Genomic DNA, 282,606 nt, shown 5'->3' on the forward strand with positions numbered 1-282,606 from the left:
TCCTGACTTCTGCTCACCGTTTAAAACTAAGCTGATGTTACAGAAGGGTGCCACCATGCCCAGCGAGAATTTGCCATCACAGCAGTGAGGAGGCTGCTTCATCACCAGGTCCTGATGTTTGCTCCCTTTACCTGACTTTCACCTTTTGCCAACTTTCTATCCTTTCTTTAAAGAATTAAATTTAGCCGACCACAGTGGCACACACCTTTAATCCCAGCACTCGGGAGGCAGAGGCAGGTGGATCTTTCTGAGTTTGAGGGTAGCCTGATCTACAAAAAAAGTTCCAGGACAGCCAAGGCTACACAGAAACCCTGTCTTGGAAAACCGAATAAATTGCATATGTGTTTCTGTGTGAGTATAAAACCCTGTCTTGAAAAACAAAAATAAATGAACAAATTTGTGTTAGTTTGAGTATGTGACGTGAGTGCAGGTGCCAGTGGAGGCCAGAAGAGGGCGCTGGAATTACAGTGGCTGTGAGCTGTTTAATGAAGGTGCTGGGAACTGAACTCCCCATCTCTGAAAGAGCAACAAGCTGCTGAACCATCTCTGTAACCCCTAAGCTTCCCAGTCCCAGCTCTTTAGAGTGAGCTTATTTAACCTTCCCACATATCTCCATGTATTTCTGCATGATCCCTCACTCTGCCCCCACACAATGAGTGTTTTGTTATTCTTGTTTTGGGTCTCATTGGCATTAAATCAAGCTGAGCACAGCCTCCCCTTGAACAGTTTGAGCTCTCCTCTACCATGATTTCAGTCACCAGCCTTAGTAAGCCTTTGTCGGCCATCCTGAAATGCAGGGATGGGTCGTTTGGATTGTCTTTGTCAGCTGCAGCTTCCTGGGGCATCCTTAGCTGTCCTGGTGCCAGCCCCATCCACTGTGAGGCGAACAGCTGTGTCTCTGCTGCTTGCCATTGGGTGCCTGTGTCCTATCTGGCCTGTGCCCACAGCTTTTCCTGGATACTGGTGAGTACCCTCATGAGTGATCCCCTTGGTAGATCCCTTGGGTTGTTCCGGGCAGAGATGGCTTCTCTCAATGTTGAAGTCATGTTGACTCTTGATTGGCTTGTTCTTTTGTCTCTAAATGTATTGGTGATAGTCCGTTGGTTCCTTCCTCACAATAGCATCGCTCTTAGTTACAGGACAGTTTCCACCCCATATTAGCATAAACTTGGAGAGGAAAGTTGATTTCAAGCCACAGAAAGTGTCAGCCCAAGTATAGATGGAATGCAGGCCCCTGAAGAACTCAAACACTGTCAGTATCTCAGCGGTTTTCTGCTCGCGTCTTGTGTCCCGCTGCCTGGCTTTCAGCTGCGCTGTATGTAGCTCCTGAGCTTACGTGGAATGGAAACTGAGCAGCTGTTCCCGAATGCCAGCTAAATTCCTGACGGCAGGAAATTGGTCCAAGTAGATCAAGTGTCCAGTTATGCTGGAGGCGAGGTCATAGGTCACATGGTGCTAGAGTGGCTCCTGAGAAGCCTACCTTTACTGACAAGAGAAGACCGAGACAGTTCCCAGAGACCCGGGAGACAAAATCTGGGCCTTCAAAAGAAAAGGATGACATGGAAGACTAGTTGTTGAGTTAAAACGATGTCTAAGCACCTCCAGGTCTGAGCAGAGGCTGTTAGGAATCCTCCGGAGGAAAGCCAAATCCTAGGATCCCGAGACCCTCCGGCAACAGTGTGAACCCACCGCTCAGCGTTCATAGCAGCTGGGCATGGGAAGACAACTTGAGTGAGGACCAACCAGAGCAGCAGACAATCCATAGATGTGCAGGGTTCCCAACAGAGCTGTCAGACATACTAAAGTAATTAAGATTCCTCAGCGAAATTATAATTCAGTAGTGAACTGGAAACCACGTATATACACACAATTCACATCATTCATTTTTTGTTTAGACAAAGATGATTTGAAAAAGCCACAAAAAATTCTAGAACAGTAAATTAATCCTGAAGAGAGTTTACTAACTTAGAATTTCATATTCAGCTTTGGTTTTGTTTGTTTGTTTGTTTGTTTGTTTGAGACAAATAGCTCAGAATGATCCACAACTTCTTGTCTGCCTGTCCCCACCTCCCCCCCCCCCCGCTGGGATTGCAGGCATCTGACATCATGGCGGGTTTGTGCTTTGCTAGGATTGACCCCGTGCGTGCTAGGTATTTAGCTCCAACTGAGCTACCTCTCCAGGGCCCAGACCCAGCATTTATCTTCAAACACGCTGGGGTAAATAATAACATTTCAGGCCAAAACTGAAAGTCTTACATGAAAGGAACTTCTTTATGAAGCCATGCCCCCTCCAACCCTCAACCGGGAAAACGGAGAGATGGTGAAGGAAGCAAGAGAAGAAAACAGGCATGACTTTTGGCTTACAAAATAATGTCTTGCGGGGTTTTAGTGTGTAGAGGATTAGCACGTACATCCAGGGACAGGTAAGTCAGCATTTGGAAGTGAGAATGCTCTCAGGTCTTTGCATTGACTGGTAAATGAGAGAGAGCAGTGAGCAGTGTAGCCGGCCGCTGTGTAGGTCAGGCTGCTCTCAGCTTCTAAGCGCGCGACCCTCAGCCTCTGGGACCCTCAGCCTCTGCGACCATGCCCAGTGTGGAAGGTTTTGAGACGTTGAAAGAGGTGCACTTGGTTCACGGATAGCCGCTAGAAGAATTTAGGAGGGAAAGAATGAAGTTAAAAGAGCTTAAAGTCAGGGATAGTGGTGCATGCTTTTTTGTCCCAGCCCTCGGGAAGCAGAGGCAGACAGATCTCTGAGCTTGAAGCCAGCCTGATCTACAGAATTCCCATCCAGGGCTTCAGAGAAACCCTGTCTTGAAAAACAAAACAAACACTTAAAATAAGACCAAAATTACATTAAATATAAGTGGACTAAAAGTTCCAATTCCCAGCACTTAGGAGGCAGAGGCAGGTGGATCTCAAGTTCAAGGCCAGTCTGAGTTCCAGGATAGTTGGCTATACAGAAAAACCCTGTCTCGAAGGGGGAAAAAAAAAAAAGAGGCAAGAGCCACCCTTATACAACTTAAAAATCTGTTTGCTGTTAATGAAAGACACATGTGAAAATATAAGGCTTGATATGTTGGAAATAAAAGACAAGGAAAAGATAAAAATGAGAGAATTTATAAAGCCAAGTATTCCATATTTTGACAAAGTATACCTAAAGGAAAAAAAAAAAACAGAACATTTTCAATAAATAAGAAAAGTGCTTCAAAAAAAGATTCAGTTCCTTACAAAGACCTTAATATACCCACTAACAGCCTCAAAGTAAAACACATTAGCAACGCTGACCTGGTCTTCAAGGCACCTTCAAGGTTCTCGCAGTGGCTCAAGGGAAGGTAGTATTCAGCCCTGGCCTTAGGGAGTGGAGCTTGGAATACCAGGAACTGCACTTACAGTGCCATCAGAGAAGGGCTGCTGTGTGGAGAGAGTAAAACTCGGAGTCGCTGGAAAGAGTGAAAAAGATGACAAGCTCTCTCCTAACCCTGAGCAGGACTTTTCAGTTCTACCAACTGGTATGTGCCAAAGGAAATTAAAGGGCCATACTCTCCGAAAGCCATCGCTACAAGATGCTTATGGCAGTTTCCCCAATAGTCTCAAACGCAGGGTTGAGGTGAGCAGCCCTGGCTGGCCTGGAACTTGCTGTGTCAAACAGCCGGGCTGGCTTCGAACTCACAGAGTTCAGGAGGCCTCTGCCTCCTGAGTGCTGGGATCAAAGTTGCACCAGCCCTTGTTTCTTAAAGACACGATTTCCTTCTGTAGTTGAGGCTGGCTTAAGACATTGCTATTCTGGAGTTCCAGGTGCGCCGCGTCATGTCAACTAACTTTTCAGTGCCAAGAGTCATCCAAAGAGCAAACTGCGGCGGCGTAAAAGCATCTAGACAAAGGGACACACGCCAGGCTTTTACGCGCATTTCAAGAAAAGGTAAAAGTTAATGGTAACAGAAGTCAGCATGGTGCTGGGGGAGGGCTTTGTGTACTGACTTGGAAAGGAATGAGGCAAACATCTGAGGTTCTGGAATGCCTTCATTTGGGTCATGTGAGTGTATATACCTCATTGAGCTGAGGATGTAAGATGTATACTTGAATCTACTCAGTGCCTCAGAGGGGGAAAATACACGGAGCCTACCAAAACTATAAGGAAAAAGGGACAAGTCAGCAATTTTATATTTTCTAGTTTTAAATAGGACAAGACGTCAGAAATCATGGATGTAGAATCTATGAGTGGTGTGATCGGCAAATGACTGACACACACACAAGGAACGCTCACTGCTCCTGCCTCCAGAGGAACAGCTGTTCTTGGCAAGATACGTATATAGACTGTCCACATCTGGCTAGATGGTGGTTCATAGAGCAAGTCTCCGCCAACTTCTGAGGATTGAAATTACTTGAAAGTATGTTTCACCCAGCGTGGCAGCACACGCCTTTAATCCCACCACCTGGGAGGCAGAGGCAGGAATATCTTTTCGACTTTGAGGCCAGCCTGGTCTACAGAGTGAGTTTCGTAACAGCCAGGTTACCCAGAGAAACCCTATCTCAACAAACAAACAAACAAACAAACAAATAGAAGTCTGTCTCAGGCAGACGGGAGATCCAAATGATAGAGCATTCCATACGTGTTGAAATTAAGAGACAGGCTTTGAAATCACCCACGGAAGAAGAACTGCAGAAAGGCCCAAGAAGAAAAATACAGGCGGAGAGTAGAAAAATATTTTTCAATGAGTGATTTTGGTGGAACTTGTGAGATTTCCTTGAGTGCAGATATAAAGGGGCTGGACACGAATGGGTTAAACACGACTTACAAAAACAAAACAAAACAAAAAACCTGAGTTAATGCGCTCACCCGCAGCCTACCACTGTTTTCCGCGCCCGAGCGTGGCACTATGTGATCATCGGGTTTCTCTTTCCAGGGGTCTGTGAGTTCCTCGGGTTCAGGAAGCGTGTCTTAGTCATATCCCCAGTGCCTACTAAAGGACCTCGCACATGGCCGATCTTTGTTCGGACTCCCTGTGTTAGGGGTGTCGTTAACCCGGGGTCCCAGACTCGCTGTTTATGAACCTGAACACATGATGACAACGAGGTGAGTGAGGCTGCCGGGCCGGAGGCCGCAGCTAGCTGCCGCCAGGGGCCCAGTCGGCTTCGCCGTTTGCGTGCGGGAAGGCAGGAGGCTGAATGGTGATATGAGGTCCACAGTTGCAGTTAACAAACAGAAAGTAAAATACGGTGGATGCCGACCCGTGGAACACATCGCCGTGACACCCATTTACTCCTGTTTGACCTCACAACTTAGGAGATGGCCGTGTGCGTTATTTGTAACTGTCTCAGCCAACAGACTCCGCCTGAAGAAGAGGTCCTGGCTGCCTCCTAGCAGGGTTCCTGGGCCCTGTGTGGAAGGCGGTGCCGAGGCATTGTGGAGCCTCCTTTGTAGCGAGCTGCCCGCTCCGGCTGAGGCCGACATGTGTCCCAGGGATTTCCCCTTCCTTTTGTTGTAACGTTCCTAATGATGCATTCTGACTTTTTCACTCTGTTTTCTACACATTTGTCACCACTTCTGCGTTTGGATCTTCACGCTGGAAAATCTGAGGCTTACATGGAAGATTGATTTTTAATGCCCCTTGTGTTGTTTTTCTGCTATAACATTTGCATGCAATTATGTTATTTTAAAAATAGGAGGCTGTGGAGTTTGAAGGAAAAAAAAAAAAAAAAAAAGAAAAGAATCTTCCGGGTGGATGAGCAAATGGAAAGGCTGGCCTTTAATTTTGTTAACATCCCAATTACATCGTGGTAACCCTTGTGAAGATTTCTGTCCCTTGTACCGCAGCACCTGGTGTCTGTTGCCGAGACAGGGACTAACCAGATCGTAGGCTCAACCCTCGCCGGGTGGAAAGAAGTGATGGGAGACGCGTGCTCCTGTGGGCCAGCAGAGGTCGCTATTTCAGAGTTGTTAGAGGGGAAATTTTCCATCGTCCACACGCCTCTTTTGTTTGCAGGAGTGAGAAGCTTTTTAATTCATTCTTGTTTCCCCTCCCCCCGATTTCCAAGTACTTTGCAAAGTGAGTTATTTATATATATCGTGTTGCAAAGTGGGGATGGCTTCAGAAGCCTTCTCTAGACACCGCCTTTGAGATAGGGCATCTCTTTAGCCTGGAGCTCACCCATTCCACTAGGCTAGGCGCTCTCCAGGGAGGCTCTTGTCTCGGCCTCCTCCGCACCAGGATGGGCTCGTGTTACGTTTTCACGTGGATTAGGGGACTGGAACTCAGATCCTCACGCTTGTATGGCAAACGCTTCAGGGTAGGAACCATTCCCTGTTCACTTTTTATTTTGAGACAGAGTTTTATTAAGGTGCAGTTTTATTAAGGTGGAATTGACTGTGCTAGTCAGTCTAGCCTTGAACTTGCAATTCTCTTGCCTCAGCCCGCGCCACCACGCCTGCCCGAGAAGTGTGCATTCTTCTCATTTTATGCATTGTTATCGCATGTGTGTATGATTCTTGTGTGTGGTGTGTGCTCGGTATGGGAGTGTAGTGTGTGTATGTGTGGTATGTGTGTGGTGTGTATGGTAAATGTGTATGTAGGTGTATGTGTGGTATGTGGGGGGTGTATGTGTGCTATGGGTGCATGATGTATGGTGTATATGGTACATGTGTTTGTGTGTGGTGTATATATGTGATGTGTGCGCGTGTACAGCCTGTGCATACCGCGAACGTGTGGAGGTCAGAAGACAGTGCTTAGGAGTCATTCTCTCCTGGCGCTGTGGGTTCTGGGGATGGCGCTCAGGCCATCAGGTGTGTGTGGCAAGTACTTTGACATGAGAGCCATCTTGCAGGCCTCCGTCTTGTGGGCCTGAGAAGGGTGCATTCTTGAGGCCAAACCATAGACGTAGCTCGACTTCGTGTTTTCTTTTCTTACAAAAATCTAGCATGCTTTCTGCTTAAGGAAGCCAAACCTTGCTTCTTGGTGTCCTTTGAAATCGGGAGGTGTGACAGGTTGTCAGGGCTTCCTCCTTCTGGGGAAAAGAAATCCAAGTGGTAGGTTTTCTCCAAACACGTCCCAAACTTGAGACCTATTTAGTGTCTAAAGTTCACCAAGGACCTACTGAAGCTTTAAGGGTTCATTATTCAAGCTTCCTACTTGAGGAGAAATCGTTTGTAAATGAAATGGGAAGACCAGTTTGCCCTAGCGGGCTCCATGTATTCAAGCTAATCAGCTGGATGTTCCTTGAAGCTAGAGGGACCGTGAGCACAGCAGGGTCACCACTGGGTAGCGGGTGGGCAGCTGGCATCCTCTCCTGCAGTAAAGAAGTGCTGTGTTTTGGTAGCTGCGTAAAAAGGCTTTGGATCCTAGACTCCCATATTGGCTAGGTAAACTGCTGTCCATCAGTCTTCAGATACTTTCGTGTTCTGTGTTGCCGTTAGCTGTCAAGGTTGTTAGGATATAAAGCCATGGTGTCTTTTAGGGTTCTGTTATTTTTATTCTTTTGGTTTTTGAGACAAGGTCTTATTCTGCCACACAGGCTGGCCTTGGCTGGCGATCCTCCTGCCTCGGCTTCCCACATTTCAGTTCTTCTCAGGAAGAGAAACATACAGATTTGACCTCTTCCAGGGAGGGATGACAAGAATTGCTAATGGATGCAGATGTGGAGGAAATGGAACTGTTAGCATCAACTCTAAGGTTCTGGCTGGCGTGGCTGGTTGAATGAATTGCCTTTTGCTGAGGTAAGGAACGGGTTTGCAGGGGGCAGGGCCAGGGGCAACATGGGATAGTCAACTTCGGTCGTGTATTCCTGAAGCAACAACAAAATGGTGGCCTGAGGAACAGAAATTTCATTTTATTTTCCATTAAAAAAATCAGGCTAGGTACTGGTGTTCCCCGAGCTGCCTGGGGTTCAGGCTTCAAGGCAGTGAGAAGAAGGATGGAAGGGAGGCTGGGTCTCCCCTGCTTCCTAAGGAGGCCTGGAAAGCCTCGTTCTCACACTCTCATCTCATTGGCCATAGTGGAATCACACAGCCACATCTGCTAGAAAGATTCTGGGAAACGTCTTTTAGGGGCTGTGTGTCACCCCTTAACGAAGTTATAGTTTTGTTATTGGGGAACAAGGAAGGAGGACCCACAAGGTGGACGGCCTGCAGTCCTTCCCAGGACTCAGTCTTGGACGTGAGCTTCAGTCTCATGTCATGACCTTGAGCTGAGATTCCCAACTCCACTAAGCCACCATTTCAACAGCGAAATCATGAACAATTTGGAAGTTCACTTTTAACATCATGAGTCAGCCCTTGGCTTTCATGAATAGATGGCAAATGCAGAATTTGGAAAAGAGATAAGAAGCGTTGGAGAAAAAGTTTATGCAAGATGTTTGTCAAGCCAGCATGATGGCCTGTGCCTGTAGTCCCAGTTAGGGCGAGGCCGTGACAGGAGGACCACTTGAAGTCATGAGTTTGAGGCCCCTCTGGACAACATGGCAAGAGCCTATATAGAAGGAAGAAAAAGGCCTTTCAAATGCCTGAAAGGTTTGTGGTAGGTTTTGTAATGGGTAGTCGGACTTAACTGATGAGTCGTTTCATTCTCGCTTTGAGAATGCTCTGTGCACGGAGAGAGGACTCCGACCTGCCTTCAAGAGAAGCAAATAAATGACAGCGCTGTGCGCTCTGCCTTAAGCTGATGCTTGTTGTGTAAGAAGAAAGTGAGTAAATGTGAGTCACCAGCCCAGCTTACTCAGAGGCAGCTCGTTGACCTACTTTTGTGACCTCACGGGCCACTTGGCTGCGTTGCTGCCATGTTGCAGCGCCCCTGCCTCCGAGGGGGCTTTGGTTGAGTATGGGCAACCCGGCGAAGCCACACACAGGTTCGTGACACGGCAGCTGGCAAGCGTTCTCGGGTGGCCGGCGAGGGTAGAGTCCCGGAAAGGAGAAAGGACAGCGGCTGTGTGTGTGTGCTTGGCTTGGGGCGAGGATGGGAAAGCAGGCTGCCTGGAGCCCTGGCCATTAGGAGTCCTGGATGGAAGGGGGTGGAGCGGCCAGTCAGGAAGTCACTCAGGGCCAGACCATCAGAAGGGCCTGCTTCAGCCGGACACAGGGCATCATGGGAAGATCGTAGTGTTTTAGGCTCAAGCGGACCTAGGGCTGAGCCCTGAACCTGTTGCTTCCCAGCTCCCACTCTCTTGGGCTCGTCTTTGCACTGGCGCCTGAAGCAAAGGTAGAGTTTTCTGCAGCAGGCTGTGTGAAGGTACCTGCCGAGGGGTAGGGCCGCACCACCTCGGCCCTCCTCTCCTCTATGTGCAGCTCTGGTCGTCCCTCATAAGTTCTCAAGCTGTCAGAACTTATTGTCTCTGGTAGCAGCATTTGCTGTGCATTCTGTATTGTCTTATTCCGTTTGCCCTGCGAGTACAATGACTCGCTGAAAACCAATTAAAATTTCTATAGAGAAGCAGTAGCATGTCATGGGCACGGGGAAGGGATCCGACTTAGAAGCCCGTTGGTGTGACATCTTCTTTGCTTCTGGAAACCACCATTAAGGGATGAAGAATGCCTTGGGCCACCCAGGGGATAGTCCAGACTCTAAGACTTGTGTTTTTCCAGGCCCCCAGCCTCTCTTGCCCCCTCCCTCCTTGTCCAGCGTGTCAAGTTTGCATCTGAAAGGCGGCTGCTTTCCAGACCCATCTCCCATCCCCGCCACTCTTGGAGCCCAGTCCAGCCTCCTCAGCACCTCTTTGGCCTTCTGCCTACCCTTTCCACACCCACTTTTGCCTCCTTCTCTTGCCATTTTCTACATGACAGCTGGGCTACTATTTTCAGAACAGATCTGACGGGTGTGTGTCTCCAGCTCACAGCTCTGCTTTGCCTTTAGGACCTGGTGGGCTCCCTCCCCCCAGTGTCATCTAGTGTCCTGCTGCCCTCTCTCTGCCACACAGCTCTCTCCACAGCTCTGTGTGGAGCCGGCCCTGAGGCGCAGGGCGCGTGCGCTTATGTGTTTTCTGTCTAACTGGAAAGCTCCACGGCCCATAGGTTTCTGGCCCCCAGGGGTTCGAGTTTAACCTTCACCTTTAGGGTGAAAATCCTCCTCTACCTTTTGGATGGGGCTTCCCCTCTCTGCCTCATAACGTCACAGCATGGAAGGTCTCCCTCAGGTCTTGTGATTAGATATCCGTTTGTGTGACCAGCTGAGTATCTGTGTCTACCTGAGTCAGCCGAAGGCACTGTTAATCTCTGCAACCTAGCACGATGCTTGGAGCATGCTAGTGTCCAGAAAAGGTCTCAGAAACAGTTAAAAATGTTGGGTGTCTTCCTCTAGTTCTCTTTACCTTGTTTTTTGAGGCAAGGTCTCTCCTTGAACCTGGAGATCACTAATTCACTAGACTGGCTGGGTATCAGCCTCTCTGCACCGGAATTACAGGTGTGTATCAGACCTGGCTCCTCATGTGTGGGTTCTGGGGATCAGAACTCATGTCCTTACTGACTTTATTCCTTAGACCAAGGAGGCTTCCTTACTTTCTGAGGTGCCATGGTTTTTTCTGCACAGACTATCATGTACATCGTCTGTCAATAGAGACGTTTATGGATTTCCTTTTCAACTTGTAAACTTGACTTGCCCTTGCATTACTGGACTTGCTAGGACCTCTAGGATGCTGCTGAAGGGGACTAGCGAGGACCAACAGCCTTGTCTATTCCAGATGGTAGGGGAAAGTACCCAGTCTTTGCACTAAGGGTGGTGTGTGTGTGTGTGTGTGTGTGTGTGTGTGTGTGATGTTGGTGTAGGACTGGTGTTTCTTGTTGTTTGTTGGGTTGTTTAATCAGAAAGTTCCCTTCCAGTCCTGAATTAGCTCTTAGTCTCTTATCATGTATCCATTTTATCGAAAACATCCTTAAGTAGCCTTTTGTAACTGTGATTCATAAGGAGATGTTTTCTGCACTTGATTTTTTGAGACAAGGTAGCTCGTTGAAGCTGGAGCATACTGATTGGCTAGCCTGGCTGGACAGCAAACACCCCGCTCCCTGCCCATGGGATGTTTCTGTTGCAGCCTCCATAGCATTGAGGTTACAGGCCGGTGCTGCCATGTTCAGCTTTTTAAATGGAGGCTAAGGGCCCAAACTCCAGCCTTCACCCTGGCAAAGGGAGATCTTTACCCACCGAGGCATCTTTCTGGTCCTGTGCTTTATTTTACTTTTAAAATAAATCCTTTTCTAAAAAATTTATTTAGCTTTATTTCATGTGCATTGGTGTTTTGCCTGCATGTATGTCTGTGTGAGGGTGTCATATCTTGGAATTACACTTGTGAGCTACCGTGTGGGTGCTGGGATTTGAACCTGAGTCCTCTGGAAGAGCAGTCAGTGCCCTCTCTGTCTGCCAAGCCATCTCTTTAGACCCGGTCCTCGTGTTTTATTTTTAAAAGCATCTTTGGTGCTGGGGAGATGGCTCAGTGGGCAAAGCATATGCTGTGCAAGTTTGATGACCTCAGTTCAAATACTCAGAACCCATGAAAAAGCCTGGCACAGTAGCTTAAGTGTGTGCAATTCCAGTACTTCCCTATAATCAGAGTCCAGATAAACACACACACACACACACACACACACGCACGCAGGCACAAACGTGCACACACATAGCATCTTTGTTAGATGGATACTAGAATAACAGCAGTAGGGTGGGTATTTTTATTAATATTAACATCTCTCATTTCCTGTCTTGTTTATATTTTCTGCCTTTGCAGGAGGATTCTGGCAGCCCATTCAGGTCAGATATTGCCACCTTTATTTGGCAGGGATAGCATTCAGGAACCAGAGATGGATTTGTTTGTCGTCTAGATAACATCACAGCCACAGCCACCATGGAAGCCTTGCTCTGGGGCCATTCCCAGCAAATGCCCACAGTGTACTTAGTAATGGAAGCCCTGGCTTTGGATTCAGACACACTTTATTTTTATCGACTTGAAAATTGATTTAATGTAGTGACATTCACATAACAAATTAATTATTTAAAAGCGGACAGCTCAGTGGCATTTAATATATTCCTCGTGTTGGGAAATGTCACCTCTCTCTAGTTCCAGATTTTTTTTCTTTCGGGATCCAGAAGAAACCCATGACCAGTAAACAGATTCCTTCTGACCCCCTCTCCTTGCCCCTGACAACCACCATTCTGCCTTTTGTCTCCAAGAAAACAACAACAGTCTCCTGCTTATTTCATGTAAGTGAAACCGAGTAAGTTAAAACCTTTCGTGCCAAGCTTATTGCACTTAGCATTTTTCTGAGGCTCATTCACACATGGAATAGATCCATGTGTCTTTCCTTTGGAAGATGAACTATATGCCACTGTGTGTATCAACAGTTTATCAGAACCTGTTAATGAGCATGGGATCGGGGGCTCCTACCTTTTGGCTTTAGTGAAATGAGCTGCACACACATGCATTTGTTTATGTTTTCATCGGAGTTACTGGATCACATGATAATTCTGCTAAGTCTTTGAGGGCCTGCCAAACTTTTCCATCGTGGCGTGGCTCTGGCCCATTTTCCATTCACACTATCGATGCATGAGGGATCCCCTATCTCCACGCCCGCCTTCCTCCCCCATCTTCTCTTTGCAGCCATTTTGTCAGGCTTCAAGTGATGTTCCTCTGTGGTTTTGCATTTTCATAATGACGAATCACGTTGGGCACCTTTTAGTATCTTTGTGCACCTTCTTAATGACATGTCAATTCAAATCCTTGCCTGCCTCATTTTCAGTCCTGAGGGCTCTCTACCACTGAGCTACACCCTCAACCAAACCTCTTTTCACTTTCTGTTGTGAAAACAGTCTCCCCGTGCTACATAAGCTGGCTTTCAGCTCACTCTGTAGTCCAGACAGGCCTTGAACTCATGGTGTCTGCACCTGCTTTCCAGGTAGTCGAGAGGACAGATCTGTGCCATCAGGTCCAGCTCTGCCCATTTTAAAAAACTGGATTGAATTTGAGCTTAAGATTTTCTTTGCAGGGAGGTTTGTTTGAAATAGGGTCTTACCACGAAGTCCAGACTTGTCTCAAATTCTTGGCCTTTCTGCCTCAGCCTTGCATGGGCAGAGATTAAAGGCATGTGCCACCACACCTACCTCCATACACTGTTTTTTTTTTTTTTTTTTTCACTCTGCTGACCAGGCTGGCCTTGAACGCTGGAACTCAAGCAGTTCTTTGCCTCAGCCATGTACCACAGCACCCAGCTAAGCCATCCCTTCACCGTCCTCTGATGCAGAGATGTTTTAATTGGGGATGAAGTCCAGTTATTCTTTTTTTTTTTTTTTTTTTATTCAGTTACTCGTGTTTTTTGCATTGTTGACTCCAAAGTAAAGGCTTGTCCCTGTGTTTTCTTCTGTTTCATGGCTTTCATTTAGGTTGCTGGTCCGTCCCACGTCACGTTTGCAGGTGGTGAGTTAGGGGTTCTCTCTTCTGCATGTGAAAATCAGTTGGCCATGGGACTACGAGGACTTGGATAAATTTCTTAATCTTGAACTTTTATTTCCTTACCTATAACCTCTTACCTCAGAGGCCTTGTCAGGACTGCGTGAGATCATGAAGGAAGCCACGTGACGGCTAACAACTATTTGTAACTCCAATTCTAGGAGCTCTGGCAACCTTCTTCTGACCACTGTGGTCATTGGGCACGTGTATGGTCACACAGACACACACGTAGACAAAGCATGCACACACATGCAGTGGGTAAATAAATCTCTCAAAAAATTAATTAATTAATTTATTTATTTATTTTGGTTTCTCTGTATCATTGCTGGCTGTCCTGGACTCTCTCTGTAGACCAGGCTGGCCTCGAACTCACAGAGATCCACCTGCCTCTGCCTCCCAGAGCGCCCAGCGACAAATAAATCTTTAAAAACAAAAACAAACAAACAAACAAAAACCTTAATTTTATTGTGGCCATTGGGAACTGTTGGTGAGGTTTAAACTGGGAAAGTGCCATGGCCATATCTGCATTTCAGACTGATGGGGAAACTGAGAGCTCAGGCCACCGTGGAAGACGGCTTATCAGAAGGAAGAGGATGGAGGCAGAAGAACAGGAAGAAATACAGTGAGGACTGGTAGCACATTTGTGATCCCGGGATAATGCTCAGGTGTCTTGTTTGGGGACTTGACAAGGGCCGTTCGCCTGGAGGCTGGCACAGTAGGAAAGGGCCCAATAGAGTGGGAAGATTAGGTTTGCTTTGGCAGATGCGTTCCCATGGGACGTGTCCAGCAGGCAGACTGTGTCCAGGCCTTGCATTTGAACTTTGTTAGTGTGGAAAGTACATGTTGCCTGGGGTTGTGGGCTCACAAGCAGAAAGCTTTAAGAAGCTCTGGTCTAGCCTGCGGGATTGAGTAGTAGGTTCTGGTTTGCTCTTGTTCTGTTCTTTCTGATTAAAATACTAATGAGTTTTAATGCCAAAACTATGAAGAAAAAAAAAAACACCCTATAATCAGTTAACCCTGTGGAAAGCTAAATAGAATAGTATATCTTGTTAGAAAATACTGATGTTTCGAAAATGTATAAAAACGAAAAGTGCAGGCATCCTGTGTCTCCTTCCCCCTTGGTCACTGGTAACAGATCCTTCTATTTCCTTCTAGGAAAACTGCATAGGCACACCAGACCTGCAAGCCTGCACCAAGGGCCCTGCTACAGCCACTGTTTGAGTTGAGACCTGGGTCAGCCCACTACTTTGCCTGGCTACCAGCTGTGGCAGATCTCACAAGGTCTCCAGCTTCAAACACAAGGTCTGGTCAAAGGTAGCCATGCAGGAAAGAGGAAGTAGACAGAGCTGTTGCTGTGTTGGGAAATTTGGAGAGCTTTTGCCTGCTTGTCCAGTTGGTTAAATGACTCATTTGGCAAATGTTGTCAGTCTGAACTAAACGTGCAGATCTCTCTCTCTCTCTCTCTCTCTCTCTCTCTCTCTCTCTCTCTGTGTGTGTGTGTGGTGTGAGGAAGAGCAGAGTGCTCAGCTCCTGGCCTCATGGAACGTCAGAATAGGCAAAGCCAGATTGTCCTGCTTTCTTGCTTCTTGAGGCATAAACTAAATAGGGCTATTTGTCTAAAGCCCCATGCCTGTTGGCCAGGGCCAGGGCCTACAGGAGGGTCAAGAACTGGATAGCCAGTTAGTACCCTATTCTTCCTCCTTTCTACTCATCCATCCTGCCTTAAAAGCTACAGTGCCCGTTGATGAGGCCCCTGAAAGACACAAGACCTCCAAGAGGAATGCGCACCTCTGGGTCTGTGGGTCACTCGGCTGACACCTGCCCTCGGTGATGTGAATGATACTGGAGGAAGACCATTGCTGTGGGAGTCAGGAAGCCTGCTTTGCCACGACCGACCCTGTTGCTGACCCTGTTACTGCTCGCGGTGAATGTGGGGGGAGGGGAGTAAGTAAAGTCAAACTATTTCCAATTCCCGCTGCTGTTTTTAAGTCTCTGAATAAGGTATAGGAAGCTAGGTCTTACCGTTTTGTGACCGGGGAATCTTGTTTTAACATGATTCCGGGACTGCTGCCTGGATCGTCTTCCTATGTGTAGAACCCCAGTCTGTGACCCCGGCCCGTTGCAGGAGATCGACACACGTTTCCCAGGCTAAGACTAAGGCCAGAGAGCATTCTCAAGCGGTCTAAGCCAGGCAAGACCCTTTGGGCAGGCTGTTGTCACCGGCACATAGCGGGAGGGGTGGACAGCACGCAGGGACATTGTGAGGCTTCTCTGTCTTCCTCTGTAGGCCCCAGAAGAGAGGTCTTAGTCAACACTCCATTTTGCATGGCTTAGGCATGGGAGCTGACCCCCTGCTTCTAGTCACTATGACGCCTCTTCCCACACCCACACGTTGAGCAGGGCCCCTTGAAACCCCCATGCCTGGAAGGCAGAGAGCGATGAAGCAAGGCACACAGGGCGCAGGGGCCCTGGAGACGCTGATGCCTGGATTGGGGAGAGAGCTCGAGGAACAGGGGGACTCTGAGATCCTTTCTCTCTCCCCCCTCCCCCATGGACCCTCTCTAGAAAACATCACAGGAGTGGAGTCCTGAGAAAGTGGGCTGGGGCCTGGGTCGGGATCCGGGCTTTGCTACTTACTGACTTGCCGACGAAATCTGCGGGACTTCAGGTGATCTGTTCGGAGCCCGCAAGACCCAAACAAAACAACCTGTCAGACACTTTTTACCATCTGTTACCTCCGCTTTAGCAGGTCCCTCGTGACTCCCATCTCCCGGGGAGAAGGCGCGACCCGGGGAGCGGCAGGATCGGGCCCGGGAAGGGGGACGAAGCCGGGGTATGCTGGCTCTGCCTTCGGGCCCTAGCCTCCTCCTCCTCCGGCCGCTCGCTCGCCAGGTCCGGCCGAGCCCCCGCCGCCGGCGAGGCGAGCCGGGGTCCCGGGCGGCTGTCAAAAGCTCAGGCCCGGAGCGCGCCGCCCCGCCCCGGCCCCCAGGCGAGCGGCACGCCCTCGAGCCGCCATTGGCCGGGTCCCGCAGCCCCCCGGGGAGCCGCGGCCCGAGCGACCGTGGGCAGCGGCGGGCCGCCCCGCCCCCGGGGTGTCGCCCCGTGAGGACGCGGCGGCCGTGGCGGCGGCGGGGGCTGCGGCGCCAAGAAGGAGGCGCGCCGAGCCGTGCGCCCCGCGGAGCCGCTGCGCCCGCGGCGAGGTGAGAAGGCCCCGCTCCGGCGGGGGAGGGGGGGGTGGCGGCCGGGGAGGTGATGCCGAGGCTCCGGAGCCCGAGACTCGCGGCTGCCGGCGAACGGGGTGGGGTGGGGGAGTGCGCCCCGACGGGGGCGCGGGCGTGCGTGGGAGCCGGCGTGCGTGGGCGTGCGCTCCGGCCGTGCGGGCTTCCGCGCGCGGGGGCCCTGGGAGGTGCGTCTCCCCCGGCTGCGCTCCGCGGGCTCGCGCGGTGGCTGTGGCGCCCCTCTTCAGCGCGGTGGCCGGCCGGTGCGTGTGCCGTGGCCGGGCTCGGCTCAGCGCGCCCCGGAGCAGCCGGGGACCCATGTGGATCCCCGTGTGGGTCCCCGTGTGGCTCACCGTGTGGGTCCCCTCCGACTCCCCGGAGGCAGGCTCTCTGCTGCCCTTTCCCTGTCCCTTTAGAGAACTCCGGACAGGAACTCCCATCCTGGCCGAGTTTACCGCCCTCTCCTTGTCCCTTTAGGGAACTCCCGTCCCATCCCTGGCCTCAGTCTCGCCCTTCGTCCGAAGAGGGCTGCTCACCCCGGCTGGGAGCGGATTAGGCTGGGAGGGCGCGGGAGCTGCCCCGGAAGGTGCGGGGTCAGGGCGCAGACGTGGGGTGGGGTGGAGTGGGGTGGGGGGGGCGGCCGCGGTGCGCGGGTCAGGTGGCTCAGGGATGGGGTCGGTGCCCCGACGCTGACCGGTCCGAGAGGGCGGGACCGGGTGGGACAGGACTGCCCCAGCTGCGGTCCGGGCACGGCGGGCTCAGTCCCCCCCCCCCCCCCCCCCCGGTGCTCTCTCCCCTCCGCAGGAGCCCGGCGCGACCCCCAGCCGTGCGCCCCGCCCCGGCGCCATGCACTGCGAGGTGGCCGAGGCGCTGTCGGACAAGAGGCCGAAGGAGGCCCCCGGGGCTCCCGGCCCCGGCCGCGGGCCCGCCGCCGCCGCCTTGGGAGCGCACATGGCCTTCAGGATTGCGGTGAGCGGCGGCGGCTGCGGGGACGGGAACCTCCCAGACCTGCTGCCTCGGCTGCCGGTGCCACCGCCGCGCGCCCACGACCTTCTCCGGCCCCGGAGCCCTCGAGACTACGGCGCGTCCAAGGCCGGCGGCGTCGGCAAGGGTGAGTCTCACTGCCCCGGCACGCTGACCCGCGGGCACGCGGGGGTCAGGCAGGGCCGAGGGTGCAGGCCCTGCTCTGCCCCTGGCTCTGGAGGGATCCTCGGGGAGAACTTCGTGGAACTTCCTTCAGAGTTCCTCGGTGTCGGTGTGGTTGGTTGGGGACTCGCCTGTCAGTTTGAGCTGATGCCTGGAAGCGTCCAATTTAAACCATGTTCGGGAGGAAATGTGTGTACAGAAAGCTTACATTACATAATTTTGCTTCTGTATGTTTCTGATAAAAGTCGTGTGAAACATCAGATTTTTACTGTACGCCAGTGTCAGCTTCTGTGTCTAGTAACTGTTTCTAAGCGGCGGAAGGTATACAATCTCAAAGAAAGAAAGGGGGAAAAAAAAGAAGGAAAGAAGGAAGAAAGAAAGAAAGAACAAAACAGAGGACTTTGGCAAGACCTCTCCCTTAAGGACCTCAGTTTCCCCATTTGTCAGGTTAAGAATTTATTGTGCCACACGATTTCGTGACTCCTGATGTAAGTTCTTCTGTAATCCAGCCTGGGCCAAATGTTGTCTTCGAAATGGCTTTTCTGTGTTTGGTGAAGCCAAGGCAAGCCCGGAACCCACTGTGGGCAAATTCAGGGGCAAGTGCTGGTGTTCTCCTGACCATATTCACCCAATCATAGTTAATTATTACTGACGTGCTATTTATAGGTTTCATGGTAACAGATAATTAACCAGACGTTAGAGAAATTGTGAAGGGATGTGCCATTCTGTCGTTTCAGTCCCCATTAGCTGAACCAGCAGCTTTGGGGTTTGTTCAGATCGGGCCCCAGGACCCCTTCGGATTCTCTTGTAGTTGGTTTACAAGGCTGTCAAAGCCAGAGTTTTGTAGTTGCAGACACCTCTTTCCATTAGCTCATCACCTTAGGCCAGCCTGCTTCCAGTTTCTGGCCTGGTTGGAAGAATAAATGTGTAGAAGTTTCTCTTTGGCTTTGTAGGAGAGAGGCCCTTCTGGTCTTCAGTCTCTTCTCCAAGGAGAGGTAGTTTTTTTAAAAGAGAATAAATACGGGAAATGCTTATTGAATATTTTTGCATGCTCAAGTACGAGAGAGAGAGAGAGAGAGAGAGAGAGAGAGAGAAGTGTTACCTAGCAAGCCATCAGTAATGCTTGCCGCAGAGAGCTCCCTGGCTTGCCAGGTTCTGTAAACGGTCCTTTCTGAAACTCACGCCCAACATCTGCAGCTCAAGTCCTGCTCAGCCCTAGCGATGGCTATCCCTCACACAACCTGTGTTTCGTTGTTAACTGGAAGCCTTTCACTGGACGCTTTGCTTGTTTCCTGCCTCCATCCTTCCCAACGACAATTATGTTTTACCCATCACCCCTATATAAAAGTGCTTAAAGTCAGAGCTACATTTGGAAAAGATAGGAAAGGTAAAGGCGACCGGAGAAACAGACCCTCTCTTTGAACTTAAAGCTGGTCTTTCTGGTTACCATCTCCCAGTGGCCTCTAAATTGTTTTTCTTCACAGCTCTGGGGCTGCTGGGGTGGAGTAGATGGCCTCCACTTGAAAGGTGAGAAAACTGAGGGGTAGCATCTGCAGCTGCGGGGGCTGACGCTCTGGCATCATGCACTTTAGAGAGAGGAAGGTCTGTCTGCATGTTCTTTGGAGTCAGCCCTAGAGAAGAGCAACTTTCTCCCCGTCTTCTCAAGATGCCCTTTTAGAAACATTATTGCAGCTTGAACACCTCCCACCAAAACAGTCCCCGACTGTAGAACCCCCTGAATGCGTGCTGTCCGGCCTCATCTACTGGGGCTTATTAGAAACAGGCTAGCAGAGATACCAATTGCAGCATATTTTTTTTTTTGGCCGAGCTGGAAACGATAAGACAGTGAGCTTCGATGGGTAAAAGACAGGAAAGTTATTTCTCCCCTCTGAGCCTCAGATCTCCTCGTTGAGACTGACTTAGACAAGAGCATTTTAGGGTTGAGATAGTACTGTGTTTGATGTTTTCAGCCTCTGGATTTTCACTTGTGTGGAGGCGATAATGCCCATCACAGGGTCAATAAACCAGGGTGGTAAGGATGCCCTATAAACTGAAAAGGTCACTTTCGTTAATACTTCTGGGGCATCACGTTAGGGACAGTGATGGTGGAGGTAAAGGTGGCAGATTGAAGAATGAGAAAGGTTTCATTTTGATGTGTCCAATGTTAAGGACACTAATTCTGGTGCACTGGCCAGGAGAGGCCAAGAGGTGCTGTGCCTTGGGTTTTCTGTGGCCTCTGTTGCCCAGGAAAGGGAGAAAAGATGGCCGTGCATGGTGTGGGGTCAGGGTTCAAGTGATAGGCCTTCTGCTTTGGACAGACCTTAAGCCCGGATGGGACTGAGCTAATGACTGTTTCCAAGTCTGCACCTGGAGGGTCTAGGCGTGGGGTGACATCATGGAGTACGTCGTCATCATTTGTGATAAGAATCACTATCTGTTTATGGCCGAGTCCCATTTATCCAGATTCCAAACAGCTGACAAGGCCAAATTGCCAAATCCTGCATTTTTTTTTTAAATTATTATTAGACACCTGACACTCTTTTGTAACTCCTGACGATGAAAGGAGGAAAACAGCTGGGCTTTCCCTGGCGGGCAGCTTTGTGGCTCACGGTGCTTACTCTGCCCAGGCCTTGTATTTAGGATGTGTCCACACACATTCCTTCATCTGGCTTTGCCTACCTCGAGGGCTCTTCTCGGGGACAGATGGAGGGCTTGTGTCGGATGGAGCAGAAGCTGGCTCTTTTTGTAGGTTAATGCCTGGAGGTTCCAGGATTTGCTCAGAGCTGTGGATGGTGAGTGATGATCCCGGGGCCTCGAACCCCAGATCTTTCTGGTTCTGAAACTTGTGTCATCTCCATGTGTGTGCTTGAGCGGGAGGGCTGGCTCTCGTAAGTAGGGCCTTCCGAACATCGGAAGAGAATTTAACTGCATTTGTTTTTGGTGTGTCTCCTGTGTTAAATGTTTGGAAACTGGTAATCGTCCCTGTGCCACGTCTAGAAGACTTTGTAGTTTACCAGATGATTCCGTCTGTCCAAACCAGATAATGATGTCGCTGTTTGACTCACAGCAACTCAGTGGGCCTGGGCCCCTTTTACCGTGCACTGTTCACGGCGAGCAAAAAGGGGAGACTGACAATCGTCACAAGTGTGAACTCTGCCATTAGTGAAATCAGTCCCTCCTAACATGGCTGTAAATTTCCAAAGGCGGTCAGTCTAAAAGCAAGCAAGAAAGGAAAGCAAGCAAGCAATTACAGGCTGTGTGCCTGGGTGTCAGGCTGCTGGTATGGGCAAGGCGTGATGGTTTCAGTGTGCTATCTGGGTGAGTTTTTTTCATCAAAGCAGGAAGCTACTGCCATGTTCTGAGGAGGTCAGGAGAGGCCGGCACATCTGTAATAGAAAGGTATAAGTTATTTTTAAAGCATTTTCCCCCCTCTGGCTCTGGTGGGCAATTTGCTTGCATTTCATCCATTTTAAAGTGCTGGTCCTGGGATCCGGAAATAATCAGATCCAAATTTTTTTCAGTGCTTGAGGTTTCAAATAAGGGGGAGAAAAACCTGCTGGCCAAATGTCAGGCTCACGGAGACAAAGAGAAAAAGTATGTGTGTGGGTATACAAACGAGATAGGAACATTTCGTCTGCGTCCGTAAGTTATGGATCCGACAAGTCTTTTATAGACAAGTAGCGGAAATATAATTCCCAAAGATTCCCTTCAAATGTTGTGCAGCTAGAATTTCTCTCCCCTTTCTGCCTTCTAAACTCTCTAGGAGTTGTTAAGACTTGGCTGGCAGAATGGAAAAGGAGGCACCGCTTACGATTGTGCATTAGTTGGGGCCTTATTACTTCTCCGAGGTTTACCTGTAGCTGGCCCAAGGCCTCAGGACCCTCTTGGCTGTGTAACCCGATAGGGTGTGTTGCTCTGTCACTGTGAATTTTTCTATGCCATAGTTTTTCCCCCGTCGTAGTTACTCATCTCCCGGGTTCTGTCTGCGTGAGAAGCGAAATGAGCCAGCACGCTTATTTTTAAAGTGTGTTAAAATGCCATTATGGACAGAAGTGCATGAATCATTTAAAAGCTGTATTCTTTACGTTCTTTGCTCGGAAGGTTGCCTAATTATCATTTTCTTTGGTTTTATTTCGTGGTGTTTGGCCAGCATCCTAGAGGAGAGGAGAAATTTAAGTTTGGAATAGGGGTTTCAGTCCTTTTTTGGATAGGATTAGAAAGCAAGCAAGCAAACAAACAAACAAACTTTATTTGGAAGTCGACCATCACTGTGTGTGGCTTTTACTTAAAGAAGAGAACTTTCTCAGAAAATCTGAAGCTGATACGGGGTTACCACACACACACATACACACACCCCGAAGTTAAATGATTACCTGTGGTTTGCTAATATTTATTTTCGTAGGCAAGATTTTAGTTGTAATTAATTTGGGCCTAAAGAGTCACGTTGTGTCTTTGGATAGGGGCTGGCTTATTCTTGTGTGTAAAAGCACAAAATGTTCAATTTAAGAGGGAGAGGAAATCCAGCAAACTGCAGTGGGCTTTGAAAAGTTTGAGGGAATGATACAAAAAGCACAAACTGTAATTCTAGGCCGGGAAGAAACAAAAACAAAGTTCGCACACTTGTGAGGTATCTCTGCTGCTCACGATTCTAGCGGCTGGAAACGGAGTGCTTGTTTATCAACAGCCGCTGACCAAATTAATAGTTTACAATGAAAAAAAAAAAAAAAGGTCCTCGGCATTGGAAGCAAAGTCCAGGCACTGACAGCCGAGTTACTGAGTAAGGAAAGCAGAGGGGAGGGGCTGTTTTGTGGCTCTTTGGTCTCCCAAAGCCTTATTTATAAGAAACCGAAAGAAAACAGAGGCTGCTGGCCTGGGTGGGGGTGGAGAGAACACAGCCCTAACCCAGGGGTCTTACAGTTTCCAGTCACTGCTTGCATCTGTTTTCTTCTTTCCTGTCTCTCTCCTTAAGCTCCAAAGCATTGTTCCTTCAGAAGGTTCCAGCAGAGGGAGAGGATTGTGTTAGCATTGTGAGCTGTTTTTTTAAAGTCAGCTTTTTTTTTTTTTTTTTTTTTGAGTCAGATGCATGGAGAGGAGCCTTCAGCCTGTGAACTGAAGGATGCATTTCCTGTCGGGCCCGGAATTGTTTGGCAATTCTGGTTGAAGGGCCTAGAGCACACGAGTACACCACCGCACAGCTTTGATGCAAGGGGGCTGGGCCTTTTGCTTTGAGCCTCCAAAGTTTCCCTTCTGTAGGATGGGGAGCAGTTCAATTGGATGATCCATATCCCCTCTCTGCCCTGGGTCTCCGGGATCCTCCATTACCTACGCTGAGAGAGTTGGGAGAATCCCAAGCATTGAAAGAGTCTGTGTTTATCTTCAGGCCGGGCTAGCACTTAGACTCTTCCCTGTAAGTCTTGACTGTTGAAGGTGAATACAGAAGGAAAACGGAGGCCCACTAACCTTTATCGAGCACCTACTGCGTGCCAGGCCAGACATGGTACAGCTGTGAGTACGTTTAATCCTGCCGGGCATCCCTGTGAGGAAAACAAAGAGGCATCCTCTGATTTCACCCGATGGAGGGAAGAGCTAGGAAAGAGCCTTGTCCCATGTTAGGCAGGCAGTAAGTCATGAGCCTGGCGTTTGAACCATAATTGTCTGAAAGCAAGGCCAGTATTTCTCCCTGAAGTGCCTACTCTTGAGGGACAGCTTTTATAACACTTGTGTCTGTGGTTGGCTGAGCCTTCCCCACTCCCTCACCCCCCCTCCCTTTACTGCGTCTCCGCTAGCAGGCAGAAGTGGGGTTTCAGGGGAGACTGGTTGGCTATGCATTGCACCTCGCTCCCTGGCCCCCGCCCCCCACTGCAACACTGGAAGGAGGTGGGTCCCCAGTGTGATTTGTGTCCTCAGGAAGCTGGGGTCCTGTGAGGGCTCTCAGGCTGGCCACGGAGGCTCCCTTCTCTGAAGCAGGGGCAGGAACCCCCCTCCCACCCAGGGTTACTGTAGGTTACAGCCCCTGGCCGAGGCCATCTCTTGGTATGGAAGAATTCCTTGCTCAGGGACCCATGAAGCAGTGACTCCGTTTTTTAGCACCTGGTAAGATAAAGGTGGACCTGTCAGTGTGGGCACTCCAGGGACCTGACTGACCTTGAGAATGTGTTTTAGAAACGGATTCTTTGTGTCGAGTGATGAGTTGGTCAGGTGAAGCCCAGAGGTCCCCTTCCGGGCTGAGCCTGGCCTTGCGCCCTGTGTCCAGGAGGCTGGCTGTACGCTGAAAGAGTCCCGCTTAGTTCTGGGGATGGGACTGCAGGAGCCTTCCTGGTCCCGGTGCTAACACCGGTTCTGAAAGGGGCCCTGTGAAGCAGCTCAGGGATGATGTTTGTAATCTTCCTATCGGTGTCTTTTTAGCCACCATGTTACGATTGTAGAGGCAATTGCTTTTGTTTTGAAATAACAGGCCTGCTGGAAAACAGTGCTTTAAAAGAAACCAAGAAGGACCACAAGCCGGACTTGAAAAAGACAGATCCCGCCTGCTGTTTCAAGCTCTCGGGAGGGCCGGGGATTGGGTTTACTTTGGAACGCTTTTGGACCCTATGAATTACTTCTCTGAGCGCTGGCTATTTAATACCTAGTAGAAGTTTGTATAAGAGCTGATGATGTATTTTGCCGACTTTCCAACCCTGTAAATAAATTACACGTGCCGGCAGAGCCTGCCAGGATCCACTGTGTCAATTGAAGCTTAATTTTTATCCCAAACCACTTAATACTTTGTCCTAGCGAGCGGAGCAAACGAGACGGGCGGCCGCCAGTCCCCAGATGGTGGGGACGTGCCCGGGGCCAGGCCTCCGTGTATTGGAGACTCTGCCGCAGTTTTTGGCGATTTGAGGTCGTCCTCGCTGTCCTCAAGGTGTGCAGTGGTGAAGAGAGTTTAAGTGTGTTATAAAATGAAACTGGATGGCCCCTGCTCCCGAAGCCTGGCTCACCTCCCTCCTGTAGAGGAAAGGGCTGGAAGTGTGTCTTTTTTATCTTAATACTGCCGTGCATTTTAGTTCATTTGAGCGCAAAGCACAGGTAATATCATTGGCATTTCCAGTGCGAAACAAAATAGGGGTTCTAATTTGGACACACTATTAAATATTTCATGCTTCAACCAAACTCAATTCTTTTTCTCCTATAATAAGTTTAAATATTAATTCTCTGGAATGTCAGATGCCTAAAGCGAGGCATTTAGCGGTCCGCAGTTTCAAGTGTCTCGAGGAAGGGTTTATGAAACAGGATATTTCACCGGGAGGGATGAGTAGAGTGTTTCAGAGATATCCGAGTTCAAGGCAGCGTCTTCTGATTTACTTTTTAAAGGGAAAAGGTCATAAAATAAGTTGCTTTCTGTGCTGAAGGATTAAGTGGCTTAGGCTGAAATAACAGCAGGCACTTTACTGGTCTTCCCCCCCCCCCCCCCGTTATATTTTAACAATGCTTTTTGGGGGAGGGGGGTGGGTCATTTTCCCGCCTGCTTGTCTCCTCCTCTCTGGTTCTCCCCCCCCCCCCAGCCAGATGGCTTTAATTCCAACCAAATCCCACGCCGAGGCCAAATGATTGATCAAACAGTCATTTGTACTTACGTAGCGCTTTGTGAGACTATGTCCGCGCTGCAGCTTCTCGTGGGGCAGGCTCTTCTCGGGGCCTTCAGAGGGGCGCTCGGAGGGGTGGGGGCCCAGGGGTGGACGGAAAGCCGACGTCCCGGGCCACGGGTCCTCGGAGCATCTCGCTTCAGACCTTTCTAATACTGCCAGGCCCAGGCAGCAGGGTTACCCAAGTTCCCCAGACCCAAGAGCGAGCTTACAGTCGGACAGCTAGTGTCGGCTGGTGGAGCGGCTGCCTGATGAGGTCTGAGCCTCAGCTTTTTTTTTTCAAGTTGGTTGGTCTCTTCCAGGCAGAGCGACATAGACACATGTCTGGGCAGAAACAGACTGTCCTGCAGACTCGTATGTACGTTAAGGATCTTGACCTGCCGGCCAGGGAAGACAGGACCCTTGCTGCCTGGCCAGGCCACCATGCTAGTTCCATGTCAGTACCGACTTTCTTGTTGTGTATCCCTAAGTGGAGTTCCTCTGCCCTTCTTTCCTTGTAAACCAAAAACTTCTTCTTTTTTAGAGCCTACAGATTTTTATTTTATAAGCATTGGCATTTTTTGCCTGCTTGTATAGCTGCGTGAGGGTGTCAGATCCCTTAGAGCTGGAGTTGCCAATGGCTGTGATCCGCCATGGGGATGCTGGGAATTGAACCTGGGTCCTCCGGAAGAGCAGCCAGTGCCCTTATCCACTGAGCCATCCCTCCAGGCCCCAGCAAATGCTCTCTGCATCGTGGTGCTCCAGTGAGGTGCTGAGTGATCTCACCCTTACTCAGACAGCCATGTTCTCTTTCCAGCACCGTCTCGGGGCCTTCCCAGTGAGCTCTGTCTTGTCGTGCTGAATGATCTTGGCAAGTCTTCTCACTCTTCTCGTATGCCCTTTGCCCTCCTTGTTGGGAAGGGCTGACTGCAGGAGTGTCAGACTTTCAGAGTTGCGGGTCTCTGGAGTAGCCAGGCTACAGGCCGGGTAGAGGACTCCACTCTGTGAGAGGAACTCACTGGTCAGCTAGTCTTGCTGAATTAGTGAGAGACCCTGCCTCAAAAAAGAAGGTGGAGAACCATGGAGGGAAGAGCTCAACATGAATCTCTGGCCGTGACACGTGCACATGTGCACCTCCCCACACATAAGCATGAATGTTGCGCGCGCGCACACACACACACACACACACACACACACACACACACCTCATTGGTGATCGCTACACTCAATCCAGATAGCCCTATTTTTTACCTGTAAGAAACAGAATTTCAGATCAGGCGTTGGCACTGAGATCTGGAACTGGGTGATGGTGACTCTCAGGCACTGCCAGCGTGGATTGGTGCCCACGCTGGTCCAGTGCAGGCAAGGATTAGGTGGAAGTCCTGGCACGGCGTTGGCTTCCTGGCCCGTCTCTGTGCACCACTGTGGACTTTATATGGCCCCATAAGTTTGAGAGGGGTCATGTTACTTGGTCAAACGTGGCCCTGGGGCTTTGGCGTCGGGACCTCACATTCTGCAAGTTTGTTAAACCCTGTGCCTCTGTCTTTCTCTTCTGTTAAGCGGAGGCCATGTCCACCTGGAGGGCTGACTCGGAGTGAGAGGTCTATAGACTGTGGCATGGGGACTGGCGCGTGACAGGTGCATCTTTTGCAGACCTGGCATGGGTTTGGGTCCCTCTGAGGGACAGGTCGGGGTCTAGGTCCTGGGCTGGTGGATGGCTGCTGTCTCCACCCTGAAGTGCTCAATCTTTTACTCCTCTCTTTGCCTCCTTGGGTGTAATTAGGAGTCCGATGGGGGTTTAAATTCCAGCCACAACCACGTGATGGTGGTGCATGCCTTTAATGCTAGCACTTGGGAGGCAGAGGCAGGCAGATCTCTGAGTTCAAGGTCAGCCTAGTCTAGGGTGAGTTCTAGAACAGCCAGGGCTACACAGAGAAACCCTGTCTCAAAAAAACTACCCCCCCAATCTAGCTGTAGAGGACATGGGTCTGTCTGACTGGGATCTTGGTTTGATAGAGGGGTGGGGAATGGCGAGGAACAGCTGTTGCTGAGGTGATATCAGCTCCACTTGATGACAGGTCCTGATCTTGGGTCTGTCCAAGATGCTCACGCAGCTGGTAGTGACTGTTGCCTGTAGGAAGGGAGGACGCTTTGTCGTGGGATGGATCGAGAGGTGCCGACACCCCCCTGGTTTAATGGGCTGGGAATTGCTGTCTGGCTCCAGCATCCTGCTGAACCTTCTTGATTCTTCCTTTCAAGTTTCAGGCGCTCTCACTGCTCTGTTCCTCACAGCCTCTGGGATACTGTTTGGCTGGCGTTTGTTGATCCCCACTGGGATGAATATCCCTGAGGCCATCCGGTTTTGTCCATTTGCTTCTTGGGATCTGGGCGTCCGCATCCTCCTTTTACAGATAGGAAAACAGAGGGGACAAGTGACCAAAGCAGTGGAGGGGTGCTGCAGGGCTGACCCGACTCTTTCCTCTTTACCACGACCCGGGGCTTTTCTCACTTCATCAGCTACAACCTGTTTCGTTCCTCATCTTCAAGAAACCTCCCCCTTTCAGCCAGGGTTCATCTTGACCTCCTTCATGTCCTGACCACTCGCTGGCACTTTTCTCCCAGGAAGAGGCAGTCTGGTAGAGCTCCTTGTTTTCTTTCCCAGGGTGCTCCTGCGGGATGGCATCTGGGATGAATGGGTCTCTGACTTACTGGTGGAGCTGGTTTGGAGGGTGGGCGCCTACAGGACCCTGGCAAGGTCCAGCGAAGGTGTGCTTCCTGGAGAGTTCGAAGCAGACTTTCAGGACCACACCTAGAATGCCTTTGAGTTTTCTAGGCTTTACCCTCTCACTGAACACCTGCTCTTCAGGTATCAGGTCTAGCCTTGGACACCATGGACTAACAGACTTCCTAGCCTGGCAGGCAGGTGGACAGCGCAGGGTCCCAGCGTTCCTGTGTGCGCCCTCACCTGGGTCTCTTCCCTAAGCAGGCTCCGTCCCCCGGCTGCTGTCGGCTGATGACCTCAGCCTTGACTTACTAAGCTAGAAATGGACATATTCGTTGGCTCCCCTGACTGGGCTTGGGGGAGGGTTAATGGGGAAGAGGGCTTGACTTCAGAGGTAACCCTCCAAAGGTAAGTGGGAATGTGGACCTGCAGAAAAGCCCCCTGCAGGCTGCTGGAGGTGGAGCCCGCCTAGGACAGCCTGTCCTGGATGGGGGCTGCCTTGTCCAGCGCCCCCTCCCTCTAACCTCTTACTCCTGCCTCCTGTGTGAGTGGCTTTCAGAGGCTGTGGTTGCTACGCACTGGGAATATGGAAGAGCCATTTGCCAGGGAGCTATTTGGCCGTTGTTTGATATTGGCCAAGCAGGTAGGCGTTCTGTGGCCTCTAGCAGTCCCTCATCCTACCCAGCGTTTCCCAGTATTCTAGAGCCATCATTTGCTAGACATTGCCAGCCACTCATTGCCCGCCCCCTTAAAAACAAATCGATTCTCCTGTTGAATGTGGTGAAAATCCTGTGATGTTTGTTTACTCTTCCTGAAGAATAGTTGCAGCTGTTTGAAATAATTACAATCTTTGAATTGTTTTACCCATGTTCCGAGTGCTCAGTAGCACCAGGCTAGTGGCTACCCAGTGGACAGTGCGACCTGGCAATGTTCTCGTGTTTGCAGACCGTTCTTCTGGACAGTGCTGGGGTTTCCTGAATTTTCCATCTCTTGTCCACTTCCTGGTGCCCTCTCATACTCGAGGCTCTGTACCCTTTGCCTCTGCTTTGGGGAACTTACAGCTATAGGGGTGGACAGGGGCTATGCCAGCCTTGAGGTAGACCAGCATGCTGGTTTCCAGGCCAGGCTCCGGTTGGAAACACAGACCTGAGTCCTAGGTTTTTCTGCTCTGCTTTCGTGGAACTGTAGTGATTAGGGATTCACTGGGCTTCCTGGAGAGGTGATACTGAGTAGTCAGGCCCTGGTGGGAGGGAAGGAGCCCAGAGGCTGTGGTGGCCTCTGTAAGCCTGCTCCAAGCTGAGAACATGCAGATGATATTTTATCATTGTTGTTTCCTGACTTGTAGGAAGTTACTAGGCCGTACTCCTAATCCTTATTTGGAAGGTGACTGGCTCTTTGAAGATAATTTAATTTATTAATCCTTTCCCCCCACCTCCCTGCCCCCCGCTCATGTAAGTAATACAGACAGTTTGGAAGCTGTAGAAAGATGTCAACTAATTCTTGGCTTATGACCACACTTCTTGCAGTGTGTATTGCTTACAGTTTGGCATATTTCTTTTCAGTTCTGCTCACGTCTAATATGTATTAATATATCTTTACATTACTGAGATTATTTGCAAGGCTAACATTCTAACAGAATCATTTCCATGTTATTAAAATTCTTGGTAAACGTCCAAAAATGCATTAAACTTCATTGGTTAGATTATTTTGAATAAGTCACACATTAAAATGGCTTCGAATTCAGAAGATCCAAAAAGAAGCCGTAGGGAAACCCCATCTCTTTTGCTTTTCACCTGTATCTGATGCCCTATCCCCAAAGTAGTCATCCTAAGTTTGCCTAGCCTTGCATGCACTGTGCATGAAAACAAAGATATACTTGTTAATTGTATATGCATAGTCATTGAAGCTTCATGCCGGTTTAAAGAGATGAAGCTGGAGAGCACATTTCCCCCAGCAATCTTCGATTGAGTCTGTGGTGTCTTCTCTGGGTGGGGTCTGCGGGAAGGCTGCTAGGCTCCTGGGTCCTAACGCGTACGAGAGGGGACCCTTTCAGGTCGAATCAGTTTCCACAGCTGCCAACAGCACCTTCTCAGAGAACAGGCTTCCTGCATCCTCACCGGAGCCACCTGAGTGTCAAAACTCCTTTCCCAATTTGGGGATGGAAACGGCATCTGGTTGGCATTTCCTCTGACATTTGTCTGATTTCGAACGTGCTGTAACCTGCGTGTTGGTTCATCGCTGCTATCGTTCTTGCTGAATATTTTGCTTTCTGATAGCTCAGTGACAGAGTGCCTGCCTGACACTCACGGGCTCCAGGTGTGAGCCCCAGTGCCACCAAACTAACTAAATATCTAAACCTTCTGTCGTAAAGAGTGAACCTCTTCTTTACACCACTCACATTTTTATGGGTCTGCTGCTTAAATGAGTTTTTTTTTTTTTTTTTTGTGTAATGTTCTGAAACACGTTAAAAGTCCTTTTTATAGTTGGATTGCCCAAATTTTCCTTTGCCGTTTTCTTCATTGCTTTCTTCTTTGTCACTCACCGGGTCCCATTGTTTATTGTTACTGCTATTTGCAGTAATTTGTTTTATTATTAATGTTTTAAAAATAAAAATTTTATTTTTAGCAAAGTCATGGCAAACATAGCTTTTTAAAAATAAGCCAATGTGATAAAGAGGAGCTGGGTCTGACCAGCCACCCCTCGGAGGCAGCCTTCAGCCAGGGCGGCCGGTGAGGTCCACCTCCAGGGGGCACCCGTTGTGCAAGCTAGTGTGACGTGGTGGCTCTGCTCTGGAGTCTCTTAGTTATTTTCTAGCTCTTTCTCCCGTACATATCAGCTAAAGTGGTTAGCAGCGAACCCTTCTGTAGTGACTCAGCGAATCCCACACACCATTCCTTTAATCCCTCCAGGAGTCCCGTTGGGGTGAAAAAACAGACCCCAGAGGGAAGGCTGCTTGTCCAGGGTTACAAGGCTGGCAAGGGGTGAGGGTCAGGTTTCATTAAAACAGAGCTGCCTGTGTGGTGTCCTCACGGCCCGAGTCCTGCTCCGTACGGCAGGTGACTGTTTCGTTCTCTGAGTCCAGCCTGGCCTCCTCCCCGGCCTAGGGCCTTGAGGTTCTTTGGTTGAACCAGTGTGTGATGAGAGGGTGTCTGTTTGGGTCTGGCCTGAGACGGCAGGCGTGTACAGCAGGTACTGTCTGCTGTTCTGAAGCAGGACTGCACACTGCTCTGAGAGACAGTTGCCCAGCATGTGCCCAGAGGGGAGGAAGGCTAGAGATGGAAGAGCCCAGGAGAGGGTTTTCTCTGAAGAGATGTGAGAGGCGGGGATGTCTTCCTACTCATGCCAGGTGGCAGAAGGGATTACCTCCCTGTGAAGTTTGAGGGACGGTATGAGGACCACACAGGAAACACGCACTGCCAGGATGCCAGAGGAGCAGAGCGACAGGTAGATGGATCTCTCTGTGACGGGAGTGAAGAGGGAAGGCTGGGGCCAGTGCCTGCTGGCAGAGTGAAGAGGTGACCTCTGGAGGTGGCTGTCAAGCCCATCTTCCCTGAGCGCTTTTTGCCAGGCAGCAGCGTCTTGTGGGACACGGAGGGGAACCCACAGAAGTGCCCTAGCAGCACAGCGGGTGCCCTGACCGCAGTCTAGAAGAAAAGTCTGCCTGCTGCTCAGTGGACAGTCAGGGACCTGGGACAGCCGGGTCCCTGCCTTGGCTTCACGGGAGGAGTGGAGCTGAAAGTGCAGTCTGGAGTCGAGATTACTAATCTGGTCAGGACATCTTAATTACTAAACGGAGGCCGTTCTTAGGACTGAAAGTCCTCGGGACTGAAAGAGGTTGCGAGATCTCAGAGGGACACCCAAAAGAGTGTCCAGGGAACTCCCAGGCTGTCACAGCTACAGGGCTGGGGAAGAGGGTGAGTCCGTAGATGGAATTTTTAAAAATCGGGGAGGAGTGGGCAGGCTGGGGACAGCTCGCCGGATTCTTTGTTCTCGCTGGGACAGGTCAATCAAGCCACGCACCTTTCCTTTCAACGGGGCCTTTAGTTTTCCTGGTGTTTTTGTTGTTGTTGTTTTTGTTTTTTTCATTTTCATTTGCTCGGCTTTACATTGTCCCTTAATTGCTCCACCACCCTGTTCTTTCTTTCCGGTATCCCGATGTGGTTTGGAGGATTTCTCCGAGATTTTTTTTTTTTTTTTCCAGACTGCCTTGAGCAGGATCTTTGCATGTTGGCCTCTTGTTGTGTACTCTGGGTGATGGAAGCAGAAAGGAGACCTCAGTGTCAGGATGCTGAGTGGGTCTCAGAACTCCCTGCAAGGCCGAAGGAGGAGGCTTGGTACCTCGAGCCCACTGCAGGCTGTCTGGTGGCACGCTCTGCTGAGCGGAGAGGGCAGCAGCTGATACTCCTGTCTTCACCTGGGGTCTAAGTGTGGTCTGGAGCTGTCTTCCTAACAGCCATGCTCTAATCAATGTGTGTGTGTGTGTGTGTGTGTGTGTATGAAGATCAGAGAACAGTTTGTGGGGAGCCAATTCTCTTCTTCCATCATGTGGCTTCCTGGGGTGGCTCTCCGGTCCTCAGCCGTGGTGGGAAGCACCTTCATCTTCTAAGCCATCTTGCCGGCTCTAAATCAGCGTGTTCTGTTCAGCATATGTCCGTGCTGTGAAAGGTGGGAGAGCAAGGGCTGTTTGTTTGTTTGTTTGTTTGTTTTTCTCTCTCCTTCTTTCTTTCTCTTTCTTATTTTATTTATTTATTTATTTATTTATTTATTTATTTATTTATTTATTTATTAGTTTTAGACAAAGTTTCACTGTGTAGGTTGGGCCAGCTTTGAACTTGCAATCCTTCTGTCCCCGAGTGCTGTTATGACAGGCCTGGCACAAATAATTCTATTTTTTTTTTTTTTTAAACTTGGCACGTTTTCATTGAGCAGCTGCCGTGAGGTACACGTGCTTCTGGTTGCAAAGATACCAAGGATCTGGTGATGGCCATGTGTGTGGTTACGGGGCTTGTGTTCTACAGGGGAAAGTGAGCAAATTCAATGGAAAACTTATCAAACGGTCTATAGTGAAGAAAAAGCGGGGGAGAGGTCCCGGGCCTGCTTTCAGCCTCACAGTCTGCAAGGGCACACTGTCCCCATGGTTGTGTCTGAAAAGACCTTAACTTTGATGGTGTTAATAAGCGCTAACACTGGGCCAGGCACTGCTTTGATGACTTCAAGTGAATTGATTCATCCTCACGAACCTCAGGAGGAGGCGGGTCTCCTCAGTTGGGATGCCCAGTTGACAGATGAGGAAACGGAGGCCCAGTGATGTTAAGTAATGTGGCCGTTGGAACTCAGGTGGCTGGGCTGCAGGGCTGAGCCTGTTAATTTCTGAGACGGTGTCCTGATCTTCCAGTGCCCTGCACAGCTGTGCTGTCCAGCTCTGATTCTTGACTCTGCAGATTCTGTATGCCCCTCCTCCAGCCACCCAGGCCACCTCTCCTGGGTTTTAGGTTCCTAAGTACCCTACTTTGGTTTGGAACCTTCCAAAGCTGTGCTTTGGCGGGGGCTTTTCTTTAATGGGGCTGGGTGCTCAGTGATCCCTTTATTTCTGGATAGTCATGCCTTTCAAGTTTAGATTTCTGTTGTTGTTGTTAATTTTAATTTTCCCAATACTATTACTGTGCTGTTACATTCTGGAACTCTCACCAGATGTATGCTTTTCTTTTTGTATCACTCCTTTAATTTTCCTCTTTTCCCTAGCCCCTACCTCTTTGTCTTTTTAACTCTGCTTTCTGGGAATTTTTTCTGGATCTTTTTTCCTATTTTAATTTTTCACTTGAGTTATTTTTAATTTGCAAGATCACTCTGTTGGTCTCACGTGGCTCCTTTTTTTGGTATATTCCATGGATTGATATATTCAGTATTTTGGGGGTCTTATTAAACTACTTTTGCCCTCTCCTCTACCTTCCTGTTTCCGTTTGTATAATCCAGATTATTAATGGGCTGCTCTCCTTCTTCCAGGCTGAGGGCTCTCCTCATCTGCTCCTGTCACTTTCTACCTGCATGGAAATGTTGGCTATCGTCACCCATCACTTTGTACAATCCATCACTCCTTGAGTCCTTGCTTTCTCTTTCTCGGCCTCGTGCCCATCTCTGTAATCCTGTTTCTTTGACACCCTCAGCCTCATCCCACTGTCACGTTCATGGCCAGACCCCTGCCCTACCCTGGTTAGAACCAACTGAGTCTGTCACACGGTGCCAAGGAAGTGACTCCCCCAATGGCCCAGGCCCGGTGAGTGAGCTCAGGGCTGCAGGCCCTGTCCAGGCCTGGCTTGTCTGGCTTCTTTGCAGGTATTCCTTTATCCACAGCCACGGCATCATCCCCTCTTCTCTGACAGGCTTTGTGCTCATCACTGAGTTTTCGGTTCAGCACGCAGACACGTTAGGAATTGACCATTCCTTGTCGCCCTCTGCTTTCTGCCCTGCCCCGTCCCCGCCCCTTTCCCTTCCCTGGCCTGGCCTGTCCATGAGGCTGAACCTAGCTGCATTAGTCTCACTTGACCTAACATCATTATTGGGAGAGGTCCCCTCGGGGTCCCCTGGCTGCCTCCTTGCATCAGCAGCCCGGTCTCGCTACTCTGATTTCTGGGTTCGGTTCTGAGTCTCGCCACCACCTTCTGGCTGGTGCAGCCCCAACACCTTGTCCTGGTCTTCACAGGGCCTCCCTGCTGTTGTTGTACCCCGGGTGTATGCGTGCTCTGTCCTGTATCTAGCTGCCGGAGTGGGTCTTTCTTACACGGCGGTCCCGTGTAAGAATCTGTTTGTCTAGATTCTTGTGGCTGTTTCCTCTTCTGCTCTGCAGGCCTGAAGTCCATCTCTGTCATCTGTATTACTCTTCCCCTCTCTCTCTGGCCCTGTGCTGAGATACGGCCCTGCAGTCCTGTGAGTCAGTGAGCGAGCCTGCTGTCCTCGTGGCGGGACCTTTACACAGCCTCCTCTCTGCCGAGCGAGCTTTCGGCTCCCCTTCCCGTGGCTGACTCAGGTTTGCTTCTGTGTCAATTACTGGTGTGCTCCCCCCCACCGCCCCCACCGTCCTTTTCTGTTTGCTCCACTGGCTTTCCACCACAGCCCTTGTCATTACTCAGTAGCTTGGTCATCCTTTGCTCTCAACGATGAGACCTCCGCAAGCAGCTAGCCCTAGCAGGACCTAGGGCAGCGTCTGCAGCAGCTGGCCTTGGTAACAGCCCCCTGTTCCTCTTGGCTGTGATGGCACTGTATGCTCACCTCTCTAGGCACCCAGGGCCATTCTTCCTCCATCTGTACTGTTTCAGGCTAGGGACCTAGCATAGCATGAGTGGCTTGACCTCTGTTGCTAGGAGTAGAAGCATTCCTGGTTAATCTTGTATGCACCTTAGCATAGTGCAGGTGCACACTTGGGAGTGGGGTGGGGTGGTAGAGTGGGTAGAGTCAGACCTTCATGGCCCTGAATTTTCACTCTTTTGAGGACTGGGGTGCTAAGAAAGTACTCTTGATTTTTTTTTTCTTTTCTCCTTCTGTAAAGTGGGGTGGTAATCTGTGTGTGGGCTCCCATGACGCCTGGTCAGATACTGGACAGGGAGGGACTTCTGCAAACACAGCTGCCCTTTGTGTCCAGTGCCCCTGGTGGAGATCCTGGGTGCCGCACTCAGCTCTCTTCCGTTCATGGAACCTACCTGCCTTTTGCTGAGGAAGTTGACTTCCTGAGGATGAATGCCTTAATGTCAGTGTTTGGGTGTTTTCTGACGCACGGCTCAGGCTCCCACCAGCTTTAGACCTTGTTTGTCTTCAGAGTGACAACAATAAAAAATGAAAATTGGGGGCTGGAGTGATGACTCAGAGGTTAAGGGCACTGGCTGTTCTTCCAAACGTCCTGAGTTCAATTCCCAGCAACCACATGGTGGCTCACAGCCATTTACTGGGAGATATGGTAGCCTCTTCCGGTGTGCAAGCATGTGCAGGTAGATCACTGTGTACATAAATAAATTTTAAAGAGGAAAAAAAAAAATTGCTATTTCCATTTTATCTTTTCTCACTCATGAAATTTTTTTTGCATTTTTTTATTCTCTAAGAATTTTCATGTAATCATACTCATTATATATAATTCATCATAATCATATTCTCCTAGGCACCTATCTTTGTGTCCTTACTCCGTCAAGTCCGGTGTCGTCTTGGATGTCTGGTCTTCCACTGGAGGGAGGTTGACCTATCAGGGGACACACCGATAAAGATCCCTGGCGCTCCTTCCCAGCAGTGACCCGTTGTCAGTAGCGAGGCATCCTCGGCTAGGGATGGGGCTTCAGGCTTGCCTCCCCTCTTCAGGCTGGGATTTTGTCTGGCTTGGGATTGTACAGGTCTTGTGCATGCTACCTACCACCAGTGCCATGAGTTCATAGGTGCACCTGCCCGGCTGCGCCTGGAAAACACAGCAGTCACCACTGACTCTGGCCCTTCCAATCTTCCTGCCTCCAATCCCTGAGACTCTTCTGAAGAAAGATGAGTCTCTGGTGAGGACTGAGGGATTCACTAATCTATGGGTACAGTGACGAGTCACTGGGGGGCACTTTAATACTCTGGCCGCTTAGGAGAATAATAGCAGTAGGGGTCTCCCCTGGGACCTAGGACCTGCTTAGCCACAGGCGTTTGGTTCCAATGCTGTTGTTGGGTGTAAGTTTCACTCAGAAAGTTGTTGGCTCCTCCCACGGTACCCTTGGCGTTATTGTCCCGGTGGACATGTTTTGCTAGGGCTGCTGGTCATTGTAGCTTTCAGGGTGATGAGGTCGATGATGACTTTTCTCCTCTGCTGGCACACACAGTACCTTCCGGCACCATGACAGCCGGCTCATAGGGACGAAGTGTCTACGAGTACCAGCTTGATTTCCCCGTGTTTTATGACTCAGGTGTGTAGTATCTTCAGCAATGGGCTTTTACCCCTCAGTAATTTTTACCTTGAGTAGATCTTGTTAAATTGTCACATAGTTGAATGCAGGTGTTATATAAAAAAAATGACAATAGTAAGAGTTTTCTGAGTATACAGTGACCAGAAATTAGTACAAAATCTAACATGTAAGGAATCTGAGGTGTATTGCTGCCTTGGTTCTAAGCACACAGCACATGCATGTGCTGCTGTGCTGTCAAGCCACGCCACAGCAGCGAATGCTGCCTGAGACACCTCAGTGTAGACTCGAGACAGTTGTATGTTATAAAATGTAGATTTTTACTGTGCGTACTTTTTTTTTTTTTTTTGCTTTTCTAGAAGCATGATGGTTTAATTACAGAAAACAAAGACTCTAGTATTTTTCTACTGCCATTCCTTAGCATGTACCAAATTAGGCATCTTTGGAGTCTACTGTGTTAGGATGATTTTCAAAATTGCTGTGTAAGTTGCTGACTTGAGTTTTTTTTTTTTTTTTTTTTTTAAATCATTAGATGAATTTTGGTTTGGGATTAGGACAGATTTTTTTCTAACTTATTTTTTTTTGAGATGGCTCTAAACATGCTTCTGCCATTTTGTACAATATATTTATGCAAAGTGGTGTTTTCAGCATGGCCTGTTATAAAGGAAAAGTATAAATCAATCCTGAAACATGTTGAAGATGTTTATAGAGACATTCCTTGCACAAAGGCAAGCATATGCGTCTCACTAGTATCAAACATACTTTAATCTTTAATAAATGCTAAGCTTATATGTGTACCAAAGAATTGGTTTAAGATGAATTTCTTTATGATTTATTAACATTAAATGTTTGGTTTATTTTTTAATTTATTTTTTCCTTTATTATTATTTTATGCGTCTGCATGTATGTCGTCTGTGCGCCACATGTGTGCAATGCCCGTGGCAGCATCAGATCCCTGGGGGCTGGCGTTGCTGATGGTTGTGAGCCAGCATGTGGGTACCGGGAATTGAACCTGGGTCCTCTGCAAGAGCAGCCAGTGCCCTTTACCACAGGGCCATCTCTCCAGCCAATTTATCAGCAAATGTTTGATTTGTATCACTATTTTTTTTTAATCTCTTTGTGCCCAGCACTGTGTAAAAATTTCTCAAGGAAAACAAAGCAGCAAATAGGTAAAGTTTGAGAATCCCTGGTGTAGACACCTGAGGGGGTGTTGGGGAGGTGGGAGGATTGAGGGGTCTTTGTTCTTTCTGGTCATGCTCTCTGAGGCTCAGGTGGCTCAGGCAGCAGGTGTCACGCAGAGGCTGCAGGGCCTCCGGATGCTGTGCTTTGGTGGGAAAACCTTCTCTCTCCTGTTCACTGGCTAGTCAAGGGCTTCCCTGCTCCTCAGAGCCTGGCTCAGGCCAGCCTACTGCTGAGACCCCTGCTTGGCGGCAAGACTCATAAATAACCTGCGTCTCCAGGCTTCATAACTGGCCATCCCTTGCCGCAGGGTTGGTGACAGGGAGCAGGGTTGAAGTCCGTGTCCCAACCAAGAGCTTCCAGAGGGCAGGGCCGAGCATAGGACTCAGCACGCAGGGCCAGTGAGCACCCCCTAAATCTCTGGTTCCCAGCCTTAAACTGCCGTGACCCTTTAATACTCACGTGGTGACTCCCCAACCATAAAATTACTTCGGCTGCTACTTCACAACTGTACTTTTGTTATTGTTATGGGTCGTAATGTAAATATTTGCTATTCAGGGTATCTGATATGTAACTTCTGTGGGGGTCCCTGCCTCCGGGTTGAGAATGACTAAGTCCCTGGGATACATCTCAGGCCTGTCTCCGGAACCGGCCAACTGGATAAAGGCCTGCCTCCTTCTCTGCCCAGGATTGGGAGCTGCTTCGTAACTTGTGGGGGCGGCAGGGGCGGGGGTGGGGGTGGATGGTCGGTGGGGTCCACCGTTACAGCAGAGCTTCAAGAAGCACCACTGTTAGGGAAGGACAGATTGATGGCCCTGGGAGTATGGGCTGCTGTGTTGGACTGGAAAAAAAATTAGGTGTTGCCAGCAGAAATATGGCTGACCGTGACGGGGACGAGGCTGGAAAGGAAGAATTAGGCTTTCTCATTCGAGCACGCCGAAGCACAGAGACCCTAAGCGACTAGCTTATGGCCACACAGCAAATCCGAGGAGAGGCCGGACTGGAGAACCATACTGAACGTCAGGTCTGGAGCCAAGCGTTTCCCTCAGGCTGGCGAAGCAGTTCGTTTCCGAATGGGCTCTCCGTGAACTAAGAAACCACGGCCTTAAGAGGTAAAGGCACAAGATGAAGAACCAGCAAGAGCAGAGCTGGGCCCCGCCCCTCTGTGTGACTAACCACAGGTGCTGCACTCCAGCTGTGCTCCACACCTGGAGGCGGAGGGTTCTCCCAGAGGAGGCTGAGCTGGGGTGCCGCGTGGTTAGGCTGGGAGAGTCCACTGGGGTGGTGGTCTCTAGGCTTCCGGGGACCTGGTTGGAAGTCCTTCTTCCTCTTCCGGGGACCTGGTTGGAAGTCCTTCTTCCTTGCTCCCCTGTTGGGATGACACGCAGTTCTAGAAGATGGCCCGGGGGTGGGGGTGGGGCGTTCAGGGTCTGACTTGGTGTGTGTCGTGCTGGATCGCAGAGGAGCTGGTGGGTGGCTGAGCCCTGAAACCGCAAGCGTTTTCCTCTCGGTGTGTGTAGTCTCCATTCCAGGGCGGGTGCAGCCAGAGAGGCCGAGGGTGGCGGTTGTTGGGGCGGGGACTGACCGGCCACTCCAGCCCGGCCACCACGGCTGGCTCCGCCCCACATGTGATTCTGATTAGGGGCCTGTGTAAAAGTTACCTAAACACCGCTCTAATTACTCTGTTTAGGAACATTCGCATGTGTGGGAGGGTGCCTGGCACCGGCTTCCCACATGTGCTGGGGGTCTGCAGGCAGCACCGCGTTGGCACAAGCGTGACAGGCACGGGCGTGGGGTGGTGGGGGATGGGAGGAGGCTGTGGGACCAGTCAGGGAGTCCTTCCCTGGGTTCAGGAGTCCTGGCCAGCCCTGGGAAAGGCAGGCTGCTCTGGGCACTCCTTGCTGGTCCGTGCAGAAGTGCCCTCTGGGAGACTTCCCTCACCTTTCAAAGGGGCTCTTCGTCTGCGTCAGCACACCTGTCCTTCCAGCCCACACATCTGGATTTATACCTGTTTGACACCAGCTCCTGCTTTTACCCACCTACCCCAACATTCATCCACAGTCTCTTCTTTTTTTTAAAAGTTGTATGTTTTATTTCATGCGTGTGATTGTTTCACTTGCATGCCTGGGACTTGCACGGTGGACGGCTGTGAGCCTGGGAGCGCTGGGTATCAAAGCCTGGGTCCTCTGTAAGCAGAGCCCTCTCAAGCTCCTGATCCACAGACTCATGTCAGCCTGTCTCGGACCTTGCTCTGGTTCCACCTTAGGGCACGTTCTGCCCCTGTGGTGGGGTTCTTCCAAGTGAAGGAGGGCCTAGCAGCACCTGGACCTTCCCCTAGGTGGTGAATTGGGGGTGCAGTTCAAATAACTCATTCAAATAACTCATTCATCTATACTCTTGCTTGTCTGTTATTCTTTCACTCCGTTGTTCTTGCCATGGTTCAATTTATTTATTTAAAGATTTATTTGTCTGTCACTGGTACAGCATTCTGTCTGCCTGTGCGCCTGCACGCCGGAAGAGGGCACCAGATCTCATTATAGATGGTTGGGAGCCACCGTGTGGTTGCTGGGAATCGAACTCAAGACCTCTGGAAGAGCAGCCAGTGCTCATAACCTCTGAGCCATCTCGCCAGCCCCACTCATTGGTTCTTGAACTTGACCTCAAAGATCCTTCCGTTCTCAAATGTGCAGAAGCATAAGGCAGGGCTCTAGTTCTCCTTCACTCAGGAAACACGGTCTCTGCGTGCCACTGTGCACTTGATGACCCTTTTCATCGAGGGGCTGCTGTTGTTAGACCGTTTTCAACATGGCCTACAAGTCAATCCATGGTCGTTGGTGCCTCTGTGCTGCGGGCATGGGCCAGCTGCCTCAGTAGAGAACCAGACCAGATGTGGGCAGAAGCAATGTGCCTAGGCTCTGTGCTGGCTTCTAGGCTGGAATGCGCCTCAGCAGCAGGGGCTGCAGGTGGCCCGAGGGACAGCTGAGGAAGCCTTCGTGGGGAAGGGAAGCCAGCACTTGCCTCAGAGAATGTGCCAGGAGGAGAGATGGGTCATAGTTCCGGAGTCCTGCTGAATCAGGAACACTGCCTTTGGTCCCTTCTACACCACGATGGCTGTGCACTGAGTGTTGACCCAGCTTCCAACCTGCTGGACAACGCCTGTGCTGAGCCCCACCCCCAGCACCACGTCCGAAGCAGTGAGGTGCAAGGTTTCCTGGACCGCAGCTCTGAGGTCTGCTGGTTTAATTAAAGGAGGAAGCATACCTGCAGGACGTTTATGGCAGCATTCTAGAACGTACCATGCGAGTAATGTTCTCTGTAACAATCCTGGGGACTAAGATTGCTCCTCATCTGTCTGAAGATGGCCTTCCTGCTGCACCACACTGCCTCCAGCCTCTGCTCTCCACCCAAAGCTACAGGAAGAACGTCCACAGGGTTGGGTAGAGCTGAGCATTGAGAAGCACCAGCCTGGCGAGGAACCCTGTCTCTGCCAGCACGTGGGCCTGAGGGGCAGAGCCGGGACTTGGAGCTTAGGCTCATTGATTCCCTAGAGTTCTCTTCTTTCCCTGTCTGTGCTTGAGGACTCTTGGAGTGCCACAGAGGAAGGGCTTTTGGAAGGAAAGCCCAAGGCCCATATCAGACCGTCCTTCCTGCGTCCTGTATGTGAGGAAACGGGGGACAGCCTCCCCTTCTTAAGAAAGATGCTTCTGGGGGCACTCCCGGCCGTCTGCAGTGGGGGCAGCTGAGTACTGTTGAGTTAGGTGTGCTGTGACTGACAGGTCCTGCCAGGCAGGTAGTCCTTTGTTGGAGAACTCTACACTGGCACTATGAGCGCAGACCGGCCCCACCTCCCTATTAATTATAAAGCCTTAGAATGTTCCCAACTGTCCCCAGATTCCCGCTCGTGAAACTGCGCAGGTCAGAGGCCACACGTGTTTTGCTTTTCTTATTTGAGGTATTATGTGTTCAGGGTAGATTTATGCTACAACCTTTGTTTATTGACTTGTACTTTCCCCTGTGAACCTGATGGAACATGACAGACGATATTTACAAGGCACGTGTTTCTGATTAAATCATGTGAGACATTAAAGCCAGATAAATGAAAGCCCCTTTGAAAGGCCAAGTTCAGAGGAGGAGGCACTCCCTGGCGGGGCCTCGAAGGTGGAATTGTCCCCTCAGCTGGTTGCAGAAAGTGCCGTAGATGGCTGGCAGGCTGTCTGCCTGGATGGGGCCGTTTGTCACTGTTCCCAGCCAGGGACCGAGGCTGCTTAAAACTCGGCAGAAAAGGACCTGAAGGGCCTTTCCTCGTTCTCACCTGCCTAGGATGGCAGGAGGGACAGGGTGCTCCTGAGTACCTACTGTGTGCTGGGCTCTGTCACCCGAGCGAGGGCTTCCCTTCAGTCTGACAGGGCAGCGCGGCGACGCTCAGACTGTTGCCATCTGGGCCCTGGGGTCAGAGTGGAATGAGCCAAGTGTGACCCACAAAGGATGTCACTATCTGGGCATGGTTCTTAGCCCCACCATCTTGGTTCCTTCAGCTGCGAAATGGGGGCAGTAATGTTGTCTCTTTAGGTGTGCTCCGTGGCACACAGGCCCATGTTGTATTCACTATTAAGAATATACTTTCAGGGCTGCCTGCATCTCCTTCCTCTGTGGCCTGGCAATGCCACCTTACCTGGGTGCAGTGAGGAAGAGCCGGCAACAGAGCTCATGTCAGAGACAGACTATGGTCCCCTTACTAGGGAACCCACATGGAAGCTGACCTGCCTGTCACCTACATCTGAATGGGGGTCTAGGTCCTCTCCATGCATGGTCCTTGGTTGGTGCATCGGTCTCCGCAGGACCCCTGTGCCCAGATTTGTTGAGTTTGTTGGTCTTCTTGTGGCGCCCCTGTCCCCTATGGGTCCTTCTAGTCCCCCACTCTTCCATCAGATTCCCAGTGTGCTCTGTCCAAAGTCTGGCTGTGAGTCTCAGCATCTGCTTCACTTCTCTTCTGGGTGAAGTCTTTCAGAGGACATCTATGGAAGGCTCCTGTCCTGTTCCCTCTGGCAGTCCTGAGGAGACTTGAGAGTCTGGGGTCAGTTGGTAACAGAGGAGGACTCCCCCTTTCTGAGGAGGGATCGAGGGGAGGGAGAGGGAGGATGGCACTGGGAGGAGACGAGGGAGGGAGCTACGATCAGGATGTAAAATGAATAAATTAATAATGATGTTGATGATGATGATGATGATAATAATAATAATAATAATAAAGAATATACTTTCTGGGGCTGGAGAGGCAGTTCACTGGCTCTGGCTGCTCTTCCAGAAGACCTGGGTTCAAATCCCATATGGCAGATCACCACTGTCTATAACTCCAGCTCTAGGAGTTCTGACACCTTCACACAGGTACACAGGCAGGCAAGACACCAATGCACATAAACAAAACAAAACAAAACAAAACAAAACAATAAATAATTAAAAAAAAAAAAGAACATACTTTCTGCAGACACTGAAGGCAGGCAGCTGTAGCCACAATCCAGGTCTTCTGCCCACAAAACTTTTCTTAGTGTTACCTGGGCAGTTCTGCTGAGTGAGGTGGGCCAGTCAGTGGCCACCAAGTGTGGCCTGGCCACCTGCTGCACCAGGCTGTGGGGCTTCCCTTGGCCTGGTCAGACTTGCCTGGAGTGGTGATGGGACATCTCAGTAGGAGGAATTGCCTACTGGAGTCATTCCATGGAGGTCAATTAAGGGATTTGGGCAAATCTGAAAAGTGGAAACAGCTTGGGGTAGGGACTAGACTCCCTGCTTTGCTCTCTCCCCTCTGCCTGTCTCCCTGTCTGTCCGATGTACCCTTCGGAGAAGTCTGAGGGTACCACTGACCACTGGACTGCTACAGCCATAGGTGTCACCTTGGCCTCTCCTGGACAGCTGGTGGCTGGGGCTGTGCAAGCGGGTTGGTTTCATACTTAAAGTTGCCATTGAGGATTTTGGACAGCTTGGGGGCTTCTCTGTGGGAAGAGCAGGAGTCCTTCCTCCTCAGCCTCATCTGTGGAAGGGCCTTCATCCTCCCTCCCCTTCCATTTTCCTGGAACTTGGGCATTCAGGGTTTTTGAATGAGGCATCCGTGAGGTGGTAGGCAATGGCTGTGGAGTCTGCCTGTGTGGGTCCCCCCATCTGGCTTTGCCACTCGTTACTGGGTACCTTAGGCAGGTGGCATCACCATCCCTGGCATTTGTGCCCCGTTGCGATAAGCAGCTGCTGTGGCAGCCAGATGCAGTCGGATCGGAGGTTCGACACTGTGTCAGGATCTGCCCAGGGGTCAGCAAGGCCTGGGAACCACCCCATATAGCACGGTGCCTCCTTCCTGCCCCCCTGTGCACCCAGTGCCCCTTGGGGCAAATTCTGAGGGCTGTGTGACTATGAATTCCGGGTGGTCACCTCCTGTAGTTTCCTTTACTTCATCTGCAAATGAAGCCATCTTCGCCCCCCCACCCCCGTGAGGTGTCATGCAAGGAAGCCCTGGGAAACTGTGGATGTCAGGGTGCTGTGCTGGACATGCTTGCCTGGGGTGTGTGTCACAGCAGGTCACAGTGTGCGTTTGACCCCTTTAGCCTCACCACAACACTCCGGCACTGCCTGCAGGGAGAGAGACTTGTCTCTTCAGGTCCGTCTGGGTTCCACAGAGCCAGGGCCTCATGCTGTCCTGCTACTCAGCCTTGGAGAGACCTTGTCTCCTGGAGATGGAATGACTCGTGAGGTCCCCTCAAGAGTCAGCTCTCCTCCTCCTCCTTCAGCATCATCCATTGTGATTTAGGTATGGCGGGGCGGGGCTGACTCATAGGAGAATGGGGGAGTCCGCTGAGCAAAGGCAGGAGACGGCCTTGGTTTCAGTGCTCAGGCACGCAGCCCTGGTGCTAAGTCTCTTGGTCAAGTTACTTTTCTTCTCTGTGCCTTGGTGTCTGCAGCCGTAAGATGAGATTGGTAACCGCTACCCTGCTTCTGCCACACATTTGCTGTAGGGGACTATAAGCAGTGTTGGCCGAGAGAGGTTGAGAACCAGTTTAAAGTGCTATGTGTTAGGCAGGGTTCTGTGGTGAGCACGGTGGACCTGAGGGGTTGCAGTGCCAGGCAGCGAGCACTTTCCTCAGGCGAGGAGAGGATTTATGGAGGCCGCATGCCATCTTCAGTGCCCGGCGGTGCCGAGGAACGAGGGTCAAGAACTGATTTCTGTAGAAGACCATGGACAGGCTAAACAAATCCCCTTATTGAAGAATGTTGCCTGGGGGCTGGGCCTGATTGAAATCGGAAAATCTCAGCAGCTTAACTGTGCGGTTTTGGTCATGGAGGGATCAGGAGCTTTGCCTTGCTCTGCCTCTCGCTGGCCCTGGTCATGGAGTCTGAGGTCACGGAGTGTCAGAGACAGCGATAGGCCCATCACTGGGAGGGATGGACCTATGATAGGTCCATCATAGGCTGGAAGGCCCCTCTGTCCTAGTGAAATTCAGGGCCTCCTATGCTCAGCTCTGGTGGCTTTGGGCTGGGAAAGTTGTGTTGGGGGTTGGACAAGAACTTGCTCCGTGGACCCTGTTTTTCTCAAAGCCTCCAGGTGCTCAGGGAAGGGAACACAAGGCTTTGGGGGGCATCTCTGGTGCCCTGTACTCTGGCAGGTGTTTCTTTTCTACCTCTCGGTGCTCTGTTCTTCCCCATGAAGTGGGCGCAACCTGTTCCTGGCTTACTATAGAGTGTATGGGACAGAGCCACCGGGTCCAGGCAGCTGTGCGGCACAGTTTCCTGGGGGCTGTGCAGGAAGGGATGGCATTGCTGTTTACATCGCGCTGGCGGGGGTGCCGAGGGGCAGCGGCTGTGGGGGCGGGGCAGGTTGAGCATACAGGGTCCAGCTGACCTGGAAACCCAGAAGGCCTGCTCAGGCAGGTGCTCCCACGGGACCTGGGTGACAAGCCGTGGTGGCATCTGGTGTCCCCGTTCCCTCGTGGCACCAGCCGGAGGGCAACGGCACACTGGTCAAATCTCATTCGGACATTTCTGCCACTCAGGATACTGGCAGATGCCCAGGCTCTGTGTCTCGGGACAGTGGAGGGAGAAACTGAGGGCTGCTCTACCCTTGCTAAACCCAGTTTTGTTCTTGACCTTGGCCCTGGGGTAGATGCCAGGGAGGGGAAGGGGCCGTTCTTATCCACATTTTTCAGATGAGGGCAGAGGCACAGTGTCCCCTGGATGGGTGGCCTGTGGGAGATGGCCACTTCTTACGTGACTCACGGCCAGTCTCGGGGCAGGAAGGGACTTGTGAGGCGGCCACTCAGAGGCAGCCACAGGGAGGCCAGGCAGCCCTGGGCTTCCTGACTGCTTTCTGTAAACACTAAGTGTTGACTGTGTGGCTGGCATAGATGGTGGGCAGGGCAGACTGTGGGGGAAACCGGGCTCTTAGTAGGCGGTGACAGCGCACGGGGACACCAATTTAAAGCCGTGTTTGCTGCAGTATCTTCTGAGCTCTGGAGCCGGACTGCAGAGTTTGAGCTCTGCTTCTGCCTCTGCCATCCCAGCCACTTTGATCTGTTTCACTTTGTGCATCGTTCCAGTGGTGGTGGTGGTGGGGCGATTATATGGCTTAGGACAGACACACCCCAACACCACCTCTCAGCACGAACGATGGGAGTGGAGGCCTTCAGACAGAAAGGGGAGCCGGCTCTTGGGGAGTTCTCTGGGAGGGAGAGAGGACAGTCCCAGATCACGAATTCTGACTTCTCCCACGTGAGCTGGGAGCTTCATACCAGGCTGTAATGAAGATGGAAGGCGAGGAGGGCCAATGGGGGTGAGCAGAACATGGACTGTTCTGCTCTTACGCTGTCAGATGTGAAATGTGCCGTCCCTCAAAAGGGCAGACACAATTACCTTTGGGGCCAGCAGCTGGAGCTCTGGGTCTCTACCCAGGAGGACGGAAGATGTGTTTCTACAGGAACTTGTTCACAAGGACTTAGAGCCAGTCAGTGGAAACAGCTGACATGTCCCTTGGCTTACCCGAGGATAAACAGAAGTGACAGAAGGGCCACTCTTCTGATACCTGTGACAGCATGGATGTACAGACGTACCTTGGAAATATCCCACTGTGGGGAAGATGCCAGGCGAATGTGGAAATAGAGCATGTTACTCTAGTTACATAAAAGGGTCTGAATGGACATGTGTACAGGGGCTGGGAGGAAGGCAGGTGGGGTGAATGCCAAGGGAGGAGGTTTCTTTAGGGTACAGACAGTGTCCTGGAGCAGATGATGGTAACGGGTGTCACCTTGATTATTGGAAATTGCCAGTGCTTGCTCTCTTCCGTCCTTCCTTTTCCTTCCTAAAGATTTATTATGTATAGTGTTCTGCCTGCATGTACACCTGCACACCAGAAGAGGGCACCAGATCTCATTATACATGGTTGTGAGCCACCATGTGGGTGCTGAGAATGGAACTCAGGACCTTTGGAAGAACAGCCAGTGCTCCTAACCTCTGAGCCATCTCTCCAGCCCCAGAGTGCACTTTCAATGAGTGTCTTTAGATGTGCGTTACAGTTCCGTTTAAAACAAGGATGCTGGGTATGTGGCACAGGCCTGAAATCCCAGTACACAGGAGGCTGAAGCAGGAAAACTACTGGTTCCAGGCCAGCCTGGGCTACATGAGAGCTCTCTCAAACAAACACAGTGACGACCAAATACCAGAAGAACAAAGCCCTCTGATGAAGCTGTCACTCCCCCCACCCCAAAGGGAACAGCTGGCTCCTGTCTCCAGCTCTGCTCCAGAGTGGGACTAGACCCACAGTCTTGCCTGCTTTTCTTTCTTCTCTCTCTCTCTCTCTCTCTCTCTCTCTCTCTCTCTCTCTATCTTTTTGACGGGGTCTTGCTGTGTAGCCCAGGCTGGCCTAGGAACTTGTGATCCTCCAGCCTCAGCCTGTAGTGCTGGCTGTAACCCTACTCGCCAGCTGGCTTCCTTCATGTGCTGTGGTCTGAGAAGCACCAGACAGAAGGTCTAACAGGAAGAAAGTAGAGCTTAAAAGTAGGCACGAGTGAGAAACTGGGGCCTGTGGCTAGCAGCTGTGAGGGCGAGAACGTACAGGAGGGATGTGGGGAGGGAGTAAGGGAGAAAGGAACGAGGGTAGAGGGAATGAGGGCAGGAGTGGAGAGAGGTGAAGGCAAGGAGGAAGGAAGGGGTAAGGGCTGTTGGGAAGTAGGGGTAGGGACAAGACCCTACTGCTCAGCAGGGGTCCTCAGGCTGAGTGCCTTGTGCCCTGGAGTGATCCATTGGAATATTGGCGGACAGCGGTGGAGCTGTGGCCCTGGCTGAGCATGTCACTGGGTGTCTTAATGTTCTATTGCCGTGATGAGACTCCATGACGGCGGCGGCTCTTATAAAGGAAAACATTTAACCGGGGCTGGCTTGCAGTTTCCGAGGTTTAATCCGTTACCATCAGGGCATTCGGCATGGCGGCATGCAGGCAGACGTGGCGCTGGAGAGGTAGCTGAGCGTTCTATATCCGGATCAGCAGACAGCAGGAAGAGAGAGCCTGGTTTGAGGCCATCCCCGAGTGACACGCCTCCTCCAGCAAGGCCATACCTCCAGGAATGCTTCATCCAGACCACCACACTGGGCTTTGCCCTTCCCGTTGGAGCAGCCTAGCCCAGAGTCTTGCGTTTTCAGTCAAGAAGGCTTGGTTTGGAATCCCAGCTCGTCTTCTGGCTAGTGACCCCTACCCGTCAGTCAGCCTCTTTATGTCTGAGTGTGGGCTGTGGCAGGCATTCTCTGGATCACCTTGATTCCCCCCCCCCCGCCAGCTCACATGAATTGAGGGCCTAATCCCCAATATGATGGTATTCGGAGATGGAACCTTGCGGAGGTAATTGGCTTTGATGAGCACACAGGACAGCCCCATTTCTGTGTCCCTACTACGTAAACTGGCGTTTACAACCTAGGAAGGGGCCTCTATCTGAAACCTACCAGGCTGCCTCCTGATCTTCAACTTCTCAACACCCAGAACCTAGAAAAAATGCTTTGGCAGCCAAGCCTCCATCTGTGGTGTTTTCTCACTCGGGCTGCACTGAGAAAGCTCAGCACGAACAACAGCAGTGGGGCAGCTGGGGCAGCATGGCGTGAGGCTGGCATACTGCCCTTACTGTGTGTGTGTGTGTGTCATTACATCTGTGATGGTCACGGTTGGCAGCAGGACCATGACACAATTACTCCTTGGTCTAAACTCACGTCTTCTGACACGAAGGCTCCAGTGCTGCCCTCAGGGGCTGTGGCCAGTCTCAGATGAGAGGACCTAGGCTGACAGGGTTTGTAACTTAGAAACTGCCATGTCTGTGAAGGGGCAAGGTTCTTACGGGGTTGGAGGCACTGGCAGACTTGGCAGAGAGCAGCATGGGACAGAATGGGAAGCTTGGTTAGGGTGCCAGGCCGGCACATTCGGCTAGGGTGCCCCAGTTGGAACACCATCTAGGAAAGAAATTTGAGATGCTTCTGGTGCCTCCATCTGGATGGCAGCTGCCGAACAGCATTTCCAGACTTGGTCCTGAGTTCAGGTGTGGGCAGCGGGCTGGGAGGACAGGATTGTCACGGTGGCTGGAGTGGTGGCCCTGAAAATCTCCAGTTCCAGAGAAGGCCTCATTTGCTCCAGCCCGGGGCCCAGCACCCAGGATTCTCCAGACGGGAGAATCCCAGCCTGGAACACTTGCATCATCTTCTGGACAAGAGGATGCTGCTGTGGTGTTGTCCACAGGCTGAGGTCGCGGGCCCCTCAGACATCTTGCCAGCACCAGTGCGTGGGAGAGCGTGCTTGCGAGAGCGCATGGGGCTTGCCTCCCCGTCCTGTTTGTTTGCTGTCTGGTCTGGACGGTATGTGGGCAGGGCAACGAGTCCTCGGAATGTTGGCCCGGGCAGTGCAGTGGCTTCACTGGGGCGGAGAAGGGCAGACGTCAGAAATGCCTATAAAGCCGAGAGCCAGGAGGCTTCCAGACGTCAGAGGCTTGGTCACTAGAATAACTCAGTCCTGGCCCCTCCCTGCAGGCCTGCCCTGAACAGAAGGTGTAGGCTGTAGTGATTAGAGTCACCAGCTGAGCCCAGCTCAGCGCCGTAGGCCAGTTCTTGGCCTCTCTGTTCCTCTGTTCTCGTCTCTGTGAACTGGAGCAGCTGTTGGAGGCGTCGGGGGCTGTTGCTGGGACGAAATGAGACAGAGTGTGCATCCGTGTTGGCTGCGGTGCTCAGTACACCTTTGCTGGACAGGCCTACCAGAAAGCTGCTGCTGCTGCTTCCTCGATCTGACGCTGCTGTTCAGGGACGCTGTCCTGGCATGGCCTCTCCAGAGAGTAGAGTAGAGGGGGAGCCTGCCCCAGGAATAGTCACAGACTGGGCTTGGGGCGCGGGAACACACAGTAGCTCCCCTGCTAGGCTCACTGGACTGCTTTGAAGCATGGACAGGGGGAATTCTGGGGAGGCTTAGAGAGGCCCTAGAATGCTGAGCTCAGGAGCTCTCAGATCTACCCAGCAGCAGAGGAGCCCCCAGCAGCCCCTGGGCGGGGTGACCTGCTCGTGCTGGCATTGCTGTCTCCCCTGCAGTGCTCTTAGCAGGCGTCTCATTGCGTCATCCTCAGGGCTCTGCTCTGACTCATACTGCTGCCAGGGTAACGTGCAAAGGCCCACGTCCTGCCCCCTCTGGCTCCCTTCCTCGTCTGATGGTAACCACTGGGTCACTGGTTCACCTATGAACTCAGCCTGCAAACGGAGACATACCTCCTAAGGAGACATACCTCCTAAGTGCTGTGAGGTGAAGTGGAGGGGCAATCACAGCAGAGCCAGGGATGGGACCAGGATGCTCTGGGCCTGGCATTGTGGCTAACTCCAGAGGGTGGCTCCAAAGAAGAAAGAGAGAACTTGGGTGCACGTTATTGAAGGGAGTGGGCCTTGGACCATAGGCGGGACGGGAATTCCAGGGGTGGGACCTGCATGAGCAAAGGTACTGAGGTAGGAAACGGTGACTGACGCTGTCTGTGAGCACCTACTCTTGCTAGGGAGAGAGGATGAGATTGGAGGGCTTGAACTCTCCAATGGCGGACCAAGGAAGTTTGGGGCAGCGCTTTCTAAGGTTGGCATTCACGATCTAGTGCCTCCGAGGAGCCGGAAGGGCATTTGTCAGCATGCAGGAAGCGGGCGGCAGCCGGTTCTGAGTTTGCAGAAGGGTCATGTGCCACGTGAACTGGTTGTAGAAATCCTCAAGAGGTTCCTGCCATTGTGCAGGAGGCAAATAGTCCTCCCGTAGACGTGTTAACGTTTGGGTTTCAAGTGGGGAACGGCGGTGTGTGATTCATTTCTCCTGGTGCTTGATCTGAGATCCCGAGGGAGAGAACAGGAAGGAATTAGCCCTATGTTACAGCTTAATTGCTTGAAGGAAAAAAATATTATCATTTATTGTTAGCCATTAGCTGCTTCTAGTTTTATTAGATGTCAGCCTGTGCAGAGCCTGTGAGGAGCTCAGCATTAGCCTCTTGGAGCTGGCTGGCTCCCGAGGGCCAGCAAACCCTCAGAACTGTCCCACCTCATCAACGGGCCTCAAAGATTCTTACATCTCAGGCATCTGTCTGTATGCTGTGGATTCTGTCCCAGTGGTCCCAGGATAGGCCCCTGCCCTGGGGCCAGGCAGCCAGATCCTCCTGAGGTGGAGGACGCTGGTTCATGTTTTATAGTGTGAAGGGGGAGGGGGCAGTTTTTCTTCTAGGGAACTCTCTAGTGCTAGCTGAATACTCTAGGCTACTGCCTCTCTCTCTTTGCTTCTATGCTAGACTTCCAGGCTCTTGTGTTTTAGGGCTGTTTGTAGCTCTGCCCTGCCCTGCTAGGCCCTGCCATCTTTCTTGGATGAGGCAGGCCCTGGGCTTCCCACGGTACAGGGTGTAGGGTAGAAACTCAATGCAACTTTTTTCCTCTGTTGAGTGTCCTTCACCGCTGGCTGCACAGCCAGGTCCCTGTCTCGGGGATGGCCCAGCTTCCTGAACCTATGAAGAAGGCAAGGCGATAGTGCAGTGTGTACCTTGGTCTGCCTAGGGTGTTGGCAGAGTAACGCCGAGCAACCTATCTGTGGGGACCCCTGCCACCCAAAGTCTGGGGTCTGAGCCCAAGGTGACGCAGCCAGAAGAGGCAGAGCCGGCCTGCTGGAGTCGCCTGTCTGGCCTGGGCTTTGTTTCTGCCCTTCTCATGTACCCTTAGCATGGCGCAGTCCCACTGGAGCCTGGGTGGCTAGGCCAGTACTACTGAACCGGCTGTGAGGAGCAGGAGGACAGAGGGGACCAGGTGGGACCAGTGGCTTACAGAAAGAAAGTGTGGTGTTCTGAGGCTGAAAGGACCTGCTCTGGGCGCTGACTATGCATAAATGTCCTTTGTTTTTGTCACCATTCTTGTTATTTCCCTCTGCCTCATCTTAGCAACACTTACTCTGGGAACACCAGGCCAACCTGTGTCCCCAACGTGTCCCATGCCATTCCCTGCCTAGAGTGTCCACTCCTCTTCATTTGGCTAACTCCAGAGTCCCATTTCAAGGTTACTGGAATGCCCTGACCCTCAGGCTGGGCCAGAGGCAGTTTGCGTAGGGAGTTCCTATGTTCTGTTTATGCCGCTGGGCAATGGCCTATGGAAGCTGGGGTGCTATTTATTCCTGCATAGCACCCCAAGACCCAGGCTTGGACCTGCTTGGGGCAGGCTCTCAAGGAGGGCTGGCTGGGGGTGTGTGTGGGGCCTAGCAGCTGATTTTACCCCCTCGTGTTTGAACCCCACCATGCTCCTCAAAGCTGCTCCATTCTCTCACTGCTGAGCAGCCTAGCTCTCTGTAGGCCAGGTAACAGACAGAATGCTTTCCAGAAGAGGAAACTGAGGCTCAAGGAGTTGCTCACTCTGCTGAGACCATGGCCCCAGCCTGCAGCCAGGATTTCATGTAATCAGCTGCCTTTCTCCCGTGGAGGTCAGCTCCTGAAGGAATAGAAAGTTGTGTCTGAGGTGAGGGTGAGAGGCTGCCGTAGTTCTGACTGGGACGTGGGTCAAGGAAGGGGTTGGGAGGCTAGAGGATCATGCTAGACCTGGCTTTGCTGTTCTGGCCTCACGGACTTCTGGGAATCATGCCAGAGCCTGCCCAACCGATCTGTGAGTCTTAGAGGTGGGGGGAGGAGGGGAGCCCGAGCAGCCTGTGGGTCCCAGAAGTTCGGGATACTTTTTGGAACAGCAAGGTGTCATTGGACCAGCCTGGCCATTTGGGACTAGGTTGTCCATAGTGGTGGCTCCCAAGACTGAATGTCCTTGGAATGTCCTAGTCCTGCCTGGTGAGACCTGCGGCTGTGCTAAGCCATTACATTCCTTTGCTTCATTTTCTTTACCTGTTTCAGTGGGCAGTAATAGCTGCGGAGGGGCTTGATGGGAGGTGAGGTGATAAAGCGTTGTCCGGAGCATTCTGGGTACCACCGTGTTCCCTTCTCGGTAGCACAGAGCTGACACCCACCTTGCTTATCTCCTAGGGCTGCGATGGGCATGCCTTTTTTCAGGAGTGTGATGGGTGTACCCTCTTTCAGAAGTGGAAGGTAGAGTTCGCACAGGCCTTAGCATGCCTACTCACTGGTAACGGCACACTGGGCAGCCCCAGAGCCTAGAAATGCCCACCTGGAAGGCCCCAGCTGGCTGGTTCTGATACCCCCAACTTCTCATCTCAGCTTGAGAGCGAACCAGTCCAGGACAGTGGTGTTGCCATCAGGCAGGCTCTTGGTGTGTTTACATCACAAAGAGGATTGTGAGATTAAAAAAAAAAATCCTGTTGTTACATAGTCGCCATGATACTGAATTCTCCAGACACACACACCACGGACATCGCTTCCACTTGCTGTGCCAAGGAGCGTGTTCTCCAGGCGGTAGGAAGCCAAGGATGATTTTGATCAGCTGGGCTCTAGGTTGGCTGATCTGGCAGCGTGCTCAAGCCTCGTTCTGTGATGTGACTCATCTCAGAGTTTGTTTCACGGCACTTAAAACACATCTTTTTCAAACATAGCTTTCCTCGTTGGCTGGAGGGAAAGAGATCAGATAAGAGGGAAAACAAACCTCATGTTAAGAAAAAGTCAGGCCCTTGAGGGTGTCAGGTGTTTAATGGGAAGAACGGAGAGTGGACTGACATAGGCCGGCGCTTGCTGGGCACACCCCTCCCCCTTCCCAGGTCAGGTGTTGGTGGTACCCTTCCCCCAAAGAAAAGCTTGGCTTTTCTTTAGGAGTCTATTTCTGTTAGGTAGAGAAGGCAATGACAGAAGATGGAAGGATTGCCCCCAAGTCCAGCGTGGTGAACTCGTGAGTTCACTGGTTACTCAGAGTGGTGTGGATGGCTCATCAGTATTGGTGACGACTCACAGGGCTCTCTGCTCAGCTTGAGGACCCTGCCTTCCCACAGCCATTTACCACATGCCTGGTGGAGGGACTTAGCCTTGGGGCTTTCTCACTAGCGAGTGCCTCCCCCACCTCCAGGAGGGGCTATTTCAGAGCAGGTGTAACGGCTATCCCACATCACCACGCACAGCTGCATATGGCAAGCCTCAAGAATGCTGCCGTGGTGCCCAAGCGTAGCCCCAGTGTAGGCAGTTTCTGTACCCTTGTTGGTACAGACCTGTGGGAGCGGGGCTGACAGTGGGGACAGCGGAGGGTTGGAACTGACGAAGAAGGGAGTGCAGGGACCATTTAGAGAACACAGGAGCCCATTAAGGGGCACCTGTGTGGAAATCAAGAGCTGTTTGTAGTGAATCTGGTGCCCAGCCAGTGTTTGGTTTGGTGCTTGCCAAAGAGGTCAGGGACAAGTTATGGGTGGGTGGGGGTGGTGGGGGTGTGGAGGTGGTGGGGGTGTGGGGGTGGGGGGCAGAAAGCCAAAGGGAGGGGGTTGGGGTGGAAGGGAGCTGGAGGGTTGGGGGCAGAAGTCTATAAATTGCACACAATGAGAAATGCTGGGCCCAAGCAGCAGACGACCCTGGACCGTATGGGTACAGCTGGTGTTGAAATGGGGAGGTAGGCTCTGGCCTGTGAGGAGGTACGGGACCCGGGCCGTGGTCGGAGTCCACATTTGGAGCAGGTCGTGAGTGATAGGAAATGAGGGCATCCAGGGCTCCTCCCAACAGGTCAGGCCAAGGTAGGAGACAGCCACAGCAGCAAGAAGACAGCATTGCCAGGGCAGCCCCCAAAACAGTGTGGACGGTGAGGGTACTGTGGGGTAGCCAGGGTCAGCAGCACTGTCGCTGCTGCTGCGACGGTCACCAAACCCTCGGGAGTCCCTGTGGACCCCAGCTTCCTTACCACTGTGCACTTGCTGTCTATACCATGGCCTGGCCTTCAGCTGTGAGCTCCTGAGGTCTGTGCTGGTTTTTCTCTGGGTTCCTTGGCACCCAGTGCTGGTTGCAACGGGTGAAGAGAAAGCTGCTAATCCCCAGCAGCCTTGGCCGGAGACACCAGGCAAATTAGCCTCACCCAAGCCCTAGCCGCTTCACACCGCAGGGCCATGTGGGGAGGGACACCTGACGGCAGCATGCTGGAGAAGGGTGACTGAAGGGCCCTGCTGGGACACCATCCATTCTTAGGAGACACGGCAAGGTCTCCTCCAGACCAGCCCTCAGGCGGTCTCCATGGGAACAGTCCCCAGATCCTGAGAGACAGAGGGTTCTCGAACACAGTAAAGATCTCTAGCCTCAACTGCTGGGCCCTGAAAGGAGCATGCCAGCACAAGCAAGGGGTGCTGTGCTGGGGACAGTCGGCTCTTCTCTGAGCCTGAGACAGTGGGTTAGAAGTGGTGCATCTGAGCTCCTGAGCAAGACCGTGGGAAGGGACTTGCCCAGATGGGGCGGGCGGGCATTGGGAACAGCGCATGGATGGCCCGAAGCCGCTGGCCAGGAAGCCTGCATGCCACTCTAGCCACTTCCTGACTCTTTTAGGTGTTATGTCCTTAAGATCTCATAACACAGAGTTGTTTTCCCTTTCTGGGAAACAACTTTCAAGGTGCTGTCCTGAGGATGCCAAGCTAGCAGGTAAAGGGGCAGGCTTGGTACAGACCCAGGCCCCAGGCCCGCTTCTTTGATCATCCTAGGGTCCGCAGTGTCTCTCTCACATACTTTCCGGCATCTCATGCCAGGCCTGGCCTGTGAGTGATGGCTGAGTCAGGCAGCAGAACGCCTTTCAGCGGTCACTCTTCCTGTCTGGAAAGCTCCTATGTATCTCTCAAAACCCAGTTCAGAGCTCCCCACTCTGCTTACTTCAGTGGCTCCTTCCTTCTTTCCCAGTGTATAATCCACCTGTTCTGGAACTCACAGCCCTCTGGCCTCCTGAATGCTGGCTTTTATCTTACATGTATTGTCATATCACACTTTCTTCCATCTCTTTTGCCACCCTGATCAGTCAGTCACCCTGATCACATTCAAACATCGTTATTCTGTCCTCTGTTTTCTCTGTCCCCCAGATTGCCTCCCCAGAAGCTGAGCTTCTCAAGAAGAGGGGCACATGGTTCTCCTGTGCCCCTAGTGCCCACAGACTAGTGAGGCATCTTTGCTGGGTCCACAGGATTTTTTTTTCCCACCTCCCACCTGCTTTTCTCTTTAAAACAAAGTCACCGCCATGCTCCCAGGGGGGGGAGGCATGGGAATTGGAGCAGGTGGGAGGGGAAATGAACTACGAGAAGAGAAGGGGCATGATTTGACCTGGCAGAGCGGGCTTGCACGGGACTCACACTTGCATCTTTACCCATGTCCACTGGACCCGTAGGGCCCCAGCTGAAGGGCCCTGGTAGGAACTCAGCAGGGTCAGCCTGGTGTGATAGTGACCTGGGGACGTGTGAATAAAGCGGATGCCAAGGCTGTTTGAGCCAGGGTGTGTCTATAGGAGCTTTGCTTGAGAGAGTCATGGCTGGGGTCAGCAGGAAACAGCTCTCGGGCCAGCAGTAGCCCTGATGACAACTGGCAGCACGTGGAAGATGGATGGGGGCAAGACAGGGCTCCCAACGATGGTAACTGATGGACAGGGCATGGCTGGGTCCTGTTGAGCCTGGACATGATGGATGGGGCATTCATGGAGGCAGAGGTGAAGGTTAGGGAGCTGACATGTCAGGCAGGAGGCCACAGCCTTCTCAGAAAGGACTCACCGGAAGAGCAGGGAACACAGGGGCCCTGTGGGCCCTCTCCAGGGGTAATTTTGGCTTGGGTGGAATTGCCACCGACCAGGTATGGCACAGAGCGCGGCAGATCAAAGCCAGGCCGATTGGGCTCTGATTAGACCCTGTGAGGAGGCTAGACTCATCACCGAGGAATGCCCCCAAGCTGGCCCGCTGACTGGGATAATAACAGATCATGCTGGCCGCAGACACCGAGGCGCTCAGGACTCAGTCCTCTGCGGCAGGGCAGCCACAAGGAATGGCATGTTTGCAGGCTGCCCAAGGGTGGGTGGGCGGCAGCCCGCAGGGTCAGCTTCACGGCCAGTCCCCTTGGTGGTCCCTGCTGGCCTCTTGGCAGCATGTGAGTAGGGATGGCTCTGCCAGCTGCACCTTGGCAGGGGTTGGCGTGGTAGTGCCTCGTCCCTTGTCATTTCTGTGTCTGCCTGCTTCAGGCCTTCCTCTAGAGTGTTCTCTCCCAGGACTCTGCTCATCTCCTCCTGGAAGTCTCCCATGACTGCCCAGGCCCTGTTTCTCCTCTGGGCCCTCTGGCCCCATCCTCCCAGGGTGACTTCTTCAGAGACAGTGGGCCTCTCCTTCATCTTCAGTGTCTACTCAGGGCGCAGAGCAGATGTCTGGCTGGGTTTACAGAGCTGGGCAGAGCTAAGTCCCTAGAGCCACTATGCCAATGGAGAACAAAGTTGGGCCCAGGTTGGTTTTCTGCCCTGGGAGAAATCCCAGGACGTTTGTGCAGAGAGGCTGCCCAGGTGAGGAAAGACAGGTGGCTCCCCACTAGCTGGCAGGGGGGCTGCACGCAGAGGCCTTACGTAGAGGAAGAAGGAAGCAGTGCCAGGTGGATGAGCCTGGACTTGATCCTCAGGGCACTAAGTCGTGATCTGGGGGACCATCAGAGGATGGCTCCGAAGTTTCTGTCCTGGTGCTTCTGCCTGGCAGGGGAGGAGCAGTCTCCTGCGACCTGTCACCTCTACTTCGATGCGACTTGTGCCGATTATGTCTTGCAGGGTGATGTGCAAGTGGTACCTACGTGGGTCCCAATGGCTGGCTGTGACCTCCAGCCTTTTCAGCTCAGAGATTAGGGCAGATCAGGATCTCCTCAGGGACCCGAGGCTCCCCATAGCCTGAAATCAAGCTAAACCTTTGGTTCACACACTCTGCAGACCTATATACCTCCATGTGCTGGCCCTTTGCTGGGCCTGGGGTGCTGTGCAGCTCAGCTCCCTCAGAACAGGCAAAATCAGGTGGGCTGTGAGGTCTGGGAGTGGCTGCCATGACCCAGGAATGTTCTGTGCACAGGTGACTGCCACTGTCATGGGACCCTCACTTTAGGGCTCTCCCCCACCCTTCTCCAGAGCCACCCTCAGCCCTCCTTGGCCCCTCATTTTACCTTCTTGCTCTTGTCACAGTCTTGCACTTCTGAGGTGCCTGTGCTAGCAGGGAAGGCATTGGGAGGCAGAGAAGCAGGGCATACTTCTGAGTCGGTGGAGAGAGGTGTAGACACGCTCCACGCTGGCCAGGACCTCTTGGAGTTCAGAGGGAAGGCGCACACAAGCCCTTACCCTCCCAGCTGCAATGTGGACTCTCCGGCCCATGGATGTCCAGTGTGGGGAAAGGATTCCCCTCCAAGCCCCAGCGGAATAACACTGGTTAAGAAACACATCTCCATAAACGTGGCCATGAGCCAGCACTGCTTGCAGACTGGATGGGACTGTCCGGCCTGTGCCCACATCCCTCTGTAGCATCCTCAGCAATTGGCTACTCTCTGTGAGCTGGGGAGGCTTTGGGGAGGGGTGCCAGCCTCCTTCCCAGGTCACTCCTCGGGGCTGTAACATGCCCTCCCTCAGACCCACACTCCTGTCCTGTGCCAGGCTCCTTACTGGGGCTGGAGATGGACTGAAGATGGCCCTTGATGGATCGGAGCTGGCTGGCTTTAGGTACAACCTCTTTTCCCATAAGAGGATTGTGCAGTGGGATCTCCCAGTCCAGAGAGGAGGATGCGGTGGACTCGCCTGAGGTGGTACAGTAAAGAAGTGACTGGTCCAGGGGCCTTTGATGCTACAGTCTGTTGTGGAGAGGCCTCTGGTCTGGAGATGACCTGCCTGACGGGAGGGCATCCTTGGGTACCTGATGAGTGGGATTCAATGGTCATGAGTGAGTACCCAAGAGGCTTCCAGGTTAGGCTGCACATGGCAATGCCGGCCTTACTTGCCTTCCCTCCTTGCTAAGGTACTGTTCCCTTCTGCCTCAGGGCCTTTGCGCCTGGAATGTTCTCTGTGGCTCCAACAGCCTTTGCTCACTTGACATGCACATGCTCTTCACGTCTCAGTTCACACCTCAGGCTGTCTGTGCATGCCCCCCACGCCTGTCATGGCTTTCAGTTTATGTGCAGGGTGTTCTGGTTACTCTGTGACGGGTCACATCTGAAGTGGCCCCCGCACCTCGTGCATCAAACACATGTTTCCCGGCTGGTAGCATTATTTTAGGAGGCTGTGTGACCTTTAAGAAGTGGGGGCTAGAGGGCTGGAGAGATGGCTCAGAGGTTAAGACCTCTTCCAGAAGTCCTGAGTTCAGTTCCCAGCAACGACATGGTGGCTCACAACCATCTATAAGGAGATCTGGTGCCCTCTTCTGGCATGCAGGCAGACATGCAGACAGAACATAATAAATAAATAAATCTTAGAAGAAGAAACATTTATTAAATAAATAAAAAGAAGTGGGGGCTAGCTGGAAGTAGGTCCTTGAAGGTTATAAAGCCAGGTTGCTCATTCTGGCCTTCCTGTGTCTTCCTAACTCACCGTGATGCGGACAGCTGCTGCCTCATGCTCTGTCCCTTGAACTGCAGTGCTCTGCTCTACCTTCCCAGCCACAATGGGCTGAAACTGTGAGCCAGTATAAGTCTTTGCCATCTTCAGTTGTTTCTGCCAAGGATTATGGTCACAGAAATGCCTCCTCATGGGTGCCAAGCTCAATGCCTTTTGGGTCCATGATGAAAGGGGCAGCCCTATTCTGGCCTCAGTTTCCCCATCTGTAAAGTGGCAAATTTGTGGAAGGGTTTTTTTTCTTTCCAGCTGTGTTATGGCATATGAGAGGTACTCGGTGACAATGACAGTGTTCTCCTGTCCCTTCTCTCCTCACCTGGCCTCTGGATCTGTCCTTATTCTCCAGGAACGAGGTCAGAGAGCAATGGTATATACTCCAGTGAGTGACGCCATCTACCCTGTACCTGTGGGGACCAGCACTTACTTTAGTTCCGGGGCCTTGGGCATCTCTTGTGAGCAGTATACCCTGTGGGACTTGTCCAGTAAGGCGGCCTGCGGGCCAGTCAAGGATGCACGGTTTGTTCGGGGGCTTGTATGGGAAAGGAGGTGACCAGCAGGGCCATTCCTCCACCAGACTGTGAGCTCCTCCTGCAGGGCACAGGGACAGGCCTTGATTCTGGCTGCTCCCAGCACCATCTGGCCCAGGGGCTGGCTCCAATGGCGGTGCTGACTAGCTGAAGAACGGATATGAGTTGGGGTGCTGACGGACCACAGTAAGGAAACAGGCACTCCGCACCTTCACACCAGCCGGGGATGTCCTGCTGTCTGTGCGGGTTCATTGCACACAGCACAGCAACTTCAAATGCCCTTTATTCTCACAGGGCTGATGAATCCGGGGAAAGACTAAGAACACTTGCAGAGGGGCTGGAGAGATGGCTCAGCAGTTAAGAGCAGTGGCTGCTCCTCTGGAGGACCCAGGTTCAATTCCCAGCACCCACATGGCAGCTCAGAACTGTCTGTAACCCCAGGGGATTCACCTAATGGGCTGTGCGTATCTGCGCATGTAGACAAAATACCGGACATATGGGGGGAGGAGGGAGAGAGGGAGAGAGAACACTTGAAGAATAGCCACAAATAACTAGGTTAGTGTGCATAAACTCAGCACAAGGTGTGTGTGCGCGCGCGCGCGCGCGCGCGCGCGTGTGTGTGTGTGTGTGTGTGTGTGTGTTGGAGGGTGGGGAAGGTAACAGCTGTGCCAGTGACCCTGTGAGACAGGAAGGTCTGTCCACGTGGGGGCATTGAACCACCATGGGGAAGGTGGGATCCATCCTAAGTCCCCTTTTCTTTTCTTAGCATGCATGTCTGTGTGTTTGTGTGTGTAGAAACGTGTGCAGGTCTGTGAGTATGCTTTCGAGGCCAGAGAACAACTTCCGTTGCTGTTCATCACCACCACTTCCTCCTCCTTCCCTTTCTCCTTCTCTTCCTCTTTCTCCCTCTCTTCCTCCTCCTCCTTTGAAACAGTGTCTGTCATTGGGTAGAGCTGTTTGGCTGCCTGGGCAGTGAGCCCCAGGGATCTGACTGACTCCACCTCCCCAAGGCTGGGATCATAGGCACGTGTGCGCTTGTGCATTCTGATACTCACCTGTCTGAACCTCCAGAATGGCTGGCCAGGAAGCCCCTGACGCCACCTGCCTTTGCCCCCTAACGCTGGGTGTGCCACCATGCTGGCTTTTATGTGGGCCTTGGGACCTGCACTTAGGTCCTTAGGCCTTTCCCCACCGAGCCGTCATCCCAGTCCCACACCTGGCTCTTTGACATGGGTCATGGGGATCATCCTCAGGTCCTTGTGCTTGTAAGGTAGGCCCTTTGCTGACTGAGCCATCGCCCCAGAACACGTTAAGTTCTAAGGTCCCATGCATTCCAGGCACTTGAAGCAGTGTGTGTGTGCGTGCGTACCTGTGTGTGTGGTAACAGCTGGCCAAACTCCTCCACCCCTTCTCATTTCCCCTCCTGACTTCCTTGGGAAGAAACCTTGCCCTGGAGCCTGGATATTTATGAGGTCCAGCCCCTCCTGTTGGTGAGTTGTACCTGCTCTTTTCTGGCTACCCGCATTGGGTGGGGCTTAGCTTGCCTGGCTTGCATCCATTTCTTTCCTGCTTACATCTTTTCATGAATTCGCCCAAGTCCAGTGTAGTCTATCCGGCTGGCACCATTCTTGAACAGCCAGGCAGTGAGGGTAGCAACAGTCCAGGCAAGGAATGACGAGGCCTTGAAATGGCCTCCGTGCCCAGGGTGCTACCCAGTCGGGGCTCACTGCGGCTGCAGTCCTGCTTCTGAGGCTCCAGGGCTGCCTTGTTATATCAGAAGCTTAGAAGTTGTGTGGAGCTGGGCCTGGGAGCTGGGTCCTGTACACCACCTTCTGCCCAGGTATCAGGGTGGTTGAGCCCAGACTTGGCACAACATACCGTGTCTGGGGTACAGATGATCTGGCCAGTGTGACATCGGTGGATGCGGCAGAGGGCAGTGGGTGTGTGTGCCGCCTTCGAGAAGCTCACCAAGGGCACAGCAAAGGAAAAGCTCTCGTCACGGTGAACCTGCATCCTCAAATGGATCTCATCCAGCTTCCTCAGACGGCAAGGGGGTGATTAGTCCTCCCTTCTGCCGAACAGCTAGGGGGAGTTAGCCTTTGAGACATCCGAGGGCCTGCGTATCATTTGCTCATCTACCATATCCACGCAGCACACGCTAGGAGCGTCTCATACCGGGACCAGGGTGGGGTTTGCTTGCTTAGCGTGTGAGTGTCAGAGTCTTGCCTGGTACTAACCGGATGGTATTTCTGCTGCTCCGCCCGCAGTGTTTGAAGCTCACAGGCTGCTTTTCCTTTCTGTGCTCTGAGGGTTTGATTACCTCCATATTGGAGGGGAAGGAAGGGGCTTAGGGTCCGACACAGCTCCTTCCAAGCAGAGGTCTGTGGCTGTGCCGTTCTGTCCCGGCACTCCAGTCTGACATTACTGGCAGGGGGTGGCAGGCTGGGTGCTAATGGGATGGCCAGCATCCACTTCTTGCCCAGGACCCTGTATTGGTGGGCAGAGCAGTTGGTTTTTTGATTGTTTGTTTCTAGTCTCTCTTGGCTCTGTGTTCCTATCTGTGATACTGACATAATGGTCTTTGCTTACAAGGACAAAGGCTGTTTGATTTTTTTTTTTTTTTTTAATTAGCAGCAGCGGACACATTAGACAACCTTTGAATGGGGTGGAGGCTTCCCTCCCTCTTTCCCTTTCTCCCTGTCGCTGTCCATCTCTCCCTCCCTCCCTCTCTACTTTCCTTCCTTCCTCCCTCCCTCCTACCCTCCCTCTCTCCCTCCCTTCCTTCTTTCTTCCCTCTCTCCCTCCCTCTTTCCCTCTCATTCCTTACTGTGGCCTGGGCACTGAGAACCCAGAGAACTAGTGTGTCCCTGCTCTTGACGAGATCACAGACATGGGACCCAGGACAGAGGTGGGTAAGGAAGCAAACATTTTTCACCCCTTCGGGCTGTAAGTACGTGAGGGCCCAGCCCCGGGTTGGGCTGCTTCTGGCAGGAGTGAGGCTAGGAGGTCCCCAGCACTATGGGAAAGCTGGCGCCTGGGAGGGCTGCGGATTGGTAGGGCTGGCACCACTCTGTCCTCTCCTCGCTCGGTGTGAATGGGGCTGTGGCTTCTGGTGCCCACACAGGAGAGTTAGGCCACCTGTGGTTCAGGGTGCAGGGACCCTGGGTCTTGGGGTGTTCATGGGTCATTCTGCTTAGACCATTCGCCCATCCCGGGCTTTCTGAGGCTCCTGCCCAAGCAGCAGATGCTGCGGCTCAGACATCCAGCCTCACATCTGCTTTTTCTCCTCCTTTCATCTGAAACCCAACCAGACTGTCTCAGTAAACAAACAGTAAATTCAACAGTACAATCTTTTTGAAATGCCTTGTAGTTATTTTAAGACTATTTGGAGATTTATTTTAAAATAAATAACTGTGGGCCCTGCTTCCATTGCCGTCCAGTTCTGGGGGCACCTGTGGTGGCTGCCTCTTGTCCGTCCTCGTGAACCCTGTGCCTCCCACCAGTGTCCTGCCGGCCTGCAGAGGAGGTAAGGGGAGTTGGATGACCACCACACCCATATCCAAGCTCCTGCTGCACCTGTACCTTAATAGTGATGACCGAAGTGGCAAGAAAACCTATCCCCTGAGGGGAAGACAGACTGGGAGGTAGATCGGCCTTCTAGTTTTCTTCCTGTTGCTGTGATAACTTGGGGAGTAGAAAGGGTGTGTTTGGCTTCCACTTGCATGCCACAGTCCGTCACTGAGGGCAGTCAGGGCAGGAGCTCAAGCAGGACCTTGAAGCAGACACCACAGAGTAACGCCGCGTGCTGGCTCGCTTGCAGGTGCCTGCTTGCCAGCTTTCTTACACAGCAGAGGTTGTCTGCCCGTGGTGTGGGGCCTCCCACAGTGAACTGCGCCCTCCTACATCAGCAGACAGTCAGGACAGTTCCTCACAGACACGCTCACAGGTCAGCCTGAGCTGCGTGCTCTTCTCACGTAACTCTGCCTGGTGTCATGTTGAATAGTTAAAACCAACTAGGATGCTCTGTCCCTTTTCAGCGCCACACACAAAAACACATCCCTTTGAACTATAGCTTTTTTTTTGGGGTGGGGCAGAGTTCAGTCTCTTGGTCACTGTACAGAAAATGTTGTCCTGCTCCTCAGACACAGTGTTCTTCTGGCGCCGCCATCTTGTCCCTCCTGCCCCCCCTTTTTTAAAATTAATTATAGTTTATTCACTTTGTATCCCCACTGTAGCTCCCTCCCTCCCCCCTAATCCCACTCTCCCTCTCCCTTCTCTACCCATGCCCCTCCCCAAGTCCACTGCTAGGGGAGGTCTTCCTCCCCTTCCATTTGACTCTAGTCTATCAGGTCTCATCAGGACTGGTTGCATTGTCTTCCTCTGTGGACTGGTAAGGCTGCTCCTCTCTCAGGGGGAGGTGATCAAAGAGCAGGCCAATCAGTTCATGTCAGAGACAGTCCCTGTTCCCATTACTGTGGAACCCACTTGGACACTGAACTGCCAAAGGGCTACATCTGTGCAGGGGTTCTAGGTTATCTCCATGACTGGTTCTTGGTTGGAGTATGAGTCTCAGAAAAGACCCCTGTGCCCAGATACATAATATAGGATAGACATACTAAAATCTGTACACCTAAAGAAACTAATCAAGAAGGAGGACTCTGGCTAAGATGCTCAATCTCCATTCAGAAAAGCAGAGAGGATGGACATCAGAAGAGGGAGAAAACAGGGACCAGGACAGGAACCAACCACAGAGGGCCTTTGAAAGGCTTTACCCTGCAGGGTATCAAGGCAGATGCTGAGACTTACAGCCAAACTTTGGGCAGAGTTCAGGGAATCTTAGGAATGAAGGGGGAGATAGTAAGACCTGGAGAGGACAGGAGTTCCACACGGAGAACTATAGCTTTTTAATTCCTTATCCTCAAGATATTACAGTTGATGCAATCCAAAAAAAAAAAAAAAAAAAAAAAAACCCCAAAAAACAAAAAACAACTTTAGAAGTTCCACAGTCTTTAAGGGTGTGAACACTTTGGGTGCGAGGGTGATCTGGCTTGTGATGTCGGTCACCCTATTGATCACCAGGGTTGATTTGGCTGGTCTGGCGGGTTCCCCTTCCTTCCTTCTACACAGCTCCATCTGTGTCCCTCCTGGAGATGACACTCTGGAAGGACAACAACTGTCCTAGCTGCGGTTTCCATTGCTGTGAAGAGACACCATGGCCAAGGCAACTCTTAGAGAAGAAAAACATTTAACTGGGGCTGCCTTACAGTTTCAGAGGTTCAGTCCATTATCATCATGGCAGGACACATGGCAACATCCAGGTGGACATGGTGCTAGAGGAGCTGAGAGTTCTACATCCTGATCCCCAGACATCAAAGGGGGATTGGATTCCACGCTGGACCGAGCTTGAGCATAGGAGACTTTAAAGCCCGCCCTCACAGTGACACACTTCCTCTAACAAGGCCACACCTACTCTAGCTAGGCCAAAGCTCCCACTAGTGCCATTCCCATGGGCTAAGCCTTCAAACACAGGAGTCTCTGGGGGCCAAACCTATTCAAACCACCACCACCTTCCCTGAATGGAAGACTGTCAAGGGTATACAAGTATCTGTGGTCCTTGTGAGAACCTCCAAAAAACGTTCCCAAGGATTTCAACACTTTTAAAGTCCAGGGTCTGTGTGGTGTTGCTCATCTTTAATCCTAGAACTCAGGAGGCAGAGGCCAGCAAAACTCTCTCAGTTCAAGGCCAGACGCCATAGTGAGTTCCAGGCCAGCTAGAGCTACTTGGTGAGGTCCTATCTCAAAAAAAAAAAACAAACCAAAAAAACAAAACAAAACAAAAACAAACAAAACAAAACAAAAACAAACAAACAAACAAACAAACCCCAACAGAACAAAACAAACAAGCAAAACCCCCAAACAACCCCTTAAGGTGTCTTTAAAAATCCAAAGTCTTAACTGTGCGCTGCTATGAAATTAAAAAAAATAGGCTGTGTACTTACTCGTTCTGAAGGGGAAGAACTGGGGTATAGGATCAACCAGATTAAAGAGAACCCAAAATCTGACAGTGTAAATGTACATCCTGTATCTTGTGTCTAGTAGCGTCTGGGACTCATGCGCTTCTGGGCTCGGCAGGGTTTGAGCAGTCACACTTTGTCTGTAGCACACACAGCTTGTCTCAGGCATAAGCTTCGTACGTGGCCCTGTCTTTGACTAACGTCCCCCAGTCCTGGCTTCTCCAGCATTACAGCTGAGGCTGTATCTTCCCCAGCCTTCCCCAGCATCTCTTCCGGGTTTCTGATCCTCCCACCGAGTGCCAAGCCTCAGTTTCTCTTCCTGTCAGTCCTGCAGTTTTTACGTCTTCAGAAGCAAGTGCCATCTGAGTGACCCTCATACGTTGCCAAATGCAGCTGCAGTCTTGAGGCGCAGCCCCCTCCCCACCTGCCGGGGCTGGTGTGTGCTGACCACTTCCCTGTTGTCCCACTGAAGCACAGATTTTGCCTCAGTGCCGCTGATCTCTTACTCATCGCAGCTAGTTATTTACCCCTAGCTGATCAGCTCACACAGATTCTTAGTTCAGAACACCATGCAGGTCGCCCATGTCCCCGTCTCTCCGAGGAGAGTCCTTGCTTCCTCTGAAACCTCCCATGCCAGGCTTCCATCACCTGCATTCTCTCATCATCCTTCCAAATGTCTGGCCCGTCAAGCTCCGCCCACAGTGCTCAATGGCTTTCCCAGCCCAAAGTTGTAAACATTTCATAGAAATGTTATGTTCAAGGCATACAGGCCAGAGAGCCGGGTTCACTGCCCCACCTTGCCGGGTACCATTTTTCTATTCCAGTTTCCTTTCTGTTGCTGTGGTAAAGCACTTGTGACCAAGAGCACTTTAGGAGAGAAAAGGGTTTATTGGGCCTAAACTTCCAGGTCATCGTCCTTCACTGAGAGGACTCAGGGCAGCAGCTCGGGGGACTCGATGGGGAACTTGGAGAGACGGCCGTGATAGCTCACTTACGGGCAGACTCCTGCGTAGCTGGTTTCCTTATCCTATCTGGCGTTGGGATAGTGCCAATCCCAGTGAGCTGAGCCCTTCTGCATCACTTAAAGTTAGGACGGCCCCCCACAGACTTGCACACAGGCCTCTGTGATTTGGATAATCCAGTTGGGGCTGTCTTCTCAGGTGACGCCAAGGCTGTGTCCATTTGACAGTTAAAACTAATCGGAACAGATGAGTTTCCTGGCCGCGTAAGGTTGGGAAGGAACAACAGGGTTTGTTTCAGATTTGCTTGCAGGAGCAGGGCCACAGACCCACCCCACCGAAAGAAATAATCAGAAATAATCAGAAAGCTGGTTCCAAAGAGGCCAGATGGAGTCTTCTAACTGGGAGGGGTTTCTGGAGACCAACCCATCAGTTTTCCCTCCACACTCAACCAAGGGGCCTCCTTCCCTCCTGTTCTGATCCTGACCAACCTGGACCCACTCAGTGCGGTCTCTGCTGAGCTCCATGGCCCTGGAACCTGGACTTCCTAAGCTTCAGGAGAACTGCACCCAGGAAGGTCCAGGCTGGTGGTCCTACCCTCAGTACAAGCGACAGAATCCTCCTCACAGCACATGAGAACTAGAAAACACCCAAGGGCTGAGACTTGGCTTTTCCCCCCAAGCCAGGCAAGCCATTGAAACTCAGCTACTCCAGGTGCTGGTAGGAACAGCGGTGGCTCATTTCCAGGTGGTGCTTCCTGGGTTCTGAGAAAGCCTGCCGCTCGCTCCTATCTGCAGACTCCTGGCTGAAGGCTCTTGTCGGCTGAAAGGACCCTCTAGAAGTCTGCTGTGCTGGGGTGTGCCTGCATCTCTCCACCTCCGTGCACAGACAGAACTGGGCTCCACTGACCTTGTATTTACATGGTCCGATCCATGTATTTCTCAAGGAGCCAGGGCCAGGGAAGAGTGGAGGAATCCCATGTTATGGGGATGCTTGCTAAGTGCCAGGCCCTTCAGAGATTTTTATTCCCCCCACCAACTCTGGCAAGAGGATGCCAATGTTCCCTTTTCATACAGGAGGAGCCGAGGGCTAGCTTGGAGGGGACAGAGGAGGTGAGCACGGGAGGCCAGCTCCTCCCTTGAGAGGGAAGAAGACTAAGAACCTCTCGAGACTGAGAACCTCTCAAGACTGAGAACCTCGAGGTGGGCCGTTCTTAGCAGGGAGAGTTGTAGGGGGATGTAGGGATGGCGTGAGAACAAGCGAGAAGCGAGGGTGCTCCTGGCGGGTGCCTAGGCCCGGGTCCAAACAGAGTGAGGCCCAGGCCTTGGGAGACGTCTGGTCTGGGTCCTTCTATTTATTTGCACATCACCAGATGTAAACTAATTTGTTTAGCAAGGAAAAAAAAAACCCCACATTTTTATTGCCTTTAAACTGGGCTGTTTCTCTCTGGCTGTCCATCGAGCCCTGGTAGACGGGCCAGGGAGCAAAGCCTTTGGGAACAGTCTGAGGTGAGGTCGAGGCTGGGCCGTGTCGGCTGGGGTGTTTATCCGAGGCGGTTCCCTAGCAGCCACTGCTCCCCTTAGCAGCCCATGTGCCCTCATTTTCTCTTTTGGAGGTTCATGCTTGGGGTTCCTCTTGGACCCCCCAAGAGGAAGCCTGTTTGGTTTCTTCAGCTCTGCTTATTTTGACAATCAGAGGTGTCGATTGTTAACCATCCCGCCATAGCTCACCAGTAAACCGCAGTCTTAGTCAGACTGTCGGCCCCTTGTGTGGAACTAATTGCCGCCTGGGCCCTGTCTGGTGCAGTAGAAAGCGAAGGGCACCCTAAGACTAGGAGGAGAGAGAAGTCAGGTTCCGTGGTAGTCACTGTATGCCCACTGCTGGGTTAGGGCCTGGTTGTAGGCCCTGTCACTTCGTGGGTCATTCCCACTTTGCAGACAGTGTTCAGAGGCCACGAGCCAGACTAGAAGGCTTGTCTGTGCAGAGCCCACTCCTTGCCTGAGGCAGAGCTTAAGAGCAAGAGCCTGCCCTTGGGGGGGTTCGAAGAGCTCTGGGTGGAGCAGCTGTGGGGAGAGGGATGCCTTGCCTGGGCCCTAGAGGGTGCTAGAGGGTGTGCTGTGAGCTTAGGATGGGACTTAGGGGAGGGGGAGGGTTGCTTTTGGCCCCAAGCTCCAGGCCTGGCAAACTGGGAGGGCAGCTCTGTGACAGGAGGAGGACCGGAGCCCTACTTGCTCAGCCCAGTTTCCCCTGAGGGACTGGTCTATGACCAGGATGGTGCTGGTGATTTCTGCTTGAGCTTCTTCTCTCCTGGGCACAGAAACCTTTCAGTAAGCCATCCCAATTAGCACAGGGCAGGTGGGTCAGTGAGACTGGGGCAGGGTTTCTGGTGGGTGCTGTGGAGTTTCTCCTGTATGATGCTCCCAACTGAGGTGCAGAGCCCGGGTGTGGGGAGGGAGGCTGGAGGGGAGGGAGAGGGTAGGCTCAGAGAGGCGGGGAGATGTGAGGGGAAGGCAACTGTGACTAGAGCTCAGCCAACGTGGAGGAAACGGAGCTGGCGCAGAGATGGTTGGAGCACTCAGGCCTGGGCTGCTGCTTGCAGTGCCAGAGGCTAACCAGGAGCCTGGCCCAACCCAAGGGCCTTTTCCTACCCGTGTTCCTCAAGTGGAACCACAAAGCTTGCATGTTAGGCTTGCTGCAGTGGGTGTCCCAGATTGCTGCTTCCCATAAGCTTGATCTAAACCTCAAACCCCAAACCAGAGAAAATGGTGCTAATTTGCTGAATCCCAAACTGAACCCAAGGATTAATTTTTTTTTTTTGTACCTGAACCAATTCCACGATTTCTTGCTGAAAATAAAGAAGGGTCTATTTAATTTAAAGGCTGAACTGTACCTTTTCCCCTCCCCTCGCTATCGCCTGGAGCTGGAGCTGCTTGGATGAGGTCCTGTTGGCTGCTGGCTCTGGGCTTGACTCTGAAGGCCAGGCAGAGGGGAGGGGGGATGCAGTCCCTGATGAGAGGTATTGGGGGCAGATTTGGTGGAATGGGTGGCAAATGGTGTCAGCCCGGAGAGATGCAGCCGGAAGCCTGGGTGGAGTCTGGACCTTTCTTCTCCCTGCCTGTGTACGTTCTGTTGAAATGAGGGAGCTGGTCCACTGGCTGGAGTCAGGGGAGCAATCCTCTGAGGTCTGGTGTGTGAGGTCAGCCACACTAGCTGATCTGAGTGATGCTACACGCTGGCATGGCTGCTTCTTCTCCTTCTTCCTCTTCCTTCTCCTCCTCCCCTTCCTCCTCCTTCTCCTCTTAGGTTTTCCCACAGACCAAAGGTGTCTTTGTCAGTGGTGGGACATCTTGGTCCCCTCATTTGGGGCTGAGCCAGGTGTGAACCCTAGTTTCTGATTCAGGGAAGCAGGGAGAGTATAGGCAGGACACAGGCATCTGTGCCAGCTCATCCTGCTTCTCTGTGTGTCAGGCAGGTCACTAAACTTCTCTGAGCCTCATCTTAGGGCCTGAAAAGATGGCTTAGTGATTAAGAACGCCTGATGCTCCTCCAGGGGACCCAGGTCCCAGCACCCACCTCAGGCAGCTCACAAAGCCCATAACTCCAGGTCCAGGGGATCCAATGTCTTCTGGTGTCTGCAAGCACCTGCACGCATGTGCTGCTCATTAACTCACACATGTACGTACACACACACACACACACACACACACACACACTCACCCACACGTAAGTAAAAAATGACCCTTTTTAACCAGTGAAATACAATCTGAAGGTAATAATTGTCTTGTCCTTGCTAGGGTTAAAGCCACCAGCGTGGAGTGGCATACAGAGGTGCTCAGAGAGCAATGGTCACGTGAGTGCAGGAACGAGAGCGGTTTAAAAAGAGTCAGGCTCAGGGAAGAGGCTTTTCGGGGGAATTCCAGGTTACTGAAGTCATGCAGACCCCAGCTCTAACCTTGGGCCAGCAAAGCCGGAGGCATCGAAGAACCAGCTGTTCCCAGATGACACGTCGTGTGCCTCGGCCTGTGAGAGGCTCCCAGCCTGAAGCCAGTGAGCAGGGCTGAGTCAGCAGCACCTGAGCATCAGTACTGAGTCACTAGTACCAGTTCAGCGGTGCTGTCCCTATTGCCACGGCCACGGTGAGGGAGGGCTCTCACGGTCTTTCTGCTTGAACTCTCCCAGTCCCCGGGGGCTTCGTTTGCCACGTTCTGCTGGGATGAACTCAGGCCTCAGCCCTCTCTTCTTTAAAGTAGAGCCATCATGTCCCTTCTGGTGCTGCAGGGCCGTGAGCCTGGCATCCTGGCTCAATGGAGACTGCGTTGAATCAATCACAAGGTGCTGCGCTGAAGCCTTAGGTTTTTGCTGGTCTGCTGATACCAGCCACACTCCTAAACACTTCCGTGCACATCTATTTCTCGGAGCAGTGGGTCTCAACCTTCCTGATGCTGTGGTGGCCCCAACCACAAAATTATTTCATTGCTACTCCATAACCATAATTCTGCTACTGTTACGAATCGAATCATAATATAAATATTTGATATGCAGGATTTCTGATATGTGATGCTCCCCTCTCCCCCCTGCAAGGGGTCACAACCCACAGGTGGAGAACTGCTGTCTCGGAGGTCGTGGGCCTCTGACCTTGGCCCAGGCTGGGTATGCTGTGGTGTTCCTTTCAGTGTTTCACAGGGCACAGGGCCACAGGGCTCCAAGTAAGACAAGTATCAGCGTTAACACAAGCTCGTAGCTCTGCCAGCCTAGGGAACATAGTTACCTGGGTTCTGTTCCCAGAGGCAGAACCCGAGTCACCAGGAGCTGACACGGGCAGTGACTCAGGGCTGTGATGGATACCAAGGCTCCTCATCTGGGGCTGCAGGCTTGCGCACCAAATACCGGGGCTCTGTCTCCGCTGAGCCTCTCTGTAGCTGGACTTTTGGCTACTTGATTGATTTCTTTTTCCTACCCCCTCCACCACCCCTATTCCTTCCAACCTTCCCAACACTAGGTAGGAGAGGAAGAAGGTTAGAGGGGAAAGGGCGTGTCTATATCGTCAGACTAATTCCTGCTGATTAGGGGCGGCAAGTTCCATGGGGGCAGATTTGGTCTTCATTGTCAGGTTATCCTCCAGCAATCCAGCGAAGAGCAAGCAGTAGAAGCAGCATCAATGGGGGGAGGGGCGGGCATCAGGGGGAGCAGCATCCACGGCTCGTCTTGTGGCTCTGGCATTACATACCCTCCGGAGAGTGCCTGGAATCACCGATGTGAGCTAGCCTCCGCTGGCAATATCACGCCGCTGCTAGAGCACGAGGCAGATCACAGTCAGCTGCCATGGACAGGCGGGAGCAGCCTCACGTCTCTACGCCTGGGATTAAAACCAGAAAACACATTCACATAACATTTCTGTGTTTTTAAAGAAACCAAAAAATTCTCGCTACACCTCTCTGTAGAGCCGGGCAGGCCCCGAGAATTGTCCTTTCTGGCTGTTTCCAGGGGGTGCAGAAGTGTTGGCTGTGACCCACACTTCAGGTGGTCAAGCGCCGGTCCAAATCTCCTTGCCCTAGGAACATTCTAGTTTCCGGTCCCAAGGTTTCTTTTACCACACCTCTGCTGAGTAGCTGGCCACTGAGGCTTCTGGGTATTCTTGTCTCATTCAGATTGTCACTGTCCTGCTTGGCAGCGGATGTGGAGGGTGGTTTCTTTCTTTCTTTAGGGGGGAAAAAAAAAAACGGACTTGTGGCTGAACTTCACTCTTCTTAAAAATGCCTCCCTGGGCAAGAAATGCTCATGTATGGTGCCGTGTTCCAGCCCCTGAGCCAGGTGAGAGGAAACCCAGTGTGGTGGGAGAGTGTGGGTTGCTAAGGAGCCTGGTATCCGCAGAGGAGCCTGAGAGGCAGAGTTAGGGCTTGAAGCCAGGTCCCCACCCCTCTCTAGGGCTGGCTCATTCTCTCCCCTCAAGTGTACCTGGAAGAACGGGCTAATTTTGATTTTCCTGGAGGTAGCCCCGATGCTGCTTCCGATGTTTCAGCAAGCACAGCATCCCAGCTCCCTCGAAAGGTTGTCTGAGCCGTGTCAGTGATGTACTAATATCAGGAAGTACCGTGGGATGGCTGTGGACAGAGTTAAAGCCATCGAGTGACGTGGTCCCAAACCAGTGTGTGATTGGGGAGGCAGGGCTCAGGGGGATCCAGACAGAATGAGGCTTCCGCGTCATCGCTGCCACTCGGCCTTTATGGGCGGGCAGTGGCAGGGTGATAAGGCTGTGGTGCTGGAGTGGCTGTGTGTGTGCCTCAGCTGTAGGTGGGGTAGGAGGTAGAGAGGAGGGCAGGGCTGCTGCAGGTCCAAACTCTCTTGTTGCTCTGGGCTCACCAAACCACACTGAAGTCAGGCTGCAGGGCCGCCTCAAGGGGACCTTGTGAGTTAAAGACCTCCCAGACCAGGAAGGTGGGGTTTGACTCGGCAGAGAGGCCTTGCTGCCTGTCCAGCTCAGAGTGCTGCAGCTGGGGCCATGGTGTTGCTGCCAGGCCCACAGTTGCATAAGTAGTCCAATCATAGGGGTCGTGCTGGGTTTGAGTGGAGCCGAGAGTGAGTTTTCTAGGGGAGGGATGGAAAGGAACCAGGGAGGGCTTCCCAGAAAAGGTGACTTTATTGCTGGACCTTGAGAGATGCATCGACGTCCGCAGAAATGTGAGGGGCGGGGAACAGAGCCCCGCATGGCTCTGTTGGGGCAATGGTCCCGTTCTGGATGGTGAGGCTTGGGCAGGTGGGGTGTCTTGCCAAGGTGATGGAGTCCAGCTGTTTTAAGAGCTCCAGCTGCTTTTCAAGACCTCTCCTGGGGGAAGTGCCCTGGGCTGCCCCACTTAGCGCCTGGAGCAGTGAGAATGGCCCACAGGTACATTAGGGGGGCCGGGAAGGTGGGGTTTGCCTCAGATCTTGTGCCTCCTTTTACTACCATTGGCTGGGCCATGCTGTGTTCCCTCTCAGATAGAAAGCTCAAGACTTCTCTCTTCCTTCTTAGGGGGACGTCTGACTGGGATTGAAACAATCTTCTTTTTAAAAATTAAAGAATTTAAATTATAATTATATAATCTCACACCATCCCTTTCTTCCCTACAACTCCTTCAATCCCTCCCCTCCCTTTAACAACCCTCCCATGTTCCTCTCTACCGCCCTCAAAATCATGGCCTCTCTTTCATTATTATTGTGTCACACATATGTACATATGTACATAAACTCAGACATATTAACAGAACCTGCTGAGTCTGTGTAGTGTTACTTGTGTGGTGTAGGATTTCAGGGATGACCACTTAGTACTGGATAACCGATTACAGGGCTCATCTCTGAAATTAGAAAGACCGATTCTCCCTCTTTTAGGCATCATATTTGCCTGTAGCTCTTTGTCTGGGGAGGGGGGCCTGTGAGACTTTCCCCTTCCATTTTAGCATGTCATTGTTCTGGTCTTGTTTAGGCAGCCATACTGTTAAGGTATAATGGGTGTAGTTTACCTGTCATCTCAAGGAGACACAATCTCACAGTCTCACAATCTCACAACAGACTTCCTTGTCCTCTGCCTCTTAGAATCTCTCCACTCTTTCTTCTGCTATGTTTTCTGAGCCTCGGGTTCTGGAGTTGTGTTGTAGATGTATCCGTTGGAGCTGGGCATCCCATGATCACTTTATCTCAGCATTTTGACCAGTTGTGTAATGCTTTCTTTCTGCTGCAAAGAGAAGTTTCTTTGATGAGGAGTGAGAACTGCATTTTATCTGTGGGTATAAATATTAATGTAGTTAGGAATTATACTGGCCTAGTAGAGTGGCAGTAATGGGTTCTCTTTTAGGTTCCAGGACCTCACTCGTCCCGATAGTTGGCTAGGTTTCCAGTAGCAGGCTTGATTTCTTTTTCCTGTTGAGCAGGCCAATTACACAGTTGTTGGTTACCACCAAGATATGAATGCCATTATTGGACCTTTAGGGTTACTGGCAGTGTTGTGATTCATGGACCTCACAGCTGGGTAGGAGTATTGGTTTTTGCTTCCCTTGGAAACTTGAGTAGCACCTTCTGGAACTCTGAAAGCTAGTCCTCGCGGAGGAGGATGGCCATTCTTCTTTCTGATGCAGTGAGCTTCTCTTTCCCAGGGGCATCAGCCAGGGCCATGATTGGGCCCATTCTCCATATCTGAGGTTCACAGGTCCCTTTCCAGATATGGTTTCAGGAGGCAGGCCTGAGATAGCCAGCCTAGCTGGGCTCTGCAGAATAAGTTTTGCGCCTGGACCTTTTTCTTCTAGTAAAAGTGTTTTGAGATCTCGTTACCGTGTTGACTCCATGCATAGTGAGCACTTTGTCCTTCGCAACCTTTTACTTTTTTAGAAATATCTACAGCTGTAAAGAAAGGTTCTACTCTCTTGTTTTTCTATAGTTTTAAACAAGCTCTTCATTGGCAGCTGTTTAGCCGTTCACCCACCTCTAACTCAAAATGAGATGCATCCCTTCACAAACCCACCCCACCGAGACAACACCAGCTTCCCTTGCTTGCTGCTCTTTTCTGTCCTTGTCCACATGCATGTTTTAAAGCTAGCTTGACTCATTTTGTGGATGATGCTGGCAGGGTGATGCGTTGGGTGCTAGAGAGCAGAGGTGAGTGCAGCACCTTAGACACAATGCTGTGGGGAAAGGAATGTGTGAACACGTGACTAGACCGAGTCAGATCTGTCTTCTGGGAGCTTCCCCAGAGGGAGGGGCTTAAGGAAGGCTCTGAGGCCATTGTGGGATGCGGCGTCCAGCACGGATCCAGGGATGGACCTGATTGGGGCAGCGAGGGAATGAAGAGAGACACACACGCATGAACAGGAAAGCTGGGATTGGGTGACCCGCACTTTCTGACAGAGGGGCTACAGCGCATCATGTTTAACATGTGCGGTTGAATAGGGATGCAGGGTTACTGCACGGCGCGGAACGAGGTGGGCTTACTACATACATACAAACAAGGAGGCCTGGTTGGTGTCCACAGCTGCACAAGGAGGGAGGTCTCTGTAATCTTATTACGAGGAGCTACTGGAGGAGCAGTCTTCAGGCCTTCGGTATCTGGGGAGAAAGCGATGGCGGACTTTTTCCGCACACACCACCGACACCCACACATGGACTCCCTCCAACCCGGGGAGGGCTGTGCCATCCTCCTGAGCTTTGCCACTCCCACGGGGGCTGAGGCATTGGGGTACCTGTCAACAACACACGTCCACGCAAGATTTCATTCCCTCTCCTTCGCTCCCCGCAGTGAGGCATCTGAACAGCACTGTGGGACTTGGACATTTTTTTCCTTTCCTATCAGATTTAATTTAACTGATGTACTAGGGTGAGCTGAAAAAAATTTTTTTCTTTTTAGAAAATTAAGATACAGGAACATATAATCTTTTATTAACTACCCTCTCTTCGCTGAGATCTGGGTATCAGGAAGTGATGGGGGAGACCCTCCTTGGATTTGAATCACTAACAGCCTTGCTGTTAAGAACAATGTGGCCGACTGAGAGGATACATCAAGAAGCTACAGGGCGGGGGCTGGAGAGATGGCTCAGTGGTTAAGAGCGCTGTCTGTTCTTCCAGAGAGGTCCTGAGTTCAATTCCCAGCAACCACATATGGCTCACAACCATCTATAAGGTGATCTGATGCCCTCTTTGATCACAAAGGTGTGCACTCATGTCTATAAATAAATAAATCTTAAAAAAAAAAAAAGAAGTTGCAGGGCTTAGAGAGTGGACATTGGATCTAGGCTTGTGGAGTTTTACTCTGGGAGCTGGACGGTCCAGGAAGTCACTGGCTCATCTACAAACCTTACGCAGCACAAGCCACTAACTGACTGGGCGCTGTGGCCCCTCGTTGGAGAGGTGAGTTCAGATTGGGAAGCATCAGGTTCCTGACAGCTGAACCTTTAAAACAGAGATCTATTTATTATTTTGTGTGTGTGTGTGTGTGTGTGTGTGTGTTGTTCCCACTCGGCTCCTCCTCCCTTGACGGTGTGGTTGCCTGGACAGCTGCCGGTGGATCCTGAGAGGAAGGAATGGGCTGGGAATGATGGAGACCTCAGAAGCCAGGCGGTGGATGAGCTTGATGAGAACAGACGGAGCGGTTAAATTGGGAGGAACAAAGGCTAAAGGTCTAGCCCAGAAATGGGATTCCTCCTGTGCTGTGGCTGCTTGGCCACTTGTATCTGAGGTCTGAGCCATTCAGTTAACAAATCAGGACCGGTAATCTCCATGCGTTGTCCCGGAGCCTGTAGAACATCAAGTGTCGGCCACAAATCAGACCAGAGACTGTCAGCTGGCCCCACTGGGCCACGTGCTGCCTGGTCGTTGAGTCCTTGGTGGACAAACAGCTTCCTTCCAGGACCCATGCTCATGAAGGCTGTTCTGCTCATCTAACAGATGGCCCACCCGGGGCCAGGCTGGGACTAGTTGCTGGCCACCGCCTGGGATGTGTCTGTTTCGCTTTCTGCCTGCCTCAGAATTCGCACACTGCCTGGCACAGAGGAGATACCCAGGTGATATTTGTGAAATCAGTGACTAAGAAAGACCTGGCCCAGCACGGACACAAGGGCTGGGGAGGGGCCCAGGCTGTCAGCCAGCTTCACCAGGTAGGAAAGATCTACCTCCTTCCATCCATCTGCCCCTTGCTAAGTCCCTGATGGAGTCTTGATCCTGTGCTGTGAGATGGGTTCATAGAGGGGACTCAGATGGCCGCAGGGGGGCCATGAGGCTCTGTTTATACCTGCCCCTTCTTGGAGTGCTCTGTCAGTGCAGGATGTTTGGGCATACCTCTGCATGGCCATGCTTCCAAGCTAGAGACAAGTTCAGAATTCTACTGAATGTAGAGGAGGGCTGGATGATGGGCCCCAGCCAACTGAGGGAGATGGACTAATTTAGCTAAAGGCCATCTGCGGGGGCACCCAGGCACAGTCCAGGGGCTTCCGAGACTACTGCCTGACCTTCAGCAGCATACCTTCCTGATAGATGCCTTAGTGTCTCCGTCTACAATATGGATATCAGGAAGCTCAGGTGGACCTGGGTACCAACACCCTGTGGGAGAAAATGGGGTGCAACCTTTGCAAATCGCTAGTAAGAAAATGCCCCATGGGCCAGCTTAATGGGAGCATTTTCTTGCTTGAGGTTCCCTCTCTCCAAGCGACTCTAGCCTGTATCAGGTTGACATCAAACTGGCTTGCACACCAGCGAATGAGCAAGTGTGTAGGGGTGAGCCACATAGCTCATGCTTCCTGGCCATCCCTAGGAAGGCCAAGAGGCCCAGGGTCGTCTTGGCTGAAGGTTGGTCCTCAGCTTTCAGGAGTGCCTGGTGAGATGGATAGAGGGCAAGGCTACAGTTTGGAGCACCAGGAGGAGAGATGGATAGAGGGTGGATAGAGGGCAAGGCTACAGTTTGGAGCACCAGGAGTCTAGACCCTGGCCCTGAATCTCCCTGCATGGCGGGAAGACCCACAGATGGGAAGGAACTGCTGAGGGCATAGGGTATACAGAGCTGGTCCTCTGACCCGGGGCCTCCCTAGGCCTAGGCCCTCTCTGCTGGCTTTCAGAAAGTTTGGGGACAGATGATTCCAGGCTGGATCCCTAGGAAGGACCAGACAGGTGGGAAGATGAGACAGGCAGAGGAGACAGGCTGGACCCTGAAGGGAGACTTGGGGACTGTAAGTCAGGGTGGGTGTTGTGATATGGTAACTGAGGGATAGTATTTTATGGTGACAGAACAAAGAAAGTCATAATTCTAGGCACTTTAAAAAATACATCGCTGGAGCAGGTTAAAGCCAAGTGCGGGAAAGCTCTGCTGTAGGCTTCCCGGTGCTTTCAGGTGACTCCCAGCCTCTTGGTTGGTGGAAGCTAGTCCTCTGTTAATGCATTCCAAAAGGTTTTACATGTCAGTCACAAGGATGTTAGGTCGGACACAGAGATGAGCAGTGGATGGCTATTAAAGGGTCTGAAGATAGCCCAAGGTAGATTGTTGCTAGACCTGCAGCCTCCCAGAGTCCCCGGTCGCTGAAGTTAAACCAGCCATGCGAAAAGTCCAGTTAACTGTAAAGTGCAGTTATCGTGGTCACACTGGCCTGTCCCTGTATGAGCAAGTGTCCCGTCCAGTGGGCTCAGTGCTGTCCTGCTAGGTGTCTGAGGCCTCAGACCTGGCTTCAGACTCTGATCCTGTGGAAGAAGCATTGAGATTCTCATGGGTTGCTTGGGGAAAGAAGAGGTGAGTTATAAGGGACCGGGCAGAGCTGCTGTCAGTGCCACGTGAAGAGTGGGTGCTCGGCGAGTGGCTGGCTGCTTCTGGAGGATGCTCACAGAGAGCAGAAGCAAGACTGGCAGCCCTGAAGCCAACTTTCGGGGGGGGGGGGGTCAGAAGGTAGCTTTCACACTCCCTGGCTGTGTCACCCAGCCACACCGTGGCTATTTTCTGTGAAATTCGTAACTGAGAAGTGGTTATTAAAGGGTGGGAAGGACTATTTGGTGCCCCCTTCTCTCCCCGAGTCTGCTCCCCCAGGCTTCCATCCTGGATGCCACCGGAATGAAGGTCCCTCATCGTACATTTCAGCAGCAGAGGCCCAGTTGCTCGCTCCCCTCTTTGACACACTAACTTGGTTTGTGTTCAGGACATACTGTTTCTCCTCCCTGGTAGCTCCTCCTCCCCTGCTCTGCCTACTCTTCAGCCTCTTCTCCACGGGGTCCCAGGCTGCAAGGCTGCCATCCCTCTCTTCAGGGCTCCTCCCAATACACTCACCTTTACCTATCATTTGCTTAATCCATAATTTGCTTCTCCCTCTTTGGCCTTACCTCTCAACTACAGAGTTCTCTGCCTTTCATTTGCTGTCTAGCAAATAACTCCGGCCTAACTCATTCCTAATCAAGCCCCCAGCACCCTAGCCCAGTCTCTTTCTGTGTTCCTGCTATTCCCCCATGGCGCTGTCTTTATCTTCTATGCTGCACATCCGACTCACCCTTAAACCTTGTTGACTCTACCTTGACAATAGGGCAGAGTATGACCATCATTTTCTGTCATGGTCCTGGCCAGGCCAGCATCATGCTCACCTGGATAAGTTCCCTGTAATCCCCTGTTTCCTGCCTCCATCTTGGCTTCTCTGGGGCTGGGTCTTATTCACACACAAACTGTTGCAGTGTAAGCCACGGTCTTTGTGGTGGTGACAGCACTCGTGCCTTCATTCTGACCTTATCTTGTAGCCCACACTGTCCTCCTGCCATCCAGTCCTCCTTGCTCGTCCTCATGTCTAATGCTTGGCTAGTTGATGAAGCCCTTGATGGGTGTCTTTGGTACTTTTCTTTTGCTGTGGCAAAGCGCTATGGCCAACGCAACATAAAGGAAAGTATGTTATTTGGGGACTCACAGTTCCAGAAGGTTAGGAAATGTGACCACCGTGTCGGGGAACATGGCAGCAGGCATGAGACAGACACGAGGCCAAGGGAGCTAACTGGAAATGGCATGGGCTTTTGAAACTGCGAAACCCACCTATGACACATGTTCTTCCAAAAGCCCACCCTCCTAATCCTTCCCAAACAGTTCCAGCAACCACTGACCAAGCCATTTAAATATGTGAGTCTTTGGAGGCTGCTCCCATTCAGACCACCACAGTGGGTGATGTGAGCCACGGTGGGGTGGCATGTCATATCAAGACCTCTGCTTGCTGCTTCTCCACACCCCTGCAGGGCCTTGGCCTCCAAGATGGGTTGTGTTCAGTTTGGGTCACTGTCAACAGTTGCCGATGCCTGCTACTTGGGGCTCAGCTGTGGGTTAGGCCTTAGAAACTGAAGAAAGAACAAAGCAGGCCCAAGACTCAAGAGTTCCTTACTCTTGAGTTAGGTCAAGGAGACTAGTGAGGAGCCAGCGGTCCCTCAGGCTGAGTGGGCTTCGCCATGGCCTAGCTTTGGTAGTAGTGGTCATAGAGGAGAGAGGAGAGATGCAAGGACGTTTGGGAGGTAGGAGAGGCAGAGAACAGGTTTGCACTGAAAAAGGAATTTGCAAGTTCACTGTGTTGTCTGCCAGCTGTCACCGTGACCTTGACCTAAAGGTTACTTAGCTTTTCTGTGCCTGTACAATGAAGATGTAGCATGGTTTGTTTCAGAGGACTGGGGGAGGAGGACAGAGAGATCTGCTATAAAGAGTAAGAATTGTGTGAGCACGTGGTAAAGCCCAGTAAACCACGGTCACTGTCATGGTTGGCGACTTACTGGGGAATGGACCAAAGGAATGTCTAGGATGATGCGCGGAGTACCTGGAGATGGGGCGGGCCAACTTCAGGTGGGCGTGGGAGGACCAGCTCCCTCGGTTGGATCTGGGGAGCCTGTAGAGCACACCACAGAAGCGCTGTGCCTCCCACTTCCTTCCCATCAGGTGGCCCCACGCAGGATGAGTGTGGAAACCAGGGCTTGCTTACTATGCGTCCTGCTCCCCTCCCCCTCTGGAGGCAGGAGAGGGCTGCCGTGGTCATCAGTGCCGTCATCATTGTGATAATGGCGATGATAACGACTCCCACTTGTGTTGAGATTCACATCTCATACAGAGCGTTCTCACGTCCATTACCTCATGGGAACACATGGTTCCAATAGTGGCGGAGGGCACATTTCTCTTGGGCCCTAGGAGGCCGCTCTTCGGGAAGTCTGTTTCAAATAATAACTCAGCCGTGCAGTTTTACAGCGCTTTGTGCTTTGCAGAGAGCATCTTTGCGTCCTTGCTCTTTTTTTTTTTTTTTTGGTCCTCACACTCCTTTGTGGCCCATGGTCCAAGAGAGAACTTGGCATCAGACAAACGTAAGCTGGAGGATCTCGGGGTTCCAGCCATTCCCAGGCACCGGTCTTCATTTTCAGTTAGTCTTCTCCATGGGCAGGCCAGCGGCTGAGCAGCAGTGCAGGTACTTGGTGACGTGTCTTCAGACACAAGGAAGCTCAGTGTCTGTGAGGAGCAGAGGCTGCCATCCCAATGCAAGGCTTCTTAAAGGTCCCCAGGCTGGGCCTAGCTCTTTGTTTAAAGACATCCAGCCTAGCTGGGTCTTCAACACTTCTGGGGGTACTTGCTGCCAGGTGAGCCCTCTCCAGGCTGGTCTGGGGAGACCAGCTATTTGGAGGCATTTCACTGTTGGGAGAGTATTTCTAATGAGAACTAGTTGGGCATTTAGGAGAATCCTGTTTTAGGATGAAACTCAAATAGCACCGCAGGTGGATGAGCCATTGTGATGGCTGCCTTTGCCATTCCATGTTGCCTGCTACCTCAGCCTCCTCCAGGTAGCCTTCCCGGCTGTCTTCACGTGGGGAGAGGCTCCTACGGGCTCCTACACTATGATACAGGGTCTCTGTGCTTGCCTCCTGCTTACCCACCTTCACAGAAGCAGTGGCCTCGCCATACCCTGAGAAGCCTTAGTCTCATCTCCAGCCTGTTTTCCGTGAGCCAGGCAGTGCCAGCACACACATCTATGTGCAAGTGTGTGTACTTCTCTCAGTCTTGCAGCCCCGTGGGGACATTGCCCCAGGCCATGCAGGGGAACCGGCCATAGACGAGTCCACTCAGATCTGTAGATCTCACTCACACCGCCTCCTGTGAATCTTCCACAACTGCAGACTGGAGCTACCCACGCCCAGTGTCAGAGCCAGCTCAGCCGGGATCACACTTAGGTTGGCCATGACCTTCCCCGGTTCTCCTGGGAGTCTGTGCTCCCCTAAAGTTCTGGGGGACACATTGCCATCAGCCTGAGTACCGCAGAGGTCCCCACATTCCTGCCCAGCTCGATGACAGGATCGCCGTGGTCTGGGCCGAGCTCAGGGGCTGATGCTGCATGGGGCTTCTTCTCCCTGCCCTATCCAACCAGCACAGGGCTCTTTACCTCTCACTGGGGTGTCAGTCAGGTCACATGACTCTGATTGGCACTCCCCTTCCTTTGCTCTTCCTCATCCTGGAGGTTTGTGAGGAAGCTCAAGAGTGGCTAGTCCATCTTCTGATAGCACTGTGACCAGTGGCTGGCAATGTTCTCTCTCTGAGCTTGCTTCCCGGGGCGCACGTTGGGTAGGCAATTCACAATCCCTAACTTGCTGTGGCCATTAGAGAAGGTCCCACCAGGTAGAGGCCTGGTACCCTGCCAGGCAGGCAGTAGTTAATGAGGGTGGTGGTGGCAGGAGAGGCCATGAGGGGAGTGACATGACCGGAAGGCCCACAGAAGTCAGGCAGATGGAAGAGACGTGGGTCCCTGGCCTCGCTATAGTCAAGCTTTGTCAGATAATCCCTGTTTGAGGGGTTGGGAAAGTGGGTTCCTGTTGCCAGGCACTGATGAGATGTCTCTCCAAAGAAGGCCTGGAAAGGCCGAAGTAGATGTAGGATGTGAGTGGCCAGGACTGTGTGATCTCTTGGCCAAATTGCCCACTACAGAGGGGCCAGGAGTGGCAGAGAACTCTGTGACTCTGTCATTTAGCCGGAGCAGGCCTGGGTCCCTCTGTTCCAGGTGCCTCGGAGGCTGGCGGAAGCCAGCAGCTGACTGCACTGGGCCTTCCTCAAGGGCTGGTTCTGAGTGCTTGCTGTCTTCACCTCATGACTCCTCACACAAATCCTCTGAGGCAGGACCAACGACTTCCCCTTCACAGAGGAGAGAACGATGCTTGGCCGAGCCATCGCCTTTCTCAGGGTGGTGCCGATGGTGAGTGGGTGCTACAGAGCCCTGGGGTTGGGACCCGGCCTCCCTGACAGGTGGGTAAGGTGTCTCCTGGGGCCCTGGTTGGCCTGGGTCCTATGTGGAGTGGTGTCATGGCCGGGAGGTGAGAGCCAGGTTCAAGTCTTGCTGTGGGTGTCATTGGCACAGTGGTGTGGGCTGATAGCTGACAGTCTCCAGTTTACCGTGGGACCTGACGCAGTTCTAGCTCTGGTTCCCCAAGATTATGTCAAAGGAGATTAAGAGGCCCTGTGGGCTGGTGACCTCTACTCCGAGAGGCCACCAGAAGCTGCCTCCTGTGATAGGAAGCCTCACCTTGCTGCCGGCCTGTCCTTGCACCAGGCAGTGGGCTTTCTGTGGTTCCTCTTCCCCTCCCCCCACTCTCCTCTTAGCTTGGACTCCAGAAAGCTTTTCTCCATTTCTTGGGCCTCTCCCTTCTTCAGGTTGTCCCCAGCATCAGAAAACGTGCCAATGGGGCTGGGTTCACCCCTAGTGTCTCCCTGACTAGTGGAGGCCACTCTCAGCTCACACCACTGTGCCAATTACACACCCCACTCATTCTGTCACAGTCCCTGTGCATAGAGAGGCAACTGCAGGGTTACTAAGCCAAGAGCACAGACGAGTGGTCCAGACCTGCCCAGCTCTTTGGTTCCTCAGACCTTCCGTTCATTCGCTCTGCCAACTGACCCATCAGGCCAGCTCTGTGTAGAGCTTGCAGGTGTGATGCTGTGGTAAAAGCAGAGGTCGGCTTGACTCCAGGCACCATTGCTTAGCACTGTGGACACAGGGAGTTGTCTAGAGGGTAGCAGGCAAGAGAGTAGCATGCTGAGTCAGGGGAGAGCAGGGTCAGTCCCACCTCAGAGGACCCATGCCCTGGAGGAGGCCAACATGGCCTGTGGCATGGCCCTTCTCTTCCAAGAAGTCCTTTCTGTCTCCCTCTTCTTGGATCTTGAGCCCATGGTGGCCTCTATGGGAATTCTGTGCTAGAACCCAGCTTTCATATTGTCTTGTTTTGGTTTTTTTGGAGACAGGGTTTCTCTGTGTAGCCCTGGATGTCCTGAAACTTGCTCTGTAGACCAGGCTGGCCTTAAACTCAGATATCTGACTGCTTCTGCCTTCCGAATGATGGAATTAAATTCGTGTGCCACCACTGCCTGGCCACGATGTCCTTAAAGACCACTTGGGGCCATAACCCATGTTAACCTTCCTATATTATACATTTGTAATGTCACTAATTTAGTGAAACACAGGTGCTTCCTGTGTCATGTACTGTGCTAGTGTAGACAAACCCCCAGAGCCTCTGTTCCCTCTTCAACCAGCTTCTCATTATATGATGATTAATACAGGGTGGTGAGTGCCAAGGGGGTGAAGGTGGGAGGGGCAGCAAAGGTCCTGGGTTTGAGATGGGCCCTGAAGGACGTGTAAGAGTTTATGGAGCAGATGCCAGAGACTGGACAACTAGCAGAGGAAGCAGCAAGTACAGCAGCACAAAGGCTTCAAGAGCACAGTGTAAGAAACGGTCAGTTTAGGGCACAGGTGGGCACTGGGGCTGGAGGGTGGTCAAGGCCACATGGGGCTTTGGATACCAGTGGGGAATGGGGAGGTAGGGGTATGACCAGGCCTGCAGCTTAGCAAGATCAAGGAAGGCCAAAGGGATCAGTGAGGCAGCTGGGACCTCAGGCTGGACGGATCCTCCAGGAGAAGGGATTAATTAGGTTAGTAGGAAGCATTAAGAATGGAGCCTGGGAATGGCCTACCTACCAAGCCCCTCCCTTGGGGGAGAAAAAAAAAACCCCAAGGGGCCAGAACTGCTAAAAGTGTCATCCTGTCCCACAGTTTTATGCGTCGGGGATTTAGGCCAGGCTCCTCAGGTCATCCTTTGGCTCCGTGGGAGGTTCAGCTGGCAGGTGGGGCAGGCTGCCCGCTCATATGCTGGCACACAGTGGGGACAGGACAGGCACTCGCTAGGCTCTTCCTGCTTTGTGTGCCATCTCGTGTGACACCCAGCAGGGAGGTCAGAGCTCTTAGGAGGCGGAGAAGGGAGTTGTCGGCCCCACAAAGTCAGGCTTGTGGTCAGAGCACGCTCCATTTGTTGGAACAGCCACAGTCCTTCGGAGGAAGAGTGGCATGTGGTGGCCACTTTTACCCCCTCCCGTACCCCTTGACCTTTCCTGGAGAGACCTGTGCCCCTCCAAGGCACATGGGGGCCTGGTACAAGTCCTGGGGACTAGAATGGTTTGGAATATCTAATCTGCCAACCCTGACTTCAACTACATAGCTACCCCCGCTGGGCCACTGTCTGCTAGGTGGACACCAGGGTCCTGCAGGGTTAAAGCATATTTGCCAATGCCTGAGTGTGTCACTGGTACTCTAGCCACCAGCACAGCGCACAAGGTTCTGTGCTTGGCCAAGGGCAGCAAGCCCGTGTACTCTAAACCCAGCCTTGGCTACCTGCAGGTGTTGTCTGTGGTTGAACTTGAAAAGGATCCAGAGCTCAGCGAGCCAGAGATGGTCTGATTAGTGAGTGATATCTACTTTGTGAAGGTGTGGGGACAGACTGATTGCTGTCTTTGCCCATGGGTCCCCCGGGCATCTCTCAGGCCATGGTCATTGTTAAGGTCCATCCATAGACCCAGTGTCCTCCAGAGCACCAGCCCAGGTGCACACACTCGCCTCATTGGAAGCCTGCCTGTGCACCTCTGCCCCGCCCCCTTGACACAGAGCTGGGCCTCTGACAAGATGCGCTTGGGTGTCAGTCGGCTGGATTGCCATACCCAAAGGCACGCAGCAGCCAGCCTGTACCTGAGCCAGGCCAAGCCCGGCTCTGGAGTGCTGACACCAGCCCTTATCAGACTCACACTGCATGCCTGCCGTCACTTCACCGTCTCCTGCTCGCCCCTCCGACCCCGTTCTTCACCACGGAAGGTTTAATTGTTGCAAATGGAATCCGTGTTCTACAGAAGTCCAATAAATCTGCAGTCTGTCTTCCTGGTAATCCATCACAGATTGCAAATCGCACGAGGAGAAGTCTATAAGATATGTTCTTCATGTCTAGCATGTTGGGTTATTTTCATGTCTTGTGGTTTGCATTTGGCCACTGTCATTTTAGAGGAATTTCCTGCCATCTGCGTTCAATTGAATTTTCTCACAGATTTGTGCTTGCTTGTAAATACTCAGGGCTGGCAGAAAAGGGAGCTTTGTTCTTGGTGACATTTCAAAAAGCTGTTCATGCAGCCTCACTGGCCGATCTGCAGCTCAGTCAGGAGAGCGGGGTGAGAAGGTGCCTCTGGGCCTTGGGATGAGCTTTGCTCCCCTGCAGGGCGGCCAGCCAGGTCAGCTTGCTAGCCCTCCTGCACCCAGCTGCTTCCCTTAGTGCTGATTAGTGGGGCTGGGCGTGTGCATTCCTTGGCCCTGTGCCCTTCCTCTGCAGGAAGACAGTTGGGCTGAGACAGTTCTGGACCCTAGGGTCCAGATCCAGTCTGTTCTAGTTCAGCTCTTGGTGATGGGAGAAGGCCCGGCTCTGTGTGACTGTAGACAAGCCACTCTGCTCTCGGCGCCTCAGGGCCTGTCATGGGCCTTCGTCGCTTGTGAGTCTTGAGTGGCCCGTGGCACACAGCTGGGCCCCCCTAACTGGCAGTTCCTCCTCCTGGCTGAAGTTGATCGCCTGCCCACTGTGTGCCCGACCTTCTGCCTGGGCACAGGAAGTCCGAGAATGCAGAAGGAAGAGTGGATCTTGTCTGGGAGGGCCAGCGATAGCTAAGGCGTATTGCAACCGCTGCACAGAAGAGTGGGGGGTCTCAGGGTGTTCTAGAAACGATGCTAGTGACAAGCCCACCGCTGGGTGCTGCTGCGTGCTGCCCGTGATCCTGATTTATTTACTCTCCTGCCAGCCGCCAAAGACAGGCTCTTTCTTATCCACCACTGTATGGATGAGGAAGCCGAGGCTTAAAGATGTTGCCAGGCCACCTGAGGCTGTCTGCCTAACCCATGCGAGGTGCTGAGGCACTGGGGAGCAAAGTGACTTTTGTGGGGCCACACGGAGCTGACCCTTCCTCATCACCAGGGGCTGAACTCATGAGAGCAGTTACATCTCTAAGAGCATACGTTTTCTCTGGAGAGATGTAAGGTGTGAAAGAGTGATGAATATCATACCCTTGTGTGCGGAGGGAACATCACAGGAACAAGACTAGGTTAGGGGAAAGACTTGTTCTTCTCCCCAAGCGAACAGGAAGTTAAAACCGAGCGACAAGCAAGGAGGGAACCTCTTGGGAGACTGACCTTGAAGTTTAGGCAAGCCCTCATGGTCTCAGTTTTTCTCAGCAGAAGAATGAGGACAAGTCCCTACCCAGCTGGCTGTCCTCTGAGTATGAGTGTCCTGTTGGGTCTGTTCTCAGGACTCCTTGCCAGCTGAAGGACAGAGGTCCTGTGGCCGCCTATTCCTGTATCAGCGGCATCATTCCTGTCCCCATAGTAAAAGTCCCTGCCCTCCCCAGAGCCACTCTGTCCTGCCCTCCCCTTCCAAGTGGGCTGTTTTGGAAGAATCAGCAGTGTTCTTTCTTCCATTTCCCTTCCCCGCTCTCTTCTAGCCCACTCCTGGCCTTCAAGTCCTTGGCTATGCCTCTGCTCCCTGCCCCGCTAAAGGCTAGTGAGGGCCGCCATGTCACCACGGCCACTGCATCCATGTCTGATGGTCATAGCCTTTGGGTGTGCATCCTTCCCTCCTCATGGATGCAGCCCTGTGGTGTTCTGTAGACATTCTTCCCCGGTACCCTTCTGGGTTCCGCCTCCCCTTAGTGGAAGACAAGTGGTCCCAGGACCCCTGTGTCTGAGGACCTGACCCAGGTAGGAACCTCTGGCTTGGGGTCCCTCTGTCCTCCTAGTCCCCAGCCATCAGCCAGGAGGGTCGGGCCAAGGTGAGCCAGCGGTGAGAGGAGTACCACATAGGTTGGCCACTAAAGCATGGCACTAGAGGGCCAGCCTCTGCACACCATCTGCGACCTGGTCACAGCCAGCTTCAGGCCACACCTCCCTGTCTGCAAGGATGTCTGTCTCACCCTGATGCTCTCGCTGGTTACACAGTATCTCCCTGGGTAGAACATCTGCAGGCACACCTGGGCTGGCTGGCGGGTGGAAGCAAGGCAGTCACAGAGGAAGCTGTCAGGCGGGAGAGGTAGGTGAAGGGAGGGAGAGGAAGGAGGAGAGGTGGAGATGGAGAAGGATGACGGGTGTCAAGAACAGAATGAGACCGTGGACGTCGGAAACCCATGGAAGGAGATGGAACACAGGAAGACCCGGTAGGGGTCTTCAGGCTACCGTCTCATTCCCTTGCCGGCACTTCTGCTGGGGGTGGCCACAGGAAGAACGGCTGTAGGAGTGAGTCTGCTGGGAGCTGGGAGCAGCTTACCCCCTCTGCAGGAGGAGGAAGAGCCAAACCCTTGAGGTCTGAGGCTTTAGTCATCATTTGTCCTCATCCACATGTCAGGCTTGTCCGCCTTCTCTCAGTCTAGCATCCGCTGTACCCCTACTCTGGCCAGGTGCTCCTCTCATTCATCTTTGCTCCCACCTGTCATGGCCAGCCCTAGAGCTGTTCTGGTACCTCGGTCGCCTCCAGTCTAACCTCTAGCCTGGCTTGTCTCTGTGGCTCCAGGGTGTTGCCATCAGTCTGTGTTGAGAAACATAGCCGTGGAGAGAGTCCTGGTGAGCTGTCACAGGCTTGCTCCTGCTCACAGTGGTCCCCTAAGTTCCCGGGGGTGGGAGCCGCGATTTTACACCCACTGGAAGCTCAACGTTATCACTCTGTGGCCCGTGTGCAGCTTTTGTGGTCAGGGTAGAGTGGTTTGTGATGGTCAGGATCAAGACGCCCCAGGACACGCGTGGCACTGGGGACTCATCTGCTTGCTCACTGATTGTTTGATCTGTCCTCGGTTGGCTGGGCCCTGAGGACTCAAACGAATAGGACCTTGTGCCTGTACTGAGGGGGATTGGTGGTCACAGGGCCTGGGGTCTGGGGCACATACTCCATCCAGCCTAGCATGGCCTGGGGCTTCTGGAGAGGTCCCAGCCTCCTTAGCTACCGGTGCCCTCCCCCACCCCGCCCCTCTGTCATCACCGGTTTGTATGAAAGGTGGCAAGACAGATGGGTACTCATCCCCAGCCTACTTCAGATTCAAGTCTCCTTGCCCCAGCCCTGGGCACACAGTGCCCAGCTCTCGCCGGACACCCCCAGGCACAGGGATGGCACAGATAGACCTGTAGTGTATCCCAGGCACTTGCCAGCATCACTGTGCACAGGGCTATGGTGGACTCACAGACCGGCTCCACTTGACAGAAACTGAGATCACTTTGCCCTTTGCCCCCTTCGACTGAAGGTCTTCCCTCCCAGGCCTGAGAACCCAGGTGTAGTCTGGGACCTGCTGTCTCCACCTGTTGGCAGATTGAACAGACAACCCAATTCACTGGTGCACAAGAGCTGACCTGTCCCTCCTAGCCCATCCGGAGACAGTGCACAGGGATTTGGGACTGTCGTTCCGTGGCGTCAGCATAGTCCTCCTGGTTGCCTTTAGAGGAGAGTGCTAGCAATTGTTCTTGGAAATTATGTGGTTAATTTTGTGTTTCTGTTTAGACAGGGCCTGGAGTGGGAGCCCTTATTAGTATCAGTTTGGGAAAAAAAATACTGAGGCGTTCACGGCCAACTGCTTAATAGTTTTCATTGAATTAATTTTAAAATGAGAACCTTGTTTTCCTTATTTAATGCTGGAAAACGACTTCCACATTCCGCCCAGTAACAACCTCGGCTATGAGCCCCACAAACAATACACACATTAAAGGCGTTGCGCTGCCCTTGTGCAGAATGAAGAATTTTGTGCAAACTACTTATTATATGAACACGATGCACTTAACTCTTTTTTTTTTTTAATTTTTATTTTTTACTGTCGTGGTGACAGATCCAGCCCAGAGCTGAGCTGTTAAATGGCACAGACTCCGGCTTTTTCAGTCTATGAAAAAAAATGGAGTAACATTTTAGAAACGCCACAGGGTTGGAAGGAAATTGTTAATTCATTTGTTCCCAACATCCAGGGCTCCCTGGGCCCCTGTTCTCTGCCTGGGAGAGGGTGGCTAGGGGGTTCTGACAGAGGCTTGGTAGACGAGCCCCTCCTAGCCCAAATAAGCATAAGCCTTGTGTTGGGGGTGGTGACAGCAATGGACAGGCTTTAGTGTTAGGGCACAGCCTAGCGCACCCTTCTCCTCATCCACCTGTCCCTTCCTCTGCTGGGACAATCAGGAAAATACTGTTTAGCCTGGTGTTGACGGACCATTACACAGATCGGCTGTCTCAGGGCGCCATTAGGTGTGCGGGGCTATTCGGAGCCCACTGAGCTGTACTGGGTGTGTAGGCCTTTATGTATTTCTGACTTCTTCTAAAGACTTATTTTTTACATTGTGTGTGTGTGAGGGTTTTGTCTGCATGTGTGTGTGTGTACCGTGTGCATGCCTCAACGCTCAGAGGCCAGAAGAGGGAGTCAGATAGCCTGGAATTGGAGTTTCAGATGGTTGTGAGGGCCCATGTGGGTGCTAGGAACCAAACCTAGGTTTTCTGGCAGAACAGCCAGTGTTCTTAACCACTGAGCCTCCTCTACAGCTCATATTTTAAATAGAAAGTGCATGGAATTTAATTGAGCACAATTATCAGTTTGTGTTCATGGTTTTCTTCCTTTCATTAATGTGCCTGATTGGCTGTTTCCACATCTCTACCTCTCCCTTCTCGTCCCAGTGTAAGGAACCACCCCAAACCAAGACGTCAGACACTCACAGGTGGCGCCTGACTGCGGGCTTTTCGTCTATGTAGTCTCCCTGCCTCTCTTTGGAGGCAATCACTTAACTAAATTCTGTTCCCATTTCTCTGTTTAGCGTGTGCTCCTTGCTGGAATAGATCATACATTTAGAGTTGTGCGCGCAAATTTACACTTTGATGAATATCACAGTGTGATTAAAACCGTGGATCCAATACTTAAGCTGAAAAACAGACGATTATAGTTAGCCCAGAAAGCCCCACTGATGCTGTCCTATTCTCTAGGTACCCACTGGCCTCCGTGAATTAGTTCTAGAACCACAGAGGAGTCCTTCCTTTGAGCTTGAACCTGGGGTGGTGCAGTGTGTGCTCTGTCTGGCTTCTTTCGCTCTGTCTCTGACATCTGTTTGTGTTACCCCATGGGCTCTGGCTTATACCGTCTCCTGTATCACTGTTGATCTGTTTCCACTGCCGGTGAACTTTGGTTTGACTCCAGTTCTGGACTGTTGTGGGTGACATGACTGTGTGTGTGTGTTAGGGTAAGCGTGTACCCATACCGCTCCCATTCAGGTATTGACCAGGCCTGACTGTACTTGGCTTCACGATGAGATAAGACGGGACACACCCGTGGTGCTATGGCCGTAGGCATCTATCTGTGCTTCTGTTGGAAATGTGGGGACGAAATTATTGAGCCTCGGGTGTGGGTGGGTTTATTTTCTGCTTTTCTAAAGTGGGGGTACATCTTGTCTCCTGTTGGCAGAAGGGCAGTGTGAGCAAGGATTGGGGGGCAAGGGGTACTCACACAGCATTTTGCTTCTGGGCGTTGTAGGTGACTCCGGTCTTTCATTTCCACGGCTGAGTGACAGTCCTGCGTTGTTCCGCTCTCTAGCTGCTGGATGCCTGGGTTTTCCCTGTCTCTCTTTGCTGTCGTATGGGGCTGTCTGAGGAACCTTTTGTATTGCTGACAGTCCCTGAGGACTGCCAGAGACTTCTGCTTGCGTGGGTGTGTCCCCTGGGGTGCTGGTAAAGGCATAGGTAGAAACTGTCCACGGCGGTGTCCTTGTAGAGTCTGCTGGTCTCTGTGGTCTTCTGGGCCTTCTCTCACAGTCTACCGTGGCCGTGGCTGGAGAGCTGACCCCCCACCCCTTGAGGGCCACGAGCATCTCAGCTGCTGCCCGGGTGGCAGAGTGCGCGCTGAAGGTTCTCTTGCCCCCAAATGCTTCCCACGTGTGGTCCTATCAGGCACATCCATTTTAGTCAGCGCTTAGGATACCAGACGTTCCCGATTGAGGTCTTCCTCGGTAAACGAGCACCCTTGAGAACCTCGCTGTGCTGATGTCTGGGAGATGACACCCGAGCAGATGGAAATCCCTTCTAGAAGGCCGTGCCAGGAGAGGAGAGACGTCGCCAATCGTCGACAGGGCCAGGGAGTAAAACAGATGCGCTCTCGGTCGGAATGCAGCGAGTTCTGCGGGGAAAAGCTAGAGCAGGGCAGCACACGTGGAAAATGGCCGCACAGTGTGCTCTGCGTTTCTCAGTGGTCCAGGCGTCCAAGGTGGCTGAACTTGCCATGATCTCCTAGACCCTCACCCTACAGGTCCTGGCTGGAAGGCTCACCCCAGGACCTGTGCACATTCTCTCTGCAACGCTCCCCTGGCCTCCTGGCCCCGTTCGTTCATGCTTTGCCTGAACAAGGCTTAGAAGGAGCCGAGTAGACTCAGGATCAATCCCAGCTCAGCCACCCCCTTGCTGAGATTATTTAGCTTCTCTGAGCCCCGACGTCTCCTCTGAGGACAGTGGAGACGACAGCAGTACTCCTTAGGGTTACCGTAAAGCAGCTTAACATGATGTTAACATGATGTTAGCATGTTAGTTCCTCTGCACCAGCCCGGAACTCGGGGCTGTGATTTGTGGACATCTATGTGTCGGTCCACTGTCTTGTAGGACGTAGGACCCAGTTGTCCTGTGGACAGAGACAGAAAGGTGGACAAGTATGGTGTGTGTCACTTGGTCACTCAAACCAGGTGTTACGTGGATCTTACGCTCCTGTTACAAACCACGGACCAACACACAAATCAGGCAGCTGCACTGAAGTGACCAGGTACGTGGATCTACTGCCTTGTTCCTTTGCTGTTAATACTTGCTATTGTGAAATGCCCCTGTGTCACTTGGAGCCGGAGTTTGTGTCTTCTGTGGCCTGAGTGTGACCCTGAGACCTGGAGCCATCATGTGTCTTTTCTTCCTCCTCCTCTTCCTCACCGGTTTTCCTGCTGTTTTCTCTTCCCTGCTGGTTGGATATTCCAGGAAAGCAGAGATTTCTGTCTGTTCAGTCCTGTGTCATTCCGCAGGTCTCGGCAGCAGCTTCTGGAGATGCTTAAGAATGCTTGTTGACTAACTTCTTCACCGAGACCGTGCCTGATAGTGTGACAGGAGGTAACGAACAGCATTAGGCAGGGATATTTGGGTTTGGTGACACATACTTTCAGTTCTAATGCTGAGGTGGGAAGATCAAGCTGTGTTTGAAGCCAGCCTGGCTACAAAGTGAGACCTTGTCTCAAAACGGGCAGACAAAAGCACAAGGCAGGAGAGAGGCTGGTGATGGCGAAGTGAGGTACAGGCTTCGATGGCTTGTCATGGGCTCCCTAAGCGGTGGCATCTGGGCAAAGGCTGAATGTGCGGGGTACTCTGTGGGAGTGCGTTTTGGCAACTTGGGAGTCACCAATTAGGATGGCAATAGAGGGAAGCAGGAACCCGGGATGGTGAGCTTGGTGAGTGCGAGCCAGCAAGCACAACCAGGAAATGAAAGAGTGGAGAGATATTCATCACCTGCCGCAGAGAGAACAGCAGGACTGTTTCCACAGTAGCTTCTCTCTGCAGGAAGAGAGCATGGCGTTTTAGTCATGGCACCAGTGCATAGTTACACCAGGAAGCACGTGAGGGGCAGGTGTCTTTCTGTGCATGCTCAATGTAAGGAGAAAAGAGGGTCCTACCTTCCTGGGCATGCATATGCTTAAAAGGGGAAGATGGCTGAAGGGAAAGATTCGATGTTATCATGTACTAAAGTTTCTCAAAGTTGCCTAAAAGAATGAGTCAGAGTAGCTAGGTGACCTTTGCTGCTGGCTCACAAGTGCCCCTTGAGTCTTAGCAGAAAGACAACACACACACACACACACACACACACACACACCCCAAAAGAACAACCCAGGACATGTGGTGCTGCTAGCACTCACCTCCATGTTTTTGCCAGACTTAGCAGCTGACAATATCTGGTAAAGACACCTTTCTGTACTTGTCAGTTAACCCTAAAGAGGATCCTGACTGTCCCCTCCCCTCTTAGTCCTTTCTTTTCACAACCAGTTGGCTCGGGGCAGTTTCTGCCATGGAAGAACGTCTGTCTGGCGCCTGGACCCCAAGGCTGGGCTGCTAGATTGCTGGTTAGAGGCAGATGAGCCTCCCTCCCCGGACCTTGCAGTCCTCACATGTGGGGTGGGGACGGACAGCTCTGAGGTCCTGTTAGCTCATGTGTGTGTGTGTGTGTGTGTGTGTGTGTGTGTGTGTGTGTGTGTGTTAGTGTGTTAGTGCTGAGGGTGGAGAGACCCAGGAGCAGATGGGGTGGCTCACTACGTACCACCCTCTTCTTCCCAGTGCTCAGTAGACTTGAGGAGTCCGAGGCCCTGACAGGAAGTAACTTGTCAAGTCCACACTACCTGTGTGTGACAGAGTCTGAACTAGTGTTCTGCTCCAGCTGATGTCCCCTGCAGCCTTTACTCCAGGTAGTGCTCAGATGAAACCATCAGGTTTGCAAGACCATGTGGGACAACCTGCCCCCTATTTATAATGAACTGTTTCCTGTTGTCCTGGTGGTTTGCCCCTAAGACTTGCTGGGGTAAGGTTGAAACTTCGCAGAACTTCTGGGAAGAAGAAACCCGGGCGTAAATCAGGTTTATGGCCGGGATAATGAAGTCTCAGCTCCTCGGCCTTCTTGATTCCTTCCATATGAAGCCTTCTCCTTTTGGTCACAGGAGAACATAGTGGTTTCCTGTGTCCGGTCCCCGGAGCTGGGAAGACAGGACATCCACATGCGACTGTCCATGCTTATCAGCAGCCCCGTGGCTACTTGATGAGAACATTCTTTTTCGATCTCTCTGCCTGTCTGCTTGGTGCTGGGCCTGTGCCCATCACAGGTGGCACAGTGCTTCCAGGGTAGGGTAGGTCACAGGTGTGCCAAATGATAGCAGCAGGGCCTGGAGACCAGGCAGGCTGGTGGACAGTCGGGGAGGGCTTCCCGGGGGCGGGGGCGGGGAGCCAACCCAAGCGAGACAAGAAAGTCAGCGGAGAGCTGGCTTGGCAAAGGCCTGGTCAAGTGACCGGCGTGTCCAGGGTCCAGCAAGGTGACAGGGTGCAGCTGGAGAGGCAGTGGCGGCGGTGGACAGCCTGTGTGCTGCCCTCCACCCAGCAGTCCGTAACGGGTCCTGGAGGAGGTGTACAGGGAGCTGGTGGTGACGTCATCGGTCTGTGCCTCTTGCCCTCCACCCAGGCATGGCAGCTTAGCTCTGGGCGGCTGTGTTGCCGGTGGTTGCGATTAAGGTGGCTGCAGGATCGTGCTCGTCAGACTGCCTGAGGCTGGCTGAGCAGGGGCCACCAGTCCTGGTAACGAGAAACAGAAGCAGGGTACCATATTCCCCGGGGAATCACAAGGTGAGAGCAGGGTCTCGGGCCCTGCTGTGACACGAGGGTGTCCTGGCTCTGACTAGGTGTCTTCATCTCCCCGTACCTGCCCATGCCTGGTTGTTGGGTGAGGCGTGAATATGTGCTCTGACAGGGAGAGCGCTCTGAATTCTCCCAGGGTAGGTGCCGTGGAAGGCACAGGCCTGTGGGGCAAGTGAGCGTCGGGACGGGGGAACTGGCTTGGAGCAAGAGTGAGGTCAAGACGTGTCCAGACCCTGAAAATCTCATCTTGAGACTGGCAGGAGTAAGGATGGCTCCTTCCCTGCATGCCCCGGGGCACCTAGTCTTGTGACTTCCACCTCCACCACCCTTAAGGTAGTCATGTAGCCTGGCGGGCAGGTTTTAGGTTAAAACTTCCTGTTTCCCAGTAAGGGTATGTCCAGCCAGCACCTGGAATCCTTCTCCATGCAAATGGAGCATTCGCAGGACAATGCTGTACATCACCCCGAAAACTCCTACTTGAATCCCCAAGGCAATACAGTTACCCTATTTCCTCCTATTCAGGAGAGCTGGCTGTTTCTCCCCAGCCCTCACCTCCGGACAGGAGATCCTGCTAACCCACCAGCCTAGCTAAGCTTCATTTTCTTCAAGTCCAGCCTCTGTGCACATGGAGCCTGGGTGCCGGTACAGGGCCTGGGATGGGGCTGCTTTCAGTGTTGACCCAGGCCATGTACCTCACCCCGTGGGCCCCTTCTCAAGCCTGGATTTAAGGGGGCTGCTGGCTGCAGCTCCAGGGCCAGAGTACTCTGTGGCATTTTCCAAGACCGGCTCTTCCTTCCCAGAAACTCAAGAAGCAGCATTGTGTCAGGAAGATGTGCCAAGGATGCCACCAAGCCCCCCCCCTGCCCCCAGAGGCTTTATTATCACCCCAGCTCTCATCCTCAAGAGTCACCGTGACAGCTCCACCCTCAGGGGTCAGAATTGTCCACCCGTGTGGACAATTAGCCCCTAAGGACCAGACAAGTAGCCCAAGGACCAGAGAGGAGTTACCCAGGCCTCCTACCAGAAGCCTTTGTTTCCTCCCTGCATCCTTGGTACCCTCTGAACATCGCAGGACCTCAGAGCTCTTACAGCAGGCAGTGAGATTCTGTATTGAAAAAAAAACCCATCCCTTCACTGAAGCAGCCAATGCCTGGGAGCCTTTGTCTACAGTGTAGGAGGAAGAGAGGCCAGGCTAGGGAAGGGCTGCAGTGGCATTCACCTCCCGGAGCAGGTGTGGGTCCTGGAGAGAGAAGGACTTACCATTTAGGGATGGCCCTGCGGAGTGGGGAGCCAGCCTTCGCTGAGAGCGGTGGCACCGCCTACTTGTGGAGAGGCAGCTGACATCTCCCAGGAGTGCTTTTTAGCATGGTGGGTGGGTGGGGCCTGGGAAGAGACCCTCAGAGTCAGGGCTGGGACTCAGAGAGCTGCCTAGGACTCCAAGGCCGGCAGGTGGCTTGGCCTCATTCCTCAGCTCCCTGGGTCGAGGGTTGGGGATTGACATGAGACTCAGTGTCTGGACGGCCCAGTCAGAGTCCTTGGGTTTTTTGTTTGTTTGTTTGTTTCAGCACTGGATTGCTGGGAGCTGAGGGCCTTCAGATGTAGGGTCCGCTGTCTGTGGAGTGGGAACAGGGATATTTGTACAAAAACGGTGCGAGCTGGGTAAGGAAGGATTAGCAGGACCTGAGCTGGGGGGTTACTTTTGACTAGGCAGGGAAGAGGGGAGGAGGGGATACAGCCAGTGCCCGACAGAGTAGGGAGAGGACCTGGGACACGGTCCCCGTAAGTTGCTAACAGAAAAAAAAAAAAAATCTACTCTGCAGTCTTGTACTGTATCTGCCTCGGCTCACTACTGTCCTGGAAAGCCACATGTACCCTGAGAGGCAGGCAGCCAAGGGCAGAGCAGACACTGAGGGCAAGCAGCCTAGATGTGACATGACTCCTGACCCGGTCTTTTCATGTGGTTTCAAGTGTGCCCTTTGGAAGTCCTCCACCCCTGCCTGTCCCTCCATCTGTCCAAAGGCCTGTGTCACTCGGTACTCGAGTAGCAAGGGCGACCCTCTGGAGCCAGGCTGCTGCTGCCTGTGGAGGCCCAGCTGGGCTGCTGATTGTTCTAAAGAGCTGAGGGCTCTTTCAAGGGTAACTGCAGTCAATTAGTGGAGAGTGGAATTTGAAAGGCCCAAATCCCTTTTTACCCCAAACTTCAAATCTGGTTTTCGTCAGTGGCTTTGAAAACAAATACCAAAAGAACCCTTTTTTTAAAAAAAAATTATTTTTTCCTTCTCCTCTTTTCCCCGTCCCTCCCTTGCATTCTCTTGTTTCCTGGGCTTTTATCTCTTTGAAGAGTCAGCTCTGGTAGCCTGGCCTGGCTCTGCTGTGATGGCTGAGCAGGTGGCTGTGTGGCTGTGACAAACCCCATCCTGCCAGTGCAGGCCTGAGCCTTGCCTCCTCTTGGCCATGCGGTGGTGGGGAAGCCACGCGAATCTTCTCTGCATACGAGTTGCTCTGCTTCACTTCTCTGTGCCCTGGGCTGAGGCCTGAATGGGTGTTGGAGCCCTGCAATGGGAAAGGGAAGGGAGGTGTTTGACAGGGTGCTCCTGGAGAACAAAGAGGGCCTAACTGTAGGCAGGCCCAGAGCTTGGCCTTCAAGAGACGCCCAAGCCTACATCATCCATCGTTGGGCTGTTTACTCATTCATGCTGTGAATATCCACTGAACAGCTGTCCTAGGCCAGACCTGATGCTGAAGGCCCCAAGGCAAACTGTCCTAGCACCAGGCCTGGGCAGCCTGGAGTCTAGTGGGGAGAGGACAACAGCCATGGGAGAAGGCCCAGTGGAGAGAACCAGGCGTGATAAGAGAAGGTCCTGGCCACTTGCAATAGTTAGCAGGGGCTGCGGCAGGTGGCCGTACATTAGACTGGCTTCTGCTGGACGAGAAAGAGTTCGCTGAGGAATGGGGTAGGGAAAGGCATTCTGGCAGAGAGAGCAGAGGCCAAGCAGCAGTGAAATTCCGTGGTCGGTGTGGCAGTACCCAGAGCAGGCTGTGGAGTGGGCTGGTCAGAAACTAGGACAAGATGTCTGCATCTCAGCATAACACATAAGACTTGCTGTCATCATATCCCATGAGCTCCCAGGGTAGGTACTGGGTCTGGATAGCTCTGGGGTGGCGGGTTCATGTTCCATGTCACAGACAGGCTCACGAAGAGTAAAAGCCTTTCCCAAGGGCCAGAGCTGCTCAGCTGGGGGATGGGCTGTGGGTGGGGGACAGAGAGCCACGGCTAACTTACTACCTAGAGGCCGCCAGCAGACATCTAGCCTCTAGCGACCCCTCTGAGGACAAAGGGTGGACCTTGTATGTAGCCGATTCTCAACAGAAATGTCCAACTTGGGATTTTTGAACCTAGGACAAAGGCAGCAAAGCCACAGCTTTCACAAGCACATCGTCTCGCTTCTCAGTAGACCCCTGAAGCCCTGCTGAGCTCATCCTCAGCTCTGCCTTTCCCACCTCTCCTCCTGTCAGCTGAGCTCCATCTCTGGGAGCTGCCCGAGCCCAGGCAGGAGCGTGCGTGTGATATGTGCGTATAGGTGTATGTGCCGGGGAAGGGCAGCCGAGGAGCGTCAGCTTGGTTTCAGGTCCTGGTTCTACCTTGCCAACAACTGTTATTTAACCCTCCCGTTCCGCATATCGGCACAGTGACAGGGCTTCTTTCTTCTGATGCTCTGCTGAGGAGTAAAGAGTTTGTCTAGGTGACTGCTCAGCGTTGTTTATACACAGCTTGAGCTCGGTGGGTGGCTGTGCCATTGTAGGACTCCAGACCCTCTTGTGGCACAGCAGGTTCAGAACGAGACCCTGTCCGGCAGAGATCTGGGGACCCCAGAGAGCCTGTCACCCAGCCCCAGGTACCAGATGAAAAGCAGAGCCCTAAACTGGGTGTAGGCTCTGCTTCTAAAGCCAGCACCAGAGGTGAAAACAGGATTGTCACGTGTTTGAAGTCTTCCTGAGCTTCAGAGTAAGAGCCTGTCCTCAAACACCTGAAGGAGGGAAGCGGAGAGGAGAGAAAGGGAAACGGGAAACACATCTGAGACCCAGGGAGGGGCAGGGTAGGACCATCCATCACAGAGAGGACTCCGAGTCAGGCTCCCAGGTGTGTCCGCTCCTCTGATTTGGCCCTGGCAGAAGGACTTACGGCACTGCCCCACCACGTCGTCCTCGCTGGGCATTCTTCAGGAAGAGCTGGAGCCTCTGACCTCTCACAGTTCTGGGGCATTGGGCTAGCACGTTAGTATCCCCAGTTACCAGATGATTAGAACGCGCCGAGCCCTGAACGTCTCACCATATACAATAATTTAAAGCTCACGTCAGGATTTCTTAAGTGTGTTCCCTTGCAGAAATATCGAGTGAGGTTTGGCAAAACATCAGGCTTGAGATTTGAACCCAGAACCGAAGGTAGCAAAAGCCATAGCTTTCACCATATCCACATTCTCTTGCCTCCTCCGTGATCTGGCTGTGAGGCCAGTGGGGTTCTGGGGAGAGTGCCGTGTGCCGTGGATGGCCCCTTAAAGCCCTGAAGTCTTGTTACTAGCTTCCTAATCCTGGGGTCTATAAATACTCCCTGAGTAAACCTGCATTTGCGTTGGCCCTGTCTGGAGGGCTGGAAAAATTCCTGCCCTGTCTCCAAGGTAAGACAGGAAAGAAAATATTACCGTCACCCTCCGGTGGCAGCAGCCCCAGGCCTCTGTCCCGCTGAGTCACCTGAGAGTCGGGGCTCACCACAGCCGCAGAAAGGAGCTGGGTTTCCAACCAAAACAACATGTGTGCATCTGCCTGGAATTTAGTGATTGATTTATGGGGTGCCTCCTGCCAGCACTGAGGAGATGGACAGGCCTTCTCCAAGCATGGCCAGACCCAGCCTTCCAGAGAAGAGGGTCCCCCAAGGGGAGCATGGCACAGATGAGTGTGAGGGCTAGCAGGATCCAATCAGACTCACAAATAAGAGAGGCCACACCAGGCTTCCAAGGGGTAGGCGGTCCACTGCCTCAGAACACACCCTCTTCTGCCTTCCCAGGGCTCCATCGGTGTGCGTTGGGAAGTGTGACCAGTGATCTATGGTTCCTCTGTGCCCTCTGGTGCAGTTTAATCTCCAGGTTAACCCTGTAGGGCAGGCGATGGGACCCCGTGCTAAGCTGAGGAAGCCAGGGTTCGGAGGGACCCGGGATCTCGTCATAGCCTTTACTTTGGCCTCCCCTGTCAACACCTCTACAGAGCTGGAAGGCCTCAGGGGCCCCGCCAGGCTCTGCCTTCACCTCCTGCCTTGCCGTGGAGAAAGCCAGGCCTCACAGAACTGCTGAGGGCTTGGAGTTTCGAGGGAGAGTAGTGTCCAGCAGCGCCCTTCCGTGCCCATCTCGCCACCCTTCCCTGTGGCCTTCCTGACCACGCCCTGACCACGCTCTTTGTGAGGTGAGCTAGTCAGGGTCCCCTAGTCATCTGTGACTGGGACATGGACAGGAAATGTCCAGCCTCAGCTTCCCTGCTCCTTGCTATTGCTCCACCGCGTTCCAATGGCTCTTCTCGGGCTGGGTGGTGGCCAGGTCAGAGAGAGAAAGAGGATGGATATGTCAGCTCGTGTCTAGCTGGTCCCTGCACTCTTGATTCTGCAGTGGCTCTTGGGTAAGCCTGTCTCTGGAAGGGGACCCAGTGTCTGACCATGGGGGACTGAACCCACCTACAGGAAGCCAGTCTCTTAGGATAGCTGTCTGTTTTGCTCACCCTCTCCCTCCTGCAGCTGCCCCATTACACAGCTCTGGTGTCCCTTATGCAAAATGCAAATGTCTCCGAGTTCTTAGGCTGGGAAACCCCTACGTAGGCAAAAATCACTTGAGCAGCCATAATCCCAAATCCAGAATGCTCCAGAATTAAAAATGCTGGGTTTTAGTGCGTGTGAGGTTTCTGGTGTGTGTGTGTGTGTGTGTGTTAGTATACCTGTGCATGTAGCATGGATCCAGAAGAAGATGGCATTGAGCCCCTGGAGTGACAGGTGTCGGAGGGGCTCCTGATGTGGGTGCTGGGAACCGAACTTGGGTCCTCTGGAAGAGCAGAACCTACTTTTAATTACTGAGCCATCTCTCTTAATCCAAGGCGTCTGATTTGGGGGCTACAGGTGCTCAACCCATAGTTGCTTCCGGGGACCTGCTCTGCTGAGGGGCCAGGACCAGAGGGGAATCTGACCCAGTCCTGCCCATAAGGCCCCGAAGGAGTGCCGTGCGCACCCAAATGCTGCCCATTGGGAAGGAAAGCTGGAAACACATCACAGGCAGAGGGCGGCGAGAGGGAAAAGATGCCGGACAGTGAGCGGGCTCCCAGAGGGCCCTGCAGTTAGCTCCTGAGCGACTGAGTAAGGGAGCATGTGGGGTGCTTGAGACAGGGGCATGTGACTGAGCAGTAGGAGTGACCGTGTGCCGAGGTCAGAAAAGCCTGGCCGTGGAGTCGGCTTGCTTTGGTTGGCTTCCTGTTGCTGTGACAGCATACCCAAGATGGAGTGACTTAAAAAGAAAAGCGTGCTTTGGCTCAAGCGTCTGGAGGACGGAAAGTCAAGGCCGGGTGTCCACACCTGGGGGATTCCTGGGCTGTGCTCAGGGCAGGAAGTGGAAGGTGAGTGGACTTGTGCAAGAGGGGGAGGGGAGCCGCCTGTAGCTCAGTGGATAGACTGACTGCCCAGTGTATACAGGTCCTGGGTTAGACCCCCGGAACCCCGGCATTCCCAGAGTTGGAGGCCGGAGGATCAGGAGTTCCCTGTCATTCTCAGTTGCATGGTGAATTTGAGGCCAGTCCAGGTTATAGGAGACCCTGCCTCGAATAATGGAAGAGAGGGAGGCAGCCTGAACTCCTAACATAGCTGACCAGCTTCCTGGAGAAGGGGGTGACTGCTCCGGGCATCCCATTCTCCCCACCTCTGGCCCCCAACACCGTCAGGCTGAGAAATTAAGGTTTTAACACGTGCTTTTGAGTAGAGACACAAGCCAACCCTTAGTCTTGCTGTTTATCTTGAGGCTGTCCTCCCCTCTGTAAATTTTCTTTGCCATGTTAATTTTTTTTTTCAGGTTGGCTGTCTCCTTTTAAAATTGAGAGCGTTCTGAGTTTTTATCAAATCTTTTCTGTGATTATCAAAATGATATTTTTTTTCTGCATTGATTAACGTCATAAACAGTGTTAAAGCAAGGTTGGAATGTCAAATCAACTTTGAATTTTTCGGATATGTGTAGTCTCACCATAATGCATTTTTTCCCCAGCTACATACTACTAGAGTAATTTGCTAATATCTTTGTTTTGAGACAGGGTCTCTCTGTGTAGCCCTGGCTGTCCTGGAACTCCCTCTGTAGACCAGGCTGGCCTCGATCTCACAGAGATCCGCCTGCCTCTGCCTCCCGAGCGCTGGGATTAAAGGTGTGCGCTGCCACGCTCAGCTTGTTTGTTAATTTCTCATTTGGAATTTATTCGTCTGTGCTTATGAATGAAATTAGCTGTGACCTCCTTCCTCGGCTGTCCTTGTTGAAGCTTAATGCCAGGGTTTTCCTCAGATCATGCAATGAATTGGGGGCAGACATCTTTTTCTTTGGCATAAGAGTAAAATTATTTCTTTTACTGTTGGCCAGTAATGACTAGAAAAGCCACCTAGGCCTAGAGTTTTCTTTGTGGGAACATTTTAAACATTAATTCAGTTACTCCTGCCTGGGGGCGTTCTCAGGTTCCCTTTAATTATGTTTTCCTAGAGATCGATCCATTTTGATAACTCAGTCATTGTCCCAGTGATATTTACATTGTTCTCTGGACAGCTTGTTGACGGTCAAGCAGCTTCTGTTTTCTTTCCTGATAGAGGTTACACCTCCTCTCTCCTTACTGTGAAAATCGTGGTCAGCTGCTTGTTCGTTTATTCGTCTTTCCGGGGAATTGATTGGGGTTCGTTCACTGATTGCTCCATTGTGCTGTGCTCAGGAGAGGTACCCTACTGATTCCTGTATCTGATTTCTCTGCACGTCATTTTGGTGTCCTTAACAGTGGTGTAGAGGTTTCTCCTTATATTGTGGCTCTCCGAATTTCAGTTCCTTGACGTTAATGGCACCCAAGGCCCAGTGTCTGGTCAGTTTTGCGTGCAACTGCTAAGGACCCCCTTTTCATTTGCTCCGGGGTAGCTCCACTCCAGGTAGTCCCCTGTCTTTTCCATATCGGTTCTTATCCTGTTTCCAGATTGTCTCATCCACGTGGGACCCTGTTATTATTTGAGGCCACTTCTTTGGACCATGGTGCCTCGCTAGTATCCTCCCATTCCTGCCCATTGCCTAAATGCAAGCCTGGCTGTCCTGACAGTAGAAACGCTACTGTTCTGAGGCTCTTGTCCTTGGAGAGTGGTCCCAAGAGCAGGGATGAGAGATGAATGGTTAGACAAGACAGCAGGCTCCAACCCCTCCTCCCCACCCCATCTAGGGGTCCCGAAACATTAGCCTCCATCACTGCAGGGTTGGGCCTGGGAACTTGCATTGCACATACTCGCCTGTCTTGTTTGCCAGGGCAGCTGCCTGATGGCTCTGTCCAAAGCCGGGTCCCATGACGGTGGCCAGCAGTTGGCTGCTGTGGCTCAACTGAAAGTATCAGAGAAGATGGCCGGGACGCAGGATTTAAGAATAGCTTTGTGCAATGTGAAGGCTCTTCCCCCCTCCCCCCCGGTTCCATCATGAATGAGCTCCATTCAGACCTCCCCGTCACCTTGTTGTCTCAGTCCTGGCTTTGGGTATTCCACGAACTGGGGGCCAGCTCATTCTCTGAGCCTCAGAACTTCTCTGTCTTCTGGAAGGCCTGGCCCCACTCCTGCCTTGACCACATCTCCTCAAGCACAACCCCTGAACATTGATCGGGTGCCCGAGGGCTGAGCCCTCGAATTTTCTGGCACCTTCCCTCCCTGGTGGTCTCATCCCATGACACTGCATTCCAGATACCTGCTGTGGATTCCAAAGTAGGTTTTCAGTCCTTCAGCTATCAGGATTTCTCCTGTGTGAATTGCAGTGTCTTTTTTTTTTTCTTTGACACGCAAGGGTCTCATGTTATAGCCCAAACTAGCCTCAGAGTCATGGGCTTTTGAATCCCTCCTACCCCAGCCTCCCGAGTGCTAGGACTGCAGGTATGTGCCACCACAGCCAGCGTCATGGTGGCATTTAGCTTACCTTTGCCGCTTCAGCACAGGCATCAAGGTGAGCCTGTCAAATACCTAGTTGAAAGTTGGAGGAAAAAAATTTGCCATGTGGTATGGGGGTATATGCACACTACTCATTTTGCAATGAGCCAGCTCCCTAGAACAGAGAACTCTGCACTCTCAGAGTTCAGCAGAGGAGACACAAGCAATATTGCTCCTCTTTAAAAAGATTTTTTTTTTAATGTGTATGGGTGCTTTTCTTGGATGTATGTCTGTGTATCACGTGTGTGCCTGGTGCCTGAGGAGGCCAGAAGAGGCCATCGGATCCCCTTCGACTAGAGTTGCAGATGTTTGTGAACTGCCATTTGGGTTCTGGAAGCTCAGGTCCTCTGGAAGAACAACCAGGGCCTTACCCTCTGAGCATCTCTCCCAATGTTGCTCATCTTAAATTCACCCAGGCTCTGCACTCCATCCTGATGTGGAGGTAAAACAAATCTGTACAAAGACTTCAGTGACACACACACACACACACACACACACACACACACACACACACCCTTAAGTTCCACGGTCTCCTGTGCCCTCTGGTTTACTCCGATCCAACCATATTGGCTTGGAACATTAATTTGATCTCCTGCTGCCTCAGGGCCTTTGCCCTGGCTGGTTGCATCTCCTTGACCTGTCTTTGCCCCACACCTAGGCATCACACTGTCCAATTGTTCTCCTTCTTCAGATGATCACCTGAACTGCCTTCACCGTGAGACCCTCCCTGAACACCGTGTAAAAATGAATCCCTCCTTCAGATGCTTCCTCCTCATACCCTTGTCTTATCACTAACATCCTGGTGAGTGTGTGTGTGTGTGTGTGTGTGAATGATACTGAAGACCAATCACCAACGAGTTCCATCTCCAGCCTGTAATTTGCCCATTTTATTAATGTTATTTCCACCCCCTAGAACATGAGCCCTGTGAGAGCAGAAATTATTACTTGTTTCGTGCACGGTTACATTTTCAGCTCCAAGAGCAAGCGCCGGCCCATAGCAGGTGCTCGGGGAAGAACGTGATGAACGGATGATGAATGGACAGCGCTTTGCACAGCGTAGGCACGTACATGTGATGTGTGATCACCGTTATTACTCTACGCGCTGCCCAGAGAGATGCTAGAAACTCTGCCGCAAGGATCCGGGGGAAGGGAACACAGATGGGGACAATTGGTTAACTATTTGGAGGAAAAAAAAAAAAACCGTGAAGTTAAATCCTCACCTACATTATCTCACAAAATCCATTCCAGATGGATTAAGGAGTTAAGTGTGAAAAATGAAGACACGCAAAAAATTAGAAGGGATTAGAGGGAAATACTTAGCTGACGTCTAGTTGGAAGAGGACTAGGTTTACATAATGGCCGGGGAAGGGAATTGTAACTGAAAAAACTGTGCTTCAAGTTGTAAACATTTTTATATGTAAAACGTTGCCTTTGGCTAAGTGTGGTGTCCCACGCCTATAATCTCAGCATTGAGGGGCTGAGACAGGAGGATCGAAAGCTTGGGGCTAGCTGGGATACAGAGTGAGACCTCATCTCTAAATAAATAGGCAATAAAAATAAGGGTATTTTCTTCAAAGACCAAAGGTGATACGGTTTACAGGCAAAACAACCTATAAACACAAAAGATGCCCAGACTGAAAGCCAGGGAGAGGCAAACGGTGGGAGAAATATATAGAGAGCTAAGCAGAATGCTCAGATAGTTCGTATGATCCAGGAAGCGGAAGTTGTGCCACCCATGGTCCTCACGCACGGTGGAGCCAGCGTGCTCACGGCCTCTGGTGGGGCTAAAACGGGGAAACTCCTCGGATGGCAACTTTGACAGTGATGTTCCGGGAGCCTGGAAAACATCCATCCCCTTTGGCCCAGGAATTCCTCTCCTTGGAAGTGATCCTGGGGAATTATTTGGAGCTGCGGACAGTGATTTATGCGCAGGGGGTGCTCATCCGGGCTTTGTTTAATAAGAGCCAAACCCCAAAAGTGTCCCGAAGTGCTTGACAACAGGGAAGAGCCGGTGAGCAGCTCTGACGTCCTGTGTCCAGACGGTGTACTGTGCAGGGGAGCCTGGAGAATCCCCAGCAGCAAAGGGAACGGCTCAAAGTTCGATGGGTTTTGTCGTTTTTCAACAAACACTAACCAGAGCATTTTGGGCACACGCACGTGTACCTGCAATCACATACACGGTTGTAATGAACACGGATATATCAACATTTTAATCAGTCTGAGAGGCAGAATTTTTTTTTTTTTTTAAGTTTTCCTCCAAGTTCATGTGCAGCAGCCAACTGTATGTGTCTCGGGGAAAGGAAAGCCCGAAGTACAGGTATTGAGTGGTCTCAAGGCTTCTGTGTGCAGGAATGCTCTGGAAGGCTGTGGGCTTCACAGAGTTCCCTGAGGTAGCACCTGTTTATAGCCCAGAGGCCGCAGCCTTCGTGGGTCCTGTGGTCAAGGTCACAGACCAACAGTGAGCAAATACCATAGCTGTGTGTGTGTGTGTGTGTGTGTGTGTGTGCTGAGGAGGATGACAGAGCAGACAAGGCCCCTCGTGGGACATGCCATCCCAGGGATAAGAGGCAGCCACCCAGTGCGCTGTCCTGCACAGGGCAGGCGAGGCAGGGTGTAGGCTGGGAGGGAAGGGGACTGACTTTGTGTGTTTGAGCTGTGGGAGGAGGCTTGTGCGGTTGTAGTGGGAAGGAGTGAACAGGGTACCTGTGGATCCAAGCCTGTTCACACTGAAGCCCATCCCACGCTTCATGAATTCCCCGGGCGTGCGTGTTCCCTTTCAACAGGTACTAAGCCAGGCGGCAAGGAGAAAGGGTACTGAGAGACGATTTTGAGGAGTTGTGGGTCCAGGAGTGGGACGGTAGAGCCATGAGTGGTACATGGGACTGTGAGCTGCAGATATCCGGGAGGGACCATCCGCTCTGGGCTCTGTGGTCTAAGTGGGAGTGAATTTGCCAAGCTGAAGGAGGCAGAGAGGCAGTGAAGGCCGCCATGCAGCATGAGGCATGGGTGGGGTTGTACAGCCAGAGGATGGTAGGGAGCATGGCACATACCTTCAGCTGTATGACTGGTATGATGGGTGTGGCGACAAGCTATGGAGGGCACCGGATGTGCCTAGCTGAACAGTCGGGGCTCTTTTGAAGCATAGCGGACACGTGCAAGGTAGGGCTCGGTGCCGGGCTAGCTGTTACGGCATCCCAGGGCCTCCAGGGTTTTGGGTGAAATCTGGGGCAGGAACCTGGAAGTGCGTCTCTGAAGTCGCCTAGGGGCTTGTGATGTACCGCAGAGCTGGGATACCTCTGTAAGGAGAAGTGAAAACAGGGAGGGCCACGATTCTGTCTTCGGAGCCTTCCCCAGAGACTGCCCCCTCAACCGCTGGGTGTCCCAGTACTTGGTCACGAAGTCCACCCCGTCTCCATCCTGTATTTTGTATCATGCTTTGTGCCTGATGCTCAGCGCATGGTGGACTGAACTGGCCTTGGACTCACCAGATGGTAAGTATGGGATTAGGGAGCGTTGACGGTAGGGGGGGGTAGTCCTGTGGCGGGGATGGGGAAAAGGCTGAGTGCCCCCCCTTGATCCAGGACAGGCTAGTTCACCTGCTGACGCTCAGGTCCCTGGCCTGTCCCCTAGAGCTGATGGTTGTGTGGCTGTCTGGGAGCCTGGCACTTTCAGGTCTGTCTTCACAGTTATGGCAGAGCGGGCATGCGGTACCCCGTAAATGATAGCTCTCACCTTAGCATCGTCTGCCTGCCCCAGTTTGTTCGAGGCGGGACCCTCGGGATGAAGATGGCAAATGAAATGCTATCTTTCTTTGTCTTGGGCAGAGACCCAGGTCAGGTCCCGGCGTGAGCATAAACACAGGAAATGGCCGTGGGAGGTGCTCTGGAAACAGCACCTACAAGGCCCAGCAATGGAAGAGCCCTGGACTCTCGGGGTCCTACCACAAGCCGAGGGACTTGCTTCTTCGGGTTGTCTAGCCTTCAAAACCAGGTCACCTGCCGTCCCTTTTCACTACACACTACCCGAGGACTAAGGAGTGAGAAGATCGGGCAGTGTGGCCTGGAACAGCTCATCTTGATGTCTTCATCCATAAAATGTGTGCAGAACCACTTTCATATACTCGGTACCTGTTCTTTACAAAGCAACTGGTCTCAAGGCCGCAGACACGCCATCACTGTTCATTCTATGTCCCCTGCTCCTTTCCTGGTCCACCTCGGCTCACGTGGATGCTGGCTTCAGGAACTCCCCAGAGGGTCTCTGGCCAGGCCCCATTGGCCTTACATCCTGCTATCTCTTCGAGATAATAAATAGGAACAAAATCTAAATCCATTATTAGCTTCTTCTAGACTGCATGATTTATGGCTTCAAAGTGTCTCTAGTTAATCTGTCGAAAGGGATTTTAAATTTCATCCGTCTTCCCTGCTGGCAGCCCCCTTCTACCTTGAATTCAGCTGTTTGACATGTCTAGTACCGGGGTCCCATTTTAAAAACATTTACAGTGGGTTGGTGGAGGAAAAAAAAAAAAACAAACTGAAAAAACCCCAGAGCCGAGCGGCAAGCATGAGGCTCAATTTGGCACATCTGCTTTGAATTCCACGCATCTCCACAAGTGCAAATAACTTGAAAGTTCGCCCTGGGAAGAGGTCTGCTGTGCCCACGAGGGCTGCCTTAGGTGACTTTAAAGGAGAGAGGGATAATTACTGAAAATGAATTGTCACTGAAATAGAAACCTCCCGATCGGCAGGCTGACCATCTGCGGCTCACATGTGCTGGCCGCCTGCACCTCCCACTCCCCTCCCCCTTCCTCCTACTCCTCTCTCTGCTCTCAAATCTCCGCTTCCCAGGGCACTCAGGTGATGTCCTAGCCAGGAGTCTTGCCGACAAGGGCAGAGCTGCACAGTTCCAGGCTGTGGCCGTGGGACCCGGCATTTGGGAAGAGGTAGAGATGGCCAAGGGTTCGGTCCTGTGGACTTGTGGGAAAGGCTCCGACAGGAGGCCCTGGGGACCTGGGCTTAGGGCTGGGGACAAGTAAGCCGCGCTAGAGCATACTTACATGAGACGTGGTAGCGTGTAGGTCACATGACGGCCAGCAGGAGTCAGTTTAGATTTTCTAGGGCGGTTGAGGAAGGCCTCCCTGGCGAGCTCAGGCTCCCTTGGGAGACACTTTGCGGATGCCTGAGGCCTAGAGGGAGCTCCCGGGAAGGGCTGTGGTGGCAGCTCTGGAGAAGTCAGGGGCTGTCTGCTGTTTCCTCACTGCAGCAATGGGTTGCTTTAGTATTTGGCCAGGCTCTGGTGGTGGAACGGAGGAGGCTGGACCCTCGGCTTTGAGCCCTGTCCCTTCCTCCCCATCCCCAGAAGAACCCTACTCCAGCCCATGTTCCCTCCAAGAGGCAGAGAGATAGTGCGGTCATTGTCACAGGCCTTTCAAGACCAGTCAGCGGTGAGTGGCAGTGCCTCAGCCCGTCACCTGGCCCTGGCATCTGGGCGGGAAGGCAGGCCTGACTGCAGGCTGCTATCAGCTCTCCTGAGGTATCACTACGGCACCCCATGGCCTGTGCTGGACTCGGGGCTGGGTCTCCCCCTGAACCTGGATATTGTTTCCGCACAGGTAGACGCACCCCTCTGAGTGAGAGTTTTAAAGGAAAACAAAGATTTTTAGTATTGATCGGCCTTTTTTTGGTTGTTTGTTTTGGTTGTGTCTGTGCCTGTCCGCACGCAGATGTGAATGGCCGTGTATTCTTGTGTGTGTAGAGGGCCTTGGATATTTTCCTCAGCTGCTCTGCGCCTTATTTCCAGACCCCAGTTTATCAACTTTTTAAACTGTTTTTGTGTTTCCGTTGTTTTCTGTTCTAAGAAAACGTTGCCCATCCCAAGGGTGAAATCAGATGGCCTGGGGGCTGGAATCAGCTTCTCTCCTGAGCTGCTCCCGTGCTCACATGTAAAGAGTCGAGAAAACAGGAGGATTAAATAAGATTATCATGTAGCAGTAGAGCTGTCACCAGGTACACGGCAGGCGCCTCCTGCATGGTCGCTGGGCTGGGAGTAGGGAATGGTGCTTAGGCTACTGTTAATATGCAGGCGTTATTTGTTGAATGAGTACTGAATAAGAATGAGAAGATGAACGGATGAATGCATGAATGGATGAATGAATGAATGGATGGATGGTTCGCTTCTTAGGATTTGGTCTACTGAGGGTCAGGGATAGACTCCGACTCCGTCATAACACAAGCTGAAATTTCAGATTACTGACGTAGCCTCCAGGCCTCATCTTCCATGCTTCCTGGACCCCAACTGAAATACTTAAGAGACCCCAGAATGCCTGTGATAGCCCGAGGCTGGCTTTGACCTTGGCGCTGTTCTTCTTCTTGCTTATCTTTTGGCAAACAGCCTTTCCGGATTTAGCTTGAGTCATCTCCTAGAGGGATTTGTCTCCGATCCCCTCCTTCTCACAAGCAGCTGTCAGTGAAGCCACGGGCTCGCCAGCCAGGCCTGGGGCTGCCAGCAGCTGTGATGGAGTGCTCTTCAGCCCTTAGTTGGGCCTTGGTCACGAGCCTCAGACGAGCTGGGCCTGCCATAGCTCTTGATTTCCCTGATGACTAAGTGCAAAGCACCTTCACCCTCGCTTAGGTATGTTTTGTTCTACGCATGGGATCCTCTTCGGGGCAGTGACTGCTCAGACGTTTGTCTTCAGTTGTGTTCTTTGTCCTTTTATTCTTTTATTGCAAGAGTTCCTGGCATGTCCTCAACACAGGTCTGACTGATTGGATGTACGTACTGGGAATTTCTCTCGTTCCCCGTTTACAGAGAACAGGGGGTTCACATTTGGATTCAGTCAACTCTGTCAGGTTTTTACATGCTTCCTGCTCTTTGCATCCTAAGAAAACTTTGCCTGTCCCAAGGTGTGTTCGGTTCTGTTACGGTTTTAGCTTGAAGGTTAGACGTTGTGGATTGGGTTCTGTGTTGGTGTGAGGTCGGAGTCAAGTTCATCTTTTCTGTGAGGCTATCAGGTTTTCCTGCACCGTTTGTTGAGAACACTCTTTTTTCCCTCGTTGGTTTACCTTGGCACCTTATGAACAACTTTATCGTGAGGGCTAGGGATGTGTCCCAGGCAGTGAAATGTCTGCAGTGCAAGCATGGGGACCTGAGTTCAGTGCTCCGTAAAAGCCAGATGCAAGATGCAGCCACACGTGTCTAACCCCAGCCCTGGTGGGTGTGAAGCCAGAGACAGGCAGATCCCTAGAGCTCGTTGGCCAGTCGGCCTAGCTGATTCAGCAAGGTCCAGGGTTGGTGAGAGACCCTGGCTAAGAGTGGCTGTTGAGAGCACTGGCTGTTCTTCCAGAGGACCCACGTTCGAATCCCAGCAGCCACTGGTGGCTCACAACTATCTATAACTCCAGTTCCTAGGGATCTGATGCCCTCTTCTGACCTCCACAGGCACCAGACACACCTGCAGTAAGTGAGCATACATGCAGGCAAAACACACACACACACACACACACACACACACACACACACACACACTTAAAAGTAAATAAGCAAAACTTTTAAAATATATGAGATATTAAAAAAAAAAAAAACTGAAGTGGGAATCAGTCGAGGAAGACGCCCATTTCAGTCATCCTTCATGTGCATGTACGCATGCGTGCTTTTGCACACTCCTACACACTTACACACATCAGAGGAGGACGTTCACATCACACCCACGGAGGAGAGGTGGAGCACTGTGCTGACTGTGCGCTTGCAGGTCTATTTGTAGGCTTCTTGGACTTGACTTTTGCTCCTGTTGACGTCTGTCTGCCAGTTCTGACACCAGCACCGAATTGTCTGAATCCCTGCAGCCCTTCAGAAAGCCTTGAAGCCAGGTAGTGTGAGCGCCCGCCATTTTCTGATTATCTGGGTCCCTAACATTTTCATAGATGCTTTTGAATCAACATCTTATATTCTTACCAAAAAGGTGGTCACCAACATTAAATTTCTAGGTCAATTTGGATAGATTTGGCAGCTTTTTTTTTTGTCTTAAAGATTCATTTTGTTTTTAATCATGCGTATGTGTGTGTGAGGGGTATATGCACTGAGTGTGGGGCCTCCTCCCAGGGCAAAGGTCTCAGAGCCCCGGAGCCCCAGGTTTCTGGGAATCAGACTTGGGTCCTCTGGAAGAGCAGTCCCCGCTCTTAACCACTGGGCCCTCTTCCCGGCCTCTAGATTTGACGTTTTAGTGATACTGACTCTTCTGCCAAGGGGTATAGCATCTCCCTATTCATTACGTCTTCTTTCCTTTCTCTCCACAGTATTTATTACTTTTCAGTGTAAGGAAAGGTCACACGCCACTTTTGATAATCTTGTTTGTGTGCTGATATAGATAGCATTTCTTTTAAATTCATTTTTTTTTATCATCTCCCCCTATTGCATAAAGTTGCAGCTACTTTCGTACATGTTGACATTATATCTTGGCCAAGCTAATGTACTCTGTCTTTGGACCGTGTGTGGGACGTGTTAGAGCTTTTGTGTAAACTGCCACGTCATCTAGGGTTGACAAGTTCAACTTCTTTCCCGTCTTTGTGCCTTTTTCTTTTCTTGCTCAGTTGCACCAGCGATGGCCACTGACAGAGCACGTGGTGGACAGGGTACGTGTGGCCATCCGTGCTTTGTTCCCAACGCAGGGCAAGGCCTCTTGCCCCTCACTTTGAACTTGAGGCTTGCTACAGTTTGTCATTGGCATGCCTTATGGCCCAAGGACATTCTTCTGTGTCTCTAGCACGCCGAGAATGCCTGTCGTAGATGGCTGTGTTGTTTCTGCATCTCCTGAGCTGATTATATGGCCCCTTTCCTTTATTCTTCTGGCTTCACCACTTATCTGTATTGATGGATGGAAAATCTTGGCTCTTTTGAGTTGACCTCACTAGATCATGATGTATTGTATTTTCCTATATTACTGAATTTATTTTTTAAACATTTCTAAAAGAGCAGTCATATGAAATATGAAATTGTAAAGAAGTAATTTTAATGGTTGGCATAACCAGTCCTCACGTGGATGAAGTAATTAAGTTAAGAAGCAGAAGAAGCGTCTCCATCACAACCGTGCATTAACTGCTAAAATAAAGGTGAAGACATTTCTTGAGAAATTAGTAGGAGGATCCCGAGAGAGGTTGGGTTGGCAGAAGACAGCGTGAAATGCTGACTAAAGCCAACAATGTGTGTTAGCGCCGTAAGGCTGCTGTAACACAGCAGCACAAACTTGGAAACTTAAAATGCTGGAAATTGTAAACAGCAGAGATTTTTCTTGAATGGCTCTGGGAGACAGGGCCCCAAAGTCAAGGCATCACCTGGTCCGGGCTGCCCCTCGGGGTTCCAGGAGGGAACCTGTTGCTTGCCTCTTTCTTCTGGTGGCTTCAGCCTCCCTTTTCTGTGTGCCTGTCTCTTTAATGGGATGTAGGGCCCATGGAGATAATCCAGGATGTTCTTACCTTAAAATCCCTTACTTTAAGGGCTGGAGGGATGGCTGGGCTGTTAAGAGCACTTTGCTGCTCTTGCAAAGGGCCCAAGTTCAGTTCCAATCCCCTGTGTCAGGCTGCTTGAAATCACCTATAACCCCAGCATTAGGGGGTCTGACACCCTCTTTGGGACTTCATGAGCGCCTGTACAAATATGCACACACAGACACACACATGCATGCACGCACACTTAAAAAAGAAATAACATCTTTAACTTAATTATAGCTGCAAAGATATTTAGCCAGGTCCTGAGATATGGTGTGAGGTAATTTCAGGAGCCTCCATTCAGCCTAGAGCATGGCAGTGCTTTAAGCCTTTCTGTATGACACATTGGCATTTGATTACCAGACCAAATGAAGTAAGCCCAATGGTAAATACTAAGAAGACTGAACTTAGCAATCTGGGATTTTTGATTTTGACCAACTTAGTATTTTTTTTTCAATACTGCTTGAACACGAAGTGAAAACTTATTAACTGAAACTAAACCATCCCCTGTAACATAAATTGTTGTCAGCTTTTATAAATGGTTAAAGTAAACAAGTTTGGTCTAACTGTTTATTTGGAAACTTTGGGAATGAAGCCACTTGGCAAAGTAATTTGTAGCTAATTGGCTTTTGATGAATTGGTCATTTGACACATTGAGTTTTGGCCAACTGGCTGTTGGAGAATCACTGTTCAGCCTGGGGCTTGGTGCCTGGGGCTGGTCTGAGTCCCATGGGGGCGCCAGGCAGGCTGAATGCTGGGCCTAAGAGCTAACGGTCACCTTAGACTGGGAAGGACGTGCCATCGACCTGGCCAGGGCCTGCTTGGGCTAGGTGATATGAGACTTTGGGGACTCACCTAATACCAACACTTTGTTGCCTCTGGTGCCTGGGCTAGGTGCCTTGAAGAGACAGTTGTCTCATTTAATCGTCGCCTGCCCAGCCAGTGTGATCTGTGCTTTACAAGTAAAGGAACGGCGAGCACAGGGAGGGTAGCCTGACCTGCTGAGAATACAGACTCGGGGAAGTAGTAGGAGTTCACATTCCAGGCTAGGCCTACTCTCTCTCCCTCCAGCCCTCTCTCTGTTCCATGCCTTTAACCGTGGGGGTCCAAATGGACCTGCTCTTGTCCTGCCCTTAGTTAGCTCTGACCTACCAGCTCATTTGTAAAGTTTGCTCTGGCCTCTGTATTGGCCCCTGCTACTGATTCTCCACCTGAGGAAACCGAGGCAGGGTTTGATGTGAGACTTGGCCACTTTCCAGCATCACAGCTGAACAGGAGGAAGGCTGTTCCTGTTGCTTCCCACAGCCCTCTACCAGCCTGGCATGGGGGCTTCTGCTGCTTGGTCCCTTGTCTCTGGCAGTGGGACTGGGCCACAGGCCCCGCCTTCCACCCCCAGCCCTCCTTGTTTATATCCCCGTTAATGGGCCCTTGCAGGCCAGCCCAGCTGCCATGGGAGAGCCACTGAGCCACCTGGAGCTGTGTCTGCTGCAGAATGTTTACGGTGCATGGAGCCAAAACGAAACAACATCCATCTTGCTGACTGGTCACAAACACTGCGCCCATTCATGGCCGGGTGGCGGATGGTCCTGGGCTTGGCAGTGAGTTGACATAGCTCTTGCAGGAGAGCGAGAGGGTGAGGAGAAGGCAGGTGGGCTGGGGTTAACTCACACCCAAGCCCAGGCATCCCCCTGCCCCCCACCCCGTTCCATTTTCTGTTCACCCATTCCTCTCACCAGATGTGTGGTAACGTGGTGCATTAAGATGGTAGGGTTGTCTGAAGGCAGGTTCTCTATGAGGTAGAATTAGCTTTAGAAGCACAGGTCAGCCCCAGCTCCAGACTTTAGCAAGGCCTGAATGAGGTCATCCGGCCACGTGAGGTGCCACAGCATGTGACAGCTGGCTGGCTGCCTGGGAGACTTTTGCCTCTGATAGGTGTAGCAGTCACTGCACCGAAGGGCCAGTTTACACCTTTCCCCTAAAGGATTTCCATCCTAGTATGAGTCCATTATAGCATCACCGCCTAGTGAAGAGTCCTGTGACTCACATGCCGGCCCCCGAGGGCAGCGGTCATGTCAGACACTCTTGTGTCCCGTGGCTCACAGAGTTCAGCGACAGGTGTGTAAGGGTATCTTTGGCCCAGATCAGGAAAGGTTCTAGGGCAGACACCCAAGCTGGAAGCCCTGCTAGTAGGGAAGGTTCCCAGGGTCAGGACTACCAAGAGGAGGAGGAAGCAGGGCCAGCCCCTTCACACCCTTCCCTGGGGTCGCAAAGCCTTTTGGGGAGTTCATAATGCTGGGGTCAGAAGACACCAACACCTGTGATTTACAGAAAAGCAAATGAAGACCTGAGGCTTGGGGGTGTCAAGGCTGGAAGACCTAAGATGCTCAGCTTGCCTCCTGCCCATGGTTGCCCTGGCGTCAGAAGAAAGCTGGGTGCTATCTGCAGAACAAAGCAGAGGGCACAGCACCCTTCCCGTGGAGGCAAAGGGCCACCCCTTGGCAGCCAACCGCTTTCGTGCAGCCCTCGGAGCAAGGCTGGGGTCGCCTTCACAGCCTGTCCACTCAGAGCAGAGCTTCCGGCCTCCCACTGGCGAGCCCACTTCTGCTTGCAGTGCAGATTCGCTCTGCTCAGGAGTGCTCTCCGTTTCCATGTTTTCTCTCAGGGAATGTCAGCGGCTCTTTGCCAGTGGAGCCAAGGAGTTGCCGTGTGCCCTGAGCTTGCCCTGCCAGGAACAGATAAATGCGTGTGTGTCTTTCCACCATGCCGGAGTTTCTTGGATAACAATACGTTCACAAGGTGTGGTGGCTTCGATAGCAGCCGTTTGCCAGGTACTGCCATACCTTAGTGACCTGGCAAATGGAGGCTCTTTTATCCCAGTCTTAATTAGTTCTATCAGATCCCTTTAGCACATGGGTAAATACAGCTCTCTACCATGTGGGTTACAGACTGAATACAAGTTAAAGAGACTACAGCTAACTTCCAGAGGTTTCAGAAGTGGGCTGATAGAAACTCATGTAGACTGTCTCTGTATGGATGAGCTAACAGACCCCAGCTCTGCAGGGAAGGAGCATCCTGCCGGGGGAGATCCTGACACAGGAGAATAGGGGTTGAGTGTGAAGAAACAGGCCACTGGAGAGGGAAGAGTTACACCTTTCTCTTGGTCTGACACATCCAGTAATTTCTTAGGCCTGGCTTCACTGGTATGATTTTAATACACCCATGAGCCCGTAAAGTCTTAACGTGCCCCAGTAAACTTGGGGGCAACACCTTTTCTGTTCGAGGTCTGTATGCATGGATAGTGCCAGGCAGGCGGTGGTGCCTGTGGACCTCCCCAGATACCCTCAGAATAAAGTCAAGAGTTGCTTATGAACCTGTCAGGATGAGGCCCAGCTCCAAACACGGTTTTCCACAGTGTGGAGCGACATAATGGTAGCGAGCATGGCTTCTGTGGGCCCTGGGCCTGCCCTCCTGGATGATTTCTGGGCTGTCTTGCCTCCCCAACTGGGTCTTCTCTAGTGCCCCTCCTCCCCATCACACTTGAGACCTAGCCCAGCTCTGCCTTGACATTGCTCATTTCGGCCTTTGTTCCTTCAGCCCTTGGTTCTCCCAACTGGCACTCTTATCTGCCAGCCGCTACTACCCACTGCAAGGGCAGCTCAGAGAGAAGGGTACTGTCAGCAGAGGAAGAGCAAGAGGAAGCAGAACAGCACAGGGCTGTGGAGTTGTGAGCAGTCAGGCTCCATTACTGTGGGGATGTGGGGATCTATAGGGGAGGGCCTTCTGCATTGAAGCCAGACTGAATGGCAGCATTTCCTTCCTTTTTTTTATTAATTTATTCTTTTATTTATTATAATTTATTCACTTTGTATTCCAGCTGCAGCCCCCTCCCTTGTCCTCTCCCAATCCAGTCCTCCCTCCCTCTTCTCCTCCCATGCCTATACCCCAGTCCACTGATAGGGGAGGTCCTCTTCCTCTTCCGTCTGACCCTAGCCTATCAGATCTCATCAGAATTGGCTGCATTGTCTTCCCCTGTGGCCTGGTAAAGCTGCCCGCCCCCCTCCCCCCCTCAGGAGGAGGTGATCAAAGAGCCAGCCACTGAGTTCATGTCAGAGACAGCCCCTGTTTCCCTTACTGGGGAACCCACTTGGACACTGAGCTGCCATGGGCTACATCTGAGCAGGGAGTCTAGGTTATTTCCATGCATGGTCCTTGGTTGGAGTATCAGTCTCAGAAAAGACCCCTGGGCCCAGATTTTTTTTGGTTCTATTGCTCTCCTTGTGGAGCTCCTGTCCCTTCCGGGTCTTTCTATCTTCCCCTTCTTTCATACCATTCCCTGCACTCTGCCCAAAGTTTGGCTATGAGTGTCGGCATCTGCTTCAATACTCTGCTGGGTAGAGTCTTTCAGAGGCCCTCTGTGGTAGGCTTCTGTCCTGTTCCCTGTTTTCTGCCTCTTCCGATGTCTGTCCCGTTTGCCTTTCTGAGTGAGAATTGAGCATCTTATCCAGGGTCCTCCTTCTTGCTGGCTTCTTTAGGTGTACAGATTTTAGTATGATTGTCCTATATTAAATGTCTAATATCCACTTATAAGTGAGTATATACCATGTGTATCTTTCTGCTTCTGGGATACCTCACTTAGGATGATCTTTTTTAGCTCCCAGCATTTGCCTGCAAATTTCATGATTTCCTTGTTTTTAATTGCTGAGTATTCCAGTGTTTATTGATTGGCTCAGAAGTTCCCTCCTGGGTAGTGGGAGGATGGGGGTGTGGGTGTGGGTTAGACATGGCCATACCTGGGCCAGACTTCCGTTATTTAGTGATTTCCCTGGCTATGGGAGAGGAGAGTGATGGGTCACATTTAGAGAGGAGAGGAGACTGGTCCAGATGGAAGATAGTGGCTTAAAGTGAGGCAGAGTTGGTAAGGATAAGGGAAGGAGGGACTGAGAAGGGGAAAGCTGAGATGCCACGTTGGCGGGGTCAGGGCATGGCACTGAGCTCAGCCAGGGTCTGCCAAGGCTTTCAGAGGTGCCCGGGGTAGTCTGGCATGCCTCACCTCACGCCCCAGCACAGATCTGGACTGCTGGCTTCCCTTGCTGGGCAGCCTGTGTGGAGCCACGTGCTTCTTCCTGTAGGTGCCTCCAAGTTCAAGACCTGGCCACAGCATGCCAAGACCTTGGGACGCAGGGAACTCGGACCCAATCTTGCTCTCAGAATTCCTCTGTGGGGTGGAGTGGGCGCGATCCTGACCCTGCCATGCTTGCTCTTGTGACCTTGGGAAGACCTGGCTTTCCTCCTCTGAAGCCTGAGGAGTGGGCCTGGTTCAGAGGTTGCCTACGGGGCATCTTTCTCCGAACAGGACCCTTTTTATATGGCCTCTTTTCACTCCTGACATGGAATCCATCTGTCATGTTCCCTGCCTGAACTGCTGATGAGAAAAACTCCATAGAAGCCGTAATTGCAATGGAAAAAAGAAATGGAAAGGGGAGGGGATGCGATTCCTTACGTGCAGGCTCAGGTTCCATTGGTCAGGGGAGGTGGTCTGTGCGCACACCTGCATGCATCGTCACCTGCTGGATGGCTGCAGATGCATAGTCCCAGGCGGAGCGGCCGAGGTGACGTGATCCTCCGAAGTGGTGAACAACCCTTGGGCAGCTTCCAAACAAAACCCGGTACAGTCTTTCCCTAATTTACATGGTAGTTCCAGGCCTGGAAATTTTAGTGTATGTCACAACCATGAAAAAAGAGCTTTGTCTTCTGTGTAAAATGGACCTGTGTTCTGGCTTCCAGAACTGGGCCTCTTGTTTACAGATAGTTTGAATATCTGGCATGATATTAGACAGTTAACTTAGGGCTGACCCACCCTTGGCAGCAAGTTGGCCTCACCCCACTAATGACAGTAACCCCACCCCCCCATCCCAGGCACTGTGACCATCAGAAATCGCCCCAGTGATTTCCACTGTGCCCCTTGGGATGGCTCTCTCCCAACCCCGGCTGCAGCAATGCCTGTGCTGAGGGTATAGACTGGGGGAGGGATGGGGAGAGCAGCCCCGCTCCCCAGTCCCAGGGCTTCCTCGGGCAGGGCCCTCAGAGCTGGGTGGATTCGCATCTGGGGTGGAGCTCGGGGGATTTTTCAGACGCCAGAACTGTGCCTTGCCCTGCAGGCTTTCCTGGCCTTTGGACCAATCTGTGGAACAGCTAATCTTTTCCACAGGGTACAGAATTCTGAGCCTCTCTGAGGGCCGAGGAGCCATTCCCACGTCTTCCTACCAGGCCATCGCTGTGCATTGATTGTGCTGTTTTATGGAGGTGGGGGTGTCCTCCTTCACGGGATGGTGGTTAGGAGCGCTTCTCTCCTTGGGTAACCCCCCTGTGAGTGGAAAGCATAGTGTGCGTTTAGTGTCCCTAACTATCAAGCGGTGGGGGAGGGGTGGCTCACGGCCTCTAGCCATCATCAGGAGAGATCTTTAAAAAGAGTACAACTCAAGAGCAGTTTCTGCCAAATGTGTGTTGCTTTCCCTCCTTCCTGCCATCATAATTTCAAACTTCCGCCAGATGTAGTCCCATAGTCACTGCTCCTTCTCACAGAAGGGAGAGAAGCAGGGGTACCACCATCTCCATCCTTATTCTTGAGCTGTCTGGACCTAGGCACCCTGAACCTACCCAGCTGCTGGCCCATTTTCCTTCTTGGGTTTTACGTATTTCCCCGCAGTCGGAAGAAACATTACAGCAGTTGAGAGAAGAGCAAATGGACATAGAAATTAACTTAGCTTGTTATTTGTTTGTTTATTTGTTTATTATGTATACGTGTTCTGTCTGCAGGCCAGAAGAGGGCACCAGATCTCACTATAGATGGTTGTGAACCACCCTGTGGTTGCTGGGAATTGAACTCAGGATCTCTGGAAGAGCAACCAGTGCTCTTAACCGCTGAGCCATCTCTCTAGAACCCCCTCCCCCAATTAGCTTGTTTTAAAGGAAAAGGGGTTTTCCCCAATTAGCTTGTTTTAAAGGAAAAGGGGTTTTAACGGATGCTGGATTTATAGAACCCAACAGCCGTTTCCTCTAGATTTCTTAGCACCCTGTTATTGTCTTTGCTTTCTGAGCTTGGATAAAAAACAAGTGACTTTTGGTGACCGTTACTGTCCTCCCTGTGTAATTTGTGCCAGGCAGGACTCCTGTGGGGTTCCAGAGTGTCTGAGGAAATGCAGGATGGGATTGGAGAACCTGCTGTCCTTGACTCTCAAACCCATCTCTTTTTTTTTTAATTAATTTTTTTTTGTATTCATTACAGTTTATTTACTTTGTATCCCAGCTGAAGCCCCTCCCTCATTCTCTCCCAACCCCACCCACCGTCTCTCTCAGGCCCATCGTAATGGAGGCGCTGAGCTCTGCAAGCCTGGAGCATCATGGGATGAGAGAAGCACGAGTGCTAGGTTCACAGACGCATAGAAGGCTTTCGGAGCTGGAACCACCGTCACTGAGCATGATTAAAGAGAACCCGAGAGAGTTGGGAAATGTCAGGGTTTATTTACTAGGCCACTCTTCCCCACCCCTGGGAGGTTCTCAGATTCACTGAGGACATCCCTCCTCAGCCCCCGACACTCCAGAATCTCCATCTGGCACTTTGCCTCTTTCCTGCCTGAGCTGGTCAGCGTCCCTGCAGCAGGGACTGAGGGGTTCCCTGAGGAAGAGGAGTCCTGGGCCCTGGGAAGCCCTGGCTGGTCAGTGTCCCTGCAGCAGGGACTGAGGGGTTCCCTGAGGAAGAGGAGTCCTGGGCCCTGGGAAGCCCCGGCAGCATGTCTACCCCAGTTGCAAATATTTCAAGCTCCTTTCAGGCTTTGCTCTGCTATCCTCGTCCTTCGGTTGCCTGTGGTGGCCCAGGGGACCAGAGGATGTCTGTAGACTGAGTAGCCTGCAGGACGGTCATGGACAAGCCGGGCAGCAGAAATAGAATTCAAGCCCACCTGTGATGTAGCCTCAAGGATCGTTTATTCATTCCAAAAACAGTACTCGGCATTTTGATATGTGTAACACAGAGATTTAAGGCCTATTTTAAAATGTATACATTGTAAAATTTACCTGTGTTTACGGACGGTTTTGTGAAATGGGGCCGTGCCTAGAACAGCAGCCTTTAACTTGTGGGTCCCAATCCCCAGGGAGCCAGACAACCCTTTACAGGGGTCACATATCAGACACCCTGCATATTAGGTATTTACATTACAATTCATAACAGTAACAAAATTTCAGTTATGAAATAGCAACGAAATAATGTTATGGTCGGGGGTCACCACAGCGTGAGGAACTGTATTAAAGGGTCGCGGCGGCGTTAGGAAGGTTGAGAACCGCTGGTCTAGAGTCACGTTACCTGTTTCCCCTGTCCCAAAAGGGAGCAGAGAAAGTTAGAACATAAAGCCGTACCTCTGGGTAGCTGCTCTTCCTTCTGCAGTCTTTCCTATGCGAAGCCAGACAGGAGCCTGTGGTCCTTCATCTCTGCTGTTCGCTGCACAGCATCCGTGGCTTCCTGAAGCCAGCACTGTTGCAACCACCCACGGAGCCTGCATGAGGGTCCCAGCCTCTCCTGTGGCCTCACCACCACCTCCTCCCCGTTTCTTTGCCTTCCTGTGCCCCTTTTCTCTGGAGGACACACTGGCCTCAGGGCCTTTGGGTGCTATTCCTTCTGCCTAGAATGCTTGTCTCTAGGTGACCTTCTGCCTTCCTTTCTCTCAGGCCCCTGCTCAGACAGTCCCTGACCCTGCCTGCCCTGCTTCTCCTCACTTTCTAGCTTCTTGCCTTTTTTTTTTTAAGCTCACAACCTGTAGTATCTACCTGATCTTGTTCTTGTAGGGATAATTTGTTTCTTTACGTTTGACATCGTCCTCTTCTACCAGAATGTAAACACCTCAAGAGTAGACACTTCATGAAGTAAACACTTCATGGTGCCCGGGGCAGAGGGCAACTGTGTTTCTGCTACCTCATCCTGGCACACAGTTAGGTATTCAGTGCATGTGTGTAAAAGAACATATTAATTGTTAGCGTTTGCTATATCAACTCCTTTTACATATTTTTAAACCACCAAGACTTCTAATTTTTTTTTTTTAATGTATGGGATTTCAAATCCCACCCTTGTCTGGTGTTTGCTTTTGTGGCGTTAGGGACCAAGCTTGGAACCCTGAGTGGGCTAAGCATGTGTGTTCTCCCGCTGAGCTTGTATCCCCAGTGGCCTTTGCGTTGGCTGTGATTCTTAAAAATGTTTTCTCTTGTGATGAAGATGTTACATCAATCCAGAAAATAAACAAACAGACAAACTATGGTACGACGCCTTGTGATGCGGCAGATTTACCTGCTGCGTGTTGCCATTGCAGCTGTTTGGTCCTGTGTCCAGCTCCGAGTGGGTATTGAGGTCCCCTTTTCCTCAGAGGCCGGGCTGCCAGAGGGTGCGCTTGGGAAGCGATTCCCTCATAACCTGCAAGGCGATCTCAGTTCATCGTTTGATACGTAGTGGTCAATAGGCCATTCAGTAAATAGCATCCGAGTTGGGGGGAGAAACTACCAGACTATCATCCATAAGCTGCCTTTTTTTTTTTTTTTTTTTTTTTTTTTTTACATCAGTGGCTAGGAGAGAGCTGGCAGGGAGCTGTGTCAGAGGCCAGGTATTAAGTGTGGCTCAGGGAGAGTCTATAATCTAAAGGCACTCTCCAGATGAAGTCAGGCAGAGAGCAGGGGACCCCACCGAGGGAAGGGGAGGGAGTTTAGCTCGTAATGGCTATCTGGTCCAGGCAAGATATCTCAACCAGCAGGGTACTGCCAACAACCCATCCCATGGCTAACCTTTATTTCTAAACAGGAATACCCAGAACTGTACGAAGAGGGAACAGGATTGCTGCTGATAGCGTAAAGTGATAGATAGAGCCTTTTTGAGGGGCAGTTTGGACAGTAAACAGGACAGTGATTAAAACTGTGCATTTCCTTCTACTCAGCAATCCAGATTATCCTAAAGCTATAAATATGGAAAAATAAAAGACAGGTGATTACAACATGGCTGCTTTATTTTATTTTTTCTTTTCTGAACAACTTTAACCACAACTGTAAGGAATAAAGTATGCACTGCCATGAACTAGAAGGCTGCGTGGTCATTACAATTAGTTGTTGGAAGAATATTTTCACATCTGGCCTGTAACAAATTGGCTTGCATCAGACTAAGCTTCTGTCCTGGTCTGTTTTGTGTCGTTAGCATCCAATACCTGCGAATGGGTCACTTACGGGGAGCAGAATTTATAGGCTCCCGGGCTGGAGGCTGGGAATTGATACTGAAGTGCCAGCTGCTGGCAGAACCCTTTTTGCTGCTTCATGTCATGGCAGACGGCAGTGAGAGCCGAAAGGTAAATAGAGGGCAAGAGAGAGCGAGAGGGAGGCAGCCACCTCTCTGTGATAATGAGCAGACTCCCACTACAACAAACCCATTCCCCAGCAAAAGGCGTGGTCCGTTCATAAGAGCAGAACTCCCCCCCCCAAATAAACACCAGCTGAAGACATCAGCTCATAATACCACATAATGGAATTAAATTTCAACACGCTGTGTTTTGGTAGGTAGGGTACATTTAATGCCTAAAGACATTAAAGGGCTGCCAAGACAGCCAGGACCCAAATGATCGACATGCAGGAGAGAAAAACAGTACACTCAGGTGACCATGACCATGTCACACCTTCCTTTCAGGCGTTTACCGTTTCCAGGGGATGTGGAACCAGCAGTCAGCGAACTCAGGGGAGCCTTTTTTCAGCCTTACTGTGCATGTAGACTCTCGATTGGAGGTGAGGGCTACCGGGATAGGCAGAGCCTGAAAGGCTCAGCTCCCGGAGAGGCAGGTATGCTGAAACCTAACTCTGTCATTCCGTGTTGCTTTTTCCTATTTGCTGATGCAGAGGTGGCACGGGCAAAGGGTGACAGTGTGAGCGGAGCCTGGCAGCCAGAAGCTGAGAAGTTAGACGAACTTTTCAGTGGCTTCAAGTTCTAGAAAGATGGATATCGAAGTTCAGAATCAAGAAGGAGGAGCCTGACATCCCCTGCCTTCAGTTGGAGCCTCTGAAGGATGGCACCGTAGGAGAAATGATAAGCCGGAAACAAAGCAGTAGAAATCCAGGGACACAAGGATCTAGGACCAGGAGTGGGGAAACACACAGATCCGGAAGTGGCCCAGTGCTCATGTTATTAGATACAGGAACATAGGATAGAATAATAGAATTAAAACAAGGGGGGATGAGGATGTGCTGTGTATGGGAGGTGGGGTCTGGCTGGAGTTGCCCTGCCAAAGAAGTAGGAAAAAAAAAACAAAACTAATCTATGAGACAGTAATATGTGAAGGTAACTAAAGTAGAGGAGGCTGTGCCTGATAAGCTAACAGAGGCAGAAAACGAGGTAATAAAACCCACTTACTATGGAGTCGAGGATGAGGAGGAAAAATATAGAATAGGTGGAACAAATAAATTAATAGGAAGAATACATATTTAATTAAGAATGTATGGTAATTACAGTAAAGATAAGTGGTGTACACGGACTAAATATTCACATTAGAACGGTAGCCAGAGTGCATAAAGATTTTCATAGACTATTGCATTAACAGTGTCTTTCTGGCTGTGACAGCTGTTAAACACTGTGAGGACTTTGCTGAGTCAGCTGTTCTGCCTGAGGTGCCTGGCTCACCCATCTCGCCCTCACATCCGTTCTCCTTGAGACACAATGGCTTCTCCTTGAACAGAGGGAAGGGATGGACAGCATCCTTAGCTTGTGGACTGAGAGTGTTCTCTTCCTCCAGGTTCACAAATCCAAGGCCGCCTGGTGTGGCTGCATTAGCAGTAGGGGAATCACCGAGGTGAGGTGGGCCGAACCAGTGTGTTCATATGAATTCACCAGAGTGCTCCGTGCTCTCTCTCTCTGTCTGTGAGCATGCACGAAGGCCGGGCCGTGTGAGCCCATGGTGAGAAAGTAGCATCAGCAAGCTGCAAAAAAAAAGGTGGGGGGGAATCTTCACCAGACCCCAAACTTCCTGGGACCTCTATCTAAGCCTTCTGGCCTCTTAAACTTGTGAGAAAATAGAAGCCAGTTGCTCAGCCGCTCTGGCTGCGGGGCTTGTTGTAACAGCCCCAGGAGGCACACACTGGGACAGTGATGGGCCGCTTCTGCCCCAAGGCCTTGAGGTGGAACAGCCTGCCTGGCACGGATGATGGTGCTCGCCCTGTGTGCTGACAGCGGTTTACGGGGGGCTGCCAACAGATAAGTCCCATATTCTGCTTCTGGAAAACACGGGCTAACATAGGTCACGACAGAGCCAAGGACTGCACAGGACACACGACAAGCATGCCATCTCCTTTGGTATTCATCATTAGATAAAAAAGACAGGACAAGAGAATGTGTTCAATGTTGTTGTTGTTGTTGGTTTTTTTTTTTTTTTTTTTTTTTACAAGTAAAAACTGTATGCAGATACACGAGAAAGAACTCCCAAGCTTTCTTTTTTTTTTAAATCTATGTCCGTGTGACTCTTTGGCTACTGGCCATTATTGCCTACCTTCATTTTCATTTTTTTTTAATGTAAGAATGTGAGGAAAGAATTGGCCTTTCTGTGTGTTTACCAGCATTTTATATCACATGTGTAACCGTCTTGGGCTGTCCATGGCCTGTCTGGCTTAGGATGGAGCTGTGGGTTTGCTCAGTTTCTGTGCCATGCCATCTTGAGGTGAGCTGGCTCAGGTTTTATTGGCCGGAGTCCCTGTAAATCTAGCTTAGCTTTAAAGGGGAATTAATGGGATTCTTGTGGTCTGGGATAAGAGTCGGTGGACGGCTTCAAGCCTGGCGCAAGAGCTCAGCCGTCAGGAACTGCTGCTGTGGAGGCCTCATCCAGGTTACAGGCCCCCTGGTAGCCGTGAACACCCCAACATTCCAGCAAGTGAATGGGCCTTGGCTTCCCATCTTGCTAGGATATGGGGATGCAGAAGAATCCTGGACATCCACTTCTTACTACCTCTACTCTCGTAGCAACAGATGTACATAGGGTTTTGGTGTTTCACACACTAGGAAGGGAGGCTACGGAAACAGCCTGGTGAGGCGGGAATGGCCTGAGTACTTTTGCCTCTTCTGGGTCCTCCTAGGTGAGCTACCCACTGGGCCTAGGAATAGGAGGCACCGAGCCCTCTGTGCTCCGTGATCTCTGTGATGCTCTTGCTGCCAAGGCCTGGCACATGAAATTCAATTCTCATGTTCCCACTGCTCAGAGGGGAAAGCTGAGGCTCAGCCTAGCCTATGCTCCCATAGCTGGGGAAGGGCTGCTGGCTGGGCCCTCCTGGCCTGAGGCTGCCTATTTGTGGTCACTGGCACTCACTGCCCAGGAGAGCGGGCTTTGTCGCCATGCCTGTCAATAGACCCAAACACAGGGGCCTTTTTTAGAATGCCAGCTGCACCAGAAACTGTGCCAGGGGATCTGCAGGCATTGCCTCCTTTAACAGCTACGCCTGCAGTTGAGATTTTAAACCCCATTTTTCCTATGAGGAAACTGAGGCTTAGAAGGGGAAGATCACTCTCCCTGACTGAGTCAGACATCCAGAAAGGCAATGGCAGCCTTGGACTGTATCTGAGGTGTGCATGCCGACACCCGGCATAGAGTAGACATGAGGGTGAAATTGGGACAGTTCACGTGGCGGCTTGGCTCAGCACTTCCACCCACCTGCTGTGACCCTAACTGTGAGCTCAGAAGAGGGACACATCCCCAGAGGGGCCCAGAGATGTCTAGAGAACCAGCTGCTGGGTAAGATGGACATGCCCCTCCCTCAGCCAGGGCCCCTGTCTTCTGGGTGAAGAAGGTTGGGCTAGTTCACATCTGGAGCTAACAACAGTTCTGAGACAGAGAGCTTTGTCCTGGGGCTACGATGGACCTTTGGGGGAGGAGGGACTTTAGCTGTTCCCACAAACCAGTGCAGCTGTACAGTGCATGGGGAGGGGGTAGTACGGGTGTGAGCCAACTCTGGCGATAGGGATGAGACAAGAAGTACAGGCCGTGGCTGGGGGGTGGGGGGAGGCGGTGCACAGGGCACCTGAGAGGCAGTTACTCCCAGGCTGCTATGGGCTGAGGGATGGGGGAGCTCCTAGAGGGCAGAGACCAGGGAATGTTCTAGAGGAGTGGAGCTGGCACAGAGCTCTTGATTGGTAGGGACATGCCTCAGCAAAACATTGTGAGAAAGAGAGGGTTAACACCCGGGTGGATGGATGAGCCCAGGCTGTGGGGCCCGAAAGCCAGGCTGGAGCCCCATCCTTCCGAATGCCTGCCATGGCTGGCCTTGTGCTGAGTGGTTGACTTTCCACTGTCGGCGCCACCTGTAAATGTCTCCCCACTCCGTAGACGTAGGAAAGTAGAACAGTTCCGGACTCTGAATCCCTGCCTCCTTCAGAGTGTCAGACTCAAGCCATAGTCACCTTTCTTCTTGTGTGATAAAATACGTGTCCAGAGCGACTTAAAGGAAGAAAGATTTGTTTCAGCCTGCCACTGAGAAGGTTCGGAGATGGGGACATCATGGCAAGAGAGAGCTTGGGCCAGAAGCCAGGCTTCAGCGTAGCCCTCAAAAGCCTGCCAGCCATGCCTCCTGTCCCAAATATTTCACAGCCTCCTAAAACTGCACCACCAGCTGGGGAACAAGGGTTGAAATCCATGGGCCTGTGAGGGACATTTCACACTCAAGGCACCACATCCCAAGAGCCGGGCATCAGTGTTTCCATCAAAGTCCTGTTGGAAGCGCAGACGTTAGCATTTTAAAATGACGGTGCCACGCACACAACACATCTGATAGGAAAGAGTTTTATTTGATGGAAGTGGAGAGAGCAAGGGACAGAGAGAGAGAGAGAGAGAGAGGGAGGGGGTGCTCCCTCCATGAAAGAACAGAGAAAGCACAAGAGAGGAGAGCGCAGAGAGAGTGAGAGAGAGCATGCGTGCAGGAGAGAAGGGCAGGGGACCTTTTATCCCAGGTCCCTGGCAGCGGCGACCGGTGATGACATCACAGGCGCCTAAACAGCCTGGCAGTGGGCTAATGCATCAAGATGTGTGAACTAACAGCAGCCCCACGTGTTTCTGTGCCATCTTGGCTCCTCTGGAGCAGAGCGGAGTGGCCCTGGCTCCCCAGTCAGCCGCCGGTTGCCTGCTGGTTAGCCTTTTACTGAAACACTTTGCTGACTAGGCGGCTGAGTCACGTGTTCTGAGCTGTACACTTGCTGTGTGGACGTGCCGCTCTGAGCCTGCCTTGCCAGCTCCTGAGGGTCAGGATGACGATCACAGTTGGGGACTATCAAGTTTTTATGAACTGTGATGTGCTGTAGCCTGCCCCAGCTTGGTACCTACCTGGTTGGTTCTGAAAACCTACCTGTTGGAAAACAGAAGTCAGTTACCATGCAGGCTTTTCTGGTCCCTGTGGATGGCTGCAAATGGCTTCGGTGGGTGTGCCCCTGGGCCTTGGATGCTGAAAGGCAGAGGTTTCACCACCAGACCACATTCCTGTGGGGGTCACCTTGGATGTGGTTCTACTTTATATTCAAGGCATTACGGTAACTTGCAAAGTTTCTGGGTATATAAAGCGAGCCACTTGATTCAGGCTGGCTCAGTGGGGCTTCATTCAGGCTGCTGCACCCTGCATTTGGAGAATCCTAAGCCTGACGGTTTGTCATTCAGAGTCTGAGGTTGGACCCTCTAGGCCTGGCCTGCCTGGGGATGAACTGCTTCTCAAACAGCCCTGCCTGCCCTTCAGGAAGCACAGAATAAATAGCGTCATCCTGACTCTCCGAGTGTTTGGTGTGAGCTAGGTCGCTGCTGTACGCACTCTGTCATCTCTTTTGTCACCTACCCTTTGAGGGAGGTGTCAGCACCATTGTACCTACAACACTGAGGCCAGACCGGGGAACCAGAGCAGTTTCTTACTTGGTTTCGGAAGTGCCAGCACAGGCTTTGCTGGCCGCACAAAGCCCTTTCCCTCTTAGAGCCCGTTTCTTTATATACTGACAGAGAGATGTCAGTTCCAGCCCTGACTTTGTAGGATTTCGCACCATTGGTCAAGGGGCTTTGTGGATTTGAAGAAAACCAGGATGCAGGGTCAATTCTTGGCTTCCCTGGCTCAGAGAGAGAGAGAGAGAGAGGGAGAGGCTGCTAGGTACCCCCCCCCCACAACGGGGCACCAGATGTATCTCTCTCATCCTCCCACTCTTCAGAGAAGATCCACCAGTGCTTCTGGAGACAAGTACAAACAGGGGCTGGCCTGCTCTGGGTTTCATGGAGTCCTTGCGGGCGGATAAGAAAAGCGAGGTACCAGTAGTCTTGGGCGTGTGTCGGGCAGAGGTGGCCATATCTCTGGGGGCATAGATTACAGCCGTTGGGTTGCTGTCCAGCCTTTGAGGAAGTGAGAGGCCTCGGGCATTTTGGCATGAGGTAGAGCCCCAGCTGTGCCAGTGGCTGCCTTGTGACCTTGGGTGAGCAATTGTCAGCTCTGGTGCTCAGCTCTGCCAAGTTCAGAGGCCAAGACTTTCCCTCATGGCCTAGCAAATATGGGTGACAAGGACTTGAGGAGGCTTAGGGTCACCAGCAAGTGCCAACTTTGACCTCAGAGCCTCTCCCCGTCCTTTCCAACACCAGTTGTTTGTTTATTGCTGGGAAAGCTCTTACTGTCTCCAGCAGAGAAGCAGCTGAAGGGCCCAGCTATTGATCTGCTGTTTAGCGCTGATGACTCTCATTAACTCAGACTGTCTTTCCTGTGTGACCTTGGCAAACTAGTTAACCCTGCTCTGTCTGCTCTCACTGGAGTACTGGTTGGGGACACTTGTGTGTGTGTGTGGGGGGGGGGGTGTCAGAGTCTGAGAGGTCTGGGTTTGGATTGTGTCCCTGAGCCTGGGCAGAGGCTGTCAGACTCAGAAGGTCCTGGAGGGAAGCTTAGAACTACCCTCACCTCCGGGATCTGGGAGAGGTCCTGGCAGAGCAGCGCCCCTGTGATGCTCTCTGCTCCAAATGCCATTAATGGTCATAAAATTATCCAGTTTTTGGAGGCAGGTCCCAGGGTTTGCCTCAGTGGGACAATAAAACTGCATGCAGAAATGATCTGGAAAAAGCGGGGACGGCCAAGCCGAGCTGGAGTCAAATGAGCTGCAGCGTGCTCTCATTAACTCAGGCCATTCACATTTGTTACCAGGGATTTCTTTTTAATTAAAAAACAACCAAGTTATTAAAGCATAACCCTAGGAAGGGCTGGCTGGGCAGCCGCTGAAGCCAGCAGAGCGAGTGGTCCGCGCAGCAGGACAGGCCACTGCCGCCAGGGAAATGGCGTGAAACAGATGTTATTTTGAGCCGTCACCCAACCAGGGGCCTTGAAAGCTGTGTTTCTCATCTGTACACTGTAAAGTGCTGTTCGGAGCCAGGGCACATTAGTAGCCTGTCTGTCGTTGGCACAGGGATAGCCTGTGCTAAAGAGATGGTCTCAGCCGAGCTGGGACGGAGGATGCTATCTTAAAAGGCCACTACTTGGCAAGCAGCAGCTTTGGTGTGGGTTGGAGTCACAGGGGTCCAGCACAGATTTCTAACCGTGTGTTCTTACAATTACAGTGTAATTTGCACGAGCCTCAGTTCCCCATATGTTAAATAGAAACAAGAACACTCAGATCCCCTTGGCAGGCAGTGGGGAACCGTAACTTGTTCAGAGTCTATCACATGTGACCTCATTGCTGTCCTTGTAAGCTTAGGGATTTCCCATCCTCTGGCTCAGTATTGACAGTGCCTAGGCGATCTGGGCTGTTGGTAAAATTTTATTATGTCTCCAGGGCATTCTAAGGTTTCAAAGGGCTACGTAACCTAAGACTGCTCTCCATTCCTGGGGCTCTTGTAGGTGCTGGCACTGTGCACCCCATAGCACCCGGAGGAGCAGAGGCACCTAGATGTGCCTGAGTTGTGGATGGCTTCTGGGAAGTGGAGAGCCTCATGTCGTGACCCTCAGGCCCCAAAGCATTACCCCCAAATGAGACAGAACATACGGCCTAAAGGCATAACTTCCTTTTCTTAACTGCTTCCCCCAGAGATGAGCAGCTGTGGCTCAGAGCAAGCATGTCTGACATTGTTCTTCAGCCTGTGGGGATTTTAGGGCCCATACACTGCTTCACCTGAGGTGTTCACAGAGCCCGTGTGCAGGCAGGAGTGTGGAGTAGAGGACAGCTGGGCCATCAGACAACCACAGGACCCAGAGATGAACAACTGTACTGTTTGGGGCAGGACGTCATCTGGGAAGCAGTATAGAGGGGGCTTTGGTATCAGTTGGCAGCAGATGCAGTTGGACAGTCGCCTCCTTGGCACATGTGCCCGAAACATCTCCAGTTCCAGGGTCCACTGGCGCAGCATTGTTAAACCACTGAGGCGGGCTCGGGGTTGTACCCCTCAAGTCCAGCACATCAGAACCAGAACTCCTGGCTAGGGGTCTGTGCAAGCTCAGTTCCCACTCTGCACAGTTGCAGATAAGTCTCTCGAGTTTCAGGGCACCGTGATTGTGGCCCACCAGTGTTTTTGCTCCTAGGACTGTCATGTCTGATTCACAGATATCCAGTGTTTGCTAAAGGTCATGCAAGCTCTGGAGTGCCTGTGCCCGCACACCTGAGAACCTATAGAGCACCTGTGCATGCACACCTGAGAACCGATAGAGCCCCTGTGCACGCACATCCAAGAACTGAGGGCTTCTATCACAGGTTTTGCCGAGTGGTCCTGGGAATTAAATATGGTGTCCCCAAGCCTCGAGCCTCAAATGCGTCAGGGATGCTCAGCTGGCCGCAGGGGCTCTGTCCTCTCTCCGAGCTCCCTGCCAGCTTGACCACTCACCCGTGTCCTCTTTCCTGTGTTTCACCCCAGTGAACGGGAGCTACGGGCCCTGCCCAGAGAAGAGCCTGCTGGACCTGGACCTGGCTGAGGGTCCCAGCCCCTCCTGCCACCAGGGTCTGTTTCTCCCTGCAGGGACCCCACCACCCCGGGCTCACGCCCCTGTCTGCGAGAGGCTGCTTCATTTCCCCCACCCTAACAGGTATGTGCCCAGTCCTGTCCACCTCCCCTCGTCTGTTTGGCTAAGGAGACATACAGGGAACCGGAGACACAGAGGGCCAGGACGTGTCGAAGTCTGGTGACACAGAGGTGCCTAGCGTGGGCTCTCCTTGTTTTGCCAGCGGCTCCTAAGGGACACAAAGATGGCTTAAGGGCGATGCAGGTCCCTGTTTCACCGGCTGGGCTGGCTTCTCTCAGATGAGCATCAGGAACGTCCTCAGAGGAGGCAGGCTGAGGCCAGGGAAGGGAATCCAGCCAGAGTGCGCACGGTTCCTAGTGTGGAAACCTGTACGAGGACCCCTCCTCTCCGCCTGCATGTTTTCCCTGGGTGCACGCTGCTCACGCCAACGGCAGCATTCCTGGAGCTGGCTGCATGAGCAAAAAGCGGCTCTGGATACTGGCCCAGATAGCAGTCTGCGCTCCATTGCTCCACCAGCCACGTAGTGTCTGCCCTGTGCCAAGTGCTGGGTTGGTGCTAGGGCCCTTGGGGATGAGGCAAGGATCTCCATTGCAGGAGCGCTGAACAGTGGGAGACATTAGCAGATAGGAGAATGCTGAGCATTGTGATTCCCCGTGGCCTTCTCTGCTACCACTGAGACTTGTGTTTTGAAAGAGTTTATTTATTTGCTCAGACTGTCCTAATCGATGTCATAGACTGGTGGCTTAAATAAAAGGAGTTGATCGAAGGGGGGCTGGCAGCCCAAGATGGGAGATCTGGCAGGTTTGGTTTCTCCTGGCCTGTCTCCTTGGCTGTGAGGTGGTCACATGACTATCCCTTCATCTGTGTGGTCCACACGCCTATCTTATATGGGGGCGGGGGGGTCAGACATGTTGTAAGGGCCTTCATAAAGGCACGAGCTCTCTGGAGGCCTGGCTTGCAACACATGAGCTAGGAGAGGGCAGTCCAGTCCACAACAGGACTAGATACCTTTTAGGCTTCAAGCTGCCTACTAGTTGATCCTACTAGTTGATCCTACTAGTTGATCCTACTAGTTGATCCATGACAGTTGCGTGTGCCTGTTGCCTGGGTTAACCACTAAGGCTCTGGCAGGACACTGTTGTGGCAGGTGTGAGGGGAGTGAGTGTATCTTGGGTTGGGCTGTTCCAGGCCCAAGATGCTTCTGCCCAGGTTACAGGTTTAGGTCACAGAAGTGTGAGCTCCCCCTGCACCCTACCCCCAAAGTGTGAGGACCTCTGTCCTCCACACCTCTGCTACAAAAGCTGAGTACTCAAGTTGAGCAGCTTTGCAAAGAGCCCAAGATGATGGGCAAAAGGAGGTTTGCGTCTTTGACTTAGAACGTTGATGCCCCAAAGCAATGACATGGTTTTCACAAAGTCGTTTTGACAGATGGGATTCTGGCTTTCCTGAAGTGGCACGGTGAGATGCTGGGGTTCTGGCCAGTGAAGACTCCTGGTGTCTGCTCTTGCTCCATCACTGTGGCTTTGCAGCTGTGAATCTGTGTGAAGCAGCCGGTGTGTCTATGAGAGTACCCATAATCCCACTGTGAAGATAGAAGGAGTCAGCTCTCAGTGGGGTACCTGGGGTGTCTGGCTCTCAGCCACCGTGCGCTCAGGGTCCTGGCCTCACGATTTCTAGAGTGAATGGTGGAAATCAGCCCCAGAGCAGCCAGAACCACCTGCTAGGCCTCCCAGGGACAGGGAGAAAAATCCAGGCCCTGCCACATCCCTGAGACTCGGGCGGGGACCTCCCATGCTTCCCACTGAGGTCATTCAGGTGGCTGTCAGTTATGTTCCTAACCCAGCCAGATGCTGCAGCCAATTCCTCTTTGCTGATGTCAGTTCACTGACCTGGAGCCGCTTGTAAAAGCTCCAGACTGGTGCTTCCCGCTGCCCTCCCTCTCTGCCAGCCTGCCTCTGCCAGCATTGTGCCCCGCTAAAGCAGCAGCTCTGGTTTTGCTTCTTTAAATATTACGGAGTCCCAACTCTCTCATGGACTTTCAGCGGGACTTGCTGCTGCCTGTGGCAGCCCCCAGGGTCCCCACCCCTGGGGATGGGATGTGTATTTGCTCCTCTGCAGAGATGCTTAGGTGGAAAAGGGCCCAACGGACAGTTGCATAGTGTCTAAGAGACGGTTTCCCTCGTGCCTCCCCGCTCAAGGAGAGCTTGCAGTCAGTCCTGCACAGGGACTGGAAACTGGGCTCCTGGTCCAGGCCTGGTGCTAGCTTGCTACTGCATGATGGCCCAGTGGCCCTCAATCCTCAGGCCCCACTCCTTCCACTGGACCCGCAGTGATGCAGGGTCAGAGGCCAAGCTCCGAGTGCTCATGCTCTGACTGTCCTTCCTGCCCTTCTCCTCACTCAAATCCTCTCTACCTATTGTCTAGAGCTTCTGGAGCCAGAGAGGCAGGGGCGAGGCCATCTTGGAGATCTCAGCTCAGCTCTGTGTGGGAGAGCCCTGGGACAGGGACAGTGGTCTTGCAGAAGCAATAATAATGGTGCCATGGCCTAGCCCTCTCCTTCCCAGGGAGCTCACCCTTGACCCCAGCCATCACCTTCTTAGCTCTACTCATAGTGGTGTGGCTCTTGTCTCACAGATAAGGAAGCAGATTCAGACAGGGCCTGCAGTCAGGCTCTGAGCACAGAACCAGGCCTCCAGCTCCGGTAGCAATGGGTGAGTTGTTTCTGCCAGTACCACCTTCCAGGTTGCCCTCATTTTCAGTCTTCTGGCGACAGGCTAGCCCCAGTGTCTTCTACCTGTGTCTCACCTTTTCAGCATCCACAGTGGTAGACAGGCCTGTGCAGGAATTCCTTTACCTCCCCTGTGAAGAGGGTTGAAGGGCTCTCTTCCGTTGGGGAAACTGTGGACCACTCACACGGCAAAGATAGCCTCTGTGGCCAGCCCGCACCCCATCATCCTGCCGGTGTTGTCATCGCTGAGGATAGAGGCCCCAGACTTGCCCAGAATGAAGCAGTTTGCCTGCGTCTGCCCAGCTAGAATGGAGCGGACCCCAGCCTCAGACATGCCCTCCCAGCGCCCGTGTGCTTCTCCCCATACTTACGTCTGGGCTCAGAGCTCTGGGCCACCCTGCTATGAAGCTTGTCCCTCACTATAACTGCGCCTCGGGGTCCCATCCAGCCACGCCACCTATGGGAAGACAGGCTGGGTAGGGCCAGGCGTCATGAAATGAAGGAAAGAGTACAGAAATTGAAAATTTTAAGGGGCATGTAAGCAGAACTTAAAAGGCTGCTGGCCCTGAAGACTTCTCAAAATGCCAACCGCAGCCTTTTACCCACAGAACTCACCTGAAAGTCAGGGGGGAGGATTAGGGGTGACCCCAGGGAAGGTGCAGAGGCAAGCAAGATGGCGATGGGAGCAGTGGACAGGCCGGGTTCTGACAAGCGGTTGTAGCCTTCCTGTGTCCTCATTCCTGCCCTGGTTAGCCTTCTGCCTCGTTTGCCTCTGATACCTCTCTCCAGGCCACATCCTTCTTGCTTCTCTGCTTCCCTCCTCTTCCCTGCCCTTGGCACAGCCAGTTCTGCTTCCCATCTCCTGCTACTCCCCTGCCCCTCTTCCTCTTCCTCCTCTGCTTCCTAGGAGCCCTGCCTGCCCCTTACCACTGGAGAGTGCCAACCATTCGTAATCATTCTGGCCACTGTCTTCCAGGTCACCCAGACCTCAGGCTACCTACGTGAATGGCAGCCTCCCAGCAGCCCAACACATCAAGCAAGAAGCCCTACCTGACTACCAGGCCATGGCCGGTGCCCATACACCCCTGCCCACCCACTGCCGGGCCCCATCTTCATCGGGCCTGCACTCAGACCTGGACTTCCCAGGCCGAGGCCTCACTAACCCCGCATCTTCCTGCTACCTTCTGGGCAGCGAACCCATCTCAGGCCTGGGTCCCCAGCCGGAGGGCCACCTCCCTGAAGGCAGCCTGAAGCATTGCTGCCTCCTGGGCCTGCCCCCCGCCTCTTCAGCCTCCCCCTCCCCCTGCACCTCCTCCGACGTCAATCCTGCCATCCACTCCTCCCAGACGGCTCTTGTCAGTTGTGTAAATGGACTCCGAAACCCACCTCTGCCAGGAGACCTGGGGCCCCCTCCCAAGCGACCTCGGCCCGGGCCTGGGCCTGGGCCTGCATCCGGTGACAGCCACGAGGGCGGCTTGCAGCTCGAAGCGTGCCGGAAGTCAGGCTTCCTGAAGCAGGAGCCCGTGGACGAGTTCTCGGAGCTCTTCGCCCCTCACCAGCAGGGCTTGCCGCCCCCCTACCCCCTGCCTCAGTTGCCGGCTGGCCCCAGCCTTGGCGGCCTAGGGCTCGGCCTGGCGGGCAGGATGGCGGCCGGGAGGCAGGCGTGCCGCTGGGTGGACTGCTGCGCGGCCTACGAGCAGCAGGAGGAGCTGGTGCGGCACATCGAGAAGAGCCACATCGACCAGCGCAAGGGCGAAGACTTCACCTGCTTCTGGGCGGGCTGTGTGCGGCGCTACAAGCCCTTCAACGCCCGCTACAAGCTGCTCATCCACATGAGGGTGCACTCGGGCGAGAAACCCAACAAGTGCATGGTGAGTCCGGGGCCGCCGGGCCCCCTCAGTCTCCCCACACAGCCGCAGCACTGGGTGCTCTGGAAAGACTCCTCTGGGAGCAAGGCAGAGCCCCCACAAAGTCCAGGGCTGTGGGCGTGGCCAGGGAATAGGACCATCTGCGCCCCCGTCACAGGAAGCCTTGGCAGGATTACCTCACCCTTGCCAGGTGCCCCGTCCCCTACTCTGAAGCGTTGGATGGGTATTAGGTGTAATTTAGCAGGTCGCAAGCCAGCCTGGCTAGACTTGTCTTTTCCGTGTCACCTGATGGTGGCAGATGACAGCAGAGTGGCTGTTACCCAGTGTACGTCCCAGAGAGGCCTCTAAGCTTTCCACTGCGCTGCCTCCTGTAAAGAGGTACTGGGTTGTCAGGGCAGGCTTGGAGCTGAGGTCAAGGGTTAGCGTGAGGCCCTGCGCAGCACCGGCAATGTTTGGCTGGGGTTGGGACAAAGGTTTGGGGAGAAAGAAGCATGTGTGTGCATGAGCGGGCGTGCAGATTCCCACAAGTTAGACGCAGTCGACCTGGCCACGGGCCCTTCTGACCTGCCCACCTCCATGTTTTGTGACCGCCATAGTGGGGAGCCGTCTCAGAGGCTTAGGAGAGAGATCTTAGTCCCCGTACCGCCGTCTCCCTCCCGAAGCTGCAGCCTGGGCTCGAGGGTGCTTTACAACATAACAGGGCCACCCAGGCCACACACATCTCACCTTCTTAACTACCAGGCATTGGCGTTTCTGGTCCATAGGGCCGAGGTCAAGTTTTTCCCACCGTGTATTGCCCGTGTCACTTTTGGTCTTAGAAGGGGCTCCGGGTCCCCGCCCAGAGCTCAGAGCGCTTCTGTGGGGCATCAGGTAGGAAGCGTTGGTAACTGTGGTGTGGAGTCGGTCTTGAAGATAAGGAGTCTGTCAGTTCACGGACAGGCCACGGTGGGCGGCCGTGAGGAGAGGAGGAGCTAGAGGCTAGGGCTTGGGCGCTGTCGCGCTGCACAGAGGTGTTGGAGAACTTTACTTGATGTGTTTGGGCTGAGAGTGTGCAGGTAGGAGGGGTCACGGCTGAGCTAGTGTCATATCCACGTGGGGGTCTTACGACACGTGAGGTGGTGAAAGCTGTGCCTCTCTGGGGTGGGGAAGAAGAACAAGTCCGTAGGCCAGGGCTGCTGGAGACAGCCTGTCTTTCCCCAAGACGCCAGGCTGCAGTTGTCAATCCTATCTTCCTCCTGTTGGGAACCCATGGAGTCTGTGTGGGCCCAGACAGTAACTTGAGGTGGCCAGCAACCTTCTTATGCCGGGGCCTTGTATGCAGAATCCCAGCATCCAGCAGTGGCCATGTGAGAAAACTAGGCCTTCCTTGAGTCCTTTGGGGCCCTGGCTGCCCAGAGCAGCCTCAGGATCCCTCCTGGTCGAGGTTCTCACGTGATTCCAACCTCTGTGATACTGTGGGGACCTAGACGTGGTTCTGTCGAGGTCCTGGCCCTGAAGGGCCTCATGCTTAGGGATGTATCCTCAAGCCACCAAGGACCAGGCTGTGACGGCCCCAGACAGAGTTTGAAGAGGCCCAGGGAGAGAGTCCAGGGAGCTTCCGGGGGTTTGCATCTGGTCTTTAGCAGGGCACTGGGAAGCCCAGGGCTTTCACACCAGCAACAAAGATCGGTGGTCAGATGGGTCTGGGCAGCCCAGCTTTCCACACTCCTGGCTTTGCCTCTTCCGGGTTAGCAGCACAGTAGCGACAGGTCAAGCGGCGAGCGCCGGCTTCACAGCCCACCTGTGGTCCTCCCCGCAGCTCCGCCCACTCCCATTTCACAGATGAGCAAGTAGAGGCTCAGAGAGGTTGCACTGCTGGCTTCAAGTCACACAGCTAGTCAGGGGGAAAGAATAGAAGCAGCAAGACAACAGAGGCTAAGAATGAGAACGGTAGCAGCGATAATAAAAATAAGTGTCCAAAATGATGCCTCTAGTCACCACTGCGGCGCGAAGGAACCCACACCCTCATCCACTGCAGGGCCCTGGGCAGTTGAGATGTTTCTCCGGGGCCCCTGGGCTGGCCCTGCTGGGTGTGGCCATCTGCAATGGGGACCTCTTGTGGAGCCCCATCCCATGCTGCCGATGCTGCCCATGGTGGGTGAGATCACCCACCCTTCCCACCGGTGGAGTAGGTAACCAGGGCCAACGGGCCGACCCCGACCCACACCCAGGTGAATAACAGCTCCCGTCCCTGTAAAATTATTAATTTCTCATGACAGGCCTGTGCTACTATGTCTGTAATAGACAAAGGAATCTTGGACCTGAGGCCTCTGGAGGACAGGAAATAGATGAGACGTTTTGATTGAGGGGTAAATGGCCCACTAAAATAGCAGTTAATCCTTTTATTATCTTCCCAGCAGCATTTCCACAGCTTTCATGAGGTAAGCTTCCCTCGCCCCATCTAACTGCAGCACCCCCCGTGCTCGCAGCTGGTTTAAATTTAGCCCATGGAGCCTTCGCTCGATCGGGTACCAAGCAGCCTGGGTGTGGAGAGAGGAGCCCGCTCCCCGCCCTTAGTCCTGAACCCTGCTGGCCTCCAGGTAACCCTGCCCTCGCCTGGCCCTGCCCTGCCTGGCAGGTCCTGCCCTGTTCAGTACGCAGCCCGAGGAAGCTTCTAGATCTCCCTGCAATATCCTGTTGTCGTTCGTGTTGCTCCCGTTGTCTCGGTCTTATTAAATCTGGGGCTTCGTCTGCGTTACCATAACAAGCCTATGTCCAACCCAAATACTGACGCGGCGCCTCCGAGACGTGGACTTTGGAAAGATTAGTCCCCTGCTTTCTTAGGTTGGTTCCACCAGACAGTTAGAATCCTCCATGTCTGAGCTGCAGAAGCCGGCAGCTGTGAGGCAGAGAGGGAAACAGTGGCCCTTCCCTGCTGTGGGCTCTGTAAAATAACAGCTGAGGCCCAGAAAGCTCCTTGCCACGGTAAGGAATTTTAGCAGCGCTTGTGACCTGCGTGGGAGATCGGGTCAAGTCCCACATACCTGTCTCCCAGCTCTGCCACTCAGGTGGGTGACTGACCCTCTCTGAACCAGTGCAACACTTCACCTCCAGGGTTGTTGTTTGAGGCGGGGAGAGCGCATGGCTAGTCCTTTCCCATCATGCTTTTGTGCTTTGACGTCTCGGTGAAAGGAGCCCGGTTGCATCTTTTCTTGGTGCTGCTCAGCCAGACAGAATCTGCGCCGGTGTCCGTCTGTCTGTGCTGGTGAGTAGCTGAACAGCAGACTGGTCTCTCCTGCCCAGCCTTGGTTGGCCGCAGCCTTCCCCCTTTCACACCTCTCCTGCTTGCCAGTCCAGCCCAGGTGCCTTTGAATGGCAACCTGGGCACAGCCGAGCATTTCCGACAGCTAGAGTTAGCCAAAGAAGGCAAACCTCAGCCCCAAGGGCTTCTGGGAGGACCCCACCACTCCCCACCAGGGCCAGAGTTACATGTACCTCTAGCCCTAATTTCCTCATCACTTTGCCTCAGCAGTGGCCCCCCAACCAATCCCTGGTGCTGGGGGAGGGGAGGTAAAAAAGGGGAGGCCTGTTCGGAGAGTCTCTTCCTCAGCAGCCAGGAGCCAACACGCTGCTTACCAAGGAAATGGCTGCTGATGCTCACAGACAAGCAGCTCTCTGTCACCCAGTAGCTGCACCCCCGCCCCAACCCCCATTACCTTTGTATGGCCTCTTCCTTCAGCAGCCCTGTGTCCAGTCCTGGCAGATAGAGTCCTGAGCATATGCCCTGCTCCTGGCTCTTGAGCCCAGTCTTGAGGCTAACACTCCAACTTCCCGAGGCTTCATCCCAGGATTCCTTAGGGCCCTGAAATGTCTGGATGGGCAGCTCTGTCAGTCCTTCCCCGTAGGTGGAGACAGACTACAGGGGGGCAGAGCCAGAGAGGGCTGCCCAGAGCCTGGAATCCTGTCAGTGTCAGACTGACAAGCAAACACTGGGGAAAGTCAAGGCTGAGAGAAAGTGACCCCTGAGACAAGGAGAGAGCCTCTCCCTGACACACTCACCTCTCAGAGTGGCAGGCTCTTAGTGAACTAAGCTGGATGCTGGGAGCCACACGAGGTGGCTTGGAAAGGCTGCCATCGTGAAGCGCATGGCAAGGCTTGCCATGTTCTGCTGGGTGATGGGAATGAGAGAAAGCCTAGAGCTGAGCATGGAGAACCTAGATCAGTGGGCCTCAACCTTCCTGACGCTGCAGCCCTTCAATACAGTTCCTCATGTTGCGCTCACTCCCAACCATAAAATAATTTTTCATTGCTACTTCATAACTATAATTTTGCCACTGTTATGAATTGTAATGTAAACGTCTGTGTTTTCCGATGGTGTTAGGTGACCCCTCTGAAAGGGTCATCTGACTCCCAAAGGGGTTGTGACCCATAGGTTGAGAATCACTGGCCTAGATGTGGTCCATGCTGGTCAAGGGGGTAGGACACCGTGAAAATCCTTGGGTGGTGCTGAGGGGGTGGCTTTGTGGGCAAAGTACTTGGGGTCCATGGGGACTTGAGCTCTGTTTTCCAGCAACACTAAAGCCTCACAGGGACACATGCATCTGTGAGCCCAGTGCTGGGGACAGGCCCATGGTACGGAGCAGGTCAGAGCAGGTCTCAGCAGCTGCCTGGCCAGCTGGTCTAGCTAAAATGGTGAACCTCCATTAGTGGAGAAGCAATTGAGGAAGATATTCTGATATTAACTTCTGACCTCCACATTAAGACACACACACACACACACACACACACACACACACACACACACACACAGAGCCCCATCCTTGGAACATCCAGGGCACAGGGATCTCATCCCAGTGTACAGATGGGATCAGCTGTGGGGCAGGTTCACACTTAGACAGGGACGCCAGGGGTAGGATTTGAACCTAGATCTCAGCCTGACTCCAGACATGTCCTAGCCACAGCTCCAGTAAATATCCAGACTTGAAATTTATTCTGTAAGCTTTCAGGGACCTTTGCCTGGGTCCTGGGGTCACAAAGGGGCATCAACTCTAGCCTGGGCTCAGGAGCCCTCAGCAAGATAGGGAGACGGGCCACTAAGTCACCCGGAGAGCCTGATGACATGGTGTGGAGAGCCGTGATGCGGTGGGTTCTCTTTTCTCGCCCAGGGGACAAATAAGCCACCTGAGGGCAAGGGCAAGCCCTGGCCGGGAGGTCGGAGTTTCTAGCCAGGCTTGAAGGCGGTAGTGTGCTTTAACACACTGCCCAGGGAACTCTGTAGCAAGAAGTCAAGAGGAGCCATACTTCCCCGCCAGCCCAGGTCACCAAGCCCCACCCTGCTGTGGAAATGGGGCCTGGGTATCACCCCATTACAGGGTGGGGAGGTGCCTGAGTAGGGAAACAGTTTTGAGCAAAGGCAGCTTGTGAATTGGCATCCAGAACTGCCCGTGGTACTAACCTCTCCAGGGGTCATGTCAGCTCCCCATCGGTCTCATCAGGAGATGGGGGAAGCCAGAATCAGAGAGGAAATCAGAGTGGAAAGTTCCAGCAATCTTTCGCTGCTCGTCTCCCTCCCCTCCCTCAAGGCTCTCTCTCTCTTCCCAGGCTCCTACAGGGTTTGAGTTCTTAAGGCCTCTAGGCCTTGGCTTCTAGCTTGTCTGTGTCTGCAGTGCCTTTCCCAACTTGGCAAACTCCCGTTTCGTCCCTCACATCCCGATGCAGTGCCTCCTGCTCCTTCCCTAAGCTCGCTGTTCTCCCTGGAGTGCCGTGTGTGGCCAGTTTTGTCCCAGAGACAAAACTTCTCTCTATTGTTGTGACAAAATGCCCGACAAAAATCATCTCCGGGGGTGAGTGTCCAGGTGATCGGGCCATCGAGGCAGGGAAGACAGGGCGTGAAGCAGCTGTTAGGCTGTTCTGAGGTCGGGGAGCAGAGAGATGTGAATGCTGGTACCCAGTCTGCTCACACCTTTTTACTCACTTTAACGCCCCATGTCATGGTGCTCCCCGAATTCAAGGTGGGTCTCCCCTCCTCATTGCCATCCCTAGAGGTGTGCTTCCATGGTGATTCTAAACCAGGTCAAGGTGACAAGGAAGATTAACCCTCGTAGAGACTGTGGGCCTGGGCCAAGTTCTCCAGACGGTTCTCTGTGAAGTCACAGTCATGGCGAGACCCTAATGTTGCCACATCTGCCCCCTTGGCTGGTACCCGGAGCCTTTCTACAGGAACACCTCTACCTGGAAGCTGCCATCAGCACATGACTGACTAAACCCGTCGGCCCAAGTTGTGAAGGGAGGTGACAGGGCTGTTATGCGGCTCCGGACAGCAGCCCGCCCAAAGCTGTGACAAATGGTTCCAGGCTGCTCTGGACAGTTGGCCGTCTGAATGGAGTGGAGGGAGTTCCAGAAGGAACCGGGAAGGATGTTGTACAGAGGATTCTGCAGGGGGCTGGTTTCGTTAGGCCTCTGCCTGCTACCCTAACACTTGCTCCTCCATACCTGCAACCTGTGCCTGCCACCAGGCTCCCAGTGCGTTTTAATCCAGGCCTACCCAGATCCCATGTAAGAGCCGGGCGGTAGGTGTGGTGGCCCTCCCGTAATCCCAGCACTCTGGAGGTGGAGGCAGATGATTCCAGGGGCAAACTGGTTAGCTAGACTAGCTGAGTCTGCAGGCCCTGCTTAGCCAGAGACCCCGACTCGGTAAATAAAAGTGGGACCTGATAGAGAAAGACCCTGACTTCAAACCCATGCCCCATACACACGCACGCACACACACACACACACACACACCTGAGCTGAGCCAGGGGCTGGTGAACCAGGCTGGGTAATGGCCAGTGCCCATGCTAACCCCAAGTTCAGTTCTGTACTCTGCCCTTTGGCCAACTGTGAGAGCTTGCAAGTCACACAGTCTCTCCCAGCCTGGATGAAGGGAGGCACGTCGCGAGGGTGAAATGGATGGTGTACGTGGAGTGGGTGCTGTGTCCTGGCGCTATGAGGAGCTGAAATAAGGAGCTCTGGTTTCCTGTGAAACCCTCCAAGCCGGCTGCTCACGCTGATGAGAGTCGCTGGGAGCGGTAGGCTTAAGGGACTCGGAACACCGGCCAAGCGCTGTGAGCTCAGCGCTGCTCTTTGGAATATGAAAAACATTAAGGATTTAAAAAAAAAAAAAAAAAAAAAAAAAAAAGCACAACCTTCTGAATCGAATTTAAAATAACAGAAGAAAAACAGCTTTTGAATTTAATGTAAACGGAATTGAAATAATTCCCTTGTTGGAATGAGAGAGCCAGATAAAATCAGCAATGGCTCTGACGAAGGGTCCAGACTGCCTTTTCCAAGGGGATGTCATGGAGATGGCAGGCTCCACGGTGAAGCATTAAATGATCCTATCTCTGGTGTGTGGCAGACGCCCAGCCAGAGCTGGCATTGGCCTCACAGGGACTGTGCAGGACAGGCTTCATCGGGGCACTGCCCTGCCAAGTGGGAGCTGGAGCATTGGGTTGGCCCAGACAAGAAGGTGCTCCAGAGAAGGGGTGGCTCCCCCTGCGGAGACCCCTGGGACACCCTGTACTGTCGCCCTTCCTTTCCCCCACCTTTCAGCACAGCTTTACTGACGCTTGGGGCCAGGTTTAGCCAGAGAAGTAAGGGGGATGGGCTGGGCTGGCAGCAGAGGCAGAAAGAGGGCGCAGCCTTCCCTAAGGTGCCATGAGAGTTGGGCCCTTGATGGTTCAGTAGGAACTTCTCAGGTGGGGACCAAGAGGAAAGGCGTTGTGGGGAAAGGAACGATAATGTTGGCCCTTGGTGTGTGTGTGTGGAAATGCCTCCTTGAGTGAGTCCAGATTGGGTTACACACATGATGGCTGGGAACAGAGTGCAGATTGTAATTGGGCCTCAGGAGTCCTCAGAGTCAATTAAGCAACTGGCAATCCACCCCAGGGGCAGTCCCTGAAGGGTCCTAAGCAGGAGAGTGGCGTGCTCAAGAATGGACGTTGGTGTAGGTATAAGGGAAGAGGTGACAGCAGGCGGACGCCAAGGCCTTTGAAGGGGAATGGTCCTAATCCAGAGCCATCTTCTCAGGATCCTTCACAGCAGCCTGGCTGGGACTGTGCCCCAGAAGCAGGGTTTGGCCATCGGCCAACACTGGGCATCCTCTCGCCGGGCATCTGCACACAATCGGGCAGCAGAGTCCAGTGCCCATTAGAAACGATGCCCAGCGCATTTACCAGTGGAAAACGGGAGACACGTTTCCCATCACGTGGCTGGGTAAAGTGCGCACGGCTTTTCTTTGTTTTCCATTGGCCCCCACAATAAATCTTCCTCCACTGCCGGGACTGGGGCCACGGATGTCTGTGAGTGATTAGGGTCCAGCACCACCTCCTTGCCCTGCATTCTTCCTGCCTGGGTAGTGGTAGATGAGGCTATGCGGTCTTGCAAGGGTCTTGGGAGGTGAGCTGTGGGGAGCCAGCCTCCTCTGGCACTTCTCTGACCATGGCAGTGTCCCACAGGGTTACAGTCAGTCATGGCTAGGTTTCAGTTCTCCATCTCCTTCCCCAGCTCTCTACCCTGTGGTCTCCCCACGAGTTGTAGTTACCTTTACACCAGAACTGGTCTACCCACACGCACCCCAGCATCTGCTGAACGTCGTGCTTTGGGGAGCCATGTTGTCTGCAGCGTCATTTCTGACTAGGCCCTGAGAGCACAAGTATGGCTCTAAGCAGAAAATGAGTCTTTTGTGTCCCCCGTGCTTTCTTTTTTTAAATATTTATTTATTGTTTATTACAATTTATTCATTTTGTATTCCAGCTGTAGCCTCCTCCCTCATCTCCTCCCAGTTCCACCCTCCCTCTCTCTTCTCCCCCTATGTCCCTCCCCTAGTCCACTGATAGGGGAGGACCTCCTCTCCTTCTATCTGACCCTAGCCTATCAGGTCTCATCAGGACTGGCTGCATCCTCTTCCTCTGTGGCCTGGCAAGGCTGCACTCCTGTAGGGGGAGGTGATCAAAGAGCCAGCCACTGAGTCCATGTCAGAGACAGCCCGTGTTCCCTTTACTAGGAAACCCACTTGGAAACTGAGCTGCCATGGGCTACATCTGAGCAGGGAGTCTAGGTTATCTCCATGCATGTTCCTTGGTTGGAGCATCAGTCTCTGCAGGATCCCCTGGGCCCAGATTGTTTTTGGCTCTGTTGGTCTCCTTATGAAGCTCCTGGCTCCTCCAGGTCTTTCTGTCTCCCCCTTCTTCCTTAAGAGTTCCTGCACTCTGCCCAAAGTTTGGCTAAGTTTGACTTAGCCAAACCATGAAAGCATGGTATCTGCTTTCATACCATGATAGGTAGAGTCTTTCAGAGGTTCTCTGTGGAAGGCTCCTGTCCTGTTCCCTGTCTTCTCCCTCTTCCAATGTCTATCCTGTTTGCTCTTCTGAATGAGGATTGAGCATCTTCCCTAGGGTTATCCTTATTGTTTAGCTTCTTTAGGACTATAGATTTTAGTATGTTTATCCTATATTATATGTCTAATATCCACTTATAAGTGAGTATATACCATGTGTGTCTTTCTGTTTCTGGGATACCTCACTCAGGATGATCTTCTCTAGTTCCATCCATTTGCCTGCAAATTTCATGATTTCCTTGATTTTAACAGTATTCCCCTGTTGCTTTCTTATGCTCTATGCTCCCATCCCCCATCTGCTCCCAACCACCTTCCCCCTCAGGCATCCAGAATGAGCAAAAGGATTCATCCAGCCACAGGTCCCTCTGTGTGGATTTGTTCCTTTTATATTTGCAGATTTGGAAACTGAGGCCTGTAGAGAGGGTTTGGCTCACCAGATAACTCATGTTTCCTGCTCCGTCATTGTTCCCAGACAGTGCTGTCCTCTGCTGGGTGCCTGCTCTGTGCTGGGCCCCGTGCTGAGGGCCTGCATGGCTCACTCTCAGATCCCAAAGCATGCCGGCTGTGTTGCAAGCACTGAGGAAGGAGCTTCCAGGTTTTGACCTGTCATCTAGTGTTCCTTCCAGCCACCACAGCACGCCAGTAGCTGACCCGAAGGCCCAGGACATCTAGAGATGATCTGCTGAGTTCAAGGCAGGAATGGCTGACACGGGCTCAACAGGGTTACCTTTGTTCTGGCAATCTGGTGCTCAGGACACTGCCTGCCTCCCTCCTGGGAGACCTGTTCATCAGTGGATTCATGTGTCATCCTTCTGATGGATGCTGGGGCAATTCAGTGCCTGATGGCCATAGGTGTCAGGCCCAGAGGAAGCCTGTACAAACAGGCACAGAAGTGAGCTCTGCTTCCTGTGGGCTCCAGCCTGCTACCTAACTGCTGGACAACTGTCAGAATATGTGTGTCAAGAAATTTGATTAGATGAACTTTCTAGCTATCCTGTTCCTGACTGATCCAGACCAGGGGAATAGAGCCCATCTCCTTCCCAAACTTTATGTGTACCCTGGAGCCTCATTTTTCCTTATTTGTGAAATGGAAGATGTGGCCTCCGGCATTCCTGGATCTCCTGCAACTCTTCGGAGGCCTGTAGTTACATTACCCACAGCCCCGGCATGGCCAGCAAGAGGAAGGCGTCGCAGTGAAGGGAGAGGCAGGCAGGGTCCTCCTGGACCCTGACCCTGCTTCTCTTCCCAGCCGCGCTGGCCTCCTGGCTGCTTCTCAGACATGCTGAGCTCATTAGAACCACGTGCTCTCTGCAGAGCTGTTCCCTGTGCCCGAACGGCTCCCTCCTCAGTCTGACCTCTGTGCATTCAAACCCTGGCTCCCGGGTCACCTCCTCCAGGAGGCCTTCCCTGACCTCTAGCACACGCTCCGGTGTCTTGGCGGTTCCTGCCATGCATCCAGGCTCCATGATTTTGTTTCCCGCTGTGTGTTCAGTGTTGTCACCAGTTCCTGTGATGCAGGGATCTGCCAAACGAAGGTGGAGAGTGGTCCAGAGGGGCTGAGGAGAAGCCTTGGGAAGGGCCCAGGTAGGGCAGTGGGAGGCTCTTAAATAGAGTGTTTGCACCATGTGTGCACGGGACATTGCAAGGGCAGTGCCGGGTGAGGCTCTGTTGGACCATCCGGGAAGCCCACCATCTGGAACATGGTAGACGCTGGGCACTTCCCAGCCTGGTTCCCTCCTTGCCCCATCTGCAGCATTGGTCCAGAATCCCTGGAGCATCAGACGCCGGCGAGTCACTGTCCCCCTTACCAGCTTGGAAACGCGTCCTGGTTCCCACGATGTTGCTGCAGCTCTGACAGAAGTTTGCACCAGGTCTCCGCCCGGTAGACAGAGGCCCAGTACTCAGTCACTGCTGCAGCCGGTCACTGAGCCTCGGAGCTTAGTTTTATGGCCAAGGTCACATGTGGGGTAAGGGCACAGTTTGGCATGAAGTGGCAACAAAACCATTCACGCAGCCCAGGGACGTGGTGGAGGACAGAGTGGCGCCGCCTCCAGCAGCCTCAGAGAGGACTGGGAAGGAGCCGGCCGCACTGGCCTCACTGGATGCCTGTCAGGGGCTTCTCTGCCGTGTGAGGTGGCAGTCTGTCCCCTTCCCCCTGTGGTCACCTCAGACGCATAGGAGGAAGCCCAGTTATTCTTTGCCACTCTTCAAAGACAGTCACGTGGAACTGGGCGGCCTTGGAGATCCCAGCGCTTAACCTGCACCCAAGAGGTTCGGCTGAAGAATTGGCACCATAAGCCCTGGGATTCCTCCTTGTTACCCCCTACCTGCGGGAGGGTGGGCCATCTCAGAGGGAAGGGAGGGGACCAGAGGTGGGAATAGAGGAGCCAGGGTTGGGGGCATCTTTGGACTCTGTCCTGAGGAAGGGTGAGGATCTGGGGGTAGACAGACTGTAGGAAATTCTACTCCTGTTGGTAGGAGCTGGCACAACCTAGAATCCAGATAAGCCCCAGACCGGAGGTTCTCAACCTGTGGGTCCCAACCCCTTTGGGGGTTACATATCAGTCGTCCTGCATGCCAGATATTTACATTACAATTCATAACGGTGATAAAATTACAGTTCGGAAGTAGCAACAAAATGATTTTACGGTTGGAGGTCACCACATCATGAGGAACTGTATTAAGGGGTTGCAGCATTAGGAAGGTTGAGAACCACAGCCTTAGACCCTCACAGGAGCATTGGCTGGGCTCCCATCTTGTTCCTGGCTCAGTTTACCCGTCTGGCTGGGGTTGTTTACCTGTCCTCCAGAAGACTCTCGTCTTGAGACCGTTGGTCTCCTCCCCCCTGAGGACGCTCGAGTGGAGAAGCAGGCATCCCACAGCCACCAGTGGTGAGCTCCGGGGTGGCACAGGTTTCTGCCACATGTCTCCTGGGCTCTTCTGGGCTTGTGCAGGGTGAGGAGGTGTGTCCCCAGCCCGCTCTGCCCTCACCAGTGCCTCTCAGTGAAGTGGGCCCTGCTGAGTACCCGGGAAGACAGGTGTGGTCCCCAGGGCAGTGGGGATGGATGGGAACCGCAGAACTGCGGGCTGCCTGCAGTCAGCACCTCCGTAGGAAGCCGGCTGCTTACTCCTGGAAAGCGCCAGCCCTTTAATTGTCTCCACATTGAGAGCAAGCAGTGTCTGTCCTGACGACTAGCTGGTGAAATCAGCCAGGGACCCCCTCCCACAGCCCACAGGGGTGGTGGTTCAGCCTTTTGAAGGCTGGCTGAGGTGGGTCCTGGGGTCCAAATTAGATGCACCTGGCTGGGGGCCCTCACTTCCTCTGGTAAATTCATGATCAGTGGAGAGAGAAGTGTTAGGAGCCTTGGCCCTCAGGTGAGCTGGGCAGGAGGGACTTGAAAATGTGCATTTCCTAACTGATGAAGTGGGGAAGGTTGAAGAGGGCCTTGGGTCTTCAAGGCCCTCCCCCCCCAAAAAAAAGTTGTATTTTATGCTAGCATTAAGACAAGCAGATCAGTAAAATCTTACTGACTTATGTTCAGTCTTTGTCCCCCCAAAAGCCAAGCCTGCAGAGGCTGAGAGTGTGGGCCTGCCATCCCCCCGGCCTCCCGTATCCCCCATCCCTGTGGAAGTGGGAGGCAGGGGGAACACCACAAAATCCGCTGTGGTGTTCTAGTCCGTTCTCCTTTAGACCATTGAGTTCTTTCTTGTCTTTGTAGCCCACAGGCAGCCAAGTCGGCACTGGTTAGAGAATGTATGTGGAAGAATCTAAACTTGGTTAGTTAACCAGATTGAGCCCTGGGTCTCCTCGGAGGTTTCTGGTAGCGGAGAGGGCGGCTCGTCGACCTGCAGAGTTCCTTTTGTCTAGGAAAGGAGATGGGCCGGCCGCTCCTGGGTTGGGGTTGGCTTTTACCCAGATGCTGACCCCTTAGGAGGGCTTGGTGGGAGCCACATGAGGCAGTGGCTGCAGGAGGGCGAGGAAAACCAAATGTATGATTAGCGCGGTGCCGACGTGGTTACTAAGAACTCACTTAGCCGTGCATTCATAAACGACTGCTTGGTCTTTGGGAAATCATCATCATGGAGGTGATGACGCTCACGCCCTAATCTGTATTATTGGGTCCATAGAGACCATCTCACAGAGGAGAAAATGAGGCTTGGAGGAAGGACCCTGGCATCAGGCTTCTGCCACAAACGGCCTTTCTGCTGACTCCAAGGCTCAGTCTGTGCCTTGGGGCTGATGGAGGCCCCTCTTCAAGGAGCATGGGGCCTGGTGTGACACTGTGATTGGCCTGGCTGAGGACATCCGAGGAGCACCAAGGAAAAGGTGGTGGGCACCTGGAGAGAAGCAAGTGTGTGGTCCAAGTCCAAGGGGGATGGATGTAGATACTTAAGCCTGGCCTCTTGGGAACAACCACCTCTGGCCGCACAAGGCCCATGTACCCATGGGTGTTTGGTGGCCCTTGTGTAGGGAGGAGCAGAATCTGCAGGCCCTGGGCTGGGCCAGTGAGCAGGAAGCCTATGTTAGCTTCTCCAGAGCCAACCATCCCAGGCCCACAGGGTGGGAGTCTGTGACGCTGTGCTCTTGGTGCCTCTGGGGTCACTCTGGCAAGATGTCCCATCTGCCAGGCTCCTCTGCTCCTCCTCCTGGAGGAGGCCTTGGCAGTCTCCCCTGTTCACACGTACGTAGCATTCGTTTTAAACTCGATTTAGAGCCTCTCCCTTCTAACACCCCCCGACCCTAAGTACGAGAGAGAAGGTCAGTGGGGAGAGGGGACACAGACCCCCCTATTGCTCCTGGTTGTTTAGGGTGGGGGTGTTCCGGTCTCCTCCAAGTCATTGCACCCCGAAGTGTTTGCTTCTCAGTCTGCCTGCTCCCAATCGCCGTATCGTCTGTCTTTGGTCTCTCCAGACTGCCATTCGCTGAATATCACCACCGCAGCGCCGTATTCTTTCTTGTTGAGCTCTCCTATTTATATCCTCAGAGCCCCGGACCACGCCCCTCCCCGTGCCTCGTGAGGCAGGCCGTTACCAGCTGTCAACGAGCACGCCCCACATGAGACAGTTATCAGCTGTGGATAAACTAAAGCCCAAACTAAAATCCCATATTTGGGATTAAAATAACAACAACAACAACAACAAAAACCATATTTACACAACACAACTGAGTTTACAAAGAAACCAAAACTTCCATTACACACTCTCGCTCCTCGCTCTAAGCAGTTCCTTTGGCAGGTGGATGGATGCCCGCGCAGTGACCAGCCGGCTTGGGTGGAAGGAGGTGGGCCCAGGCTAGAGCCTTGGCCCATTGCTGGCCCAGGCTGTGTATTTGAGTGTGTGGTCCCGTGTGCGTGTGTGTGTGTGTGTGTGTGTGTGTGTGTGTGGTGGACCACTTGCCCTGAGCAGCAAGCATCCACACAGGCAGAGTTATGTGGGAATTTGCCCAGAGAGCATGGGAGCATGGGCTGCAGTGGGCAAGCAGCTGAAGGGAGCGGGAAGACAGACCATGAGGCTCATCTTGTTGGGCAAGGATGGAGGCAAGACCAGAGAGGCGCAGTGAATGCGGAGGTGCCCCTACACAGACTTCCTCAGGTCCCTGTGCTCAGAGCAGTCAGTGTGGGCCCGTGGCAGAAACTGCCAGAACATTTGGCGTGAGTCTTCTACTAAGCTCAGGACGATTCTCTTTTGTGGATTAGGAACACAGAGGCACAAAGAAGTCAAGTCACTTAGCCAGGAACATACAGCGTAGAGGTCAGTTCTGACCTCCCAGGATGGTGTATAAATCTGGGAGGGACTGGGTGAGATCCATGGAGGGCAAGAGGCTCTGTGGAAGGTCCCTGGGGAGGCTGGCTCCAGTTAGGGATAGATAAACTGAACTGGAGAAGAAAATAAGAAGAAAGAAGAAAATAAGGAGCCCTACCCAGTGGGGCCAGCTGGGAGCAGGGACCCTGCAGGGGGGAAGCTAGGTGAGGTATCAGGGTTTAAAACCAGGGTATACTGGTGCGGGCGGCGGGGATGGTCCAGAAAAAAAGCACAAGAAAAAGCCAGGAGCCGAGTACATGCCCAGAACGAGTCAGCGCAATGGCACAGCTGAGCTCAGCGCTGTTTCACAAGAGTCCAGGTTGGAGTGTCTCACCTATGCTCTCCCTCACACTGTTGGAGCCTCATCACTGGGGACTGGCAGCCACTGGCTGTCTTCCCTCGCCCTGATTGTAGGCAGTGGAGCCCAGTTAGGCCTGGAAGAGGCTTGTTTCCATCCTCATCACCCACCCATAGGTGATCAGGAGGTGCCCCTGAGTCCTGCTTCCTCCCTGTCACCGTCCTGGAGAGAGGGCATCCTGCAGCTTCAGGGCTGCTCACTCAGCAGGGCAGAGGCAGCTGTGGGGCCTACTGAGGCCTTGAATGCGTCAGATCTACGAAGATCTGGAGGCCGGGGCCTCAGCCATGGCACTGCCTGCAGCACCTGCCACAGGGGTCTGGGTTCAGGGCAGAGAGGGGAGCCGGTGTTTTGGAGGGGGAACTGGACCTAATGGTAGGAGTCGCCCCGGGGCCCTGCCACCCATGATGCTGATCATACAAATAGTAATGCAAAGGCAGCATGGCTGACTCCCCACCACGTGATGCTAGTAGCTTCCAGCAGTGATGAGGGAGGCGTCGCTGTCTCTGGTTTACAGGAAGCTTAGGAGTAAAGTCAGGCTTGACAAGCTCACACTCCAGCAAGGGAAAACAGAAGGACCTGAAGTCGGACTGTTCAGTGTCAGCCCTTACTCATATTAATTTTTTATCCTATCATGTTTGATAGATTCAAAAGAACGCATGCAAGTATGTATCAGCAGCAAAGCATAACAAGATGAACATCTGTGAAGTCCTGAAGCCACACTCCACCTCCTCTTTAGCATTCTCTGCTTTAAAAAAAGACACATTCATACCCTTAAACAACAAATTGTTTAGTTTTGCTTCATCCATAGCTTCATAAAAGCAACATGCTGTCTGTGGGCTTCACAGGTTTTTCACTTAACGTTATGTTTAAGACTCTACACACAGTATTGTTGAGCTATAGCTTGTATTGTGTAATCCAGTCTTTTGGGGTGTTTCCAGTTTCTATTAGTGTAGAGTAGGCTCTGTATAGGGTCTTGTTCTTTCATGTATGTGTTTTACCCCCACGGGGGTGGGGGTGGGGGTGTTGCTTAGAATGTGTTCCTTAAAGTGAAATTGCTTATTCGGGAACTGAAGAGAGCACCAGACTGTTTTCAGCGGTGGTTTGGAGCCGTGTGCATGGTTACCTACACTATGTGGAAGCCTGTGCTCCATGGAAGCCCTTTGCTCCGTGGTCCCCAGGCATGAGGTGGCCCTGCGAAATCTTTGCTAGGTGATAACTGATGAACTGAGCACCTCCCCTTAGCAGAGCCTGTTCCTGCTGCCTCTTCCATGAAGCCCTGCTTCCCAGAAGCTCTTCTCATCGTTTTGCTGGTTATAGGGGTTCTGGGTCTCTTCTGCCTGTTTGGCGTGGTTTTACGTTCCCGATAGCTTTAGTCCTCTGTAGGAGCTCTGCACTTTAATGAATTGTCAATCCTTTCTTTTGTGCCTTTGTGTGTGTGTGTGTGTGTGTGACTGTTGCAAAAGCTCTTTCTTTAATGCCATAAACAAATCATTTCAAATCATAAGGGATTCATTTTTTGTTTTTTACATTTTGCTCCCACTTTTGAGTTTTAAAGTCATTGGAATTGGAGTCTGTGGTTTCATGCGTGCTGGGGTGCAGTTAGTGGTCTTTTGATTAGAATTGTACTGAATCTGTAGTTTGAATTGGGAGAACCGACATCTTGACAATAGTCCCCTTATCCATGAACATGGGATGTCTCTCCTTTTACTCTTCTTCGATTGCTTTTATGGGCAGTTTGTTGATTTTCTCCCTCAGAGCATATGCACAGAGATGCTCCTTAGCGTAAGAACGGTGACACATGCTGATAACGTCGTGTTACAGTCGAGAAATTATAAATTCAACCTAATGTGTGGACTTCTGCTAGACCCAGCTACTTCATTTTTAAGGGGTGCCATTGTGTTTTTAATTTCTGAATTCATTTGCTCACTCCTACTATATAGGAATGTATCACTTCTGTACATTAGCCTTCTATCTTACAGCATTATCCTGACTTGCTCATTCCAGCAGTTTGTCATTTTTTTCTTCTAATTTTTATATATACTTCCATGTTACCTGGAGATGGCCTTATTTCTTCTCCACTCTGCATACCTTTTATTTCCTTTTCTTGGCACTTTATCCAAGACTTCCGGTATGATGCTAAAAAGGAATTCTCAAGAGCCTCAGCCGGGGCACTTGTGTTTCTTTCTTACTTTGCTTATAATATTAGACTGTATGAACACTGAGTTTCATCAACTCTTAGACTACTAGATTATAGCATGTTTGCACCATGTTAGCGTATGCAGAATGCAAGGAGAATTTAATTTTCAAATGTGGAAGTTAACTTTACAGACTTTCCTCTTTTTATGTATTTAATCACGTTACAGCCTCCTTCCAGCCCCCTCCCTCCTCTCCTCCCAGTCCTACCCTCATGCCCACTCTCCCATCCCCCTTCTCCTTCTTCTCAGAGAAGGGGAGGCCCTCAAGGGGTACCAACCCACCCTGGTACCTCAGGTCACAGAAGGACTAAACTCATCCTCTCCCACTGAGGCAGCCCAGCTGGGGGAAGGGATCCAGAGGCAGCAAACATCATCCGAGACAGCGCCTGCTCCCGTTGTTAGGGGACCCACATGTTGACCAGGCTGTACATCTGCTCCTATGTGTGTGGTCTAGGTCCAGCTTATGCCTGCTCTTTGGTTGGTGGTTCGGTCTCTGACAGACTTCACTCTCAATCCTAAGAGCAAAGCGACTTGGTTATGGTGTGTTGCTCTTCCTAAACCACTCATGTCAAGATTTGTGTGTCTTTCCCTGGGAGGGGTGTCTGCTATGTTCTCACTGCTCACACTTTGCTCCTCTGTTTTGATAACGGGGTTTTATTGGTCTCATGGAATGAACTGAGTTTATATCTTTTCTTGATATTGGGGTTTTACTGGTCTCATGGAATGAACTGAGGGGTTTATCTTTTCTTTTCCTTGAAGCGTTTATGTAAGATTCGAGTGATACTTTCTTTGGACATTTGGTAAAACTTGCCTATAAAACTGTCTGAATTTGATGTTATCTTTGTGATATTTTAAACTACTGTTCCAATTACTTTAATTGGCATGGAACCATTGAGGCCTCCCTTTCCTTTGAAGTCATTCCCCGCCTTCAGGAATTTGCTCATTTTGTGTATGTTTTCAAATTCGTGGCCATGAATCAGTCACCATTTTGCTTTTTGTTTTTGTTCTTGTTTTGTGTTACTGAGTCCTGAACCAAGGGCTTCGCTTGTACTGGACAGGCTGTCTCCCCTTGAGCTCCAGCTTCTTACTCTCTATTTTGAAACAACTTCTTCCTTCTTGTCCAAGCTGGCTCAATTTAGCATCGTCCTGACTCAGCCTCCTGAGTACCTGGATGATGTTTGTTTGTTTGTTATGTCTATGTGGATGTTTTTTCCCCCACATGTGTCTGGGTGCCATGTGCTGGTCCCCAGAATAAAAAGCACTAGATCTCCTAGAACTGGAGTCACAGATGGTGTTGAGCCACCATTTGGGTGCTGGGAATCGAACATCTGGTCCTCTAGAGGAGCAGCCAGTGCTCTTGACCACTGAGCCACCTCCCCAGCTCCTGCTCTTCCTGTTCAAATGCCTGCTAGATCCGTAATTGCATTGCCCTCTTCCCTAACAGTGTTCTCCTGTGTGCCTTCTCCCTGTTTTTCTGACCCATCTCATAGAGGTTTGTCTCATTCCCTAGTCTTTTCGAGAATGAATTCCTGACTCAATTGGTCTCTACTGTGTCTGTTTTGACTGCATCAACTTTCGCACTTATCTTTACTATCTCCTTCCTAACTCCTAAAATGAGTCTCCTAGCACATCCGTCTCCAGCTTTTTCTTCATAGTCGAATAATCCTGTACAAAGTGACCCCCTGAGCCAAGAGCGGCTGAGGTGTAGCTCTTGCCTCATGGCTCAGCTCCAAAGGAATATTACTGTAGTCATTATGATGCAGGAAGTCTTTCATTTTTCCAAACACAGGGACATTTCCCCTCTTTTTTTTATTGCCTTCTAATTAAATTTCACTGTGATTGAAGAGCATTTATTTATACGATACAACCCTTAGACCTAATGTATGGTGGGGCTTTTGTGAATGTTCCTCATATGCTTGAGGAAACATGTTCACACTCAGTTTTTATTCAGTAGAAAGTCTTGTGCTGTTCAGCTCGGCAACTTTGCTCACTTCTTTTTGCTTAACATATTCGAAATGGAAAAAAAAAAGAGCGTTCTCTTCCTCAGAGGTGGTAACCTGCATTTCCATCTGTATCGCTGGGTTTCATTGCAACCCCATCTGGTCTCTAGAAGTGAAAAGCTTTTTATCATTGGAAAATGGCTCTAACCCTAGTAACTTTTTTATGCCTAAGCTCTACTGTGTTGGACACTAATAGGGTATGCTAGCCCCATGGATGGTCTGCCCTTGGACATTGCTGGCACCCTTTAATTTTGCACATTTTTACATTCTTGGGTTTTAAACAGAATCAGTGGAATTGGCAGGTGGAAATTATTACTTCATTTTGTTGCTCTCCAGTCCATTCTTTTTTAGTTAGCATGTCGCCTTTTCATGTGTTCTGTGGTTACCAGTGCATTTGAACAGGTCTTTCTTCTTATTGGTGGTGGTGGTTGCTTAAGGCTGAGCAGGAAGTCAGCAATCCCCCTGCCTTGGACTTTCAAATGCTGAGATGACAGGAGTTCACCACCACGCCTGGGTCCATGTCTGATTTTGCTTTCTACTTCTGCTGTTTCTGTACTCTGTCGTGTGTGTGTGTGTGTGTGTGTGTGTGTGTGTGCGCGCGCGCGCGCGCGCGCGCGCGTGTGTGCATGTTTCTAACTGATTTATCTTTCGATTAAGAGCAGTTTTTTCCTTACTGCTCTCCTAGCCTCCAGCCCGGTGTCTCAGAAATTATATACTCAAATTCCCTTGTCAGTGATCAGCTTTGACTTTTTCTCACACATTCTTGACCTAACAGAGCAGAAGGTGAGCGAGTGTCCTGTGTGAGGCACAGGAGCCTCAGGGCACTGCCTGGCCACACAGTCCCTGCACAACAGGGCTGCGGTTCTCTGGCCCTGGCCTCGCTCCTGCGAGCGTCTGGAGCGTGTTGTCCCGTAGCAGAGGCCCTGAGCCCTGCCGACGTGTGTGTGGACTCAGCTGCACACCTGCCTCTCTTCCACAGCTCACACCTTCCTTCTGGCTTCCCGGCCTTCTCCTATCGGAGTTCTGTAGCAGGGTGCTCGTCTGGGAAGCTGGTTGTAGGGGTACCTTTTCTAGATGGACAGTTTTCTTTTCTCAGTGCTTTGGTTGTATTGTCCCCTTCTAACTGGCTTTCTGCCGTGGATGAGTATGGTCTAGGGTTGCACTAGGTCTAGGGTTGTGCAGCTGTTGCGTTTCCCAGCCTTTGCTCCTAGGCGCTTTAACATTTCAGCCATCCAGTTCTCTCTGCCCTCGAAGCTCTGGAAGATGCTGTGCTGTTGACCTCAGCTTTCCTTCCATGCATTCTTCTCTCTGAGGCTTTGCTTACAGGTGTGCCATCTTAGCCTGGCTGGTATTCTACAAAACATCTTTAGCAACTCCTCCTCCTCCTCCTCCTCCCCTCCTCCTCCTCCTCCTCCCTCCTCCTCCTCCTCCTCCTCCTGGGTCAGTGCTATCCAAGCTGCCATTTGCCAAACTTAAGTCATAAAGATTATTAATCAATTTAATTTTGAATTTTGAAAATTGCTGCTTGGTTCTCTTCCAGTACTGTTGGTCGGTTTTGATAGCCCCTTGGTATATGGTCGTGTTTAAACTCTTAAGTGTGGCGGCAGGGAGCACATGAATTCAGACATGTGGAAGTCAGAAGCTGAATGACGCGCCACCGCTCTCCATCACTTTCCACCCCTCCCCGCCCTCTTTGTGAGGCAAGGTCGTTCAGTGAACCTGGAGCTTGCTGACTCAGCACACTGGCTGGTCAGCAAGCCCCAGAGGTCCTCTTGTCTCCACCCCCGCAACACGGGGTTGCAGCCTTCTACCCGGATGCCGAGGACGGCTGTCAGGCCCTGTGCTTCTGCAGCGGGCCCTTTCCTGACTGAGCCTTCTCCTCAGCCTCTTCCTCCTGTTTTGCGGTTCAGTCCTTTAAAATGGTTCCACAGACTGACATCGTGGTAGGGGATGTCTGACCATAAGACTCATTTTTCCATCCCGCCTCTCCCATCTGCCTGCCTTCTTGTGTTTATGATCTTTGATCATGGGATGGCATGGCATGCCTTTGTCCTGTAGAGGGGTGCGCACAGTGCTGGTTCCAGGACCTCCCACAGATAACCCAGTTTGCAGATGCTCAAGTCCCTCCTGTGGAATGCTGCAGTGCCTGCTTGAGATGCGTGCGCGGCCTCCAAACGCTTTAAATCATCTCTAGATTCCTCCTTGCATCTAATTTACATCGCGCCGTAACCGCTGTATAAATGGCTGTTTTGCTGTCTGCTTGGAGAATAATGACAAGACAAAGACTGAACATGTTCAGTACAGATGGAGTTTGGGGGTGTGGGGGACACTTTTGATCCTTGGATGGGTGGCATTGCACGTGCAGCATTCGAGGGTGGCAGAGGCCAACCAGGGTGTTAACTGTTTCTCCAAAACGCTGGGTGTCTGGTAGTGGGCCTCTTCCGAGCCTCCAGTGCAGGCCAAAGGGAAGGTGGAGCCGTGCCCTCAAGAGCACCTGCGACTGGCTGCCAGGTCCTGTCATCAGGCAGCTCCCAGCCCCGCTTTAGGCTGCTTTCTGGCTGGCTTCTCCCCAGTCCCTCAGAACGTCCTCGTGTCCAGAACAGTAGAACAGAAAACACAGTCCTGCGTGGGCTGGTTGTGCCGCAGCCGGACGGCCCCCCAAACGCAGACCCCCAGGCCCTGGTGTAGAGCTGTAGCTGCAGCTACCTCAGAAGCTGTGGAGCGGGTCTCGGAAGTTAATGTGAGGCAGAGCATGAAGAAGTGCTATTCAGAGAATGACTGCCATATGCTGCTGCTCCGAGGTGCCGAGTGTTTCCCGTGCATTATCACCCCGAGGCCCCCCACAGACCCAGGCCTGTCATCACCTGCATCTCACAGTGCGAACCCCAGCGGTCCAGCCACGAGGGCCCACCTTCATCACAGCCTTGTGGCGTGTTGCCGTTGGCAGAGAAGGAGTGGCTGCGGTTATCATGGTGCCAGGGAGCAAGGCTGCATGCACCCTTGTTGAGGGATAGTGTGGTGCGGTGTGCAGGGCTGCCCAAGACTCAGGCAGGCAAGGGGCGGGGCTCTCACAGATCAGCTTGTGGCCTGGGCTGTGTGCACCTCATCCCCCGGCCTCGTAGGAGCAGATGAGAGGCTTAGGGGCGCAAGGGACTTCCCACATGTATGAAAAGCTCCTAGAGAGGTATGACCCCTGTTGTTTCTCCGGTGTCCTCCTGTCCCTGTGTGTCCACCTTCATGCAGCCTCCTTGACACCTGCTTCCTTTTGCCCCTAAGGACCGACTCTGGCCTTTCTCTCTGGTTCTCTATCACCCACCAAGGCCCACGGCCCGGCAAGTGTTCACCAGATCACGGCTTTGGTCAGTAGCGTACGCCTGTGTCCCCTTTATGCCACGGGGCTTTCCAGCCTCCGCCAGCTCACCCAAGGCTGCCTTCCCGCTGCTGGCTGCTCACCTCGCATGCTATCATGTTGCTTGGATCACCTTTCCTCGTGGGCAGCTTTTGCGTTGCCAGCAACGGTCTCTGTAATTCTGTCTGCTTCCGGCTCTCAGGGAAAGGGCCTTGAGGCTAGGCTATCCCGGGTTCACAACCTGGCCTCACTGCCGGCTGAGCGTGTGCACAATTGGCATCTGTGACATCTGTGAGCCTCCATCGTTCCCTCTACCGCAGGAGGAAGAGGCAGGCCGGCCTCCTGCGGGTGTAGAGAGGTGTGCTCCTTGAGGGGGTACCGCCCAGCCTCCCTGCCCCCTCCCACTTCCTGGCATCTTCCCCCCAACCCAAACATGCTGGCTCCTCAGGCTTATGCCGCGCTGGCGTCATGTCGTATGGTATGGTGGCGCTCCGTAGGGACTGCTTGGCCACTCCTCGGCCAAGCCCGGCATGTTCTGAGGCTTCCCCGAGTGTGCCCCTTGCCAGGCCCATTGCTGTGGTGTTTGCCTGACGAGGAGGCAGCTGCCAGCCCACTGTTTACCTTGGGTGCGGGGGCTCCTCTCTGGCAGTGTTTCCAGCCACAGAGCGAGGGCAGATTTATGGACTGGGTTACACAGAAATTATTTAAGGCCCTGGTCGGCCAACAATAACGTAAAGACACACAGTGCCTGTTTGGAGAGAGATGGCCGTGTGGGTGCCCACACCGCAGTCTGATTTACAGCGTAGGCTGACGATCCAATTAGCAGGCACAGCAGGCTCTGAGCTGAGACCAACGCCTTCCAGGATCATGTAGACTTTCCAGGTCCCGGCTATGATGAAATTATAGCTGGAGGCTTGTAAAGTCATGCACCACTTATAAATGCAGCGTAGTCTCAACTGCCCTGCCGTTCAGCGTAGCCCCAAGGCCCGGGAACCCCCTTAGGTCTGGCTGCTTGCTTAAAAACCCTGGGAGATTATTGCCGCTGGACCCGGCTCCCTCTGCCTTGCTGTGGGATCCCGTGTAAATGCCTCGCCTCTCTGAGCCCAGTTTCCTCATCTGTGGCTTGGCTGGTGAGGCCAAGCGGGACTTAGGAGGGGTGACAGAAACTCTGCCCCGTGGAACCAAAGAGACCTGATTATAGAGCACTCTGCACAGAGCCCAGCATGTAGCAGCTATCCTGTAATGGAGCGCACATTCAAGATCCTAAACGGAACAGGCATCCCATGGCCTCCCCTCTTGTTTTCCCCCCAGGGTTAGGGCAGAGGAACATGGCAAGGTCAGAATGGGGTGAAGACTAAAATACCGCCCACAGTCCTTTAGGGTGACCGGGTCCCTCAGGGTATGCGTGGGTTCTCACAACCCTCTTGTGAGCCCAGCACTCATCAGCCACCTTTGGCTACTTCTGAGGAGCAGGTACAGCCAGGCTCTCCTTAGAGCACCTGCTGCGTGCGTGACCACCCTCACGCCTAGGCCACACTGACCCACGTGTCTGAAGGCCCGGTAGAGCTGTTGTGCTCCTGCACCCAAGGGTAGCGGTCACGTATGCCTCATCCCCCACCCCACCCGGCTTCTCCATCCCCCGGTGAGACAGGAGAAGGACTGCCGTGACCCCGAGAGGGAGACAGATGTCCACTGAGTGTGGGCGCGGGGTTTCCGTGGCCAAAGCTGCCTGCCGAGGGCTCAGACGTTTGGACGCTGGACTTGGGTTTGTACCCGGAAACTCAGCGCCCTCTCCTCCCTTCGTGTAGGGACCCAGGGACGAGTCAGCCCCCACATAGGCACTGGGCCCAGCTGGCTTTTCCTTGCTCACCTCCGCTGTGTGCTGCACGCTGCTAGCTCGTCTCTTGAGTCCTCTCGAGCCTGCATCACGTCAACAGCAAAATCCAGGAGTTTCGGAGGTCATGTGATACTTCGTGCAAAACGAACTGCTTGGAATGTTGCTAGGAGAGTCCAGAAGGGCGCTCCCTCTGCCTGGGCAGTCAGGGAGGCCTTCCCAGAGGAGGAAGCACTGGTTCTGCACCTTGTAGGATGAGTTATTGGCTGGAGGAGGAACGGGAAGTCCTTTCCAGGAGAGGGACCATTGTGACCAGAGGGATGGGTGTGTGCATGCCTGTGTGTGTGCGCGCGCATGCCAGTGTATTGCAGGTATACATACATACGACTCAGTGGCTGTGTGAGCATGTATGAGTGTGTGTAGATGAATGTGTCAGTTCATGCGTGTACAGTTACGTCAGAAACAGGCCTCTCTGATGTTTGATTAGATGGCTGGCTGTAGGGTGTGGGACAGGCAGATCTGGGAGGGAGTAAGCCGAAAGCATGGATCCCAGCTCCAAACCACATTACAGGTGTTCCTGAGGACAGAGGAAAGCAGGCCCTCGGTGAGAGTGGACCCCAGGAGCCTCCTTATCTTCATCCCGGCCTGAAGTGGCCCGGCTGGAGCAAGGCAAGGCCAGCAGAGGGGTGCTCAAAAGGACAGTCGCAGGACGGAGGGAGTAAGCAGTGCTTGAGAGAGGAATTAGAGACCTTCTGACACGGCGTGAAAAAACTCAGGACAGTGCTAGGGCTGAACACGTGCCAAGGAAGGACTGTGGCCCGAGGACTTTTGGACTGACAAGCTCTCTCAGCGTGTGACAAACCAGCAGTTCCCAGTGCCGACCCGTTCCGTGTCGGTCAGCCTCCGGGAAGGACTGGACACAGCCAAGAAAGGCCTGGGCCCAGCCCCCAGAGAGCCAGAGCCCACAAAGATGGGATCTCTACAAAAAGTCAGAGGCCAGCAAAACCTCCTACATTCTAAATTACTGTTTCTGGGAAGCCCCGGGGTCCTGTGGAAGGTCCCAGGCCCTTCTAGCTCTGGTCTGATTCTTAACCCTTATCACTTAGGGATTCACATTTTTCCTCATTCCAGTCTCTAGGGCAATACAGACAGGCCAGGGTCTTCTGTCTGACGTCCGGGTGTCTTGACCCTCGGTCGGTGGGGCACTGTGAACCCCCAGAGCTGGCTGGAGCCTGGATGCGGGTGGTGACATAATAAGGGGTGGTCACATCTTGAGAGGCTGTACCTGTTCTGGGGCAGACGAGCAAAGAGACAGTCTGGTGCGGCCCCCCTCCCCCCCCCCCCCGCCATGCATGCGCCCAGACCACGTGAACTGGTGAACTGAGTGGGGCAAATGGTTCAGTGGGGGGGACAGGCATCCAGTCATTTAGTCACACACCCTTTGCTGTGCACCCCTTTGAGTCAGGCCCTTGTGGGCTCTCTGACACAAGCGAAATGTTCTCCGTGATCTTGCCCGTGTATGGGAAAGCCAGATAGGAGAACGAGGCGTGTGGGCAAGTCAGTTGGCCTCCGGGGACAAGTAATTTGCTAGATGCGGGAACGGTACGGTCCAGGACAGTCATCATCAGGAACGGCTGGAACTCTACCAATGACAGAGAACTAGGCAAGGATGAGACTAGAAAAGCCAGTAGGGTCCAGCCGGGAAGACCCAGTGTTCTGGGTGGAGATCACGGTGGGGTACAGTAGAGGCCTCCCCACGCTCAGATAGCTTTGCTCTGACTCACAGAGCTGGGGGCCGAGCTCAGCAGATGATCAGCTAGACCTAGAGGGGTCAGTGAGTCACCCTCCCTAGTCAGGGACCTTTGACTGTCCCAGACCCTCCCTAATCAGGACCTTTGACGGCCTCTGCTATGCTGTAACGTTGTTCGGTCACTTTCTTATGCATCACACACATTTGACAGTGAGTCCTCTCAGCCCAGCAAACACTGCCAGCTGCAGCCCCTGCCAGCCCATCTCTCACCCTCCAGGGCCTGGTGCCTGAGCTCCTGCGTGGCTCTGTCCTGCTTTGATTTGGGGCTCTCCTAATGACGTTTGATTGACAGTAGCTGGAGCCAGCCATCGGCTCCGGCGGAGGTTATTTATGTGTTCTCTCTGTTCTGTTAACAATGACTTCAGAGGGGCATATGGAATGGATAAGAGGCTCCATGGAAGACAGAACTTCTCAAGACACTAGAAAGAATTGGACAGAAACTAGCTATGTTAATGTGCTTCATTTATTTAAAAAAAAAAAAGACATTTACCTAATCTGTCTGATTTTTCAGGAAGTGAATTAGGAAAGGTATTCAGAAAAGTAATTGGAGTGACAAGATATTTCATGGTAGCTGCTTCATGTACCAAGTGCCATGTGGCTGTTTCAAGGCCCACCTGATGTATCCAGAGCCGTGCTTGCCAAGCTACCCCGAGCTCCACTCTGTTGGCTAGAACTCCAGAGGCATCTATGCTTTATCTTGTCTTCTCTCTAGCCTGTCACAGAGCAGAGAGCCAGTCTCCTGCCTGTCTCTCTGGAGGGTCATCTTCAGAGTGCATTTACACGGTCATGCTTTATATCCAAGAGGCACAGGGCAGCTGTGTAACGCACCGTGCCTCAGTTTCTCCGCCTGTAAGGTTCAGATCATGATGAGCACACCTGCCACTGTCACGATCCTACCCTAGGGATTGGATGATACAACGTGCATGGTTTCTGGGACACACTCTGTTCCCAGCCCTAGCCCAGAGGATCACTGTGGGGAATGGACAGGGAGGTAAGGGGCCTAGGAGAGCTTTCCGGGTGCTGTTCCTGTCCCACACGCTCCGCTGGCCAAGATGAGGTGGCTTGCAGAAGGTGGAGACACAGTCCATGAGAGAAGGCTGCCTGCGGTCTGTGCTCACCGTCTTCCAAACCTAGAGGGAAACGTCTTACTAAGTGCCGTTTTTATGTGCTGGCTTTCCACTGATCACCCATGACACATTCTTAAGAGACTATTTCCAGGCCTCTTCAGAGGCCCAAGGAGAAGACCCCAGCCCAAGAGGATGGGCAAGGTCGTGTCACATGCTCACACACATAGCAGTGAGCCTTCGGTTCATAGGTGCTCCCTGCTTTGTCTCCACGTCCTGCAGCCACTGCAGCCCTTTGAAAGCTCTGTCCAAGGGGACAGCAGCCTTGTGGGTCAGTGAGTCACCCTCCCTAGTCAGGGACCTTTGACTGTCCCGCACCCCTCCCTAATCAGGACCTTTGACTGCCTCTGCTATGTTGTAAGTTTGTTCGGCCACTTTCTTACGCATCACACACATATGACAGTGAAGTCCTCTCAGCCCGTCAAACAACCTGGTTAGAGATTTCAGGGGCAGAGCAAGGCCTAGAGATGCCCCCTCGGCCAGGTTAGGGTTAGGGTTAGAGTCTTGGCCACCAGAGTGGAGGCGACCAGTCCTTAGATACGAATGTCCATGTGGATCTTTCTGGGACATTCTGGCCTCAGGATCCCTGAGCCTAGAAAAGCAGATAAGGTCACCAAAGTCTTCTCAGAGATAGTTGTAGATATCTCGGCCACCTCAGTCACCCACGCCCTCCCTGCCTGTGTGGCCTCCTCCACGCTGTCCCACAGAGTATCATCTCCATGTCTCCGAAGCCAGGATGGGACCTTGGAAGGCAGTGTGTTGTCCTTCAGAGGTCATCCACAGGTCCAGAGGACACATGGCCAGGTTGGTGGGCCTGAGCTTTGGCCTCCCTGAACATGGCCCCAGCCCATCCCCACCCACACCCTTCCCCTGTATCCTTGATGCTCCCAGGCTCAAGCATTGATACTAACAGATTACTCAGGTAGCCCTTCGGGGACAGATTTGCATCGACTCCTGATTTTTGGTGTGACTTTGGGCAGGCCGCTTCTCGTCTCAGAACGCCAGTCTCTTCCCGTAAGCTAATTTGTGTGAGCAGCTAGGCGCCTAGCCTAGTGCCCACGGCTCCGGGCTCCAGACATTGCCCTTCATGCAGGGCCCCGGTCGGATCTTCTGGGGCACCGTGAGGAAAGGATTTGGTTCCAAGTCTTGCTCAGCTCGCAGCTCAGCGTCTGACCCCAGGTGGCTGACGGCGTCTCCCTTCCTCAGTTTGCACATCAGCCAACAAGGGGTCATTAGCATCCGCTCACCTTGTGTTGGGAAGCTCACAGAGACTGGAGGATGAAGGAATTGAATAGGTGCCTGCTGTCGGGGAGCAGGCACTGGACCCGTGGCTGCAGTTTGGCATCCTCTGTACCTGGAGGCAGCCCTGATGGGGACGCTGGAGCCCAGTGGGGACCCCCCCACTTCCCCTTACACACTCATCTAGTCACCTTCTGCTGCCTCAGGAAACTCTGTGCCCCTAAACTCTGGAGCCTATCACGGCTGGCCCCTTCCGCCCCTCAGATTTGCCCTCTTCTTCACAGTGTCCTTCACCAGTCACCTCCCAGGCAAAGGTCCTCTTACTTTGTCTCGCCGTGAGGCCAAGTGTTTTTCTGATCACCTTACCTCGCCTGACCCTGCCTGCTCACTGGCTTGGTGTCTGTGAGGCCTCACTAATGGGTGACCTGCAGAGGGCACGTGTGTGCTGTTTCCCAGGCTGTCTCCATCGGCTAGAGAAATGTCCTGTTGCTTAAGACACTTAACTAGAGTGCAGTTAAGGTGTGTGGGCACATGGCTGTCTGTCTGGCTGGACAGTTAGGAAAGGCTGCCTCAGACAGGGTGCAGCATCTGAGAGCTGTGTGAACGGAAGCCGGATGGTTTCCCAGGGAACGGACTCCTGTCTCCTGGGAAACCTGAGGGAAACCCAAGCCTAGATTCTGTGTCTAAGCACACCTGTTTCGGTCCGGGGGCACCGTGGAGCTATTTTCTTCCACTGGCGCTGTTCTGAGCTGTGGGATGGGTTATGAAGCCAAGAAGGCCGGCAGTCCCACAGCTGGCTAGGGATTGGTTGCAGCTTAGACCTCCGTAGGCCATGGTGGTTCTGTGTTTAAAGGAGCCGTGTAAGGGAAATCTGTGTGCGTAGCCTCTCCTCGCCCGACTCCCATCCAAGGTTGATGACAGAAATAGAAACAGAAAGCCTCCTCTGTGTCTGTGGCTGGGTAGAGGGGACTGAGGAACAGAACGGGGGTGGGAGGCTCGTAGGCCATGGGAATGTTTGCTTTGCTTCCCCCGAGAACTGGCCGTGGCCATGTAAATCGCCCGGAGGAGCTCTAGAGGGTCCCGAACGCATCTGTTGGTTTTTATAAAGGAAGAAAGACAACAGTCTTTGTGGGCTGCATGAAGTATTTTAATCATTAATGAACACAGGCAGGGTAAACCCCCGGAGCAGGCAGGAATTTGAGGAGAGGCTGGTGAGGGCTGCCCACCCCCCCACTCCCCCCACCCTCCCCACCCCGCCACCTGGGCCCCTCTCTGCAGAGCCAGCAGGGGTGGGGGAGGGGCCGGCTCTTGCCACCATGGCCACATCTGTCCATCCACACATCTGTCAGCAGCACACGGCCGAGCATCGGCGAGGCACGAGAACCCTGCAGTGGAGAGGCCAGGGGTTGGGGCTTCGGGCTCCTCGACGGCACGCACGAGCATGGGTGTGTCTGTCCGCGCACTGGGCTTCAGCCGTCTAGGAGACGTGTCCTTTGTCTACACCGTTGCGTGTCTACTAATGGTGTGGTGAGTGTGGAAAATGAGTGGGGTTACCCGTGATGTGCCGTGTCGGGGTAGTAGGAAGACTAGCTTCGCCTCGAGCAACGTGTCAGGTGTGCATCGCGTACAGGCGTGTTACGTCTAAGGGGTTGGTGCGTGGGCGCTGGGTGTGCGCTGTGCGTCTGAAGCGCGCACTGTGCGCGCGTACTGGCGCAAGCGATTGTTGGGTGTTCTTGTGCGTTTATATTAGATGTGAGGAACTGGTTGTGTGGGGCGTGCTTCGGGCGTCTTTAGGGTCTGAAAAGCTAGGGTGTGTCCCTTGTGTGTTTGCTGGCCGTAGAGGTTGGTGTGTGCATATTGTGGGTGCGTTGGGTGTGTGGAGACATTGTGTCGTTGCACATCTGTGAGGCGTAGCAGGTTGGTTCCTTATGTGCCTTGTTTGTTGGTGATGTGTTAGGTCGAGAGTGCAGGCATGTACACATGCGTGCGTTCCTGTGTGTGTCTTAAGTGGGTGGGTCAGGTTGGTTTAGGGCTCTAGTTCCTTCAAGAGAAGCCGAGTTCTGTGGCCGGCCTGACCGGGTTCTCCTCTAGGAGCCTGCAGTCCACACCGTCGTCAGACTGAGGGCCACATGGGGTGGGGACTGCAGCTGGCATGTGGAGATGGCCCGTGGAGTGTGAACAGGCCTACAGAAGGGAGAGAGCTCAGGGGGTCAGGGTCTAGGCGTGGTCACTGCAAAGGCCCGAGGAGGTGGGGGGCCACCCAGGAAGCAGCTTAACCTCGGGAAGAACGGAGAGAGAGCTGGTCTGTGGAACTCAAGGAGGCCCTGGCAGGGTGGAGGGGCACGGCCAGAGCACCGTGTGACGCTCTCATCAGGCTCTGTTCATGCGGCTATGCGTGGGGACCCCCCCCCCCCGCTCTGGGATGCCGTCAGTAATGACTGACCTTCCATCTTCCCAGCAGCCTGGGGAGGGCGGTCAGGACAGAGACGATCGTCCCATTGACAAGAGGGCCTGAAGCTGGAAGGAATGGCCTTTCCATGAGAGGCTTCCATCTGGGTATAGGTCGTGGGGCACGGATGGGCCACCACAGGTCCCAGGGTGACGGCCCCTCACTTCCCCAGGGGGCTCAGTCACTACAAGAAGCCAATGAGTCCGTTCCTTTGTGTAAGTGACAAAATCATGGGAAATTTCGCAGGAGCGAGGGAAGAGGGCGACCAGTCCCACGGAGGAAACTGTCATCTGGGCTGTTTCTGCCATAAGAGACACAGAGTCTGGGCTGGGTAATACTCAGCCAAGGGGAGTGACAGGCTGTCAACAGGATGGTCCCCTGAGAAGAGTTCAAATCCCAGTCTGCCCTCATCTTGGATGAGGTTCTTCACCTCCCTGTTTCTCAGGTTCCCGGTGGGATTGTTGAAAAGGCCATGAATAATTAGCTTTGTTAAGTGTAGTGCCATGAAGATAAAATCTCCCAGGATTCCATGCGACACCGTGCCCGTCTTTCTTCACAGCAGCGCTATAGTCCCTTACGTGAGTTGTGGTAAGATGTACCTGATTAACTGTTGCTCTAGTCTTCTGCTCCGTGTATATTATAACATACATTAACTATGTACAGAGCATCCACTAACTACCTTCACACACAGAACTTTGGTCTCCAGTGTTGGCGGTCCCACAACGGAGAGGTCAGAGGGCAATTTGAACCTGTCCCTGTGAGTCTGTGTTCCTCCATGCCTGGTCAGCCCTGAAGCCAGTTCCCCTGGCTGCTGCAAAACCAGTCCCAGGATGCTCCTGGCTGAGCCCCTCTGACATCATCAGCCCGAAGGGTCATCATCCATGGTTTGCAGTGCTGTATCTCCAGCCACAGCCTTTACTCCCTGGGGGAGAACATTCCCTTTTTCCCCACTGGAGCATGCATGCCTGTAAGGAGGCTAACTCTTTCTGGGATAAAATCAAACCCAGACCCCTCAGGATTGGCAGGGGAGAAGGGGAACCTCGGAGTTGGGCTCGGTCTAATGGCCGTGGACAGGTAGACTCTGTCACCTCCACACCGAACACTTCTCCATTCTCATTACTAACTTGTTATGTCCGTGCATGATCTTGGGGCAGGGCACTATGCCCCAGAGCGCGAGCGGGTATCGAAGGCAGCTTCTCTAGTTGGTCCTTTCCTTACACTTAAACATGGGTTCCAGGAATTGAACTCAGGGCGCGAGGCTTGCACAGCAAGCGGCTTCACCCACTCACCCATCTCACCGACTCCAGAAGAACATTAGTAAGCCCCAGAAATGACTGAAGCGGTATGTACACTCCAACACAACACAGGGGAATATTAGAGACACAGAGCTAAGCAAAAGAAGCCAGGCATAAAACCCGCGTGTTACATGATTCAACTCATGTAAGTGTCAAAAGAAAAAAAAAAGGGGGCGGTGACTCTATAGGAATAGAAAGTCTGTCTGCAGTTTCTGGAGATTCAGGGAGAAGTGAGGCTTGAGTGACAGCCAGTGGCACAGGGTTGCTTTGAGTGAAAATGTTCTACAAACCATTGTGGTGATAGTTGCCCAGGCGTGAATATGCTCACAGCCACTGAATTATATGCTTTAAGTGGTGGTTTTTATGGTTGTGTGTTCCATCTCCGGAGAGATACTGAAAAGCTTCACTGAAGCCTCCGGGTGACCACAGGGAAACACACCCAGCCTATCTGGCCTCAGGCTTGACCTCTGTGGTTCAGCTTCACAGGGCAGTGCCCAAAGGAGCTCTGCCCCTTCTCAGTTGCTGCAGGAGCTGTCCTCAAGGCCAGGCCCGGGGCTGTGGCCACAGCACAAGACAGAATGGCAGAGTGCTGGCATTCTGAAAAATAAGTTAAGACGGTTGTATGTGGGGAGCACAGCAAGCATGGATGGGGAGCACGGTGCCTCACAGGAGGAGAAATGGCTACCAACCGCCCTGGTGATCTCTTATGATGGCGTGAACAGAGAGGCGCATACAACACCCAGCCCCAGCTTGCACCTGAGTCGCCAGCTTTGTGTTCCGTGAGGCGGCCCTTCTGGCATTGGGGAAAGCTGCCGTGTCCGTTAGCAAAATGTCCCCGATGAAAGCTCTGCTGTTGGGAGGTGTCCCGGGGCTGCTGAGTGTGCTGAGGGGCCTTTGCCAGGTCAGACCGGGAGAGCAGAGCCCTCCCAGAGATAACAAAAGAGCCCATGCTGTGGAGGAGTGGAACCCAAGGCCCGAGCACCATGCAGCACTGTGAACATGACAGGGGGGGCAGCCCTAGCCACTACTGCCTCTACCAGCCGTCACCTTGTCCAGCTGGACACTGTTGTTGGAGGAGGGAGAACCCCAGGACAGCCGTCCAGGCACAGGGCTGGATGGTTGGAGATGGATGAGGTCACGGAACCGCCAACTGACACTCAGCCTCAGGCCCGTCCTTCTGTCCATGTCTATAGCATCCACCACCACCCCCCAAGATCCTCTGTGATTTTAAAAGCCAAAAGCCGTTCTCCGTACCCAGCAGTGGGATGGGACAAGAAAGCTGACTTTGATGGAGCAGTTTATCACCATCCAGCAGACCATTCTGGAGCACCTGCAGGACATCCAGACCTTGCCAGGTCAAGCCCAGAACTGCCCAGTGTCTGACCCCTTCCAGAAGGAATAGGAAGGAGCACAGAATCTGGGAGTTACTGCGTTGAGTATGAGGCTGTGACGGAAGGGAGAATGTGGCTGGGAAGCCGAGGGAAATCAAGGGCGGCTTCTGAAAGAGGTGGTAAGGAGCTGGTATTCCTGGGTGACAAGCTGGTATTGCTGGGTGACACATCTGACTAGGTGTGGCAGGAAGGGGCACGTGGGTAGTTGCTGTGTGGAGTAGAATGCCCCTTTGCTGATCCTAGCACTCGGGTCTCGTCTTTGTCCCCACAGTAAATCTGCTGCAGGGAGGGTGACACGCCCAACACCTGAGCTGGCAAAGCATAGATCTGGGACTGGACCTTATCTCCCGGTCCATAGCCCAAGCCCCACCCAGGTGCCTGTGGGGAGGCGCGCTCCCGTGTTTGAGGGTACATTTGCCCCTTCCCAGGGCTCTTCAGCTCAGCGTCCTTCTGGGGGACGCAGTGTCCCCATTGCTCTCCCCATCTGTCACCTCCATTTAGTTAGACCTGCCACTCTATTTCCCCTGTGCCTCGGTCATCACCGGCCACCATGTGTGAAACAGGAGCTCAGTGAGCTCATCCTTGGGAGCAGGCATCCGTGACCTTCCTTAGGTCCATCCAGCAAAACCTAAGGGTTCCCAACACAGCATGCAGCTGCCAGCCCCATGGGATCCGTTCCAAGCCATTTGCAAAATTGCTCCTTCCCATCATTTCCCTAATCCCCTGCTCCTCTCTGGAAGTCATCATGTTGTCCCCATGTTCTGGTGCAAAGCCCGAATTAGTGGAGGACCCTGTGCCCCTGTCACCTAGGGCAGAAGAGAGTGTCCCATTCCAGACCCTCCTGCCATCCACACCCTGTAACCGAGGGTATATGCCGAACTGAGAGACAAGTCTAGAGCCGAAATCTAGACCAAGCCAGAAACGATTGCACTGGCCGCTAACTTTTTACAGCCCAGGACAGTATGAAATAGGATGCAGTAAGGATGAAGGCTGAAGAAAGCGGAGTGTAGCAGAGAAAAGGTTTCCGCCGAGGGCAGCACTCACAACTGACCGCTGGTACCGTCTTTGGTGGTTTTTCCAGGCCTTTATCAGATGGACTAAGGGAGCCATGCTGAGCTTGGTTTTTCGTAGACAGTGTATTTTGGGCATCTCACCATGCACAGTCAGCTGAGTGTGAGTGACATGAATGAATGAATGCATGCATGAATGAATGAATGAATTCCAGTTGGCTCTGCTATGCCACCGCCAAGCAGATCCGGGAACTGCCTAGACTGCCTTTCCCGTGTAGCCAGGCACCCACCTCCCCTCAAAGCCCTGGCCCCCACAGCCTTGGACCTTCCATTTCTAAGTCTGCACTGAGGACTCTGGCTCTGCCGCGCTGTCTGGTGCTGCCTCCTCACAGACCGCCGAGGTGCCTCACCGTGGAACAGGCGTGCCGAAGCCCGGAGTTAGATGGTTTCTGCAAATGCCTTTGAGGGGCCTCGGAGTCTGAATCCAGACACGGGTGACTCAAAGGTCGATACTTGGTCCGCCAGGCTGAGCATGCGGGAGCTGGAAGTTACCGCCTGGGGCTGCAAGGGACCACACACTGCCAGGTCTAAGGCTGCTGTGACACCTCTGTGGGTGCTGAGCCCTGACACTTAGGGGTATCCCAGGATGGGGGAACAGTATTGTGAAAATGAAGTGATGCAGTCTGTCCCTGTAGGCCAAGAAGCCGAGCTAACAAACCCGCAGGAGGATGCCAGGCTAGGCTTTTATTCTAAGCCCAAGATGGGTTTTGAACCACAGCAGGCTGGCAGTCCCAGAACCCCTGACCATGGGGTAGATGGTGGGCAGGAGAGGTGATGAAGAGCAGAATTTAGAATCACAATCCAGCAGGAGAGTGGGGCAGGGCGTGTGGAGGATAGGAGACCTCCCTCTAGTCTGGATCCCAACCTCCCTACTTCCTCCTGGACCAAGCTGTAGATGCCACTTTCTGCCCTCAGTCCTGTTGGGCAGCCTCGAGGTGCTGCCTGCACCCAAATGCTGAGCAGGGATTACTGGTGCCAAGGTCACCGCTCAGCGCAGTGGCACCCTTCTCTTTCTGTCCTCCTCAGTGTTCGAAGCCAAAGCTAAACGTTTTAATTTCACATTATTCCTGACATAATGCTAATGAGTTCCAGCTGCCCCCTGAGTTGGGGTGATGAGGCTCCGCTGAGCCAAGCATCTGGGCAGCTGGCTTCCCAGAAAGCGCCTCATGTCCCTGGAGCTCAGGGGAGCATGGTACCGCGAGTGCTTCCCCTCAGGGACTTGCTGGTGGCATAGACACAGCTCTTTGGTTTTCATAGCTGTTTCTTCAGCGTGGTGACAGCAGAGTGTTTCCCTGTGGCCCAAGAGAGGGAGCCCCCTCCCTGGGAGAGTGGGAAGCCCAGGCCTTTGCAGAACCCCAGTCCCGGCTGTCCTACACTGCCCGGGGTTTGCGGTTTTAGGAGGCACCAGTGCTTACTGTGGTGGCTAGCAACCGCCAACACTGTTTTCTGGTGATTTAGGAACTGTTCTTTCTTTCCCTGGTCATTCCTTTACTGTGGCCCAGTGTTTCCTTAGTCTCTGTAGCGCTTTGCTTTTGATTCAGTCATTGGGAGAAGCCTGGTGCCGGGCGTCCTGGAAACCACATCGGAGAAAAGCAGTATGGTGGCCCTCCACCTAGGGGAGTCTGAAGATGACCCAAGCAGGGCAGTGTAGAGCTGCTGAGCCTGGCTGAGGTGCGCCACCGATGCCAGCCTCGACCATCCTTCCCGTTCGCGTTTCTCTGTGTAGCTCACATCGGAACTGAGTCTGAAGCCCACAGCTGGAACGTGAGGACAGTAGATTTAACTTTGAAGTTTGCCCCGGCATGGGCATCTCCACGTGCCAGGGAGCCCATCTCCAGAAGCCCACGGGGCAGCACCCAGCAGTCTGCAGCATTCTCTCAGTCCTGGGATATGAAGGTTTATGTAGAACCACAGGACCCTCAGTCTCTAAGACCGACAGCTGCTAAGCCGCCCTGCCCCATTTCTGGCCAAAGCCCACCTGTCCCCCAGCCATCTGATGGAGTCTGAGGTGGCTCCAGAAAATCCAAGTCTTCCCAGTGGGTCAGGGGCAGGCCTCCTTGAGACACGGAGAAAATACCGAAAGAGCAGTCAGGCTGGAGAGAGTGCTCTCTCTGTGGCTCTAGAGGAAGCGAGAAGGGCTTCTTGGGTGCTGTTTATTCCCCGTTTTTATTTAGTTCATTACACACGTCACACGCGCACACACAGTCATGCTACACCAGGCGCTGTTCTAGTGCGGGTTTGAGGCAGCAACAGCAGCATGTGAAGTATTAACCACGTGACTCATACAGTCTCCAGAGCTCTCTCCATCCGTCTCGAGGATGCTCAAAAGCCAGGAGCTGGCTCCTGTCTGCTCTGCTTTGTGCTGAGTCATCTCCACTCCATGGTCTTTAAGTGGAGTGACGGTTCTACACACAGCCACGCTGCAGGTGAGAACTGAGTAAGGCCGAGCAAGAAAAGGCACTTCCCCTGGGTACCTGGCCTAGTTGAGGGCCTTCTGTGTGGCTAGATAGCTGGATAGCACTATGGACACTGGAGATTGGGCCACGAGCAGAACTATTGACAGCGGAGGCCTCTGTCCTCCATGCGGACCTCCCCTACCTCAGCTAGCCTACTGGCCACCGGAGAAGCTGTGAGGTGCAGTCATTATAACTGGGTGCCTTTTCCACCTGCCTCTGAGAGCCACAGCATGAACACTGAGTCTCAGCCTTTAGGCTGTTTCCTTGCCATTCGGTGCCTCTTTTTACCCATCTTACAGACAGAAGCCTGTTCTTGCCTCTCCCAGGATTGCCGAGGTGCTGATGGGAGCAGGGAAGAGTGGTGCTCGGCACGCAGTGCCGCCCCAGCCACCAGGATGGCTCTCCTCAGATTCTTGTTCTCTCTGTAGTTGGACTTCGTGTGGCCGAATGACCTGCTCCGTCCTTCATTAGCTCGAGGGTACATACTGGGCGAGGCCTTGGGCCTAGGTTGTCACTTCAGGCCGCCTCGCCTGGGCACCCTCTGTGAGTTTGAGCGCCCAGCTTCAATCTACGTCTCAAGTGTGACATAGGGCCCCGGGGCCTCAAAGCAAGGCCCTAAGGAATGTGCGATGCGTGAGCCAGGAAACATCCACTTCAGCACCAGTGGGAGTTTCGTGGCCGGCCAGCAGGCAGGAAGGAGGCTTAGCAACGGCCTCAGTGTGAACCAAGCCTAAAAGGACCAGAAGAGCTGAGGAGCTGAATGGCAAACCAAATCAAGGGCCTTGTGGGAAGGGGTCAGCCTGGGTGGAGGCTGAGGGCTGTGAGGTGTGGACTGAGCCCGAGCAGGGTGGGAGATGGCATGGGAGACTCCGAGGGAAGCTGCTGTCCTGAGGTTTTCACAGGCTCTCTATCCAACCCAGAGCCAGCCCGATGCAGCCACCAGGGGAAGTCAGGAGTCAGGCCACCTAGCCTCTTCTCCCTGGCGCCTCTGGGCGGCCTCTTAGAGCTCCCTGGGTTTAAGAGAGGGTGCAAGAGAGCAACAGTCTTGGGACCTGGATACACCAGTATATGTCTGGATGCGGGTGTGTCACGAGGGAAACCTTTTGTCCCTAGGTGGCTTGCCCTTCCTCTAGAGCACAGCACTGGCTATTCTGCGGCCGCCCTCATTCCCCATGTGTGTCAGTTTCAGCGTGCGTCGTATTGCACACGTGTGCCAGTGTGTGTCTCTAGAAACTGTTTGAGCAGCTGGTAGTGTCTGGGGCTTGTGTATCTTTGGGTCTATGGACAGGCATGGGTGTGTTGGCCTGCGTGTCTGTGTTGGGTGTCTGGGTGATGGGGGACGTGTGGAGAATGTGTGTGAGAGAGAATGTGTGTGTGTGAGTATGAATTTGTGTTCGTGTGATGTCCTAGGCCTGTCTTTGACATACTGCTAGGCTGAGAGGAAAAGTGTCAGTTTTAGGACATATGTGCCTGTGATCCTGGCTCTCTATCTGGTGGCCTGCTGTGTATGTGTGAGAGAGAAAGCTCTTCCCTTGTCTCCCCTCTCTTGGGATGCTGGCCCCTAGCCAAATCTCGCCTTATACCCCCAGAAGTCAGGCCATCTTGGTCCTTGCTGCCTCACCACCAAATCTCCAGCCCTCGCTTAACTACCAGGAATGGAAACCTGTTTCCTGTGGGGACAAGTCTGTGCCGAAGGTGAGCCTGACCCACAGTTACCAGTGTTGTCCTGGTAAAGGAAGGCCCGGACACCACAACCTCAGAGGCCCCTTCCCGGGACAGGCATGACTCCTTTGTCCCTTCTCCCCATTTCCACAGCCTACCAGCGTCTCTGGGTGGTTTCAAAGGCTCCTGGATGCTATCTTAGCAGGAAGAGATTGCCACCCTGGCCCGCCTGGGATGAGAGTGTGTTTCAAGGCACAAAGCTCAACAACACAAGGGCGAACTCCAACTCCATCCTTAATGAGCTCAAGGACTGTCACATGCTCTGGGCCACAGCACCTACCTCTGATGGAGTTAGTCACTTACGGATTTTGATCTGGTCCCAAGTATATAGCAAATGTGACAGCCACTGCAGGGCAGAGTCCTCCACTGCACGCAGCTGCCTGCTTATTTTTTGTGCCCAAAATTGAACTAGACCATCCTCCCCCCCTCCCACCAGACCTCAAGGTCTAGAGGCAGAATCTGGACCAGTGTCCTTCAGCCCCACATCCCCAAACCTTCCATGTTTGTCTCTTCCCTTCATGACTTGACCGTCCCCCAGAGGACTGACAGCCTGGGGCTCAGAAGAGCTCTGCGAAAACCACAAGGGGGTCATTGGCTAGTACGCTCGGGGCCAGCATACGCCTCTCCCAGGGTGAGGGGCTGAGGAGTGGCCCTCAGTTCCCGGATGGCTGGCCTTTAAAGCTGGCCAAGCACAGCACTGTTTGACATCTTGGAAAAGAATCTGGCACCGCACATTTCTCCCATCTAAATCATTGTAAAGTAACTTAAAAGTTTGTACAAAAATGAGAAGTTGATCTCTGAATGGCCTGCCAGGCTATTGTAACCCAATCTATTTTACCCTTAAACCAAAAATGTGTTTGTTTAGAAGCAAGTCACTGGCAAATGCCAAATCTGGAGGCATTTCCTCCCCTGCCCTGCCTCACGCCCCACTCCCCCAAACCTCTTCTTTATTCTCTGCATCCAGAGTCTTCATTAGGGCATGAGAAACTGGGCCTTCCTTCCTCCTGGGCCATGTCCGCCTCAGGGAAGAAACTTGACATTCATCAGGCCCCGACTGCGTGCCAGGTCCTACTCTGGGTATATCAATGTATTTACTCCTCTGAGCTGTTTGTGGTGGCCCCATTGAGCGAGGAGAAAAATGAGGACAGAGATGGGCTGCAACTTCGCCCAAGTTCGTGGTCCTTGTTCTGGGAGTTTATACGTGGCGTTGTCGTACACCTTATGTGTGAAACAGAGCCCTTGATTCTTCCCCAGGGGCCAGAGGGGAAGCCCATCACCAGAGCCAACTGTGCCTGCCACCCAGAAGGTTTTCCTGCATGGCCTCAGCCCTTACGCACAAGCAAAAGGCTCCAAAGGCAACTTGCTGAGAGCCTTCCATTCCTGTAGATTCTGAGCCTGACCCAGGGCCTGACAGGTCCTGGGCTTTGGCTCCCCCTCCCCCGAAGAACTGGAAGGGTCCTTGGGCTGGGCCTGGAGGAGAAGATGGTACCCCCTCCCTGGCTCCAGCAATGGCTCCCCTCGGTCTTTCATCTCCTGCCCTCCGTACTGTGAGCTGCACGCAGCAGTAATGGATTGCAGTGGACTTTTTTCAATTAGGCTGATTTTCCCCTGCCTGTTACTATAAAACTCCAGATGGTCCGGGGCTTCACGGTTCCCGGCGTATTTTCCCCCATTATTTTAATCTTCTTTCGTAACACGCCCCACATGTGGGAACAGGGCCTTTCAAGACTCTGCCCTCTACATCGGCCTTGCTTTCCTCTCCGCTGTGCTGCCTGGGCTCTACTTTCCGTGTGGCGGCCCCGCAGAGGGAGACTCCCACCACCAGCCTGGGCCTGGATCTGTGGGCATCAGAACCCACGTTGGGCCCAGTGTGAACTCACAGGAGTAATAGCCTGTGGTTTGAAGCTCTGAGTCGAGGGGAGTGCAGCCCCGTCACTCAGACTCCGGGCCAGATCCCAGCTCTGATTGGGATCTGTGAGTATGGTTACATCACCTTTCTGAGCCTCACTCCTGTCATCCGCAGGGTGATGCTGGGAAGTCACTCCATTGGCAGGGCACATTGTCTTCACGGAAACTGGCCCTCGTGGTAGCCTGTGGTAGGCGTCTGAGGGGCCCTGCCCGCCCCTGCTGTTCTGAGTTTATTCCGCTCTCTCTTAGGATGCATTTCGTTATTGGTAGCCACCTCTCTTGACAAGTTTTGAGACTAGTAGACGCCCCATCTCTCCTCTCTAGCTGCTCTTCCCCGGCAGTCACCCGGTCTATCCCCGTGTGTGTGAGAGCCTTTGCTTCAGGCTGGGTGAACCTGGAGGATGTCCGGTGAGCTGAACAGCATGCTTAAATGTATTCTGAGCAAGAGGTGTCCGAGGAACTGTCTAAGGACACGGATGGCATCGAGGCCAAGGGCCACGGGGTGCTACACGAATGCTTTGGTTCACAAACAGCACCCTCCTCCCTGTGCCCAGGAGGTAACTGGGCTCCAGACAGGTGAAATGAACTCGCCTAAGGTCGCCCTTGGGGTGCGTACAAGACTCGGTACCACACTCCCCGAGATGCTGGAGCGCAGCGCTGTGAGAGCTGATGACACAGTCAGGCACCGCCAGGGTAGAATACCAGAGTAAAAAAAAAAATGTATGTGTGCTAAAGCGCTAGAGAGCCGAGCACAGTTGTAGCCAGGAGGGATAAGGACAGAACCTACCTGGATGCTAAGTTCTGGATGCCGCACGGGAACGAACTGGGGAGAGGCAGGTAACCCTGCAGATGCCAGGGTGAGTCATGCTGCGGTGGGCAGGGACGGGATGGAGAGGTGCTGGACAGATGGCCTCTCCATGGGCTGCTGGCAGATTGGTCAGGGAGGAGGAAACGGGTTCCCAGCTCCGGCATCTGGGTGGAAGGGGGCTCCTCCAGCTGAAGCCCTGCCGGAGCACCCCAGTGAGCAGTTGGGCCACGGCAGTGATGGTATGGGAGTGCTCTGTAAAGGTTTTCAGGATCAGAAATGCCAGAACCCACCCGCTCCGCCATGCGTGATCAAAGGCAGCCCCGAACTCCCGTTTCTGCTTCCCCTCTGTTTTCCCTGAGACCGGCTCATGGCTGTACTTGAACCCCTGATGCCCCTGCAGCTCTGACTGCCGGTGCTGGTGTCTGCTCCCTCCGTAGTGCACATACTCACACACATATGGGTGCACACATGTGCAGGCACACACACAGACAGACAACAGAGACAGACATACATGCTCGCATGCACACACACACACACACACACACACACGCATACACAGGTAGCCGTGCACATGTGTGGGCACGCCCATACATATGTGCGCCCTCAGCTCTGTTGGAGGTGCAGCAGGCCAGAGATGGCCCTGGGCCGACCTGCTCTGGGACCTGAAACAACAGTGACAGTGACAAGGTCAGAACTTGCTGTGTGTTATTTCGCTTAGACTCACAACACCCTGTAAGGTTCCTAGCACTCACCCAGTTTACAGATGAGGAAACTGAGACCCACAGAGTGACTTGCCTGGGGGGGGGCTCAGGAAGTGAGCAGCCAGTAGTTGTCAGGGTCATCTGTAGCAGAGGCCATGTCTGTAATCACTGCGCTCCGTGCCGCTGAGCCCCAGACCCTCATCTGACTGGGCAGAGTTACACATTCCCAGAAGGCCATGGGCACAGCATGCTGTGGCAGCACCAGGCCTGCTGGAGGCAGGCACAGTCGTCGACCTGATAGTCACTCCCAGCATCCTCTCTGTCTCTGACTACATCTGTGCAGCTTTGAACAGAGATAGTAGAGATGGCCACAGGCCTTGCAGGGGCCTGAGCAGGTCTGGATGCTGGCCCTGATGGAAGCCCGGATCTGCCGGGGTCTGTTCGGCATCTTTATCTCGGACCTAAACTAACAAGGAAGCATCTCTTCTCTCCCTGCCGCTTCCTCCAGGTGTCCTCGGAGTGACAGGCCACTCCCGGGACAGAGATGGGGAGAGAGAGAAGGCAGGGCTGGGCAGGGAAACCCTTCCACCACGAATGCAGGAAAAGCTCCCCCGAGGAGCTGGTGTTACGCAGCACAGACATGTGCTTGCAGTGGGGGCAAAGGAAGGAAAGGGGCCTTCGAGGCCTCGTGAACATATTAAGAAAAGGCCTCATCACTCCACAGCTCATGCGTGGGCTGTGTGGGGTGGGAGAGACATTTGGGGCCGTCCTGAGAGACATTAACACAGGCCCTCACTTCTGAAAAATTCATGCCTCAAATTGTCAGAACCGGAGGAGGCGGCTTCCCAGGAGAGGTACGGTCTGGACAGGGGCAGGGATGGGGAAACAGGTGTGCTGAAGGCCGGACAAGGATCCATAGATTCCTGCTTCGAAAGAGGTAAACTGATCCCTGGAGTCTGGTAGACTCTCCCAAAGCCAGAGAAATCACGTAGCTAAGAGTTATTTGTCTCCTCCAATAAGCTTTTTCCCCCAAACCAGTCAGTCTGTAAGCAACAGAGGGCCTAAGCAGCTGCTGGTAGGAAGCCCTGTTCCTGCCCTATTCCTTCGTTACACAGGATGAACTTGGCCCGAGGCCTTTGCTGGGGATCAGGGAGAAACTGGCCACCTGCTCTCTCCCACCCAGGATTTCCTTGTTGTTCTGATAAAGGAACAGGCCCCATGACTAAAAACTTACTTGCAGGGGCTTGCATTAGGTTGACCCCGGCAGCGGCCTGTACTGTGACCCACTTGGCATCCAAGAGGTCATTGTCTCTGGGCCTTGTCCTGGTGGCTGCCCAGGAAGTTCTGCCATAGCCTCTGCTCTTGCCTGGGCCTCAGTGGTCCTCTTCTGTAACTGCAGCAACTGCCTTCTCTCTGTCTCTTCTCCAAGTCCAAAGGTGGCTCCTTGTATCTGACACTGCCCCCATTCAATGCTCTCAGAGTCCCTTCTCATTCCCACAATCCATGCATGACTCTGTCCCCCTAGCTTTGTTCCCCTAGTTTCTGGAGTGCATGGCTGGTCCTGCCCCCCCCCAATTTCCAGAGTATACCTCCGATCAGAGACCTTCATGAGCTCTGTCCTCAGTGTGGACTCTGAGCTTATCAGCCTGTCATCTGAGTTGCAGGGCAGCTGAACTCTGACCTCTCTACCTGACCTTCCTCCAGCATTCCCCAGTGCACAACTTCCATGCGCTGTGAAAGTGGGACCTGTGCCCTTTACATGTGCCAATGCCCCAGCCTGCCCTTTGGTGGCCTGCTGTCCTGTCAGCCACTGTTATCTGGGCTGGGCTGTGGTGGTCATGGGCTCCCAGGGGCGTCAGTGGAATGCGTGCATACATGGTAGCTGGCATGACCAGCTGCTGTGTCATCTGTACCCTCTCCACGCTTGGGACGCTCATCACTCACTCGGAGACGGCTCCTGTATGGCTCCCAGGCTGGCTGAATCGCCCATTCTGTGCTGCCGTAGCCTACGGCGCTGACCATTTGGTTGTGATGTCTGTGGACATGTGTATCTCCTGTGTGGTCTTGTCCTCCTAGAGGGCAGTGTCCATGTGTGTGTTTCTGGACTCACCCAGCCCAGACAAATGGCCCCAAGCTAGACATCACCACTCGTAGACAGGCTCCTTAGATGAAGCTGACTGTCCCTCTGGGGACAAGGACATAAGCCTGGTGGACCCCAGGATCTCAGAATCAATGCCCCCACACACACTTCACCAGCTATGCCCCAAGCTCACTCGCATGTTCTGCCCCTTGACAGTTGGCAAAGGCAATAAAGACTAGATGGCAGCTCAGGGGGAGGGAGACAGCAGAATCTTCGGCAACATCCTTCCCTGAGGGGGAACCAAGAAGAGGGCTGTAGAAGGTGCTCATGGCTGGCAGGTCAGCCCTGGACATGGAGGAGAAACCCAGTCATCCCTTCACCCTCAGTGGCCACTGGAGGTCCGCAAACATAGTCCCCCTCCCTCGGCTCTGACGTCACATTTGGCCTGTAGCTTGTCTTTGCTTTGTCATGTGAACTTGGGCAGGTCACTTGACTATTGGTGTCACGTGCTTCAGAGTTTTGTAGTTAAACACCAGCACTGCAGCCAGCCAGTATTGACTTCCCTCTACACCATGTACCGGGAAGGCCAGCTGGCATGGGTAGCCAATGGGGAGAGGTGGAGAAGGGCAGTAGGTAACCCCACACTGAAGGAGTCTACTGCCTAACTCTGAACTGCCTTCTACTGGACAGAGAGGCGGGCAGGCCACAGGGATAGAATGCCAGAGGGCAGGTCTATCCGGATTCTGTTGCTATGTCGGGGCTCCTGAGGAGCTGCCTGGAGACCAGGGCAGGAGGCAGGAAGAGTTTGATATGAGAGCATATGGAGGGTGGCTCCAGGCACGGGAGACAGTCGAGGCCGTAGAGGATGGTCTGGGTGTATGGAGGCTCCGCACTGTTCCTTCCTCTCCCCTAACAGCCATTCTGTGGCTACCCCATGCCCAGCACCCGGCATGCAGGCAGCGAGGACGGCTAAGTGACTGCAGGATGACTGTGACACTTCAGGGCACAGATGTGGTTATTGGGCTCACAGCACTTCGCAGGGATGGTGCCATTGGCCATCCATTGTCCTTGTATCATCCCTGATGGAGAGCCACAGCCTCACCTTTGGGGAGGAGCTGCTACATCAAGGGCTCAGGGCACCACAAAGCCTCTCGGGGATGGAGCCCTTCCACTCCAGGCTGGGCTTCCGTTTTCTGGGGTTCCATGCTCAGTCATGGCCCATTGTAGAGTCGCTGATCCAGGGTGCACGTTTGGCACACGTGTGAGTTGTTAATCCCAACGTCTGAAGCAGGGAGGTCAGCCATCTTGTCCCGCCCCAGCAGCCCGGCCACTTTCTTAGCCTGACTGCTTCCCTGGGGCGGTATTTCCAGAAGTTTAGGGAGGACGGCAGGTAGTTTGGGCTGGGCCAGGCAGGTTTAGGGGTGCGGTCTCTGGGCCGGGGGCAACCCTCATCAGCCTCTCCTGCAGTTTGAAGGCTGCAGCAAAGCCTTCTCCCGCCTGGAGAACCTGAAGATCCACCTGCGGAGCCACACGGGCGAGAAGCCGTACCTGTGCCAGCACCCAGGATGCCAGAAGGCCTTCAGCAACTCCAGCGACCGTGCCAAGCACCAGCGCACCCACCTCGACACGGTAGGTAGGCCTGGATGTGGAGGCCGGGGTGGGACAGGGCTACACACAGACCCCACTGGCCAGGTAGAGTCGTTGTCTGTCTCTGCAGGCTCTGTAACGCAGGGCAGGCAATTCTGTGGCAGGAGTGTGTGTGTGTGGGGGGGGTATCCTTTGTATCATAGGATAAAAGAAGACGGATTTTTCCCCCCATCATCCTCCAGTTGTGACAAACACAGATAACTTGGGTATGGCCGTCTGTCCTCAGTGAGGATGTGGATGAGCCGACCAAACTTAACAAGAGCCTCCAATTGAGATTACCCTCCGTTGCCCTTGGGGACCAGCCCTGGCCCCAGCGTCTTTAGGAGAAAGTGGATGCCCTCACTCCCCCAGCTACATCTGCCTCCTGAGCGGGCCACTCCCTGCTCTTCCCACTCCTCACTTGGGCACGATACACAGGCTACCTCTGTCCCGTAAGGGGTTGTACTGGTGACCCATGAGGTCCTGTGTCTTGCCACAGCAGCATGGCCGTCCAGTGTTGCGTCTCTTCCCAACTCTCTGTCCTTGCTTATGCCTGGCAGTTGAGATCCACAGCTCTGTCCCAGGCTGCCCCGTACTTTCCCCGTGCCAATAAGGACATCAGTAGTTAACACTGCACTTTCAGGGTGACGCTGCCACCAAGGTCCCTGCCCCTTTTGACACGGGGGGGGGGGTGTCCAGAGGTCCTGTGGCTGCTCGAGACTGCATGGCTGGGCTCTGGCAGAGGTGACGGACCCAAGCCTCATGCCAGTCTCATGGGTGCTGGGGGCGGTGTACCCTGGGAGGATCCTGACCCTATGGGCAGTGAAAAGCTGGAATCTGCTGGGAACGCCCCGTCTGGACCTCAGAGCAGTTCTCTTCGTGTGCCGCGTATGTTTGGGAGGCCGGGAGGGGGCTAGGCAGCACTCAGTAAACCTGTCCAATAGGCAGATGAGGAAGCAGAGGCCCCAGAGGGTAACCAACCTATCTGAGCAACCTGGAAGCCATAAAACAGCAGAGGTCAAACCTGAGAAGACACACAGCCCCGCCTTTTATCTCCCAGCTGGGAAACCAGGTTCAGGAGAGTGGGCAGAAAGATCATTGGAGACTCTGGAGCCAGGCCAGGCCCTGGGCTGGGCCCTCTCTATGTCTTGCAGGCCTGCAGTGTCCCACACCTGCCAGAGTTAAAGCAAAGCTGAGACCCAGGTCTGATCATTTCTGTGCTAATGGCTGGCAAGGGACAGAGCCAGGTACTCCGTTGGCTGACTCCAAGCCCAGGGCTGTTTACTAGGAAAGCTTGAAGGGTCGAGCTGGGGCAGAGGGGACATAATGGCAAGGAAAAGTCCTTGTACCTAGCTCAAAAGCAACCTCCCTCCCCTCACAGGCTACGGTGTCAGCAGCTGGGACCTGAAGGGAGCTGTGGTTCTTCCAAGCCCCCTCCCCTTGGTCACCTTCTCAGTCTTGGGGTCCTTGGCCCTGTGCCCTTGCCCCCAAGAGATGCAGCTTAGACTGAAGAACCCCTGGTTTTGTCTTGCCGAGGCCACAAGTCATCCAACAGAGGGCCTCTGCCCCTCTCCCCATATTCCAGGCCCCTTTCCCCCATGTCCCCATGGCCTCTCTAGTTTCCTGTTCCTTCCTCACTCCTACCTTTGCTGTGTTCGATAGACCCAGCCCCACTTGATGTGTGAACAGAGCTCCTGAGGCCTAGGCCAGGTCGGGTTCACACGAGCCCACAGGATTATCCCAGGCCTTCCTGTACCTAAGACGCCTCTGGCAGGTCTGAGGGCCCCATACCCTGTTCATACCCAGCTCTCTCTCTGCGTAAATAGCTTGGGCTGCTCCTTCAGGTGGCTAGGCTATGTCCCAGCTCACAGCCCTCAGGTCAGCAGCAGGTCAGGCTCACAGCCAGCACCTTAGCTTTCACAGGAGACCCAGCCTTAGTCCCAGCTGTCGTGGTGTCAGAGAGCATAGGGCCCATGACAGAAAGGAGTTCTCCGTACAGACTGGAGAAGGCAGGCTTCAGCTCTGATTTTGGCTCTGCCATTTGGTCAGAAAGCTCTGATGAGAGCCACCGCAGCTCCTGTGCCTCGGTTTCCTCAGTGGTAAGCGGTCTGCCTCTTGAGAAGAGAGGGCATAGCGGAGGTGGCTGAGGAGAGGCTTGCGTGTTAACCAGACAGCCCTTTCCTTCCTCGTAGTCTGTCACTCAGGGTCTTAATGTCAGCCAAATCCCACCACACCCTGGCAGTGTGGGCCTCAGTTTCCCCCTCAGCGGGATGGGGCCTCTGTTTGTTTGGCCTGTTTGGAGGAAGTCCGCTAACAGAGAGGCACCAACACACCTGCTGTCTATGACATCTTCTGCAGTCCTCACGGATGGGTCTGGGACTCAGGGGGAACCATGGATGACCAGTGCTTAGCAGTGCTGCACCTCGGGAGCCTTCAGAGACAGAACCGTCTCCCATGTTCATTTGCTGGAGCTCTCTACAAACAAGAGTAGCCCTGCTGACAGGAAGAACAAAGCCCCAGTCTTAGAGCTTGTGTGGGGATTTCGGGCCTAGGGTTTGGCTGGTGGCTTGGGACAGCCACGGGGTTTCCTGAGGGCTCAAGGGAACTGGGCCTGAGGAATGTTCTATCCACGTCAAGCCCTGGAAAAACAAACACGAAGATGGGCCTTGCTGCCCTGTCTCCAAGCCAGTGTGCCTGCCACACAGAGCTGTTTGTTTGCTTTTTGACCAGAGCGTGTGGATTTGTATCAGCATTCGCAAGGGACAAGACCTGGGGCCAGCCAGCTCAGGGGCAGGGCAGGGCTCATGGGAGATTGTCCTGGGGTTGGAGAGAGAGGGAGAGGGAGGATGGAGGTCGGGGCTGTGTGTTTGGGACTCGCATGCTGAAGCAGATGGTGGTCAGTCCAAGGCAGGCTCTCCTCTCCCGCTCCTGCCTTCCTGTTGGCCTAGTCAACTTCTTACCACTGTCTCTCTCTTTTTGTTGTTCTCCATTCTTTAACCTGGCAATCTCCGTGGCAGTTCCAAGGTATGGTTACGTCATCTCTTTCTGCTTCTCCCCACCAGGCCCCTGGCCCCCCTCCCACCACCTCTGGCAGGGGCAGAATCGCCCCAAGGCACGTGGGCAGCTCTGCTTGGTGTGTCCGATTGGACATGGCGGTCCCTGGGGCTTACTGTGAGAGGTGCCATTTCACACACACACAGACGCACACACACACACACACACACACACACACACACCCTCTATAGTCCAGCGGGCAGTCCTGAGAGCTCTCAGTATTCGATATGTTAATCCTCTGGGCTTCATGCCTCAGTAGCTGGGAACCCCAAGTTGGTCTTACGGAAACCCCTGAGCTGTGAGGTGCGGGTAGGGCCATGAGCTGCCCTTCCCTGGACTCCTGGACAGGATTAGCTGGCCCCTCCGTGGTAGGGCAGAAGGGCAGTGGGAAGGCAGGCAGCCCAGGGTGGGAAGTGCAGCCTGTGGGAACCTCAGGCCAGTCCACAAGACAGGGTCTGAGCAAAGATAAAGAGGGGGTGATGTGGGTTGGGTAGGATGGGGGGACACTGGAGTGTGGGTGGGGACAATGGGAGGAGGACCCCAGTCGGTACCAGGAAATGACCTGGTTTCTGATCGCCCCCTCCGGCCCCCCACAGTTATTGGAGGGAGAACCTTGCTTGCCGTAGCCAGTAGTGCCACAGGAGTCATGCAGGCCGGCCCTGAGACATTCCCTCTTCCTCTCTTCATTCTCTGGCCCAGGACAACCTCTTTTGTACCCCTGCTTGGCATACTGCTTGTCACGGCCAGTGTGGGCTAGAAAGACCATACAGGGCTCAGTCGGTCCCCCTTTGCACATAGGTGGCCGAATGGGGACACAGGGCCTCTCCTCTCCCAGGCCAGGGGCCTTCCCTCACGTGTAGCCTTCAGACTGCAGCCTACCCCTCCGCCACTCGGTCCACGGCAGGTCACGTGGGGGACCTCCACCCTGACCAGCGCCCTCTTACCTCTCGCCCGTGCCCCTCTGACGTTACAGAAGCCATATGCTTGCCAGATCCCTGGCTGCTCCAAGCGCTACACGGACCCCAGCTCCCTCCGCAAGCACGTGAAGGCCCACTCGGCCAAAGAGCAGCAGGTGCGTAAGAAGGTAGGTGGCCACAGCCCAGTCCCGTCCCCGCACACACCTCTACTCCCAGCCACCTGTCCAGCATCAGTCCATGTGCCCCACTGCCTGTTTGCACAACACCCCCTTACACGCTTGACCATTCCCCATGTCTTCCTGCCACCCAGAATACCGGCCCACGGCCCTGCCCCCACCACCCCAACTGGCTAGGCGTTCACCCACCAGCAAACCGGCACCCTTAACCATAGCACTGATACCCAGCCGTGGGCTAGGCATTGCGGGTATAAAACAAAGGACAGGGTGCCTCTTTCCAGTGGCCTGAGACAGACGAGAGGAAGCTCCTTGCCGTGTGATAATGATGACAGCGTGGAGGTTGTCCCTGGCACCGATATAGGGCTTGGCCCATCTGCGTAGGAAGAGAAAGGTCCTAGGAGGAAGCAACCAGGAACCATAAAGGATTTAGGGGGTGTGAGCTCCGGTCCCACCTGTGGGGCCTGCCACTGTTGGCTTGGTGGCCCTTAGGCCTCCGTGTGTCCCGTTTCTCAGTGGCTGGCTGGGGAATGGGTGCTAGTGAGGACTGGGTAACAGAATGCATGTCCAGGGCTGAGCCTGTACCTGGCACAGAGTCACAAGCATAGAGGGGTGGACACTGTCACGCCCTTGGAGTGTGGGCAGCCGAGTCCCATGTCAGAAGCATGTAGACACATGTGTGAGCCACGGCACAGGCCGGGGCAATGTATTCACGTCTGTGCTCAGGTGGGCAGTCACTGCATGCTGGAAGCCCTGCCTAAGATTGGAGCTGTGTCCTAATATCATCAAGTGGTCTTGGGGTGTGGGGGAGAGGACATAGTCTTGAGATATCTCCGGGGCCACATGGAGCAAGCAGGTATTAGAGTGAAATGCAAGCTTAGCCCCGAGAGCAAGGGAAATAGTGGAAATGGCCCTGGATGAAATGGCGGAGACCTGGGCTGGGCCAGGGGGAGCTATCAGGACCCCAGGTGAAGCATAAAAGGGGGTACCTTTCACCAGGACTGAAAACCCAAGGAGAGCGGTTTGCATTAAAAGCCAGTGGGGAGAGCTGCTGGGAGGTCATGGCGGAGGGGACAAGGCAGCCACTTTGGCCAGAGCGTCTTGGCTTGCGGTACTCAGTCGCCAAAGGCCCTGGCAGTGAGGAGAGAGGGGTGCTGTCTGTCAGAGGCTGTGAGAGCGAAGGAACAGGCAGAAGCCAGCAGGCAGCACCAACAAGGTAGAGAGACGTGAGGATGAGCCCACTGCTTGGGCACTGTGAGAAGCCAGCACCGTGGTCCACGCTCGGTGATCGTGGATACTGCCAGACGGCTCTCCGTCCTGGAGGCACCGGGGAGCCGTCTGAAGGGTTGAGCAGAAGAGGGTGGAGTCGCTGTGTTACTGGTGCAAAGGCCACCACATCCTTAACTCAGCGGGACTGTGGCACGAGCCGCCAGGCCAGACAGTGTGCTTTATGTACAGTAGCTTTCGTATGTCCTTCTCAGAGATGGAGAAACTGAGTCTCAAAGTGTTAACCAAGTAGCCCGGTCCAGGAGAGACAGCCGGTGCCAGCTCCTGACACAGCCCTCAGCGGAGGGGCCTCAGGGCAGCAAGGGATGACTCAGGCTTCTGTAGGCCGGCGCTAGGTGCCAAGGCTGCTGCTATCCCCAGTGGACTGGTGCCCAAGGGCCGGAATCCTGCCCTGGTTTTCCCAGGCCCATGCTTGGCTCACATTGAGCCCCCAGGGACCTGGGCTGCAGATCTGCAAACTTCCCGACAATAAGCATCCATTAGAGCCATCGGGAATGATGGATCTTTCTGGGTAAGGCGACCCTTGTATTATGACAAGTCCTTGGCAGCCCTGCTGCGTTTTGGAGAGAATTAGAAATGCTTTTCTTCCTTAATTCTCCTCTCCTGCTGTTCCTAATCCAATCGGCATTGCGGTCTGCAAGAACACGCCTTGGCCCTCTTTTGCCAGAAACTTCGTTTACATGGAAAACAGCTGCTGGGTCAGGCGCTGAGAGCCCAGTGTGAGACTGGCATGCCTTCCCCGCCTGATCAGCCCTCCACCTGGGAAGGTGGCGCGCTCCCGGGGGCTGGCTCTCAGCTGCCCAAGAGCATGGGCTAGGCTCTGGCCTTTCGGCACCTGTTTTGACCCGGGAAAGGAAGCATTTGGACACTTGACCGCTAAGCCTTAGGATTCCCCCTGAAGGGTGACCTCCCATGCAGGTGCCTGCGCCCTTGTCACCCCGTGTCTTGAGAGTCCCGCCCTCTCTGGTTTCACCTCACCTGGAGAAGTATAGACACTTCAAGGTGCCCCAAAGTGGCATGGGCCACATCATCCCAGCCAAGCTTCGATGCTAGCCGGATAGTTTGGGTCCACACAGTGGACACTGGGCCGCTACCATGACCCAGTGGGAGCTGGGCAGCTGGAGCCTCGCCAGCCCTACACATAGTACTTCACAAATAATCTTTTCTCTACTCGCCAAGGCCTGCAGTGGTAGAGGCAGTCACAGCTCCAGAGTATGGGCAAGGTGGGTGAGGCCCAGAGAGGTTAATTACCCACTGACACAGAGGAGAAAAGGTGCCATGAGACTGGGGCCCAACCCCTCATAGCGACAGGGAGGCTGGATGGAGAGGGGAGAAGGGACAGTTGCTAAGCAACATCATTCCTAGGGCCACAGGTCATCCTGATGGGAGCCGCAGAGGCTCAGTAGATGTAAACTTTCCGCTTTATGCTGAGGCTACACCTCTAAAGCTGATCCTCTCCATGAAGAGAGCCCTCACCCCTCCCAAGAGACCCCAACTCCAGCCTGAAAGGCTCCCCTCCTCCTCCCCTGCCTCAGTATGCCCAACCTTCCCGGCATACTTCCTTCTAGGAACATCCTCTAGAAAAACCCCTCTCATTCAAATCCTGCGCTGTCGGCTCTTCTCGGGAGTCCTCACGACGTCCCGATGAGGAAGCCAGTGTGGCGGCCTGTCCCCAGAAGCGAGGGGTGCCTGCAGGCAGGTGGCTGATGCTCACGCCTGCCCGCTGCTTTCTCTCCAGCTGCACACGGGTGCCGACGCAGAGGCTGACGTTCTGTCCGAGTGCCTGGCGCTGCAGCAACTCCACGCAGCCACACCTTTGCCCGCCAGCAGGGGGAAGGGCGGCCAAACCCTGAGCCAGGAGCTACTCCCAGGTATGTGCCCCTGAGGCCGTGGCTGCTCTCTGAGCACTCCGGCCCACACTTCAGGAAGCCCCTCCTCCCCCATCACAGAGGTGGCCCTTACCCTGCTCTCGGAACCTAGCTCCTAGTCCCCTCCTCTTGGAAGTCTTCCCTTCTGTCTCCCCACCAGCCTGTGGCTAGGAAATCCTCTGGGGAAGGCCTGAGTCAGCCAGCCTCCTCACAGTCAGCAGCACGCGGTGTGGGGCAGCCAGGCCGGGGGACTTGTGGCCCTATCTCAAATCCTGTGATGAGCCCACCCCCAAGTAGCAGCCAGGTTTTTCCTTGTGGCCCATCCATAAGGAGGCACTGCAAGAAGCTCTAGAGCAGTTCCTCTGTGGACTTGAGGTCCTCCTGTTCAGTGCTCAGCCTGACTCCTTCAGAAGAGAAAACCAAAGCTTGCAGGGGAGGGTGGGCAACTTGACTCAAACCACATCCTCCTCACAGAGTTCTGTGGCCCGGAGACAGCCTCTCTGGGTCTGACCCCGAAGGCCTGTTGGATGGCACTCACAGCCACTGGTTCAGGCAAGAGCAGCAGCTGCTGGCTGCAGGGCACACTCAGACCATGGCAGGAATCCTGGCTTTGCGGCTTGGGAACACTGCCCAGGTTCGGGCAGCGTGGCCTTTAGATGCAGCCGGAGGCTCTGGTGCTGTGCCTTCCACCCCTGCTCCCCAAGAAACCACAGCCTCAGAGCTCAGTGCCCTCTGGCATTTCTTGAATTAGTCCAACCATTTCAAGCATTTCTTTATTTCTCCAATTTTCTTCTTCCTCCCCAACACTGAAGTAGTAGCGCGCTTTAAAACACATCGGGGCCCTTACCAGACAGCCATGGGAGGACAGGTTTTTACCCATCGGCAAGGCCTACTGTGTGAAGATGCCCCAAGATGTTTGCAAAGAGGGCCTCGCGCTCCAGCTAGGTACCCCAAATCCCAAAACTGCTGCTTTGGAAGGGACAGGGAGGGGCTTGTTCCATTGCTGGGACCCCACCGATAAGGCCACAGCTACCCGGGGCCCTGGACCTACAGCCCCCAATGTCCGCCTTGAGAGAACTCACCAGGCAGGAAGGACCAACCCAGATCAGCAGGTCAGCCTGGGAGCCTCTTGGTCCTCCCAGAGGGGCAGGGGTAGAGGTCATTGTGCTGCAAGCCTCACTCGTGACGAACACCTCCACCAGGCTGAAGGGTGACCTGCCTAGCCCGATGATGCCCAGTCCAAGGAGGGGAGATCTTTTCCAGTGCCCCTTTCATGCCTGCTGTGAAGACAAAGCTGAAAATACACCCCAGCAGCTACAGGGGCCTGGACCCACCTCCTAATCTCCTTCACCTGGGAGGTGCATGCCTGAAGCAAGGGTGTGTCCCCGAGGCCTTCATTGAACAGCTCCTACGAGCTCTGTTAAGGCCACCTCACACAGTTCTTCATACCTACTGGCCTCAATCCTTCGCTCCAGTAAGAGGGGGGGAAGGATGGCCTCTCCCTGGGGCTGGCTGCACACAGATGCTTGAGGCACAGTTGGGAGCAGATGTTAGGGCCAGAGGTTAAGTGCTCATGGCTGATGATTGATGTTGCTGCTTTACAGCCCAAAGCGGTGTGGGTTGGGGAGCCTATAGGCCCCGGCCCCACTTCCACGACCCCTTCAGGGTCTGGAGAGTCTTTCATCCCATTCACTGTCCGTGTACATGCTCGGTCACCGCCACGTGTCTGTCTGGCAAGGGCAGACAGGCAAGGGCATCGGCCAGGACGGCATCGAAGGCAGGGGACAGATTAGAGTCCAAAACCCGGGGGGGGGGGGGGCAATGATGTTCGCTTGTCACTCTCTGATCCGGGAGGGGACACTTAGCCAGCGGGCGTGTCTTGATAGGTAGTGAGGGTGTGAGAAGCAGGTGTCAGCATGGCAGAAGGACCCGTCAGCATTCTAGCCTTCCCAGCTGTCAAGGCCCGAAACTGATTCAAGATGGCAGTCGGGGAGCTGCTGAGGAGAGCACAAAGTGGTGCGGGCTGAGCACGGGGGTTCCCGAGGCACGGAGGGGAACGGGGCTTCAGGGTGTTCGCAGAGTCTGGGCGGCGTGATCAGCTGGCTACCATGCCTGTAGTAGCAGAGCCAAGCTCTTCGCTGGATGCTCAGAGCCCAGCTCAGAGAGGCAGCCCATGGTGTAGCCCACGACGTTCTGGGAGTCTGAGCTTCCGAACTGTCAGATTAGGTGTGGGGGGGAACTTGGCACATAAATAAACACCATAGCTAGCAGACACAGTGACTTAATAATGGGACCTCTGCTAGGGCCACCGAACCACAGTCACCTCCAGGAGTTGTGGGTCATCTGGGCTTCAAGGCCTAGGGCTGCTGTCCAATATTGGCAGCTCCAAGGCTTTGGGGGCCATGTTACCACAGTTCCCTGACGCTGCCTCAGGCCAGTGGCCCAGCCCTATTCAGTGCCCTGCCATAGCCTCCTGGTCAGAATGTCCGGTCTAGGATGAACTGGCTTTTTGACTCCTAAGCAGCTGAGTCCACCCTGGAAGGAACCTGGCTGTTCCCAGGCTAGTCCTTCAGAGGATGTGAAAAGCTTTGGGTCTGAGCTACTGCCACCACCACCCCCACTCCCGCCATGCACCCTCACAACTAGAACCACATTCAAGAAGTAACAGCTAGCAGGGGAGAAGAGACTGGCTAGCCAGTGGACATTGGCCTGCCGCAGCCCCAGTGGAGCGCCCTCCGGAACGTGACCTTGATGCACTGATTTCAAGAAAAGTGATACTTCCATTCAAATAAGCATGCTAGGTTAACAGCAGGGCAACCCTGGTCCCATTTTATAGGCAAAGTTGGGAGCATCCAAAAACCGTTTCACCCTTGAGCTTAGGCTGTGACTCGGTAGATGTCTTGCCTGGCATGTGTGGGGACTGTCTCCAGCATCGTTAAACAAAGTGAAGATCTTGTTGTGCCCACCTTAGGCCCTAGCCCAGAGGAGGGGTCATCCTCTCCTGATGGGACCCTTGGCAATGCTGCCCTCGGTGGTCACCAAAGTGTCATCTGGGCGTCTGGACCAGCATGTGACTCTGACGAGGTATTCCTGTTGGTCTGTTAGCCCACCCGTGTGGATGAGGAACAGGTGTGATAAAAGGTGTCTTCAGTCCTCGGGCACAACCCTCACATAGGGTACAGCCTGGACAATTACCCATAGTAAGCCTTCCCAGGAGCCCCCGGGCCAGATATGCAGTCACTCCTCTGCAGCTGGCCACAGTGGATACCCAGGCTCTGTGTGCCTGTGCCTGAGGGGGCATAGTTTACTCTGCAGAGAGAGCCCTGCTGTCCTGCAGAAGCACTGCCTCTTGGGAGGATCTGCCAAGCCCTGGGCTTTCTCTCCATAGCAAGGTCCCCATCTGCCTCTGGGGGTACAGAGTCAACGCCCTGCTTTTCCAAAGCAGCCCCGTGCCTCTGACCGTCTCCCTCCACCCCCTCAGCCATCACGGTGGCCTCAGCTCTGTTCACCACGATCTAAATCAGAGTGGGTGCCATTCCCTTCTGCTGACATCCTTCTTGTCCTTCTCTCCGAAAGCAGATAACCCCAGCTCCTAAGTTGTTCATACCCTAACGAGTGACCAAATCCCAGTGACGTCTGTCTGCTTCCTTGCAGGTGTGTACGCTGGCTCCATCACCCCACAAAATGGACTCGCTTCAGGCATCCTGTCCCCCTCCCATGACATCCCTTCCAGGCACCACCCTCTGGAGGTCACCACTGGTTCCCACCACCACCTGTCTCCTCTACCCACAGCTGAGAGCACCAGGGATGGGTACGTATGGTAAGCCAGTCCTTGGGGGCCACGCCTGAGCGCTCGGGTGGGCGGTGCACAGGGCAGGTGAGCGGCACCCAGTCGGTTGTCACTGGTGACGGCAGCCTACGTCTGTGCATCACGGACTGCGTCCTCCCTGTGCCCTGCGCCACCTTCTGTGTAAGCTGCTGTTGGTGCCTCCCGCCCCTGCCACCACAGGCGGGTGCTATTGGTAACCAGGCTTCCAGTCAACCACACCCTCCCTTCAGAGGCTCCAGGAAAATTTGGCTACAACCAGGCCCTCAGGAGTACCGCACCAGCATCTTGGCTCTTCGGGCCTTCAATGTCAGACTTCCCATAGAGGCACCAGCCTAGGGCCTGTTGAAACCCCCAGAGCCTTCCACAGAGTCAATGCATTCAGTGTGCTACTTGCCCTGTTGCCTGGAGCTGGTGAACATGCCACCATCCTTCTGTGTGATCAGAGGGAGTCCCAGCCTACACACACATACACACACACACACACACACACACACACACACACACACACCCATTTTGCTGATCACCAATAGTGACTTGCTCAAATTTGTTGCTTAAGGTCTGGCCTTAGCAACTGATCCTCCTTCCTTACCCTCCCTCCCAAGGCAGCATAGCCTTGACCACTGCACCCCTAGGTTCTGTGGCCTGCTGCTCCTATCTGGGTCCTTGCCATTCATTCATCTGTTCCTTCGTAACTCCTGTGAGTAGGTCCCTGGCCCAGTGTCGGGCCACTCAGGGCTTTCTGAGGAGACGCTGGACAGGCTACACCGTTTGACCGTATAGAGGAGGAGCAGAAAGGGCTGCAGAAGCCCAGAAAGGACGTCAGCAGGCCAGATGAGCTGCCTCCAGGAGGGAGTGCTAAGCCAGGCTCCTGGGGCAGATGTAAGAAAGAGCAGCAGGGAGCTGGAGCGATGGCTCATGGGGTAAGGGCACTGACCGCTCTTTCTGAGGACCTGGATTCAAATTCCAGCACCCACATGGCGGCTCACCATTGTCCCTATCTCCAAGATCTGATACTCTCACATCGGTATACATGCAGGCAAAACACCAAAACACCAATGCATATAAAATAAAGGCAAATAAGTTTTAAAAAATAGAAATAAAGATTAAAAGAAAAGAAAGAGCAGCAGGGACAAAGGCAGGAGTGGTGAGAGCTGGGATGTGCTGGGAGGGGAACCATTGTGTGGAATCCTGAGCTGGAGAGAAGCCCCGGAAGCCAGACATAAGGCCAGTGACAGAGGTACCAGAAGGTTAGGCCAGGCCAAGAGCATGAGTTAGGTAGTAAGGGGCAGTGAAGGGCATGGGATATGAGACGGCAGCCTGAGACAAGGCTGGACGGGTGGGGAGAGAACCCAGTCAGCAACCATGGCACAGGCTTGACACTGGCTGGATGTGCGAGCCCAACGCCTTGGGCCCTCCCTGAGCCTGTCTCTTCCTCCTCCAGGAAGGTTGTGAGGACCGTCTACCCATGCCCAGTGTAGCTTATGGTCACCTGGTCCAGGTCCCCTCCACTGTAGCCCCTGCGCATCCCGCCCCAGCTCAGACCACCTACTTAACCAGGGCCAGCCTCGACATGAAACATTAAACCACAGGGGCCCTTGCATGCCCTGGGCTTGTGGCTTGGCCTCATTCATCACCCGCCTGCCGCCGGCCTAAGTGCCCATCAGGAGGGAGTGCCTGCAGCGAGAGGCAGAGTGATGACAAGACAGGACCCCAACCCACACGCCCAGCCCTGGCCTGCAGAGTGGCTAGAGTTGTCCCCCGCTGCCAGGCGCCCGGGTTCCGGATGCCTGCTGGAGAGAAGGGCCTCCCGGCTGACACAGCCTGGGGCTGGCCTGAATGGGTTCCTTTTTCAGCCCCAGAGGAGAGAGATGGGCGGGAAGGCCTTGGGTTTTCCCCTGCTTGCCAAAGTCAACAGGGACTGGCCACTTGAGGCTCCCCAGCGGTTTTCTGGGACGTTTAAATAGCTTGACAGAATTATCTGATTCACTCAAAAATATGCTAAGAGGACCTGACTTCATGACCGAATGTATTTACCCTGGCTCAGAGGAGACACCAAATTTGGTGGGTTTCTTTTCCAGCCCCGCGCAAGGAAGGCACAGAGCCCTGGGGCTGCCAGCCAGGTCCATGGTAGCTCTTATAGGCTTCAACCTAAGCTCAGGTGTGTGCAGCGGGAGGCACTCACCTCGCTCCAGAGAGGGCCCCACGTGAGCTCCATGCCATTGGGGTGGCACAGATTTGCCTGTGTGGTGGCTGTGAGCAGTTGCCTTCTGTTTCATTTCACTGGCCGTGAAGGTGGCAAAGGAGAATTTATGGTGGGTCCAGACAGAGAAAATGAACCTTGAGGATACACGCACTTTTCCAGATTCTAGGAACTTCTGCATTGCCCTTCATCTGTCTGTGGGGATTGGGGATTGGTGGTGTAGAAACTTACTTTGTGGCTGGGCATGTTGGCAAACACCTGAAATCTAAACCACTCAGGGCACTGAGGCAGGAGGATGGAGAGCTTAAGGGCAGCCTGAGCTAAACAGAGAGACCCTGTCTCAGAAAGACCCTGTTTGTGGCTACTGGCCATCAACTGCCACATGCCAGGCTCCTTCGTGGGCTCTGGTGATGGAGTAGACCACGCTGCCCTCCCTGCCAGGCACAGCTGAGTTACAGATCCTGAGAGGGGAAGGGGGCAAGGCGGGCAGCCCACAGTTCTGAAGGAAAGAGAGCTCCTCATCTGCTGCCAGGAGAAAGAACAGCGTGGTCACCCGCTCATGGCCCGACCTTCACAGTTGGCAGTGCCCAGAGGGAGACCCTGTCCCCCGTGGACTCACAACACTGACAAATCTCCAGGTTATGTTCGGAGAGTCCCAAGCGTTCGGAAGATGGCAGGTCCCGGCAAGGCTGTGGGAGCAGGCTACAAGGGCCGAAGGAAGCAGAGGGGACCTCCAGTGCGTCCCTGGATCTCCTGTCCCTGCCACAGAGTCTAACTTCCTTCAGAGTGGGCACTGCCCCCCCATCCACCCTCTAGTAGGGGAATGAGGGGAATGTGCCTTGCTTGACAGAGTGGCCAAGAGCCACGGTCCTGAGTTCACTGTCTGCTTTAGTATAGGTCTCAACCTTCCCCATGCTGCTGCGACTCTTTAATACGGTTCAAGCTGTGGCTGACACCCCCACAACCATAAAATTACTTCCTCCCTACCGAGTAACTATAATTTTGCCCCTGGCATGTAAATATTCACAGGCGACCCTTTGGGGTTTCGACCCACAGGCTGAGAACCGTTGATATAGACGGTCCCGGGAAATCCACAAGTCACACCGAAGCTTTGGAAACCTGGTTGCTGCTCTCCCTCTCTTCGGCAGTGCGTGCGTGCACTGTCGGGCTGCAAGCCTGCGTGCCTGTGGGCTCCGAGTCCCTGTAGGAAGAACTCAAGCTTTAGGACGAGCACCTGAGGTGGGAGCCTGGCCTGTAGGGTCTGCAGCAAAGTCAGGTGGGACTCAGCATGGCTGCGCTCAGGGTACCTGCGAATCTCTCAGGCCCTGCAGTCTTAGCTCACAAGGGCTTCCAGAGAGCACGGCTTGAGCCTGCGTCCCTCCGGTTCTGTGGGAGTGTGGGCCTGCGTCCCTCCAGTTCTGTGGGAGTGTGGGCGGTAGGCCTGCCGTCACAGAAGCTATGTGAGTAGAAGACAGGTGGCCAGGAAGGACATTAGGAGGGACTCCCTCCATACACCACACAGTAAAACAGAATGCCGGCTCGCACGTCAGGTGCATGCGCTGGTTCTCCTCCTCCCCCATCCCCCACCGTGGTATTTACTAATGAGGACATATGCGCGTTGTGCTGGCTCATGTGTGTACGTGGTTTCTATTTAACGCTCATCAAAACCTGTGAGGTCAACGCTGTGTGGCCCTGTGGACGGAAAGCCTGGCGCAGCCTCCCTGAACCCCGGTTTCCTGATCTCCAAAAAGGGGACCTGGTGAATCAGACTTCAGACGGTCTGTTCAGTCCCTCATCCAGAGCGCCAGAGTGGCACACGGTTGGAGGGCTGGTCACCAGCGGGGGTGGATGGTGTTTAACCCATGGTGGTGACGGCTGCAGCGGGTCAGGAGGTAAACAGCACCCTGAAGGAAAACTGAGGCTCCCAACACTCCAAGGTGTATGTCTGGCGGGACCTGCCAGGAGCTTGAATCTGTAGATTCCCAAGGCCGCAGCCATCTTTGTTCCTTGTTTCCTGGAGACCTGAATCCGGAGGTCTCAACTAACCCATAACTCCGCTGGAATGTGACCAGGCCGGAAGGCCCACGGACGTGTTCGTGACATTGTGAATGAGCAGGTGCTGAGGTCCTGGGTCATGCCTCTGCCCAAGATGAAACGGTGGCGCTCTGTTCTCTGCAGCCTGGGGCCTGGCCTCCTCTCACCCATGGTCAGCCCGCTGAAGGGGCTCGGTCCCCCACCTCTGCCGACGTCCTCCCAGAGTCAGTCTCCAGGGGGACAGTCATTCTCTGCACTCCCCAGCAAGCCGACCTACCCACCCTTCCAAAGCCCACCGCCACCTCTGCCCAGCCCCCAAGGTAAGGTACTGGAAACCCCTTGTAGCCAAGAGGACTGCCGTGGGGTCTGGGGGAGGCAGGTGGGTACTCTGAACAACAGGTTGGCCTTCTGGCCTTGATGACAGGTAGGAGAGGCCTGCTGGTTGGAGGGAGGCGGGGCGGGTCTGGTGGATTTGGGAGGTGGAGGAGCTGACCACCTTACTATCCTCCACCTTTCCCTGTACCCCCTTCTCATCCACACCTTCCACACCTGAACCGAGCAACAAGGGGGCTGATCCCCCTGTGACATGGGCGCTTCCCTCCATCACTGCCTTCTCTGCCTCCTCTTGCAGGCTACCAAGGCAGTTTCCACTCCGTCCAGAATTGCTTTCCCTATGGCGACTGCTACCGGACCACTGAGCCAGCAGCCTCCAGGGACGGACTAGTGGGTGACACCCATGGCTTCAACCCCTTGCGACCCAACGCCTACTCCAGCCTCAGCGCACCGTTGCCTGCCCCGGGTAAGCTGCCCAAAGCCTCCCTTCCCTGAGCACTTGCCAAGGCTAGCCCAGGTGGGACTTCATACACTCTCATGTCTGTGTATCAGCCCTATGTGGTGAGGAAGGCCTCCCATATAGAGACAGAAGGAAAAGCTTGGAGAGGCCCAGCCTCCCTGAGCCAGGGTACACCCTCACCAGAATAACTGCCTTCCTCCCACCCTCCCTCCTCCCCACCATACTACAGTTAAACACTGGCAAGGGCCTGTGCCACGCCAGTATGCCTGTTTGCCAGCTGCCCTGGGCTCTTTAGCACACAAGACCCTGTGACTGCTCTCCAGTCAGGTCACCAGCGCCCCCATCTGAAGGCCCCATGAAAGGAACGTAAAAGGAGAGACCACAGACGGAAGATGGGTCGAATAGCCCAGCCCCTACCATCTGTGACCCTCTGCTCTCTGCCCTGCCCCCAGGCTACGAGGCCCTGGCAGAAACCCCGTGTCCTGCACTGCAACCACAGCCGTCTGAAGACCTGGTATCCAGCGGTCCCGAGGACTGTGGCTTCTTCCCCAACGGGGCCTTTGACCACTGCCTGAGTCACATCCCCTCCATCTACACAGACACCTGAAGAAGGCCCGCTGCACCTGCTGCACCTGCCGCACCTGCCTGCCCGGCTCCGGACACTACTTCACCTGCTTGCCATGGGCCCTGGTGCTTCCCACAAGGGGCAGCGAGGCCACACCGCAGGGGCAGCTCCCCTGTGCGGAGGGCTGTCTGGTCTCAGAGCTGCCTGCCAGGAACTGTGGCCCTGTGACAGTGTCTTGGCTGTTCCCCCCTCTCTCCCCCTACGGTTCTCAAATCACAGACCTCGTGTATATACAATGTACAGGACCTCTTTTCCACCTCCTATGAGTTTTATATTTTTGGTTTTGCAAGAAAAACATTAAAAACTGGAAACTAGACGTGAAGGCCTGGTTCTGCTCTGGGATTCAGCCTAAAGGCTGAGACCCAGAAGATCTGAGGGGAGTACAGTGTGGAGCCCAGGGCAACCCAGGAGGCCTTGGGCCACAGCGATGGGGATGCAAACGCTCTTTTCCCATCCTGTGCAATGATCTCCACAGACCCCGGGCAGTGCAACCAAGTGGATATAGCCCCAGGGCAGGGGAGTAGACAGAGTCTGACGGGTGCTCAATGACAGACAGACAGACAAACAGACCATGGAGCCAGCCTACTCACCCTCTGCTCTGAGCCCTCACTCAGCCCGTAGAGAAGCCAGCTTTGGCTCTGCTTTCTGGGCTGTGTGCAAGTCAGGGATGCTGCGGGACCAAGGGAGCCTTTAGGGAAGTAGGCCCAACAGCCTCAGGGAGCAAGAAGTGAAACGTTCCCTACAGAGCAGCTGGCATGCAGAGAGCACTGTGCCCATGGGGCTTTATGGGTACTGTAGCCAACGAGGCTCCAGCATGGTTCACTGGTCAGGCCCGGCCCCACAGTCTTGCGGTATGAGGCAGTCTGCACTCCAGGCTCGGCAGCAGCGCTCAGTTGTCTTTCGAGCATGGCCTAGGCTGCCGTCTACCTTGGCTGCAGCCACCTCTTTCATCACGGTCATCTTTGCCTAAGAGAGCCACTTGTCCCATTGCATAGACTGAGAAACTGAGAGATGGGGAAGCCACCGCCCGTGTCATGCAGCCAGCCCGTGCTCCCACTCTGTGCCTTTGGCCTTTTGGACTCGGGGCTCCCTCCTGCCTCCTGTATCTGCCTCAGCCCTGGCCTCCTGGTGTGTCAGCCCGGTCCAGGCCCCATTGAGGAAAGGCCGGCCTAAGTCACACAGCACCGAGGGCCCCTGCCTCCCACCCAGGGTGCCCTACCCTTTCCACCCCTCCCCTGCTTTTTATGGAACTAATTAGGCTTTGGCAAATTTCCTTTAGCAGGGATGCTCAGGAGTCAATACTGCATGTCATTGTAGGCTCTTAATCCACTCCAGATAAGCAGAATTAAGCTGTACAATGAGGACATATTTCTATTAATAATGAAAAGGGCTGAGCCTCGAGCACACAGGGAACACACAGGGTGCTGGCAGTTGGATTCCATTTAGTTTCAGAGTGGAGAGAGGGAGAAGAGGAGACAAAGGCCGTTGGAAACAGGCAAGCTTCGGAGGTACCGGCTGGGCTCGGCGGGGCGCCTGAGCCTGGGCCGATTGTTGGGATTCCTCTTCATCCCCGCTCATGCCAGCCTCCTCAGGGGCTCAGCAGCAGCTCCTCCTCTACCGCAAGTACAGTGCAGGAGGGTTCCATATCAAGGGGACATCTTTGATCCTATCCCCAGCCAAGCCTGGCCTCCTGGCCACTCCTCAGCTCTGTCCCTTAGATCGGAGAGCCTGGGAGCCTCCCCGTCGCCACTCCCGAGGACATCACATCCTGAAATGACGGACTGTCATTGTCACACAGGGTAGGCTGGAGGCTAGGTGCAGTAGGCTGGTTGTTTCTCATTGGGCTTAGAGAGTCGTGGGAGGAAGAGGGAACGTGGACGGGCGACAGCTTAGAAGTCCTGTGGGGTCTTCAGAGCAATAGAGGTTTGTCTGTTCCCTGCCAGGACAATGCCCAGCCTGACCCTGTAGGTGCTCAGCTGAAGCTGTCCCCCACCCGCTAAAACCACCCGCACTCTGTAGGAGCCCTGTATCCTCCTCTTTCCCTTTCCCTCTTCCCTACTGTGTCTCTTCCCTCCAGGACCCCTCTGACCTCTGCCGTTATGCTCTGTGCCTTGTCCCCTACTCCTCCCCTTCCGACTGCAAGTTCACCCCTTCCCATTCATCCTCATCCTCTCTCTCTCCTTTCTTCCTCGGTTTTTACTTTGACATGCCACAACCAGCATTTGAAGTCCTCTTTATGTGACCAGGTCATGCTCGGAAGGACACCTTCGGGGTAGGGTTTCATCCATTGGCCCTCAGCTGGACCAGGGCCTCTGGAGCGTTGTGCATTCTGACCTTGTCTTCTAGCCCTGCGGCCAGATCCCGCAGACTGGCACCTGCCCTCCGAGGCTTCAAATTAGGGGCCCATGAGTGACCTCAGGATCCAAGCCATCAGGCAGAGTGCCCCCCTCTCCCCTCACCCGCCACCCATGCACCACAGGAAATCCAGACAGAGGACAGTTCCTGAGACCCCTTTCTCCAACTCCCCTGCCCCGGACAGGACAGGACAGTCTTCTGGTGAGTGGGAAGTGAAGCAAGGGCTTCTTACACTTCAGGTGCTCCCCCTGCTGGACAGGGTGGGGCAGGGCAGGCTTTGACCCTGCTGGAAGACAAGCCTCAAGAGGGCAGCTCTGGCTTGCCCTCCTCCCTCCCAGGCACAGACTCCTCGGTACCTAGTGCACAGTCCAACAAACCCATCGGTGAAGCTGGAGGGAAGGAACAATGACTGGCCCCTACAGAATCTCACGCATAGTAGGACCATAAGGAATACCAGCCAGGCAGTGGTGGTGCACAGCTTTAATCCCAGTGCTTGGGAGGCAGAGGCAGGTGGATCTCTGTGAGTTTGAAGCCAGCCTGGCCTACAGAACTAGCTCCAGGACAGCCAAGGCTAACATAAAGGAACCTTGTCTTGGTGGGCATGGGTTGGCGGGGGGCTGGGGCGTGGTGGCTAGTGAAGAGGGATGTGGGTTGTTTAAAGGTGCGGGGTGGCCCGTGCCAACCCAGTGCCAACTCCCCACAGCACATGCAACTCTGGTCCACTTGTATGCAAAGTAGTGTGACCCGCTTTGCAGAGAACAGGACTGAGACATGGAGGGCTCTCACTTGCCTGTGGCCATTTGGGCAGAGTTGGCATTCGATGCCAGCCCACAGCAGCCCTGCCTTGCCTTGCTGTCAGGCTACATGACGGCTCGGGATTTGAGCCCCCGGCCCCGCCTGAGGACTTCTGGCACGAGCCTCCCTCTGGTCCCGTCCAGAGGGGACCATTAGGCTTTTACAAGTCTCGATTTATATACTCGCCTGGGCCATGGGCCCTGCCAGGCATTTATAGGTTTCTAAGTGGTCCTGTCTCTGGGGGAAACAGGAACTGGGAAGGAGCCGCCAGCCCTCGTCAGCCAAAGCCTTCCATTCACTCCCAGGGGCCCTGCGCCTCGGGCGACTGGATCCTGTTTAAGAACACGCGTGGAGCTAGCGCCTGGGCGGCGCAGGCTGGCTTAGAGGACCAGCAAGACAACAAACAGCTCCAGGTCTCCAGGTCCGAGACGCCTAGCTAGACTCGTGTAATGCAGGCTGAGGTCTGGTGGGAAGGGGCCTGGGGCTATGTGCACACTTACTCTTTGATTGCTCTGTCATTGGTTCCATTGGATGCAAAGAGCCGGGCCTACAGTTGGCCTTTAATAAATGCTTTCTCGAATTAATTTGCCACATCGACAGTCAAGGCCGGGGAAGGTTCCAGGCTCGCCTGGAGAAGCATGGAAGTTTGTTGGTAGGTCTGGCCCTGAGATTCCCAGAGCAGTGTCCACGCTGACCGGTCAGCCCAGCCCAGCCTGGGACCTCAGCTCACAAATTCCAGCTGTGCTCTCTGGGCTTTGGTTAGGCCGTGCTGGGGCGGACCGTGAGAAACCAGGTGTAACGGCCTTGGGTGGAGCCGGGGAGAGGCAAACGTTGTCTAATGATCCTCGAACCGCCGACTTCCTTACATCCCGCTTGGCCCACGAAGCGAGAGGATGGCTGCCCTGGCCATCCTCCTGTCCATCTGATAAACCTGGCAGAGGGCTTCAGTGCTCGGCACCAGACGTGGCCCCCACACGACCTCCCTTCCCTGAAGCTTGCAAACCTCTGTCTCCTCTCCTAATTTCTTTCTGTGTACTTGGTGTGCTCTTGAAATCGTCTCCACCGTGGAGCCCTTTTAACGACCGCTGGATACAGGCCCAGACATGGGTATTTCAGTGTCTACCCACGGAGGTCAGTAAGTTGGGGAGGGGTGTGGGAATGCTTGCCAGACACGGACAGCCAGGGGGGGTGGCTGCCAGCTCCCAGGCCCAGGACGTTCCCAGGCAAAGCCACCACGCCCAGTTCAGCGGTCTCCCCTCGTCACGCTGCCTCAATGCCATCTACGGTAGCCAGGAGCCCACCTCGGCCTCCCCAACTTTCAGACCTTGCTGCTAACAACAGGACTCTCTGGAGCCCCTCTTCAAGCTGAGCGCTCGACAATCCCTTCAAAAACCAGGTTGGGGAGAGGGGAGGGGCCACCTAGGCTCAGAACCCCAGGCCAGATCTCCTGGTTCCTGAGCCTCCCCCCCCAATTGCCTCGACTCCTCCTCCAGAAACAAGCTCTCTTGCTTAGCAAACCAGAAATGAAAGAACTGCCTTAGCTCACAGGACTGCATGGCTAACATGCTACAATGCTACTTATTGGTGAGAACGGTCATGCTTTCCTCTGCCTAGGTCATGAACAAGACAAGCACGCCTGCTCTTTGCATTTTATTTGGCAACTGTCCAGAAATTTCTAGCCAGAGAAACTAGGTAAAAAAGAAAAGAAAAAAAAGACACCCCATTTTTTTTTGTTTTTTTTTTTTTGTTTGTTTGTTTTTTAAAAAAGAGAAAACTATCATAGATCCTTGTATGCAGAAAATCTTAAGGAGCATATGTACGCCTGTGTGTTCACACACACTCACAGGCATACACCTACACCTCTTTAAGCTAATAAATTGACTGATCAAAGTCGCAGGTTGCAAGATCAACTCACAATCATTCATTGTATTTATATTTGAAACAAACAGTCCAAAAGTGAAATTGAGGGAAAACTTCATGTAACATAGCACTGAAGAGAACAAAATGGCAGGGGTTGGTGGTGATGTCTTTAAGCCCGGCGCTCAGGTTGGCAGAGGCAGGCGTATCACTGTAAGCTTGGGGCTAGCTTGGTTTACATAGCAAGTTCTAGGACAGCCAGGGCCACAGAGTGAAACTTGCTTCCAACCTGCCCCACAAAATAGTCACCGATTTAAAAGCCCATATTCTGAAGACTGCAAGCATCGCTAAGTAATTGGAAAGGCACCCCACATTCACTGGTCAGAAGACCAGTTCTTAGCACATGGGCGTTCTACCTGATTGACCTGCAGGTCAGAACAGTCCCTCCCCGAGCCACAGCTGGATTCATGGCAGAGACAGCCCATCGGATCAAGAAATTCACCCGAGGACTCATACAGGCCATAGCGTAGCCCGAGCAGGAAGAGGTCGGGACTCCCGCATTGGTTTCCAAACCTGATCCAAAGCTGAGGGAACCAAGGCGAAGCCAAGGAGGCGTGAGGGAAGCGCAGTCAAGTGGAGAGCTCGCGGCACGCCTCCACTCCCACGGCCGATTGGTTTCTGACAAGCGCCAAACAATTAACTGAGGAAAGACTTTTGTGTGTGTACAAGATCCGCTGAATACCCATGCACAAAAGAACGAACTTGGACTTTGATCCTAAACTGTATACAAAAACTTAGCTCAGAACAGACCAAAGACCAAATAAAAGCATTAAAATCATAAAGCTCTCGGGAAACAATATTAGAGGGATTCTTGGTGACTGTGGCAATGGTTTCTTAAACCTGGCACTGAGAGCCCTGTCATTAACAATGTCACACTGGACATCACTGAAATGAAAACTCCTTGTGCATCAAAGAACACCATCAGGAAAGCAAGAGAAAAAAATTGAAAACTGTGTGTCTTAAGGAAATTATGCCCACAATAAGAACGCTTATAACTCAGCACTTTTTAAACACGTTTTAAATGGGTAAATGATTTGAATTGCCGTTGCTCTGAAGAATGAAAAGCGGCCCTACCTCGTTAGACACCGGGGCAACATACATGCATATCCTCCTGGGACACTGCTGTGGCCTAAACCACCTAAAGCCACCGCAGACATGCTGGCAAACAGCGGAGGACCAGAACTTCAGGGGCCGCTGTGGGGGGTGTGGCACGGTGCGGTTGCTATGGAAACGTCCTGGCAGATCCTCAAAGGGGTATTGGAGAGTTTCTAGATGACCCAGCCATTTTACTCTGAAATGAAATAAAAACCCCAGAGAAATTAAAACGTGTTTACAGAAAATCTTTTTTTTTAAAGATTTGTTTGTTATTTATTTATTTTACGAGTGCTCTATCTGCCTGTACGCCTGCAGGCCAGAAGAGGGCACCAGATCTCGTTATAGATGGTTGTGAGCCACCGCGTGGGTGCTGGGAACTGGGACTGCGGCCAGAGCTCTTAATTGCTGAGCCGGCTCTCCAGCCCCATTTGCAGAAAACCTTGTGCTCAGATGTTCGCCAGCCCTCAGGCGGAAGCGAGCTAAGCACCCATCAGCAGCGAGCAGATAAACAGAGGCAGTCCATCCACACGGAGGAGTATTATTCAGCAATGAAAAGCAACCACGCACGAACAGGTGCGGACACGTGGGGGAGAGCCCGCAGACGTGGGGTGGAGGGGGAAAGCGCAGGCAGGGGAGGCCACACACCACATGGTCGAGTCACAGTGGCAGGCCAGCACAGGCGAGGCCATAGGGACAGAAAGCAGGGCCCAGGATTAGCGGGGTGGGAGAGTGTGGTAGTTACGGGCACAGGCTTTCCCTGTGCGGTGATGACAGTGGCCTAAAACCCACTGTGATGAGGTTGAATAACTCTGAACGCTGGAACCACCGAACTGGACAAAGTATATGGAAATTGCATCTCAATAAAGCCTCTATTTAAGAGAAAGAAAAAAGAAATCTGTGCTGAACTTGTTCCTCACGGAGCTCCTAATAGTGACAGAGCCATGCGATCTACTTAACAGCCGCTCTGGCCGCAGCCCCGAGTGACTAATGTGGTATTTTTTCCTCTGGTGCTGCCTTTCTCTTCCTTGGTCACTTTGGAGACAGAAAACGAACAGGTTAGGCACTAATTGGGGGAAAATGGAGCCTTCTCCCGTGGAAAGGGATAGGCAGAAGGGTGAGCCTCCCTGCATGGGATGAGGCCCAACTCTTTCCATGAGCCAAAGTCACTCGAGAGGAGAGCCTTGGCTCTGGAGAGGTCACAGGGAAACACAACGGAAGGCCTTCGTGCAGGCTCAGGGCTGCTAGAAGGAGAACTCTGGGCTCTTGCCAGCCCCCGCTGCCCTAGGACGTCACACAAGCTAGGCCCGTGTTCTGCCACTGGGCTATAGCCCCCGCCCTTTTAAGGTTTACTTTCTGAGTCAGGGGCTCCTTCATGGTCTCCACACAAGGCGGGAATTTGTCATCTTCATGACTTTACCTCTTGGCTAGCTGGCCTATGCCACGAGGCCGAGAGCCCCAACTGTCTCTTTCCTTCTCCAGGGAACAACCTGTGAGAAAGGCCGACCCGTGAGCAGCCACGCAGGGTAGGGTGGGACCTCAAGGGGCCGGGCCCCTCCCTCCAGGGCTGGTGAAAGAGTTTGGATGGCCTCCCTGGGCTCTTCTGGGTCTGCCACATCTCAGAGCCTGTCTCCACCTCCGGATCCCTGAGTAAGAATCCCAGGAGATAAAAACGGTGTCACGAGCTTAATGGAGCACTGGGAACAGAGCGAAGGCTGCGTAAATCGTGTCTGCTCCAGTGACGACGATGACGGTGACGTTTCCTTGGCTTCCCCGGACGGTCTGACAGGAGCGAAGTGTAGCTGAAATGGCTGAATGTAACAAAAAGCTACGAGAACTGGGCAGGCCAGCGGAGGCCATGGCTCCAGGCCGAGGAAGGCTCCCGCTGGGCATGTGCCCACAGGAACCAGCACTCAGGCACCCACTATTGGAAAAAAAAAATGGGGAGAGGTAGAACAGGGGTCGGTGGAAGGTAGTGAAATGACTCTCAGACTCCCTGGTGCCCCTAAACAGCAAAGAGCCAGCCCAACACCCCCCACACACACACAGACACTCACTCACCTTCCTTTCTTTTAAGACCAGCAGGAGAGGGGTGGGAGAAACCTCTGTACTCCAGGGCCTGTGGGACAGATGGCTGAGCACACACGCGCGCGCACGCGCACACACACACACACACACACACACACACACACACACACACACGACAGTCAACCTATGGATGCCCTGGGCAGCATCGACTGTGACAGCAGGAAATGTGACCTAGGGCTGTAAGACGGGGTTGGAAAGAACTATCTTTGAGGACATGGGACAATGGGACTGTGAGAAAGAAAGCTGTTATCAACTGGGAAACCAGTCAAAGGGTGAGAAAAAAAAAACCAGAATACCTTACTGAGCTGGTTAGCTATTTACCAACTCGTGGTAACATATATCTGGAATACGGACCCAACGGAAATGTGTATGCGAGAGCTCCCAGGAGGTGGGGTGGGGTGGGGTGGGGAGGGGAGCATGAAGAGAAAGGCAGTGTTCCCCAACCTCCTGGAGACCCTTGGGACTGTCTCCGGGGAGTAGCCCAGGACTGACACATTGTTAGCCGGCCTGGGGCTATGGGTACAGCCACTCCGGAAAAGGAGATGAGGATTGGAACTGCGGAAGTATGACATTTTGAAACATCGCTATTTGTATTGCTTTGAGAAAAACGGGTATCCATGGTACATGGGTGCAAGCAATCTCTCTTAGCAAGAAGGGCGATGCATGAGGCTCAGCAAACCTAACCGTCCTCAGGTGGACAAGCCAGGACAGGAACTGGGTCACGCCGTGCTCAGTGGCTCCCGGAAACACTAGCGATGCTCTAGGACAGGCAGGGAGAATGGACGGTTTGCTCCGGAGCTGGCTCCACCCTCCAGTGCTGGAGACAGTTTAAAACCGTTCAATCCTGTTCCCCGTCTGCGAAGTTAGCAGAGGGCAGGAGCGACAGATGCCCATGATTTGTGTGTGTTTGATCCTAAGGCTTTACTTTCAAAGAGATGGAAAAAAAATATGGGACCCGGGGAAATTCCTCTCGTTGACCGTGAATTCTCGGGCCACGGAGCAGTGGAGACGGTTTCCATAATGTTTCACCTTATTCTGTACAGGTTCCCCAGCAGCCTTTGATGCTGCCGTGAAGAGGGGCCCCAGCGCCATCCCACACCACACTTGCCCGGAAGCGTCAGCTCCCACCACACCTCCCTCCGATCTGCATTCCTCAGGGCAGGTGGAGGAGGGGGTATTTGGAGGTGTGGGTTTTGGAGGTACCAGGGTTCCTGCTGGGAGTGGACACCGGAAATTCATCAGCCATTGGCCTCATAACCTGGCAGGGGTTAACCCTGTTGAGCGGTATCAAGTTCAGAGGCCTGAGTGAAGCATTGGGTCCCCACAGAGATGCCCTGTCCCTCCTCCCTCCCTGGACCATTGCTCGCTGGACACCCTGATCACACTGTCATCCATTTCCCTCTAGTCAGACCTGCGCCATGACGAGCTCTGAGCTCCTCCGCTGGGACAGCAGGGTGTTAATTCTTGAATAAAAGAAGGGAGCAGTGAGCATTTCCGCCTCCCCTCCCACAGGCTTATCAAATGTGGTGGCCACACCCTCCTTGCTTCAGGGTCTCTTGGGGTGCCTGCTACAAATACAAATTTCTGACCCATCTAAAGCCTACTGGTGCCTAAAGCCCCTGCCTCAGGCTTGCTGCCTTCCCAGAGGGCAGAGGGTCATGCATTGTCCTACCCTAACCCTGAGTTCCTGCCTGAGTACTGGCAGCAAGTAGGGAGAAACAGAGCCCACCCAGCCTCAGGCCCAGTGCTCAGCTTCCCTGATGTGGGGACTGGGGGTGAAAGCACAGGGTTCCCCTTTCCTCTGTATTATGGCGGTCAGCCTCCCCCCTAAACTCCCAGGAGGAGAGAAGGAAGGACCAGGAGGCCCCCTAACAGTCAAAAGCTGAGGCCTTGGGTGGGCAGTGGACAGAACGAACAGGATGACTACTGGGGGGGGGGTGGCTGGGGCATGGTGTCTTCTCCCTGCCTGTCTGCCTTCCATCACGGGCAGGAGAGGTCCGCTCTAAGCAGACTTTTCCCAGCTTGGAAAGGCTGAAGCAGTAAATAGAAGGTGGTACTCAGGAGCCTTGGGTTGGGTCCTAGCGGCCCCTTGTGGCCGTTCCTCCGGCCTTCTCCACTGGCTGGCACACGGTGGCAGGAGGAAATCCAGGTCCTTTACAGGACGTCCAGGGCCGGGCAGTATGGTGAACTTGGCCAGAGGGCTGCAGCCCCTTGACCTTGACCTCACTGCTGGCTTGGGACACGCCCCTAGGTAGAGCCAAATGAATTGTCAGAGAAGCTTGGAGCTGAAGGAGTCTCTGGATTCTGCCTTGCTTGAGCTCTCGGCCACCCAGGTCCTTCTCATTCCTTCGCACACAGGCTTTGTCTCCTTCTCCCCAAGATTCCTCATCTCAGGGACCCCTGTGACAACTGACCACACACACATACACACTCACATACACACAAATGCAGACACACATATACATACAAACACACACATACACATGTGGATACACATACATACATACACCCATGCAATGCAGAAGAACATACATACACATGCAGATAAACATACATGTATACCCACAGACACACAGACAGCGACACACACTCATATGCCGTAGACTTCTTTACCATTTATTACTATTTGACCACTTACAGCTCAAAAAAAACAATTTTATTTTTTTGGACAGCGTCTCAGGAATCAGCCTTGGCTGTCCTGGAGCTCTCGCATGTAGACCAGGCTGTCTTCAGACTTGCAGAGATCTGCAGATCTGCCTGCTTCTCCCTCCTGAGTGCTGAACTTAAATGCACCATCCGTTATGCCTGGCCTCCAGCTCACGTTTCAGAGGATGAATTCACAGTCACTTGTGTTTCCTTCCTGCCCCAAGGAAGGAACTCTCCACTGTTCTTACTCCCAAACCCAGTGGGCGCTGCATAGTCCCATCCCAGCAGCTGGCCCCCTGCCTCCTGGAAGCACTGCCCCCTTCCTGCTTGGCTGCATCTTTCCCAGGATGCACCTGTCGCTGTCTGTACACAGGCCTGGCCTGGCCTGTGCTGGCAGGGGCATCCTTCTCAGTGTGGTGTGCCCTCCTAGGCTTGGCTCCAGGATTACCCTGCCCTGCCAGCTAGCTCTTCAGACTCCACAGCCATGACCTTTTGCCCACCCTCACATTCTAGTCAGAGACCAAGCTCTGCCATGGTTCCTGGCTGAAACTCCCTTGAGAATGAACCTGAGTGGGCCCTAAGTGACTCAGGGGACCCCAGAGCCACACACCGGATGCACACGTATGACCTTCCTGGCCGTCCTTCTTGCTGTGTTCACAGAGTCTCCTGGAGCTGGGATAGGAGGAGACAGAGCCCCGAGCCCCCCTGGTTAGCAATAAAGAGGAGGGTCTGTCCAGCTCATCACCCAGGACCTCTCCGCACAGCACCCCCAAGCCATGCCAAGCCACCCTTTGTGGGGTGTGATGGGAAGGTGTGTGGGGGGGTGTAAGCGGATCCGTGTACCTGTGTGTGTGAGCCTGTGGAGGCCACCTCATGCCCTGTCCTACCTCTGATTCCGGAGCTAGGCCAGCAACCATCAAGCCGGGGGGTGGAGGGGTCCTTGTATTTCCACCCTTCCCCCATAGCACTGGGGTGTCGGGCATGGTGGCCATGCTCAGCTTGTAACCCTGGACCTGGGAACCCTAACTGAGGCACGTGTTTTTGCTCTGCACAGCCGTCCCTCCAGCCCTACAGCCATTTCAGTCTCCAACACCAGCCTCGTTTCCCTCCAGAAGCCCTTCCGATTGCCCAGGCTGAGGCAACTCATCCTGCAGGGCTGGGTGCTGCTTGCTTCCTTCCTTCCTTTACATCCTCAGATGTGAAAGCTCCTTACCCACCTCAGACCCTTCCCACATACCCCTTTTTCTTCCAGGACCCATTTCTGTCCCCTCTATCCCCATTTTTATTCCAGACCCCTTCCTGACTCTTCTTAACTGGCCAGTGGCCTCCAACTCTCAGACCCTTGTCTTCCTCCATCCAAGACTGCCTCTCTGGATGGTCCAGCCTGCACTCACACCTGCCTCCTAGAGAAGTTGACAGCTATCCGTTCCTCTGCTGGCTCTACCGGGGAGGGATTTGCAAGTGTGCGGCCTGCACAGCATCTAATCACTTGATTATTATCCCTGTCTTACACGTGGAAGCGAGGCTCTGTGTGCCGGGCCAAGTACTCAGTGTGTGCTGGGAAGGGCTTTCCCAGACCAGGGTTCCGCAAGAACAGCCGTTCCAAATGTGGTTTAAATGGAAACCAGCCTGGGAGCTGCCCCACCCCCCACTGGCTCTGGATGGAGGCGGTGCATCCCCTTTCATGCTGTTTATTCTTTTGAACAAATTGTGAGTTTTACAAGACATTCAAAGCCGGTGGTGGCAAACACATGTTCCCATGGTGAGTGTCGTTTGGCTATGAGTGCAACAGGCGGCCACACAGCGCCCTCCCCTCCCCCCCACTGGGTTCTGCTCTTCCCTGTGAGGTTCACATCTTGCTACGGCAAAGGCCACCTCCGGAAGAGGCTGTCTCCACCTCAGTGTCCCTTTCACATCCCTGGACCCCACACTCACAGCTCCGCAGAGGCTGAGGGAGAGCGCGGCATGTCTGCTTAAGAGAGAAGGGAACGGGTGTATGGGAAGAAGTGACCGGACCAAGGGCGTGCGCTGCTCCGGTCTCCTAGCTCCAAAGCCAGGGCCTCTCTCTTCCCCGGAGCTTTTTAAGTCAAGGCAGTGGTCCCTTATACCCAGCCCACTGTCCTGAGTGAACCGGGGTTGTCCCTGGAATTCACTCATCTCTCAGGCCTCAGTTTCCCTTTTAAGAATAAGAGGATGGGCCCTCAACTCCATATGTTTCCAGGGAAAGGGAACACTCCCTTCACCATGCACCTCAAGCTGTCAGGCTACCCCCTCTCTGAAGGGATGACTGTCCTGAGAGGCTCTCCTCCCCTGTGCCACAGGAATCCTCAGACACACTCAAGGCAGCTCAGGTGGTTTTAGTCCAGGCGAATTCCCCGGTCGGAACGGAGTTTCAAACTTAGGAAACACACCCCGTTACACACAGAGAAGCCTCAAATACGCTCCATCCCCTGAGCTCTAGGGGATAAATCTGGGCAAACCATTTGTCTTACAGTTAGCCCCATGTGGCAGTAGCAGCTCCTCAGCATCCTCCATGCCCCTCCCCTCCCTAACATCCTCAGCAGGGCATTCCCACAGATCCCTAAAACCTTATCACTCACTCATTCCCACAGATCCCTGAAACCTTATCACTCACTCATTCAGAGCTCCAGCCGTATCTGCACAGCTCCCCCGACCCCATGCCAGACCATGCCTGAAGATTTGGGGGTTTGTTATGCCTGATTCTAGAAGCTGCATGGCCAGGTGGGGTAGAACAAGCATCTGAGGAGTTGACTCTGATCTGAAATCCGGTGATTAGAGGAGGGGAAAGAAAGCATATGGGGGTGGGGTGGGTGGGTGGGGGAAGCAGCCACAAAGGTCTTAGCACAGAAAAGGCCTCAGGGGACTGCAGGGGGAGGGAGGAGGAAGAAGAGATGACAGGGATCGCAGGCCACTCCCAGCCAAGCCTGCGCTGTGGTTGTCCTGGTGAGAGAGTGCAAGAACCCTGGGGTGCTCAAGGAGAGGTTTATACAGGAAGTGACTTGCCACCCACACAGCCTGTGAGCAGTGCCCTCTCCCAAGGAAATGTTGGCTCCAAAGACTACAGCCTGAAACAACTTTTAACAGACCCTTCAGGAATATGAGCAGATGTGGTGGTGTTTTAAAAAGCAAGAAAGTGCGTGAGGCTCCTGCATTCAGGACACTGGATGCCACAGATCAGGAAGTGAGAGCAAGATGGGGAGCCACAGGAGGTGGTGGTGGGGTCACTGTCAAAGACCAGGCCTTGTCACCTGGAGCTTTGGATTGACGAGTGCTCATCACATAATAAAAACAAAGAGAGCTTTGGACCAAGGCTGAACGTGCAGAAGGTTCGGAACCCCAGACAGCAGGGTGGAGAACCACTGAGCCGCTGGGGGCCTGAGGGAGATTTGACCCGTTTATAAACGCCACCCTGACTGTGTGAAGAATGGGGTTGGAGGAGGGAGGGACAAGAGCTCTGTCTTGCCCTGCTGATCTGGAGGTGGGGGCGGGGGGCTGCTTACCCCAGCTCTACCTCTCACACACACAAAGCCACACACTGCAGTGTTCTGTGGCCCGAAGGCTGATCCCTAGAGACATACATCGTGGCTTTCACCTGAAAACAAGACGTCAAATTTGGAGTGTCTCCCCTAAGACAGATCCATGGCTGTGCCTTCACCAACTGCTACTAAGCAAGAGGCACAGTGAGTGCCAAGGGACCTCTTTGGGTCTTAGATGCTGCGTCCAGCATGCATGGGACACCCTTGGCTCATCCTAGGGGACCGATAAAGCAGTTTTCAGTGAGCTCACACATAGCTGTTAGGTTCGGGCTACAATGCCAGCTGTACAGAGGTGGCCACGAGGCACCTGTCAATGCCAGCTGCCCTGTCCAAGAGTTTTATAACTGATAGGACTCAACAGAGAGTGTCTGGGAAGGCAGGTTAAAGTGAGGCCTGGGGCATTTCCCTCACAGCGGAGGCACAGATCTCTGAGATTTTCGAGCCCACTGAAAACCACTGGGCTGGCCACACGGCCCTGCCACAGGTTGATACCTGCCCAGAGAACCCCCACGGCTGTGTGACCCAGATGCTGAGTTCCTGTTGCCTAACTACCCTGAAATCTATCCTCCTACATACCGTGACCGTGTCCAGGGACTCATTGGGCCCCTGGTTTCTGGTGAGGCTCGGCATGGAAGAGCCCTGGCTCGATCAAGACTGGAGTGTGACAAGAAATGGCATCTCCTCCTCCAGCTCATACCCTGCAGGATCCTCCTGGCTGGGAAGTCACTGCTGCCTCGTGGCCACCTCTGTACAGCTGGCCTTCCAGGGCTCTTGACACTGGGCACTTCCTGTGGGTTTCCTATTCCCTGCTAGGGCTCTTTATTAGCTCTTTCACAAACCCACTGCGAGCAGCTTCATTTGACTGTACTCCATGATTCCTGCTGGGACCCGGCATGATGTAAACCGAGGGCCAACGTGGGTCCCAGTCCACGGCCCCAGTGTACATGGCTCTGTGAGACCCTCTCTTTGAGCCTTGAGTCCCAGGACGATGGAACACCCACTTCAAAATTGCCAGACTCTGTCATGGCGGACTGGAGAGAGATCGTCCTGCTGGCTTTGGAGAAACAGCTGCCATGATGAGGCCACCAGGCAAAGACCAGACAGTACCCTCCCAGCTGGCTGCCAGCAGGAAATCGGGACTTCAGGCTACATTCAACTTGAATGGACCCGGAAGAGGACAGGATGGCCATCCATACTGAGACAGCTGCTCGATTTTAACCAAGACCTAAGACAGACTTTCCCCCAGTTCCTGATACTAATAAAAGGAGACCGAGACAATAAACTAGCGTTGGTTCAAGTCACCGTGCTGGCAGTCATTTCTTAGGCAGCAACAGCAGTTAATACCCTGGCTTTTACCTGCTGCCTCAAATCACAGCATCCCCACTGCAAAGTGCTGAGTCCATACGCGATGGGACCAAAGGTGGGGGCCACCTGTGTGGCTGCTTGGCCCAGACTCCCCGGGAGCCTGTTCTTGCTGCTTTCCCCATCTCTTCCAAGGAATTCCCTCTGGCTGGTTAACAGAAGAAAAACCAGTGAAAGACTGGTTTACAATGGATGTATATGCTGTTTCAGACCCTGCCAGAGGCCTGGTGCTCCCCACAAGGCCTGCCCGAAAGTCAGTGAAGAGCAGACCCCTTCTACGAGCAGAGCTTGCTTCACCTGATGGTCCTCTTCAGTGGAAGGGGACCCATTCGTGGGCAGGGGCTTCTGGGTGCCCAGGAACTTGGGGAAAAAAAATGAGATTGGGAAGCTGGTGGCCAGCAGGCAGGCACATGGCTAGGCCTCCCCATGGGCTCAGTGCAAGAAGATCCTCATGGACATCAGTTAACCCCTTCCAGGCAGCCCTCTCCACTTCTGATGGGCTCGTGAATCACCATGTCAGCGAGTGAGGGGGCTCGCTCTGCCCGGGCTGCTGTAACGAAATGCTGCAGACTGGCTATCTTAAGCAAGGCTTCATCCTCAGTCAGGCCTCTTGTTCCTAGGTGGCCTGTATCCCACTGGGGGTTCCCATGACCTCTTTGTTCTGTCTGTGGAGACAGGGTCTCGCTGTGTAGCCCTGGCTGGCCTGGAACTCTCTAGACCAGGCTGTCCTTGAGCTCACGGAGATCCACCTGCCTCTGCTTCCCAAGTGCTGGCATTAAAGGTATGTTCTACCATGCCTGGGCAATAACGGAGAGAGAAAGATACCCTCTAGTGTCTTTTCTTATAAAGTCATTAATGCTACTAGATTAGGGTCCCTGTTATGACCTCATATTACTTCCTTAGAGTCACCCCGAACCCATCTCCAAGCATGTCCACTGGGGATCGGAGCTTCAGCATGCGATCTTGGGGGACACACGTATTTGGTCTGAATTTCCAAGCCTGAGACCTCCCACAGGCTTGATGACACAGACTTGCTCTCGCCAAAGCTGATTCAGCTGTTGCTGCTGCTGCCCCCACAACCAACCACACAGGCCAATGCTGCCAGTGGCTCTCAGGAAGCCTCAGCAACAGCCAGCCTTCCCTCACAAGGGGGCATCAATCAGTCCTCCATGGACCCGGGATAGAGAGTCCCCTTCCAGGTCTGAGACTTCTGCCAATGTGGCCATCTGGGGCCCTCCAGGATGGCTTGTCTGTCTCCGAGCAGTGTGGCCTCCAACCCAGGAACTCGATTAACAAAGAACGATGGTGGGGTTAACGAGCCAGGGAGGAGAGCGGCAGGGCCTGCTGAAAATGTCTCCAGCACTAGCTGGGAGACAGCTCCCCGGGAGGGAGGGGACTTGCCCGGAAGAGAGGCAGGTGCTCCAAACAAAGAATCACGCGGCCCACACGGTTTTCTTACTGCCTCGGCCACTACCTTACCTAATGTATAATTCTATGGCTCTCTGCGCAGTCGCACAGCTGGGTAGCCATTACCACGGCCCAGCCTTTCTCTCGTAATCAACCTATGGACTCTGTTTCCCCACTCTGCAGCATGGCAGATTTGCTGGAACTCTGCCCAGACTTCCTGGTGCCAACTTTGGAGCTCTCCTGCGTGTCGTCTTTTTGCTTCCGAGCATCCCATCTGAACAGCCTTCAGACGGCATCCCTTTGGCTGTCAGAGCCTGCCGGGCCATGGGCTCGGCAGCTGCAGAATTTTCTCTGCCCCTAAGTGACACAGACAGCTTCAAGCGGCTTTCCTCCGGGTTGCCTTGGCTCAGGCAGAGGCCATGCCCTCCTCGGCTTCTTGGTTTTCTCTGCCTTTCACCCCCAGCTCCCTTACCTGCCCCCACCCGCCAAGCATATCTTTTGTACATGAAACCTCATCTTGGGGGCAGGGTTTGAGGACCAACCTCAGGCAATAATCTTGGGTTCAGTACGTTGGGAAGATGGACAAGAAGCTCTGGCTCTACTGAATTAGGAACAAAGGCTACATTCTGGCCATGCTCAGCTTCCCAGGCTACTTCCCTGATGGACAAGGAGTAGCCGCAGGGGGCTAGGTGAAGTATCCTGGTCACCAGGGAACCACTGGACTCCGCTGAACACTAGTGAGCCACACTGGTGAGTACAGAACTACCCCAGCTGAGGGGCTGGAGGCTTCGAGAGGAAGCGATGGCTACTGACCCCCTTCCTGTCTGTCAGCTACAGAGACGGTGACTACGGACAGCTGATACGCCTGTTCACACGCAGGCTGGTCTCCTTCCTCAACCCCTGCCAATCTGACTGAAGTGGTACCGCCCTAAGATGACACCACGTGCATGGGCTTTGTGACCTGTTCCTCGGCCTTTCTTTGATGCCAGGATGCCTTTGCAGCTAAAGAGGCTGCGCTGACAAGGGCAATACAGATTACAGTCCCAGCTAGTCCCTTGTGCTAGGCATGAAGCCATCTGGTTTCCTTTCTCTTGTGGGGATGAAACGCTCTGAGCAAAAGCAACCTGGGGAGAAGACCGGTTTGTTTGGCTTGCATTCCCAGGACAGAACCCATCACTGAGGGAAGTCAGGGCAGGAACTTAAGCAAGAACTGAAGCAGAAACCACGGAGGACCCTGCTTCCTGGCTCAAGCTCGGTTAGCTTTCTTTTACAGCCCAGACCCACTGGTACCACCCACAGAGGGCTGCGCCCTCCTATATAAATTGGCAATCAAGAAAATGCCCCGCAGATATGCCCAGAGGCCCATCTGATTGAGGCAATTCTTAACTCTTCCCACGTGACTCTGGATTGTGTTGACAGCTGAAGCTAACTGTCTTAGTTTGGGTTACTACTTCGAGGTGATGAAACACCATGACCAAGAGCGGGTTGGGAGGGGAAGAGTTTATTTGGCTTATACTTCCACATCATAGAAGGAAGTCGGGGCTGGAACCTGGAGGCAGGAGCTGATGCAGAGGCCATGGAGGGGTGTTGCTCACTGGCTTGACCCGCATGGCTTTTTCAGTTTGCTTGCTGATAGAATCTAGGACCACCAGCCCAGGGATAGCACTGCCCAGAGTGGGCTGGGCCCTACCCATCAATCACTAATTTTAAAAAATGCTCTACAGCTAGATCCTATAGAGGCTGGTATCAAACTGACACAGAAGTAGCCAGGACAGTAAGACAAGGAATAAGGACATGGATCTGAAATGCCCTGCCCAGAGAAAGAACATTAGCTAGAAGGGAGGGTCTGGAACCCAATGCGATGCCCATACCCAGAGAAAGGCAGAGCAGGCACAAGGCAGAAACCACTGAGGACCGTGTCAGCTGGAGGCCAAGGGCAGTGATTCTCAACCTTCCTAATGCTGTGACTCTTTAATCCAGTTCCTCGTGCTGTGGTGTCCCCCAACCATAAAATTATTTTTGTTGCTACTTCATAACTGTAATTTGGCAACTATTATGAATCATAATGTTAATGTGTTTTCCAATGGTCTTACGTGACCCCTGTGAAAGGGTCGCTCAATCCCCAAAGGGGCCATGGCGCACAGGTTGAGAACCGCTGGCCTAGATGAACGTGTGCAAATGGGTTAGAAGGCCGAAAGAAGCCAGGACACAGAACAATGCTGTTGTTAGATGTGAGCCTTAGCTTCCAGCAGCCCAAGAAGAGGCAAAAAGAATGACATCCTAGGGAAAGACAGTCAAGGTACACCTGGCAGGAAGGAGAGCGGGGACTATTCCTGAGAAGCGGCTCCATGCAGCAAAGAGGCCACTGGAGAGAGGCAGCAAGAAAGTGTCAGAACAGGGCCCAAGTGGCACAGAGAAGCCGCAGTGGTCAATGTGAGAGGCTTTGTAGCTGCCATGGGGGCAGAGAGGAGGGGAGAGTGTCGGATAGCTCAGCCCTAAGGAACAGGGAGCTGCTGCCAGTGAGAACCATCCGTCTTGCCTTAAGGCCCAGCACCCAGGCTTGACACACTGTAGACGCCCAGTTAATGTACTGGCGTAGATGGAACATAGGCCCTGTCTGATGTTGCAGATGGCGACTGACATCACTCCATGACTGATGTGAATATGCCATGGTAGTAAAAAAAAAAAAAAAAAAATGTCTAAGAACCAGATGTAGAGGAACACTGACTTAATTAGTGGCTGACAACTGGAGTGGCAAGTTTCAAAGCCAGGTACGCTTCACACACCAGAATGAGGTGTGATGATCTCTCTTTTCCTTGAAGGCAGCTGTTGCAGGAAGTGCTGGACAACAGTGGGAGACAAGTCAGTGCTTGCTGGGTAACCAGACCGTACCTGGGAATGATGGCCTGTGAATGTGGGAAAACAGCCAAGTCAGGTCCAGACTGAGTGTCCCAGGGATGGATTTGCTACTAAGCTGAGGTACGAGAAAGAGAAAACAGAGAGACGTAGAGAGGGAGGAACAAATGAATGATTGAGAATGATTGAGAAGGAAAAGAAAGGAAAATTGAAAAAAAAGACAGAGAGAGAGAGCAAACAGATTTTCTGATTCTCAGTTTTAAAAGAAAAAGATGAAGAAAAACACCACCCAGCAGCTAATTGTTCACAGGCTGGTGCCTGTGCTAGCTCAAATGCAAAAGCTGACATGATAAAATGTTAGCATCCTGCGATCTGCTGTTAATAAAACGTAGCACAAAGGCACAGAGGGTCTTCACATCTGCCAGCAGGATGCTACACAGCTCAGAGAGGCCACCTACCCCACTGCTGGCTCCACAGAGCACCAGTGAAACCCAGCGCTGGGCTCAGTGAGGCTGTGTGAAGGGACAACAGGAAGAAGGAGGAGGAGGAGGACAGCTGGGACTGCGGACTGGGGCTTGCCAAGATTCCCCTTGGAGGTGGGACCACTGGCTACCCATCACTGGCTAAGGGTAGCTGGGGGCACAGGGGTCAATGCAGTGGCCCTTCCAGGAGAAACCTTGGGAAATGAAGTTAGCAGGAAAAGCAAAAGCTTAGAAACTCGTAGGAGACTGGTTACATACGCTAAGTAACTTCTACTCAATAAAGCACCACACAGATGAGAAGAATGAAGAAACAGCGTGCGGCGCCCTCAGCTGCGGCAGCCACGGTAGCAGCTGGGGGACAGGAGAGGATTTAAAGGCTCAGCAGAAAACAACAACGTCTTGATTGTCACTCACTTCTACCCATCACCCACTGCTTCCTTCGGTGATGCAAACGGGTCCTAAGTCTGAGCTGAACCACGTGTGACCTGGTCATGAATTGAAACCACAGACGTTCTCAATCACCTGAATACCCGAAGAGAGAGATCAGGGCCAGCTATTTGAAGCCACGGATAGCAAGCCACAGCTAAATCTTGTTACTTGGTGCGTTAGCCCAGAAGTGCACGTAGGCCCGTCTCTGTTTTGACAGGTGTATGAAACGTCACTGGTTTCCTCCGTGACGTCACGGGTAAGTTTTTCCACAAGCGCTGCTGAGAGAGGGATTCTGCTGGTGGACCCAGCAACGTACAAAGGTCCACGGCACAGAAGCACAGAGGCATGCAAAGTCGGTGTCCATCATCTGCTACCAATATGACTCAGATCCGAGCTGGGCGTGGTGCCACACACCGGCAGCCCGATGGAGGGGGAGGACGAGGACTGGGAGTCGAGGGGCCTTGCTTAGGGAGCGTGAGGTCAGCTTGGGCTACGTGAGACCCTGTCTCCAAGAGAGAAGGAGTGAGGAGGGGAGGTGGAGGGTGAACATGAATGAAGCTGCCTAGGGCAGAACCCAGGACTCCAAACAGGCCCTCAGACACACTCGAAATGCCGTGAAAGAGACTAGTGCAATCAGACTTCCGTATGTCCCACACTCTTCCTTCAACTAATGGAGCTCAGACAGGAAGTGTGAAACCGGACGTGAGCTCACTGGGCAGAGCACACCAGCTAAGGTGTGTGGTCCATGGCTCACGAGACCCCTGTATTGCCTCTCACAACTGTGGTGACCCTGCAATCACCTTCGCTCTAAAGTTTACGGAACTAGCTTGTGTAGGTTCAAATCCTGCCTGGAGTGAGACTGGATGAGGCCTGAGAGGAGGGAATGCTCAACTGTGTGAGAGCCACAGAGGTGGGGACCGACCCCGCTCTTACCTTAAACTTTTATTGCAAATTAGGTGGCCTCAGGTGTTGCCGAAATTTACAATTACTCAATTTGAGAGCAGCCTGGGGAGGGCTGGCAAGCTGGCTTCCTGGGCAGAAGCATTTACCACACAAACCTGAGGCCCGAGTGAAGGGGTGTGGAGCCATGGTGGTACCAGGGGAAAACAGCCTCCCAAAAGGGGCTCATGGCGCACGCATGCGCACTGACATTACCCACACGCTAGAACACCAGCAACAGGGTGGAGAACATGAAGACATGACCGTGGGATAAGCCACTGTCGTAAGAAGCGAAACTGTTTTCTATAGCAGAGAGCAACAGTGCCCGACGGTGATCCATCCCAGCACTGAGGAGCTGAGGCAGGAGGATTTGAGCTTGAACCAAAACTGGTGTCCTTAGTGAAATGCTGTCTCAAAAACAGACAGACACAAAACTGTTTCTTAGGCTGCATTTGAACTAAAAGCACTGATATTAATTTTTTCCTCATCTTCTTTAACCTGTTTTTAAAAAGTCATGCTTGTTTATTCATCATTTTTCAAAATGAAATGAGTTTGGAAGTTGTTTTTCTTAAGGTCGATTTATTTCCATTCATGATTCTGTGTGTGTGTGTGTGTGTGTGTGTGTGTATCTGCTGAGTTCATGTGCACCATATGCATGCATGTGCTGAGGCCAAAGAGAGCTGCATCCCTTCGAGCTGGCTGTGAGGCACCCGCTGTGAGTGCTGGCATACCAGGGGAGGGGGCCCTCCGGGTGCTCTTCGAGAGCACTGAGCACTCTTAACTCCAAGCCATCCTTCCAACCTGAGTGTGGAGGTTTTGTTTGTTTGTTTGTTTGTTTGTTGTAATCATTCATTCCTGAGTAAAACCTAATTGTTGGGCTGTATTCCGCTTGCTGGCAGCCGTTGACACCTGGCTCTGGGTGGCAACTGAGCAGCAAGGCCCACGGGACCTGGAGAGGCTACCGCATCTCCCTGAGATGTCAGTGGTCCTCCCAACAAAGTAACCCACTCGGCCGCCTACAAACGTTCTAAGGACAAGAGGTCACTGTGTAAGCCTCCATTTTGCTGTCTGTTTTGAGTTCCTGAATCCTCAGCACACCCGAAGCTGTGTTAGCATGGGCCAGAGTGTGGACACAGCCTGGAAGAGGCGAGGGGTAAGAATGGGATCTTCCAAAACCCCAGCCTGGGTGAGAAGGAGCCAAGCGTGGTGCATTCTGTGGTTCCCCGTGAGGCAGCTCCAATCCCTGGCCCAGCAAAGTCGTGTTTACTTGTGGAGGAAGCTGGGTCTCCTTCCCAGGACTGCAGGGAGGCAATCTCACCCCTACCCCAGGCACAGGAACATTTTGCCTCCAAGGAGGGTGCAGAGTATCTCCCACCCCATTCTCAAGAAACATTGACTATCACAGCGCACTGTAGAGAAATGTACAGTAAAGCCTTTATGTCTGCCTTTAAGTGAAATGTATAGCCGGGCTTTGGTTTGTGAAATGTTTTCAGCAGAGGTGAGAAATTGTTTTGAGACTGTTTGAACCTTGAAGAAATCCTGTTTGTCTGGAGGATCTGCACTCGGGACTCGAACTTGCAGCAGCACCAGCCTCGGTCCTAAGACACTGCTGGCACAGCTAGAGTTCTCACTTCTGATTGTGGCCACGGTCAAAGGGACTGAGATTTGTGTGGGTTGTCTGCTCCTGAGGGCAGCAAGCACAAGATAACTTTGGTAGATGACCCTTTCCTGGCCCCGGTTAACCTTGTAATATGGTGGAATAAAGGAACTGGAGTGAGCTAGCTGGGTGCCAGTCTTTTCCAGGAAGGCTAAACCCCTCTGCTCCTTGGGAAAATGAAGGCTTAGCACGTGGGTGAGCGCCTCTCTCTACTGCTGCAACCTATGGCCAACACCAGCCAAGAGTGGACAACTTCTCGTCAGAGAAATGCTGAGAGCCGTCCTTGAAGGACAGCTTTGGAGGTCACGTGCTGCCTTCACTCCATCCTGGCCACAAGAACACACACAGTCAGGTGACAGGGGTGGTGTCTGACACCTTCTGAATGCACGTGGAATTTCGTGGCTCTTCCCACGTGGGCGCCCTGTGGTGTCTAAAGTAGGACCGCTACTCCAGGATTCTCTCAGGCCCTCAGTGCGGTAGTGAGCAGTGCAGTGAGTGGACAATGAGGCCGGTGTCCTCAGGCCACTTAGCTAGGGGTGGCAAGTGGGTGTCCCGAGTCCCAAAGTCTTCAGGATGACAAGCTGTACCAAACGGACATTTAACCTCTACGCCTGGCCTGGGGCGGGGGATGTCACGGCTTCCTCCCCCGCTTCTGCTTGGGGCTCTCTTGCTTGCAAACTGTGGCTTGGATAAACTGCTCTCTCTTCACTTCCCTTTCCCCAGACTCTCCTCCTCGGACCCCTGAGAGCTCTTAGCGGAGTAAAGATGTACCACGAGGGATGCGGCAGAGGATGACTAGAGCCTCTGCTCCCCTGGGAGTCCACAGGACGTCCTGAAATTCACTCACTCGTTTACAACAGGCCCCACAACTGCTGGACTAACCAACGCGCAGGCCACGGACTAACGAGGCCTCGTTCCTGCCTCCGGTAAGCACGAAGTCTGGGCGAGGACAAGTCACTGGTCCTCCAGAGCCTCCTAACCCGGGCTTGGAGGTGCAGGGGCACAGACGCTGTCTTTGGGAATAACTAGAGAGGGTGACGGGGTGACTCGCACGCACGCGCAGACGCACAAAAGGCGCGGACCCCCGAGAGAACACTCGGAGGGTGGTATTCGAAGGCGAAGAAGAATGGTTTGCGGAGAGGCCGGCGATCACGCGGATCACACAGCGCAGCTTAGGGCTCGTCGTTCTTCCGGGGAAACCCGATTCCTTGAGCTACCCCGGCGGAGCAGCAGGGAGCTGCGCCTCCTCCACAGAGACGGTCGCTAGGCAACCAGCCCCGCCTCCAGTCGCGACCCGCTCGCCCTCTCGCGGCGTCACCCTGCCACTACATCCGTCGCCGATCCCAAAGAGGGTTCGGGAGTCAGGCTAGCTTGCGAGGAAAGGCAGCAACAAGCCGGGCTTTAGTGCCCTTGCTGCTGTTGGGCCAGCAGGGTATTCGAGGACCGTGGGCTGTGTTGCCCTGGAGGCTTCAGGGTGCATGCGGCCCCCACTTGGGGAGAGCCATGACTGTGAAGGGCCTCACGGAGTAATAAAGGGCAGCTTCAGACTGACAGACTGAGGCCCTGAGGCCTCACAGGAGGAAGGCAAGCCTCCCACCTCAAATCACTGCGTGGGTAGCATTGCAACAAGCTGCGTGCCTTGCTTGGTACCCCAAACTAAAAGATGTTGAGCCGCTTCTGAGGTAACTGAGAAACCCTCCCGACTTTCTGGGCTCCTGTGGTGGGCAGGAAACCCTACAGAAGGGACATTTCTCGGAAAGTTAGTACCCTTCCCCACGAACCCCACAGCCTAAGCTAGCATCCGCTCCTCGCGTTAGTCTGGGTGAGGGTCCAGGTGCAGTTGGGACACTCGCTGTCTTGTGCATTCGTGCTGATCAGACACGGAAAACAGCTTACAGCACTTAGAGGAGCCCAGCTGGGAAATTCTTCAAAATGTGGACTCCCCACAATGTAATAATAATAATAATAATAATAATAATAATAATAAATAAAAAAGCTGGGTCACTGACTTGACTCCATTTTGCTGTACCGATGGGCCAAGGGTCCTGTGAAGACAGGATAAGTGAGGCTACGTGGGGAAGGCAGGCCCGCGGCCTGGGAGGGTAGGGCCAGCACTGGGGAGCCTGACAGTCCAGTCCACGGGCCAGCCTGGTGCAGATTCACTGCAGCACTGGCTCAGGCTGAAGTCAGTGCTGCCTGGCAAGGCCCCAGATTCCCTTTTACAACCGGTCTGCTCTTGGCCCGGGAGAGCACTTTGCGAAGCAGAAGCTGACTAGCTCTCACAATAGTGCCTGTGGTACAGCCTTCCAACAGGACAGGCCCTGACTTACGGTCCTCACCATCACAATGTTGGAAATAGGGAACCACTACCCAGTGACCTTGATGCCCCTGTCCTAGGGCCTAAAAAAATGCTTGGACTCTTGTAGATTCTTGGATGCAGACAAGACAGCATGGGTACCAGCCTTCTCCTCATCCTAGGATCATTCAGTCCAGCTCCCTCTTTCCTGCTGGCCCCACGGGGACACTTCCCTATTCTTTACCTCACTCTTGCACCCCAATTCAACTGTCTGTCCCTCCTAATGTGCCATGACTCTCATTGGACATTGCTGGGTCCAAATCCAGTTGAGAAAGGCTTTTTTTTTTTTTTTTGGTTCGGGTACCTGGAGCCTCACACTGAGTTTTATCCCCAGTCTGCGACAGGGTTGCTTTGTAAATGAAGGAACAAGTGTTAAAAGAGGAAAGCAGCTTGGGGCCCTTAAATAGCAGAATAGGATCAAGTTCTGTTTTTAAAAACCATGTTCCTCTGCAGAGACCGTAAAAGGAGCTAGAGTAGAGAAAAATACCCTTGACATTTCAAAAGCATTTATATCCACTTCCTTAAACTCTCCCTGCTTAAAATTGTGACAGAAGCTGAGGCTGGAGGATCGCAAATTTGAGGCTAGCCTGGGCCACTTGGTGAGACCCTGCCTCAGAACCCACCCTGCCTCAGACCATCCCACCTGAGTCCTAAGCTCAAGGGAAAGAAAGGTAGAAGGGGGAGCAATTGCAAAGCCTGAACCCAGGCACCCCATACTCCCCTGCCCAGCAGCCTTCTGTGAGGCTTAAGCAGAAAAGCCTTCCACAAGGATTTATAATGCTCATTTTATTCAACACTCAACCATCCTCGGAGAACAGATTGCCATTTTCTGCTCTGAGAACCCTTCCCTACATAAGAACATCCAACACTGAAATCTACGTTTTTGAATGAGAAAGGATGCCTAGCATTGCTTGAGCTTCAGGAAGAACTGACGTGCCTCAGTTGTCAGGATGCTCACCAGCTGGAACAGGACAGGGCAAAGGTGGGATGCTGTGGAAACTGCTGTCGACATCCCAGTCCCCTGTACCAGCCCTGCATAGCCGATGGTGCCCAGCCTTGGGGATCAGGCAAAGAGGGCAGAAGGCTGAAATGGATGGTGCCCCCTGCCCTGAGTGAGGCCTGGGGAAATCAGAGGCCACCTCTAGAGGTAAATTTCATAAGTGGCATGACCCAGGATGGTTAAATTCATTCCTAAACGTGTGTTTCGCCAGCCCCCACTCTTCAAAGGCCCTGCCTCACCCCAGACACGCTCTCCCTTCATACACCACTTCAACACCCACACGGGATCCAGAGAACTTGGAGACCACCTTCCCCCTTCTATCTTGAAATCGGAATTAGCTGCCAGCTTACACCTATCAACACCCTTCCTCCCTATATAACAAGAACACAGGTGAAACAACATTGCTGCTGTTTATGCCGCCCCCACCCAGTGGCCCTCTGGGTGGCCTGCAGCTTAGCTGGCCTGCTCCTGGGAAGAGCGCTGGCTGGGATCACTGGGCACCTCTGCATTCTGGTCATCTGTAAAGGACAAAGAGAGCAGCCCGATTTAGAAAGAGGTGAATCGCCTGTTCTCAGGTGCAGAAGCTCTATGAGGCATTTCCCGAGGAACAGACTTGAATGTCTCCCCCGCCCCCCCCCCCGCCCTTGCCCCGGGGCCACCCAGCCTGGCTGTTCGTAGCTGATTTCTCCCAGCTATGAATCTCCGCTTGCCCTTCTGTAACAGGGTGACGTGTGAACAGTAAGGGGCAGCTAATTTCATGACTGCCTTGCTGGCTTCTGTCTGTACTGTATCCTCACAAGGATCTCATGAGGCAGAGATGATTATTTGTCCACTTTGGCGGGTGCTGGGCCTGAAGCACCACAGAGAGAATGAGCTTGTCCGAGGTCACAGCGCTAGAACAGGCAAGAGCAAAGTGCCGCCAGCCAGGGTGAGCTTCAAGCCATACTCCAGCAGCCCCAAGGCAAGTATGCCACAGGCCTCCGTGTCTTTTCTGGTTAGCACCAGACTCACCCAGCTTAATAGACGGTTTTGATACTTATATTAAAGAGCTCTTTGGATTTGCCAACTTTTCCCAAATCACAGGGGGCTCAGAAGACCGAAAGGAATGAAGCCTTGGAAACTTTGAAGCCAGGCTGGGGAGATGGCTCGGTGGTCAAGAACACCACTCCTGTTGCAGAGGACCTGACTTCAGCCTCAGCATCTGTGCTGGACCACTCCTAACTGCCTGCAACTCCAGCTCCAGGGCTTCTGATACCCTTTTCTGGCCTCTACAGGCACCTGCACACATGCACACACACACACACACACACACACACACACACACACACACACACCACTCTAAAGAGAAACATTAAAGCCACAAGGGTCCTCAAAAGGAACCCCAAAATAAAGAATTGGTGTTGCTAAGTTAGGAAGATGACTTAGCAAGCGGGGGCTCAGAGCCGTGCCCTCAGCCTCACAGGCACCTGCAATCACACAAACATAAGAAATAAATAAAAATTTCAAAATCGAATTAATAAAAAAGGAAGAACTCCTCAGGGCTGGGAGGCAGCTCAGTTGCTGAACAGCTTGCCTCCCAGCGTGAGCTCCCGAGTCTGCTCCCTGGAAACCCTGAGAGGCTTGATGGTGTGAGCATGTGATCTCGGGGCTCGGGAGGTGGGGGCAGGGGGACCCCCCAGCGCCCTGCAGCCACGCTAGTATAACCGGTGAGACACCCTGTCTCCCAGGACATGGGCCGTGCTCCTGAAGGTAACGCCCCAGGCTATGCTCTGACTTCACACATGCTCCTGCTGTGGACGCTCACCGCCACGCACGTGAACACACAAAAATGAAGTCACTGAGTGTTCATGACTCCCAAAGGACTGCGGATCCTGTGAGGGCTCAGGTGTCTCAGGCAGCAATGGCAGGGCTGCCAAGCGGACAATCTAGCTCCTGTCATCCCGTTGGGGGATGACACCAACGGGGCCTACAGTGTGCTCCTGCTGTGGCTGTAGGTCCCTCCCGGACCGGAAGTCCTGGAGCCTCTGACCTCCTGAGCACCCACCTTGCCCACAGTGCTTTTAAGGAAAGCCAGTCCTGCGCGGGAAGCCAGGACTGCCCCCCTGGGGTGCACGCTTACAGGCCCCTCTCACCCCTGCTTCGGATGCGCTGACCCCACGAGGCCTCCCCCGCCCCCTGGGGGCAGCCGCGCGGCTCTCTTACTGGTGTTCTCCTTGTCGGTGTCGTACAGGATGGTCAGCGAGAAGGAGGGCGGCGACGGCGGCGGCGGCGGCGGCGGCGGCAGGAAGTGGAGGGCAGACAGGTAGCCCGGCGGGAGGAAGTGAGCCTGCTGCGGCTGCGGCGGAGGGGGCGGCAGCGGCGGCGGTGGGGAGCAGTAGGTTGGCTGCAGGTCTCTGACTGGTTCTGGCACCTGCATGGGCACACAGGAGGAGGGGTGGAGAGGGAGACCGTGAGCCACGCAGGCTAATCAATCACATTTTTTATTTCTTAAACAGGGAAATACAGATACACTGTTGTGTACCGGGCACGTGGGGGGGGGGGTGGAGAGTTGGTTCAGCAGACACCTGCCGCACGAGCCCTGGGAGCAGGGAAGCAGGCATAGCTTCCCGAAGGGATTTTGAAGACCAGAACTCCCCAGGTTCGGGGCTGGGGGGAAGGGTGATTGTCCCCTAGACGTGTCCAACTCCAGTGCCTGGGCTCTCTTGGGAAGACAGGACGACAGGAAGCAGGCGCAGTAGCAGCGAGCAGGCAAGGGTAAAGAGGGGGATGTCTCTAGGTGTCTCAAGGCAGCGGAAATAGTCTACTGGCTCTTAGGTTTGATCCAGACGCCACAAGGGCGGGAGGGGGATTCAACATTCTAATCACAAGCTCTCAGCCAAGTCTCTCCTTGGAAGACGGCCCCTGCCTGGGGCCAGTAGGGCAACTAAGCATCAAGTGCGAACAGGAACCACACCCCTAACAAAAGTGCCCGTAGACCTGTCAGTGAGAACCCTGCCCTGCATGCCAAGGAAAGGCTTCCGTGTGAGCAGATGGCATGCTCTCTGTCTGGAGGCTGGTGGCAGCTACTCTCCTGGGCTGCAACAGAGGACCAAAAGGCTGGGAGTAAACGGTGCCCTGAGAGTCAGGACCCACACTCTCCATCTCTGAGACACACTTGGGAGAGCAGAAAATACCTGGGCTTGAAGCAGGGCATCCCTGACTCCATACCAACCAGCCAAGCATCCTGAGTGCCAGATCTCACTCAAGAGCCTTGCAGCATTGGTGCGCAGCTGAATAAAGGCGGCTGTATTGCATGAGTCAAGTGCTGGAGGCCATGGAAGAGGAACAGCAAAACAGCTTTAGAACTCACAGAATACAGCCCACCGGTTAGACAGCCACCGCGGTGTGCCTTGGAGGGCAGAGCCCCAAAGGCTACGTGTCCTGAGGACTCCAGGCTGCTGTGGAGTTGTGCTCTGCTTGCTGGCTTCACACAGTCAGCACACCCCTCATAACCTAGGAGCTGTATGGAAACTCTAAGGGGCTTCCAGCCCCTCGCTGGGCACTGTTATTGGCACTCACAATAATAGTGCTTGATCTCTGTCAGGCGTTGCTGCTGGAGCAGATTAGTGACTCCACCACCCTCACAAAGGACTTAGGGATGTGGGTTGTTGGTAACGTCCACCATCCTTAGACAGAACTTGGGGGGTAGACTGTTAGTAAAGTTAGGCTGAGATGTTTTTGCTAGTGGCTTTGATGTAGAAAATCTTAAGGAACAAGTTGAAGTCAGAAGGCACAATCTTAAGAGTTGAGCTAGGGGGGTTTTGAGGTCAGGGAACAAGAGCAATGGCAGCCTGCCAGGTACCAGCTGATGCACCTTTCCTGCTATACTGGGCTGGTGATCAAAGTGATGATCAAGTCCTTGTACCTATTTATGCCCCCAGCTTCCTGATATGATTTAATAAAAAATTGTGACTGAGTAGATGTGCAGCCTGAGGGTTTAAATTAGAAACGACTGTTTTTATCTAAAAGTTTAGGTTTGTGATTCTTTTAGGATTTTTATAAGATCACTTTTAAGATAAACTAATTGATCCTTTCTTTATGACCACAAATTGCAGCCTGCCAATAAGAAAAACTGGCTTAGAAAAATTACCTTGTTTGCTTACACTTTGTTAATTTAACAGATTTCTTAATTATGAATATATGTGAGTTCTTGGGAATAATGTTTTTCACCCGTAATATGTAAAACATTTGAACATGTGAGGGTGTTAGGGAAATGTTTTTCTATGTACACTCGTAATCGTTCATTTAAAGAAACCCAGAATGGGGTCTGGAGAGATGGCTCAGAGGGTCAGAGCGCTCGCTGTCTGCTCCCCCAGAGGTCCTAAGTTCAATTCCCAGCAACCACATGGTGACTCACAACCATCTATACAGGGATCTGATGCCCTCTTCTGGCATGCAGGGGTACATGGAGATAGAGCACTCATCTACATAAAATAAATAAGTAAATCTCTTTTAAAAAGAAAAAAATTAGAATGTGAGCACATTGTGATTTTTGTACTGCTTGAAAGATTTTTCAGGGGCATGTAGGCTGTGGGAGAAAGATGCCGGAGCTTTTTGCTCCATCTACCAAATGTGAGTGTGTGTGTGTGTGTGAGTGTGTGTGTGTGTGAGTGTGTGTGTGTGTGAGTGTGCGTGAGTGTGTGTGAGTGTGTGTGAGTGTGAGTGTGTGTGAGTGTGCGTGTGTGAGTGTGTGTGTGTGAGTGTGTGTGAGTGTGTGTGTGTGTGTGTGAGTGTGCGTGTGAGTGTGTGTGAGTGCATGAGTGTGTGTGTGAGTGTGCATGAGTGTGTGTGAGTGTGTGTGAGTGTGCATGAGTGTGTGTGTGTGAGTGTGTGTGAGTGTGTGTGTGAGTGTGTGTGAGTGTGTGTGTGTGAGTATGAGTGTGTGTGTGTGTGAGTGTGTGTGAGTGTGCATGAGTGTGTGTGTGAGTGTGCATGAGTGTGCGTGTGTGTGAGTGTGCGTGAGTGTGCGTGAGTGTGTGTGTGTGTGTGTGAGTGTGTGTGAGTGTGTGTGTGTGTGTGTGTGTGTGAGTGTGCCTGCTAGAAATCGTCCCTGACCCCACATCCCCTCCTTGGATTGTTGAATACGTTGTTGGTCACTTGGAACAGAGACCCAAGGACGTAGGTTTATGAAAAAGAAAAAGGAGGTTGTTGTCACTTTAAAAGAAAAAGGAGGTCATTTCAGATGTGGGCAGGATCTCACACGAGGGTACTGAGGACCCCCCCAGACTGCAAATCGGGTTAGGAAGGGTGAGGGATCGTTAGTACGTGATTGTGTGAGCATTTGACTGTATGATTATGTGCTACCTTTTCCCTCAGGACGGGATAGGGTAAATCTAAGGACAGATGGTTCTTTATTAAACATATTAATAAATTATTAATCTATATTATTATGTTTGTTCTAACATAATAGTAAATTATTACATATTGAACATTACTAAGCATATATTTAAGAAGACATTATTATTAGTTATTATATTATCTCTTATGAAAAAAATTTGTTATTAAACATACACTCAAGAAAAAAGTTAACACTGGTCAGCTGACTTATTTTCTCCAGCTTGTAGACTGTCAGCCCCTGGTTCTCAGACCAGGGAACTTTAGATGTAAAAACATGGGATACAGTAGGAATAGATTTTAAAACTGATACACTAGGAATGGAGGGAAGGACACGCCTCCTGCTGCCTTTTCTATTTGGACCATGCTATTTGGACAGGCACTAGCAAATGATAAGGACTCCATGTCCTCTCCCGAGCCCTCTGCTCGGCCCTCCCTAGGAGAGAACCCCCTTGTTATCACCTTAGTCAGGATCTAAGAACAATGTTTATCCCTTGGTAAGAGGATACTGAGGAAGATCACTCAGGAGGGTATAATGATGAATCCGGAGAAGAAAAGTTGACCTCAGAGGAGGAATCTGACTTGGAGAGGGAGGCAACAAAGTATCGTAATCCTGACTGGCCTCCCCTGCAAGGCCTGGCCAGAAGCCATCTCCCAAGACCCCCTGAAAGATGCGGAAGACAATTCAAGGGGCTGATGGGACTCCAAGCTGCTGTGCTGTGCTGTCAGGCTCCACAGATGGGTGGTTCACTGGGGGTGTTTTAGCTTTTTAAAATTCTAAATGATTTTCAAGAACTTCTTGAAAATATCAATTGGTTTTGCCTTTTCTTAAAAATAATTACAGCTGAATTAAAGCCTTTGATATTCTCCACGTGGGCACTGACCCAAAAGCCATAAAAAATCTGGACCCAGGGGTCTTTTCTGAGACTGATACTCCAACCAAGGACCATGCATGGAGATAACCTAGAAACCCTGCTCAAATGTAGCCCATGGCAGCTCAGCGTCCAAGTGGGTTCCCTAGTAAGGGGAACAGGGGCTGTCTCTGATATCAACTCAGTGGCTGGCTCTTTGATCACCTCCCCCTGAGGGGGGAACAGCCTTGCCAGGCCACAGAGGAAGACAATGCAGCCAGTCCTGATGAGATCTGACAGGCTAGGGTCAGAGGGAAGGGGAGGAGGACCTTCCCTATCAGTGGACTGGGGAGGGGCATGGACAATGAGGGAGGGAGGGTGGAATTGGGAGGGGACGAGGGGGGGCTGCAGCTGGGATACAAAGTGAATAAATTGTAATAAATTAAAATGAATAAATAATAAATAAAGAGAATTGACCCCCCCGAAGCTAAAGCCTCATTAAACCTTTTGGGACAAAAAATTAACTCTCAAAAACTCCTACATGTAGATTACACTGCTCCATGGACTCTCGTTTTGCTTGCTACTGAATATACTCCTCCAAGCCAGCTTATGGCAACGGGAACCTTTCGAATGGTTACATCTCCCGTGACTCTTACTTCTTTGGTTGCTTCTTTGTTGGGTAGAGGGAAACAGGAAAGTGAAGAGTTCATGCACAAGGTGCTCAGGGTAAAATTGTTCCCTATACTGCCAGTCAACATAGTGCTTGATCTTGAGTTGTCAGAAAGGCAGATTGCTCCGTGGGGATATGCAGCACCCGGTCCTACCATTTACCTGATCATCCTTCGCAGCTGCGTTCTGTAAAGCAACGCCCTGTGATTTCTCCTCTCTCCCAGCTACAGCAGCTCTACTGCCTCCCCAGCCAAACTTGTTTGTACTGATGGCTCAGCCTCAGGGCAGGCTGCTTTGATCATTGATCTTCATAAGGAGCCTTTTTCCACAGTGGAGACTTCTGCATAGCCACCGACAGCAATAGTTACTGTTCTTGAGAGGCTCAAAGGCAAACCTTTTAATTTGTGCACTGAGTCTCAATGGTTGGTCGGGTTATTTTCTCATACGGAAACTGCCCCAGTCATTCTGCAGTTTCAACTTTGCCTTCAAAATTACAAGCTTTACCTCAACCTAGGATTTGTTCCTATTATGTGCATGTTCAAGCTCAGCCTACACTTCCTGGTCCTGTGCATGAAGGTAGGGTAAAACTGATTCCCTAAGAAAAGTTGTTGCAGGGGCTAGGGAGATAGCTCAGTGGTTAAGAACACTGCTATTCCAGAGGTCCTGGGTTCAATTCCCAGCAACCACAATGGTGGCTCAAAACCACCCATAATGTGAGCTGATGCCCCCTTCTGGCTTGCAAGTGTACATGCAGATACACAAAGATAAATATTAAAAAAGAAAGAAAAGACAAACTGTTGCTTGCTCTACAGAAGCAGCTCAGCAGAGCTGTGCACTACATTATCAAAACGCTGCTGTGCTCAGCCTTGCGCTCCACCTTCCCCGTGAGGCTGCTCCAGTGAACTCGCAGACCTGCTCTGCATGTCCCCACGCCCCATGCCTGCTTTCCCATGGGCGTTATTCACCTATGCACGGATACATGTTCTCCTATTATTGGTGCTTCTGCCCAACCTGGGGAGGCTTTCAAAGTGTGGTACAGCATTTGTTTTACTGCTTTACAACTCTGGGAATGCCAAGGGCTTTAAAAATGGACAGTGCTCCTGTTTATATGTCTAAGACATTTAAAACCCGGTGTTTGACTTTCAATAGCTCACATTCCACTAGTATCCTCTATAATCCCCAAGGACAGGCTATTGTGGACAGAGCATATCAAACTACAAAGACTCAAATATTTAAGTTGCAAAGGGAGATTATAAATATTTTCTCCTCATCATGTTTTGAACCATGCTTTATATGTTATTAATTGCATAAATGTTACAGAGAAAAAATATGTCTATTTTTAAAAAGCAGTTTAAGATAGAGTTTACTCCTAAACCTCTGGACAAGAGTACGGTCTGGATGCTTTACTCTGGGAGAGGCTTTGCTTGTGAGTTTCCACGGGATGCTGATCCACCTTTGTGGATGGCAGACTGGTTCATTGTGCCAGGAATTCCCCCACTGACTCAGAGGCCCAGACTTTTGCCTCTGCCGTTTCCTCCACGCCCATCTCCGCCATCAACGTCTCCGACCTCTCCACCCGTATCGGACACCCTAACAGAAGAGGGTGCTGAAGACGTGGCTCCCGAACCCTCTACCTGTGAGGTTGTTTCACGCTCTGCTCCTCTAAACCCAGGGGAGGCAGAGGACATAAAAATTGCTGAAAGTGGGTTTCTGTATAACATTTCCGGTGGAAAAATGCCATTTGACTAATTGTATGGATACCACCATGAGTCCTAATGCTTTCCTCGCTGTAGGACAGCCTCCTTAGGTCTTGTCCATCTTTCACAGCCTTGGTATGGGGACCCTGTTGTTTATGCTTTGGGACATGTCGTTAACGCCCTCTTGCAGCCAAGAGCGATTTATCGCTGCGCTCCTTTTAGGTATCTGTGTGGGCTTCAGGTGCCGCTCTGGCCCCTTCTCTCAAAATGTCTCCTTGGCATTGGTTTACTCAGGAGAAGATAGACAGAGAGTGGACCAATAAAGTCCGTGCTCTAGAGGAAGCTGTTGTTTATGTGGGCACCCAAATTCAGAATATTAAGACTGGCCTGACCATCTCCTGTCACGCTAATTTTAAAGGGACTGGTGTTCCACCGCTGCCTTAGAACAGCTCGGAGCTGCCTTGGGAACGAGTCCAGGCTCGTGCGAGAAGCGTCCGTTTGATGTGAATACTCCCCATTCACAGGTTAGTGCCAGCAGCCGTACTGACAAGCTTCTTCAGCCGATCCTCTACCACTTCAGCTAACAATGTCGTTAGGGAGACTCCTTTCCGGAACCTTACTGTTAGTTTACTACTGAAATCCTTGTTTTACTTCCACTTCTGCTTCCAGTCATCTTTAGATGTCTAGGAGCTGCCATCCGCTCTGCCCAGAGAGATAGTCATACGCTTCGTTTAACAAATTTAAAAGGAGGAATGTCGGGGGCCGTGCAAGAGGAACAGCAAAGCAGCCTTATAACTCAGAGTGCAGGCCCACCGGTTAGACAGCCACCGCAGTGTGCCTTGGAGGGCAGAGCCCCAAAGGCTACGTGTCCTGAGGACTCCAGGCTGCTGTGGAGTTGTGCTCTGCTTGCTGGCTTCACACAGTCAGCACACCCTTCATAACCTAGGAGCTGTATGGAAACTCTAAGGGGCTTCCAGCCCCTCGCTGGGCACTGTTATTGGCACTCACAATAATAGTGCTTGATCTCTGTCAGGCGTTGCTGCTGGAGCAGATTAATGACTCGTCCACCACCCTCACAAAGGACTTAGGGATGTGGGTTGTTGGTAACGTCCACCATCCTTAGACAGAACTTGGGGGGTAGACTGTTAGTAAAGTTAGGCTGAGATGTTTTTGCTAGTGGCTTTGATGTAGAAAATCTTAAGGAACAAGTTGAAGTCAGAAGGCACAATCTTAATAGTTGAGCTAGGGGGTTTTTGAGGTCAGGGAACAAGAGCAATGGCAGCCTGCCAGGTACCAGCTGATGCACCTTTCCTGCTATACTGGGCTGGTGATCAAAGTGATGATCAAGTCCTTGTACCTATTTATGCCCCCAGCTTCCTGATATGATTTAATAAAAAATTGTGACTGAGTAGATGTGCAGCCTGAGGGTTTAAATTAGAAATGACTGTTTTTATCTAAAAGTTTAGGTTTGTGATTCTTTTAAGATTTTTATAAGATCACTTTTTTTGTTGTTTTGTTTTGTTTTCCTAGACAGGGTTTCTCTGTGTAGCCCTGGCTGTCCTGGACTCTCTTTGTAGATCAGGCTGGTCTCGAACTCACAGAGATCTGCCTACTTTTGCCTCCTCAAGTCCTGGGATTATAGGTGTGTGTCACTGTGCAAGGCTATAAGATCACTTTTTAAGATAAGTCATAAAATAATTGATTCTTCCCTGTGACCACAAATTACAGCCTGTCAGGAAGAGAAACTGGCTGAGAAAATGAGCCTGCCTGTTTGCACTTTGTTAACTTGGTCACAAACGTTGCGGGTTCTTGGGAACAATTTGTTTTCACCCACCTTACATGAAACACCTGATCATATGAGGGCACTGAGGAACATGTCTGTTTGTTTGTTGTTTTATGTATACTCATTATAATCATCCACTTAGAGGAAAAATAAAATGTGACTTTCATTTTGCTTGAAAGATTTTGCAGAAATATATAAGCTGTGAGAGAACACCTAAAGTGAGCAAGTGCCTGCTTTACAATCCCCTCCTTAGGTTGCTGAACACACAGTAGGAGCTGGTCAGGCTCCAACTCTGAAGCGCAGACAGCACGGCCCAGGCCCAGTGGCGCTGTCTGCGCGTGCATGCACTCCCTGAAGACAGCTGGCTCCACTTAGAGAGGAGCCAGGCCCTGACTTACCAAGCTGCCTCCGTGGTAGGGGCTGTAGGGGACGTGCCGGAAGCTTCTCTGCTGCGGGAGCCCCCGCCCTGAGGACGCATCCTGGCCATCCAGGGAGAAGGGCTGGTAGGATGGCATGGGGGCGCAGGCGGGGCACTGCTTGAAAGGCTCTCTCTCGGGGTACCCAGCTCCTACCACGTGATCAGAGTTGAATCTCAGAGGGTGCCCTAAGAAGATTAAACAACGAGGGAAGTGTTATGAACACAAAACTGGGGGATAAAACATGGCACTGCTGTCTCCCTGGCAACAGCAAGATTGACAGAACCAACCAGAGAAGTCTAACGTTATGCATCACCCTGGGTTTCATTACACCTTTACACTTGCGTATATAATGTACTTTGATCATCTTCACCCTCTGCTCTCTCACACCCACCTCTCATTCTCACTGGTTCTTTGCCGTTTGTCCCCTTTCCACTTGAATGAATACTTTAGGTAGCTGTGTGACCCAGTGAGATTAACTAGGGTTACTTCCGGGAACATGGCTGGCCACAGCACTGACTAAAACACCTCTCCCTTGCTCTATTAGTTAACTATTAATTGCCTATAGATCCTCAGGAGAGGGAGGTGTCCTCATGGGCCTAATTTTGTGCAGGTAGCAGTCTGCCATGAGCAACAGCCAAGCTGTGTTCACCATGCTCCGCCCCTTTCCCTGGCTCCCACTTTCCCTCCACCCCTCTTCAGGCTGTTCCCTGGGACCCTGCGGAAGTGATAACGGAGGTCCCCTCGAGGGCTGTCGAAAGTCCCCCCTCAGCACTCTAACTGCTTAGGAATCTACAGCGACCGCCAGGCAGCACGAACAGCAAGACTTCTAGAGTGAGTTCTGGCACACCTGTGGAAGTCTCAGTGGCCCCCCTGCCCCCTTGGCACTGCGTTGGAGGAGGGACAATGGGAGTCCTTGGCTCCAGGGGCAGCGTCTGTGTTCCACAGTGCTGGGCGCCGGGATGGGAGGGCCACGCAGGGCCCACCACCTTTGCTTTCAACCTCGCTGTCCGTGACTGCTCAGCCCGTACTCCTTTGCTCTCTCCCCCATCCAAAGCCCCCCTGCGGATGTGGCAGCTGACTCGGCAATTACTAGACCTCGCCACAGGGAGTAGCAGGATTCTCTGAAGAGCCCTATTCCCCCTACAGCGACAGGGTTCCAGAAGGCCAGCGAGGTCCGCTAGTCAGTTACTTGTCACGGTGACAAATGCCGGAGGCAGTTTAAAGACAGGGTGACTTGTTTTGGCTCACAGTTCAGGGCTGCGGGCACCATCGTCTGTGAGTCTTGGCGAGGCGGGGCATCCCGGTGCCAGGCTGTAGTGAAGGAAGGCTGCTCAGCTCATTTCAGCCAGGAAGCAGCAAGAGAATGAGCTGCTAGTAAGCTTTCTCTTTCTCGCCCCTCTTTCTATCCACAACCCTAGGCTCAGTTGGTGGCACCCCCATTCAGGACCCCCCCCCACACACACACACTTAGTAAATTCCCTCTGGAAATGCCTCCCAGGCACACCCAGGGGTGTGCTTCCCTCATAGGTGCGTCTCACCAATCCAGCCGGCAGGCGAGAACAGCCACCGGCAAGAAGGCTCAGCAGGTAAAGGCACCTGCCACCAAACCGGAACCCCACGTGGTAGGAGGAAAGAAGCCTTTTCTCAAAGTTGTCCCCTGACCTCTCCTCCGCTGGGAGGCAAGTGCCTGCCTTCTGCCCGGCTCAGCGCACCACTGCGCTCAGCGCATTTTAGGTCCCTGTTTGTTGAGAGGTGGAACAAAGCTCTCATAGGAACGCTGGTTTAGGTCTGCATTTCCCCAACACACAGCTAGCTCCCTGGGCGGACAGATTCCTTGCAAAGTCCCAGAGAGCCGGGACGACTGGCATCAATCTCTGAAAGCCTGCCACTGAAGGAAGGAACTTGTCCAAGGTGACACACGAGGAGCCTGACGACTCAAACTCCAGCCCTTCCCACACAGTCCTAAACCAAAACCACACCTGCAACCCAGAGGGCCGTTCTCCAAGAGCCCTCAAACCTACCGTACTTGAAACGGTACGGTAGGGGCTGGAGAAACGGCTCAGCGGTAACGAGCACTGGCTGCTCCTCCCGAGGCTTAATTCCCAATATGGACATAATAGCTCATAACTGTCTATTATTCCAGCTCCAGGGGATAGGGCACCCTCACACGGACATGCGCGCAGGCGAAACACCGACGTGCTATGAGACGTGTTATAAAATATGAATATAAATTAAATAAAAAAATTAAAAAAGAATTCGCACTTCGATCACGAAAAGGCAACGCGGCAGAGAAAAACAATGTAATTCACACACAGGAAGAACCCACGTCTTGGTGAACCAACTGCTCTCTCTGGACAAGCAGCGGAGATAGAAAAAGTGAGTACGGGTGCACCAGGCCAGACTGCAAGTTAGGAAGAAACTGGAGGAGGAGCAGGGCGCACGGGCACCGTCTAAGCCGAAGGAGCCAGCCACCCGGAAAATGAGTTCTAGAAGCGTCCAGAGGGAGAAAATGGCAGACTGGAAGGGGGGTGGGGGCAGGGGCGCCACGCAAGCGCGGGAGGGCGAGGCCTGGGAGGGGGAGGGGAGGCCCTGCAAGCTCGGCCTCCCCCACCCCCACCCCGCCACGCCACGAGGGTCCACAGGAAGGCGCCGCGGCCAGACGCGGCCCAGCTGCCATTTTCTTCCCCCACCACCCCCCAACCCCTTGCAAAAGCGCAAAAGCGCATCTCTGCACCGCGCGCACGCCCCTTGCCAGCAGCCCTTTCCCCCACGTCCGCGTCTGGAGCGGGGTCACCCGGGGAGGGCACCGTTCCCACCCCGGCCCCCACCCGTCTGGGACGCCAGCTTGCAGCTGGAGGCCGCAGAGGCGATGCAGGCCCCGGGGATGCCCGGGGGAAGGGGGGCACCCCAAGGAGGAGCCGTCGGCCGCACGAGGCCCCGGGCTTACCGTAGTCGCTGAAGGGCGGCAGTCGGGGCACGGGCCGCACGGGCAGGCACTGCTCGGGGCGCCGGGGCTCGGCCCTGGCCGCCTGCGGGCTGAGCGGGGGCGCCCACGCCGGGGGGCGGTCGCGCGCTCCCCGGGGCGCCCCCAGGCCCGGCTGGAAGGAGCCGGGGCCAGGGCGGCCGCCTGGGAGCAGCTGGAAGGCGCTGGGGCCGGGGCTCCGGACCTTCGGGGGCCTCTCGAGGAAGCAGGTGGCCGCGGGGCCCGGCCCGGAGCCCCCCGGGGCCGCCCTGGGCAGTGGGCAAACGCTCGCGCTCGCCGCCGCGGCCGCCGCCGGCCGGACCCTGGGGGGCAGCGGGGCGCCCTGCGCGGCGGCCGCGGCGGCCACCGGCTGCTCGTCGGCGCCTTGGGTCTTGAGCACCTTCTGGGCGGCCATGATCTTCTGGCGCTCGGTGATCAGGTAGCACTTGTCGCAGATGCACTGCTTCCAGCGGCACTTGCCCGCGTGGCCCTTGACCGGCACCAGGTAGCCGTGGTTCCGGCACCTGGAGCACTTGGGGGTGCGAAGCATCTTGTCGTCCAGCTTGGCGAGCACGACTGAGCACGACCACTGCTCCCCGAGGCTGCGAGCGAGTGGAGGAGGGATGAGCGGTGCCCCAGAAGTCCCCGGTGCAGGGGACATTGGATACACTTGTAACAAAACAGCCCACCCGTGGCCCGGGAGCTGCACCAGGGCTCTGGCTGCCTCCCTGCGTTTACAGTGTTTCCGTGTGTTGGGTGATGGGGTCCTGAACGAATTCGAAGTGGAATAATACCTCAGAGCCTGTGTGTCGGGGAGCCCTCGGCACTCGGCCTTTCAGACTTTCTGTTCCCGCCAAATCTGATTTTTTTTTTTTTCCTGCCCAAGCATCCAGAGTTTTAAAACTCCCGGAGGCAACGTTTCTCCTCCTCGAAGCTGCTGCTGGTGCTTTCCGTTTCTTCCCCCACAGATGAAGGAGCAGCCGTGCTTTCAGAATGTTCTCGGGAACTCGGCGAGCCGTGCTCTTTGCTTACAGGCCGGCCCTTGCGGAAATTCTGAGTTTTTGAGTTCTGTTAGGGCCGGCACTCGTGCCTGAGAAAAATGTACGCTTCATCCTGGAGCTAGTTTGAATTATTAATGGGCTTGGTGTGAGTGTGTTTGTGTGTATGCTTTTGTTTGTTTGTTTTCAGTGTCTTGCCATGAGGCTCTGTCAGTCCAGGAACTCACTATGTAGACCAGGCTGGCCGCGAACTCACAGACACCTGCCTACTCCACCTCCTGAGTGCTGGGATTAAGAGCCTGAGCCACTACAGGCCTTGGGCCTTGGTTCTTTTTTTTTTTTTTTTTTTTTTTTTTTTTTTTTTTTTCCCCCTAAAAAGAAATACCTGTGGCGTCTTTCAAAAGGTTTTTGAAACTTAAAATCAGGCAGTTCTTTAAATAGTAACCAGGCCACCCCAAAGGGTCAGAAGCAGGCCGGCTCTGTCGGGAAGATCAGAACAGAATGGGAATGTGTGTCACTGCCCAGCGCGGCTTCCCTGGAGCTCCCCTAAAGCCTTACATTTTGGGGGCCAGAGGTCTCACTCCAGGCGCGAGGCATTGACCAGAGGATCCGTCCCCGCTGCGGGGCCCACGGCGGCGGGCGCCCTGAGTCTGGCTGCTGCAGCTCTGAACCTCAGCAGAAACCCTTCTGGGTCGGCAGCTCTTGCCCTCTGGAAGATGGCCCGGTGTTTCCGGCAGAGCTCGCCTGACCACGGGGTAGCACGGAAGACCCGGCCTCTCCCGCTCACCGCCCATGCTGCACACTTGCAGTTCACGCCCTGACGGCGCCCTGGGCATCGTCCGCGTGCTGGAGGGTGGAGAGCCCGAGGCTGCCAGGCCACGTTTCCAAGCATCACTTCCGAGGTCTGTCTGGACTCTGGGGCGATCTGTCTAGCCGAGCGACTCCGTCTGGTGTGGTGGTCACTGCTGAGCCAGTGAATCTGCTAAGCCAGGTCGGAGGGGACCTGGTGCTTCGTGGCCTGAGCCTCCAGACTGTTTAATTCTCCTGAATTTAGCTCTCTCTCTAAAGCAATCCAAGTCTTGGAAAGGCCGCCACAGACTTCCTAGTTATCCGACCATAATCCCACGTTTTCTTTTCTCTTCCTTCCTTTCCTCCCTTCCTCCCTCCTTGTATCCCTCTGTCCCTCTCTAGTGAAGTTACTCAGGCTGCCCTGGGGGCCTTCCAGTAGCCCAGCTGGGCCCTGAACTCCAGATCCAACTGACTTAGTCTCCCCAGGACCTTGGATAAAAGCTACAAACATTAAAAAAGGATATTAAATTACTCGTAAGTTTATTTTGATAAAAATCTGTGACTCTCTTGAGGGGTGTCATCTGAAGGGGGGGTGGGGACACAGGAATCCTTAAGCTGAAAAGCTTATGGCAGGCTCGGGTCGTGTGTGTGTGTGTGTTGTGTGTGTATGTGTGTGTCTGTGTGTTGCTTTTGGTTTTTTGAGACCAGGTTTCTCTGTGTAGTCCTGGCTGTCCTAGAACTCTCTCTGTAGACCAGGCTGGCCTTGAACTCCCAGAGCTCCGCCTGCCTGGGCCTTCCAAGTTCCAGACTAAAGCTGTGCGGCACCACCACACGGGAGCTCAGGATTGGTTCTAGTTAGGGAGATAGTGATGCTTGCTAGCTAGCTAACTTCTGTGCAGTCTTCACTGCCCTGTTTAAAATCCTTCTGGTGACGCCTGGGCACAAAGTCGGCCTTGATTTTTCCAGAGTCTCTGGTGGCAGATCTCTGTGGTGTTTCTTCCCCTGCCTGGGAATGAGCAATTGTTAACCATTCTGTGCTCATTAGACTCCAGAGAGCCGAATTCATAAAACCTTTGCTCCTTTAAAAAGGCATTCTTCATCTCCAGAAGCGGGCAAGAGCATGTTCCTGAGGTTGTCACTTCAAGAAGTTTACAGGCACCGGTCAAAGGGTCAAGGTTTTACCTAGGAGGTGGTGGCACATGACTTTAATCCCAGCCCTCGGATCTATGAGTTCGAGGCCAGCCTGGTCTACAGAGTGAATTCCAGGACAGCCAGGGCTACACAGAGAAACCCTGTCCTGAAAAACAAAACAAAACAAGTCTGTGCTAGGTTGTCTCTGCCCAGCTTGAATACCAGCGTTCACGTCAGATTTTAAAAACAGGCTCCTTAGGTAAAGAGTAAACACTTTCCCCAACACCACCCAGTTCAAACTGTCTAAGTTTTTTCACTGACCTTGCTATTTAAACTTGATGCCTAAAAATCACAGTTTCAGGGGCTCTGGTGGGGAGAGCCAGGCAGGGCACTCCAGGGCTGGGTGCCTGTGACCACGCGTCTTTCACAGAGTGTGGGCACTAGTGTCGGGGGGAGGGGGGCTCATCCTTACACACCAGACAAAAGAAGCTTCACCGTACACACATGCTGGGGGAGTGATCTGTTGGCTTTCTGTCACTAGGTTTAGCTGCTTGGGGAATCCGAGATGGCAAAGCTGCCTCCCGAACCAGCCAAACTACAGAAGTTACAGCCATCAGAGCTCCGAGCGACACACTGGCCCCAGAAGCCAGACGGGGCATCCTTTGAGGAAGGTCACCTGCAGAGGCAGAACTGATTCCAAGCAGGGCAGGGGTGTGGCTGAGCGGGCCGAGTCCACTGAGCACCAGCTGCGGGAGGCTCCAGCATGAGGGAGCTTGAGGAGTCTGTGCACATCCCTCGGGTGATAATGGCTTAGACAAAGCTGGAAGCCCTGCTTTGTACTGGGCTTCCTGCGGCCATCACGAAGCCGAGTGGACAGTGAGCAAAACAAACAGAATGAGTGGGGAGATGTGGCTTTTCATGCTGATGGCCTGGAAGGGTTGTCCAGAAGCTGCCCCGTTGCTTCTGGAAAAAGACAAGAACAGACTTGAGAAATCTGGTCCCATGCATGGCCACGAAGGCTGAATGTGTGTCGCTCCTGGAAAGAGACGGGAAACAGATTTGATTCAAACACTATGAAATGCCCGGGATACTTTTAAAAAAATTACTTCTGTGTGTGTGTGTATATACACATACGCATACGTGTGTTTGTGTATACATCTGAGTGTTTGTGTTTGTGGAAACCAGAGGTAGACATTGGGTATTTTCCTCAATCACTGACCACCTTATTTTTTTATTCCTTTTTTATGTTCATTGTTTTGCCTGTGTGTATGTCTGTGTGAGGGTGGTGGATCCCTTGCAACTGGAGTTACATACAGTAGGGAGCCACCATGTGGGTGCTGGGAATTGAACCAGGTCCTCTGAAGGAGCAGTCCAGTGCTCTTAACTGCTGAGCCATCCTTCCAGCCTTGACCACCTCATTTTTTTTAGCTAGGGTCTCTCAGTGAACCTGGAGGTGATTGATTCAGCCAGACTTTGCGGCCAACAAGCTCTGGGGATCTTCCCGCCTCTGTCTCCTGAGCCGTGGAATCATGGGCCTCTTGGCTCCTTACACAGGTGCTGAGCATGCGCACTCAGGCCTTGGTGCTTGCATGGCAATTGCTCGACCCTTATGCCACCCCAGCAAGACTCCGTTCCTTCCTGGAGCTGCTTCAGGATCTACTTTCTCTTGCTTTAGCTATTCCGAAACCTTGTTTCCCTCTACAAGAACGCTGATAATCTCTGTGAGCATGGCAGTGTCACAGTGCAACCGAGTGGAACATGGGATAACTTCTCTCTTGGTTTGCCAAAAGGGACGGGATAATCTTCCGCATAAAATAATCTGTGCTCACCAGACTCTGTTTAGAAGAAGTTGTTTCTATTTATCGAGCTGTAGACATCCGAAAAATTCTTGTTCCTGTTAAAAACATCAAACTTTTCCTTGAACTTCCCTACCTCAGAGGTTGGGATATTTTGAATGGGTTTTTCAAGAGAGGAAATGCTTATTGTAACAATAAACCAGAATTAACAGAAAATTGTTAGCTATCCTGACAAAAATACAGATTTTAAAAGTCTTTTAAATACCGTGGCTTCATTACAGGGTTTTCAAAAATTCTGGAAAGAAGGCTAGGGCTCAGTGATGAAGTGGGTGCCTGTCTAGAACCTGTGAGACCCTGGGCTCAGTTCCCAGCCCCCCCCAAAGGTACATATATGTGTAATATAATATACAGTATATATGCAATATGTATAATGCAATAAGAAAGTAAATTATTACATATATATTAAAGTCCTTGCATTGGTGTGGCAGAGGCATGAGGATTGCTGCAAGTTTGAGGCCAGCCTGGTCTACACAGCACGTTCCATACCAGCCAGAACTAGAGAGCAAGACCCTGGCTCAAATCCCACCAACCCCCCCAAAAAAATGTCTGGGACATAACCTGCATTATTGCACAGCCCAGCAATGCCACAGACCGCAAGGTCAAATTTTGCATTATCGAATTTAAGCCAGAACTTCAGGTAACGGTGGACAACCAGGCCTAAAAAAGTGCTGTTTTGCATTTCATACCTCTTTTTTTTTCTCTCATTCATAATTTAAAGGAAAATCCTATTCAAAGCAAGGTTTTTAGTCTTGTTAAATACAAAATGTTTCCGTGCTCGCTTCACAGCTGGAAGAGCAAAATATACCCATGGCTATAGGAATTTGCATAGTGCTTTGAAAATATTAATAAACAACTGTGTATCTTTTAAGCCAGCCCTCACATGATGAAATGCAGAGAGTCCCTGGGGTTACAGAATAAACAAATCTCCTCCATTTATCCCCTCCCCAGCCTCCATTTGCGTAGGTAAATTTCAACAATGCTTTATTTATTTTCTTCTTGGAAGTTGGGGCAAATTGATAGCTTTGTGTTTTTAGGTTGGAAGCTGATTGCATCTCAGGCTGCTGCTTTTTAAAAGAAACAAATATAACACATTCCTTTAACTTGTTATTTTAAAGGACAGGGATGTGAGAGAAAAGAGGGACATTTGAAAAGGGTGGGTCAGAAGGAAGGAGGTGGCCCACGTTCCTGCCTGTGCTTAGACAGTATTTCCTTTTTCTTCTCTGGTGGTTTTGTCTGTTTTTGACAATTTTAATTAGCATATATTTATTGTGCAAAGTGATGGCCTTCATTACAACATCTTCATACACGACCATAGCTTATTTAGCTCATATTTAATCCAAATGCTCTCTCCTGCCTCACCCACCTCATTTTCCCTCCTTCCAAATACTCCTCATGTTTTCATGTCATACATATACATATTGGTTATAATTTTTGAGGTTTTTTTTTTTATATTATAAAAACTTCCCCCTCCCCTTTCTTCCCTCCAAATCCTTTTACATGCCCACAACCCTGGACTCTTTCAAATTCATGGCCTCTTTTTCTTTGTTGCTGTGTGTGTGTGTGTGTGTGTGTGTGTGTGTGTGTTGCTAAATACAACCTGCTCAGTCCATATAATGTTACTTGTATGTATATGTTTTCAAGGCTGACCATTTAAAATTGGGTAACTAATTGATGTGTTCTTCGCTGGGGAATATTATTTCTTCTGCTCTTAGCCTGTAGCTCTTTGTCTAGGATTGAGGCCTAGACTCTGAATCTAGGAGAAATGTGGTATTTGCATGAGTCTGGCTTATTTTGGTTAGTAACAATCTCTATCGAGTTCTGTGATATGACAGGAGAAAGGGGACTGGTGCGAGTTAGTTTTATGTCAACCCAATACAAGCTGGAGTCACTGCAGAGAGAGAACTTCAGCTGAGAAAATGACAAGACCAAAGCTGCCTCCGAGCAAGCCTGGGGTATGCTTTCTCCCTGGACAGCCTGAGCAAGCCACAAGGAACAAGCCAGGACTCAGTTTCCCCCGTGCTCTCTGCCAGGTCCCTGCTGAGTTCCTGTCCTGGCTTCCCTCGTCGATGGATCTGTGACAGCCTTTCCTCCCCAGTTTTGTTTTTTGGTTTTGGTCACGCTGTTTTATCATAGCAATAGAAACCTTGGATGGGGCAGGAGCCATAGGAGCCAGGAAAGACGTCAACAAGGAAGGGAGAAGGGAAACAGGAGCAGGTGACGGGAAGAAGAGAGAAGATAACAATTTCCACATACGGAGTCTAAGCTTAACTGGGTGAGAGAGATGGGAAAGTGTAAGGGGGGTGGGGAGGGAAAGGACGAGCGGGGGGGGAAGGAGGTGGAGGGGAGTGGACAAAGGCCACTGGTACGCATGTGTGGAATGCCATAGTGAAACCAATTATTTCATACGCTAACTAAACAAATTTCATTAAAAATTGGGGGAATTTCATCGTGCACACGCACACACACACACACACACATACATTGTCTCTATCCGTGCCTCTGTTACGAGACAGCGAGGCTGGCTCCATCACCTGGCGGCTGTGGACAGCGTGGCAATAAACACTGACTGCAGATACCTCCACAGATTGCTGACTCAGATCCCTGGGGCTCAGACCTCGCAGCGGTGTGCAGGGCTCCTCCCCATCCTCGCCAGCACCGCACCTTTTATCATTTTAGTGTGTGCGTGTGCGCGAGCCAGCACGAGCCCTCTGGGCAACCCCGTTCTGTTTTCTCCATGATGGCCCTTCTGACTGGGATAAAGCGGGATCTCCATGCCTTCTTGGTTCTCACTTTTCTGACAGGTAACAGCTTCAAGCACTTTCCTCACAGACGTTCTGGCTCTGTGTTCATTTGAAAACCCGCTGCCTGCTTGCTGACTGAATTATTGGGGGCCTCACTCTTCATACTCTGTATCTGTTAATCTCCTGCTTGAAACTTCTTTTGTTTAAGAAAGCCTGTCCCCACCCACAGAGACAGTTACAAAATGACGAGTTCCGGTTGCTGAGCCATCACCCCTTTGACTAATTAACCACAAATTAATTGGGGTGGCCTGCTCATCGTATCAGGCTCCCTACGACGTTGGACCTGGCCGCCCTTCTCCCAGGGTTCCTAGGGCTGCTCCCCGCTGGTACTGTGGTTGCCCCTGTGACCGCTTAAGTCACATTCGCTGTAAAGAGCCTTGCATCAGGTAGTGCCCAGGGGTGTCGTTTGTAGTCCTTAAGTGTTGCAGGCGTGGGAAGCCTCCTGCCTGTAGCATCCTTCCCCTGGCAGCTGTAACCCAGATTCGGCTCTTCTCCCGCAGCCCCAGGCCCTCTCTGCTGGCCAATGAAGCTTTATTGAAGTTTCCATTGAGAGGGTGGAGGGAAGGCTTCCACCTCCCGAAGATGCTTTGGAATCCTGCCTCAGCACTCTGCTCCCTCAGCCTCCCTTGCCAGGCCACACCCACTGGAGAAACTGGCTCTTCCTTGCCTACCCCAATTCCCAGCCTCTCCTGTTCCCTTTCTTTCTTGATACACACACACACACACACACAGAGAGAGACACATATACATACACACAGAAAGAGAGAGAGAGTCAGCCCCTTTAGGAAAGTTCCTGGCTGTCTTTTCTTTATGTCTAGCAACTACTAGACCCCCAGAAAAGGTCGTGGAATGCATGAGTGAACCCTGCCTCACTCCCTGACCAATGCCACAGTCACCTTCTCCCTGGCTGGCACACGACTGCTTCAGCTGCTTTCCCCAGACACTAGCAAGCGTCCAGCGAAGCAGGAAGCCTGAACCGTTCAGGAGCACTCTCTGACGAGCAGAATTTGGGGTGAAATTTGTTTTCATTTTTAGTTCATTTCCAACCCCTCATAATTTAATAACAGCACCGACACTGCGTGTTTACATGCACCAGGGGCTCTGAAGGCCTTCGCGTGTCTTTGTACACACCAGCCTCACAAACTCTCTCAAAGTGGTTATTATTATCACACTATTCACCTATGGGAAAAAAAAAAAAAAAAAAAAAAAAAAAAAGAAGCCCAGAGATGCAAAGAGCGTTCCAAGGACTCAGTCATGATTCAGACCTGGAAATCCTTTCTCAGAATCTTTACCTCTTTTTTTTTTTAAAGATTTATTTATTTATTTTAATTTTAAGTGTATGAATGTTTTGCCTGCATGTATGTGTACCGTGTGTGTGTGTGTGTGTGTGTGTGTGTGTGTGCATGCGTGCGCACGCGTGCTGGTGCCAGAAGAGGGCGCTGGAGTTACATATGGCTGTGAGCTGAGCTTATTTCTCCGGGCCCAAAGTCTCTATTTTTAAGCATATATATTGTTAATATAAAATTTTGAAATGGGGTCCCCCATGAAAGCTTGGTGACACATGTGTCTTCTTATATACCCCGGGGCCTGCTGGCTCAGTGGGTATTTGCTGTGGTAAGGTCCAGGCTCAGTGAGAGACCATATCTCAAAAAAAATAAGGTGGACACATTCACCAACGGCCACCAAAAGGTAGAGTACCTGCACACACACATACACACACACACACCCTGCATTATAATTTCGCCGAAGCAGACGAAGATGATGAAATGATGATGAAATGATACTGACCCAGGAAACCATCCTGGGATGCAATGCCTTGCTGCCCCACAGAGCCAATGTTTATTCGGTGCCCACCGTGAGCCCACGATAAAGCGCCTGAGGAAGAGGGCAGCATCCTTGTCTTTCGGTTGATTGTTTGTTTGCTTTCTGTTTTTCTGAGACAGGGTTTCTCTGTGTAACAGCACTGGCTATTCTGGAACTCACTCTGTAGACCGGGCTGGCCTCGAACTCACAGAGATCTGCCTGTGTCTGCCTGCCAGGTGCTGGGATTAAAGTTGTGCACCACACCCGTTCTAGCTGGCAATCCAGACATTAAAAGTCTTCTGGTGGGGTGAAGGTCCGGAAGCAAGCCAGGATTCTTCAGAGCCTCCACGGAACTCTCCCCTCACTGAAGCAACTGGGAAGATCTCCCTAAGGGGCGGATTTCTCGGCTGATGCCTATACAGTGGTAGAGATAGCCAGGAGAGAGGCAGGAGAGCTATGGTGCATGTGTCTGGAGCCCACAGGCAGCTGGGGGACTGGGGAAAGGAGATATGCAAGCAGCTGGTTGTGGAAGGGATTAAGGGATCCATTGTCTTAGACCATGAAGAGGAAGGCCGAAGTGGAGCCAAGCCAGACTATATACCCTTGGCTACTCTTCCAGCAAACTACACGATTAGAACCTGGATGGGTAGGACAGGTCTAAATGGTAGATGGGGCTCACCCACGGGGCCAGTCCCAGCCCTGATCCAAGACGAGGCTAGAAAGACCTTCCCTGCTACCTCGGGAACAGTTTTTGGAGTACTGAGGCACACTGCAGCGGTGGAAGGCGAAGGGGTGAGGAGGCAGGAGGTGTGCCTGGACACACAGAGGCTGCGGCAGGGGTCAGGCTCCCTGAGGAGCAGGTCAAAAGCACTCCATCCTCCTAGAGGGCTGCAATGTTAGCTGAGTGAGGCCCAACAGCTCCGTCTGTCGGTCTGTCTGTCCATCTGTGCCTCCCTCGATCAATTCTCAATCTTTTTTTGAGAGAGGAAGGTTTGGTTTTTTTTTTTTGGAACAGGGTTTCTCTGTGTAGCCCTGGCTGTCCTGGCACTCACTCTGTAGACCAGGCTGGCCGCAAACTCAGAGCTCCGCCTGCCTCTGCCTCCTGAGTGCTGGGATTAAAGGCCACGACTGCCCAGCTCAACCTTTTTGTTATTATTATTATTTGAAAATAAAGTCTCTCATCGAACATGCCTCTCAGAGCTTACTAGCTGACTAGACTGTCGAGCAGGAAAGCCCCAGGGACTGATCCTACGTCTCTGTCCTCAGTGCTGAGGGTCAAGACCCAGCTCCGTCTCCTGCTCGGGCTGCGGTCACTTTATCAACGGAGCCAGCCCCTCGGGGTGGGGGTGGAAGGAGAGAACCGCTCCATGAGGTCCGTCTCCTGTCCCCCACGAGTGAGCCGTGGCCGTCCTTCCCCAGCGTGTGATTCCACACACCTGCCCGAGCACACACCCACACAAACAACAACAGGAACTAGTGCGATTCTCAAAGCTTTAATAAGAATTTGCCTCTCAAGGGCCCATTTCATTCCATGCTGCCGAGCTCACTCTACAAATGGGAAGAAAGAAACACTAAAGACAAGGGCGGGCGATGAGAAGCTGGTTCCTAGGCAGTAACTGTGTGGCCTACGCTGGCTCACCTAACTTCTTGGAGCCTCACTCGTCTGGCAATACTTGCACCGTTTATCTGGCCAGTGGCCCTCACGATTAGTGAATGCTTATAACTTTGCACGCATGATCTCACGTACGGGACGTCCTATTATCTCCACGGGAAGCACTTCCGTTTTGCCCATTTGACCAGGTGCCATCAGGATTCTGCCAGGCTGTCGTTCTGGGTCTCTGTTTCCCCCTTTGTGGCTTGTGAGCCCCTGCAGGGCAAGTTTACATTGAGATGTGCTGAAAGTATAAAATACATAGCAGATTTCAAAGATGCTGTATGGAAGGGGAAAAAAAAGAATGCAAAATAGCCCCGACGTTTTGCCTAGACGACATATTGAAACGGTTAAGTGGCCTTTTGTTGTGGCTCTTCGCCGTTTTAATGTGGCTGCCAGAGAATCCGAAATTACACGGGGATCTTGCATTCTTCCACCGAACTGCTCTGTTCTGTGGTGTTTGTTCAGTCCTCTGCCCACCAGAGACCAGATTTCAGCAGCTGCTCAGATCCAAGGTGTCCCAGCACCTTTGAGAGCACAGCCGTGCTCTGTCCTGCTGGTGGCGTCACCCTGGGCTTGCTCTTTGTCTTGGCCATTTGGGGCTTACATATTTTCCGTCTGTGTGTGTATGTGTGCACATACAGAGGCCAGAGACCGACACTGGGTGCCTACCGCGAGCACTCTCCACATTACTGTTTTGAGTCAGGGTCTCTCTCTGACCCCATTCACGGGGCTGGTTGGACAGCAAGCTCCAGGGATCCTCCCATCCCTTCACTGGCACTAAGACTGCAGACATGTGGGTGCTGGGATTTGAACTCGGGTACTCATGCTTACGTGGCGTGCGCTTTACTGACTGTGCCATCTCCCCAGCCCCCAGGGCCTTCTAAGTGGGGTCAATACAGCATCTCATGCCCTAGAACTAGAAATCTTTACCTATCAGAAGATGCCAACCAGGAGAACCTTTTAGAACTCACTTGCATTTTGAAACCTCACGCACGGTGCTATTTTTTTACGGGAATATTTTTATATTTATCTTGCTAAGTATAAAAGACCAGTAAAACACCGTGTAAACTATATACAGGGTTACAGCATTCCTGTGATACACCATCCATCAGGCTGGTCCAGGAGCCCCACCAGAAGGCATGAGGTTGCTGAGTCCATGCTGTTTGACAAACGGAGTCTCTGGGATATTTGTGCTGTTAAGAGCTCTGGAAATTTAATTTTGAAAATACCTGACTAATGCCCTCTTTCTCCCAGAACCATGGTAAACCATGACTCCCGCTGGGAACATGGCAACTGCTTTTCAGAAACAATTCCTTCCACGGAAAGGCAGGAAGATGTGTTTGCAACGGTTTCCTTCAGAGCGTAGAGCAATTCTGACCTCCCTCGCCACCTTCTTTAAACAAGCCTTAACTTAGTCAAATCAGTGTGGGCATTCTCTCTTTAACTCCCTGGTTAAATCAGAGGTATTTATTTTAGGAGACAGTTTAGGGAGCTCTGTAATCCTCAGTCCGTCAGAGTTCTTACAAATAAAGCTGAGGTGAATGCTTATCATTGTTTCCAATCTGCTCAAGCAAATGGGGGAGAGAAATATATACAGTTCATCAGAGTAATTAGTTGATTGGGGTTGAGTAATTCTGAGAATAAACATTTGAGTCCCTCCCCACCCCACCCCGGCACCACCAGGAACCCCCAAGGGTGGAAAAGATTATAAATTAAATGCCCAGGGCAGAGAATGGTCCAGATACACTCAGCATCATGGAAAGCATGTGGGACGATTTAGATTAAGCTAAAGACGAGTGTGCGCTTAGGGTTTGCTGCCTTTCACCTTTCGTCGGAGCTTCCTGGAGCTGTGTTTCTCTGGTGCGAGGATGAGGGTGGGTGCAGGAAGTGTGTAAGAAGAACGTGTCCCCTACTGCCCAGGAGCCTCTTTCCCTCCCTGATAGGAGCTCCAGGGATGCTTGGAGACAGGGTACCCAAGGAAAGAACTGCTCGCCGAGGTCCTCAGCACCTCAAGCATTGTGTGCACATTTCATTTAGTAACAGGAAATCCATTACAAACCCAGGGAAGAATGGGATGCGTTTTCACAGATGAAGAAATCCAGGTTCAAGAAAGTTCGATGATCTGTCCCAATGCCGAAGGGAAGCCAGGGTCTAGATCTCCTTCAGCCTCATGCTCAACGGGATGGGCAATCCTGGCAGCTGCAATGGGGTGGCGTCTGCCAAAGCACACTGCCAGTGATCAGAAACCCGGCTCACAAACAGTGCCCAGCTGTCCTGACTAGCCTGGGCCAAGGAGGTTCGGAGGACACTGGACCTTGAGAGGTGTCACTGGAAACCTGAACAAACTGGCCGAGTTAGCAACCATTGTTGGACCCCAGCTGAACAAAGAGCGAGAGAGAAAGGCTCTGCTGGGGACCTCGGACGGCGCTGTCTGCCCTGTCCTCTGTCTCCCGACACTGTCATAAGTAAGTCATCACTGGCCTGCCTGTCTTAATGCCCTGAGACACCCTGGGGCATTGTCAAAGAAATTCACATCTCCACCTGTTATCAACTCCTCGGTTCCTGCCCCAAACTGTCAGTCAGGAGGAATTCAGCCACCCGGATTTAGGCCACTCCAGTGAGAGGGAAAGAGCCGAGAAGTGCAGGCTTTCTCTGGAAGGAGGGCCAGAGAGGGGCAGCAGGGCAGCGAGGCTGACACATTCACAGGGGGCCTGCTAATGCGTGGGGCCTGCTAATGCATGGGGCACTGAACTCCGGGCTTGAAGCACATTAGCTCACACGTCTGGCCTCATTCCCTCCTCGTGACAGCCCTAAAAGGCAGTTATTGCGAACGCAAATTACAGGTCTAAAGAAGAAAAAAAAATAAATAAACCCAGAAAGAAGCTAAACACGTCTGAGGCCACACAGATGGGGGAGGGGGGGCGGAGTGGAACTCAATTTATTTCTGTCCAAAACTGCATGACTTTTTTTTTTTTTTACGTTGTATCATAGTGTCTGGCGGTGACATTCTGAAATGATACATATCTGACCTTCTTCCGGCTCCTGGCACAGGGCTCCTAAAGTCCTTTGTTTTTTTAAGGTTTATTTTTAGTTACATGTGGGGGGGGTTCGCATGCATGTGAAGGCAGATGTCCACAGGGGAAGCGCTGGATCCCCCTGAAGCTGGAATTATAAGTGTTCAGTCATCTGTGGGCTGGAAACCAAACGCAGGCCTCCTGCAAGAGATGTACTATTAACTACTGAAGACGCCTCTCCAGCCCCGAGCCCTGTTTTTCTGAGTGATGTGATGATAGGGACATCTTGAGTTATATTTGGCCTTAATCCCCGGTGAGAAGAAGATCTGAGAGCCTCTGACTTACAACCAGTAGGTCAGAAAGACTAAGAGAACTTGGATTCATTGTTGGCGTCTGAAATGGGCGCAGCCTTAGGAAACTGAGCCTTTAATTAGCAGGGTCTAAATCCAAGTGGTTAGTGTCACATAAGATAAAAAATTAGATTCTCTGGGGTTAGAAGATGGCTCAGATGTCAGGAACTCTTCCAGAAGACCCAGGTTTACGCATCCAGAAACATAAACGTGGTTCACATATATGCCTGCAGGGAAGACATGGATGCACATAAAAATAAAACCTAATTTAAAAAAAACAACCTTGGATGTGCTGTAGGTGTAAGAGGGAGCAAACGAGCTGTCAACATCTTCACTGCCCACTGGGCTGGGCCTGGAATCACCAGGAAACGCCTTTGAGGGGGGTTTGAGTTTCCACACAGGTTTAACTGAGGGAAGAGTCCCTGACTGTAGGTGGCATATCCCACGGGCTACGGTCTCAGACTGAATAAAAAAAGGGAAAAGAACTAAGCCATTGCAGACACGACACTGACGGAGCATGCATTCTTCGGTCAGAAAAGGAGGCAGTTCAGCAAACATCTTCAAGAAGCTTCCGGAGACACCTGCTCAGCCAGTGTGGTGCACGCAGCACGGTGCGCAGGCCTAGCGTGGGGTGTTTTGCACTTCCAGGATGGTGTTTCTCCCCAGAAACTACAGCTGTTACAAAGAGCCACGTTTGCTTGTCTTGCGAAAAGCAAAAACAAGAACAAGAGACTGGATTTAAGTCCGTTCACTCTTAGAGAAGGGGGGGAACGCCAAACTTCGCAGAGTAATCCCACTCATAAGACAAAACAGCAACACATGATTGCCATTAAAAAAAAAAATAGTAACCTATCCAGGCAGTGGTGGGGCACACCTTGATCCCAGCACTAGGAAGGCAGAGGCAGGCAGATCGCTTGCATGCAAGGTCAGCCTTGTCTGCAGAATGAGTTCCAGGACAGCCAGGGCTACACAGAGAAACCCTGTATCAAAAAACCAAGAGAGGGAGGGAGGGAGAGAAAGAGAAGCCACTATATTAGTTTCATTTCTGTTACTGGTAAAAAACAAAACAAAACAAAACAAAACCCAACAGAAGAAACTGTAAAGGAAAATGGTTTATTTGGCTTCCCAGGTTACATACAGTCTATGGCTGCAGGGAACTCCAGCTAGCAGGAACCGGAAGCAGACTGGTTATATCCACAGCCAGAATGAAGCAGGGAGAGTGAATTCGTCCAAGCTTGCCACTCTCTCTCTCTACTTTCTCTACTCTCTATGGTTCAGGACTCAAACTCCAGGGAATGGTGCCTCCCATATCAATTAATGTAATCAAGACAACCCCCACAGACAGACATACCCAGAGGCCAACCTCACCTACACAATCCTTCTCTGAAGCTCTCTGGACAGCGAGTCTACCCTGTCAGGTCAACAACTAAAACGAAGCATCCCGTGGCCGGAGAGAGGGCTGTCCTTCCCCAGCAACTGCAGCTCCAGGTCCAGAGGCTTACTTCTGCCCTCTTCTGGCCGAAGCCGGTACTGCATGCATGTGGTGCACAGACACACTGGGGCAAAACATCCATACACATATAATAAAGCAAAAACTACAACAGCCATAGCCGCCAGCCTTCATCGCTCTCTACTTCCTGACTACAGAGGCAATGCGACCAGTCGCTCCATGCTCCTGCCGCTGTTCCTTCTGCCATAGTGGTTGGGCTCCTTCTTAAATTGTAAGTCAAAAAACAAAAAGTAAAAAATAAAATAATAAAATAAAATAAAATAAAAAATCCTTTGTCCCTTCCGTTGTTTCCGTCAGGTGTTCCGTTCATAAAATGAGAAAAATCATTAATTCGCTGGTGTTGGGACAAAGCATACAGCATTCTTACAGCCCCAGACCACACACATTTGACCCAAGCAAGTAGATATATTTGCCGCCAAGAACTGACGCCCCGAGTTTGCCTCCTGAGACCTCCACAGTAGGACAGGAAGTACTCCTGTGCACCATGCTCTCTCTGTCGCTGTCTCTCTCTCTTTCTCTCCCTCTCTCTCTCCCTGTCTCCCACGCATACACATGCATGCATACATAAACAAGTACATTTAATGAAAACAACTATAAAATGTAAATGGAAGTAGACCCCAGTGTCAATGAGCAGAACTGTCTCCCCCACTAAGTTCCTAAGAACTTAAGTTCGTTAATTTCAATGTCTTTCATGTGTTTCTATATTAAAGAAAAAAAAAAGAGAAAAAGAAAAAGGTTTTACCTTAATCTTGGGTAACATAGGACATCAGGACGGAGGATTCAATTGCAGCTTCAGTTCACTGTGTTAATGAAAATCCATTGAGTGAATGAACAAATGTATCTTCTCTCTTCCCTTTACATGAAAGTTTGGCTTAGCAAGGCATGGTGGCACACACCTGGAACCCCAGCCCTCAGGAGGCAGAGGCAGGCGGATCTCTGAGTTCAAGGCCAGCCTGGGCTACACAGTGAGTTCCAGGACAGCCAGGGCTACACAGAGGAACCCGGTCCCCAAGGGGTGGGGTGGTCCGGCTTTGTGGCAAAGAAGGGTCTGCTTAAGTTGTCAGTTCCTATCACTAAGGACATTGTGAGAGGTCATGACCCGTTAACGTGGCTGCAGGAGTGGGCTCACGCTCGAAGACAGATGCTATAAAAGCAAATCCACTTGCTCGTGTCCTCACCTGCCTTTGTTCACAGCAGGCGGGACCTTGTTGGGTGGAACAGCCAGGCTCATGAACTCCCTGGCTTCCAGAAACACGGAGCAAGTGAACGGCCACTCCTTGTAAAGAGCTGCACTGTCAGGAAACAGGCCAGCAGGCGGAGTGTTAGTGGTTCAGGTAGGACAGCCCTGTGGGGGATCCCCTGCCCACAGTGACTCAGCTCATTGCTTGTCAACGTCGGAGTGGGAGCATGCACAGAAACCACTCCCCTTTTCACAGTTAGGACACCTTGGTAAATACTTAGCTTCAAAGGTCCCTTCACCTCCTCACCAACACATACTTCACTTCCGAACTCTGAAGGTTAATGAGGGATCCACCAAGGACAGTATTGAAACCCTCTCAGATCTGCCCTCAAGAAACTCTCAACCAGAGGTCTGGAGTATGACCTGAGATGTTTACATTTTCATTTAAGTTTTAGCTTTTCAGACACCCACGATGTAGTCCTGGCTGACCTGGAACTCCATAATGTAGACTAGGCTGGCCTCAAACTCACAGACATCCACCTGCCTCTGCCTCCTGGGTGCTGGGATTAAAGGCACGTGCCACCACACATGGCTGTGACCTGAGAATTTAATAAACATTCCAGATGATTCTGAAACAGACTGGTGTGTTCCCTGACAAGAGACAAGAATTCAAAGTCCTGAAGAAGACACCAAAGCCCTCCAGAATTTGATCTAGTTTTATTGTTCTACTCTTTCTAGTCCCTGGCTCGGTGATTTGGCAGCAATCAGCAGCCTGTACATTTCCTTCACCTGGTGTTTCTTTTGATTCTTCCTTATATGACTGATGCCTTAACCTTCAGGGCCACCAACCAGCGTGACTGTCACCTCTTCAGAAGTGCACTGATGTCATCAGACAGAACGGGTTACTCACCACTGTTTATCTAGAACGCTTTTCAAATTGCTGTTACACTAATATTAACATTTGGGGGGAAGGGGGGAACCTTCTTGATTCGGGCCGAGGATGCAGCTCAGCTGTAGAGTGCTTGCCTAGCTCTGGAGAGACCCTGGGTTCGATGCCCAGGATCATAAGCAGCCAATGTCCCTTAGCTTAGGAGCTAAGCAGGAATGTGCCTGGTTCTTTGCATGGCTCCCGACATGCAGCGAGTGAAGGAATGAATGGTGAAGGAAGGAATGAATGCTATTGTCCCGGAGTCCCTGAGCTCCTGTGTTCTAGGCCTGTTAGACTGCAAGCTCCAAGGATGAGCTGGGGGGGGGGGCTACCAGCTCCCAGGCCCAGGATGTTCCCAGACAAAGCCACCACACCCAGTTCAGCGGTCTCCCCTCGTCAAAAGCAGGCCAGGGAGTCGGGTCGGTGAACAGTGTCTAGCCATCCCACCCTAGGGAGGACCTCCACGTGCCCGACACCCTCCCTACGGGGGGCTGGAATGTTCTTAGACTGCTGACAGCGAGGCCTCAGTCCCAGCTTCCTCCAAGCCTTCTGATGACGGAACACTGTTGCCATAGGGATGCCCATTACCTTGAGGGGCAGAATCGAGTGATGCCCCGGGCAGAGCCCCCCAGGAGGAGTACATGGAGGCTCTTCAGCCCGTCATCCACTTTCTCCTCTACTTACTCGCCTATTCCTGTGTCTACTCGTGTTTGTATTTGTTGGTGTATTTTATCAGCAGCTTTACAGAGTATTAGGCAGCCGTCTGGACAGAAGCTTTTTGGGGTACAGAGACCCCTACCGATGGTAAGATCTAGGACCCAACTAACATTGGCCAAGGAAGGACAAAGAGAGGCCGTCACCAGGAGCTGGTGACAAAGGCTGGCCTGGCAGGAAGGGCGGTCCTCAGGGAAAGAGCAGAGCGACACTGGCCGCTTAAACTTTGGTTTTGCCTGACGTCATCAGTGGGGGATCCAAACCGCGTGATGAGGGCTTCCTCCTGAAGGCACCATGAGCCCTAACAGAGCAGGGACAGGGACAGGCCTGGGTGAGATGGTTGGTTTGGGCTGTCTGCAGGTGGACACCTGCCTCTAGACTTCAAGTTTGGCTTTTCCAGGGTTTTCAAGACGTGCTTTGCATCGGCGAGGGCAGGACGGGCCTAGGCCAGGCCGTCTCTCCCTGCGCCTGGCCTCTTCGCCCCGTACCTGGTCGCTTGTGGCTGGCAGGCCCGTGGAAGGACCCTCATCATCTGGAGTGGCACCCCAGGAGCCCTGCAGCGACCCAGACTTCTGAAGAAGCAGAAATAGGCGTGGATGCGTGGGCTTCCTGCTGCCACACGGCTCTGGATTCTCGTTAAGTGGGCGTCTGCCAACGCCTCAAACATTAGCATGTTGGGTGTCTCAGCAGGCAGTCGCCAGCGCTCCTGGAGAGGGAGAATGGATGACACAGAAGGAGGCGGAGGGGAAAGAGAGTGGGTGGGAGTTACGTATGTACAGCATTTGTGTATGAAATTCTCCAGAAGTAAAAATAAATAAGGAAAATAGATACCGGCATCTTTGGGGCTGTCCAATAGAATTGCAAGTGTTTCATTTCCAGGCCTGAGTCATATTCGGGGAGCTGGCATGGTGGCTTGAAAGGGAGAGGAATCAACCTTGAACCTGCTCCTAAGAGGGTGGGGTAGGAAACCTCAGGAGGACCCCGATCTTGGGAAACGGATGTCTGCTTGCAGCCTTCTGTCATTGTTTCTGTAGCTTTACTGTAGCACCCACAGACAAGGTGGGGCGATCACACCCCCCCTGGGGCGGGAGAACAAAGTGACATTCTGGTGCGGTGTCCCCTCGGGAGCCCCACTGCTTGACAGCGTAGACATGTCCAGCCTATCTTGTTCACGTCCGCCTGGATTAAAATCATCGGCTCCAGGGTCCTTTGTCCTGATAGGCTAGCAGCTCCATGCGCTGCCTCCGGGGCACCAAGGGCTCTGCATTTTCTCATCTCGCTTTGTTCCGGCCCTTCCTGATGTTGCCGATTAGAACCCAGCACTCTCCGGGAAGCACAGAAATTGGATCAATCTGGAAAGCAAAAAAAAAAAAAAAGGGAGCTGAAGGGCGGGGTCTGGGAACACATGTAAAGCCAAGCCTCTGCCCTCCAGAGACCGCATCTGTGGCACTCAGCTTTCAGCAGCCCACATCCAAAGGAGGCAGGCATACCACCCTCTGATGACTGAAATAACATTTTCAACAATCTTTTTGTTGTTGTTGTTAGGTATTAAAGAATGGCTTGGGTGCCTCTGGAGGCAACTGTTGCTTTCTCTGTAGCTGGTACCACTCACTTAGTAGGTGTTTCAGAGGTCTGCTGGTTGACATTTATAAGCGGTATTGGGGTGATAAGGCGCTTCCCTGCCTTCACGGCTCTGGGAGACAAAAACTGTAGAAGTCAGCGAGTCCGTGAAGAACGTGTTCATGTTTTAACTTTGCAATAATATAGTCAAGGTTAAAAGACATTAGCCATGTGGGCTAGGGATGTAGCTCAGTGGGCAACCGTACTGGTTCTCCACCCTGACGGAAGGCTCAGTTTTATGGCAACTTAGCGCTTCTGTGGTGAGGAGGCTCACAGTCTGTAGGCACGGTGGTGCTAGTGAGCTCTCTCTCTCTCTCTCTCTCTCTCTCTCTCTCTGTCTATCTCTGTGTGTGTGTGTCTCTCTCTGGTTATTTTTGGGGAATTTTTTGTTGTTATTTTCAAGATAGGGTTTCTCTGTGTAGCCTTGGCTATTCTGGACTTGCTTTGTAGACCATTGTCGGCCTCAAACTCACAGAGATCTGCCTGCTTCTGCCTCCCTGAGTCCTGGGACTACAGGCGTGCGCCAAGTCACCCAGCCTAGGAACAACTAATTTAATGAAGATTAATCAATCACACATTCAAGCTTGCAAGAACACAACATGCATTCTGTCCAGTGTTGTCTAATAAAATGCTCTCATGAAGTTTCTTTGGTCGATAATTATTATGAAAGGACTTCTGTAATAATAGCATAATTTGGGAGGCAGCTAAAAAATTATCTATGGATTGGAAGACAGTAGGCAATCATGACTCATCCTTGGGTCTGGGGGGTCATTACTGTTGTGTGTGTTGTGTATAAACATACGCCATCTAAGGAGAGCTGTATGGTTCTGGCTGTTGAAAATGTGGCCAACAAGATGGCTTACTGGTTAGGGTCAGGGGTTTTCATATTCAGTCCATGAAATTCGAGTTAGTCAGCTTTAACTGGTGATTTGTAGATGTCTGTTGAAATAGGGTCCCGGATAGCTGACGAAGAATAAAGAGCCATTTAATATGACTCTTTATTTAATAGCCATTTAATATGGCTCCGATTAATATGAATTGTTCCTTGGGAATGATTTAAGCTTCTGGTGGATGTGTTTTATTTATCTGCGTGGCCACCCCAAAGTATGAAGGATTGTTGAACCAAACATACCTAAGTGGCATCTCTGGGAGGGTCCCCCGCCTCTTCTGCCTACAGAAAAGCGAAGCATAAACTAACAAAGACAAAAGATCCCGCCTCTCCTCCCGAAGCCAGGAGGGGCAGGCAGCTTACCCCCATCCGCCTGGACGTGTCTGCAGTCACACGCCCCATTCGGTGGCCTTCACCTGCCTGTCATTTGCCTTCTCCTAACCGGGGTTCCTCGAAAGGCTTAGATTCCTAAATATTCTCTAAAAACTCGTGATTCTTTGTTGAGTATGTGACGTGAGTGAGTATGTGACTGAGAGCCATGTCTGAGGTGATACCTCAGTGTTTGGGCTCTCTTCATTCCCTGCGCACATATGAAATACATGCTTGCTTGCTTGTCTGTCTGTCTGTTAAGTAATTTTTAAAACTATTTTTATTTTGTGTGCATTGGTGTTCTGCCTGCCTGCACGTCTGTGTAAGGGTGTCAGCTCCCCTAGAACTGGAGTTACAGACAGTTGGGAGCCAATCTGTGGGTGCTGGGGATTGAACCCATGTTTTCTGGAAGAGCAGCCAGTGCCCTTAACAGCTGAGCCATCTCTCCAGCCCCTGAAATATATATGTTAATAATGATCTCTCTTTCTCTCTCCATTACTGGAGATTGTCACAGTATCCTACCATTGAGCCCTCTGTATTTTCATTTTGAGACAAGATCTCTCTTAGGTGCCCCGGCTGACCACCCCTTACCCTGTAGCCCAGGCAGGCCTAACAGCTTGCAACCTTCCTGTTTCAGCCTCTGATGTACCTGGGGTTACAGGGCTGTGCTACCAGCTTTGTTTTTTTTTATTTTTTTTTAACCTTTTTCTTTAAATGTATAACAGATACTACAACTAAAGACCTAGAGAACTGTTCTTCTGTAATTGCACCTTCTGAGAAATCGTGCATTATTTTAATTATAGTGCCATAATACACATCTGCTTTTGTTACCAGTTGATACTCATTTTTCTCATGTAACCACAACTATTCTCAAAGGAGTCCTTTTACACACACACACACACACACACACACACGAATCCTAACTTGAAGGGACTGATGAACTGTAAACAGTGCTCTATGTATGTGTGTATGTGCATGTGTGTATGTGCATTTGTGTATGCATGCATTTGTACATGTGTGTACAGTTTCAACAAGAGGCTTTATCCCATCACATTTTTTTTTTCCTCCTCTAAGCTTTTCTTGCCGCAGCTAGGGGAGCTTGGGCTGTTTATCTTTCCCCCAGGTGCTGATTAAAGTCCCTTTCTCAAGTGCACAAAATTAATTTCATGATAGAAAGCTGTAATCTCATCCCCTGATCTGTCCTTTGAGAAGCGCATGAAGGGAGGACGCAAACCCTCAAAAACAAAGGCCGCGTTTATATTCTAATACCACATGGTGCAGATTGGGAAGGATCAAAGTGTTCATGTTGTGAGTATCTTTCCTTACTGCACAAGAGGCTCTTTGGAAAGCATCTCTTTGGAGCTCTCTTCAAAGCCAAGAATAATCACCGCAGCCAGAAGATCACATTTGACATGCCGCCATTAGATTACCGCATGCTTGTTTTCTGTGGTCTAAAAGATCAGTTCTTTTTTACATTATGAGCAAAGAACTGTATAAAGGAAATTCAAACTGTAATGGCATTTAGTAGACTCTCATTTTTCCCGAATCCTGTGCTGTGGGTGATGGGGGTGGGTCTGAGGGGGGGGTCAGTAAAATGTGGGTACAGCTTGTGTGTATGTCTGTGTCTGCTTCAGTTAGGATATTTTGACTTTCTTTCTTTCTTTCTTTCTTTCTTTCTTTCTTTCTTTCTTTCTTTCTTTCTTTCTTTCTGGTTTTTTGAGACAGCGTTTCTCTCTGTGTATGTAGCCTTGACTGCCCTGGGCTCACTATGTAGACCAGGGTAGCCTCAAACTCACAAAGATCCGCCTGCCTCTGCCTCCCTGAGTGCTGGGAGTACAGGCATGTTCCGCCGCACCCGGCTTATTTTGGAAATTTTTATAATCTTAAATTTCTAGGAATATTTGGTAGTTCTGCCCATGTCCTGTCTACGGCACCACCGACCAATATCTATGAGGTAAGCATTGGCTAGATGGAAGGATTGTTGTGAGGCACATAATACATTGCTCTTACAGAGCTTTCAGTATATGGAAAAACACAGGTTCCTCCATCTTCAGAGATGACGTGGCAGCGCTCACAGCTAGTGTACCACCCTAAAGGGAGAGACGGCAGCCAAAGGGTCCTGAGGAGCCTGGCCAGCTCACTGTGGCTTCCCACCAACTCACTGCTGAGAGGATGATGGGAATGTGTCTAGGCGGAGTCTCCTAGGCTTTGGTGTTCACACCTCCGACTGACCCTTCTCGAAATATTCTTAGAATGAACGGGAAATCCCTGAAGGGCTGTAAACCCGGAATGACCTTCAAGCTGCTGTGAGGAGAGAGTGGAGCATGGAAGAAGGACTCTGTGTTCGAGGCTGGCCGGAGGCGCACAGTGCATTTCTGACCAGCCCGGAAGGCAGAGACCCTGCTCAAAGGCAAAACCAAACAAATGAAAAAGTCGCCGTGAGGAGAACAAAGGCGGAATAGCTGTCGTTTAAAAGAAGCCATTTGCTGTCCCTGCAGTCTAGGCGACAGGCAAAGCTGAAGGAGTCCCATGACAATAAGGACACTCAAATGTTACGGGAAGTGAAAAAGCAGAATCAAGCTGCCGACCGTCAACATATAAACAAAGCGTGATGTAGGCATAGCAGGATATTCAGTTATGAAGAGGAACCGTGTTCTGATACTCTAACAAGAATGAGCCTCAGAAACATCCTGTGGAAAAGAGAAGGCAGATGCAAAAGGTCAAGGAGTCCCTTTTTTCCACATCGGGCAAGTTGGTAGGGGAGGCTCCACCATGGAGTCACACCCCTAGCCCTCTTTCTGCTTTGGGTTTTGAGTCTCACCTAAATTGCACAGGCAAGTCCTGAACTTGTGCTCTTCCTGCCCTAGCCTCCCAAGTAGCTTGGGTTATACGTCTGCATCCCTTAGGCCCAGCTATACATTGTATAACTTCGTCTCTGCGGTTAGAAGGGATTAGGAGGTGTGGCCTTGCTGGAGTGGGCGTGGCCTCGTTGGAAGAAATGTGTCACTGGAGGTTCCAAAAGCTAAAGCCAGGACCGGTGTGTCTCTCTCTCTGCCTGCTGCCTGCCGACCTGATTGCAGAATTCTTGGCTCCTCCTTCAGCCCCACAGCTGCCCGTGTGCCACCATGCTCTCCACCATGATGATAACGGACTAAACCTCTGAAACTGTGAGCCAGCCCCACTTAAATGTCTTCCTTTGTAAGAGTTGTCTTGGCCATGGTGCCTCTTCATAGCAATAGAACATCGACCAAGACAAAACTAGAAGATAGTGTGTAAATGACATTGTGAATACTCTGTCACTTGTACACTTTTAAATGATCACCTTAAAAACATCACAAGACACCTTTGCTCATGGTAGCCGTAAGGAAACTACCTAAATACCCATCAACTAATGGATTTAAAATGTCATAAGCTTAAACAGCAGAAAGTTAAGCAGAATGTTAAGGAAACAAAAGCATTATTTTCTTAAATGTAATGAAAAAAAAAAAAAAACAACAAAAAGCACATACTACCACATGGGTGAACCTTGAAATCATTATGCTAAATAAAGGGAGCCAGACTTAGCACATATTGCACGATTCCATTGTGGAAAATGTCCTGATTAGGGAAAGCTGTACAGATGGAAAACGCGTTGTTTGAGAAGCAGGGATGGTGGGTAGCCGTGGGAGGGAGGGACGGAGGGTGGCAGCTAGCAGGTACGGGGTTTCTCGGGGTGGGAGGGTTCTGGAATTGATGATGGAAGCTGCTGCGGGCGTACTAAAATCTACTGCAACTCTTACCTCTGTCTCCCTCAATCGCGTTAAGACCGCAGCTGCACGGAGTAAACTGCTGACTACGGCAGAGTGGCACGAGATGCCATCCAGATCAGTTTTAGAATCCACCACGCAGTAAGGGGTGGTAATTGCCTCTAAGGAAGGAATGATATCATATTCTCGGCTATGCAGAGAGCATCAGTTTTGGAGAATCGCCTCACGGTGTGTAGTGATGCTAGCACTGACGCTGCCCTTTATTGTAAAAGAGGAAAGAATGGCAGGATGGTTTAAACAACACAGGTGCGGAGACAGCGCATACCAAAATCTGAGTATTAGGAATTGGTGGGTTTGTTTAATGGGCTGCAAGGTAGCCAGGCGTTCTCTATTTACCGTTACGACTCCTGATTAATTTGTATTGCTTCTTTTTAAATAATAGACTACTAACTATGGTTACCAGGAGACTGGGAAAGCCCAAGGCCGTTACCAAAAGCCAGTGCTCACCTTATAGACCTGTAGCCACGGAGATAGAAGGCTTCCCTCCCACTGGATGTGGCCTGCCCCCAGGTGAGCAGGCATAGAGACTGAGTCCATGTGTCCGACATCCAGGGTGGTTTGTCATTGGTCTCTTCACTGAAATGAAGACAACAAGTCTGGCTTATGTTAAGACAATTTATTGAGAATCTGCTATGGTAGTATAAATGAGGAATGTCTCCCATAGACTCAAGCATTTGAACAATTGATGCCCAGCTGGTGGTGCTGTTTGGGGAAATTATGAACCTTTAGGGGGTGCAGCCTTGCTGGAGGAAGTGCATCATGGGGGGCGGGCTTTGAGCGGTCATAGCCTCTTCCTGTTTCCTGTTTGAGTTTGCAACTAAAGATGTGATCTCTCAGCTTCCTGCTCTGGCCTCCTGCTGTCATGCCCCCCTCCCCCACCCTGCCACTATGGACTCTCCCCCTGGAACTAAAAGACAAAATAAACCCTTTCTTCCACATGTTTCTTGTGGCTATTGGTACTTTATCGCAGCTACAGAAAGCAACGCGCACACCGCCTCTACGGCGTTGTCCCTGTCATGTACATCACATGACGCTGTACAGTGTTCCACTTTATGTCTTGGTGGGCAGACTTCACAAGTCAGACTTTGACATGTGTCCATAGTCCTGTGAGTTACCGGAGTCATCTGAAGTAAGTTGCATTCTTTTTCCCCTCCCCTTCTCCCAGTCTGTTACTGAGGATTGAACCCAGAGCCTCCTGCAAGCTAGGCACACGTTTTAACACTGATCTCTGCCCTCAGACTTTTTCATCTTTGTGTGCTTACCCACGTGAGTGTGTGGGTACATGTGTGTGCGGGTACATGTGTGTGTGTGAATTTCCAACCCTGGGTGCTTTGTTTTTGAGACAGGACCTCTCCCTTGGACTAGTCCAGCTCGCCAGTGAGCCCTATGGAGCGTCCTGTAAACGATGCCCAGCACTGGGAATCCAAATGCATACCACCACATCCTGCTTTTCACATGGTGCTGGTGACAGAGCCCAGGGCCTCACGCTTACCAAGCAAGCAAACAGAGCTATCCCCACGGGCCCTTTGGTGTTTTGAGACAAGTTCTCATTCTGTACCCCAGGCCTGTCTGAAACTCGTGGTGGACCCCCTGTCGACCTCAAACCCCCAGCAATCCTTCTGCCTCCGTTTCCGAGGTGCTGTGGTTGTGGGCATGCGCTACCAAGCCGGGCCCTGATCCTTAACTTTTGGGTGGCAGAACTCTGCACCTTGGCAGGCTGACGGTCCACACGGGTGGCTGTCCACCTGTGAATCAGGCTGCTTGGCGGCTGCTGCGAGACGAGAGATGGGAACGTCATCTCTGTCATCTGTGACCTGCTGCCCCTTCACGTCTTCCCAGAGAGGAGGATTTGTCGCTGCAAAGAAGGGACTCTACATCAGCATCGACCCCTGACCCCTGCTAAGAATATGAAAGCGTCTGTGTCACCGAAACTAGGTCCCATTCCTCTCTTCTACCCGTGTTGCGATTTGAGATTTTCCTGTTAAATCGGTGCCTATGCCTGATAAGGGCAGTTGCTGACCTTTTAGAGAGGCTACCCGCTATCAGACCTCGTTCTATTCACTTCCTTAATGCAGTTTAGCCACCATGTGAGGTTGGTGTCCATCTAAATCAGGACTGGGTTTTTTTTTACTATGCGCAACATAAAACCCATTGTATGGCAGGCAGGCTTAACCCCAAAGCCCTTTCGTGTTAAGAAATCTGGAGATAGGTGGATGAGGAAGAGTGGGTAAAATCAGCTGCTTCTGGAGGTCGGGCCGCTTCCAGCCTTCTGCCCTGCCATCTTTAGCCTAACAATGATATTGTCTCTCGGGTCCTTAAGGCGGATGCCACACACCACCAGGTCCCAACAATAGCATCAGAGTAGCAGGCCAGGGGACAAAGGCCTAGGAGGGTTTTTTTTTTGTTTTTGTTTCTTTGTTTTTTTTTTTTGTTTTTTTTTTTTTTTTATCAGTTATCAGTGTATCTCTCTTACCAGAGAGGGAAAACAATCTCAAAAGCTTTTTCCTTCAGGCTACTGGATGCGACTCAGTCACATGACTTCCCACAGCCTCCACAACCCCAACAGGAATCTGTCTCTAGCTCAGTGTGCTGCTCATCTGCCGACCGAACAAAACTGGAACTCTGTTTATCACCGTTCCCCCCAAGGAACAAGACAGAAGGGGTTGGGAGGCAGGCACCCAGAGCCGGCTGGGCGCCACCTGATTTGACAGGAGAGGAAACGGAGGCTCGGGAGATTAACAAGCCGGAGCTTCCTGACACTCTGCTTCCAAAGCCCTTCACAGTCCCCTGGCTTCTTCAGTCTGGAACTTGCCAAAAGCCTGAGCTGTTACAGATCATATGGAACGGAGTTTGTTTGTAACAGCAACTTGGACGCTGGGAGTCCTCAGGTCCGCTAGCCTTCAGAGAACGCGAGAGAACTCGGTTCTAACTAAAGGTAGCCCTGATCAAAGGTATATTTTAGTTTTGTGCCAGAAAATGGAGATTAAGAGAGAAAAACACAAAATTCAAGGGACATCTTTGAAGAAAGCAAATGTTTATAATCCCTTATTTATTTATTTATTTATTTATTTATTTATTTATTTATTTATTTATTTATTTTGCAATCGTCTGGCCTCTTCATTCTGTCCTTTATCTTCTTTTGCAGAAATGGCTAATTTCTTTCAAATGGTATGTACTGGAAAAATCCAAAATACTCATCAGATAAACCAATCTTAAAAACCACGACTGACTTTTATTTAGGAAGCCACGGAGCATCTGACTTGCTACTGATAAGGTCTCTGTAAGCAGCATTCTAATTAAGCCCACACAGACAGCGACCGCTATGTTTCTGGGAACGCAGCTGGACTGGCGCATGTGCAGTGAGCATGCGCACTGCATCTCAATGGCTGCACGCGGGCTATGCGCGGCCACCCAGCCTGCTCTTTTGACGCTGTCGTTGGTATCACAAGCCACTTTCCCACTCATCCCAGTGTGCCCCTGAGTTCGCTTATGAGACACCTTCACTGAGCCTTGGGTCTACCGTCATGCCTCCAGGCTCCGGATAGAAAAAAGATAAATGCTGGGAAACCAAAATGGTACCCTTTTCCCGGCACGGGACCCCACCTCAGACTGGTAGAGTCAGCCGAGGTAGTGATAGGTATCAAGAGTGTGTAGCACTAGAGAAAGGGGGCAACAGTGGGGACAAAGGTGACCAGAAAGGGCCGAGCCCTCAATCAGGCTTCCAAACCTGGCCATGCGTGGGACTCCTGGCTTGCAAAACTTGGGCAAGTTCGCTTTGTTTCTCCATGCCACAGTTGCCTCCTAGGTAAAACAGGGTACCACAGCACCTGTCCTGGAGACAGGTTTTATTTGAACTATAACGTGTAATAAAATCTCAATTGATTGTGGCACTTCGAGCTGTCATCACAAGCCTTTCAGGAAACGATGGACAGGATGTTGGCAGGATAGACTCGAGGTTAGCATGGTCCGTGGAAATACAGAGGATACATTCGCTTTAATTTTTAATGTCTCATCAAGCACATAATGCTGTGTAGGGATTCAGCATGGAGGAGAATGAAAAGCGAGCAACCTGGCAGTGCAGCACAGAGGTGCCGACGGTGGCAACCCTGTCTTCCTCTGGCTTTCCTGCAAACAGTTTTTTTTTTTTAAACAAATGTGGCTTTGGTATGCAAATCGCTGTATGCAGATTTCTGTGTGCAAAATACAGCATAGGGAAATGGCCTCCTTGCCAAAGAAGATAGGAGATGTTGGCTACCATCGAGGGAAATGGTAGCAAATTCTGATGCCTTTTCCTACTGCTCTTTCTAACAATGTATGGGGTGAGCAGATTTTTGGCATGCTAAACTGAACTATTTTGGCTTTAGGTTGTGTGTTCTTGTGATAAAAGTGTGCTTATTGAAGCCTGTAACTACTTTTTGAAGCCATAATAGCGTGTCGTGGTATTTAATTTAGCATTTCACAACAGCGTGCCACCTCCAGCTAGCAAAGCCGCTTGTTCTGAAACCACAGATGGCTTCACATCTGAGGGTAGGCTGCTTGACTCGTGTGCTTCCTGCTTTCTGCAAAGGATTGTGCTTACTCAGAGACTCAGTTTTACATTTCGAAAAATGTTTCCTAATTAATGTAGGCCTTAGTAAGCGAAAGGGATGTGGGTCATATTAGAATATTCTCTCTTTTGGGGAGAGCAGGTGGGGCTAGCACTGAATTCTCAAGGCAATATCCTCTCACCCAGGCAGGATGACAATACGTCTCTTTCTTGGTGCTCCTTACCAATTCCAAAGCCTCTCCCCATTGGCTCCTCTCAGGAGAGGGGTGGAATAAAAATGTATTCCAAGGTCACTTGTGACAGGGCCTCTGGTCTCCCAGGCTTGGTATTATTTTTATCCACAGTTATGCTCGAGAGACTAGCCACTGCCAGCCAGCAACCCCAGATCACCTGCCTTCCCCTGTTCTTTCCTTTCCCTTACACTCAAGGATTTTTTGTTGTTGTTGTTGTTGTTCACTCGGGGCATTTCAAACTCGCCACCCTGCCAAGTGAGCTGCTCATTAATTTTCCAAAAATGAAGTCTCGTTGAAACACGTTCTCGGGACACCGCAACGCGGCCTGAGAGCAAGGATAACCAACGCGAGGCCGCCACGCCCCAACGGCTAGAAGAGAGGGGAAGGAAATCTCCACAGGGACGTTTGCTCACATAACCGTCCATGCATGCGTTTGCTGGCTCACGCGTGCGCTCATTTGTGCATTTATTCATGCGTGAGTCCCTTCACTTGACTTCCCGCTTACTGCTGTTGCGTACTGCCTGAGGTACAGGAGCACAGAGATGAAAATATCCCGAGCTATAGAGAGTTCAGTATCTACCCGGGGAGACAGAGGCACAGGCTGCCGCCGCTGCTGCTGCGGCAACGGAAGTGTGCACCGAACATGCAGGTGTGCGCAGGTGGGGTCGTGCAAACTCAGGAGCCGCTTGGATGCCGGCAAAGCTTTGGAAGGTGGACAGATGTGATCCAGATGGCTGGGTAGGTGGGGGGTGAAAGCAGCCCCGGAGACAGAGGAGACAGCGTGCAAGAAGGTCCAGTGTCCTGAGCAGCCGAGGCTGAGGGAGCCTTTGGTTGAGAAGTTTATTTATCCTGAAAAACAGAGGGTAGGGGAGGATGGGAAAGTCTCAACTGTGGGCGTGTCAGCTTCGCCTTTTAAGATTTCTAAATTCTCAGTGTCCGAGACCTTGCAAGCTCAGCACAGGGCTGTGGAAATGAACTTGGCTTGCAAAGATCTCACAGCCTCTCCGGGGAAACGAAGCCATCAAGCCCGAAAGCACGTGAGAGCCTTACCACTCAGCGAACCAGAATGAGGCAGGGACCCGGGGTCGTGGTCCAGAAGGGCAGCTGTATCCTTGCGTCTGGAAGACTGCGACGTGACGCAGTCGACACGGGCCGGGAGAGATGAGACTGCTACCGTGTGACAGTGGGTTAGTACAAGGGAGGGGCGGGCGGGCCCGGAGCTGGCCAAGGTATCAGAAGAGCAGCTGATATGGAGGGAAGATACGTCACGCTCCGAGAAGTCTGTACTCTCTGGTGGCTACAAAGCCTTCAAGACTCGGAGGGAGACAGTGGGGCTTTGTAGAGATTTGCAAGTAGAGCCAGTTCGGTGGTGCCCGGGGCTGCGCTCTCTCACCAGGCCACAGTGGAAGGGACTTCTATTTTCTGGGGAGTTGTACTATTCAAACCACAACAGAACGTGAGTCAACCAGAAGCTGTGACTTGTGTGACAGAACGTCATTCAGTAAACCTTACTGAAATAACTTTAGGTACAAGCCCACAGTCTGTACCTAAAGGACAGACAGTCTAGCCACGTGCTGTGGAATCATGTAGGAAGCCAGTCACTGCAAAGGTGGCCGTCAAAGCCATTTACAGTCTGGGTCAAGGTTGGAAAAGCCATGTGGATGGGACCACAAACCTTAGACTGATTAGGAAGCCAGGGATACGGGCTCGTGACTGTAATTTGTCTGAGGCCAAGGATCTGGAACCCTTTTCCTTTTTGCACGCTCTGAATAGAATGGGGATCCGACACCGGGGATCCTGTGGAGCCTCTTGCTCGCTGCCACCACCCCAGAGGATAAACACTGCCAAGTCTGCCCAGATCTTGTAATCTTATTAATCTAACAAAGAGACTCGGTAACAGCCTCAACCAGGGGATCAGTGTTTGCCGTGTAAACTGGCTTATAAACACACCCAGCTGCAACCAAGGCAAGCACTTGGCCGAAAAAAAGGTGGAAAGGGATTGAAACTAAAGTTTCTGGGTAAATGTTTGCTCACGTCTCCGGCCTCTGGCCTCCCTGCCTGCCCCTGCCATCTCCCAGTTCAAAGGCACCTGGTATGTGGCTTCTTCCGGTCTTGCCTTCCAGGCATCTGCCCCACGCTTCTGGCTGGGAGAGTTGGTCCCTTGCAGGGAACCTTGCTGGGCAGCTCTGAGGCTCTTCTGGCTGGGAGAGTTGGTCCCTTGCAGGGAACCTTGCTGGGCAGCTCTGAGGCTCTTCTGGCTGGGAGAGTTGGTCCCTTGCAGGGAACCTTGCTGGGCAGTTCTGAGGCTCCTCTGGCTCTCCTCTCCTTTTGGTCTGTAGGGACACGAAGTCTGATAGTAGCATCAGTGCCTGGGTCAATGTAAAGCAGGCCTCCCACACCTTTGAGCACACCGGGTCCTTTCTATCTTAAATCTACACACTCGGGTCATCCTGTCGGTCCTGGTGGAGACAAAGCAGAAGGGAGGCTTGTGATTTAAATCCAGGCTAACTGAACCCAAGTTCTCCAACGGTATGTTAAGACCCGTCTTTGACGTGGTCCCTGGTCTAGAGCACATGTTGCTCCTGCAGAGGGTTTGGGTTCGAGTTCTAGCACCCACATAGTGGTTCACAACCATCTGTAACTCCAGTTCCAAGGGATCCAGTGCCCTCCTCTGACCTCTGTGAGCAGGGTACATACCTAGCACACGTATAAACATGCAAAAAAGCACTCATACACATAAATAAATATCTAATTTTTTTTTTGAAAGATGGAGCTGGTGCTGAGTTGCAGGCTCAGGGGTTAAGGTCACTTGCACTTAGTCTGATGACCTGAAATCCCCAGGACCCACTAGGTGTAAGGAAAACCCAACTTTCACGAGTTTCCTTGTGACTTACGTGTACAGTAAATAAACATACTAACAGTTTAAAAAAACAAAACAAAACAGGTATGTCCAGAAGTTAACACGTGGGAACATAATATTTGCCAAACTAAAGAGTGAGATCCAGAGAGAGGACCTCCTCCCTGGTGAGGGCAGCATTTATTCCAAAAGTCACATTCTTTTTGTGAGCATAGGGTAATGAAGCCTAAATTCTGCTCTCTTTAAAACTCCTTTCACTCTTCCCCTTCTCTTACCTCCTTTAAGATTCCTGATTATATGCTTCTATGTATACTATTGGAAAGTGCTCTTTTCTTTTTTTTTTTCCTTTTTTATTTTAATTTTATTTTATTAATTACACTTTAGCTCTTTTCATCTAGAATTAATTTTAGTGATGTGCAGACATACACACACACAGAGAGACAGAGACAGAGAGACAGTGAGACAGAGAGACAGAGTGAGCAAATTCTTCCTGCCTCTCTGAAATCTTAAGTAGGACAATTTTGGATTGTGACTCCCCAAGGCAGGAGGGAACCACGGATGCCTGTTGTCTTCTGCCTAGCCTGGACCCCATGGAGATTTCTCAGCAAGCCATGGTAATTGTCCATAATTGCAGCAGGCAATTATGAATTGAACTCCTTCAAAGACAGAGAGCCTCCGTAGGAGCATGCTACCTACCTCTCCTGCGCAGCAGGTAGCTACCTGGCAAATTCTTGAAACTCAACTCTGAGTGAAAATCACAACAGCCACGGGCAATATTTTGAAAATCAACCTGTTTGGAAAAGAGAAGTAGCGAAGGTCTTGAGGCTTCAGGAGTGATGTAGAAAGGAGCGGAAAACCTCAAAACACCTTTTCCTAAATCGGAGTGACTGAATCCGTGGCCAGCAGCTTGGTCCTTTCCCGGGGGCAGCCTGCCAAAGCACATCCGTCACCTGCAAACATCTCATCGGCCTCCTGCCACAGAAAGTGACTGGCGTTTCCTCCCAACCTGCGTCCTCAGCCGAAGCGCCTGCCAGGCTGCATTAAGAGAGGGGTGACCCGGCTGACACAGATGGCCACGAATGCCGGCCACACGGGCTGTGTGAAGGAAGCCAGGCAGCCCTGCCATGATGTCCACCCCCTAGACACCCTAGACATGGGGGCTCTCCCAACCCAGGGCTCGCAGGAGACAGAGATGCTTGCCAGCTGCTGGACAGCTCTCGGGAATGCTTCTTCACTGGGAGGAGCGGGGTAGAGCCTGTCAGCGGCTGAACAGCCAGCCGGACCTGCACCTTCCGGGAGCATACCTTTCCCGGGTCTATGCCCCGTGAGCCTACTTCTCTGAGTGAAAGCCTCTCCAGGGGCTGCTTCTCACGTGGCAAGGCTTTTCAGGGTAGCTAAGTGTCTCAGCCGCAAGAACATGTAACATGCATTGTGGGCGGGGCCTAATTCTGCATCTAGTGTACCCACTGAGCCTCCTTGCCCCTCAGCTGTAGGAGCAGGGGTGGTTTCCTGCCTGGCTCGGGTTTCTGAGGGGTCCGGGTTCCCTGCTCGGCACCATGGATCCAGGGTCAGACATGTATTTGGATTCAGATTCTAGCCCTCAGGGAAGGCTTCCCAGTTTCTCCAGACTCCTCCCCCCTTCCCCCATCTACCCAAGGGTGGGATGACAGCATTCACCTTAAAAAAAAAAAAAAAAAAAAGTTTTAAGATTTACTTCATGGGGCTGGAGAGACGGCTCGGCAGTTAAGATCACTGGCTGCTCTTCCAGAGGACCTGGGTTCAATTCCCAGCACCCGCAGCTCACAACCATCTGTAACTCCAGTGAGGATCTAGCACCTTCACACAGACACACACGAGGCAAACCACCAACACACCTAAAATTAAAAATAAGTAAAATCTTAAGGAGATTTACTCCATTTTACAATCATGCAAATGTGTGCAGTCGTGTGCGTATGGGCGTAGTTACTGTTAATCCCAAAGCTTCAAGGAAAAAGACCAGTGGCCCAAATCATCGTGGTCAGATCAACTAAGACAAGCCAGTAATTAAAGCAATCTTTTTTTATTCATGTACATGGGCTGTCTCCCCCTAAGACAGGGTCAGAGGGGTCCACATTGGACAAGAGAAAGATGGGGTTTTTAGAGCTCAGAGGTGAGGTGTTTGCAAATGGGGAGAAATAGGGTGACGGGAGCAGAATCTAAGCGTTACAGATTAGTCACAAGGACCTCCAGAAACAAAGACGTGGCTGCAGGGTGACGTATATGTAGCCATCACAATCTTTTGAAGCAAAGGTAGGCTTGCAAGGTGGTTACAAACAACTTTTTGCAACAAAAACATGGCTGCCATTCCTGGAACAAGAATTAACATTACAGATGGGGTGTAGCCCAATCCTTGAGGAACAGGTTTAATTGTAAATGGGAATGAACCTGGTTTGTCTCTACTGCAAGATGGCTTTTAAGCCTAAGATGGAGCCAGGCTGGTCCATCAGTACCTGCAGAGGCCAGAGGTATTGGTCTCTTGGAGCTTGAGTTGCAGATAGCGGTACGCCACCCAACGTGGGTCCTCTGCATGGGTAGTTATCCTGCTGGGCTGTCTCTCTGGGCCCTAAAATAGTTTTAAATTACATTTTGCTTGTTTATCCTGTGTGCGTGTGAGCATGCCATGGCGCGCGGCAAAGGTCATCAGACAGCTGGTGGGAGGCGGTGTTCTCCTTCCACGGCGTGGACCCTGGAGACCACCACGTCCTCGGGTCCTCGGGCTTCATGCTTTGTTTACTCCCTGAGCCATCTGGCCAGCCCCACGGCACTTATCCTTTAGAGGAAGGTATGTCTGCAGAAGTAGGTCGTGACAGCAGCTGGATTCCTTTCTTGGTGAATGTCTTTAAAGGGCCACCATGGGGCACCGAAGAGACTACTGAGGATCAGATCCAGAGCCCAGACACGAGGGATGAAGACCTTCCCACTTGCGTGAACTGCAGACAGGTGTGACCCCCCAGCCTGGCCCAGGCTCACATGTGGACTCTGCTTGACTTCAGAGAGACCCTGAACCTACCTTTGAGGGACTCTTCTCTTAAAACCCTCTCTCTTTCCTGAGTTCTCCTTTCAGAGTGGCTCTGGTGACTTCAAAGAAAGGGCTGTCAGTGTCCTGTGATCAGAGATGGAGAGTCTAAAGCCCTGAGTCTACCTTGCTCTCTGTTGCCGGGATAAACGCCATGACCAAAAGCAACATAGGAGAGGAAACAGTTAATTTGACATACATTGTCACACTCCATCATCGAAGGAAGCCAGGCAGGAACTCAAGGCAGGAACCATGGAGGAACAGCGCTTACTGGCTTGCTCCCCGCGGCCTGCTCGGCCCGCTGTCTTATACAACTTAGGACAACCTGACCAGAGTGAGCTGGACTCTCCCACACCAATATTCTATCAAGAAAATGTCCCAGAGGCTTACCTACAGGCCAGTCTGATGAGAGCAACTGCTCAGTTGATGTACCAGCTTCCTAGATGGTCCTAGCTTGTGTCGAGTTGAAAACAAAAGTAAATGGCAGCGCTGTGAATGACACACCCGGACTCCATGGCCAGGGCTCTTCCCCTCATTCCCACTGCCACCACACCCACCTGTGTGCAGGCGTGGAGCGCCCTGGGACATGAGGAACTCTCTTGTTTCTGATGCCAGCAGCCCAGCAGCCCTGCTGGAAAAGTCAGGCCGCCTTGGCTGTAACCCTGGCAAGCCCACAGAGCACAGCCCCCCACGGGGGTTTGTGCTTTAAACGCAGCTCTCTCGGGGCTGGCTCTGTTAGCTGAGGGGCCCAGGAAGTTCTCACTCGAGGGAAATTTCCGCTGACACAAGCAAAGGCACCTCTCCCCATGCAGGGCACAGGAGCGGCGATGCTCAGCACAGCCATTTTGGGGAGTCAACAGCTCTCAGCATCCCTGTGACTATGAGAATGGCTGGTAAGAGCTTGGGTCTACAAAGCGCAGCCTTCTGGATGACATCTGCAGGAAAGACAGAGCCTTTCGCCATTACAGACTTTCCTGAGATTGTTACCGCTCTATAAATATCTCACGTCCACAGTGTATCAGGCGTCACATGGGGAATACTAGAGTTGGCTTGAGATTTTCTTAAAAGACACATAGTGGGTACCATTTGCCACTCCTCTTGGATAATGTTTACGTACATGCTGGAGAAGCAAAGATTCTGTGTCAATATGTATTTAAAAAAAAAAAACCCACAAAAGATTCTGTGGGGTGTGTGTTATCCACACTCACAACCAAAGGCATTTGACTAATTTTTTTCATTTCTTTAGATCTTTTCCACCTGTGAGCTGCAGTGAGGCACTAAGGGAGCAATAATGAGGGGAACTTTCACAGGCCTCAGGGATCTCCTACTGGGGCCATCCGGGTTCTCTGTAGCTAAAAGGAGCTTTGACAACAAGCTGTTCTATTGTTCACTAGTGGGGCTTGAACATAGTTCATTCCTCTTCCGTCGTAGACCCAGAAGAACAAACAAGCCCTGTAAATATGGTCCCACGTGCAAGTTTACAAACCAGCACCATGCCAATAGCCAGCCCATAGCCAACAGGCAGATGGGCACCAAGGGGCCGCCCTGTCCCTCCCCTCCGCTGCTGGAGCACTGACTTCAATCTGGAGGCATTGGGAGATAGAGCGTCTGCAGGTGATGAGAGGAAGTGACGAGGGTGGGAGCTGCCCGATGCCACCCTTCTAAGAAAGGACACTAACCAGGCAGGTGGTAGCGTACGCCTGTCACCTAGCGCTTCAGAGGCGGAGGCAGGAGGATTAGGAGTTCCAGTCTGTGCTACAGAATGAGAATCTGTCTCCAGGCTCACAAGCAAGCGAACAACTAAGGAGCCTCACCTCCCCCTTCTCTGCCGGTAAGGATACAGTGAGGAGTCAGCCACCCACAATCTGAGAGGGGCCCCTCACCAGGTCCCGTGCCAGAGCCTAACCATGCTGGGACTGGATGCCCAGCCTTCGGAGCGGTGAGAAGATACACGACTATTGTCTAGGTCTCCGTGGTTTTTTGTCTCGGCAGCCTGATAGGACTAACACCATGGGGCCCGTACGCTCCGTGCTTTCATCTTAAACAGCGACGAGATCAAACGTGACAATGGCGTTAAGCAGATGCCCGCGCGGCTGACCCGGCAGAGGTGATTGTTCGGGGCTGAAAGACACACGGCTATTTTAGAACTGGTCCCAAGCTAAAAATACGGACTTGGCCAATTATTGGGAGCCCAGATCGGGATTAGACAGACTAACGCCAGTGACATTGAAATCCTGGGACAATGCTGTCGGGCACGGGAGGGAGGAAGAGAGAGAACAGCCGAGTCTGATGTGAATGGAGTTCTCTTTACTGCGCAGTTCCATTTCTAACTGCCAAGTGTCTGGCTGAGCCGGTTATTAGTGAAATTTATTTTTGTAATAAAAGCGCTTTGTTAAATCACAGTTTTAATAACAATGACGTGAACTAGATTTTGCTCTCATAAATAAGATACTGAAGTACTTGCAACTTTTGAAAAAGAAAAAAAAAAAACTGCAGCCTGCCCCAAATGTTCATTCAACCATTAAGCACAAAAGCGCGTGGCTTCGTTGGAGTGTCGAATTCCGAAAGTCCTTGTTAGGACATGCTCGGGTCTTGCCTGGCCCTAGGAACCTCAGGTTCTGGGTTCAGTTTGACCTCTACACAGCTGTGTGACCTGGGGCAGAGCTCTTGCCTACTCTGGGACTTAGTTTCCTCATTGTTTTTTTTGTTTTTTAAAGTGAAAAACTAGAAAGCCGAATGTCTCTGCTCTCCCAGGCCCTTGAAAGTACGGCTCCACTCAGCAGCAGGCAGCCCTGAAAGATGAACTCTCCTCACAGCAGAAAGTGAAGGTTTAAGAACGGAAGCCACACGCCCAGGGGCGGGAGCCTCGTCATCACCATTGCTATACCCTCCTCGCAGTGCCAGTGATGCCCTCACGTCATGTGGGCAGCCAGGCATGTCCAATGCTGAGCCTGGTGAGCCACAGAAGGACCTGGATGGAAGCGCCTGGAACTGAGGCACGGAAGGAAAAGGCTCCTGAAAGAGAGGTAGCCTGGGGAAGGGACAAGTTCAGAGGCCCCCAGACAGTGTCACTTGGATCCCAGAGTGCAGACTCTATTCAGAATTCTGGCCCGCCAGGGGATGGAAAAACCCCTAATCCCAATACGCAGAGAGATGCCTGGTGCTAGGCGTGCACCAGCTCACTGCAGCATCGAAGTCTCCCAAAGAGGCAGAGCAGAGGCTCTAGCTGACTGCCCCCCACCCAGCAGGCCTGGAGACACTGGGGCGTGATGCCCATAGCAATTG

The 282,606-nt window shown here is 52.6% G+C and overlaps 3 protein-coding genes across 6 annotated transcripts; 1 reads left to right on the forward strand and 2 right to left on the reverse strand.

Moving 5' to 3' along the window:
• Positions 1-17,476: 17,476 nt before the first annotated feature.
• On the forward strand, positions 17,477-202,842 carry Glis1 (GLIS family zinc finger 1). 3 transcript variants are annotated; one of them, XM_060366086.1, is made up of 10 exons: positions 17,477-17,742; positions 134,473-134,641; positions 138,283-139,177; positions 185,588-185,749; positions 189,774-189,884; positions 192,916-193,048; positions 196,700-196,865; positions 201,253-201,428; positions 201,740-201,907; positions 202,354-202,842. In XM_060366086.1, exons 1-10 carry the CDS (start codon positions 17,478-17,480, stop codon positions 202,506-202,508), a joined length of 2,400 nt encoding a protein of 799 aa, XP_060222069.1. In that variant the 5' UTR covers position 17,477; the 3' UTR covers positions 202,509-202,842. The 3 variants fall into 3 exon arrangements, with proteins under 3 accessions (XP_060222069.1, XP_021516916.2, XP_060222070.1); XM_021661241.2 differs by having other exon boundaries at positions 196,700-196,856; XM_060366087.1 differs by having other exon boundaries at positions 189,774-189,872.
• Positions 202,843-229,247: 26,405 nt separating this feature from the next.
• On the reverse strand, positions 229,248-243,768 carry Dmrtb1 (DMRT like family B with proline rich C-terminal 1). The gene is made up of 4 exons (XM_021660755.2): positions 243,204-243,768; positions 240,236-240,441; positions 231,667-231,874; positions 229,248-229,982 (listed from the first exon to the last, which is right to left on the reverse strand). The coding sequence occupies exons 1-4, from the start codon at positions 243,766-243,768 to the stop codon at positions 229,918-229,920; spliced, it is 1,044 nt and encodes a 347-aa protein (XP_021516430.1). The 3' UTR covers positions 229,248-229,917.
• Positions 243,769-271,744: 27,976 nt separating this feature from the next.
• LOC132646856 (uncharacterized) lies at positions 271,745-277,318 on the reverse strand. 2 transcript variants are annotated; one of them, XR_009585189.1, is made up of 4 exons: positions 276,963-277,318; positions 275,499-275,868; positions 274,460-274,844; positions 271,745-274,258 (listed from the first exon to the last, which is right to left on the reverse strand). XR_009585189.1 is itself a non-coding variant. In XM_060366088.1 (3 exons), the coding sequence occupies exons 1-3, from the start codon at positions 277,207-277,209 to the stop codon at positions 273,979-273,981; spliced, it is 771 nt and encodes a 256-aa protein (XP_060222071.1). In that variant the 5' UTR covers positions 277,210-277,318; the 3' UTR covers positions 271,745-273,978. The 2 variants fall into 2 exon arrangements, 1 of the variants encoding a protein (XP_060222071.1); XM_060366088.1 differs by lacking the exon at positions 274,460-274,844 and having other exon boundaries at positions 275,499-275,742.
• Positions 277,319-282,606: the final 5,288 nt, after the last annotated feature.

Source organism: Meriones unguiculatus, chromosome 12, assembly GCF_030254825.1.
Source record: "Meriones unguiculatus strain TT.TT164.6M chromosome 12, Bangor_MerUng_6.1, whole genome shotgun sequence".
NCBI classification, from domain to species: domain Eukaryota; kingdom Metazoa; phylum Chordata; class Mammalia; order Rodentia; family Muridae; genus Meriones; species Meriones unguiculatus.

What these genes read in the sequence shown, in the direction of transcription:
- LOC132646856 (XM_060366088.1), bottom strand. Translation starts at nt 277,209, where the DNA reads ATGTGCTTTGGCAGGCTGCCCCCGGGAAAGGACCAAGCTGCTGGCCAC. An exon ending in CTACCTGCTGCGCAGGAGAG is followed by an intron (nt 275,743 to 276,962) that starts GTAGGTAGCATG and finishes GTGTCCCTACAG; the next exon opens with ACCAAAAGGAGAGGAGAGCC. An exon ending in CGGAAGAAGCCACATACCAG is followed by an intron (nt 274,259 to 275,498) that starts GTGCCTTTGAAC and finishes TCTGTTTTTCAG; the next exon opens with GATAAATAAACTTCTCAACC.
- Dmrtb1 (XM_021660755.2), bottom strand. Translation starts at nt 243,768, where the DNA reads ATGCTTCGCACCCCCAAGTGCTCCAGGTGCCGGAACCACGGCTACCTG. An exon ending in CCTACCACGGAGGCAGCTTG is followed by an intron (nt 231,875 to 240,235) that starts GTAAGTCAGGGC and finishes GTGCCCATGCAG; the next exon opens with GTGCCAGAACCAGTCAGAGA. An exon ending in CACCGACAAGGAGAACACCA is followed by an intron (nt 229,983 to 231,666) that starts GTAAGAGAGCCG and finishes TGTCCTTTACAG; the next exon opens with ATGACCAGAATGCAGAGGTG.
- Glis1 (XM_060366086.1), top strand. Translation starts at nt 17,478, where the DNA reads ATGCACTGCGAGGTGGCCGAGGCGCTGTCGGACAAGAGGCCGAAGGAG. An exon ending in AGCAGCAGGTGCGTAAGAAG is followed by an intron (nt 189,885 to 192,915) that starts GTAGGTGGCCAC and finishes CTTTCTCTCCAG; the next exon opens with CTGCACACGGGTGCCGACGC. An exon ending in ACCAGGGATGGGTACGTATG is followed by an intron (nt 196,866 to 201,252) that starts GTAAGCCAGTCC and finishes TGTTCTCTGCAG; the next exon opens with CCTGGGGCCTGGCCTCCTCT.